Source organism: Saccopteryx leptura, chromosome 3 (assembly GCF_036850995.1).
Source record: "Saccopteryx leptura isolate mSacLep1 chromosome 3, mSacLep1_pri_phased_curated, whole genome shotgun sequence".
Lineage (NCBI taxonomy): Eukaryota > Metazoa > Chordata > Mammalia > Chiroptera > Emballonuridae > Saccopteryx > Saccopteryx leptura.
The window spans coordinates 166,437,679-166,707,565 of record NC_089505.1 but is presented as its reverse complement, the minus strand read 5'-3'; the positions used below and the strand labels follow the sequence as shown (position 1 = coordinate 166,707,565).

Here is a 269,887-nt window from a genome sequence, read left to right as displayed (position 1 = left end):
ACCCAGGTTCGAGACCCCGAGGTCACCAGCTTGAGCAAGGGCTCATCTGGTTTGAGCAAAAGCCCACCAGCTTGAACCCAAGGACGCTGGCTCCAGCAAGGGGTTACTCGGTCTGCTGAAGGCCCGCGGTCAAGGCACATTTGAGAAAGCAATCAATGAACAACTAAGGTGTTGCAACACACAATGAAAAACTAATGATTGATGCTTCTCATCTCTCTCCGTTCCTGTCTGTCTGTCCCTGTCTATCCCTCTCTCTGACTCACTGTCTCTGTAAAAAATAAAGTTGAAAATATTTTTAAAAAGAAATATTGAAACAAGCTAATGTGTAAATAATTCGCAATTTAATATGAATGAAGAAATTATTCTGTCCTGGGAAGAAAAATTCACAATAATACTTAAACATTTATAAAATATTCAGAGTGATGAGTAAAAATGTCAAATGGTTTACTTGGCTGACACTGGAAAGCAGCATTACAATGTTTCAAGTAGTTATTGCACTTTTTCAAGTAGTTACTTTTTTAAACGACACTATTTACTTTGTCTTTGGTATTGAGAAATACAACTTTAGGTTTAGAAATAACAAGCACTGCCCTGGCCGGATAGCTAGGTTGGTTTGAGAGTCATCCCAATAAACAAAGGTTGTGGGTTCAATCTCCAGTCAGGGCAATACAGAAACAGATCAATATTTCTGTCTCTCCCTACCTCCCTCTCTAAAACCAATAAATAGTTTAAAAAGAAAAAATGAAAACAATAAGCACTTGCTGTAGTCCCATCAGAGGGAAACCTTGAAAGCTAATGAAATATTACAATCAACAAGTAATGTATCCCCTTCATAAGGCAACTACAATAGCCTCCAATTCTGGGAATTCTTGTAATAGGAGTTATTCTCATCTAGGATGAAAAAATACTCCTTTTTCTCATCTAAACCTGACTTAGAGGAAATTTGTTCCTAAAGTATTGCTTTTCTTCCTCACCTTAGATTGTATTTTAGTTGGCAACAAAAAGAATTAGTGAAGCAGTTCCACGAGAATGAAGACGTGATTTAGCAGAAAGGGACAGCTATGGGGAAGGATGGAGGAAGTAGATGAGAAAAGCAGAGGGAAGTCATATCAGCTGTTGTTTTCCCCCCAAATGAAAACCTTTACTATTTTTGACAATAAGAATTTTTCTCTGGGGTCTGACCTGTGGTGGTGCAGTGGATAAAGCGTCAACCTGGAAACGCTGAGGTTACCGGTTCAAAACCCTGGGCTTAGCTATTATTAACAAGACAGGTAATAACAAATGTTGGAGAGGCTGTGGAGAAAAAGGAACCCTCATACACTGTTGGTGGGAATGTGAAGTAGTACAACCATTATGGAAGAAAGTATGGTGGTTCCTCAAAAAACTGAAAATAGAACTACCTTATGACCCAGCAATCCCTCTACTGGGTATATACCCCAAAAACTCAGAAACATTGATATGTAAAGACACATGCCGCCATGTTCATTGCATCATTGTTCACATTGGCCAGGACATGGAAACTACCAAAAAGCCCGTCAATAGATAACTGGATAAAGAAGATGAGGCACATATACACTATGGAATAGTACTCGGCCATAAGAAATGATGACATCGGATCATTTACAGCAAAATGGTGGGATCTTGATAACATTATACGAAATGAAATAAGTAAATCAGAAAAAACCAGGAACTGCATTATTCCATACGTAGGTGGGACATAAAAGTGAAACTAAGAGACATTGATAAGAGTGTGGTGGTTACAGGGCGAGGGGGGAGAGGGAGAGGGAAAGGGGGAGGGGGAGGGGCACAAAAAACTATCAATAGATAGAAGGTGACAGAGGACAATCTGACTTTGGGTGATGGGTATGCAACATAATTGAACGACAAGATAACCTGGACTTGTTATCTTTGAATATATGTATCCTGATTTATTGATGTCACCCCATTAAAAAAATAAAATTATTAAAAAAAAACAAACAACCCTGGGCTTGCCTGGTCTAGGCACATATGGGAGTTGATGCTTCCTGCTCCTCCCCCCTTCTCTCTCTCTCTCTCCTCTCTATAATGAATAAATAAAATCTTTTTAAAAAATTAAAAATTAAAAAATTTTTAAAAAGAATCTTTCTCTGAAAAATTCAAATAACAGAAAACTAAAATAGTGTGAAAATCTTCCTAGTGCTACAATCCAAAGAAAATGGTATGTAAGCCTTAGCCATCTAGACTTTGTGTGTTTGTATATATACTATATATATATAGTATATATATATTTTTGTGTGTGTGTATATATATAGATATATATTTGAAATGTCACTTTTTACTTAATAATAAAAGGTTTGCCTTATCTTTGCCCCAACAAAGACTATCCTAACCACTGGGTGATGTGGCTAGAATAGACCTGTTCTCTGCCTTCATATTAGAATCTAGAAGAGAGTTTATATATATAGATAGATAGATAGATTGTGATACAGTTTTATCAGTGCTTTGAAAGTAAAGTATAGATGGCGCACAAAGAGGGATACAACCTAAATTTGAGGGATCTTGCCAAACTTTCTGGAGCAATGAATAAGAAACCTGATGATTTGAAAAAATTAGTAGTTGATAATTCCTGAATATCAGTCTCTCCTCAGGTTCACTGTCAACTTTTTTTTTTTTCTTTTTTTCTTTTTTCTGTATTTTTCTGAAGCCGGAAACGGGGAGAGACAGTCAGACAGACTCCCGCATGCGCCCGACCAGGATCCACCCAGCACGCCCACCCGAGGGCGACGCTCTGCCCACCAGGGGGCGATGCTCTGCCCCTCCGGGGCGTCGCTCTGTCGCGACCAGAGCCACTCTAGCGCCTGGGGCAGAGGTCGAGGAGCCATCCCCAGCGCCCGGCTATCTTTGCTCCAGTGGAGCCTCGGCTGCGGGAGGGGAAGAGAGAGACAGAGAGGAAGGAGAGGGAGAGGGGTGGAGAAGCAGATGGGCGCTTCTCCTGTGTGCCCTGGCCGGGAATCGAACCCGGGACTTCTGCACGCCAGGCCGACGCTCTACCACTGAGCCAACCGGCCAGGGCCCACTGTCAACTCTTAAAGGAAAGATTCTTTGCTTTTCTGTTCTCCAAAGGCCTGAATATAGCAATGCTCAAATTTTTCTTACCCTAAAATATTATATTTTGCCTTGTGAATATAGTGATAAATGTACCTCATATTACGTGCTGTGGGGATAAAAGCATTGCATCCTGATCTTCACTTGGGTGCCAAAGAGGATATACTTCCCTTTGACAATGTGTGGGGAAGATGCATTATATTTTATAGATTTTCTCTATTTCCCTAACCAAACTTATTTTTGTTCATTGTTTTCTCCTTTGCTGTTTGTTCAAAGAATAGTGAAATAGTTGCTGCACACTTGTTTTTTAAATTTATGTGCCTTTGCCATTTAAGAATTTATACTAGCTTGTATTATACAGTGTGTCTGTAAAGTCATGGTGCAGTTTTGACCGGTCACAGGAAAACAGCAAAAGACGATAGAAATGTGAAATCTGCACCAAATAAAAGGAAAACCCTCCCAGTTTCTGTAGGATGATGTGGCAGCATGTGCGCATGCGCAGATGATGACGGAACACCGTGTATACAGCGGAGCAGCCCACGGTCATGCCAGTCGAGATGTGGACGGTACAGAGGAAAGTTCAGTGTGTTCTGTGGATCGCTAAATTCGAATCCGTGACCAAAGTGCAACGTGAATATCGGCACATTTATAATGAAGCGCCACCACATAGGAATAACATTACTTGGTGGGATAAGCAGTTGAAGGAAACCGGCAGTTTGGTGGAGAAACCCCGTTCTGGTAGGCCATCAGTCAGTGACGAGTCTGTAGAGGCTATACGGGATAGCTACCTAAGGAGCCCTAAAAAATCTGTGCATGAGCCCACATCGAACTGCACTGAATAGGCATGAAACTGGGAGAGTTTTTCTTTTATTTGGTGCAGATTTCACATTTCTATCGTCTTTTGTTGCTTTCCTGTAAAGTCAAAAGTGCACCATGACTTTACAGACACACTGTACTTAAGTTGCTTCCTCTCAGTTACACGTGCTGTGCTGTATGTTGTTTTATTTTAAGTGAGGGGAATATAGACAGACTCCCACATGCACCCTGACCAGATCCACTCGGCAACCTCCGTCTGGGATTGATGCTCAAATCAACCGAGTTATCCTCAGAGCCCGGACTGAAGCTCAAACCAACTGAGCCACTGGCTGCAAGAGGGGAAGAGAAAAAGAAGGAGAGGGAGAGGAAGGGAAGCATATGATTGCTTCTCATGATTGCTTCTCCCTGACCGGGAATTGAACCCAGGACTTCTGCACATGGGGCTGATGCTCTCTACCCACTGAGACAACCAGCCAGGGCTGGATGTTTCTTAATTCTAATATTATTTACAGCAAAAAGACTTTGGTACTTTTATGGGTAAAGGAATCTAATATCCTGTTTTGAAGATTTTCCATATACCTATATATCTTGATTGTCCACTGAAAATCAAAGATAGCTTCTTTGTTGAGATTGACAAAATGATGATTCTGCATCATTTAGGAAATAGGTGTGTTCTTCCCATGGCAGTGTTTTAAGAACCACTTCATCAGCCCTGGCCGGTTGGCTCAGCAGTAGAGCGTCGGCCTGGCGTGTGGGGGACCCGGGTTCGATTCCCGGCCAGGGCACATAGGAGAAGCGCCCATTTGCTTCTCCACCCCCCACCTCCTTCCTCTCTGTCTCTCTCTTCCCCTCCTGCAGCCAAGGCTCCATTGGAGCAAAGATGGCCCGGGCGCTGGGGATGGCTCCTTGGCCTCTGCCCTAAGTGCTAGAGTGGCTCTGGTCGCAGCAGAGCAATGCCCCGGAGGGGCAGAGCACCGCCCCCTGGTGGGCAGAGCATCGCCCCTGGTGGGCGTGCTGGGTGGATCCTGGTCGGGCGCATGCGGGAGTCTGTCTGACTGTCTCTCCCCGTTTCCAGCTTCAGAAAAATACAAAAAAAAAAAAAAAAAAAAAGAACCACTTCATCATAGTATTACCTCCAGTCAATATTTTAGAATATAGAATTATCTCAAAAAAGGTAAAATGTTAACTTTTGATTCTTTAATATTTCATGTAAAAACTATCAAGCTCACCCTGGCTGGTTGGCTCAGTGATAGAGCATCGTCCCAGCATGTGGAGGTCCCAGGTTTGATTCCTGGCCAGGGCATACAGGAGAAGCACCCATCTACTTCTCCACTCTTTGCCGCGGACCAGCACGGCTCCTAATAACGGTGCGGAATTAAAGAAACACACTTATTAAAACCAAAATGAGGCCCTGGCCGGTTGGCTCAGTGGTAGAGTGTCGGCCTAGCGTGCAGGAGTCCTGGGTTTGATTCCCGGCCAGGGCACACAGAAGCGTCCATCTGCTTCTCCACCCCTCCTCCTCCCCTTCCTCTGTGTCTCTCTCTTCCCCTCCCACAGCCGAGGCTCCACTGGAGCAAAGTTGGCCCGGGTGCTGAGGATGGCTCTATGGCCTCTGCCTCAGGCGCTAGGATGGCTCTGGTTGCAACAGAGCAATGCCCCAGATGGGCAGAGCATCGCCCCCTGGTGGGCATGCCAGGTGGATCCCAGTCGGGCGCATGCGGGAGTCTGTCTGACTGCCTCCCCGTTTCCAACTTCAGAAAAATACAAAAAACAAAAAACGGGACCGGGAGGACCCTTCAACATGCCTGGCAGTATCCGAGTGCCCCATAGCCCCAGTTTGCTTTATTATATAGCCATATGCAAATCAAGGACCTTTATACAAAGTTGCACATCCAAGGCTAAGACAAGAACTCTCCCAAGGCAAAAACAGGATACATTAGTGAAATCTACCAACATCTGAAACAAATAAAGAGTCAGAGGAAGGGCATGTATATTGCTTCCAGCTACCAGAGGAAGCAAGTAGAGTGGGTGCAAATACTCAGCATCATAGCCAAATCTGGAGATGGAGGGGGGAGAACTTATCCTTTTGCTAAGCCTTGAATCTACAATGGCTTTTTGCCATTTATGGTCCACAACATATCCCCCTTTTCCTTTTTATTTTTAATTTGTGTGCTGAGATTTGTACTCATCTGATTTCCTAGTTTCCCAGATTCTTATTTGGAGGCAGACTGAAAAAAATACAGAACAAACACAAAATTAGTATAGTCAATGCTAACAGATACCCAGACAAACATTCTAATACATTACAGTGATTAAAGCCTTTAAGCAAACTCTTGGCCAATACAACAAGAATCTATAAAAGAGTAATGTCCTTAACATGCTCACCAAGTCCAAGTTGGCACCAACACCATTCCAAATTTCTGCAAATGCAACCCAACCCCAGTTCAGTCCATCAAAAGCTGTCACAGGAGCAGGAGTCCAGGAAACAAATCCAGGAAAAGTCCACATGGCACTGGAATTGTGTCACACTTCTATACTTTGCAGCTCACGTCCAAGTCCCAAAGACCGCTGCTTCTAGCTGGTAATGACCAGCAGTAGCAGGTAGACTGGAAAAGCCATCTGCAGCACGCATGAAGACGGAGCTTCCGTTTTCTTTAAACTGGAAAGACCCAGGGGGCCTTATACTGGAGCTTTACAGCCATGGGTTGGTAAGAAGAACCTTGGGATACACTAAGCTGAGTGGCAGAGGTAAATTTGTAAGTTGGCAAAAAAGGAAAAAAGGAGCTCTAAATTAGGAGGAGGTTCTAGCCTAAAATATGGGTGGGGCATTGAGACAGGAGGAATAAAGGAAAGACTATATATTAAACAAAACAGCAGAAAATAGGACTATCAACACCCACAATAGAGATCTTCGAGAGAAGAATTAAAAACCTGAATATTCAGGCAAGACATAGTTAAGTGGCCCTTGTGTAAATGAGACCAGTTTACCTGCTACTTGGAAGAAATACCATAGGCTCGTCCACAGTGTCATATAGATGGGGCCGACGGCCCTGGGCACCTTCAGCCTTCAGTGGCAAATACCAGCATTCTGGGCAAGGTTAGGTCACAAGTGGCTGGAGCAGGGCTGGAAGAGACTGAACCCTCCCCTTAGAGGAGCGAGGGGGCAACTTACCTTCCAGTGTCCCTTTTTCCTACAACAAAGGCCTATAAGCCTGGCAGGCTTTGGCTTAAATGACCATCCTTTCCACTATTGAAGCAGGGCCCTGATGGAGTCCTATGAGACCCTGTTGGGGCATTGGAGCGTTTTGAGGGTGTATCCCAAGAGCTAGTATTTCACCTGATCTCTTTTGGGCTTTTTCTGCCTCTTGGTACCTTAAAAGCCATGCTCAGAAGATCTCACTGAGGGGTTTGAGGATCTCCATCCACCTATATAAACCTTTTCTGTATATCTGGAGCTATTTGGAAAAAGACAAAACAGTGTTATTAGCTGGATCAAATAAAAGAAGGTAGAAGTTTGCAGGAGAAAAAGATTTGGCATCTCCTGTTCATCAGCATTCCAAAAAAAATTTTTTTTTAAAAGATAAGGTAGATTTGCAGGAATTCTAGGATATGACTCCTCCTTTTATATACTTTTTTAAATTGACCTTAAATATTTGCTGGGTACACTTTAATAATATCTTGACTTTAAAGATTTTAAGAAATACCTGTAATTCGAAAAGTTTGACAAAATACAGTAAATGCTTTTGCTACATATTCAGGAGCATTGTCAGCTTTAATCACATCAGGAAGTCCAATAATAGAAAATGCATACACACAATGAGCTATAACATGCTTAGCAGCCTCTCCTGTTCTAGTAGAGGCTACTATAAATCCAGAATAAGTATCCACTGTAACGTGGACAACAGACTGTTTGCTAAATGAAGGTGTATGAGTAACATCCATTTGCCAAAGTTGTCCTGGTAGGAGTCCTTGAGGGTTAACTCCAAATGAAGAGACAGATTGTAGATAGTATAGGACCCCTTGGACAGGATTTACCAATCTGCTGTGCTGTTTCCCGAGAAAGTTGAAACTGTTTACACAGGGCTGCAGCGTTCTGGTGATGAATGGTATGAGACTGAATTGCTTGATCTGTCATGGTTGCTCCAATAATTTTCTTTTGGGTAGTTTAATCAACAAGGGCATTCTCTTGTGCTAAAGCTCCAGGGAGCATAGAGTGAGCTCAAGTATGTCCTATAAAACATGGAGCTCTATGTTGACGTACAAGTCTTTGAAGAAGGAGAAATTGCTGAAATAGTTCATCAGCAGTTGTCCCTAAGATAGCAGTCTCTGTAGTGGAAACAACCATAAGTAAATAGTGAGAATCAATTTGGCCTGTAAAATTTGCAAAAGCAATTGGCCATTTAGTGGAAGTTTCCCAGAGCCATTGTTGTTGATCCTTTGAAAAAAGAAACAACAATAATTTTGAGGCTCAAAACCTATAAGCTGTAAGGGTCACCTATATCCCTTGATAATCAAGGAGGTGACAAGATCAAAATATGAAGAACAGCTAAATGAATCCATTCAATAGGATGTGAAGCTTGCCACAACAGTTCCCGTTGGAGTGTAACTTGAGGGACAAATTAGTAAGGCAATTGATTCTTCAGGATTTATGCATTTTAGTTGTGCTTGTTGCAAGGCTTTTTCTACAAGCTTTAAAGCTTGTTATCCTGCAGGTGTAAGTAGCTGAGGAGAAGCTGGTTCAGCTGAGCCTCTAAGAATATCAAAAAGAGGCTTCAGTTCTCCAGAAGTTAATTTCAAGGAAGGTCTAAGCCAGTGGTTCTCAACCTTTCTAATGCTGTGACCCCGCAATACAGTTCCTCATGTTGCGGTGACCCCAAACCAAAAGATAATTTTGGTGGCTACTTCATAACTGTAATTTTGCTACAGTTATGATTTGGAATGTAAATACCTGATATGCATTATGTATTTTCCGATGGCTTTAGGCGACCCTGCCGGGGTTGCGACCCACAGAACCGCTGGTCTAAGCCAATTAATGTCTCCTAACAGTTTCTGGAAATCGTTTAAAGTTTGCAAATGATCTGTCCTGATTTCTATTTTTTTAAATTTTTTTTTTTGTATTTCTCTGAAGTTGGAAACAGGGGAGGCAGTCAGACAGACTCCCGCATGCGCCCGACTGGGATCCACCCGGCATGCCCACCAGGGGGCGATGCTCTGCCCATCTTGGGGCGTTGCTCTGCCACAATCAGAGCCATTCTAGCACCTGAGGCAGAGGCCACAGAGCCATCCCCAGTGCCCGGGCCAACTTTGCTCCAATGGAGCCTTGGCTGTGGAAGGGGAAGAGAGACAGAGAGGAAGGAGAAGGGGAGGGGTAGAGAAGCAGATGGGCGCTTCTCCTGTGTGCCCTGGCCAGGAATCGAACCCGGGACTCCCGCACGCCAGGCCAACGCTCTACCACTGAGCCAACCAGCCAGGGCCCTGATTTCTATTTTCTGTGGGCAAATTTGTTGTCCCTCAATAATTTGTCCTAAATAAGAAAAAGATAAAGATTGCTGTACATTTTCAGGAGCTATATAAAGTCCCAATTCTTTCAGAGAATATTCTAATTGTTGCAAAATGGTCAACACAGTGTCTTTATCTGAATGAGTAATAAGAATATTATCCATATAATGAATTATGTACATCTTAGGATGCTGCCTTCATTCTGGAGAGATAGCTTGAGAAACGTATTTTTGGCACAAGGTAGGACTGTTAACCATACCTTGATGCAAAACTCTCCACTGGTATTGCTCCATGGGAGCCTGGAAATTAAGTGAAGGAACACTGAATGCAAAATGCTTGCAATCATGTGGGCTTAAAGGAATAGTAAAAAAGCAATCCTTCAAATCAATAATTACAAGGTGAAAATTACATGGAATGGCAGTAGGAGAAGGAAGTCCTAGCTGGAGAGGACCCATAATTTCCATAGTCTTATTTATTGCTCTCAAATCTTATAATAGCCTCCAGTTTCCTGATTTCTTTTTAATAACAAATATAGGCATATTCCATGGACTATTAGATGGTTCAATGTGCCCAAGCTGTAACTGCTCTTGTACCAATTGAGCAGCTGCCTTAAGTTTCTCCTGAGAAAGGGGCCATTGGTCTACCCATACAGGATTATCTGATTTCCAAGTAATTGGGTCTGCACAATGCATTATTGGGGTAGCAAGAGCTACCAAGGCCCCTATGCTAAATTTTGATATCCTAATCCACACCTTCTGGTATTGGGTGCTACTTCTATGGGGGTGAGAATTCCTTGCTGTTCTTTCCCTAGACCCTTAGTGGGCAAAAAATCCCTGATCAAGCATTTGAGTGCTAACTAAACTATTAGGACTGACAAGCAACACTCCCATATTTTTCAAAATATCTCTACCCCACAAATTAACAGGCAATCCAGGGAGCACATAAGGCTGAAAGAAAAATCCAGAATGACCTTCTTAATCTTCCCAATGTAGAAAACTAGAACTTTGTTGAGGGGATTTACTCTGCCCTATACCTTATAATTCTGTGGCTGCTGCATGAGTGGGCCAGGAAGGAGGCCAATGTAGCTTAGCAATAACAGATACATCAGCTCTAGTATCTAATAGTCCTTTAAATTTACGTCACTGTATTGTTAGTTCCATTTCAGGGTGTTCCTGACCTATTTTTTTTAAATCCAATTGGCAAAATCAGAGAAGCCAAATCACTGGTTTTCTTGGAGCTGCCTTTGCAGGATGTGGCCAGAGAAGCAGAATTAGCATCCTTATACTATTCTTCTAAGTGCCTGAATTAGCCGTGAGACACATTCTTGAAATGACTTATTAGGGCCCTGCTTAATTTTGCTCAATTCCTTTGTTTTGCCTGAGTATAACCTTACACATAAACAAGATAATTTATGCACAAAAAACACAAGTATAACATATAACTTTGATTAATCCTAATACTTAAATTGCTATTTGACTCCTAACTCTGAACACCTCTAACAATGCACTAACCAAATCAGTAAGTCTTAAGGACCTACAATCTATTCTATTTAAATTTAAATGAGTGCTCCTTACAAGTTCTAAAAACATTTTATTTTTTCTAAATATTAGAGCCAGCATTTCCAATTTTTGCATGCAAAAACCCCCCTTAATTCAGGCCTTAAAAACAGGCACATTTTGACAACATTAAACAAAGACTAAACAGAAACAAGAATTAGATGAACCAGACAAACCAGAGAGAAACCCGGGATTTCAGAGCACATCCATTTTAGAAAGATGCCTGCCTGATATTAGTCAGGGCATTTTCAGACAGAGGGACTGAAGGATGTGACTAAACAAAATCTCCCCGAGAAAATTTGCTCTTGGCAGCTGCTGGGATATTTTCTATAGTCAGATACTATATTTTCTATAGTCAGACACAGGTCCCCTGCCTCAATTTCCAGGCAAAGAATAAGAAAGAAACAAAATGATAGTTCAGAAGATCATAGTTAAAACATTAAAGAAAATCAGATAATGACAGGAAAAGCTGTAACTTTCCTAATACCTGAATCTCCTATTCATTCTCAAATTCTATAGCTGCTGTAACTGGTGGCTCAGGTTGACTATGCTGAGATTTTTCTCCTACCTCAACAGCCCCTTCATGAAAGTCCAACTTCCACAGCAAATAATCACCCCCAGAGAGACAAGCACGAGCAAAGCAATCACCTTCCAGTCATTTGGGGGAAGAGGCTTTGCCCTAATAGTATCTAATAAACCAAGTGAAGAAGAGGCAGTAGGCCCATATTGAACACAAGCAAGTTTAAGCTCTTTCAGAGTTCTAAAAGGTACAGGTTCATGTTCTCGCACTAGTCTCCCTGTATCATCTTGTCTTTCTACAACAGGAAAATGGGTAAAGCCATCATTTATTGTTTCTCTTACATTTCGAGCCTGGTCTATAGATTGTTGGAGAGAGGATTTCCCAGACTTTTTTTTTAGGTTTTATTTATTCATTATAGAGAGGGGAGAGAGAGAGAAAGAAGGGGGGAGGAGCAGAAAGCATCAACTCCCACATGTGCCTTGGCCAGGCAAGCCCAGGGTTTTGAACCGGCAGCCTCAGATTTTCCAGGTTGACACTTTATCCACTGCACCACCACAAGTCAGGGAGATTTCCCAGATTTTGAGCTATAGACTCTGCAATCAGCCCAATAAGGGAACGGAGGAGCAGAGGGTTGAATGTAGGAAGGAGCTGAGGGCAGCGGAGGCCCCGCGGCTAAGGCAGCCATAGCCACAAATTTTTCATCCCCCCTGTCATCCTCAGACTCCAAGTTATCCTCGTTTTCACATCCCTCTGTTTCCAGCTCACCCTGATACTCTTCAGATGATTTGTCTTCATATGGAAACATTTCTACATAAAGGTCCCTTATTTTTTACCCTATCTGTCCCATAATCTTTTACTGCCGACTACACTTTCCCCAAAAACTTTCTTTACTCACTGTGCGCACTGCAGTTTGGGGAGTTCCGTCACCTTCCTTCAGTTTTAGTTTCCTCGTACTCAAGTCATCTGTTTGGGAGCCACTTGCCGCGGACCAGCGTGGCTCCTTATAACGGTGTGGAATTAAGGAAACACACTTATCAAAACAAAAACGATGGGACCAGGAGGACTCTTCAAACTGCCTGGCAGTATCTGAGTGCCCCCATAGCCCCAGTTTGCTTTATTATATAGCCATATGCAAATCAAGGATCTTTATACAAAGTTGCACATCCAAGGCTAAGACAGGAACTCTCCCAAGGCAAAAACAGGATACATCAGTAAAATCTGCCAACATCTGAAACAAACAAAGAGTCAGAGGAAGGGCATGTATATTGCTTCCAGCAACCCAAGGAAGCAAGTAGAGGGGATGCAAATATTCAGCATCATAGCCAAATCTGGAGATGGAGGGGGAAGAACTTAGCCTTTTGCTAAGCCTCGAATTTAAAATGGCTTTTTGCCATTTATGGTCCACAACAACCCTTCCCCTTCTCCCTTCTCTCTCTATCTCTCTTCCCCTCCCTCAGCCAAGGCTCCATTGGAGCAAAGTTGGCCCAGGTGCTGAGGGTGGCTCCATGGCCTCCACCTTATGCCCGGTATGGCTCCAGTTGCAAAAGAGCAATGTCCTGGATAGGCAGAGCATTGTCCCCTGCTGGACATACCACATGGATCCTGGTTGGGTGCATGCAGAAGTCTGTCTCTCTGCCTCCAACTTCTCACTTCAGAAAAAAAAAACAGGCTCAATCCTTTAAGCTTCCAAAAGAATATAGTGTGTCATCTTTTTACTAATAACTAAGTTCTTAATTGAAGCAATAGCTAAATGACAATTATTTTTTCACCGAGAACATATTGGTTTATAACGAAGCTAGAGTAAATTCTTATATTCATTCCTGGACTCTCTCAGAAATATATATAGGCCCTGGCCGGTTGGCTCAGCGGTAGAGCGTTGGCCTAGCGTGCGGAGGACCCGGGTTCGATTCCCGGCCAGGGCACACAGGAGAAGCGCCCATCTGCTTCTCCACCCCTCCGCCGCGCTTTCCTCTCTGTCTCTCTCTTCCCCTCCCGCAGCCAGGGCTCCATTGGAGCAAAGATGGCCCGGGCACTGGGGATGGCTCTGTGGCCTCTACCTCAGGCGCTAGAGTGGCTCTGGTCGCAATATGGCGACGCCCAGGATGGGCAGAGCATCGCCCCCTGGTGGGCAGAGCGTCGCCCCTGGTGGGCGTGCCGGGTGGATCCCGGTCGGGCGCATGCGGGAGTCTGTCTGACTGTCTCTCCCCGTTTCCAGCTTGAGAAAAATGAAGGAAAAAAAAAAAAAGAAATATATATATTAGTGTCTGTTTCAGGTATAAAATTCATCTGCCTACGTTTGTTTTAAATTTTTATTTTGAAGTAATTATAGACTCACAAGAACTTGTCAAGAAATGTACAGCCTGGCCCTGGCTGGTTGGCTCAGTGGTAGAACGTTGGCCTGGCATGCAGGAGTCCCAGGTTCAATTTCCGGCTAGGGCACACAGGAGAAGCGCCCATCTGCTTCTCCACCCCTCCCCCTCTCCTTCTTCTCTGTCTCTCTCTTCCCTTCCAGCTGCCAAGGTTCCATTGGAGCAAAGTTGGCCCTGGGCGCTGAGCATGGTTCTGTGGCCTCTGCCTCAGGCGCTAGAATGGCTGTGGTTGCAACAGAGCGAGACCCCAGATGGGCAGAGCATCACCCCCTGGTGGGCGTGCCGGGTGGATCCTGGTCGGGTGCATGCGGGAGTCTGTCTGACTGCCTCCCCATTTCCAACTTCAGAAAAATACACACACAAAAAAGAAAGAGCCCTGGCCGGTTGGCTCAGCGGTAGAGCTTCGGCCTGGCGTGAGGGGGACCCGGGTTCGATTCCCGGCCACGGCACACAGGAGAAGCGCCCATTTGCTTCTCCACCCCCCCCCCCTCCTTCCTCTCTGTCTCTCTCTTCCCCTCCCGCAGCCAAGGCTCCATTGGAGCAAAGATGGCCCGGGCGCTGGGGATGGCTCCTTGGCCTCTGCCCCAGGCGCTAGAGTGGCTCTGGTCGCGGCAGAGTGACGCCCTGGAAGGGCAGAGCATTGCCCCCTGGTGGGCAGAGCGTCACCCCTGGTGGGCGTGCCCACCGGTCGGGCGCATGTGGGAGTCTGTCTGACTGTCTCTCCCCGTTTCCAGCTTCAGAAAAATACAAAAAAAGAAAGAAAGAAAGAAAGAAAGAAATGTACAGCCTGACCAGGCTGTGGCGCAGTGGATAGAGTGTCAGACTGGGATCCGGAGGACCCAGGTTTGAAACCCCGAGGTCGTCAGCTTGAGCATGGGCTCATCTGGTTTGAGCAAAGCTTACCAGCTTGGACCTAAGGTCGCTGGCTCAAGCAAGGGGTTACTCGGTCTGCTGAAGGCCCACGGTCAAGGCACATATGAGAAAGCAATCAATGAACAACTAAGGTGTCGCATTGAAAAATTGATGATTGATGCTTCTCATCTCTCTCCGTTCCTGTCTGTCTGTCCCTATCTATCCCTCTCTCTGACTCTCTCTCTGTCTCTGTAAAAAAAAAAAATGTATAGAAAGTCCTTATGTACTTCACATCTCCTCCAGTGGTAACATCTTGCATATTGTACAATGTCAAGTCCAGAAGATTGTTGGTACAATCCACAGTTTATTCAAATTTCACGGATTTTACAAGCACTCATTTGTGTGTGTGTATATATGTTGTATATAATTTTATCACATGTACATTCCTATAACCACCACAGTTAAGACAGAATGATTCTAATACAAGACTGCCATTATAGCCACATCCCTTTCTTCTCTCCAGTCCTAACACATAGTGGCTACTAATCTGTTTCCATCTCTACAGAAGTTTTGTTACTTCAAGAATGTTATATAAAAGAAAACATACAGCGTGTAACATTTTTTTTGTTCCAGTTGTTTTTTAATTTTCATTAATTTTAATTTACTGTGTTTACATGGATTCAAGTGTCCCACTGAATATAACTCCCTCACCACACACCCCTGTGTCACTTTTTATACAACCTTTGCCCCTCTCCCTAACTCCTTCCCTCCTCCCTTCTAGGATTTGCTGTCCTGTTATCTATATCTCTGTGTTATGTATATATAGTTTCACTAATCCTTTTACCTTCTCTAATCCCATCCCTCATCCCCCTTCCCTCTGACAGCTGTCCCTCTGGTCCCTGTGACCCCGACTCTGCCTCTATTCTATTCCTCAGTTTACTTTGTTCATTAGATTCCACATATATGTTAGATCATATGATATTTTTCTTTCTCTGCCTGGCTTATTTCACTTAGCATAATAGTTTCCATGTCCATCCATGCTGTCACAAAGGTAAGAATTTCTTCTTTTTCAAGGCCATGTAGTATTATTCCATTGTGTATATGTACCACAGCTTTTTTTTTTTTTTTTTTTTTTTTTTTCTGAAGCTGGAAACGGGGAGAGACAGTCAGACAGACTCCCGCATGCGCCCGACCAGGATCCACCCGGCACGCCCACCAGGGGGCGACGCTCTGCCCACCAGGGGGCGATGCTCTGCCCCTCGGGGCGTCGCTCTGTTGCGACCAGAGCCACTCTAGCGCCTGGGGCAGCGGCCAAGGAGCCATCCCCAGCGCCCGGGCCATCTTTGCTCCAATGGAGCCTTGCTGCGGGAGGGGAAGAGAGAGACAGAGAGGAAGGAGAGGGGGAGGGGTGGAGAGGCAGATGGGCACCTCTCCTGTGTGCCCTGGCCAGGAATCAAACCTGGGACTTCTGCACGCCAGGCCGATGCTCTACTACTGAGACAACCGGCCAGGGCTGTACCACAGCTTTTTAATCCACTCGTCCACTGACAAACACTTGGGCTGTTTCCAGGTTTTGGCTATTGTAAACAATGCTGCAATAAACATAGGGATGCATATCTTCTTTTGAATCAGTGATTTGGTATTCTTAGGATATATTCCTAAAAGTGGGATGGCTGGGTCAAAAGGCAGGTCCATTTTTAATTTTTTGAGGAAACTCCATACAGTTCTTCACAGTGGCTGCACCAGTCTGTATTCCCACCAGCAGTTCAGGAGGGTTCCCTTTTCTCCACATCCTCTCTAGCACTTATTTTATCTTGTTTTGTTAATGAGTGCCATTCTGGCGGTGTGAGGTGGTATCTCATTGTAGTTTTAATTTGTATTTCTCTGATAATTAGTGAGGTTGAACATTTTTTCATATGCCTATTGGCCATCTGTATGCCCTTTTGGAGAAGTGTCTATTTAGTTCTTTTGCTCATGTTTTAATTTGATTGCTTACCTTCCTAGTGTTGAGTTTTAGAAGTTCTTTATAAATTTTGGTTATTAACCCCTTATAAGACGTATTGGTGAATATGTTCTCCCATTGTGTGGGTTATCTTCTAATTTTGTTCATGGTGTCTTTAGCTGTGCACAAGCTTTTTAGTTTGATATAGTCCCATTTGTTCATCCCGTCCTTTATTTCACTTGCCCACGGAGATTAATCAGCAAAAATATTGCTGCAAGAGATATCGGAGAGTTTACAGCCTATGTTTTCTTCCAAGATGTTTATGGTTTCACGACTTACATTTAAGTCTTTTATGCATTTTGAGTTTATTTTTGTAAATGGTATAAGTTGGTGCTCTAGTTTCATTTTTTTTTTCCATTTTTTTTTCTGAAGCTGGAAACAGGGAGAGACAGTCAGACAGACTCCCGCATGCGCCCGACCGGGATCCACCCAGCACGCCCACCAGGGGCGACGCTCTGCCCACCAGGGGGCGATGCTCTGCCCATCCTGGGCGTCGCCATGTTGCGACCAGAGCCACTCTAGCGCCTGAGGCAGAGGCCACAGAGCCATCCCCAGCGCCCGGGCCATCTTTGCTCCAATGGAGCCTTGGCTGCGGGAGGGGAAGAGAGAGACAGAGAGGAAAGCGCGGCGGAGGGGTGGAGAAGCAAATGGGCACTTCTCCTGTGTGCCCTGGCCGGGAATCGAACCCGGGTCCCCCGCACGCTAGGCTGACGCTCTACCGCTGAGCCAACCGGCCAGGGCCTCTAGTTTCATTTTTTTGCATGTACATGTCCAGTTTTCCCAACACCATTTATTAAATAGACTGTCTTTACTCCATTGTATGCTCTTACCTCCTTAGACAAATATCAATTGACCATAAAGGTGTGGGTTTATTTCTAGGTTCTCTGTTCTGTTCCATTGATCTGTATACCTGTTCTTATGCCAGTACCAAGCTGTTTTGAGTACAATGGCTTTAGTGTATAACTTCATATCAGAAAGTGTGATACCTCTCACTTTATTCTTCCTTTTCAAGATTGCTGAGGCTATTAGTGTTCTTTTTTGGTTCCATATAAATTTTTGAAATATTTGTTCTATATCTTTGAAGTGTGCCATTGGTATTTTAATAGGAATTGCATTGAATTTATAGATTGCTTTGGGTAATATAGACATTTTAATGATGTTTATTCATCCTACCCATGAACACGGTACATGCTTCCACTTGTTAGTATCTTCCTTGATTTGTTTTATTAATGTTTTATAGCCCTACTAGGCGGTGGCTCAGTGGATAGAGCGTTGGACTGAAATGCAGATGACCCAGGTTTGAGACCCCAAGGTCACCAGCTTGAGCGTGGGCTCATCTGGTTTGAGCAACACTCACCAGCTTGAACCCAAGGTCGCTGGCTTTAGCAAGGGGTTGCTCAGTCTGCTGAGGGCTCATGGTCAAGGCACATATGAGAGAGCAATTAATGAACAACTAAGGTGTCGCAACAAAAAACTGATGATTGATGCTTCTCATCTCTCTTCGTTTCTGTCTATCCCTCTCTCTGACTCTCTCTCTGTGTAAAAAAAAAAAAAAAAAAAAAAAAAAATTATAATTTTCCAAGTACAAAGACTTTATCTCCTTGGTTAAATTTACACCTAGGTACTTTACTTTTTTTGTTGTTGTAATAATGAAGGGGATTGTTTCCTTAATTTCACTTTCAGACAGTTTATTGTTGGTGTATAAAAATACCACTGATTTCTAATTATTTTATATACTGCCACCTTGCCGAATTCATTTATTAGGTCTAGTAGTTTTTTTACTGAGACTTTAGGGTTTTCTATGTATAGTATCATGTGATCAGCAAATAATGATAGCTTTACTTCTTTACCAATTTGGATGCCTTTTATTTCTTCTTCTTGTCTGATTGCTGTGGCTAGGACTTCCAGAACTATGTTGAATAAGAGTGGTGAAAGGGGGCACTCCTGCCTTGTTCCTGATCTCAAGGGGATTGCTCTTAATTTTTGCCCATTGAGTATGATGTTGGCTGTCAGTTTTTCATAAATGGTTTTTATTATGTTGAGGTGTGTTCCCTGTATTCCCACTTTTATGAGAGTTTTGATCATAAATGGATGCTGGATTTTATCAAATGCTTTTTCTGCATCTATTGATATTATCATGTGATTTTTATCCTTTCATGTGATGAATCACATTGATTGATTTGCAAATATTGTACCAGCCTTGCCTCCCCAGAAAAAATTCCACCTGATCATGATGTGTGATTTTTTTCTGTATTGCTGGATCTGGTTAGCTAGTATTTTGTTGAGAATTTTAGCATCTAAGTTCATCAGGGATATTGGCCTATAGTTTTCTTTCTTTGTAGTGTCTTTATCTGGTTTTGGAATGAGGATTATGCTTGCCTCATAAAAGGAGCTTGCATGTCTTCCCTCCTTTTGAATTTTTTGAGATAGTGTAAAGCCAGAAGCCACGGCCACCATCACAGCAGCCTGGCCCATGCAGGTTCCCATTGGATTCGGACAGTCGGTAAAGAAACAGCGGAGCCAAAAGCTGGTGGGCCATAGTCTTTAATCCTAGCTTGCACCCGGCGGGCAAGTAAAAACATACACTGGGCTCCAAAACCCACTCACATTCAGTGCTCACAAAGCCACTGACTTATCCGAGTTTCCTAGAATCAAAGGTTTCTAGCTCACCAGCCTTATTCTACTCAGTTCCCCATCTCCTTTCTTATCCCAGATACAAACTCTACACAGACTGGCATCTCACTCAGCACTCCACCATCTTGGCTGCTTCTCCAGGCCTCCTCCACGTGGCCTCCTTCTGCTGCTCTCTGCTCTGCTCCCTCTGCTCTCTCATGCTAATCATCCCAGGAACCAAGAGCAAGCTCCCGCTCTGTCCCCATTTTATAGTGTAGCTTCACAACCTCTAATCCAATATACAAAATAGGGAAGTCTCTAGTAGAGTCACTTCTCTGAGGCATGATTGGATTGTACCACCCCACAGCAAAAAGGGTGGGAAAGGCTTAATCCCAAAACCAAGCCCCAGGCTACAACGATCCTGCCTGCCCACAGAGACACACATTAATATCACCTGGGCAACAGCCTCCATGTGGGCAGTGGCGCCATCTTTAACAAAGTGAGCATAATACATTTTATCTGCCCAACAGATAGCTTGAGGATAAGTGTTAGTTCTTTGAATATTTGGTAAAAATTCGCCTGTGAAGCCATCTGGTCCAGGACTTTTGTTTGCTGGGAGTTTTTTTTTTTTTGTTTTTTTTTTATTTTTTTTTATTATTATTCATTTTTAGAGAGGAGAAGGAGAGACAGAGGGAGAGAGAGAGAGGAGAGACAGAGACAGAGAAAGGGGGAGGAGCTGGAAGCATCAACTCCCATATGTGCCTTGACCAGGCAAGCCCAGGGTTTCGAACCGGCGACCTCAGCATTTCCAGGTCGACGCTTTATCCACTGCGCCACCACAGGTCAGGCTGCTGGGAGTTTTTGATAACTGTTTCAATTTTATTTATAGTAATCGGTCTGTTTGGGTTTTCTGATTCTTCCATATTGAGTTTTGAAAGATTGTATGTTTCTAGGAATTTATCCATTTCACCTACATTTTCCAATTTTTTGGCAAACAGATCTTTATAGTATTTTCTTATAATCCTCTGTATTTCTGTGGTGTCAGGTGATAACTTCTCCACTTTCATTTCTAGTTTTATTTGAGATTCTGGTGAGTCTGGTTAAAGGTTCATCAATCTTGTTTACCTTTTCAAAAAACCAGCTCTTGGCCTGACCTGTGGTGGCGCAGTGGTTAAAGCGTCGACCTGGAAATGCTGAGGTTGCCGGTTCAAAACCCTGGGCTTGCCTGGTCAAGGCACATATGGGAGTTGATGCTTCCAGCTCCTCCCACCTTTCTCTCTGTCTGTCTCTCCTCTCTCTCTCTCCCTCTCCTCTCTAAAAAAAAAAAAAACTAAAAAAAAAAGACTATACAAAAAACCAGCTCTTGATTTCATAGATCTTCTCTATTGTTTTTTAGCCTCTATGTCATTTATTTCCACTCTGATCTTTATTATTTCCTTTCTTCTACTTCCTCTGGGCTCTATTTGTTGTTCTTTTTCTAGTTCTTTTAGATGCAGGGTTAAGTTGCTTATTTGAGCTTTTTCTTGCTTCTTAAGTAATGTCTGTAATGCTATGAACTTCCCTCTCGGGGCTGGTTTTGCTGTGTCCCATAAATTTTGAGTTTTATGTTCATTTTCATTTGTTTCAAGGAAATTTTTTATTTCTTCCTTGATCTCATTGTTAATCTATTTGTTATTTAATAACATGCTATTTAGCCTCCAAGTGTTTGAATGTTTTTTAGTTTTTCTATTGCAGGTGATTTCTAATTTCATGTCAGTGTGATCAGAGAAGATGCTTGATATGATTTCAATCTTCTTAAATTTATTGAGACTCATTTTGTGTCCTACAATCTCTATCCTAGAGATTGTACCATGAGCACTTGAAAAGAATGTATATTCTGCAGCTTTGGGGTGAAAGGTTCTGAAGATATCTATTAAATTGAGTTGATCTAGTATATCATTTAAGGCCACTATTTCTTTGTAAATTTGCTGTCCAGAGGATCTATCCATTGATGTTAATGGAGTATTAAAATCCCCTACTATTATAGTATTGCTGTTGATCTGACCCTTTATGTGCATCAAAATCTTTATATATTTAGGCTCTCCTATATTAGGTACATAGATATTTACAATGGTTACATAGTACTGTTGGGTTGCTCCCTTTATTATTATGTAGTGACCTTCTTTTTTCATTTCCATTTGCTTGAAATACTTTTTTCCATCCCTTCACTTTTAGTTTATGTGCATCTTTTGTTTTAAGGTGTGTCTCTTGTAGACAGCATATGTATGGGTCCTTTTTTCTTATCCACGCAGCTACCCTATGTCTTTTGATTGGAACATTTAATCCATTTACATTTAAGGTTATTATTGATATGTAGTAGTTTATTACCATTTTATTCTTTAAATCTACAATCCTCTTCTTCTCAAATTTTTTTCCTTTCCTCTTTTTGCAGCAGGTCCCTTGACATTTCTTGCAGTACTGGTTTGGTTGTAATGAATTCCTTGAGGATTTTTTGGTTTTTGTTTTTGTTTTGTATGGGAAGCTTTTTATTTCTCCTTCCATTTTATTTATTTATTTTTATTGATATTAATTTATTGTGTTTACATAGATTCTAGTGTTGCCTTGAATGCATCTCGCCTACTCCATATTCCCCTCAACATCTCCTTTGCCCCGCCCTCTCCCTACTCTTCAGGTTTATCCCATCCTATCATCCCCTTTCCCTCTGTCCTCTTTTCCTCTGGTCCCTTTGATCCCTCCTCTGTCTCAATTCCGTTCCTCAGTTCACATTGTTCTTTGGATTCCTCAAATGAGTGAGGTAATATGATATTTTTCTTTTTCTGCCTGGCATATTTCACTTAACATAATAGTCTCCAGGTCCATCCATGTTGTCACAAAAGGTAAGATTTTCTTCTTTTTTATGGCCCCACAGTATTCCATTATGTATATGTACCACTGCTTTTTAATCAGCTTGTCAACTGATGGACACCTGGGCTGTTTACAGAACTTTGCTATTGTGAACATTGCGCTGTAAACATGGGGGTGCATTTCTTCTTTTGAATCAGTGATATGATGTTCTTGGGATATATTCCTAAAAGTGAGATGGCTGGGTCAAAAGGCAGTTCGATTTTCAATTTTTTGAGGAATCTCCATACTGTTTTCCATAGTGGCTGCACCACTGTGTCTGCATTCCCACCAGCAGTGCAGGAGGGTTCCCTTTTCTTCACATCCTCACCAGCACTTATTATGTGTTGTTTTGTTAATGAGTGCCATTCTGACTGGTATGAGGTGATATCTCATTGTGGTTTTAATTTGCATTTCTCTAATGATTAGTGATGTTGAGCATATTTTCACATGCCTATTGGCCATCTGTATGTCCTCTTTGGAGAAGTGTCTATTCATTTCTTTTGTCCATTTTTTTATTGCATTGTTTATCTTTCTGGCGTTGAGTTTTAGAAATTCTTTATAAATTTTCATTATTAACTCCTTATCAGACAGATGTATTGGTGAATATGTTCTCGCATTGTGCAGTTTGTCTTTTCATTCTGTTCTTATTGTCTTTAGCTGTGCAGAAGCTTTTTAGTTTGATATAGTGCCATTTGTTCATCCTGTCTTTTATTTCACTTGCCCATGGAGATAAATCAGCAAATATATTGCTGCGAGAGATGTCAGAGAGCTTACTGCCTGTTTTCTTCTAAGATGCTTATGGTTTCATGACTTACATTTAAGTCTTTTATCCATTTTGAGTTTATTTTTGTGAATGGTGTAAGTTGGTGGTCTAGTTTCATTTTTTTGCAGGTAGATGTCCAATTTTCCCAACACCATTTTTTGAAGAGGCTGACTTTACTCCATTGTATGCTCTTACCTCCTTTGTCAAATATCAGTTGTCCATAAAGATGAGGGTTTACTTCTGGGTTCTCTGTTCTGTTCCATTGACCTATATGCCTGTTCTTATGCCATTACCAAGCTGTTTTGAGTACAATGGCTTGTAATATAACTTAACATCAGTAAGTGTGATACCTCGCACTTTATTCTTCCTTTTCAAGATTGCTGAGGTTATTCATGTTCCTCTTTGGTTCCATATAAATTTTTGGAATATGTGTTCTATATCTTTGAAGTATATCATTGGTATTTTAATTGGTATTGCATTGAATTTATAAATTGCTTTGGGTAATATAGACATTTTAATGGTGTTTATTCTTCCTACCCATGAGCACAGTATATGCTTCCACTTGTTTGTATCTTCCTAGATTTCTTTTATCAATGTTTTATAATTTTCTGAGTACAGGTCTTTTTATTTTCATTTTTTGTATTTTTTGTGAAGTTGGAAACAGGGAGGCAGTCAGACAGACTCCCGCATGTGCCCAACCAGGGTCCACTCATCATGCCCACCAGGGGGCGATGCTCTGCTTATCTGGAGCATTGCTGTATTGCAACCAGGGCCATTCTAGTGCCTGAGGCAGAGGCCATGAGGCCATCCTCCATGCCCGGGCCAACTTTGCTCCAATAGAGTTTTGGCTGGGAGGGGAAGAGAGAGACAGAGAGGAAGGAGAGGGGAAGGGGTGGAGAAGCAGTTGGGCACTTCTCCTGTGTGCCCTGGCCAGGAATCGAACCTGGGACTCCTGCATGCCAGGCCAACTCTCTACCACTGAGCCAACCAGCCAGGGCCCCGAATACAGGTCTTTAATCTCCTTGGTTAAATTTACTTTTAGATACTTTATTTTGTTGTTGTTGCAATAGTGAAGGGGATTGTTTCCTTAATTTCTGTTTATGACAGTTTAAGGTTGGTGTATAAAATTGCCTCTGATTTCTGAGTATTGATTTTATATCCTGCCAACCTGCCAAATTCATTTATCAGGTCCAGTAGTTTTTTGACTGAGACTTTAAGGTTTTCTATATACAATATCATATCATCTGCAAATAATGATAGTTTTACTTCTTTTTTTCCAATTTGGATGCCTTTTATTTCTTCTTCTTGTCTGATTGCTGAAGCTAGGACTTTCAGGACTTTGTTGAATAAGAGTGGTGAAAGGGGGCACCCCTGCCTTGTTCCTGATCTCAAGGAGATTGCTTTTAATTTTTGCCCATTGAGTATGATGTTGGCTGTCAGTTTTTCATAGATGGTTTTTATTATGTTGAGGTATGTTCCCTGTATTCCCACTTTTATGAGAATTTTGATCATGAATGGGTGCTAGATTTTTATCAAATGCTTTTTCTAAATCTATTGAAATTATCTTGTGGTTTTTCTCCTTCCTTTTGTTTATGTGATGAATCACATTGATTGATTTGAAAATATTTTACCAGCCTTGCCTCCCCAGAATAAATCCGACTTGATCATGGTGTATGATTTTTTTCATATATATATATATATTTTTTTTTTTTTCATATATTGCTGGATCCGGTTTGCTAATATTTTGTTGAGGATTTTAGCATCTAAATTTATCAGGGATATTGGCCTATAATTTTCTTTCTTTATGTTGTTTTTGCCTCGTTTTGGAATCAGAATTATGCTCGCCTCATAAAAGGAGTCTAAAAGTCTTCCTTTTTTAAAATTTTTTGAAAAAGCTTGAGAAGAATAAAAATTAGTTCTTTTTTGAATATTTGGTAGAATTCACTTGTGAAGCCATCTCACCCAGGCCTTTTGTTTGTTGGGAGTTTTGGGGTTTTTTTTTTTTTTTTTTTTTTTGTATTTTTCTGAAGTTGGAAACGGGAAGGCAGTCAGACAGACTCCCACATGTGCTCAACCAGGATCCACCCAGCATGCCCACCAGGGGGCAATGCTCTGCCCATTTGGGTCGTTGCTCTGTTGCTACCAGAGCCATTCTAGCACCTGAGGCGTGGCCATGGAGCCATCCTCAGCGCCTGGGCCAACTTTTGCTCCAATGGAGCCGCGGCTGCGGGAGGGTAAGAGAGAGCCAGAGAGGAAGAAGAGGGGGAGGGGTGGAAGAGCAGATGGGCGCTTCTCCTGTGTGCCCTGGCCGGGAATCGAACCCGGGACTCCTGCACGCCAGCTTGAGGCTCTACCACTGAGCCAACCGGCCAGGGCCGTTGGGAGTTTTTTGATAACTTTTCCATTTCATTTGTTGTAATTTGTCTGTTTAGGTTTTCTGATTTTTCCAGATTGATTTTTAAAAGATTATGTGTTTCAAGGAATTTGTCCATTTTATCTAGGTTGTCTAATTTTTTGGCATACAGTATTTTCTTACAATCCTTTGTATTTCTGTTGTGTCAGTTATTTCTCCACTCTCATTTCTAATTTTATTTATTTGAATTCTCTCTCTTTTTTTCTTGGTTAGTCTCATTAATGGTTCATCGATCTTGTTTACTTTTTCAAAGGACCAGCTCTTGCTTTCATTGATCCTCTGTATTGTTTCTTTAGCCTCTATGTCATTTATTTCCGCTATGATCTTTATTATTTCCTTTCTTCACTTTCTCTGGGCTTTACTTGCTGTTCTTTTTCTAGTTCTTTTAGATGCAGGGTTAAGTTGTTTATTTGAGCTTTTTCTAGCTTCTTAAGATACTCCTGTAATGCTATGAACTTCCCTCTCAGTATTGCTTTTGCTGTGTCTCATAAATTTTGAGTTGTTGTTTGCTCATTATAATTCATTTCTAGGATTTTTTTTTATTTCTTGTTTGATCTCATTTTTAACCCATTTTGTTATTTAATAACATACTATTTAGTTTCCAAGTGTTTGAGTATTTTTCAGTTTTTCTGTTGTGCTTTATTTCTAGTTTCATGGCATTGTGAGCAGAGAAAATGCTTGATATAATTTCAATCTTCTTAAATTTGTTGAGGTCACTGTTGTGCCCTAACATTTGGTCTATTCTAGAGAATGTACCATGAGCACTTGAAAAGAATGTATATTCTGCTGCTTTAGGATGAAATGTTCTGAGGTATCAATTAAATCCAGTTGATCTAGTGGTCCTTTAAGTCTTCTGTTTCTTTGTTAATTTTTTTTCTTGAGGATCTATCTAATGATGTTAGTGGGTTATTGCAATCTCCTACTATTATAGTATTGCTGTTGATCTCACCCTTTATATCCATCAAGTCTGCTTTATATATTTAAGTACTCCTATATTAGGTGCATAGATATTTATAATGGTTATATCTTCCTGTTGGATTGCTCCCTTTATCATTATGTAGGGGCCTTCTTTATCTCTTCTTATATCCTTTGTTTTAAAGTCCATTTTGTCTGATATAGATATTGCTATCCCAGCTTTTTTTCATTTCTGTTTGTATGAAATATTTTTTTCATTCTTTTACCTTCAGTCTATGTGCATCTTTTGTTTTGAGATGTGTCTCTTGTTGACAGCATATGTATGGGTACTGTTTTCTTATTCACGCAGCTACCACATGTCTTTTGATTGGATCATTTAATCTATTTACATTTAAGGTTATTATCGATATGTAGTTGTTTATTGCCATTTTCTTCTTTAAAGCTATATTCCTCTTTTACTATATTCTTTCCCCCTTTGATTTGTTTACAACAAGCCTCTTAACATTTCTTGCAGCATTGATTTGGTTGTAATAAATTTCTTGAGTTTTTTTTTTTTTTTTAATCTGGAAGCTTTTTATTTCTCCTTCAATTTTAAATGATAGCCTTGCTGGATAAAGCAGTCTTGGTTGTAGGCTCTTGTTCTGCATTACTTTGAATATTTCTTGCCATTCCCTTCTGGCCTCAAGTGTTTCTGTTGAGAAGTCAGATGTCATCATCATGGGGGCTGCTTTGTATGTGATAGGTTTTTTTTCTCTAGCAGTTTTTAATATTTTCTCTTTATCTCTTAGCTTTGGTATTTTAATTATGATGTGTCTTCGTGTAGATTTCTTCTCCTTCAATTTTAAACGATAGCCTTGCTGGATAAAGACGTCTTGGTTGTAGTTTCTTGCTTTGCATCGCTATGAGTATTTCTTGCCAGTCCCTTCTGGCCTCAAGTGTTTCTGTTGAGAAATCAGATGACATCCTTATGGGGGCTGCGCTGTAGGTAATTAACTGCTTTTCTTGGTAGCTTTTAGTATTCTTTCTTTGTCTCTTAACTTTGACACTTTAATTATGATGTGTCTTGGTGTAGGCCTTCTTAGGTTCCTCTTTAATGGGACTCTCTGTGCTTCTTGTATTTGTGTGACTTTTTCCTTCATCAATTTAGGGTATTTATCAGCTATGATTTCTTCAAACAGGTTCTCTATCCCTTGTTCATTCTCTTCTCCTTCAGGAACTTCTATGATGTGGATGTTGTTTTTCTTCATGTTTTCTCAGAGCTCTCTTAGTTTCCTCAGAGTTTTTGAGCCTCTTTTCTTTTTACTGCTCTGCTTCCATGCTTTTCTTTATCTTGTCCTCTTAATCACTGATTTGATCCTCTGCTTCATCCAGCCTGCTGTTAATTCCTTCTAGTGAAGTCTTCATTTCTGATATTGTATTTGTCATTTCTGACTGGTAATTTTTTATGATTTCAATGTCCTTTTCAATTCTTGCTATCTCTTTATTTAGGTGCTCATTATCTCCATTCATTGTTGCTCTATGATCCTTGAGCATTCTAAAAATTATTGTTTTAAACTCTGCATCTGTTATTTTGGTTACTTCCATCTCATTTAGTTCTTTTTTGGGGGGATTTCTCTTGTTGATTCATTTGGGTCACATTTCTCTGTCTGTTCATTTTGTCTCTGTATTAGGTTGTGCTGTCAGACTTTGAAATTTTTGGGTAGTCTTTATATAGAAGATGGGCTCAGTGATACTGTCCTCCAGGCCACTGTTTTCCTAGTTCTAGGAATGCTTCTTGAGGGTACTATTTTCCCTTTTCTTGATGTCAGTATTAGATCCAGTTGGTCCTTTCATGGGTACAGTTTTCCCTTCAGGCTGGCTGGCTCTAAAGGTCAACCTTGATTATGTGTATTACACACTGCAATGTCTCTTTTGGGCATATTGATCCTGCACAGTGTCTGGTGCCTGCTACACTCCACCTTTGGGTGTGCTGCTTGTGTAGGTATTTGATTCTACGGTTGGTGCTCTCTGCCATTCACTACCAGTAGCGTTGGCTTTAGTTCTTCTTGGGGTGGTGTCAGCTGTTGTTGGTAACCCGCTGTGGGCTACCAGTCTGCAGCTACTGTACTTTTTGCTGTTTGTGTCTGTGTTTTTTGTGTCTGGGCACTGTGGGAGGGGCCACTCTTTGTATAAGAATCAGCTTCCTCCTGCTTAGAAATGATAGCAGTTCCGTAAAAGCCCCAAGCTCTGTAAGTTTTGTCTCCACTTTTCAGCTGCTCCTCCTCTTCTTGAACTTGCCTGGTCTTCTCACAGACTCTTCTGTAGTAAGACTTTAGTGTGGACTCAGATTGGCCTCACCTCTACCAACCCCTGTACAGGTTGCACATTTGGTGGGTTAGAGCAGCTGAAGTTGTGAATACAACATTTTGGGTCCCTGTACTTCAGGAGTCTCTTGGTCCGGAGCTCAGTACAGGGAATGTGGCCCTTACCCCAGATTTTGATCCCTCAGCCACTGCTGGATACTCTAAAAATTTTATTTCTCCCCAACAATGTGAGCAGCAGGTTCAGATCAAGTGGAGCTGACAATCCTCTCTGCAGAAGTTCTTACAGCTGTTGAGACCCCGTTCTCAGGGGAAAAGACTGAGAGCGTCCTCTCCCGAGGTTGACTGTGCCCCTCCCAGAGGTGTCTAAGCATCTCGACCAGATCTCACAATAGACTAACAGGGACCCACACTTTAAAGGTCCATGCTTCAAGCCTCTCTCCCTTCCCCTTGCGGAATCTACCCTAGCAGAACAGAATATCCAGTGCCCAGGCTGGTTGACTGTGAAGCTCCACCCTATTCAATGCACATGAACTGCTTTGCCAGTGCTGATCACAGAGAGTGAAATTCACCTCAGCTGGTCCTGGTATGAGGAGCTTTTCCTTAGGACAGTGATTCTCAAAGTGTGTGCCCTAGAAGATTTCCAGGTGTACCCTATGGTATTCCAGAGAAATGTGCGCCTGTTGGGGACCAACAGGGATTTTGGAGTTTAGATTTTGGGGGGACAGAGGTGTGGGGAATTGGCTATAAGCTGACAGTCTGCCCAACCCCCCACCTCACTTGCCTGATTAGGTTGCAAAAGGCTGTTAAGTTGTGGTGCTGGATTGTTTACACTACCTCCCATGTTCCCTGGAAAGACTAGAGGCACTTCTCTTCTATCCTTTGTTTGGTGTAAAGTTAAGATGATATGTATGGTGGGGTTTTTCTGCACTCAACACAATTAAGAGTAAAAAGAGAGGAATTCTTCAATGTATTGATGAGGAAATGAGACTTTGCCTTTCAAATATATGCTCAAACATTGAAGAAATCACTAGGACACATCAGGCTTATGTTTCTCATAAACACAGTAATGAAAAAACTTAACACATTCACGCCGGGACCTGCCAAATTTACTAAATCTTACTAAGAATGTATCTCTATATATAAAAAGATAACTTTTTTGTTGTTTTTAATTTTTAACTACTCTTTTTTACAAATCTAAAAAGCATAACTAAAAAATGTTTTTTAATGTCAGAATAAATTTAATTTTGTTGTATTTATTTTGTTTAATTACCATAAAAGCACGCTTGGACTTTATATATTTTTTCTTTAATATTTAACTTAATCATTATAACATATTTCTCAGTAATTTATATATAGTGCACCTACAATTATTTGTAGGATTTTAAATGTACCTTAACTTCAAAAAGTTTGAGAACCACTGCCTTAGGATATCACTCTAGCAAGGGTTGTTAGGTCCTGAACCAATGCTTTCTGCAGCTGGCCCCTGGATGTGCCAGCCCAGGACCTCCCAAGGAGGAACCCAGTGCAGACTAGAGGGAGACACTGCCCATGACTGGCCCTCAGTAACCTTCTTGGAGCTACAAGCAATTCAGAGTTTGTGGCTGCCTCTGCTAGGCCCATATGTACATGGAAATAGCAAGCTGCACTCCTAGGCTGGCTTTTACCCACTCTGGTCCTGGGGGAAAGTCCGCTCAAATGGCCAATTTACCTGAGTCTCGTCTTCTGCAGCCTCTGTCTGCGGGCTGCTTGTTCGGCTCAGCTGCTGAAAAAACCTCTGGTAGAGTTAGAGCCTGTGGCAATTCAGCAATTAGGAAGGGTGGTGGGCATGGCTTCACCCCTCGACCCTAGGTGTCTATCCAGACTTTTCTCACAGACCTCAGTAGAGTGAGGCCAGGAGTCTGGTGGGTGTGGCCTCTGAGACCCAGAGGTGTGGTCTGCACACTAGTTTCAACTGAGTCTCCTGTGAGGTGGAAGCACTAGTCATAGACTTGGGAGAATGTGTGGGGGAGCACCAGTCTCAACACTAGAAAACTGAGTCACTGATGCACCCCTTGCTTTCTGGTCTCTCAGAACGACCCGTCACCATGACTGGGGTATGAGAGTCTCCCAAAGACAGAAAAGCTGTTTTCCCCCAGGCTGATGCCACTCAGAGGGGATTGTTCCAACCAAGAAAGATGGTGAGTGCAGTACTGGAAATGATTTGGCACAGGAGTTCCATTCCTGTGGCCGTCCCCCAGTGTCTCTTCCTGAGCCTCCAACTTTACAATCCTCTCCTGTGTAACCCCAGTCCTCTCAGCTCACCCCCACCAGAGCGCTGGGTAAGAACAAGGTTTTCTGTGCAGGCCCTTTAAAACGGAGTCTGCGTCTGAGAGCTCTGTCTCTTTCTTGCAGACAGAAACCTGGCTCTTTTCAAAGCTAAATGCTGTCTGGGTGCCTCTTCTGGGCTCTGGGGGTTTAGACTGGGGCTCCGGGCCTGAGGACCCACACCTCTCAGGGCCACCCACCCCACAGTGAGAGTCGCTCCGGACCCTCCACAGCTCCTCGCCCCTGGGAGTGGGGCACGTCTCTGCCCTTCCTATCAGTCTTGGTATGGCTTCTTCAGTGATCCTTGGTTATAGAATCCTCTTAGTTTAGTCCAAAGTTGATTTTTCAAGATGATTGTTCTTAAGTTGTAATCCAATTTGGTCTTGGGAGGTGGCAGTTGGAATGCCCTCTTACTCCTTCGCCATTTTTCTTCTACAGTGTGTAACATTTTAAGATTGATTTCCCCCCTGAGGTCTAGACAAATTGTTGCATGTATTAATAGTTGGTTCCTTTTTATTGCTACATAGTATTCCATGGTGTGAATATACCTAAGCTTGACCATTCATTCTCTGAAGGACATTTGGATTATCTCTAGTTATGAGCTGTTACAAATGCAGATGCTTGTATAATGTGTACAAGATTTTATTTGAACATGTCTTCATTTTTCAAGGATAAGTGTCCAAGTGTACAAATGCTGGGTTGCACGGTAAGTGCATACTTAATTTTATAAGAAACAGCAAGAGTATTTTCCAGGTGTCTCTACCGTTTTATACCCCACTAGCAGTGTATGAGTGACCCAATTTCTCTTTTAATAACTTTTATACCCCACTAGCAGTGTATGAGTGACCCAATTTCTTGTATCTTTGCTAGCACTTGGTGTTGTAACTTTTTTATTTTAGCCATTCTGGTATGTGTGTAGTAATAATCTCATTTATTTTTCCTAATGGCTGATGATGTTGGACTTTATATGTGCTTATTTGCCACCCACATATCTTCTCCTTTTTTTTTTTCTTTTTTTAAATTGAGAGGTAGGGAGGCAGAGACAGATTTCCACTAGTGATCCAACCAGGATCCACCCAGCAAGCCCCCTACAGGGCAATGGTTTATCCATCTAGGGTATTGCTTTGTTGCTCAGCAACCAAGCTCTTCGTAGCACCCGAGGCAGAGGCCATAGAGCCATTCTCAGCACCTGGGGCCAACTCACTCCAATAGAGCCATAGCTGCAGGAGAGGAAAAGAGAGAAAGAGAAGAGGGGGAGGGATGGAAAAGCAGATGGGCGCTTATTGTGTGCCCTGACCAGAAATTGAACCTGGGACATCCACACGCCAGGCCAACTACCACTGAGCCAGCGGCCAGGGCCCACATATCTTCTTAAGTAATGTGTCTGTTCATGTCATTTGTCCATTTTCTAATTGATTTTTTTTAACTGTTGAACTTTCAGAATTCATTTTTATATTCTAGTCCTTTTTTGGATATGTGGTTTGTATATATTTTCTCCCTATCTACAGCTTTATTATTTTTTTTATCCCCTTAACAGGGTCTTTCAGAGAGCAAAAGTTTTTACTTTTGAGGTCGCTTAGCAGTTTTTCCTTTTATGGGTCACATATTTGGTGTCAAGTGCAAAAACCCTTTGTCTACCCTGAAGTTAAAAAAAAAGGGTTTGGGGTTTTTTTGCATTTAAGTTCACGCATGCTTTTACTGATATTTGTCCCAATCACTCCAGTTTTCTTTCTTTCAAAGGCTGTCTTTTCCCTATTGAATTGCTTTTGGACTTTTGTCAAGTCAGTTGGACTTGTTTTGGTGCACTTCTAGAATCTATTTAATTAATCTGTGATCTATATCCCCCTCCCCCAGTACCACCACACCGTTTTGATTATTGTAGCTAAGTAGTAAACCTTAACTTAGGTAGACTTTATTCTTTTTCAAAATTGTCTTAGCTGTTTTTAGTCCTTTGCCTTTCTATATAATTTTTTTTAGAGTAAGTTTGTCTACTAAAACAGACCTTGCTGGATTTTGATAGGAATATTTTAAATTTATAGATTAATTTAGGGAAAAATTGACCTTTTTACTATGTTGAGACTACCAATCTATGAACATAGTATTTTTCTCCATTTCATGGTCTTTGACCATGAAAGCATTTCATCGTTTTCAGCATACAGATCCTGTACATGTTTTGTTAGATTTATATACCTAAGCATGTTGTTTTCTTTGGAGTGATTGTAAATGGTGTTTTTAATTCATTTTCAATTTGTTTTTGAGTGTCAAGCAAGCATCTAGCAAAGTACAACTCTAAAATGTGTCTCTTGAAGCTCTGGCATTTCTTTCAGCTTTCTCTTGCATATGACATCACCAGTTCTTTTAGATTTGAAATAAGGGCAAGAGGAATAGACTAATTAGTTCATCCTACCACCTGGTATCAGATGTAGGAATAATTCCTTTTTATAACATCTGATCATTATTTCCACTTGAAAACTTCCAGGATTGGGAAGTCATCTCTGCATGAAAGAAAGTTAATTTTGGTGTTAGATAATGGATTCTCATTGTTCATTTTACTGTTGACTCATGGTCATTAAAGACCGCCAAATTCTTAACCTGCCTTGCATTGTCCTAACTTTCTCTTTCAGATTCGAGGACTGAGTCCATCATCTCAAAGTGCCCTCTTTCATCTTAGGTCTGGATTCTTTATTCTGTGCCCTTCCCCCAGACATGCACACAATAAGTGTAGTGTGACTTGTTTCTAATGACACAAACCTTCCAAAAGCCCAGACACCTGAAGGTGATGGGAGTGTAGAAGTAGACAGGTGCCCTTACGAATTTTACCAGCTTGTGGGGGACGAGTGGTTTGTCTAGATCAGGGGTCTCAAACTCGTGGCCCGCGGGCCGCGAGTTTGAGACCCCTGGTCTAGATGGTGTGAAAAAAATGACCAATCTCCCCCAAGTAGTGGACTCTCTGATATGTTATTTTAACTATTTTAAGATCTTACTGCTTGACTAGGTGGTGGTGCAGTGGATAGAGCATCAGACTAAGACACAGAGGGCCCAGGTTCAAAACTCCAAGGTTGCTAGCTTGAGTGCAGGCTCATCCAACTTGAGCAAGACTCACCAGCTTGAGTGTGGGGTCTCTGGCTTGAGCGTGGGATCATAGACATGACCCCATGATTGCTGGCTTGAGCAATGGGTCACTTGCTCTGCTGTAGTCCCATGGTCAAGGCACATATGAGAAAGCAGTCAATGAACAATTAAAGAGCCGCAACGAAGAACTGATGTTTCTCATCTCTTTCCCTTCCTGTCTGTCCCTATCTGTCACTCTCTCTGTCTCTGTCACACACACACACACAAAATCTTACTTAAAATATTTTTACAGACCCTGGCCGGTTGGCTCAGTGGTAGAGCGTCAGCCTGGCATACAGGAGTCCCAGGTTCGATTCCCGGCCAGGGCACACAGGAGAAGTGCCCATCTGCTTCTCCACCCCTCCCCCTCTCTCCTTCCTCTCTGTCTCTTCCCCTCCCCCAGCTGAGGCTCCATTGGAGCAAAAATGGCCCGGGCATTGAGGATGGCTCTGGATGCAATAGAGTGACGCCCCAGAGGGGCAGAGCATCGCCCCCTGGTGGACATGCCGGGTGGATCCTGGTCGGGCGCATGAGGGAGTCTGTCTCACTGCCTCCCAGTTTCCAGCTTCGGAAAAATGAAAAAAAAAAAAAAATTTTTTTTTTACAAATAAACTCAAAGCAGTTTTGATTTCTCAAGATCACCCAGTTAACAAATGGTTCAAGGATAGTAGACACCAGGTCCCAAATTATGTAGGTTAATTTAAGATTAAGGAGCCGTATTCCAGACCTAAACAGTCAATTTCTGGGGTGGAGGTAGAGGAGTGGAGCAAGCTCCCTGTGTGCTTTGTTAGCATTCCAAACTTTCAGAACTGATGGTCTTTGCCTGTATATTTTGAGCATGTATGGGCAATGGATGAAGAAGTATACATATAAACAGAACTCCAATGTAAGGTAGAAGGATATACAAAAAGCAGCACAGTGAACTATGGGTTTTCAAATGGAAGGGAGAACAGCACACTTGGCTAAGATGAGACTTTAAGGATTAGACAGTATTTACAAAGACTGGTAGATAATTTAGATTTTAAAATTTTTATTAAATATATACTCAGTGCAGTATTCATTTTCCATTTAATATGGCTGTTCAGAACTTCAAAGCAATTTGAGCAACACTGCATTATTTTACTTCAGATGAAAAACTATTACATGCTGAATGAATTTCTTTTAAAATTTCATTTGAGGAAGCATACAATTATAGGTACTCAGTCTGTCAATTTTAAGACACAACAATGCTTAAGAAGGATAAACATAACACAAAATTACATTTGAATTTATAATTTCAATGCTATTTCAACCACTTATTTACACTCTGTGTCTTGAGATTCATATGAAAAAATAGCATATTGTTAATGATCAAAATAAAAATTAAAGTGAAATGCTAGGCTTTAGTTAAATATTATAGTATTTGAAGATTAACTGAAAACAAAAGATAAAAAGTTGTTCAGATAGTTTACTCAATTTTAGCATAATTTTAATTTTGAAATTAAATATTGACATTAAAAAAAACCATGAAGCAAATAATACATGTTGAGAAAGATTCAAGAATTTAGTCCTCTGCTTACAAATTTTACTTTTGGTTAATACAGGCAACATGGTTCTTAACCCTTTGAGTAGTATGAATGTTCATGTACGTCCTCACTCAAAAGGTTAACAAAAAACTCATTACTCAAAGGGTTAAATAAGCTCTTTTCACTTTGTCTATAAAAATAAAATTGTCTTCAATATTCCTAAATTCTATCTTTTCCATTTAAGGCCATTGTTATATGGTAAGAAGTTACTGAATCACAGGCCTGACATTAGTGGCACAAATCATATGTAGGAGATGTAACAAACTCATTGTCAGTTAAGGAATCCGAGTATAGTACAGTCAATAGCCATTCATAAGAGGTAGAATTCTTAATCACAGTTTTATAGAAAAGATGCAGTAGTTTAGTTTATATTTGTACTGTTTTATTAGTTATAGTACTGTTAAGCTTACTTCTTACTATAAGGTTAACAGAAGGGGGTAAGGGAGGGCTCTTTAGGAGGGGATGATCTTATTGGCTCTTGTTTTGCATGTGTTACAAGGACTATTCCTGAACACTCAGAGCACTTTCTTGGCCAGTTAAGGTACTTGATTATATATGGCATTTATCTCATTTTTTTAAAGCTTCAGAGTAGGGGAATCTAAGTTTCTGTTCTCCCAATGGCATAAGGAGGAAAAGAAATCTTTTTGTACTATTCTGAGTGCAAATCATAAGTGAAACCATTCTCTCTGGATATCAATTATTGCTTAAGAATTCCAGCACTATTAACCTACAGAGGGTTTCTAAACTCAAATTTAAAAGTAGATTGTCTCTAGTTCATATCTGTCATAAGCAATATTACATATGGGCATAATCTTAAAATTTACTTATTTCATGATGTAAATTGCTAGTATTTGAGTAAGATTCCATAGACTGCAATAAGCTAGGATGGCACAGACATTATATAGTTACTCACAAATGGAGTATTCAAACTTGGGATTCTGTGAATTTTCAATCTTACTTGAATGTCAATAAAAAGATCAGAAAAGTCATTTTATAAAAGCTATAATAAAAACTGTAATTAAATATGTATACCCAGTGCTAAACTACAGTAGGGCTTATATTTCATAAAACGTACCTGAATACTTAGATAATTCAAAACAATAAAACAATTGAAAAAATAAAAGTGATAGCCAAATAATATTTCTTCCAGTTCAGTGAAATTATCTCATGATTTATATTTGAGTTGGATCATTATGGTGAGCCAATCAGACTAGTGATACTCAGAAAAGGCATACATATTTATTTCTGTTAAGCCAAAATCATTTTAGCAGTACTTCCTTCACAACTTCTGATAATAATGTCGTCAATACAATAATCCTGTTACAATTAACATAACACTGTTGACAACATAAAAACAAAATTATTTCCCTCACATTTATTTTTTAAATCCTATACCTTAGTTAAGGATTAGACAGAATGCGTTCTAAAGGAGACTGAGCAACCTAGCTATTTCAAAGAGATAATCTGTCCTAATTTTAATAAGTATGACAACATTTTTAAATTAAATTTATTGGGGTGACACTGGTTAACCAAATTAATGACTTACCATTTTTGAGAATTATCACAACATCAGCTTTTGGGAATACAAGATAAGTATATAAAGTGAATACTTTTTGCTAATATTTTAAATTGAAATATATTTGGTTATAAAAGTCTCAGAAATCTGTTTTTCACAGCTATGTTTCTATTTACATTAGAGAAAATGTGTATGTAACAATAGAAAAGTTGAGTCTTTGTCTTCTAAAGATATATTCAATCCATGATTAGGTAATTCTCAAATGACTTATAACAATCAATATATTGAAAATTTTTACAAGTGATTTGTGATTGCCACATAAACAGAAACTCCAAGTAAGAGAAACTTCCAGGTAAGAGAATCTTTTAAAAACATTGTTTGGTGTTATATTTAGGCCTAAAGTTCATTAATTTAAGTCACCTATGTAACATTTGCAATATTTTTTAATTAATTAATTAATTAATTTTTTACAGAGACAGAGAGTGAGTCAGAGAGAGGGATAGACAGGGACGGAGAGAGATGAGAAGCATCAATCATTAGTTTTTCATTGCGCGTTGCAACACCTTAGTTGTTCATTGATTGCTTTCTCATATGTGCCTTGACCGCGGGCCTTCAGCAGACCGAGTAACCCCTTGCTGGAGCCAGAGACCTTGGGTTCAAGCTGGTGGGCTTTTCCTCAAACCAGATGAGCCTGCACTCAAGCTGGCGACCTCGGGGGTCTCGAACCCGGGTCCTCTGCATCCCAGTCCGACGCTCTATCCACTGCGCCACCGCCTGGTCAGGCTGCAATATTTTTTTTTTAACTTAGGAAAATGCTAAAAAAAAAACACCTTAGGAAAATGCCATTATTAATATGGCTTCATTCAATTACACCTATACTCTGCAAAATATTTGTTATATACTTAAGTACAACTGAAGCAATAAGATTGCACAGATGAAAGTGAAGACTTCTACATTAAAATTATAATTGGTTCACATTGGTAATAACTAAAAACATTTTGGAAAAGACTATTAATGGTCTTGACTGTAACAGTTTATTGCATTTTTTCTATCTTTCTTTCTCAATATTAAGTATTTGGAGCTTTAAGTTCTACTTTTTCTCTTATCTTCAAAAAGACTCTTTAGCATATAAACTTGAATAGCTGATACAACCACCATTACCACTAAATTAACCACAGACCAGAAATTGACTCTATCAAAGTTGCTTTCTTGTATGTTTCGATCCCGAGCTTCAAATGCTCTGAGCAGAGTCTGGATGTGACCACTTTTGCTTAGTCTGGACTTGATACTGTTGATGGACTCCTGGAAATAAAGAAAATAATTTTACTGTAAAAGAATGCTTAGTAATTTTAAGTTAACTTAATAAAAGTGTTTCATAGTACCCTCATATTCATATTAATTTTATATCTAAACACAATGTTTTATATCTAAACACAATGTTCATATTAATTTTATATCTAAACACAGATGCTAGAGTTCCTAAAGATCTTATTCTGTAAGGAGCAAAGCTACTGTGAAAATGAAAATAAATAATATGAAAATATATTCACTTGATCTGTGATGCCATAGTAAATGTAGTGCCAACCTGGAATGCTGGAACGCTGAGGTCACAGGTTCGATGCCCAGGGCTTACCCATTCAAGGCATATATGAGAAGCAACTATAGCTACTGGCAAGCAACTAGAAATTGATGCTTCCCACTCTTCCCCTTCTTTCTCTCTCTCCCCTCTCTCTAAAATCAATAAAAATCATAAAAAAAATATAAGTGTATATATATATATATATTTCCCCCAAGTGGCATTGTGCCAGGAATTTTACATTCTCTTTTATTAGTCCTCACAGCCATAAGAAAATGACTTAAGTTTTAAAAAACCGAACTGATAAACTTTTAGTTATTTACCTTTATATAATGCATTTGTGTGTGTGTATGTGTGTGTGAGAGAGAGAGAGCAACAGAGAGAGGGACAGATAAAGACAGACAGGAAGGGAGAGAGATGAGAAGCATCAATTCTTCATTGTGGCTTCTTAGGTGTTCACTGATTGCTTTTTCATATGTGCTTCAATGGGGGTGTGATGGGGGGGTGGCTCCAGCTGAGCCAATGACACTTGGCTCAAAGTCAGCGACCTTTGGGCTCAAGTCAGAGACCATGGGGTCATGTCTATGATGCCATGCTCAAGCTGGCAACCTAGCACTCAAGCTGGTGACCTCGGGGTTTTGAACCTGGGTCGTCTGTGTCCCAGGCCGATGCTCTATCCACTGCACCACTGCCTGGTCAGGCTAATGCATTGTGTTTTAATATTATTTTTCTTTGAATGTTAGTCTGGTCCAATTTAGTTTTTAAGCAAAAAACCCAATGCTTTTATCTCACAAAGTAGTGAAATTAGAAAACGTTTCAACTTTACATGTATATTCTATACATCCAAAAGTATAACCTATTTTTTTTTTATTTCTTTTTATTTCTTTTATTTTTTATTTTTTTAGAGAGGAGAGAGAGAGAGAGAGAAGAGGGAGACAGAGAGAGAGAAGGGGGGAGGAGCTGGAAGCATCAACTCCCATATGTGCCTTGACCAGGCAAGCCCAGGGTTTCGAACCGGCGACCTCAGCATTTCCAGGTCGACGCTTTATCCACTGCGCCACCACAGGTCAGGCAGTATAACCTATTTTTAATAAAAACATATTCCAAGATCACATTCATTAAATTTACCAAGATACATTATAAGCTGCCTATCTTCTGACAAAACTATTTTATAGTAGGGACCTAGTCAGAAATAATTTGAAAACTAACTATAGACTATATGAATATAAGGTAAAATTGAGATTTAAAATGATGTCAAAGTATTTATGGCAAAAATGAGAAAATCCAAGAAATAGATTTTCCTGGAGACTCACTTTGCTTAAAATCTTCATTTAAGCAAAAAATATACTCAATATTTCATACTGCTGTGCTAATCCTATAAAACTATAAAATATAGCCTGACCTGTGGTGGCGCAGTGGATAAAGCGTCGACCTGGAAATGCTGAGGTCGCTGGTTTGAAACCCTGGGATTGCCTGGTCAAGGCACATATGGGAGTTGATGCTTCCTGCTCCTCCCCCTTCTCTCTCTCTGTTTCTCTCTCTCTCTCTTTTCTAAAATAAAAAAAAAAAAATATTTATCATAGGGGATATTTGTAAAGAAATACAAAATTTTCCAGAAAAAATAAGGGGTTCAGTTCCTCAAAAAGAGCATTCATAACTCTTTTTAATAGAATAATGATGATAGTCATATATAAAATTATTAAAGTTTCCTATTGTGATACAAAATTTGGAGGGAGTAAAGGGAAAAAGTTCCTGAAAGATACTTTTTCTTAAAAAGGGATTTGTAAGTATTTTAAGCCATATTTAAATCTGAACTTTCTGATCATTTTATTTAACTGTGAATAAAAGCCAATCTCTGGGGAATGCAATGAAGTACTAATAAAAATGATGACTACTTGTATTTTGTTCTTGTTGGCCAAATAAATTTAAATGGAAAAATATATCCGTATGATTGAGATTTTAAAAATGGGAAGTAGACTGGACCAAGAGTGGAAGTATGGATATATCATTTCCATTTTAATTTTAAGTCAGTTCCTTATCTAAACAATGGAGAGGGAAAAGGAAAGTGGTTGGAGCTAGACTAATAATTTGTTTTTTAACTTTTATTTATTCATCTTAGAGAGGAGAGAGAGAGAGGAAGGGGAAGGAGCAGGAAACATCAGCTCCCATATGTGCCTTGACCAGGCAAGCCTGGGCTTTCAAAACCTGCGACCTCAGCGTTCTAGGTAGATGCTTTATCAACTGCGGCACCACAGGTCAGGCTAGACTAATAAGAATTAAGTTATCTTCTAGTTCTAAAATTAAGCTAAGTTTAATACACATATGAAAGCATGGTGAGATAAAAACTGTCATGGTAAAAATGCATGCCAATCAAACTGAATCCTTTCTGTTTGTATTCACAGTAACACCAGTGGAAAAAAAGGTAAGAAAACAAACATTTATTGTGTGCTAAACACTGTTTAGAGCACTTACACACATAGTGGATCCATTTCTTCTGCACAGCTCTGGAGGTATTGTCCTCATTTTGCAGGTTTGGAAACCAAGACTCAGAAAGCTCAGTCATGGAATTATATATTTGATAGGACCATTTAATGTTACAACTTAAGCTTACTGATTTATGTCTCATCTGCTGTAATATGATTGTGCCTTTCCTAAGAAACCTCAAATGATCAAAATATCACTTTATAAAAAAAAGTGCCAGTGATAAGAATATCAGAGGTTATACAGCTTTAAACTTTAAATAACCATGTTATTTTTTTTTCTTTTCTTTTTTCGTGACAGGGACAGAGATAGACAGAGATAGGGACAAACAAAAAGGGAGAGAGATGAGAAGCATCAATTCTTTGTTGCGGCACCTTAGTTGTTCATTGATTGCCTTCTCATATGTATCTTGACCGGGGTGGGGGACTACAGCAGACTGAGTGACCTCTTGCTCAAGCCAGAGACTTTGGGCTCAAGCTGATGAGCCTTGCTCAAATCAGATGAGCCCGCGCTCAAGTTGGTGACCTCAGGGTTTCGAACCTGGGTCCTCCATGTCTCACTTTGACACTCTATCCACTGCACCACCGCCTGGTCAGGTAACCATGTTATTTCTATTGCAGGAGTTTCTACAATAGAGTTACATACATGCTATTTACAAATATCACTGAGTAAATTCTATCCTTTGAGTACATCTAGCTGTGGATGAATGACCTTTCCCTCTACCATCAGCAATACTATTATTAAATGCAAATAGGTTCTTATACATGTACATTTCATTATACATGTTTATAATAAACAAAGCATAAAGCAATTGAAGCAAAGAAGCCACATCCTGTTTTTACTCCTGAGTGAAGTACTAGTTTCTGATAACTGCTAGGTCTCGTCTGAGTAATGTAAATAGTTGTTCCTAAATTAAATAATATCAAATTTCATGTTATAAAAGCTATGATATAGGAGAAATGCCTGTACATTTTAAGTTTTTACAAATTACTCAATTATATTGGATCATTACATTCTTCTGTTAGTGAACATTTTAGGGAGTTTTTTTAAAATATCTTTTTAAGACTTTATTCATTTTAGAGAGGAGGGACAGAGGGAGAGAGGGAGAGAAAGAAGGGGGAGGAGCAGGAAGCATCAACTCCCATATGTGCTTTGACTGGAAAAGCCCAGGGTTTCAAACCAGCGACCTTAGGTCAGGCAAAGGAGTTTTGTAGTTAAGAGCCTGTGTTCAATTCCAATTCTCCCTTTCTCTGGTCATGTGACAGAACTATTATCTAATCTCCCTAAGGTACAATTTCCACATTGGAAAGATAGAGATAATGCAAATAAAATACTTACCTCGGATGACGTCAGAGTAATGGCGTGGTAGGAAGCGATACCCATAAATCTCCCCCAAAACTCAACAAGATCTTCAACCAGAAACAGAAAAATCTATCCTTGGAGCCTCCAGATGTTCCGCAATATACTCGAAGGTATGGTAGAGTGAAAAATTGTCTAAATATATAATCAAACCCCGAAGGAAATAGGGAGTAAGAAATGCTCCGCCTTCCTCACTAACCTAAATAGGGCTGCTTTCACTGGGATAACCATCAAAGCTATCCTTCAAATATGAAGGAGAAATAAAAACGTTCACAGATACAGAAAAGATGAGAGAATTTATCATCAGAAAACCCCCACTCCAGAATTACTAAAGGGGGTTCTCCAATCAGATACAAAGAACAAAAAAAAAACAAAGCCACAATAAAAGCTTCAAGAACACAATAAAACCAAATTTAAACTGTGACAACAACAAAAAGAAAGGGGGGGGGGGAGAGGATGGAGATTAACAGTAGCAAAGGACGATGGAGTGCAAAAGTACTCACAAGATAGTGCACTACAATGAACAGGGTAGGAACCCTTTTCATAACTTAATGGTAACCACCATTGAAAAAACCACCACAGAAGCACATGATTTAAAAAAGATAGCAACAGAGGAAAAATGTATGGAATACAACCAAATAAAAACAAAAGATAGAAAAACGAAAGAGAAGGATCAAACAAGACACAAAATTAACAGAAAGCAATCTATAAAATGGCAATAGGGAACTCACAAGTGTCAATAATTACCCTAAATGTAAACGGATTAAATTCACCAATAAAACAGCACAGAGTAGCAGAATGGATTAAAAAAGAAAATCCAGCTATATGCTGCCTACAAGAAACTCAGCTAAGCAACAAGGATATAAACAAATTCAAAGTGAAAGGCTGGAAAACAATACTCCAAGCAAATAACATCCAAAAAAAAGCAGGCATAGCAATAGCAATACTCATATCTAATAATGATGACTACAAGACAGCAAAAGTACTCAGAGACAAAAATGGCCATTTCATAATGACTAAGGGGACACTGAATCAAGAAGACATAACAATTCTTAATATATATGCACCAAACCAAGGAGCACCAAAATATATAAGACAGCTACTTATTGACCTTAAAACAAAAACTGACAAAAATACAATCATACTTGGAGACCTCAATACACTGCTGACGGCTCTAGATTGGTCATGCAAACAGAGAATCAACAAAGATATATTGGCCTTAAACAAAACACTAGAGCACCTGGATATGATAGACATCTACAAGACATTTCATCCCAAAGTGACAGAGTATACATTTTTCTCCAGTGTACATGGATCACTCTCAAGAATTGACCATATGTTGGGCCAAAAAAACAACATCAGCAAATTCAGAAAAATCGAAGTTGTACCAAGCATATTTTCTGATCATAAAGCCTTGAAACTAGAATTCAACTGCAAAAAAGAGGAAAAAAATCCCACAAAAATGTGGAAACTAAACAATATACTTTTAAAAAATGAATGGGTCAAAGAAGAAATAAGTGCAGAGATCAAAAGATATATACAGACAAATGAAAACAACAATATGACATATCAGAATCTATGGGATACAGCAAAAGCAGTGATAAGAGGGAAGTTCATATCACTTCAGGCATATATGAACAAACAAGAGAAAGCCTAAGTGAACCACTTAACTTCACACCTTAAGGAACTGGAAAAAGAAGAACAAAGACTACCCAAAACCAGCCAAAGAAAGGAGATAATAAAAATCAGAGCAGAAATAAATGAAATAGAGAACAGAAAAACTATAGAAAAAATTAATAGAACAAGGAGCTGGTTCTTTGAAAAGATCAACAAAATTGACAAACCCTTGGCAAGACTTACCAAGGAAAAAAGAGAAAGAACTCATAGAAACAAAATCCGAAATGAAAGAGGAGAAATCACCACGGACATCGTAGATATACAAAGAATTATTGTAGAATACTATGAAAAACTTTATGCCACTAAATTCAACAACCTAGAAGAAATGGATAAATTCTAAGAACAATACAACCTTCCTAGACTGAGTCAAGAAGAAGCAGAAAGCCTAAACAGGCCTATTAGTAGAGAAGAAATAGAAAAAACCATTAAAAACCTCCCCAAAAATAAAAGTCCAGGCCCAGATGGCTATACCAGTGAATTTTATCAAACATTCAAGAAGACTTGGTTTGTATTCTACTGAAAGTCTTCCAAAAAATTGAAGAAGAAGCAATACTTCCAAACACATTTTATGAGGCCAACATAACCCTCATACCAAAACCAGGCAAGGATGGCACAAAAAAAGAAAACTACAGACCAATATCTGTAATGAATACAGATGCTAAAATACTAAACAAAATACTAGCAAATCGAATACAACAACATATTAAAAAAATAATACATCATGATCAAGTGGGATTCATCCCAGAATCTCAAGGATGGTTCAACATACGTAAAACGGTTAACGTAATATACCATATTAACAAAACAAAGAACAAAAACCACATGATCTTATCAATAGACGCAGAAAAGGCATTCGATAAAATACAACACAATTTTATGTTTAAGACACTCAACAAAATGGGTATAGAAGGAAAATATCTCAACATGATAAAGGCCATATATGATAAACCATCAGCTAACATCATATTAAATGGCACTAAACTGAAGGCTTTCCCCCTTAAATCAGGAACAAGACAGGGTTGTCCACTCTCTCCACTCTTATTTAATGTGGTACTAGAGGTTCTAGCCAGAGCAATCAGACAAGACAAAGAAATAAAAGGCATCCATATCGGAAAAGAAGAAGTAAAGGTATCACTTTTTGCAGATGATATGATCCTATACATCGAAAACCCCAAAGAATCCACAAAAAGACTACTAGAAACAATAAGCCAATACAGTAAGGTCGCAGGATACAAAATTAACATACAGAAGTCCATAGCCTTTCTATATGCCAACAATGAAACATTTGAGAACGAACTCAAAAGAATAATCCCCTTCACGATAGCAACAACAAAAAAATAAAATACCTAGGAATAAACATAACAAAGAATGTAAAGGCCTTATATAATGAAAACTACAAACCATTGTTAAGGGAAATCAAAAAAGATATAATGAGATGGAAGAATATTCCTTGTTCTTGGTTAGGAAGAATAAATATAATCAAGATGGCCATATTACCCAAAGCAATATACAAATTTAATGCAATTCCCATCAAAATTCCAATGACAATTTTTAAAGAAATGGAGCAAAAAATCATCAGATTTATATGGAACTATAAAAAACCCCGAATATCCAAAGCAATCCCAAAGAAAAAGAATGAAGCTGGGGGCATTACAATACCTGACTTCAAACTATATTATAGGGCCATGACAATCAAAACAGCATGGTATTGGCAGAAAAATAGACACTCAGACCAATGGAACAGAATAGAAAGCCCAGAAATAAAACCACATATATATATAGTCAAATAATTTTTGATAAAGGGGCCAACAACACACAATGGAGAAAAGAAAGCCTCTTCAACAAATGGTGCTGGGAAAACTGGAAAGCCACATGCAAAAGAATGAAACTGGACTACAGTTTGTCCCCCTGTACTAAAATTAACTCAAAATGGATCAAAGATCTAAACATAAGACCTGAAACAATAAAGTACATAGAGAAGATATAGGTACTAAACTCATGGACCTGGGTTTTAAAGAGCATTTTATGAATTTGACTCCAGAGGCAAGAGAAGTGAAGGCAAAAATTAATGAATGGGACTACATCAGACTAAGAAGTTTTTGCTCAGCAAGAGAAACTGGTAACAAAATAAACAGACAGCCAACTAAATGGGAAATATTTTCAAACAACTGCTCAGATAAGGGCCTAATATCCAAAATTTACAAAGAACTCATAAAACTCAACAACAAACAAACAATCCAATAAAAAAATGGGAAGAGGACATGAACAGACACTTCTCCCAGGAAGAAATACAAATGGCCAACAGATATATGAAAAAATGCTCATCTTCTTTAGTTATTATAGAAATGCAAATCAAAACTGCAATGAGATACTACCTCACACCTGTTAGATTAGCTATTATTAACAAGACAGGTAATAGCAAATGTTGGAGAGGCTGTGGAGAAAAAGGAACCCTCATTCACTGTTGGTGGGAATGGAAAGTAGTACAATCATTATGGAAGAAAGTATGGTGGTTCCTCAAAAAACTGAAAATAGAACTACCTTATGACCCAGCAATCCCTCTACTGGGTATATACCCCCAAAACTCAGAAACATTGATACGTAAAGACACATGCCGCCATGTTCATTGCATCATTGTTCACATTGCCAGGACATGGAAACAACCAAAAAACCCGTCAATAGATGACTGGATAAAGAAGATGTGGCACATATACACTATGGAATACTACTCAGCCATAAGAAATGATGACATCGGATCATTTACAGCAAAATGGTGGGATCTAAGTAAATCAGAAAAAACTAGGAACTGCATTATTCCATACGTAGGTGGGACATAAAAGTGAGACTAAGAAACATTGATAAGAGTGTGGTGGTTATGGGGGAAGAGGGAGAAGGAAAGGGGGAGGGGGAGGGGCACAAAGAAAACTAGATAGAAGGTGACAGAGGACAATCTGACTTTGGGTGATGGGTATGCAACATGATTGAACGACAAGATAACTTGGACATGTTTTCTTTGAATATATGTATCCTGATTTATTGATGTCACCCCATTAAAAAAAAATTATAAAAAAAAAAATACTTAGCTCAATCTTAGCCTGTCACATAGTAAGGCCTCTGGATGTAAACAATTTTTATTATATTAAAAGACCATACTGGCCCTGGCTGGTTGGCTCAGTGGTAGAGGGTAGGCCTGGCATGCAGGAGTCCTGGGTTCGATTCCTGGCCAGGGCACACAGCAGAAGCGCCCATCTGCTTCTCCACCCCTCCTCCTCTCCTTCCTCTCTGCCTTTCTCTTCCCCTCCTGCAGCCAAGGCTCCATTGGAGCAAAGTTGGCCTGGGTGCTGAGGATGGCTCTATGGCCTCTGCCTCAGGAGCTAGAATGACTCTGGTCGTAGCAGAGCGACGCCCCAGATGGGCTGAGCATCGCCCCATGGTGGGCATGCCGGGTGGATCCCGGTCGGGTGCATGTGGGAGTCTGTTTGACTGCCTCCCCGTTTCCAGCTTCAGAAAAATACAAAAAAAAAAAAAAAAAAAAAGACCATACTGACCAGAATGTCTTCCAGTTTCATATCCAACATATCTGTGCCAGTAATATATTTCTTCCATTCCTCTTGTTCTTGCTCTTGTTCTCCCATATTATCCAGGATTAATTCAAAGAAAATCACCTTCTCAGAAATGGTGCTGAATGTATTATCAAAGCAGAACATGTAGTCACCAACTTCAGTCTCTACCCTGGATTAAAAAAAAAGTACATGTCAGTCTGACTGCAGTGGCACAGTGGATAGAGTGTTGACCTGGAACACTGAAGTCCCCCGTTCGAAACCCCAGGGTTGTCAGCTTGAGCGTGAGGTTGCCAGCTAGAGTGCAGGGTTGCCAGCATGAACAAGGGATCACTGGCTTGGCTGGGGCCTCCTTTTCCCACACCCCCCTCAAGTCACGTATGAGAAACAATCAAGGAACAACTAAAGTAACTATGAGTTGATGCTTCTCATCTCTCTCCTCCCCTTCTCTCTCTTTCTGTCTCATTCTTTCTCTCTCTCTCTCTCTCTCTCTCTTCTGCTTTCTCAAAAAGAAAGTCAATAAGAAAATAACTCTTAAAAAAATTTTTTTAAGTACACATCTTCAGTTATCTATACTTCTATTTCAGATCAAAGGAAAAACTACTACAGGTAGAAGAAGTAACAGTATATAATAAGTGGACAGCTTACTGATAAGACTTCCTTAGTATTTAAAGGTAATTTATAATTTCTTGAGAAAGAAGTAACCTGGAAATATACAGTGGTGGGAAAAAGTAGGTTGACAGTTATAATTTCACATACTCATAACTGTAAACCTACTTTACCTACCCCTGTATATTCAAATACTTAAAATCTAGATGTGCTTGGTATTATGGTAAATGATATTGGCCTAATTTTTGGAAAAGAACAGAATTAAAAAGCTAGATACATGACACCTCACAATGAAATTAAATATTTATGTTATTAAAAGTAATTTATCATAAGTTCAATTCATACGGAAATATGACTACAAATCTCCCCTTCAATTGAGATTAATCTGTAAAGTGAGTTTTGTTTTGTTGTCAAAAGCAGTGATGGATATTCATAAATGTTTTCTTCCAGGCCTCCTACTGAATAAGTACACTCTTGGAATATATATAGTTAGGGTAATATTAATTCAGTTGTCTAGAAAAATGCATTTATATGTAACTCCTCATTACAGGCAGTGTTAGACAAATAGGTATTATGTAAACTATTTAAGACTGTTTTGGAGAAATTTTTACTAACCCTGACTTCTATTTTACTTTTTGTGACAGAGACAGAGAGAGACAGAGAAAGGGACAGATAAAGACAGACAGATGCCGCAAACCAGCACGGCTAGTAATTCCAGGTCCTGATGAAGAATGATGTGGAATTAGGAAATAAAATTAAAGAGAAAAAGGATGGGATCGGGAGGCCTCTGCAAGCTGATGGCAAGAACAGAGAACAAGAGCCCCTGGTCTGCTTTATTATATAGTGTAGAGGAGAATTAAAGCCTTTAAGCCATATGCAAATAAGGAAGTCTGTGATACAAGGTCACTCATCTGAGGCATATACAGGAATCCTCAAAAGAGTGCACCCCCCCCCCCACCATGCAACAGTCAAGGGTGTGGGGAAAAGCTTGGTCTTAAAAAAGGGTGTTGAGCTGACCAGGTGGTGGCACAGTGGATAGAACATTGGACTGGAATACGAAGGACCCAATTTTGAGACCCTGAGGTTGCCCGCTTGAGCGCGGGCTCATCTGGCTTGAGCAAAAAATAAAAAAAAAGAAAGCTCACCAGCTTGGACCCAAGGTCACTGGTTTGAGCAAGGGGTTACTTGGTCTGCTGAAGGCCCACGGTCAAGGCACATATGAGAAAGCAATCAATGAACTATGGTGTTGCAACGAAAAACTGATGATTGATGCTTCTCATCTCTCTCTGTTCCTGTCTGTCCCTATCTATCCCTCTCTCTTACTCTCTCTCTGTCCCTGTAAAAAAAAAAAAAAAAAAAAAAAAAAAAAAAAAAAAAAAAAGGGTGTTGAAAAGATCTTAGTCTTAAAAGGGTGGGGAAGAGCTTAGTCTTAAACTAAGCCCTAGGCTATAGGGACCTTGTCAGCTTAGCAGTGGTAGTCAACTTGGTCCCTACCGTCCACTAGTGGGCATTCCAGCTTTCATGATGGGTGGAAGCAGAGCAACCAAAGTATAAATAAAAAGATTAATTGAACTATATATAGTAAGTTGTTTTATAAAGATGTATTCTGCCAAACTTAGCAAAAAGCTGACATAAAGTACTTGGTAAGTAATTATTATTATATGCTTTAACTTGCTCTAACTCTGCTTTATAAATTTTATCAAGTAAAGTTACTTTCCTACTTTATAAATCACCATTACTATGGAACTGGTGGGCAGTTAGAAAATTTTACTAACAGAGATACAAAAGTGGGCGGTAGGTATAAAAAGGTTGACTACCCCTGGCTTACAGCCTGTTTCCCACAGACAGACAGGAAGGAAGGGAGATAAGAAGCATCAATTCTTCATTGCAGCACTTAGTTGTTCATTGATTGCTTTCTCATATGTGCCCTGGGGAGGGAGGCAGACCAAGTGATCCCTTGCTCAAGCCAGTGACCGTGGGTTCAAGCTGGTGAGCTGTGCTCAAACCAGATGAGCCAATGCTCAAGGCAGAGACCTTGGGGTTTTGAACCTAGGTCCCCTGTGTCCCAGTCCGATGCTCTATCTATTGTCCCACCTCCTGGTCAGGCTAGAAGAACAGTATTTATTTTAAAGATTTAACTAAGAAAAAATTTTTATTTATTTATTTTTAACAAGGTGGAGGCACAGACAGGGACAGACAGGAAGGGAGGGAGATGAGAAGCATCAACTCATAGTTGTGGCACCTTAGTAGTTCATTGATTGCTTTCTCCTATGTGCCTTGACCAGGGGATTCCAGCTAAGCCAATGACCCCTTGCTCAAGGCAGCAACCTTGGGCTTCAAGCAAGCCAGCCACCTTTGGGATCAAGCCAGTGCCATGGAGTCATATCTATGATCCCATGATCAAGTCAGCAACCCTGCACTCAAGCTGGTAACTGGATGAACCCATGCTCAAGCTGACAATCTCGGAGTTTTGAATCCGAGTCCTCATCATCCCAGGCCAACACTCTATTCACTGTGCCACCACCTGGTTAGGTGAAGAAAAACTATTTCAATACCATAACTAAGCTTTTAGTTGCCTTGATAGCAGGTAGACAAGATGGTGACGGAGTAGGCGGACGTACCAACTTCCACTTCCCCGAACCAAATGGATTACAAATTAATTTTAAGAACCACCATCTGGAAAAACCAACTTTGGACTAAACTAAGAGGCCTCTTCAAACAAGAAACACTGAAGAAGGCACACTGAGACTGGTAGGAAAAGCGGAAACGTGGAGAGGGCTGCCCAGCTCCCCGGAGCCAATGGCAGCCCGGAGAGACTCATGTGGCGGGAAGTGAGTTTAGCAGAGAGGGGAGGGTCCTGAGTCCCAGGAAGAAAGCTCCAGCCTGCAGCCCCAGAGCCTAGAAGTATTTAGCTGGACAGTATTTAGCTGGAAACAAGACAGGATACTGTTTGTGAGAAAGAGACTGATTTCTCAGACCCAAGATTCTTCTTAAAGGGACTGCGCAGAAAACGTCTCTCACAACCACTCACCCGGGGATCCAGGGGACAGGGTAAGAGGAGAGTACCGGAGTAGCAGGAAGAGAGTGTAATCTAGGAGGCATAGGGAGAAACATTTTGAGAGACAGCCACCCTAACCTCTGGGACAAGTCATTCCCCAAATCTGAAGCGAATATTTCCCCTGGAAACAGCAATACCAGCAAAGGGAAGCAGGACACCAGCCAAACAAGCTCTCCCATGGCACTCAGAGCACAGTTCCTTAGAAGGAGGGAGCTTTCGGGACTACAGTAGTGAGTGTTAGGGTCTGAGCTGCAGCGCCCCCACCCACACGGCTGAGGGCTCGACCGAGGGCGGGTGGTGGCAGGACGTGGAAGCGCTGTTCTGTTGGCAAGAGTGGAAGCTGGCTGGCCACCACTGAGGCCCAGGTGTGAATTCAGTCTTGCCCCGCTGGGGAGGAGGGGACGTGTAAAAGTGGTCAAGCTCAGCTGTGGGCTGCCTGCAATCCAGCCTGCAGAGGAAGGGCAAGAGCCCCGGAAGGGGTGGAGACCGGCCCTTGAGCAAGGGCACCTGTGAAACCGAGGCTTGTGGTCTGACTTGGAAGCTGCTCCTGCAGTAGGGGTGGAGCCAAAAGCTCAGAACAGGCGGAGTCCTGCTACTGAGCATGGGTACGTGGTCTTGCCCGGCCTGTGAAGCCCAGGCTTGCAGCCGTCCCACAAGCGGGCGAAAGACCAGAATTAGGTGGAGACCCGCAACTAAGCAAAGGCGCTCACCCCTGCCCTCAGGGCCGAGCATAACGCCACCCGTGGGGGTGGGTCGAAGGCCAAGGCCACCGAGGCTTGTATACCCAAGCACGTGATCACAGTCACTCCCATGAAGGAGGCGGAAACCACAGCAACAGCCCCAGAGGGCAGGCACTGGCAATGCCCATACCTGAATGCCATAGGCAGCAACAGGAGAGGGGGTGGAAGGCCTGCAGACAGACCACACCTAGGGATCATAGAGGCCACACCCAGTGGACTCCAGTGGTCAAAACCTTCTTTTCCAGACAAAATGTGAAGGCAGAGAAATGCAACACAAATGAATCAAGAGAAAAGGCCCCAGAAAAGGCCCTGAATGAATCAGATATAACCAAATTACCAGATGCAGAGTTTAAAATAACAATTGTTAGGATGCTCAAAGATCTTAGAACAATAGATGGTCATTACAAACAACTAAATAAAGAAATAGCAAATATAAAAAAGGACATTGAAATAATAAAAAAAATCAGTCAGAAATGACAAATACAATATCAGAAACAAAGAACACAATGGAAGGAATTAAGAGCAGGATGGATGAAGCTGAGAATTGAATCAGCGAGTTAGTGGACAAGATAAATGAAGGCACGGAAGCAGAGCAGAAAAAAGAGACTCAGAAAGTCTGAGGAAACTCTAAGAGAGCTCTGTGACAACATGAAGAGAAATAACATCCACATCATAGGGGTTCCTGAAGAAGAAGAGAAAGAACAAGGGATAGAGACTTTGGGATAGATAACAAGGGATAGAGCAAGGCTGCAAGAAATGCTAAGGGACCTGTTGTAAACAGATCAAAGGAGAAAAAGAACATAGCAAAAGAGGAATACAATTTTAAAGAATAAAATGGCAATAAACAACTACATATCAATAATAACATTAAATGTAAATGGATTAAATGATCCAATCAAAAAAACAGGGTAGCTGCGTAGGTAAGAAAACAGGACCCATACATATGCTGTCTACAAGAGATACACCTTAAAACAAAAGATGCGGCCCTGGCCGGTTGGCTCAGCGGTAGAGCGTCGGCCTAGCGTGCGGAGGACCCGGGTTCGATTCCCGGCCAGGGCACACAGGAGAAGCGCCCATTTGCTTCTCCACCCCTCTGCCGCACCTTCCTCTCTGTCTCTCTCTTCCCCTCCCGCAGCCAAGGCTCCATTGGAGCAAGGATGGCCCGGGCGCTGGGGATGGCTCTGTGGCCTCTGCCCCAGGCGCTAGAGTGGCTCTGGTCGCAACATGGCGACACCCAGGATGGGCAGAGCATCGCCCCCTGGTGGGCAGAGCGTCGCCCCATGGTGGGCGTGCTGGGTGGATCCCGGTTGGGCGCATGCGGGAGTCTGTCTGACTGTCTCTCCCTGTTTCCAGCTTCAGAAAAAAACAAAAAAACAAAAACAAAAAAAAACAACAACAAAAGATGCACATAGACCGAAGATAAAAGGATGGAAAAAAAAAAATTTCACAAAAATGCAAATGAAAAAAAAGCTGGGATAGCAATACTTATATCAGACAAAATGGACTTTAAAACGAAGATTATAGTAAGAGATAAAGAAGGTCACTACATAATGATAAAGGGAGCAATCCAACAGAAGATATAACTGTTATAAATATCTATGCATCTAATATAGGAGCACCTAAATATATAAAGCAGACTTTGATGGATTTAAAGGGCGAGATCAACAGCAATACTATTATAGTAAGGGATTTCAATACCCTACTAACATCACTAGACAGATCCTCAAGAAAGAAAATTAACAAAGAAACAGACTTAAAGAACATACTATATAAACTCGATTTAATAGATATCTTCAGAACCTTTCACCCTAAAGCAGCAGAATATACAATCTTTTCAAGTGCTCATGGTACATTCTCTAGGAGAGACTACATGTTAGGACACAAAAGCGGTCTCAACAAATTTAAGAAGATTGAAATCATATCGAGCACTTTTTCTGATCACAATGGCATGAAACTAGAAAGCAACCATTGGCCCTGGCTGGCTGGCTCGGTGGTCGAGCGTCGGGCCTGGCGTGCGGAAGTCCCAGGTTCGATTCCCGGCCAGGGCACACAGGAGAAGCGCCCATCTGCTTCTCCACCCCTCCCCCTCTCCTTCCTCTCTGTCTCTCTCTTCCCCTCCCGCAACCGAGGCTCCATTGGAGCAAAAGATGGCCCGGGTGCTGGGGATGGCTCCTTGGCCTCTGCCCCAGGCACTAGAGTGCCTCTGGTCGCGAGAGAGTGACGCCCCGGATAGGCAGAGCATCGCCCCCTGGTAGGTGTGCTGGGTGGATCCCGGTCGGGCGCATGCGGGAGTCTGTCTGACTGCCTCCCCGTTTCCAGCTTCAGAAAAATACAAAAAAAAAAAAAAAAAAAAAAAAAAAGAAAAAAGAAAGCAACCACAACAGAAAAACTCAAAAATACTCAAACACTTGGAAACTAAATAGCATGTTATGAAATAATGAATGGGTTAGCAATGAGATCAAAGAAGAAATTTAAAAATTTCTAGAAATGAACAATAACGAGTATACATCAACTCAAAATTTATGGGACACAGCAAAAGCAGTCCTGAGAGGGAAGTTCATAGCATTACAGGCATACCTCAAAAAGCTAGAAAAAGCTCAAATAAACAACTTGACCCTGCATCTAAACAAACTAGAAAAAGAACAGCAAGCAAAGCCCAGAGCTAGTAGAAGGTAGGAAATAATAAAGATCAGAGCAGAAATAAATGACATAGAGGCTAAAGAAACAATACAGAGGATCAATGAAACCAGGAGCTAGTTCTTTGAAAAGGTAAACAAGATTGATGAACCTTTAACCAAACTCACCAAGAAAAAAAGAGGACTCAAATAAATAAAATTAGAAATGAGAGTGGAGAAATAACTGACACAACAAAATACAAAATATTGTAAGAAAATACTATGAAGAAATGTATGCCAAAAACCTAGACAACCTAGATGAAATGGACAAATTCCTTGAAACATATAATCTTCCAAAAATTAATCTGGAAGAATCAGAAAACCTAAACAGACCGATTACAACAAATGGGATTGAAACAGTTATCAAAAAACTCCCCAAAAAGAAAAGTCCTGGGCCTGATGGCTTCACAAGTGAATTCTACCAAATATTCAAAGAAGAACTAACTCCTATCCTTCTCAAGCTATTTCAAAAAATTCAAGAGTAAGTAAGACTTCCAAGCTCCTTTTATGAGGCGAGTATAACTCTGATTCTAAAACCAGGCAAAGACAACACAAAGAAAGAAAATTATACGCCAATATCCCTGATGAATTTAGATGCTAAAATCCTCAACAAAATATTAGCAAACTGGATCCAGCAATATGTGAAAAAAATCATACACCATAATCAAGTGGAATTTATTCTTGGGAGGCAAGGCTGGTATAATATTCGCAAATCAGTCAATGTGATTCATTACATAAACAAAAGGAAGGAGAAAAACCACATGATCATTTCAATAGATGCAGAAAAAGCATTTGATAAAATCCAGCACCCATTCATGATCAAAACTCTTAGAACAGTGGAAATACAGGGAACATACCTCAACATGATAAAGGCCATCTATGACAAAGCCACAGCCAACATCATACTCAATGGGCAAAAATTAAAAGCAATCCCCTTAAGATCAGGAACAAGGCAGGGGTGCCCCCTTTCACCACTCTTATTCAACATAGTTCTGGAAGTCCTAGCCACAGCAATCAGACAAGAAAGAGAAATAAAAGGCATCCAAATTGGAAAAGAAGAAGTAAAACTATCATTATTTACAGATGATATGATATTGTATATAGAAAACCCTAAAGTCTCAGTCAAAAAACTACTAGACCTGATAAATGAATTCAGCAAGGTGGCAGGATATAAAATTAATACTCAGAAATCAGAGACATTTTTATACACCGACAATGAACTGTCAGAAAGAGAAATTAAGGAAACAATCCCCTTTACCACTGCAACCAAAAAAATAAAGTATCTAGGAATACACCCTGGCTGGTTGGCTCAGTGGTAGAGCATTGGCCTGGCGTGCGGGGGACCCAGGTTCGATTCCCAGCCAGGGCACATAGGAAAAGCGCCCATTTGCTTCTCCACCCACCCCCCCTCCTTCCTCTCTCTCTCTCTCTTCCCATCCCGCAGCCAAGGCTCCATTGGAGCAAAGATGGCCCGGGCGCTGGGGATGGCTCCTTGGCCTCTGCCCCAGGCGCTAGAGTGGCTCTGGTCGTGGCAGAGCGACGCCCCAGAGGGGCAGAGCATCGCCCCCTGGTGGGCATGCCGGGTGGATCCCGGTCGGGTGCATGCGGGAGTCTGTCTGACTGTCTCTCCCCGTTTCCAGCTTCAGGAAAAAAAAAAAATAAAAAAAAAAAAATAAAGTACCTAGGAATAAATTTAACCAGGGAGATAAAGACTTATACTTGGAAAATTATAAAACATTGATAAAAGAAATCGGAAGATACAAACAAGTGGAAGCATATACTGTGCTCATGGTTAGGAAGAATAAACATCATTAAAATATCTATATTACCCAAAGCAATTTATAAATTCAATGCAATACCGATTAAAATACCAATGACTTACTTCAAAGATATAGAACACATATTCCAAAAATTTATATGGAACCAAAAGAGAACACGAATAGCCTCAGCAATCTTGAAAAGGAAGAATAAAGTGGGAGGTATCACACTTCCGGATATCAAGTTATACTACAAGGCCAATGTACGCAAAACAGCCCGGTACTGGCATAAGAACAGGCATATAGATCAATGGAACAGAACTGAGAACCCAGAAATAAACCCACACTTTTACGGACAACTGATATTTGACAAAGGAGGTAAGAGCATACATTGGAGTAAAGACAGCCTCTTCAACAAATGGTGTTGGGAAAATTGGACAGCTACTTACAAAAAAAATGAAACTAGACCACCAACTTACACCATTCACAAAAATAAACTCAAAATGGATAAAAGACTTAAATGTAAGCCGTAAAACCATAAGCATCTTAGAAGAAAACATAGGCAGTAAGCTCTCTGACATCTCTCGCAGCAATATATTTGCCGATTTATCTCCACGGGCAAGTGAAATAAAAGAATAAACAAATGGGACTATATCAAACTAAAAAGCTTCTGCACAGCTAAAGACAATAAGAACAGAATAAAAAGACAAACTACACAATGAGAGAATATATTTGATAATATGTCTGATAAGGGGTTAATAAATTTTAAAGAGAACTTGTAAAACTCAATACCAGGAAGACAAACAATCCAATCAAAAATGGGCGAAAGAAATGAATAAACACTTCTCCAAATAGGACATACAGATGGCCAATAGGCATATGAAAAAATGCTTAACATCATTAATCATTAGAGAAATGCAAATTAAAATCACATTGAGATATCACTTCACACTAGTCAGAGTGGCACTCATCAACAAAACAACACAGAATAAGTGCTGGCGAGGATGTGAAGAAAAGGGAACCCTCCTGCACTGCTGGTGGGAATGCAGACTAGTGCAGCCACTGTGGAAAACAGTACTGAGATTCCTCAGGAAATTAAAAATTGGACTGCCTTTTGACCCAGCTATACCACTTTTAGGAATATACCCCAAGAACACCATAGCAGTGATTGAAAAGAAGAAATGCACCCTCATGTTTATGGCAGCATTGTTCACAATAGCGAAGATCTGGAAACAGCCCACGTGTCCGTTAGTGGACAAGTGGATTAAAAAGCTTTGATACATATATACTATGGAATACTTCTCAGCCATAAGAAATGATGGCATCGGATCATTTACAACAACATGAATGGACCTTGATAACATTATACTGAACGAAATAAGTAAATAAAAAAAAACTAATAACTATATGATTCCATACATAGGTGGGACATAAAAATGAGACTCAGAGACATGGACAAGAGTGTGGGGGTTATGGGGGGGGAGGCAAGGGAGGGGGTTGGGGGAGGGGAGGGTCACAAAGAAAACCAGTTAGAAGATGACGGAAGACAATTGGACTTTGGGTGATGGGAATGCAGCATAATCAAATGTCAAAATAACCTAGAGATATTTTCTCTGAACATATGTACCCTGGATTTATCAATGTCACCGCATTAAAATAAAAAAAAAAAGATGATTTTAGTTGCCTTTAAAAAATTAATATAGGTCCTGGCCAGTTGGCTCAATGGTAGAGTGTCGGCCCCGCATGTGGAAGTCCCAGGTTCCATTCACGGTCAGGGCACACAGGAGAATTGACCATCTGCTTCTCCACCCCTCCCCCTTCTCTCTTTTTTCTGCTCCTGCTGCCATGACTCAGTTGTTTCAAGTGCATCAGCCCCAGGTGCTAAGAATGGCTCCGTGTAGCCTCTCCCTCAGGCACTAAAAATACCTTGGTTGCGAGCATGGCCCCAAATGGGCAAAGCATCAGCCCCACACAAGGGTTGCCAGGTGGATCCTGGTCAGGGCATAAGCGGGAGTTTGTCTGTTTATCTCCCCTCATTTCACTTGGGGAAAAAATATTGCTAAAGATAAAATTGTTGTTAAAAATCTATTTTTTATTGAATTTATTTATTTGTGGGGTTTTTTTTTGTTTGTTTGTTTTGTTTTGTTTTTTGAGAGAAAGGAGAGAGAGGCGAGGAGGAGAAATAGGAAGCATCAACTCATAGTAGTTGCTTCCATATGTGCCTTGACTGGGCAAGTCCAGGGTTCCGAACTGGCAACTTCAGCATTCCAGGACGACACTTTATCCACTGCACCACCAAGGTCAGGCTAATCAACTCTTTAAAAATTAGATTTTCTGGCCTGTGGTGGCACAGTGGATAAAGCATCGCCCTGGAATACTGAGGTCACTGGTTTGAAACCCTGGGATGCCTGGTTAAGGCACATATGGGAGCTGATGCTTCCTGCTCCTCCCCCCTTCTCTCTCTTCTCTTTCCTCACTGAAATGAAAAAAAAAAAAGAAAAAAGTAGATTTGTAAACTTGCTCTAGTGGTTAACAGTTGGACCAACGGGGTTTTAAATCCTGGCTTCACTGTCCACCAGCTGTGTAACCTTCCCTCAATTTCCTCATTGGTAGAATGATGATAATATCATGTACTTCACAGGATTGTGGTGAAGAATAAAACATATGAATACATGTAAAGTATTTAGAACAGTGTCCTGGCACATTGAAAGAACTCATTAAGTGTGAACTCTCTAAACTTATTTTTGTCTTCCAATGTTTTTTTTTTTCCTGTATTTTTCTGAAGCCGGAAACGAGGAGAGACAGTCGGACAGACTCCCGCATGTGCCCGACGGGGATCCACCCGGCACGCCCACCAGGGGGCGATGCTCTGTCCCTCCGGGGCATCGCTCTATTGCGACCAGAGCCACTCTAGCGCCTGGGGCAGAGGCCGAGGAGCCATCCCCAGCGCCCGGGCCATCTTTGCTCCAGTGGAGCCTCGGCTGGCTGCGGGAGGGGAAGAGAGAGACAGAGAGGAAGGGGGGGGGGTGGAGAAGCAGATGGGCGCTTCTCCTGTGTGCCCTGGCTGGGAATCGAACCCGGGACTTCTGCACGCCAGGCCGACGCTCTACCACTGAGCCAACCGGCCAGGGCCTGTCTTCCAATGTTTTAATGAGAGGCAAGTCTATGCACTAAAGCATTAAAATACCTTTCCCTCCTAAGAGTCAATATTAATTTATCTCTAAAGCAGCGGTTCTCAACCTGTGGGTCGCGACCCCGGTGGGGTCGCCTAAAGCCATCGGAAAATACATAATGCATATCAGGTATTTACATTCCGAATCATAACTGTAGCAAAATTACAGTTATGAAGTAGCCACCAAAATTATTTTTTGGTTTGGGGTCACCGCAACATGAGGAACTGTATTGTGGGGTCACGGCATTAGAAAGGTTGAGAACCACTGCTCTAAAGGAAAGCAGAAAATTGAAAAGAAGTAAAAATTGGTAGAAATTCTATACATTTTCTATATTCTGAAATTTAAAGATGAACTATATTTTTTCTTTTTTTTAGTGACAGAGAGATAGACAGGAAGAGACAGGAAGGGAGAGAGATGAGAAGCATCAATTCTTCATTGCAGCACCTTAGTTGTTCATCGATTGCTTTCTCATATGTGCCTTTATTGGGGGCTACAGCTGAGCCAGTGACCCCTAGCTCAAGCCAGCGACCTCGGGCTTCAAGCCTGCAACCTTTGGGCTCAAGCCAGTGACCATGGGTTCATGTCTATAATCCCACACTCAATCGAGCCAGCAACACTGCGCTCAAGCTGGTGAGCCAGCATCAAGCTGGTGACCTCAGGGTTTCTAACCTGGGTCCTCTGCATCCCAATCTGACACTCTATCCACTGTGCCACTGCCTCGTCAGGCTAAAATTTCTTTCTCTTAAAAAATTTTTTAAAATTGATTTTACAGAGAGACAAGACGGGAGGAGGAATGAAAAGTATCAACTCATAGTTGCTTCACTTATTTATTCACTGATTGTCTGTCATATGTGCCTTGACTGGGCAAGCCCAGAGTTTCGAACCAGCAACCTCAGCATTCTAGGTCGACACACTATCCACTGGGCCACCACAAGCCAGGAAATAAATAAAATTTCTTAAAAAAAGAAAAAAAAAAGAACATATGGTCTGTTGTCAAATTGTTTTTAAAATTCATTTGTGGTGGGGGGCAGAAAGAAAGAGAGAAAGAGACAGAGACACAGAGAGAGAGAGACAGAGAGAGAGAAAAGGTAAGAAGGAGCAGGAAGCATCAACTCCCATATGCGCCCTGACCAGGCAAGCCAGAGGTTTCGAACCTGCAACCTCATTGTTCCAGGTTGACATTTTATCCAGTGTACCACCACAGGTCAAGCCAAATTAAGTTTCTTTTTAAAAATTTTTATTTATTGGTTTTAGAGAAAGGGGAAGTGAGGGGAGACAGAAAGATTGATCCATTTCGGTATGTGCCCTGACCAGGAATCAAACTTGCAACCTTTGCATACAGGGATGACCCTCTAACCAACCAAGCTATCTGGCCAGGGAACCGGTTGTCAAATTTAAACTGAAAATTTTATAACAAGTATTTTCTTTGTATATGTTTTTCTATGGTCAGATCTTTTACTTTGGGGTTTTCTAATGGTCTAAAAAGGGTAAGGTCTGAGTAAAAAAACAATTTTTACAAACACACAGATGTATTGTACTGTTGTTTTAAGGAAGAAAAGAATGGGCAAAGACGATAAAGCTAGCAGCTTAAAAAATTTTAGGATACATAGCTAGAACAGTAACTTACTTAAAATAGAAAGTCTGTGTTAGCCAGAAAGGCAGGTTTAAAATGTCACAATAGACTGAATGCAATACTTAAGCAGTACTCATCTATTTAACCAAAGTAAGGAAAAAATGTAGTCACAATCAATGCAAAATGCCTAACAAAAAGAAAAAAGATAATGGAAAATATTCCAGTTTTTAAGATAGAACACTATCAAAGACTATTTAAAATGTTCATATAGAATCATTTAATGTTGATATTTAGTATCAAATGTGCTAAATTTCCCCACTCTATAGATAGCCACTGGTATTATTCAGTCCAAGGAATCAACTAAAAGATTACTTACGTGTGAACTCCATCTGATTTTCTTTGTTCAAAAACTAAGGTTCTTCCCTCTGGAGAAGCAAGATAGAAATCAATGTCTAATCCTGCTCCATCTAAAACCTGTAGAATAGTACAGAAGAGAAAAATATATATTACAAATTCTGAAAATAAATTATATAAAGTAGATCATATATGATGAAAAGATGTTCTTTATTAACCTAGATGGTTAAGAAAGTCAATTGACTCATTAGGGCTAGAAAGGAGCAGAAAGATCATCTGGTTCAGTTCCATTCAATTTTGGAACTCACCCTTTTATTACCAATTCCTATTGGCTATCACAGAAATTTAGGCCTTATAGATATTACTGAAATGATCTTCCTAAACATAGTGCCTTCATTGACAGTCCCTATAGAGTAAAACAAAAACAAAAAAACAGAAGAGTTCAAATTGTGGACTTTATACTGAGGCAATTTAGGGTAGGCTATGTAACTTTTCTGAATTTCTCTTCATTAAAAAAAGAATAAAAATTACCTTCTTCTTAGCCTAAAACTCAAGACAAGACCTCTATGATCTGACTCCAACTGACTTCTTAAATACATTCATTTAAAAAAAAAATTATTCATTTTAGAGAGGAGAGCGAGAGAGCGAGAGTGAGAGAGAGAGAGAAAGCAGGGAGGAGCAGGAAGCATCAACTCTCATATGTGCCTTGACCAGGCAAGCCCAGGGTTTCGAACCAGCGACCTCAGTGTTCCAGGTCAACACTTTTTCCACTGCGCCACCACAGGTCAAGCCAATACATTCACTTATTATTCCCCAATATGAACAGTATATTCAAGGTAGGCTGTTTACTTACTGGTGAGTGAACACAATCTGTTCCTTTACAATCCCAGCAAGCCATGCTGCTGCTGCTGAGAAGACAGCAGCTCACAATTATAGTTCATGATACATACTGTCTTTTAAGTTCTTTATGTGGATTAATTTATTCCTCACAACAACTCTTAAAATGTAGGTCCTATTATTGTTCTTACTTCAATAAAAAAACAACAACTGAGGCACAGAAAAGTAATTTTCCCAGGGTGATACGGAAAGTAAGTGGCATGGCCAAACTATGTATGAACCCACCAAATCTCCTTCCAATGACTACTCTTTTTATATTACACTTCATTTTATTTTTCTTGGTGGATTTATGGACTGATATAAAAATTTACCTGTTCCTGTGCTCTACTTACTGATCAAAAAAAAGAAAAAAAATACAACAAAACTGGTTTCAAATGGCTAAATACCATATTTCCCCATGTAGAAGACACACCTTTGCCTGAAAAATTTGGGGTCTATAAACTGGGTGCGTCTTATACAGTAGTTGAAGAAGTGTAGCATTTCAAATGCCTTAGAATGGAACTGAGGATGAGGCAATATATGAAGACGGTGATTCGTCATCAGACACAGATGAGGACAAGCTAATGGATGGGAGTTTTGGAAGAGTTGTATGAATTTTATGATGAATAAAACTTGAGTTCAATAACTTTATGTAATACATTTATTTTTCAAATTTTGGGCCTCCAAATTAAGATGATTCTTATACATGGGGAAATACGGTATGTACAATTCTTTCTCTTCCTCATATCCCAATGAAATGAAGGAAACAATACAAATAATCCAGTGACGCTAGCAATCTAGGATGCCTGTTAACAGACATGAAGGGGAAGGAATGTCTGGAAGATACTCCACTGAGCAAAGGATGTATCTAGCTGCCAATATCTACCAATCTCAAAACTCTCAATTAAATGTGCATTACAAACAAATGTAATGTTAGCAGAATGAACATGGATGGAGACTAAAAATTAAGAGAACTACAAGGAGCCAAGGAATTCTCAGAACAAGGTGAAAAGATTATAGAGGAAAAGTATATGCAAAATGGTAAGACCCTTCGTGAAGGACAGAGCTAATGATTTAAAATTATCCATCTAATAAGCATTTCAAAAGAAGGGAACCAATAGAAATGAAGAGAAGAAATCATCAAATATGAGAATAAAAATTCTTGCTTCAAAATAGAAAATTAATTAGACTAAAAAGATTTAGTAGATCAGAAGAAGGATAAATGAAAAAAGATCCTCCCTGGCTGGATAGCTCGGCTGTTTAGAGCAATGACCCAAAAAGCACAGAGGTTGCTGGTTCGATCCCTAGTCAGGGCACATAAAGGAACAAGGAACATTCCTGTCCCGCTCCTTTCTCGCTAAAAACAATAAAAAATTAAAAGAAAAAAAGATCCAAAAATCCTACTGACTATTCCAAAGGATTTGAAAAGAATAACCTAGAAACTTCCAAGACTAGTAGTAGACAGTAGACACATTCAAAATAAGAATTGGGATTGGCATCAGAATTCTTATACATAAGATGCAAAAAAAAAAAAAAAAAAGGAAAATGAAACAAGCCATGTCTTCAAAGTTTCCGCGTAAAAAAATGATAGTATTTACTTAAGTGAAAGCAAAAAGTAAAGCCCTTTTCAGACATCTAAGAACTCAAAACATTCTAAAAGAATCACTCAAGATTACCCTCCAAAAAAATATATCCACTAAATCAGAAAAAGATTTCAGTAAAACTAAGTTTAAATGATTTATTTTTTTAATTAAATTTATTGGGGTGACATTGGTTAATAAAATTATACAGGTCTCAGGTATACACTTACTCTAATACACATCTACATACTGTTCTGTGTGTTCACCACCCCAAGTCAAGTCTCCTTCCATCATCACGTATCTCTTTTTTATCCTCTTCTCCCTCCCCACTCCTTTTTCTCCCACACTGGGTCTGTATATAAGAAGTTTTTTTTTTTTTTTTTTTAATTTTTTAATTTTTAGAAAGACGGAGAGGGAAGAGAGAGATGGGAAGCATCAACTCATAACTGTGTCACTTTAATTGTTCATTGATTGCTTCTCAAATGTGCCTTGATGGGGGTGGGGAGGATAGAGAGGAAATTCAAGCCAGTGACCTGGGGCCTCAAGCTAGCAACCTTTGGGCTCATGGTAGCGACCTTGAGATTATGTCAATGATCCCGTGTTCAAGCCAGTGAGCCAATGCACAAGCGGACAAGCCTATGCTCAAGCTGGAGACCTGGGAGTTTCGAACCTGGGGACCTCAGCGTTTTGGGTGAAGGCTCTATCCACTGTGTCACCACTGGTTAGGTTCTATGAGTATTTTTTCTTTGCTTAATCCCTTCACCTTTTTCACCCAGCCCTTCAATCCCTCTGATAGCTATCTGTTCTCTATATCTGTGAGTCTGTTTTAGATTCCACATACAAGTGAAATCATATGATAAACAATATTTTTGGTAGTGGTTATAAGGCTAAATGAAATTGTTAAAAATGGTATTTTAGGCCCTGGCCAGTTGGCTCTGTGGTAGAGCATCAGACCAGAGTGTGGAAGTCCCAAGATCGATTCCTGGTCAGGGCACAAAAAAGAAGTGACCATCTGCTTCTCCCCTGCCCCCCCCCCCCCACTTCTCTCTATTTCTCTCTTCCTCTCCAGAAGCCAAGGCTCCACTGAGCAAAGTTGGCCCAGGCGCTGAGGATGGCACCATATTCTCGCCTCAGGTGCTAAAATGGCTCCGGCTGCAACAGAGCAACACCCCAGATGGGCAGAGCATCACCCCCTGGTGGGCTTGCCCCATGCATCCAGATAGGAAGCATGCAGGAGTCTGTCACTCAGCCTTCCCACTTCTCACTTAAGAAAAATACAAAAAAAAAATGGTATTTTAGTATACAGAACATAAGTAAAAAATATTTAAAATATAAATTATTAAAAAATGTACCACAATCCAAAACTAAACATCCTGATGATTTCAACGGAATATGATGGGCAAGTGCCACTTTCCCCTATCTGTAGGCTTTGGTGATAGTGTTTCAATTCCTCAAAAACAATCTTCTGTCTTATTCCTCAATGCCTTGTCACATGCTGTTCTTTTTACCCATCTTTTTACCCACTCATGCCTTATGCGTAGTAAGCCTGCTTCTTCTACAGATTTCAACTCTACTTCCTCTAGGATGTCTTCTCTCTATTCCCAGATGAAATCAAATCCTTCCTTTAAATACTCTCATAGCTGTATGCATTTAACTTCATAAACTCAAAGACTTAAATTTTTATTTTTATTTTTTTAGACTGGTTTTTATTTTTTAGTAAATTAAAAAATTTTTTAAACTTTTTAAAAGACTTTATTCATTTTAGAGAGGAGCGAAATGGAGGGGGGGGAGTAGGAAGCACCAACTTCCATTTGTGCCTTGACCAGACAAGCCCAGGGTGTCGAACGGGTGACCTCAGTGTTCCAGGTCAATGCATTATCTGCTGTGCCACCACAAGTCAGGCAAAAAATTTTATTTATTGATTTGAGAGAGAGAGAAACATCAATTAATTATTCCATTTATTTATGCATTCATTGGTTGATTCTTGTATGTGCCCTGATGGGGGATTGAACTTGCAACTTTGGCATATCAAGACAACTCTCTAACCAACTGAGATTTAAATTTTTAAATGAATGATCTATTTTATTCATAAGATATATGTACTTACATTTATAGTTACTGGAAAGTTAACCTTGGGAGTAAGAAAATGCAAACAAAGGGCTGAAGATGATCTTTACCCTACATATCCCTCCAACATTGTCTAGGATTATAGACACTAAATGACTTTAGTTTTCTCCTCAATGAAAACAAATTGTTTAGAAAGAATGAATGCTTTGGGGGAACAGTCCATTTAAGAGTGACTAAATATACAAAATATAAAGCTAAAGCAATATGGTGATAAAAGATGATTTGACTTTAGTTGTTAGATACCCAATGCAATATACTGATCATGTATACTAAAAATGCATACTTGAAAACTATATGATCTTATTAATCAATGTCATCCCAATGAATTTAATAAAAAAAATAAAAAAAAAGCTAAAACCAAGTCAGCTATATAATACTCGAAATGTAAATGTAAAAAAAACCTAACATCTGCCTGACCTGTGTTGGTGCAGTAGATAGAGCATCAAACTGGAATGCAGGTTGGAAGCCCTGGGCTTGCCCAGTCAAGGCACATATATGAGGCAACTATGAGTTGATGCTTCCCACTACTCCCCCCCATGCCTTTCTCTCTTCTAAAATCGGTAAATAAAATCTTTAAAAAAATACTAATATTCATTTAATATTTCATATATGTCAGGATGGTCTATTAACACTTATTAACCCATTTTCAAATCTGTGAGGTAATTACTATTATCTCTATTTTACAAGTTACAGGTTAAGTAACTTGTTCAAAATTGAGAGAATTTCAACCCAGGCATTTTATCTCTGGAGCTAGAGCTCTCAATCATAAGAGGTCAGTAGTTAAAATAGATTTGCTCCCTAATTCCTGGGTAAATACTGACGAATTTTTTTTTTTTTTTTGTATTTTTCTGAAGTTGGAAACGGGGAGGCAGTCAGACAGACCCTCGCACGCAGGCGCCCGACCAGGATCCACCCAGCATGCCCACCAGGGGGCGTAGCTCTGCTGCAACCAGAGCCATTCCAGCCCATGAGGCAGAGGCCACAGAGCCATCCTCAGCGCTGGGGCAAACCTCGCTCCAATGGAGCCTTGGCTGCGGGAGGGGAAGAGAGAGACAGAGAGGAAGGAGAGGGGGAGGGGTGGAGAAGCAGATGGGCGCCTCTCCTGTGTGCCCTGGCCGGGAATTGAACCCGGGACTCCTGCTCTACCACTGAGCCAACCAGACAGGGCTGACGAATTTTTGAATAATACAAATTGTTTTATTATATGGACCATTTCATTGATTTCTTTGACTCTAATTTTGACCTCCTTAAACCCATCTTTCACAATACCCAGTGATCTATCTGAAAAACATTTTGACTGTTACTATGCTGTTTAAATCTTCAATGGCTCTTGCACAGAATAAGAACAAAGCTACTAAACATGGTGCACAAGGCTAAGCTGATGATCCATGATCAAGCCTCCTGATCTCTCTCATCTTTTTCTTTTACTTCCACTCTAGACTTTTTAGACTTAAAGTCTAATAAAAACTCAGTAGTTTTAGGGTTCACTACATATTGCCCACAGTCAAAACACTCACACTATGCATTTTTAGAACCATTTATTCATTTTGTTCCTTTTTCTTGAAATGTTCCCTCTACATTGCATTCTTGTCTCACTTAAGCATCTTTCTTTTTTAATGTTTATTTTATTGATTTTAGAGAGAGACAATGCCCTAACCAACCGAGCTATCTGGCCAGGGCTTAAGCATCTATCAAGATTCAGATTTTCGGCCCTGGCTGGTTGGCTCAGTGGTAGAGCATCGGCCTGGTGTGCAGGAGTCCCGGGTTCGATTCCCGGCCAGGGCACATAGGAGAAGCGCCCATCTGCTTCTCCACCCCTCCCCCTCTCCTTCCTCTCTGTCTCTCTCTTCCCCTCCCGCAGCTGAGGCTCCATTGGAGCAAAAGTTGGCCCGGGCGCTGGGGATGGCTCCTTGGCCTCTGCCCCAGACGCTAGAATGGCTCTGGTTGCGACAGAGCGACGCCCCGGATGGGCAGAGCATCGCCCCCTGGTGGGCGTGCAGGGTGGATCCCGGTTGGGCGCATGCGGGTGTCTGTCTGACTGCCTCCCCATTTCCAGCTTCAGAAAAATACAAAAAAAAAAAAATTCAGATTTTCTCCAGGGATCTTTTTCTGAAACACCAGAGAGTGGCTTTCCTCTATTAGCACTTAACCATACTTTATTGAAATTACTTTTTGAGAGAGAGACAGACAGGAAGGGAAAGAGATGAGAAGCATCAACTCATAGTTGTGGCACCTTAGTTGTTCACTGATTGCTTTCTCGTATGTGTTTTGATGGGGGGCTCCAACTGAGCCAGTGACCCACTACTCAAGCCAGTGACCTTAGGCTTCAAGCCAGTGACCATGGGGTCATGTCTATGATCCCAACGAAGCTCAAGCTGGTGACCCTGTACTCAAGCTGGTGAGCTTTAACCTCCATCCCAGGCCAATGCTCTATCCACTGCACCACTGCCTCATCAGGCTGAAATGATCAGGTATGAGGCAGTACCCCTTGAAAACAGGAAGTCTTTCTTTCGTTTTAAATTGCTCCCTGTTGTGGGCCATAGTGGCAAAAAGCCATAGTAGATTCGAAGCTTAGCAAAAGGGTAAGTTCTCCCCCCCTTCACCTCCATATTGGCTATGATGCTGAGTATTTGCACCCACTTCACTTGCTTCCTTAAGTTGCTGGAAGCAATTTACATGCCCTTCCTCTTACTCTTTGTTTGTTCAGATGTTGGTTGATTTCACATATGCATTGTGGGGGGATTCCTATTTATGCCTTGGGAGAGTTCCTGTTTTAGCCTCAGATGTGTAACTTTGTATCAAGGACTTTCTTGATTTGCATATGGTTATATAATAAAGCAAACTGGGGCTATGGTGCACTCAGATACTGCCATCAGCATTTGAAGAGTCCTCCCCTTCCCATCTTTTTTTCTTAATAAGTATGTTTCCTTAATTCCACAGCAGCTTTATTAGGAGCTGCGCTGGTCCGCAGCAGCAGCTCCCCTGTCACATTACTAGCATACAGTAACTGTTCAGTAAGTGAACTTTAAAAAATGTTTTTCCATTGATTTGAGATAGAGAGAAAGGGAGAGGGGGGAGCGAGAGAGAGAGACAGAGGGAGAGAGAGAAAGAGAAAGCACCAACTCATTGTTCCACTTAGTTGATCCATTTAGTTGTTCACTCATTGATTGCTTCTCCTACATGCTCTGAAAACAGGGATCGAACCTGCCACCCCCAAGTGCTGGACTACCTCTATCCACTGAGCCATCCTGTCAGGGCCAGTAAATGAACTTTTAAACAAGACTGGAAATAAAAAAGAAATGTTGAGTTCTGGATTCAGTTTTGCTAAGTATGTGACTTTAGATACTTGACTCTCTATGTTTACCTTATAAATCTTTAATTCTAAAGTCCCTTTGTAAGAAAATTCTACATAATTCTATTTTGCTCTACATGTGACAGTACCTGTTGAAGGGCTGCATAAATTAAAGTAATTCCTTATATAATATTATGCAGATACTAAAAAGAAACAAATGATATAAGAGAAAAGCTTCCACTAGGATATAACGTCATTATATACAACTAGATCTTATTTGATTAAACAATAAGATGTGTGTAACTGATAAGGAAATATACCATGACATACATCAGTGATTTTCAACTTTTCTCATTGCATGGCACATATAAACTAATTACTAAAGTTCAGTGGCACATCAAAAAATATATTTTTGGCCGATCCGACAAAAAAAGGTATAATTTTGATTCAGTCACACCTGACAGCTACTGTGTTGGCTGTTGTCATTTTTCATTTGACAATCTAAGTGAAAAGCAGTCAATGCCCTGACTAAATTAGGTATTGCATATTTTAAAAATTCTTGTAGCACACCAGTTGAAAATCGCTGACATACATCAAAGACCCTTCCACAATATTCTAAAATCGGATTCAGTGATAAACACATAGGCACAATTCAAAACTCCTTAACTGAAGCAATGACAGTCAAGAACTGTAATACTGAGGTTGGGTGAGGGTGGTGGCGTGAATAAAACAAATGTCATCCTCTCGCCCAATGATAAAGGAGAACGTGTATCAGTCCTGTATTGTGAAATTCTTGGTATTGGAGCGTGTGCTGGCTAGGAAAGCGATGGGCGAATTATGAAACACACAGTACAACCACCGACATCAGCTGGCCTCAATCCGACGGGAGGAAAGGGGAGAAGGCAGAGAGTCAGGTCCCGGTCCCGCCTAACTTCTCTGTTCCCCCGCCGGGAGCCCAGCCTGGCGCGCCTGCGCGGAGCAGGCCGGCTCCCGGGCTGCCTTCACCACCTCTCCAGCCCGCGGTCCACAAGAAGTTTCTCAGCGGGTGAGAGGCGACGACGCGATGCAGCCGGACTACAGGATAGAGGCTGGCTCACCCTCCGCACTTACTTGGTACTCGATCTCAAGCGAGGCCTTCAGGGGCATAGGCTGGTAGAAACACTCCTTGTGGCCGGCCGGCAGGGTGAACGTGAAGTCGCTGTCTAAGGAGTGCGTGAAGCCGGCCACCACCGGTAGCGGCGCTGGTGGCAGGGCGGCCAGGAGGAGCACCGGGAAGGCCAGCCAGATCTTGCCCATCCCTGCCGGGGCGATCTCGAGCTGGAGAGGGCGTGGGAGGCGTGGGCACGTAGGCGCCGCTTTTCCTCCCGGGACTCCTCGTGGTTGGCAGGGGAACCTGGAGACTGAAGAAACTGCAACTGCAGGTAGTGGCCGCCACGGCGGCACACGCTCCCACAGAACGGAACACGCCGGCCTCGGAAGGGTAGGGGCTGAGGGCGGGGCCAGCAGTCCCTTTCCGCAACCTCCGAGGCCTCGGCTCCCTCCGGCCGGCGTGAGCACAGCCCACCTCACACCCCCGACAGCCACGGGTTCCCATAGCCTCCCCCACACCAATGGGCGCCTCGGGGGTAATTGTGGGAAATGTAGTTCCCAGCGAGCGGGCTCGGACGCGCTCTCAGACCACGATGCCCGACAGGCCCTGCGCATCCCGCGTCTCCCCGCGCGCAAGGGGGCGGGGCTACGGCGGGAGGGGCGGCCCCAACGGACCCGCGGCGGTTCGAACCCTTGGTGGTCGGGGTTCGCTGATTGCGCGTTGTGTCTGCTGGTTCCACGTCCGGGGCCGCGCGAGGGTCCGAGGCTTCGATAGTAGACGAGAGCGCGACGGGGCTGTCGTTCGGTGGGTCCCTCTCCCGGCTACGATCGGGTGGTGAGCGACTGCTTATTGGAGGGCAGAAACAGGCCTACCTGGGGGAGTGTTGTCCGTCCCCTCCACGCACCCTCCCACACGCTTCGTGTTGCGCACGCTGCTCTTCCGGGTTGTATTGTAATTGAGGAAAAAGGGAGAGGAGCATGTTACATTTGTCGGATTCTGCCAGGATCAGTTCTGTCCAGTTGAGCGTACCTAATACAGGAATCTTTTTCAACTACAGCCCGTCCTCTTAAGTAAAGGGGGGATGAAGAGCGCTTGTTCTTCGTTGGGATAGGTGTGCTAGTGAACAGCTACAGACGCAATGTTGTTAGATGACGTCAGGGCCTGTGGGTAGCATATGCTTTTCCACATTGCCATGTATAGCCAATGATGGTAGAGTCCCCTAGCGTGCCCCCCTCATTCTTGTAAGTGCACTGACCAGAGGTGGAACCCACACAACCTTGGTGTGGTCAGCGCTTTAACCAACTGAGCTACCCGGCTAGGGCTAAAAATAGATTTTTATGACTCCTGAAGGGAGGAGGAATCTTCATTTGACAATTCAGAGGGTCCTCAGGACACAGTTTGGTTCCTTACCACAGTCACGTAATTCCAAATTTTGCTGTAATTCAAAACACACCCTAACCCAGGGGTCGGGAACCTTTTTGGCTGAGAGAGCCATGAACGCCACATATTTTATTTTATTTATTTATTTATTTATTTATTTTTTTTTTTGTATTTTTGTGAAGCTGGAAACGGGGATAGACAGTCAGACAGACTCCCACATGCGCCCGACCGGGATCCACCCGGCACGCCCACCAGGGGGCGACGCTATGCCCACCAGGGGCGATGCCCTGCCCCTCGGGGGCCGTCGCTCGACCAGAGCCACTCTAGCGCCTGGGGCAGAGGCCAAGGAGCCATCCCCAGCGCCGGGCCATTCGCTGCGGGAGGGGAAGAGAGAGACAGAGAGGAAGGAGAGGGGGAGGGGTGGAGAAGCAGATGGGCGCTTCTCCTGTATGCCCTGGCCGGAACCGAACCCAGGACTTCTGCACGCCAGGCCGATGCTCTACCACTGAGCCAACCGGCCAGGGCCTCCACATATTTTAAAATGTAATTTCGTGAGAGCCATACAACGACCCGTGTACGTTATGCATTATGCAATAAAAATTTGGTGTTGTCCCGGAGGACAGCTGTGATTGGCTCCAGCCACCCGCAACCATGAACATGAGTGGTAGGAAATGAATAGACTGTAATACATGAGAATGTTTTATATTTTTAACATTATTATTTTTATTAAAGATTTGTCTGCGAGCCAGATGCAGCCATCAAAAGAGCCACATCTGGCTCGCGAGCCATAGGTTCCCGACCCCTGCCTAGCCTAAGTCACTTACCTGTCCTAACAATTGTAAAATCATAATTCTAGAACATGAAAACACAACTAAGCCACAGAAAAAGGAAAAGGACATAAATATACTGTACTGTACTGTAGTAATAGAAAAAATGAGTTTAAAAAAGTACAATGCTAATGGTGTAAGCAGAAACAGCTCAATTTTTTAAATTTTTTATGGGAGTGAGCATCGTAAACTCGAAATACATGTATGTCGAGACTGTCATAACCTGAAGACCCCCTGTGAATAGCCCATTAGAAAAAAGAATATTGACTATCAAAAGTATTCATTGATACTTAAGAAGGATTAGAGAATTCTTACATTAAAATATATAGAAGCTGTTGGACATAAAACTTGATTTATTTGAACCATAATATCGAGTGGCATTTTAGAATTTACCTAGATTTTCTTGACCCTTTTTTCCTTCACCATCTTATAGGAAGCTAGAGATTTGAAAAGATAAAGCAGAATGGGGACCTGATTCATTGACTTTTGTTTGGGAGAGTCTTCTCACTTAAGCAGAAGCAAATTTGTGAAAACAAAACAGAAAAGAGAATAGAAACATTTTTATATAGTATCTCATTTAATTTTCTGTCATAGTTTCTTCCAATAGGGTGAGAGTTTTATTTTTTAATCTTTCTCCTCACATCTGAGAACTTTTGAATACAGAGGAAATTTGTCTACTATTTTAGCTGAATGAGGGAAAGAAAGGGCAGTTTAATAATCATTTATTCACTGAAAACACTGAGCTTGTCTAAATGCCTTACAATCTGTAACAATTCACAGTACTCCTAGCCATTTGTAGCTTAAGATGTGGTTAGAATTCCAGAAGTGTGATGAAAGGGAGATGTTACAATGATAAAGGTAAATGGGATCTGAAAGAGGAAGGTAATTTTAAGACTATGCAGAAAGAGATACGGGTAATGGAGATTATAAAGCCTTCATTTTATGTATTAATTATGAAAAATATGTATTTTAATAAGTAATAATTATTTGTATTATGTATTAATAAAATGTGGCCCTTATTATGATTTTTATGTGCAAAGATATTTAGTAGAGAATTTCACAACCCAAGAGATACACTTCAGTTGAAGAAAAAAAGCTTTTCTTCATCTGTTTCTATGAGTTAACCTACCAGAAGTCATTTTAATCTCAGTGGTTGTGTTGTGCTTTTTAAATTTTATAATCATTGTAAATAGAAGAAGGGGATAATCTTTATCTGGTAATAAATTGCCTTTAAGAAAATATGATTGACTATAATGATACCAATTTTATCAGATGTCCAGAGCTTGTAATGTTATTAGATAAGTTCAAACCCCTCATACTGAAGTTGATCTATAATAAGAAAATTGCAGTGTGACAATGAAAAGGTCTTTGGATACTGAGAGCTTAGGTTCAGATCTGGTTATACCATTTACAGTTTGTGTGACTTAGAGACTTAGAGTATACTATTTAATTTGTCATATGCTTTATTTATCTTTAACATGGAATAAAAATATTTAGTTCACACAATTGTTTGAAAGATTAAATGTGCTTAGAAAAAGGGAACTATAATCACTAGATCCTAACTATAATGAAAAATTGATTGATTGAAATTCTGTCAAACTTTCCATTATTGCTTTATACTGTAGAGAAATTGTTACTGGGTTTTTTTGTTTTGTTTTGTTTTGTTTTGTTTTAAATCACCATGAAAGATTTAACAACCTTTGAAATAGAACTAATGAATTAAAACACTGTTAGTGTGAGAATGTTTTGACACCACAGGTTCTTTCTGGCAAGGTACACGAAATTCATTTCTTTTATTTTTAAGAAATGGACTCTAATTCATCAAAATACTATAAGAAAGACAATGAAGAAGAACGTTTGCTTGCAAATGTTGCTTCCTTAAGACATGAACTGAAGATAACAGAATGGAGTTTGCAGAGTTTAGGGGAAGAGTTATCCAGGTAAGTAAGTAAAATCACATACACAATTCAGAGTATGACTTTAATTTATGAATGTAAAATATATGAGTTTCATTGTTATTGTGTTTCTAATATATCTCTAGAATAGGAAATAATGTTCTATATATGTATTTTTTTAAGTGAGAGGAGGGGAGATAGACCCTGGCATGCACCCCACCCCAACCAGGACCCACCCACAACCCCCATCTAGGGCTGATGCTTGAATCAGCTGAGCTATCCTCCATACCCGGCGCCGACACTCAAACCAGTGGAGCCACTGGCTGCAAGAGGGGAAGAGGGAAGAGGGAGAGATGGGGAGAGGATGGGGAAGGGAAGCCAGATGGCCGCTTCTCTTGTGTGCCCTGATTGGGAATTGAACCTGAGACATCTGCACGCCCAGCCATCACTTTATCCACTGAGCCAACCAGCCAGGGTTTTGTTTTGTTTTTTAAGTGAAAGGAAGGGAGATAGACTTGTGCATGTGCCTGGACTGGGATCCACCTGGCAACCCATCCTGGGAAAATGCTCAGATCAACTGAGTTATGTTTAGTGCCTGAGACTGATGCACTGGGACCAACAGAGCTAGCCTTAGCACCCGGGGCTGATGCTCAAACTAGATGTTCAAACTAATAGACCCACTGGCTGCAGAAGGGGTAGAGAGAGAAAAGGGGGTGAGGGAGGGAGAGAAGCAGATGGTTACTTCTCTTGTATGCCTTGACTAGGAATCGAACCCGGGACTCCCATATGCTGGGCCGACACTCTATCCACTGAGCCAACTGCCAGGGCCTATAATTTTTAATATAACTCAGTTGAGAAAAAAAATAGAAACATTAGAGGATCATTTATATATTAAGAAAATACATTATATATATATATTAGGACTCAATATGAAATATATATTTGGGGCTTTATTAATCTGTTATTATGACTACTTTTTGAAACGTAAGTAATTCTAACATTGAAGCTCCGGAAATACATAGATTACTAGTTTAAAATTAATTATGGTCTATTTAAAAATTTAGTTGAAGCACTGCCTTCAGTTCATAAGTGTGAATCTGATTTCCAGCAGCATTTCATATGCTTTTCTGTTTTCTTATTCAATGTATAGAAATTTGGAGTGAATACTTAAACTGTCTAAGAACTAAAATGTTTTTTTTTCTTTTTTCTTTAGTGTTAGTCCAAGTGAAAATTCTGATTATGCCTCTAATCCGTCAAGGTGCGAAAGGCTTATTCTGGAAGATCTTTCTCAGCCTAGCCAGCTTGGACTTTTGAATTATTCACCTTATAAAAAAGTTTGTAAAATGCCCAGTAGCAGTACTGATTTTCAGAAACAGCCAAGAGATAAGGTTATTGTTTTTAGACCTCTCTACTTTTTTCTTAAATTGAATTTACTGGGGTGACACTGGTTCACAATGTTATACAGGTTTCAGGTGCACAGCTCTACGACACGTCTGTACACTGTATTGTGTTCATCACCCCAAGTCAAGTCTCAGTCCATTACCATTTATCCCCCCTTCACTCCTCCACCTCTCCCCCCATTTCCCCTAGACCTCTCTACTTAAAAGTAGTTTAGTTTTTGACCTATTTTTTTTTTCATTTTTCTGAAGCTGGAAACAGGGAGAGACAGTCAGACAGACTCCCGCATGCACCCGACCGGGATCCACCCGGCACGCCCACCAGGGGGCGATGCTCTGCCCATCCTGGGCGTCGCCATATTACGACCAGAGCCACTCCAGCGCCTGGGGCAGAGGCCAAGGAGCCATCCCCAGCGCCCAGGCCATCTTTGCTCCAATGGAGCCTTGGCTGCGGGAGGGGAAGAGAGAGACAGAGAGGAAAGCACGGCGGAGGGGTGGAGAAGCAAATGGGTGCTTCTCCTGTGTGCCCTGGCCGGGAAACGAACCCGGGTCCTCCGCACGCTAGGCCGACGCTCTACTGCTGAGCCAACCGGCCAGTTTTTGACCTATTTAAAGTATTTTAAATGCCTTATGCATGTTTTGCATAGTCTTTTACTACGTTGCTTAAAACTTGTTGAATTTAAATACAGTATACAGGTTCTTGTTTTGTCATCAGAAAAAGAAGTTATAATTTGGTGTATCATTCTATTTTTAAACTTCTATATTTATTGCCTTTTTGCAATTAAATATCTTTTCTCAAATATATTATAACCCCCTTGATTTTAGCACTGTGCCATGTGTATAATAGGCAATCAATTATTTATTTAGTGGTTAAAGTATGTTTATTGTTTAAGTTGGATCAGGGTGCTATGTGATATAGCATGATATTCTCCTTTTGTTATCCCTAAATTTTGTAGATGATCTTATTATTATTATTTTTTGTGTTTTTCTGAAGTGAGAAGTGGAAGGGAGACAGACAGACTCCCACATGCGCCCGACCAGGATCCACCCGTCATGCCCACCAGGGGCGATGCTCGGCCCATCTGGGGCGTTGCTGTGCTGCAATCGGAGCCATTCTAGCACCTGAGGCGGAGGCCATGGAGCCATCCTCAGTGCCCAGGCCAACTTTGCTCCAATGGAGCCTTGACTGCAGGAGGGGAAGAGAAATAGAGAGAAAGGAGAGGGGGAGGGGAGGAGAAGCAGATGGGTGCTTCTCCTGTGTGCCCTGGTCAGGAATCGAACCCAGGACTTCCACACGTCAGGCTGACACTGTACTGCTGAGCCAACTGGCCAGGGCCAATTTTGTAGCTGATCTTAGATATCTTTCTTCTCTGTCTCTTTCTTATTTAGTCATAGTATCTATCTCCCAGTGTTTACCCTTCTTTCTTCCTCTACCCTTTTACCTCCTTTTCCACTCTTCTTGCTGTTCTTTATTACCATACTGCCAGCATGAATGTATACATATGGTTGCATATGCACAGCAAGATCTCTTGATAAAATTTTCTCTTACCACTTCAGAAAGCCAGCAACTGAGAGATTTTTTTGTTTGTTTTTATAAGGAAGCTGCTTAATGAAGCTGTAGGACTGAGCTTGCATTTTAGGAAATGAATTCAAATTCTAAAGATTATGTCCTTCGGGAAAATTTGATCTCTATCCCAATTCAAATAGCTAATTATTTTTCCATCATATTTATGCCTCAGTTGAAATCACTGTGTTTTACCCTAACAAAAATCAAGAAACAAATGACAGATTGGAGAGGAAAGAATATTGGTTATGCTTAATAAAGACAAAGGGCTAATCTTTTAAATAGGTCAAGAGCTCCTTAAAAATGAAAAGGTCAACAACCCAATAGAGAAATGGGCAAAAACGTGTGGAAAAAGAAATTAAAATGATCTCTAAACATAGAAAGATATTCAGTCTCACTTATAATAAAAGAAATTCACAATAAAACTATACTTAGATATCAGCTCTTATCTAACAGATTGTTAAACATCTGGATGTTTGATACTATGTATTTTGTTGGTGAAATTAGGGGGAAATAGGTTTTTATACGTTGCTGATAGGAATGCAAAATCATACAACTGTCATACAGCCATTGTGGAGAGGCATTTGGTAATGTTTACCAAAATTGCAAATGTGTTTACCCTTGACTGTTAAATCCCATTTCTTGAAAAGTATACTACAGATTCACCTGCATAAGTACAAGAATGAGGCATTGTTTGTCTTAGCAGATTAGAAATAGCTCTCAAGGGTCCAGTAATAAGGAACTAGTTGAATAAACATGCAATCGACACTGTAGCTGATGGAAAAAAAAGAATAGGAATTTCTCACTAAATTGATTTTGGAAAGATTGCCAGGATATATCCTTCAAGCAAAAAATGGTAAGTTCAGAATGATAGAGTCACCCTTTGGAATCCTTGGAGGATTGATTCCAGGATCCCCTGCAGATGCCAAAATTCACACATGCGCTTGTCCCTTGTATAAAATGATATATAGTATTTGCAAAAGACTTAACACACATCCTCCCATAGAAGTACTTTAAATCATCTCTAGATTACTTTTAATACCGCATACAGTATAAATGCTGTATAAATAGTTGTTATATTGTTTAGGGAATAATGACAAAAAAGTCTGTATGTTTAGTACAGACAGAATTGTAGACCTGACTACATAGTACATGTTAGCAACCATGCAACTTTTTTTTCTAATATTTTTGATCTGTGGTTGGTTGAATCCATGGATAAGGAACTGGTAGATATGGAGGAATGACTATATAGTATGCTGGTTTTTACATAAGGAAGTGTGGATGTGGATAATTTTTTTTTGCTTGTATATGCATATGGAGACTGAAAGCTGGGTTTAATTAAGACCGTAAGTTATATAATACTTACATAAGCTGGCCCTGGCCAGTTGGCTCAGCGGTAGAGCGTCGGCCTGGTGTGTGGGGGGACCCGGGTTCGATTCCCGGCCAGGGCACATAGGAGAAGCGCCCATTTGCTTCTCTACCCCCCCCCCTTCCTCTCTGTCTCTCTCTTCCCCTCCCGCAGCCAAGGCTCCATTGGAGCAAAGATGGCCCGGGCACTGGGGATGGCTCCTTGGCCTCTGCCCCAGGCGCTAGAGTGGCTCTGGTCACAACAGAGCAACACCCCTGAGGGGCAGAGCATCGCCCCCTGGTGGGCAGAGCGTCGCCCCTGGTGGGCGTGCCGGGTGGATCCCGGTCGGGCGCATGTGGGAGTCTCTCTGTCTCTCCCCGTTTCCAGCTTCAGAAAAATACAAAAAAAAAAAAAAAAAAATACATAAGCTGTTTCCTGCTTTTAGCTGTATGAGTGGTATTAAAAATTTATAAATGAGAAACTTATAAAACTGACTATGTAACTACTAAAGATGGGAATGAGACTTCTGTGTATACTTTTACAAAGTTTTAACTTCTGAATTGTGTAATACATTAAAAAAATTAAATCAGGTTTTGAAAACTGCCACTCAATGAAAATTAAAATAACTTACTGTAAAATGTATACTCAAAAAAGTTTAATAGAAGTGTCTGTACAGTTTAAAGAATATTTTGTCTAATATTCATTTTATAGTTGGTGGACATTTGGATTTTTTTCATTAATTGTCTCTTGGCAATGTAGCTATGAATATTTTTTATCTTCAGGTGCAAAAATGCAAAAGTGTCACATTTGTACCCAGAAGTAAAACGGTTGTGTCATGTGTTAGCATGTTCAGCTTTACTGTATAATACCAAGAACTTTCCAAAGTTCCAAGCTATACTTATTTATGGGCGTGTCCACCAGCAGTGGCAGAGAGAGTACTGATTGTTCTGCATCTCATCACCAATTCTCACTAAATATCTTAATTTATTTTTTGAGCTAGTTATTTTATTGGTAACTGTTCATCATTTTTATTAATTACATGTAATGCTTAATGAAATAGTAAAAATAGATTTATTTTCATTTTTTCAGGTATCATTTTCATCTATCCCCATGGATCAGGAGATCAAAAGTCTTCGAGAGAAACTTAATAAACTTAGGCAACAGAATGCCTGTTTGGTCTCACAGAATCATTCTTTAACGACTAAAATAGAATCTGTCCACTTTGAATTAACACAGTCAAGAGCAAAAGTATGTTTCTTGAAGTGGTGACTATGCCAACAGAAAATCATTTAATTACATAAAAATTTGTAATTGGAAAAATATTCCTTGTGTAGCTTTAATGTATTATGTATAGTATTATGGAATCAATTTTTTTTTTTTTTTTGTGAGTGAGAGAGACAGGGACAGACAGATAGGAAGGGAGAGAGAACAGAAGCATCAACTCATAGTTGCAACACCTTAGTTGTTCATTGATTGCTTTCTCATATGTGCCTTGACTGGGCTCCAGCTTAGTGAGTGACTCCTTGCTGAAGCCAATGACCTTGGACTTCAAGCCAGCAACCTTTGGGCTCAAGCCAGCAATCACGGTGTCATGTCTAGGATCCCACACGCAAGGCAGTGACCCCACGCTCAAGCTGGAGACCTCAGGGTTTCGAACCTCTGTCCTTAGCATCCCAAGCTGACGCTGTCTACACTGCACCACCACCTGGTCAGGCTGCAATCAGTTTTATACGAATTTAGTATCTGAGTGATTCAGAGAAACTTGTATAGTCTGTGCATTTAGATAAGTCAAAATATTTTTAAATTGAATTTATTGGGGTTTTTTATTGGTTGATTTTTTTAAGAGAGGGGGAGAGAAAGAAACATTTATTTCTTTTTCCACTTACTTATGCATTCATTGGTTGATTTTTTTTTCTCTTCTTTTTCTTTTTTTTTGTATTTTTCTGAAGCTGGAAACGGGGAGAGACAGTCAGACAGACTCCCGCATGCGCCCGACCGGGATCCACCCGGCACGCCCACTAGGGGCAACGCTCTGCCCACCAGGGGGCGATGCTCTGCCCCTGGGGGGGGGGGGGTCGCTCTGCCGCGACCAGAGCCACTCTAGCGCCTGGGGCAGAGGCCAAGGAGCCATCCCTAGCGCCCGGGCCATCTTTGCTCCAATGGAGCCTTGGCTGTGGGAGGGGAAGAGAGAGACAGGAAGGAGGGGGGGGGTGGAGAAGCAAATGGGCTCTTCTCTTATGTGCCCTGGCCGGGAATCGAACCCGGGTCCCCTGCATGCCAGGCCGACGCTCTACCGCTGAGCCAACCAGCCAGGGCCCATTGGTTGATTCTTGTATGTGCCCTGACTGGAGATTAAACCCACAACTTTGGTGTATCAGGCCTACATTCTAACAAATTGAGCTATGCAGCTAGGGCTTAAAATTACCCTAGCTGCATTAAGATTACCAACATATGTGGTTTTATTTCTTATACAAAGGAAATATAACTGATTTATCTTTTAAAAATAATACATTCTCTTGTTGAAAACTTTTTTTTAAAGAAAACTTTTAAAATAGAAAACAGGGAGAAAGATCACCCAGTTCCACCATCTAGTAACTACCTTGTTTATTTTAGATCCATATGCTTGAATCTGCTCAGCAACAGGCAGCCAATGTACCAATCTTAGAAGAACAGATTATAAATTTGGAAGCAGAAGTTTCAGCCCAAGATAAAGTTTTGAGGTAAGTATACTTTTTATAGCTTTAAAATTTTTATTTCCAAACAAAAACACAAAAATCTTTATTTCATACTTCTGCCTTTTGATATATCTTGTTAAATCTTGTCCTCTACCCCAGTAAATCTATAGTGGGCTGTGGACTGTGTTAGAATCTGTTGAATCAATGTTCAGTCTGTCATAACTCCTCTTGGCTACAGAGTGTATGCAGGGTATGGGAACTAAAAATAGACTAAGCTAAGATGCTTATTGATATGCTTTTATTAAATATTAAAGTAGTTCATTTCTTGCCTTACAGAGTAATATACACTTAGTACTTCAGTGGGAGTTTAAGAAAAAAAAATACAAGGAGTCAGACAATTTATAATTTATGATCTTCTATTTTGAAATAAGAAATATATATATACACATACTAAAGAGCACAGTACTCCATTTTAGTGATTTCAAATGTAGTAGTTCTGGGACCAGCAGTATTAGCATCATGTGGGAACTGGTTAGAAATGCAAATCTCAGACCCTGTAGTATGCTTACTGAATCACAGACTGAAAGGTGGGACCCAGCAGTCTTATGTTTTGACGAGTCTTGCACATGATTCAGATGCACACTGAAGTTGTCTTTCATGACCATTAGGATTTTGTAATTTTCTTTGTAATATATAATATTATTTTATATTTAGTCCTAGGTATTATATCAATGTATTTTGGTTGTGATTTTTTTCTTGTTTTGTTCATTGGTAGTATATGGGTAGTATAGTATAATATAATTATTTTGTAACTGGACTATTTGTTATACTCTTTTATCAAGTCTAATGATATTTTATTTAATTCTCTTGGATTTTCTCGGTAGCTAATATTACCAGCAAAACAAACAAAAAAAGAAGCAATGAAAACTTTAGTCTTTTCTTTTTTTTTTCTATTTTTTTTCTTTTACATTTTTCCGAAGCTGGAAACAGGGAGGCAGTCAGACAGACTCCCGCATGCACCCGACCGGGATCCACCCGGCATGCCCACCAGGGGGCAATGCTCTGCCCCTCTGGGGCGTCACTCTGTTGCATCCAGAGCCATTCTAGCGCCTGAGGCAGAGGCCACAGAGCCATCCTCAGCGCCCGGGCCATCTTTACTCCAATGGAGCCTCAGCTGCTGGAGGGGAAGAGAGAGACAGAGAGGAAGGAGAGGGGGAGGGGTGGAGAAGCAGATGGGTGCTTCTCCTGTGTGCCCTGGCCGGGAATCGAACCCGGGACTCCTGCACTCCAGGTCGACACTCTACCGCTGAGCCAACCGGCCAGGGCTAGTCTTTTCTTTAATATACATATACTTATGTTTTCATCTTTTCTTTTTTGCAACTGTCAGAAAAAGAAATCACTGGCTATAGTGGAGATAACAGCTATTCTTATCTAGTCTCTAAACTGTATGTATGATAATGCCTTTGGTATCTGACCATGAAATAAGATACAAGCTATATATTTATAATTTGATGGAAGTAGTTTTTTATTCCTTATGAAAACTTATTTGGTAAATGATAAATACGCCTTTTCTCTATCTAATTAAATATTTATTTCTTTTAACTCAGTGGTTTAAACTAACAGAATTCCTAATATTGAACTCCTTCTTTTATATTAGCATATTCTCTTTAATAGCATTTAAAAAATTTTTATTTTATAGAGAGGCAGAAGATAAATTAGAGCAGAGTCAGAAAATGGTGATTGAAAAGGAACAGAGTCTGCAGAAGTCCCAAGAGGAATGTATAAAGTTGAAGGTAGACTTACTTGAACAAAGTAAACAAGGGAAGAGGTATGTGGTTTTAAAAGAAGTAATTCTTTCTGTAAGGGAAAAGAAAGAATGTATTAGCCCTGGTTAGTGGCTCAGAGCATTGTCTTGAAGCACAGAGGTTGCTGGTTCCTTCCCTGATCCAGGCACATACAGGAATGGATTGATGTTCCTGTCTTTTTCTCTTCATTCTTCTCTCACTAAAATCAGTAAATATAAAATTTAAGAAAAGCGGTTACATATTTAAAATCCTAAGTTTTGAAGTGAAAAATTTTCAGAAATTTGCCAGTAGAATAACTTAATTTTTGTCCATTTTTATAATTTTTCATTGAAATTTTCATGTGTGGATTTTATATTATTGGCATTATTGATTGGGATTAATTCCTAGTGGTTGATAATCAATGTAATGATATTTACTCATTTCTGAAATTAAGTAGTATGATTTACTTAAAATTTATGAGAAAGTGTCTGAGTCTTCCTTAGGGAATACATAAGGAATGTAAAAACATCAGTTTTATTTAAACAATATTGTTTTTCTAGCACATTATTATTATTATTATTATTTTTAACAGAGACAGAGAGTCAGAGAGAGGGATAGACAGGGACAGGCAGACAGGAATGGAGAGATGAGAAGCATCAATCATTAGTTTTTCGTTGCGCATTGCGACACCTTAGTTGTTCATTGATTGCTTTCTCATGTGTGCCTTGATCGCGAGTCTTCAGCAGACCGAGTAACCCCTTGCTTGAGCCAGCAACCTTGGGCCCAAGCTGGTGAGCTTTTGCTGAAACCAGATAGCCCGTGCTCAAGCTGGCGACCTCAGGGTCTCAAACCTGGGTCCTCGGCATCCCAGTCCGACGCTATATCCACTGCGCCACCACCTGGTCAGGCCTTTTCTAGCACATTATTTTATTTTACTTAATAAATTTAATGGGGTGACATTGATCAATAAGAGTACACAGGTTTCACGTAAACATTTCTATAGCATTTGAACTGTTGTTTGTGTTGTGTGCCCATCACCTAAAGTCAAAGCATCTTCCATCACCATATATTCATCCTTTTTTACTCTCCTCCTCTCTATCCCCTTCCCCCTGGTAACCACTTAACTTTTATCTATGTCCATGACTCTGTTTTATACCCCACCTATGTGTGATATCGTATAATTCTTAACTTTTTCTGATTTACTTATTTCTCTGAGTATAATGTTCTCAAGGTCCACCTATGTTGTTGTAAATAGCAATATGTCATCATTTCTTATGGCTGAGTAGTATTTCATCACATATATGTATCACATCTTTATCCAGTCCTCTATTGAGGGACACTTTGGTTGTTTCCATGTCTGGGTCACCACGAATAATGCTGCAATGAACATGGGGGTGCATGTGTCTTTGCTTACCAACATTGTTGAGTATTTTAGGTAGATACCAAGTAGGGGGATTGTTGGCTCATGTGGTAGTTCTAGTCTTAATTTTTAATCTTAATTTTTTAAAAAAAATTTTTATTCAGTGAGAGGAGGGGAGGCAGAGACGACTCCCGCATATGCCCCGACTGGGGGTCACCTGGCAACCCATTAGGGGGCAATGCTCTGCCCATCTGGGGCATCATTCCATTGCTCAGCTGCCGAGCTCCTCCTAGGGTGGAGGCCATGGAGCCATTTTTAGCGCCGGGAGCCAACTTGCTCCAGTCAAACCATGGCTGCAGGAGGGAAAGAGAGAAGGAGAGAGAGAGAGAGAAGCAAGAGGAGGAGGGATGGAGAAGCAGAATGGCACTTCTCCTGTGTACCCTGACCAGGAATCAAACCTGGGACATCCACATGCCAGGCCAATGCTCTACCACTGAGCCAAACAGCCAGGGCCTTTCCTTAATTGTTTGAGGAACCACCATACTGTCTTCCATACTGGCTGTACCAGATTACATTCCCACCAGCAGTGAATGAGGTTCCTTTTTCTCCACAGCCTCTCCAATACTTGTTATTACCTGTCTTGTTGGTAACAGCCAATCTAACAGGTGTGAGGTGGTATCTCATTGTAGTTTTGGTTTTATTTGCATTTCTCTAATAGCTAGAGAAGATGAGCATTTTTTTCATATATCTATTAAGTGTCTGTTTAGATTCTCTCCCCATTTTTAAATTGGATTATTTGCTTATTCTTGAGTTTTGTGAGTTCTTTATATAAATATATTTTGGATATTAATACCTAGTCAGAGCTGTTGTTTGTAAATATCAACTCCCATTTGGTTAGCTGCCTTTATGTATTGTTGTCAGTTTCTTTTGCTGTGCAGAAACTTTTTAATTTGACATAGTCCCAATTTTTTGTAAGCGCTTGCGTGAGAGACAGGCAAACAGAGACAGACAGGAGGGAGAGAGATAAGAAGTATTAATTATTCATTGCAGCACTTTAATTGTTCTTTGATTGCTTTCTTATATGTGCCTGGATCGGGGGGCTCCAGCCAAGCCAGTGATCCCTTTCTCAAGACAATGACCTTGGGCTCAAGCCAGTGACCATGCAGTCATGTCTATGATCCCACACTCAAGCCGGCAACCCCGCGCTCCAGCTGGTGAGCCCATGCTCAAGCAGATGAGCCCACATGCAAGCCAATGACCTCAGGGTTTCCAAACTGGGTCCTCAGCATCCCAAGTTGACTCTCTATCCACTGCACCACAATCTGGTCAGGCCATAAGTCATTTTTGATTAAAATAGGTTTGGAAGACTATTTTCCCGGCAGCGTTTGGTTAGTCTAGTTCCAATTACAATATATATTTGGTAAGCAGTATTACTTAGCAGTAATGTTTAGTTTTTGGGGTTCGATAGTCAGATTTTACCTCCCAGTGGCTTTGTTACCTTGGACAAATGATTTAACCTTGAATCTCAGTTTGCTCACCTATTAAATCAAGATGATATTGTTTTGATATAAGGATTAAGTAGAAAATAAACTGAAGGTTTCTCTTATATAATTAATACTAACAAATGTAGCTATTGTAAGTACAGGGGGTCCTCGGGTTACGATGTAGTTTTATTCCTATGGGAATTTTTGTGTAAGTCTAAACACACCCTAGCCTAATACAAGCGGAACACGTATACCTTTTACAGTCCAAAGTAGGTAAGTGTAGGTAAGTATCCTGGGGGATGCCAACCTCCTAACTCATCTGCCACATTACTGCGTAGTTTTCTGCTGTGCTTAACCAAACTATAATAGTTAACCCATGTAGTCTATAAGTATGATGCTAACTGCATAAGCCCTAATGCTCACATATCAATTTTTTTAAGTTCTTATGGGAGTGAACATCATAAACTCAAAACATCATATGTCGAGACTGTCATAACCCAAGGACCCCCTGTATAAACTGTAATGTTAAATATTCTGAAATTCAGACTTATTCAGAAAAGCTTGTTTGTACGTGGTTATTTAAAATAGTGAGATAGTACATGAAGACTAGCTTTATAATAGAGCTAAAAAAAAGTACAAAGGAAGAGCAACTTGTTCTCTCTGTAAAACTTAAATAAGATGATTTTTAGGGTAAAGTATTGACTTAGCTTTCACAAGGTGAATAATTGGGGATGAAACTACCAGTAGTCTGAACAGCATGTGCAAAGGCATTGAAATATAAATGGCATCATTGCCGAAGAACAATAAAGAGTTTTACTTACCTATAAATGGATACTGTAGTATGAAATGAGGCAAGAAAGACAGGTTAGGTCCAGACTGTAAATGGCTTTGTGTGTTAGGCCAAAGGATTTGTATTTTAACTTGAAAAGCATAAATAGGCAATTGAGATTTTTAAGTAGAGATTTGACATGAAGACTCTTGGAGCTTTTATTTATTTATTTTTAGATTTTGAGAGTACATTTATTAAACCTGAGGACAGTGAAACAAGGAAGGGCTTAGGACAGAAGATGCAACAGGAGAGAGACTATGTGGGGCAGCTTTGGATCACTAGAAATGTTATAGGAAAGAAACAAGGCTAGGTGGGGCTGCTTTGGCTCACTGAGAAATAGAAGTCACAGTGAAAAAAGTGAGCCAAGGCCAGGCTGCTGTCAGCTCACTGGAGAGTCAGAGGAAAGGGGACCTCAGAGACAGGTTCCCAGGGCTAGCCTGGGACAGGGTGCCACTGCCCACTGCTCCCATGGGGACCTTCAGAGTTTAGGAGATGTATACCTGTAGGGGGTGGAAAAGAGGGATGAGAAAGGCACTGGCATGTTCCCAGGAAAGAAAGAGTGAGTGAGTTCTCATAGAACAGTGGTAGTCGATCTGGTCCCTACCGCCCACTAGTGAGCATTCCAGCCTTCATGGTGGGCGGTAGCAGAGCAACCAAAGTATAAATAAAAGGATATATTAACTATAGTAAGTTGTTTTATAAAGATTTATTCTGACAAAAGTAAAAATCCGACATAAAGTACTTGATAAGTAATCATTATCATGTGCTTTAACTTGCTGTAACTCTGATTTATAAATTTTATAAAGTAAAGTTACTTCCCTACTTTATAAATCATCATTACTGTGGAACCGGTGGGCGGTTAGAAAATTTTACTACTAACAGAGATACAAAAGTGGGTGGTAGGTATAAAAAGGTTGACTACCCCTGTCTTAGAGCTTTTTTGAAGAGCTAGAATGGATGCTGGCATTCTGAAATTGAAATACTGAAACCTTTGTAGACTTTTTTGGGAAGGGGTGGAGAAGATTCATCATAATAGATTAAAAAGCCAGTGTAGGGCCCTGGCCGGTTTGCTCAGTGGTAGAGCGTCGGCCTGGCGTGCAGAAGTCCTGGGTTCGATTCCCGGCCAGGGCACACAGGAGAAGCGCCCATTTGCTTCTCCACCCCTCCCCCTCTCCTTCCTCTCTGTCTCTCTTTTCCTCTCCCGCAGCGAGGCTCCATTGGAGCAAAGATGGCCCGGGCACTGGGGATGGCTCCTTGGCCTCTGCCCCAGGCGCTGGAGTGGCTCTGGTCGCAATATGGCGACGCCCAGGATGGGCAGAGCATCGCCCCCTGGTGGGCAGAGCATCGCCCCTGGTGGGCGTGCCGGGTGGATCCCGGTCGGGCGCATGCGGGAGTCTGTCTGACTGTCTCTCCCCGTTTCCAGCTTCAGAAAAAAAAAAAAAAAAAGCCAGTGTAAAGGCAGAAGGTGTTTACCTTATGATGTTAATAAAAGATATATCGAAAACATAAGGACACAGAAAAGTTGAAAGCTGAGGGATAGAAAAAAGTATTTTAAGCAAATAGTCACCCAAATAGCCTGACCTTGGGTGGCGCAGTGGATAAAGTATTAACCTGAAATGCTGAGGTCGCTCCTTAGAATATAATCTCCCATCATGTATGTTTGGAAATTTAAAACCAGCCTCCAGCCTCTTGCTACTCATGGACCATTGAAAAAATTATGGTTGCTAGCTTGAGCCCAAGGTCACTCTCTTGAGCAAGGCGTCACTGGCTCTGCTGGATCCCCCTGTTCAAGGCACATATGAGAAAGCAACCAATGAACAACTAAGGTGCCACAACTATGAGTTGATGCTCTCATCTCTCTCCTTTCCTGTCTGTCTTTTCCTCTCTATTCCTCTCTCTTTCTCTCCCCTTCTTGTGTATGTATGCACTAAAAAAGAAATAAAGAAAAGGCCCTGGCTGGTTGGCTCAGCGGCAGAGCCTGGCAAGTGGAAGTCCCAGATTTGATTCCTGGTCAGGGCACACAAGAGAAGCGCCCATCTGCTTCTCCACCCTTCCCCCTCTCCTTCCTCTTTCTATCTCTCTTCCCCTCCCGCAGCCAGGGTTCCATTGGAGCAAGGTTGGCCCCGGGCACTGAGGATGGCTCCATGGCCTCCGCCTCAGAGTTTAGAATGGCTCTAGCTACAATGGAGCAATGCCCCAGATGGGCAGAGCATCGCCCCCTGGTGGGCATGCCAGGTGGATCCTGGTCGGGCACATGTAGGAGTCTGTCTGACTGCCTCCTCGCTTCTAACTTTGGAAACCCCCCCCCCACACACACACACACATGAGAGAATAGACAAGGCAGGTCCTGGCCAGTTGGCTCAGTAGATACAGCATTGTCCTGGCGTATGGATTTCCTGGGTTTGATTTCCAGTCAGGGCACATAAGAGAAGTGAACATCTGCTTCTTTCCCCTTCACCTCCCCCTTCACTCCCTCTTCCCCTCCCACAGCCAGTGGCTCCTTTGGTTCCAGTGTTGGCCCTGGGCACTGAGGATATAGGTTAGTCTGAGAGCATCAGCCTCAGGTGCTAAAAATAGCTGGGTTGATTTGAGCATCAGCCCAAGACAGGAGTTGCTGGGTGCATCTTGGTCGGGTCACATACAGAAGTCTGTCTCTCTATCTCCCCCTCCCCTCCCTTAAGAAAAGAATACACAAGGCAGAGCCCTGGATAAAGGATCAATCAATGTGCCAGAGGTCACAGGTTCAACCCTTGGTGAGGGCACATAGGAGAAGCAGTCAACAAGTACAGAACAACTCTTGTCTTTCTCTTTCTCTCCCTTCCCCCCCCTCTCTTCTGTCTCTCTCTCTAAAATTAATGGAAAATTAAAAACAAAAACAGACAAGGTGCCCTGGTTGGAAAGCTTAGTTGGTTAAAGCATCATCCTAAAGTTCATAGATTACTGGTTGAGTCCCCAATCAGGGCACATACAGAAACAGCTCCATGTTCCTGTCTCTCTCTCTCTCTTTTTCTCTCCCTCTCTCTCTTTTTATCTCTTTCTCTCTTCCTCTCTCTCTTCCTCCCTCTCTCTCTTCCTCTTACTAAAATCAATCAATCAATCAGTCAATAATTAAAATAATAAAGGACAGACAAGGCAGTTTTGAAGCTGTGCACTAAAGTGGCAAACCTGGCTGTAGATACCAAGATTCTAAAGTTTTGCTAATTAAATCAATATGTTTTTGGGTTAGGAATAAACAAAGATCAGTAATATGGAACAGACTTTTTTTTTGAGAGTCTGGGAGGCAGAGAGATAGACCACTGTATGTGCCAAAACTGGGATCCACCTGGCAAGCCTCCTACTGGGGGGTGCTCTGTCCTTCTGGGGCCACTGCTCCATTGCTTGCAACCAAACTATTTTAACTTCTGAGGCAAGGCCATGGAGCCATACTCAGTGCCTGGGGCCAACTTGCTTGAACCATTCGAGCCATAGTTGTGGGATGGAGGGAGTAAGAAAAGATAGAGGGGGAGGGATGGAGAAGCAGATGGTCGCTTCTCCTGTGTGCCCTGACCAGGAATTGAACCTCAGTCTTCTACATTCTGAGCTGACGCTCAACCACAGAGCCAACCAGCCAGGGCCAGAACAGAGACTCTTAAGCAAACACACATATAGTGTAAAGTTGATGTGTGAAAGATGTGGTAGCATTACAAATCGGGGGAGGATGGAAGGATCAATAAACTAAGATGCTTGGCAAACTGACATATGTGATACAGTGAGACAGGTGTGGCATTAGTTGTGTAAAATGTCTTCCAAAACTGAATAGCCTAAATCTAATCATGAGGAAAGAAGCCAGGTTGGCCTTCTGTAAAATGACTGATTTTTAAAAAAAAATGTCAGTGTCATGAAATTCTAAAAAAGCTGAGATGTTCCAGATTAAGGAGACTAAAAAAACATGATAACTAAAAGCAGTGTGTGATCCTCAATCAGAAGAAAAAAAATTCTATAAAAAACAATATTGGAGGACCTGAAGATGGCAGCGGAGTAGGAAGATGCACAGACTCCCAGCTCTCACCACCACTGGAATACAATTCAACTTAGGAACAATCAGCGTGAAAAACCAACTCTGGACTACAAGAACAGCTCTCAAAAACCAAGGAGCAAAGAAGAAGCCACAACAAACCTGGTAGGGAGTGCCTGAATCTCCCCTGCTTACAGGAACGGAGGAGAGAGTGAGGCTGAGAGCCCATAGGGGCTCTCACTCCAGGGAAAAGAGCAGAAAATACTGCTCACAGCCACTTGCCTGGCAACCAGGGAGTGAGGTGTGTTGAAAGGGCTGGCTTATCTTCCAAGTGGAAAGGAATGAGAGAGGGACATATGGTGAGGAGAAGAGGAATGCAGGGAACGACCTAAAAAAGCTGACTTATCCAGTACTGGAGGCGGCCATAGCTGGGGGAGGGACTGATCCTTTCACAAAACAGACTGAATTGCTTCCGGATCACAAATCTTCAGAAATCTCTACAGCTCCAATCAGCACAACAAGACACAGCTGAAAACAAGAAGTGGGGAGGAGGGGCAGTAACTCAGGTCTCCATGGAGATCTGAGATACACCTCCACCTACTGAAGCTGAGAAAACACCCTGCCCCCAGAGAGATTAGTTGGTGGAAGAGGCCTTCAGAGTCTCAGGTTACACCCACCACATTCCTGGATACAGTTTCAAGGAAGCCCCCTGCTGAGATCAGTAAACAAGACTATCACCTGTTAAGAAAACAAACAAATCAAGACTTCAAAGCGGCCCAAAACCGAAAGTGGATTACAAATAATAGCTGATGCCAACCCAAGAAGACCTAGAAATAACACAATTGAAAATTGAAGGCAGACAACACCAAGCCTAGACTCAACCAGCTCTACAAGCAAAACACCCAAACACAGAAATGAGAAGACAAAGAAGTGCAATCCAAATGAAACCACAAGAGAAACCTTCAGGAGTTGAACTGAGTGATATGGAAATAACCAAACTTCCGGACGCGGAGTTCAAAATAATGATTGTAAGGATGCTTAGGGACCTTAGAACAACAATGATTGGTCATTACGAACACCTAAATAAAGATATAGCAAGTATAAAAAAGGATATTGAAATATTAAAAAAGAATCAGTTGGAGATGACAAACACAGTATCAGAAATGAAGACCACAATGGAAGGAATTAAAAACAGGATGGATAGAGCTGAGGATCAAATCAGTGAGTTGGAGTATAACTTGAATGAAGGCAAGAAAGCAGAGAAGAAAAAAGAAAAGAGACTCAAAAAGTCTGAGGAAACTCTTAGCTCTGTGACAACATGAAGAGAAATAACATTCGCATCATAGGGGTTCCTGAAGAAGAAGAGAAAGAACAAGGGATAGAGACTTTGTTCAATCATATCATAGCTGAAAACTTCCCTAAATTAATGCAGGAGAAACTCTCACAAGTTCAAGAAGCACAGAGAACTCCATTAAAGAGAAACCCAAAGAAACCTACACCAAGACACATCATAATTAAAATACCAAAGCTAAGTGATAAAGAGAAAATATTAAAAGCTGCTAGAGAAAAAGAGGCTATCACCTACAAAAGAGCCCCCATAAGGATGACATCAGACTTCTCAACAGAAACACTTGAGGCCAGAAGGGAATGGCAAGAAATATTCAAAGTAATGCAGAACAAGAGCCTACAACCAAGACTATCTTATCCAGCAAGGCTATCATTTAAAATTGAAAGAGAAATAAAAAGCTCCCCCCACAAAAAAATACTCAAGGAAATCATTACAACCAAATCAATGCTGCAGGAAATGTTAGGGGGGCATAGTGTAAACAGATCAAAGTGGGAAAAGAACATAGCAAAAGAGGAATACAGCTTTAAAGAATAAAATGGTAATAAACAACTACATATCAATAATAACCTTAAATGTAAATGAATTAAATGATCCAATCAAAAAACATAGGGTAGCTGCGTGGATAAGAAAACAGGACCCGTACATATGCTGTCTACAAGAGATACACCTTAAAACAAAAGATGCACATAGACTGAAGGTAAAAGGATGGGAAAAAATGTTTCATGCAAATGGAAATGAAAAAAAAAGCTGGGGTAGCAATACTTATATCAGACAAAATGGACTGTAAAACAGAGAATACAGTAAGAGATAAAGAAGGCCACTATATAATGATAAAGGGAGCAATCCAACAGGAAGATATAACTATTATAAATATCTACTCACCTAATATAGGAGCACCTAAATATATAAAGCAGACTTTGATAGATATAAAGGGCAAGATCAACAGCAATACTGTAATAGTAGGGGATTTAAATACCCCACTAACATCACTACTAGATAGATCCTCAAGAAAGAAAATTAACAAAGAAACAGCAGACTTAAAGGACACACTCGATCAACTTGATTTAATAGATATCTTCAGAACCTTTCACCCTAGAGCAGCAGAATATACATTCCTTTTAAGTGTTCATGGTACATTCTCTAGGATAGACCACATGTTAGGGCACAAAAACGGTCTCAACAAATTTAAGAAGATTGAAATCATATCAAGCACTTTCTCTGATCACAATGACATGAAAATAGAAATGAACCACAACAGAAAAGCTCAAAAATTCTCAAACACATGGAAACTAAATAGCAGGTTGTTAAATAACGAATGGATTAAGAATGAGGTCAAAGAAAAAATTTAAAAAATCCTAGAAACGAATGACAATGAGCATACAACAACTCAAAATTTATGGGACACAGCAAAAGCAGTACTTAGAGGGAAGTTCATAGCACTACAGGCACACTTTAAAAAACTAGACAAAGCTCAAATAAACAACTTAACCTTGTATCTAAAAGAACTAGAAAAAGAACAGCAAGGAAAGCCCAAATGTAGTAGAAGGAAGGAAATAATAAAAATCAGAGCAGAAATAAATGACATAGAGGCTAAAGAAACAATACAGAGGATCAACGAAACTAGGAGCTGGTTCTCTGAAAAAGTAAACAAGATCGATGAACCTCTAACTAGACTCACCAAGAAAAAAAGAGAGAGGACTCAAATAAATAAAATTAGAAATGAGAGTGGGGAAATAACAACTGACACAACAGAAATACAAAGGATTGTAAGAAAATACTATGAAGAACTGTATGCCAAAAAACTAGACAACCTAGATGAAATGGACAAATTCCTTGAAACATACAATCTTCCAAAAATCAATATGGAAGAATCAGAAAACTTAAACAGACCAATTACACCAAATGAGATCGAAACAGTTATCAAAAAACTCCCAACAGAGAAAAGTCCTGGGCTTGATGGCTTCACAAGTGAATTCTACCAAATATTCAAAGAAGAACTGACTCCTATCCTTCTCAAGCTATTTCAAAAAATTCAAGAGGAAGGAAGACTTCCAGGCTCTTTTTATGAAGCAAGTGTAATACTGATTCCAAAACCAGGCAAAGACAACACAAAGAAAGAAAATTATAGACCAATATCCCTGATGAATATAGATGCTAAAATCCTCAACAAAGTATTAGCAAACCGGATCCAACAATATATGGAAAAAATCATACACCACGATCAAGTGGGATTTATTCTTGGCAGGCAAGGCTGGTACAATATCTACAAATCAATCAATGTGATTCATGACATAAACAAAAGGAGGGAGAAAAACCACATGATAATTTCAATAGATGCAGAAAAAGCATTTGATAAAAATCCAGCATCCATTCATGATCAAAACTCTCAGCAAAGTGGGAATACAAGGAACATGATAAAAGCCATCTATGACAAAGCCACAGCGAACACCATACTCAATGGGCAAAAATTAAAAGCAATCCCCTTAAGATCAGGAACAAGGCAGGGGTGCCCCCTTTCACCACTCTTATTATAAGTCCTGGAAGTCTTAGCCACAGCAATCAGACAAGAAGAAGAAATAAAAGGCATTCAAGTTGGAAAAGAAGCAAAACTATCGTTATTTGCAGATGATATGATATTGTATATAGAAAACCCTAAAGTCGCAGTCAAAAAACTACTGGACCTGATAAATGAATTCAGCAAAGTGGCAGGATATAAAATTAACACTTAGAAATCAGAGGCATTTTTATACACCAACAATGAACAGTCAGAAAGAGAAATTAAGGAAACAATCCCCTTCACTCTTAAAACCAAAAAAATAAAGTACCTAGGAGTAAATTTAACCAAGGAGACTAAGGACTTGTACTCGGAAAATTATAAAACATTGATAAAAGAAATCAAGAAAGATACAAACAAGTGGAAGCACATACCCTGCTCATAGTTAGGAAGAATAAACATGATTAAAATGTCTATACTACCCAAAGCAATCTATAAATTCAATGCAATACCAATTAAAATACCAATGACATACTTCAAAGATATAGACCACTTATTCCAAAAATTTATATGGAACCAAAAAGAACACGAATAGCCTTAGCAATCTTAAAAAAGAAGAATAAAGTGGGAGGTATCACACTTCCTGATATCAAGTTAAACTACAAAGCCATTGTACTCAAAACAGCCTGGTACTGGCATAAGAACAAGCATATAGATCAATGGAACAGAACAGAGAACCCAGAAATAAATCCACAGCTCTGTGGACAACTAATATTTGACAAAAGAGGTAAGGAAATACAATGGAGTAAAGACAGCCTCTTTAATAAATGGTGTTGGAAAAATTGGACAGCTACTTGCAAAAAGATGAAAGTAGACCACCAGCTTACACCATTCACAAAAATAAACTCAAAATGTATAAAATTCTTAAACGTAAGCCGTGAAACCATAAGCAACTTAGAAGAAAACATAGGTAGTCAGCTGTCCGACATCTCTCAGAGAAATATATTTGCTGATTTATCTCCACGGGCAAGTGAAATAAAAGACAGGATAAACAAACGGGAGTATATCAAACTAAAAAGCTTTTGCACATCTAAAGACAGAACAGAATAAAAAGACAAACTACAGAATGGAGAACATATTCGACAGTACATCTGATAAGGGGTAATAACCAAAATTTATAAAGAACTTGTAAATCTCAACACCAGGAAGACAAACAATCCAATCAAAAAGTGGGAAATAGAAATGAATAGACACTTCTCCAAATAGGACATACAGATGGCCAATAGGCATATGAAAAAATGCTCATCATCATTAATCATTAGAGAAATGCAAATTAAAACCACAATGAGATATCACCTTCCACCAGTCAGAATAGCGCTCATCAACAAAACAACACAGAATAAGTGCTGGCAAGGGTATGGAGAAAAGGGAACCCTCCTGCACTGCTAGTGGGATTGCAGACTGGTGCAGCCTCTATGGAAAACAGTATGGAGATTCCTCAAAAAATTGAAAATCAAACTGCCTTTTGACCCAGCTATACCACTTTTAGGAATATATACCCCAACAACACCATAGCACTGTTTCAAAAGGAGGAAATGCACCCCCATGTTTGTGGCAGCATTGTTAACAATAGCGAAGATCTGGAAACAGCCCAAGTGTCCATCAGAGGACGAGTGGATTAAAAAGCTTTGGTACATATATACTATGGAATACTATTCAGCCATAAGAAATGATTACATCACATCATTTACAATAACATGGATGGACCTTGATAACATTATATGGAGTGAAATAAGTAAATCAGAAAAAAACTAAGAAATATATGAATCTATACATAGACGGGACATAAAAATGAGACTCAGAGACATGGACAAAAATGTGATGGTAACGGGTGGTGGTGGGAGGGATGGGGCGGAAGGAGAGAGAGGGCTTGGGAGGAGGGGAGGGACACAAAGAAAAGCGTACAGAAGGTGACGGAAGACAATTTGACTTTGGGTGAGGGGTATACAGCATAATCAAATGTCAAAATAATCTGGAGATGTTTTCTCTCAACATATGTACCCTGATTTATCAATGTCACTGCATTAAATTTAATAAAATAAAATAATATTGGAATAACTAGTGAAACTTATATATGAATTGTATATCAGATAATAGTATTATATTAATTTTAGATTTTTAAAATTTGACAGTTACATTGTAGTTATATGAAGCAATGTCCATGTTCTTAGGAGATGCATGTTAAAGTATTTAGGGGGTGACGGTTACTAATTACTCTAGAAGGTGGTTGAGTGTAAAACTCTCCAATGAGATACATAAAGCAATTGTGACAAAATGTTTTTTTTAATTAAAAATTTGTTTTTTGTTTTCTAAGTGAGAGGAGAGGGAATAGAGAGACACTCCCGCATGTGCTCTGACCAGGATCCACCTTACAACCCCCGTTTGGGGCTGATGCCCTGCCCATTTGGGGTCATGCTCGCAACCAAGCTATTTTTAGCACTTGAAGCAGAGTATCAACAGAGCTATCCTTAGTGCCCAGGGCTGATACACTTGAACTGATCAAGCCATGGCTGTGGGAGGGGAAGAGAGAGAGGGAAGGTGGGGAGGGGTGGAGAAGCAAATGGTTGCTTCTTCTCTGTGTTCTCACCAGGAATTGAACCCAGGATATCCACACAGCAGGCTGATGCTCTATCGCTGAGCCACCCATCCAGGGCAGTGGCAAAATGTTAAAAATTGGTGAATCTGGCCCTGGCTGGTTGGCTCAGTGGTAGAGCGTCGGCCTGGCGTGCAGAAGTCCCGGGTTCGATTCCTGGCCAGGGCACACAGGAGAAGTGCCCATCTGCTTCTCCACCCCTCCCCCTCTCCTTCCTCTCTGTCTCTCTCTTCCCCTCCCACAGCCGAGGCTCCACTGGAGCAAAGATGGCCCGGGCGCTGGGGATGGCTCCTCGGCCTCTGCCCCAGGTGCTAGAGTGGCTCTGGTCGCAACAGAGCGACGCCCCGGAGGGGCAGAGCATCGCCCCCTGGTGGGCAGAGCATCGCCCCCTGGTGGGCGTGCCGGGTGGATCCTGGTCGGGCGCATGAGGGAGTCTGTCTGACTGTCTCTCCCCGTTTCTGGCTTCAGAAAAATACAGAAAAAAAAAAAAATTAGTGAATCCACATTCGGCTCATACTGATTTAAAAATTTTAAAACAAAAGTTTATAAAATGATGCTGGGAGAATTAATTATTGATTTTATTTTTAAAAATTTATTTATGTATTTATTTATTTTTAGGTGAGAAGAGGGAAGATAGGCAGATTCCCATATTTGCCCTTACTGGGATCCACCCAGCAACATCATCTGGGGCCGATGCTTAACTACTGAGTTATTTTTAGCATTTGAGACTGATGCACTCCAACAGAGCTATCCTCAGCACCTGGGGCCATGCTCAAACCAATTGAGCCACTGGCTACAGGAGGGGAACAGAGGGGGTGGGGGTAAGGAGACGCAGATGGTTGCTTATCCTGTTTGCCCTGATTGGGAATCAAACCTGGGACATCTATATGCCAGGCTTACGCTCTATCCACTGAGCCACTGGCCAGGGCCAATTATTGATTTTAAAAATTCAGTGAGATCCTTGCTTCATACTATGCCTGCATATAAAAAAAATTCCAGATGGATTAAAGATCCAATTGTTAAAAGTAAAACTTTTAGAGAAAATATAAGGGAATAGTTTTCAATGTGTCTCATGGCAAAGAGGAATGTATTTACTTATTTATTGATTTTAATTTATTTTAGAGAGAGAGGAAAGGAGATTGAGAGACAGACACATTGATCTGTTCCAGTATGTACCCTGACAGGGAATTGAACTGGCAACCTCTGCATTTCAGGAGGATGCTCTAACCAATTGAGCTATCTGGCCAGGGTGGGGAGAATGTATGTATTTATTTACTTATTTATTGTTAAGTGAGAGGAGGGGAGGCAGAGACAGACTTCCACTAGCACTCCAACCAAGATCCCTCCATCAGGCCTCCAGTGAGGTCTGGGGTGTTGCTCATTGCACAGCAACCGAGCTATTTTTAGTGCCTGAGGTGAGGCCACAGAGCCATCTTCTGATCCTGAGGCCAGCTCGGTCCAATTGAACCATGGCTGCAGGAAAGAATTGAGAGAAAGAGAAGTGGGGGGGGGGGCATGGAGAAGAAGATGGTCACTTCTCCTGTGTGCCCTAACTAGGAATTGAACCTGGGACATCCACACGCTGGGCCAATGCTCTACCACTGAGTCAGCTGGACAGGGCCAGAAAGAATGTATTTAAATGAAACCCAGACAGCATAAATATTACAGAAATTATTTAATACATTAAAATAAAAACTTTCTGTTCTGTGACATTTTTCATTTAAGAAGTGAAAACGGCACCCTGGTCAGATAGCTCAGTTGGTTAGCATTGTCTGGAAGTGCAGAGGTTGCCATTTTGATCCCTGGTCAGGGCACATACAGGAACAGATCTATGTTCCTGTCTCTTTCTCTCTCACCTTTTCCTCTCTGGCTAAAAGTAAAAAAAAAAAAAAAAAAAAAAAAAAAAAAAAAAGTGAAAAGGGCAAGCCAGATACTAGGTGAGATATTTTCAGATAATATAATTCACAAAGATTAATATCCAGAATTTATAAGGAACTCTCACAAAACAATAAGACAAAAAAGAGGGAAATCCAGTAATAAAACACAAAGACTCTAAACAGGTGAAGGATAGGAAACCCACCCAAATGGCCATTGAAACATAGGAAATTGCTCAACCTCACCATCATCAAAAACGCAGATCAAAACTACAATAAGGTTGTAAAACTATAATCATCTCACACTATTAGATTGACAAAATTTTTTAATTTGATAATTAGCTTACTGAATATTTACTGTGTTTTTCTAAGTGCTTTAAAAGTATAACTCATGTAGCCTGACTGGTAGTGGCACTGTGGATAGAGTGTTGACCTTGGACACTGAGGTCCCAGGTTTAAGACCTGGGGGTTGCCAGCTTGAGCCATGGGATCATGTCATCCCATGGCCACCGGCTTGAGCCCACAGGTCGCTGGCTTGAAGCCTAAGGTTGCTGACTTGAGCCCAAGTTTGCTGGCTAGAGCAAGGAGTCACTGGCTTGGCTTGAGCATCTCCCCTAACCCGTCAAGGCAATCAATGAACAACTAAATTGGCACAACTATGAGTTGATGTTTTTCATCTTTCTCCCTTCCTGTCTGTCTGTCTGTCTGTCTCTCTTATATGTACACAAAATAAAAAACAGTATAATTCATATACTTCTCAAATAATCATAAGATCAATAATATCCTCATTATACAGTTGAGGAAACTGAATAAGAAAGAAATCAAGATCACACAGACAGTGGTAGAAGTAGAATATGAATCCAGACATTATGACTCTAGGGCCCGCTGGATTGACTACCATGCCCGAGGTAGAAGTGCAAAGTATTAAGTAAAGAGATTTTAGAAAAAGGTTATACTCACTGTAACCTGTGGAATTTGGGGTAAGTTGCTTAACCTTTTAGCGCCTCATTTTTGGCATTTATCTTTATTATAAATTGTTGTGCCTGACCTGTGGTGGTACAGTGAATAAAGCCTCAACCTGAAATGCTGAGGTCGCAGGGTTTGAAACCCTGAGCTTGCCCTGGTCAAGGCACATAAGAGAAGCAACTACTAAAAGTTGATGCTTCCCGCTCCTTCACCCCCCTTTCTCTCTCTCTCTCTCTTTTTCTCTCTCTTACTCTCTCTCCTTTCTCTAAAATTAATAAATAAAATTTAAAAAATACATTGTTGGGAGGCTTAAATAAGTTATTATTTTATTTTGTACTGATTCTCTAAGCATAGGTGAGGATATGGTACATCAGAAACTCAAATACATTTCTGGTTGGGAGTGTAAATTGGTACAGCTCCTGTACTAATTTTTAAAAAAATATTTAATGAAGTTGAAAGTGTATATGTTTATCTTAAAGAAGCTCTTACACATCTTGCCAAGAAGATATACACTGTGATGTTCACTATAATGTTGTTTGTATTAGCTGGAAAAAAACCTCAATATCTATCAACTGAGAAATGGATGAATAAATAACAGTATTTTTATACCATGGAATATTATGTAATAGAGGTGTTTTTTTTGTTTTGTATTTTTCTGAAGCTGGAAACGGGGAGGCAGTCAGACAGACTCCCGCATGCGCCTGACCAGGATCCATCCAGCATGCCCACCAGGGGGCGATGCTCTGCCCATCCGGGGCGTCGCTCTGTTGCGACCAGAGCCAGTCTACTGCCTGAGGCAGAGGCCACGGAGCCATCACCAGCGCCCGGGCCATCCCTGCTCCAATGGAGCCTTGGCTGTGGGACGGGAAGAGAGAGACAGAGAGGAAGGAGAGGGGGAGGGGTGGAGAAGCAGATGGGCGCCTCTCCTGTGTGCCCTGGCCGGGAATTGAACCCGGGACTCCCGCACGCCAGGCCGACGCTCCACCACTGAGCCAACTGGCCAGGGCCTAAGTAATAGAGTTTTTAAAATGAATTATTCTCACGTGAACATTGATAGGTCTTATCGTTGTAGACAAGCAGTCTGTATAAAGTATAAAAACATGAAAGGAGACTGATATTTTATTAAGTGAGAGATTACACAGGTTTTAAGTTACACTGTAATCACTAAGAAAAAAAATCACTAAAATAATGTTAATCATTAAGAAAAAAATATCACCATGAAAGTGAGATACCATCAGTTATAAAATACGTATCATTCGATTCCCGGCCAGGGCACACAGGAGAAGCGCCCATTTGCTTCTCCACCCCTCCGCCGCGCTTTCCTCTCTGTCTCTCTCTTCCCCTCCCGCAGCCAAGGCTCCATTGGAGCAAAGATAGCCCGGGCGCTGGGGATGGCTCCTTGGCCTCTGCCCCAGGCGCTAGAGTGGCTCTGGTCGCAATATGGCGACGCCCAGGATGGGCAGAGCATCGCCCCCTGGTGGGCAGAGCGCCGCCCCATGGTGGGCGTGCCGGGTGGATCCCGGTCGGGCGCATGCGGGAGTCTGTCTGACTGTCTCTCCCTGTTTCCAGCTTCAGAAAAATGAAAAAAAAAAAAAAAAAAAAAAAACGTATCAATTTTGGAGATGTTAAAAATGTGAAAACAATCTGTGTCTTAGATGAATTATGAGGTATTATTTGTGGGTTTTGTTTAACAGATGAATATAAAAATGTTTGACAATTTAAAAGAAACAAAGTGATACTCAGGTTACCTCTGTGGAAGAAGTCAGGGGGATGAGATTTAGAAAAGACTTGCAGGGACCTCTGCTCTGTCATGTCTATAATGTTCTGCTTCTTTAAAATAATAAAGTCTACATGAAGCAAAACCAGACGAGTTATAAGATTCATTAAAGTTGGATTGTGAGTACATGGGTATATATATCCATACTATTCTGTGTGGCTGAAATATATCATGACTTTTTTTATTGGTAGTGAAGAGGAGTAGATAAGTATAAAGTGTCTAAGTTTGTTTGACTTGAAAGGAAGGATGACAAAAGAAAGCATAATATCTATGCAGGCTCTTTTTAAAAATAAATTTTTATTAATTTTAATGGGGTGACATCAATAAATCAGGGTACATATATTCAAAGAAAACATGTCCAGGTTATCTTGTCATTCAATTATGTTGCATACCCATCACCCAAAGTCAGATTGTCCTCCGTCACCTTCTATCTAGTTTTCTTTGTGCCCCTCCCCCTCCCCTCCCCCTCCCCTCCCCCTCCCCTCCCCCTCCCCCTCCCCCTCCCCTCCCCCTCCCCCTCTTTCCCTCCCCCTGCCCCGCATAACCACCACACTCTTGTCCATGTCTCTTAGTCTCGTTTTTTTTTTTTTTTTTTGTATTTTTCTGAAGCTGGAAACGGGGAGAGACAGTCAGACAGACTCCCGCATGCGCCCGACCGGGATCCACCCGGCACGCCCACCAGGGGTGACGCTCTGCCCACCAGGGGGCGATGCTCTGCCCCTCCAGGGCATCGCTCTGCCGCGACCAGAGCCACTCCAGCGCCTGGGGCAGAGGCCAAGGAGCCATCCCCAGCACCCGGGCCATCTTTGCTCCAATGGAGCCTTGGCTGCGGGAGGGGAAGAGAGACAGAGGAAGGAGGGGGAGGGGGGTGGAGAAGCAAATGGGCGCTTCTCCCATGTGCCCTGGCCGGGAATCGAACCCTGGTCCCCCGCACGCCAGGCCGACGCTCTACTGCTGAGCCAACCGGCCAGGGCCTCTTAGTCTCGTTTTTATGTCCCACCAATGTATGGAATCCTGCAGTTCTTGTTTTTTTTCTGATTTACTTATTTCACTCCGTATAATGTTATCAAGATCCCACCATTTTGTTATAAATGATCCGATGTCATCATTTCTTATGGCTGAATAGTATACCAAGACGTATATGTACCACATCTTCTTTATCCAGTCTTCTATTTTTTTCTTTACAGTGATTAAAGCCTTTAAGCGGTTTTTGTTTCTTTAAGTGCAAATTACAGGTATCCTTTGCTCCCTGAATTCTAGCTTGGCAAAGTAAGGAATAGAATATATTCTCTTAGATTTTTAGATAAATCCCTTATTGTTTAAACTCTTTCTATTTTTTATCTGAAACTTTGGAATCAGGTAGACATCTTTAATATCCATAATTGCTATCTAAACTTAAGAATTACAATATTCAGAAAATAAGGGGTACTTTCACTTGAGTTTGTAAGCCAATAAAGTAGAAGCTGAAAATACAGAAATAGAAAAAAAATAGAAACGTTTTTAGATGTGAATTTGAAATTTACCAAGTTCAAGCTCAGTTCGATGAAAGAAATGTGTGAAAGGTCAGGTTAGCTAAAAGGTGAAACAGCATGGTTGTACTAAAGACAGTGTTTGGTGGCGGTTGGATGTTGTTCAGATTTTTATATAATATTAATAGAAGTCCTATTCTTTTGAAACATCTTTTTGAAAGTTTACATGACTTTTGCAAAGTTCACAGTATTTACAGAGTATTTTTTTTTTTTTTTTTTGTATTTTTCTGAAGCTGGAAACGGGGAGAGACAGTCAGACAGACTCCCGCATGTGCCCGACCAGGATCCACCTGGCACGCCCACCAGGGGCGACGCTCTGCCCACCAGGGGGCGATGCTCTGCCCCTCCGGGGCATCGCTCTGCCGCGACCAGAGCCACTCCAGCGCCTGGGGCAGAGGCCAAGGAGCCATCCCCAGCGCCCGGGCCATCTTTGCTCCAATGGAGCCTTGGCTGCGGGAGGGGAAGAGAGAGACAGAGAGGAAGGAAGGGGGGGGGTGGAGAAGCAAATGGGCGCTTCTCCTATGTGCCCTGGCTGGGAATCGAACCCGGGTCCCCCACACGCCAGGCCGACACTCTACCGCTGAGCCAACCAGCCAGGGCCAGAGTATTTCTAATATTTTAGACAGTGGGCTGATTCTGTAATACCTGTTTTTTGAAAATTCATCATACAGCCTACTTACCTTATCTGTCTTCTTTGGACTGAGGAAAAAATATTGTCAACACATAGGAATGTATGTATGTTTTAAAGTTTATAAATGTTTCATTTTTTTTTTTTAAATTTTTCTTCTTTTCCAAGTGAAAGGAGAGGAGATAGAGAGGCAGACTCTTGCATGTGCCCCAACCAGGATCCACCTGGCAACCCGTCTGGGACTGATGCTCTGCTCGTGGAGGGGCATTCTCGCAACTGAGCTATTCTTAGTACCTGAGGTGGAGGCTCCATGGAGCTATTCTTAGCACCCAGGGCTGATGCTCTCAAATCAAATGAGCCATGGCTGTGAGAGGAGAAGAGAGAGAGAGAAAAAGAACAGAGATGGGGAGGGGTAGAGAAGCAGATGATTGCTTCTCCTGTGTGCCCTGACTAAGCGAACCTGGGACATCCACGTCGGGCTAATGCCCCTCCACTGAACCAATCGGCCAGGGCTGTTTCATATTTTGTATTGATCTTTTATAGTCAGGAAATTATTATGGTCTAATCTTTATTCTTTATTTTGTAGATTAAGCCCAATACTCTTTTTTTTTAGTACAGAAAAACCAGTTTCTCTCTAATTTATTCTTAAAATTAAGTATAGGTTACTTTGGAACCTAACTATTCAAATACAGAGCATTCTTTACTTTTACTAATTATCCCTTTTTAAATTTTAGAGCTGAACGACAAAGGAATGAAGCACTATATAATGCTGAAGAACTGAGCAAAGCTTTCCAACATTATAAAGAAAAAGTGGCTGAAAAGCTGGAAAAGGTAAGAAGCAGTTTTGTATTACTGTCCATATTCTAAAAATAGCAATAAACATAAATAGAATATGTTTATTTATGATTAAAACAGGAAGTAATTATTATTTTTTAGCAAGAAACAGACAGGATGGGAGAGTGATGAGAAGGATCAACTTGATGGCATCACTTTAGTTATTCATTGATTGCTTTTCCCTTACCTGAGGGGCTCCAGCTGAGCCAGTGACCCCTTGCTCAAGCCACTGACCTTTGGCTCAAGCCAGTGACCTTGAGCTTCATGCCAGCAACTTCTGGGCCCAAACCAGTGACCAAGGGGTCATATCTATGATCCTATGCTCAAGCCGGCGATTCTGCACTCAAGCAGGTGAGCCCACCGATGAGCCTATGCTCAAGCCCACAGTCTCGGAGTTTTGAACCTGGGTCTGCTGCATCTACTATACCACCACCTGGTCAGGTGTAATTTTTTTAAAAAGATTTTATTTATTACTTTTAGAAGAGAGAAAAAAAGAGGAGAAGGGGAGGAGCAGAAAGCATCAACTCATAGCAGTTGACTCTCATACGTGCCTTGACTGGGTTAGCTCGAGTTTTCGAACCTGCAACATCAGCATTCCAGGCTGAATCTTTATCCACTGTGCCATTACAGGTCAGGAACAGGGAATAATTTTTATGAACTTATTCATAATAAAATTATAAAAATAACATAAATATTAGTTAAGGATAATGTTCACCTTCTTTTTATAATGAACGGAAACCTTTTTATCCAAAGAGAGAAGAGTAGAGACAAGAGAAGAAATGAAATAGCCTATTTCATTGGGGTCGCAGTGGATAGAGCATTGACCTGGGATGCTGAGTTCTCAGGTTCACAAACCCAAGGTTGCCGGCTTGAGCACAGGCTTATTAGGCTTGAGCGCAGGCTTGCGAGCTTGACTGCAGGGTTGCCGGCTTGAGTGTGGGATCATATACAAGACCCCATGGTTGCTGGCTTCAAACCTAAGGTCACTGGCTTGAGCCCAAGGTCACTGGCTTGAGCAAGGGGTACTGGCTTGGCTTGAGCCCCGCCCCCATCAAGGCACATATGAGAAGCAATCAGTGAACAACTAAAATGACACAACACAATTATGAGTTGATGCTTCTCATCTCTTCCTGTCTCCCTCTCTTTCTTTTCTCTCTCTCTCTCTCTCTCTCTCTCTCTAAAAAAAGAAACAATATAGAGAAAAATGGGGTGAGTAGGAGTTGGAGCTATAGAAACAGTATATTTGTTCTCTTTACCTCAGTGAAAATGAAGACAGATTAGATTATGTAGCCTTCACTTGATCTCCCTGGACCTACCACCCTGAGAGGGTCTCACTTCTGCCTCTCAAAGGGTGGTTCCTGAACAGACTCTCTGTAGTAATATAGTGGCTTTATTACATTCATTTACTATCTTCAAGTAATACTGTATGATAATAAAACCTGTTTGGAGGAAGGCTACATGTTGGATATTCAATTATTGAGCTCCAAAGAGAGGTCTGTATGGTCAACAGATACAAATATGAGGACTTCCTTCTTGAGATAATAATTGAAATGGGAAGGTAATGAATCTGATTAAAGAAAGGTAGAAGGGTAGAAGAAAGAAATACTATTTTTAAAAATTAAGAAATCATGATCTGGCAGCAAGATGGCGATGGAGTAGGCGGAAGTACGAACTTCCAAAGTTCCAAAGTGGATTACAACTTAATTTTAAGAACCATCATCTGGAAAAACCAACTTTGGACTAAACTAAGAGGACTCTTTAACCAAGGAACACTGAAGAAACTGGTAGGAAAAGCGGAAACACGGAGGGCTGCCCAGCTCCCCGGAGTAAATGGTAGCCCAGAGAGACTCATGTGGCGGAAAGTGAGTTTAGCAGAGAGGGGAGGTTCTGAGCCCCAGGAACAAAGCCCTAGCCTGCAGCCCCAGAGCCTAGAAGAGGCATACGGACAATATTTAGCTGCGAGACAAGTCAGGATACTGTTTGTGAGAAAGAGAGATTTCTCAGACCCAGGATTCTTCTTAAAGGGTGTGAGCTCAGTCTTGCCTAACAGGGGCAGAGGGAGAGCGAAAGTGGTCAGGCTCAGCTGTGGCCTGCCTGCAACCCCGCCTACAGGAGAATGGCGGGAGCCCCAGAAGGGGCAGAGACCTGGCACTGAGCAAGGGTGCGCGGGCGGGCAGCCTCACCCGGCCTGCGAAACCGAGGCTTGCGGCCTAACACATGAACAACTCCTGCCGGGAGGGGGGGGGTTGGGAAGAAAACCCAGAACAGGCGGAGTCCCGTGACTGAGCGTGGACATGCAGCCAATGGAGCCGAGGCTTGCAGCCAACACACAAGTGGGCTCCTGTGGGGGTGGGGTGAAAACCTGGGAACAGGTGGAGACCCACAGCTGAGCAAAGGTGCTCACCCCTGCCTGCGGTGCTGAGGCTTGCGGCCCGGGTGCAGTGCATAGCTCCACCACGAGGGCGAGGCAAAGGCTGAGGCTGCTGAGGCTTGTAGACCTGCATGAATAAAAATCTACCCCAGGCATGACAGTACAAGGTATGCCGGGATCACAGACTTAATAACAACTAATCCATTGAGATCTCTTATTTTAGAGCATATTGTGGGCAATTTTACGTTCCAATGGCCCTGAGGTAAGAACCAGATGCCGTTTACGACCCATTTTAGAAACCCCCACAATTAATGGGCCAGGAGCAAGAAGAGTGCTACCATGTGGTGTCCGTCTGGTTGTTGGTTTCACGGCATGTGATCACAATTACTCCCGTGGAGGAGAGGCAGAAACCGCAGCGACAGCCTTAAGGGGCTGGCACCGGCAACGCCCATACCTGAAAGCCCTAGGCAGCAGCTGCAGAGGGGGTGGCGGACCTGCAGACAGACCACACCTACGGATCACAGAGGTCACACCCATTGGACTCCAGTGGCCACACCCTTCTTTTACACAGACAAAATGGAAGGCAGAGAAATGCACCACAAATGAATCGAGAAATCCCCAGAAAAAGACCTGAATGAGTCAGACATAACCAAATTACCAGATGCAGAGTTTAAAATAACGATTGTTAGGATTCTCAAAGATCTTAGAACAACAATAATGGTCATTACAAACATCTAAATAAAGACATAGCAAATATAAAAAAGAACATTGAAATAATAAAAAAAAGTCAGAAATGACAAATATAATATCCGAAATGAAGATCACAATGGAAGGAATTAAAAGCAGGATGGATGAAGCTGAGGATCAAATCAGCGAGTTATAGGACAAGATAAATGAAGGCACGGAAGCAGAGCAGAAAAAAAAGAGACTCAAAAAGTCTGTGGAAACTCTAAGAGAGCTTTGTGACAACATGAAGAGAAAAAACGTCCTCATAGTAGGGGTTCCTGAAGAAGAAGAGAAAGAACAAAGGATAGAGACTTTGTTCAAGCATATCATAGCTGAAAACTTCCCTCAATTAATGCAGGAAAACATCTCATAAGTTCAAGAAGCACAGAAAACTCCATTAAAGAGAAACCCAAAGAAACATCAAGACACATCATAATTAAAATACCAAAGCTAAGTGATAAAGAGAAAATATTAAAAGCTGCTAGAGAAAAAAAGACTATCACCTACAAAGGAGCCCCCATAAGGATGACATCCGACTTCTCAACGGAAACACTTGAGGCCAGAAGGGAATGGTAAAAAATATTCAAAGTAATGCAGAACAAGAGCCTACAACCAAGACAACTTTATCCAGCAAAGCTATCATTTAAAATTGAAGGAGAAATAAAAAGCTTTCCAGAGAAAAAAAACTCAAGGTATTCACTACAACCAAACCAATGCTGCAAGAAATGCTAAGGGGTCTGCCGTACACAGATCAAAGGGGAAAAAGAATATAGCAAAAGAAGAATACAGCTTTAAAGAATAAAATGGCAATAAACAACTACATATCAATAATAACCTTAAATGTAAATGATCCAATCAAAAGAAATAGGGTAGCTGCATGGGTAAGAAAACAGGACCCATACATATGCTGTCTACAAGAGACACAATTTAAAACAAAAGATGCACATAGACTGAAGGTAAAAGGATGGAAAAAAAATGTTTCATGCAAATGGAAATGAAAAAAAAGCTGGGGTAGCAATACTTATATCAGACAAAATGGACTTTAAAACTAAACTATAGTAAGAGATAAAGAAGGTCACTACATAATGATAAAGGGAACAATACAACAGGAAGATATAACCATTTTAAATATCTATGCGCCTAATATAGGAGCACCTAAACATATAAAGCAGACTTTGATGGATATAAAGGGCAAGATAAACAGCAAACTATAATAGTAGGGGATTTCAATACCCCACTAACATCACTAGATAGATCCTCAAGAAAGAAAATTAACAAAGAAACAGCAGACTTAAAGGACACACTAGATCGACTGGGTTTAATAGATATCTTCAGAACCTTTCATCCTAAAGCAGCAGAATATACATTCTTTTCAAATGCTCATGGTACATTCTCTAGGATAGACCACATGTTAGGGCACAAAAGCAGTCTCAACAAATTTAAGAAGGTTGAAATCATATCAAGCATTTTCTCTGATCACAATGGCATGAAACTAGAAATCAACCACTACAGGAAAACTGAAAAATACTCAAACACTTGGAAACTAAATAGCATGTTGTGAAATAATGAATGGGTTAACAATGGGATCAAAGAAGAAATAAAAAAATTCCTAGAAACAAATGTTAAAGAGCATACATCAACTCAAAATTTATGGGACACAGCAAAAGCAGTCCTGAGAGGGAAGTTTATAGCATAACAGGCATACTTTAAGAAGCTAGAAAAAGCTCAAATATACAACCTGACCCTGCGTCTAAAAGAACTAGAAAAAGAACAGCAAGTAAACCCCAGAGGTAGTAGAAGGAAGGAAATAATAAAGATCAGAGCAGAAATAAATGACATAGAGGCTAAAGAAACAATACAGAGGATCAATGAAACCAGGAGCTGGTTCTTTGAAAAGGTAAACAAGATTGATGAACCTTTAACCAGACTCACCAAGAAAAACAGAGAGGACTCAAATAAATAAAATTAAAATGAGAGTGGAGAAATAACAACTGACACAACAGAAATACAAAACATTGTAAGGAAATTCTGTGAAGAACTGTATGCCAAAAAACTAGACAACCTAGATGAAATGGACAAATTTTTTGAAACACATAATCTTTCAGAAATCAATCTGGAAGAATCAGAAAACCTAAACAGACCGATTACAACAAATAAAATCGAAGTAGTTATCAGAAGACTCCCAGTAAACCAAAGCCCTGGGCCTGATGGCTTCACAAGTGAATTCTACAAAATATTTAAAGAAGAACTAACTAAGACTTCCAAGCTCCTTTTATAAGGCGAACATAATTCTGATTCCAAAACCAGGCAAAGACCACACAAAGAAAGAACATTATAGGCCAATATCCCTGATGAATTTAGATGCTAAAATCCTCAACAAAATATTAGCAAACCGGATCCAGCAATATAGGAAAAAAATCATATACCATGATCAAGTGGGATTTATTCTTGGGAGGCAAGGCTGGTACAATATTCACAAATCAATCGATGTGATTCATCACATAAACAAAAGGAAGGAGAAAAACCACATGATCATTTCAATAGATGCAGAAAAAGCATTTGATGAAATCCAGCACGCATTCATGATCAAAACTCTCAGCAAAGTGGGAATACAGGGAACATACCTCAACATGATAAAGGCCATCTATGACAAAGCCACAGCCAACATCATACTCAATGGGCAAAGCTTAAAAGCAATCCCCTTAAAGTAGGAACAAGGCAGGTGTGCCCCTTTCACCACTCTTATTCAACATAGTTCTTTAATTCCTAGCCACAGCAATCAGACAAGAAGAAAAAATAAAAGGCATCCAAATTGGAAAAGAAGAAGTAAAACTATCATTATTTGCAGATGATACGATGTTATATATAGAAAACTCTAGCCCTGGCCGGTTGGCTCAGTGGTAGAGCATCGGCCTAGCATGCAAAGGTCCTGGGTTCGATTCCCAGCCAGGGCACACAAGAGAAGCGCCCATTTGCTTCTCCACCCCTCCCCCTCTCCTTCTTCTCTGTCTCTCTCTTCCCCTCCCGCAGCCGAGGCTCCATTGGAGCAAGGATGGCCCAGGCGCAGGAGATGGGTCCTTGGCCTCTGCCCCAGGCGCTAGAGTGGCTCTGGTCGCGACAGAGCGACGCCCCGGAGGGGCAGAGCATCACCCCCTGGTGAGCATGCCGGGTGGATCCCGGTCGGGCACATGCGGAAGTCTGTCTATCTCTCCCTGCTTCAAGCTTCAGAAAAATACAAAATAATAATAATAATAAAAAAACAAACAAACAAAAAATACTCTAAAGTCTCAGTCAAAAAACTACTGGACCTGATAAATGAATTCAGCAAAGTGGCAGGATATAAAATTAATACTCAGAAATCAGAGGCATTTTTATACACCAACAATGAACAGTCAGAAAGAGAAATTAAGGAAACAATCCCCTTCACTATTACAACCAAAAAAATAAAGTACCTAGGAGTACATTTAAACAAGGGGACTAAAGACTTGTACTCGGAAAATTATAAAACATTGATAAAAGAAATCAAGGAAGATACAAACAAGTGGAAGCATATACCATGTTCATGGTTAGGAAGAATAAACATAAGTAAAATGTCTATATTACCCAAAGCAATCTATAAATTCAATGGAATACCAATTAAAATACCAATGACATACTTCAAAGATATAGAACAAATATTCCAAAAATTTATATGTAACCAAAAAAGAACACGAATAACCTCAGCAATCTTGAAAAGGAAGAATAAAGCGGGAGGTATCACACTTCCTGATATCAAGTTATACTACAAGGCCATTATACTCTAAACAGCTTGGTACTGGCATAAGAATAGGCATATAGATCAATGGAACAGAACAGAGAACCCAGAAATAAACCCGCACCGTTATGGACAACTGATATTTGACAGAGTTGTTAAGAGCATACAATGGAGTAAAGACAGCCTCTTTTACAAATGGTGTTGGGAAAATTGGACATCTACCTGCAAAAAAATTAAGCTAGACCACCAACTTACACCATTCACAAAAATAAACTCAAAATGGATAAAAGACTTAAATGTAAGCTGTGAAACCATAAGCATCTTAGAAGGAAACATAGGCAGTAAGCTTCTGACATTTCTTGCAGCAATATATTTGTCAATTTATATCCAAGTACAAGTGAAATAAAAGACAGGATAAACAAATGGGACTATATCAAACTAAAAAACTTTTGCACAGCTAAAGATAATAAGAACAGAATAAAAAGACAAACTACAAGTAGGAAAATATATTCGATAATACGGCTGATAAGGGGTTAATAACCAAAATTTATAAAGAACTTGTAAAACTCAACACCAGAAAGACAAACAATTCAACCATATATGGGCACAAGAAATGAATAGACACTTCTCCAAAGAGGACATACAGATGGTCAGTAGGCATATGAAAAAATAGTCAACATCACTAATCATTAGAGAAATGCAGATTAATACCACAATGAGATACCACCTCACACCAGTCAGAATGGCACTCATCAACAAAACAACACAGAATAAGTGCTGGTGAGGATGTGGAGAAAAGGGAACCCTCCTGCACTGCTGGTGGGATTGCAGACTGGTGCAGCCACTGTGGAAAACAGTATGGAGATTCCTCAAAAAATTAAAAATCGAACTGCCTTTTTACCCAGCTATCCCACTTTTAGGAATATACCCCAACAACACCATAGCACTGTTTCAAAAGAAGAAATGCACCCCCATGTTTATGGCAGCATTGTTCACAATAGCGAAGATCTGGAAACAGCCCAAGTGTCCGTCAGTGGACAAGTGGATTAAAAAGCTTTGGTACATATATACTATGGAATACTACTCAGCCATAAGAAATGATGACATCAGATTATTTACAATAACATGGATGGACCTTGATAACATTATACGGATTGAAATAAGTAAATCAGAAAATACTAAGAACTGTATGATTCCATACATAGATAAGACATAAAAATGATACTCAGAGACATGGACAAGAATGTGATGGTAATGTTGGGGTGGGAGGTGGAGGTTGGAGATGGAGGGAATGGGGGAGGAGAGGGGCACAAAGAAAACTAGATAGAAGGTGACGGAAGACAATTTGACTTTGAGTGGGGCTATGCAACATAATTAAATGTCAAAATAATCTGGAGATGTTTTCTCTGAACATATGTCCCCTGATTTATCAATGTCACCCTATTAAAATAAAAAAACAACAAGAAAAAAACCTTGATACATATATACTATGGAATACTACTCAGCCTTAAGAAATGATGACATCAGGTCATTTACAACAACATGGATGGACCTTGATAACATTATACTGAGTGAAATAAGTAAATCAGAAAATACTAAGAACTATATGATTTCATACATAGGGGGATATAAAAATGAGACTCAGAGACATAGACAAGAGGGTGGTGGTTCAGGGGGTGTGTGGAGGCGAGGGGGAAAGGGGAGGGGAGGGGCACAAATAAAACCAGATAGAAGGTGACAACAGACAATTTGACTTTGGGTGATGGGTATGCACCATAAATGTCAAAATGACCTGGAGATGTTTTCTGTGAACATATGTACCCTGATTTATCAATGTCACCCCATTTTAATTAGTAATAAATTAAAAAATAAAAAGAAATCATGATCCCATTTGTTACCAAAATCTTCATTTTTAATTAATCAGCTGACTGTTTTGATAACCTTAAAGAAGATCCCTGTGGGAATAAAATATCATAGAAGGAATTTTTAATGAAGTAATCTGTAGGGGGAGATAGAATAATTTGTAGGGGATATATCTTCAAGGAGAGGGAGGATTTTATAGAAGAAACAGAGGAAAATGTAAGATATGGTTTTTAATACCTTTCATTAGAATGATCAATTTAAAACTACTCAGCAGAGCCGTATAGTTATGCAGATGTCACAAAGAGGAAGTGAGCCCAGTCCTACACTCCTGCTGTTCTAAGCTGGGTGCTGGGCTTTTCAGTTTTGGATTGTGATTTCTGTGGGATTATTTTGTGACTAAAATTTAAAATGTTACTTCTCTGGAACATTTCTCTGGAAATATGTTAGCCTTTAGTGACTTCATACCTACATGAATACCTACATGAGTTGCTTGCCTTGTCCATGTGAGGCCAGAACACATTTGCTATTGCCCCTCTGTCATAGGCTCTTTTTTTTTTTAATATTTTATTTATTGATTGATTTTTTTAGAGAGAGAGGAGTGAGAGAGAGAGAGAGAGAAGGGGAAGGAGCAGGAAGCATCAACTCCCATATGTACCTTGACCAAGCAAGCCCAAGGTTTCGAACCGGCAACCTCAGTGTTCCAGGTCGACGCTTTATCCCACTGCGCCACCACAGGTCAGGCCTGTTATAGGCTCTTAACCATTTCTGAACAGGTGGTAGAATTCCACTCCCTGTCCAGGAAGTTCACGTTGTTCCCTTTGCTATAAGGTTAGGGACTTAAATGGGTGGAATACTTACTCTACCCTCCTGCTTATTTTTAAAATCACTACTTTTTAGTTTGAAAAATCTAAAACCTATGACATTATTGTGCCCACTTAAAAATAAATTATTGTTTTAGGTTCAAGCTGAAGAAGAAATATTAGAGAAAAATCTCATTGACTGTGAAAAAGAAAATAAAAGGCTACAGGAAAAGTGTGGTCTATATAACAGTGACCTTGAAATTCTGAAAGAGAAATTAAGGTACAGTATTCTATTGTAGAAAAAGAATTTTTGTGTGGAAATGAAGAAAAATGGGAAATATTTTGGACGAGAATATTTTGTATATTGTGGCCTTAAATAATGTAGAAAGGTAGGCTTCATACAGAGTTTTTTCTAGGTATAATAAAGTTAGGGTTTTAAATGAATAAAATATATGTTGATGTTAATACACTTTTAAATATAGAGTAATATAATCAATTATTTTGCTTTGCATATATTCAGAAAAAATTAAGAGACATAATGTTCTTACAGTGTGATCACATTAACTAATTAGTAAAATATGTAATCTTCAAATCTTGAAGAATCACTTAGTCTAAACTTCCCACTTCAGAGACCTTAAAAAATGTGAGAAAGGGAACTGATGAAATATTATAATAGTTCTAAAGATTAGGTTGTTCTGCCTGACCAGGCGGTGGTGTAGTGGATAGAGCATTGGACTGGGATGCGGAGGACCCAGGTTCGAGACCCCGAGGTCGCCAGCTTGAGTGGTCTGCTGAAGGTCCACGGTCAAGGCACATATAAAAAAGCAATCAATGAACAACTAAGGTGTCGCAATGAAAAACTGATGATTGATGCTTCTCATCTCTCCGTTCCTGTCTGTCCCTATCTATCCCTCTCTCTGACTCTGAAAAAAGAAAAATAAAAAAGATTAGGTTGTTCTAATGATTGACATGTTTTTATAGGTGTATATATTCAAAAATATTACTGCCTAGTAATCTGTTAGTGGTTGATTAGACTTTGCCTTTTAGAGTTGTGGCTGCACTTCATGAATATTCTTTATATAGTCTAAAACTTTCTTGATGCTGTAAAATGTTGGGTTAGGAATTTGGAGTTAGATCTGTTTTACACTTTTAAAAAAGAAGTAGAAATGCTTCCAAGGTAGTAGAGTTATCCTGCCCTACTACTTGGAGACACTATAACCTTTGTGTGCCTCAGTTCCTCACCTATTAACAGGGAGTGATAATGCTAGCCACATAGAGTTGTGAGTGCCTGGCATGCAGGAAGTAGGCACATGGAAAATGTGAGCAGGTATTATTATTTCAGAATTAAGCTTTAAAATATTTTGTAAGTGAGATTAAATACAATTATTGAAAATGAATATATGCCTGATCAGGCAGTGGTGCAGTGGATAGAGCATTGGACTGGGATGCAGAGGACCCAGGTTCGAAACCCCAAGTCACTGGCTTAAGTGCAGGCTCATCCGGCTTGAACACAGCCTCACCAGCTTGACTTCAGGGTCGCTGGCTTGAGCATGGGATCATAGATCTGAGCCCAAGGTCGCTGGCTTGAGCTCACGGTCTCTGGCTTGAGCAAGGGGTCATTCACTTTGCTGTAGGTAGTCCCTGGTCAAGGCACATATGAGAAAGCAATCAATGAACAACTAAGGTGTCGCAATGAAGAATTGATGCTTCTCATCTCTCTCCTTTCCTGTCTGTGTGTCTCTATCTGTCTCTTTCTCTGACTCTGTCTCTGTCAAAAATTAAAAAAGAAAATGACTATATATTTTATTTTCATTTTTGTGTTTCTTCATAGGCAACTGAAAGAAGAAAATAACAATGGAAAAGAAAAATTAAGAATTATGGCAGTGAAAAATTCAGAAGTCATGGCACAACTAACTGAAGCTAGACAAAATATTTTGAAGCTAGAGAGTGAGTTGGAGGACAAAGATGAAATACTTCGAGAAAAATTTTCTCTAATGGATGAAAACCGAGAATTAAAAGTCCGTATCACAACACAGAATGAGCGACTGGATGTATGTCAGAAGGAAATAGAAAGTTCAAGGGTGGAACTGAGAAGTTTGGAAAAAATTATGTCTCAGTTGCCAGTAAGTATATGTTAACAAGAAAATTTAGTGAAGTGCTTTATTAAAAGACCCTCATTTCGTGGTTGCTTTATTAGCTTCTTCTGTTTTTCTTTTTTTTTGTATTTTTCCAAAGCTGGAAACGGGGAGAGACAGTCAGACAGACTCCTCCCACATGCGCCCGACCGGGATCCACCCGGCACGCCCACCAGGGGCGGATGCTCTGCCCACCAGGGGGCGATGCTCTGCCACTCCGGGGCCTCGCTCTGTCGGGACCAGAGCCACTGTAGCGCCTGGGGCAGAGGCCAAGGAGCCATCCCCAGCACCCGGGCCATCTTTACTCCAATGGAGCCTCGCTGCGGGAGGGGAAGAGAGAGACAGAGAGGAAGGAGAGGGGGAGGGGTGGAGAAGCAGATGGGCGCTTCTCCTGTGTACCCTGGCCGGGAATCGAACCCGGGACCCCTGCACGCCAGGCCGACGCTCTACTACTGAGCCAACCGGCCAGGGCCTCTTCTGTTTTTCTTACATGTGTATACTTTCACATGTCAATTTCTTTTCTATCTAATCCCTATTTTTTTTTTTTTTTTTTCATTTTTCTGAAGCTGGAAACAGGGAGAGACAGTCAGACAGACTCCCGCATGCGCCCGACCGGGATCCACCCGGCACGCCCACCATGGGGCGACGCTCTGCCCACCAGGGGGCGATGCTCTGCCCATCCTGGGCGTCGCCATGTTGCGACCAGAGCCACTCTAGCTCCTGGGGCAGAGGCCACAGAGCCATCCCCAGCGCCCGGGCCATCTTTGCTCCAATGGAGCCTTGGCTGCGGGAGGGGAAGAGAGAGACAGAGAGGAAAGCGCGGCGGAGGGGTGGAGAAGCAAATGGGCGCTTCTCCTGTGTGCCCTGGCCGGGAATCGAACCCGGGTCCTCCGCACGCTAGGCCGACGCTCTACCGCTGAGCCAACCGGCCAGGGCTAATCCCTATTTTTTAATACGTAACTTTCTGATATTTCAGCCTTTCACAGTCTCTCAGATGCCATATATAAGAATGACAGAATTTTTAAAAACCAGTTTTATTGAAGTAACATTTATATCACCACAGAATTTACCCATTTTAAGTGATTGAGTGATTTTTAGTAAATTTACAAGTTCTATAACAGTGATCACAATTCAGTTTTCAAACATTTCTTTCATCTCCAAAAGGTCCCTTGTGCCCATTTATAATTAGTTTCTGTCCCCACCCTCACTGCTAGGGAACCAGTAATATACTTTCTGCATCTGGAGTATTGTCTTTTCTGGACGTTTCATATAACTAAATTATACAGTATATGTTCTTTTGCGTCTGATCTTTTGCCTTCTTAATGTTTTTGAGAATCATTCATTGTGACATATATCAGTATTTAATGTTTTTTTATTGTTGAATATTATTCCATTGTGTTGATATATCACATTTTATTTAACCATTGGCCAATAGATGGACACTTGGATTGTTTCCACTTTTAGGCTATTGTGAATAATGCTGCTATGAATATTTGCATGTAAGTCTTTGAGTGGGCATGTTTTTATTTTTCTTGAGTAGGAGTAGAATTGCTGTGTCATATAGTGAATTTATTCCAAACTGTTTTTCAATGTGGCTGTACCATTTTACCTCCTTACCAGCAACACGAGGGGTCCAGTTTTTCCTCATTCTTGCCAACATTTGTTATTTATCTTTTCAATTATATTCATCTTAGTGTGTATGAAGTGGTATTATATTGTGGTTTTGATTTGCATTTTCCTAATGGTTAATAATGTTGAGCAACTTTTCACACATTTACTGAATAGTACAGAATATTAAAGTGTTTTTATGATATAGTCAGTCACTTTTTCTTTTTGTGTTGTATGTGTATATGATCATATTTATAAGTAGGAAGAAGGTAAGTATACTTGTGTCAGAAACTTGTTTTTGATAGGTGCAAGGTAAGGTGAGTTCAGGAGAAAGCTACAGATAAATGTGTCGTGGTTAGTTTTACATATGTATGGATGGTAGCCTCTTACCAATTTTAAACTGTCATGGAATTATGAAGCTGAGAGAGATTTTAGAAATCATCTGATTCAATATCATCATTTTACTGATGAAGAATTATAGACCCAAGGAAGTGAATAACTTGTTGCAGATTTAAAACTAGAATGTATGATCCTTGGTTCCCAGCCTGCTGCTATATCTACTTTCCTAGGATGCAGATTATTATTTGCTTAGATTTTTAATCTACCAGTTTGCTTTTGAAATCTGATAATAATCAGATGCAGATAGCATTCATTTTAATTTATTTTTTAAAATTAAAAAAAAATTTTAGAGGGACAGAGAGAGAGTCAGAGAGAGGGATAGATAGGGACAGACAGACGGGAACGGAGAGAGATGAGAAGTGTCAATCATCAGTTTTTCGTTGCAACCCGCTTAGTTCATTGATTGCTTTCTCATATGTGCCTTGACCGCAGGCCTTCAGCAGACCAAATAACACCTTGCTCAAGCCAGCGAGCTTGGGTCCAAGCTGGTGAGCTTTTTGCTCAAGCTAGATGATCCCGTGCTCAAGCTGGCGACCTTGGGGTCTCGAACCCGGGTCTTCCATATCCCAGTCTGACGCTCTATCCACTGCGCCACCGCCCAGTCAGGCAACATTCATTTTTAGTTGATATTTTCATTTGTCTCTATCAAGAATTACTTAATAGTATGTGATTCTGAAGCTGGTGTAACATGCTTGATCCTGTGTTTCATGCACTGCAGAGAATAACAGGGTTTAGAAATGTGAGTTTTTTCATTTCTAGAAAATGTGATTTGGTCATATAGTAGTTTTAAAGTAGTGGTCATTAGTGCTTTCTTTGCCTCCTTTTACAATTAATTTAAAAATTATGTATTATTCATACACACAGACCAACGTAGCATAGCAGTCGATAAATCTAGGTAACATTTTGCGATATCCACTTCAGATATTTTTAGAATAAAATTTTACAGGTAAATGAAGCCTCTTTATATACATATCAGATCTAATTCTTTCTCTTTCTCCTCAGAGGTAGCGACTATTCTGAAATTCATGTGTATCCCTCTTGTCCATATTTTAATTATTGCCACATACAGATGCATCTTGAAAATATATATATTTTAGTATACAGTATATATACATATATAGTTTAGTACATTTTTTAAAATACTACATGTGCCACTGTTGTTTTTCACTCAGTTTTATGTTGTATGAGTTCTCCATAATGATTTACACAATGCAGGCTTATTTAACTATTATAGCTTTCCCATTATCCCTACTATTTCATAATGTATTTATATGTTCTCCTATTGGTGGATATTAGGCTAATTCTATAAAACTCACACAATTTTTCAGACTTGGATTTCTGAATTTAAAAAATTATATCAAGATACTATAAACTTATATGTTTGTTTTTAAATTTACAGTTAAAAAGAGATATGTTTGGTTTTAAGTCGTCTCTTTCTAAGCATCACATGAGTAGTTTGTCACACAAGGAAGACAGTTACGTTGGCTGCTGTGAGGCAAATAAAATGATGATTTCGGAGTTGAGGTATGGTTTTCAGGTTCTGAAGTTGTAACAAATATAATGTTTTTAGAAATTGATAATTAAGATCTTTAATTGAAATGTTGAAAAATATACAAAAGTCTAGAGTATTATTATAACAAATATCTGTTTTCACAACTAAGAATTGATTCCTAACATTTTGTGAGATTTGTTTCAAATCTTTTTCTTTAAATAAAAACTAAAACATTCCAGGATAGAGGATATATTTTGGTTCTTAACCACTGCACCACTGCCATTCTTCTCCTCAGGATCTACCATCATGAATTGGGTACATATTCTTTAATCCATTTGTATATGTTTGTACTCACAGAAATATACTATATATTTATGTTGTTTGTAATTTTGCTTTTTCAGTTAGGATCATTTAAAAAATTTATCCATATTACAGTAGGTACAGTGATTAATGCATGGATTAGTGTGATTAGTTTGGTTTTTATAGCAGTATAAGAGTCTATCTTATAACTGTCACAACTTATTTCTTTATTGATTTATGATATTTCTAGTTTCCTATTACAAACAGTGCTGCAAAGTACATACTTATACATGTTAACTATGCTATGGGTGAATTTCTTTAGTATTTATTTCTGAAAGTGAAAATCTGGGTCGTAGGGTGTGTACATTTTCAGTTTTACTAGATACTACCAAGTTTCTAAAGTTGCTAAATCAGTTTACAGTTTAATCAATGATATGAAAGAGTTTTGCATATACTGCCCAATATTGGTTAACTAACATCAAAGTTTAAAATATTTTACCATTTTGAAAAGTAAAAATGGTATGATGTATTTTTATTTAATATTTTTTGGTTTCTTTTCTCTGTGCTAGGATTAAGCTTGCAATAAAAGAGGCAGAAATTCAAAAGCTTCAGGCAAATCTGACTGCAAATCAGTTATCTCAGAGTCTTATTTCTTGTAATGACAACAAAGAAAGTGGCAAATTAAGTAGTTTAGAAACAGAACCTGTAAAACTAGGAGGTAGTCAAATAGGTGAGTATATTTTATTGAATTTTTAAAATAAATTATGATCAGAGTATTTTATGATCTTTTAAAAAAATAAATGAATTATCAGTTTGGTTTCTGTGATTTGCATTTCTTTGATGATTAGTGATGTTGAGCATCTTTTCATATGTCTATTGGACATCTCTGTGTCTTCTCTGGAAAGTGTCTATTCAGATCTTCTGCCCATTTTTTAATTGGATTGTTTGGTTTTTTGCTGTTGAGTTGTATGAGTTGTTTGTATTTTGGATATTAACCCCTTATCAGATACATATGTTTTACCAATATTTTATTTCATCCCATAGATTTACTTTTTATTTTGTTGATGGTTCTTTTTGCTATATGAAGCTTTTTAGTTTGATATAGTCCTACTTATTTTTGATTTTGTTGCCTTTACTTTTGTCAAATCCCAAAAAATCATCACCAAGATTGATTTTAAGTAGTTTATCCCCTATGTTTTCTTCTAGAAATTTTAGTTTTAGGTCTTATGTTCAAGTCTTTAATCCATATTTAGTTAATTTTGTGTGGGGTAAGATAGTAGTCCAGTTTTATTCTTTTGCATGTGACTGTCCAGTTTTCCTAACACTCTTTATTAAAGAAACTATCCTTTTTTTTCATTGTATATTCTTGGTTCCTTTGTCATAAATTAGTTTGCATGGGTTTATTCCGTAGTGCCTGACCTATGGTGGTACAGTGGACAAAGCATCGACCTGGAACACTGAGGTTGCCCCTTTCGAATTCCTGGGATTGCTCCAAGACACATGTGGGAAGCAACTACTAGGAGTAGATGCTTCCTGCCTCTCTCCTCTCACTCTATCTCCCTCTTCCTCCCTCTCTCCCCTTTCTCCAAAAATAAATAAATAAAATCTTTTAAAAAATTAAAAAATTGCTGTAGCTATTTGGGGTCTTTTGTGGTTCCTTACAAATTTTAGGATTGTTTGTTCTATTTCTATGAAAAATACCATTGAAACATTGATATGGGTTGAATTGAATCTTTAGATCGCCATGTGTAGTAGGGACATTCACAATATTAATTCTTTAAGTCTGTGAGCATGAAATATCTTTCCATTTATTTTTATCTTTAGTTTGTTTCATCATTGTCTTATTAAAGTTTTCAGTATACATATCTTTTACCTTGGATAAAGTTATTCCTAGGTATGTTATTCTTTTTAAATTGATTGTACATGGGATTATTTTCTTCCTCTTTCTGATAGTTTGTCACCAGCTATTTTTGATTAGTATTTGCCTGGTCTGAATTTTTTCCCCATACTTTTGACCTGTGTATCTTTGTATGTGAATGAGTATCTTATAGAAAGCATATAATTGGTTCTTGCTTTTATAACAAGGTAGACATTTTTTGCTTCTAAATACAAATATTTACTTTCATTTAAAAAATTTTAAAACAATTGATTTGAGAGAGAAAAACATTATTTTGTTGTTCTACTTATTTTTGCACTCTTTGGTTTCTTCTTATATGTGCCCTGGCCAGGGATTGAACTGCAACCTTAGTGTATCAGGATGATGCTCTAACCAACTGAGCTACTGAACCAGGGCTCTTAATAGGGATATTTAGATTACTTGTGTATATTAAATGTATCTGTCCATCTTTTTGGGTTTAAATCTATCATTTTGGTACTTGTTTACTATTCTATTGGCCTTTGTTCATCTTTCTTGCCTTCGTAGTATTCCATTTTTTAAAATTTCCACTATTGATTAATTATACCTGTTTTTTAAGTGAGAGACAGACAGGAAGGGAGAGAGATGAGAAGCATCAACTTATAGGTACGTCACTTTAATTGTTCATTGATTGCTTCTGTGTACCTTGACCGGGGCTTGGGCTTCAAGCCAGCAACCATAGGATCATGTCAATGATTCCATGCTCAAGTCAGCGACCTCTTTTTAAAAAAAAAATTGTTTTTTTTGTATTTTTCCGAACCTGGAAATGGGGAGGCAGTCAGACAGACTCCCTCATGCGCCCGACCGGGATCCACCCGGCATGCCCACCAGGGGACGATGCTCTGCCCATCTTGGGGCGTTGCTCTGCTGCAATCAGAGCCATTCTAGTGCCTGAGGCAGAGGCCACAGAGCCATCCTCAGCACCCGGGCCAACTTTGCTCCATTGGAGCCTTGGCTGCAGGAGGGGAAGGGAGAGACAGAGAGGAAGGAGAGGGGGAGGGGTGGAGAAGCAGATGGGTGCTTCTCCTGTGTGCCCTGGCTGGGAATCGAACCCGGGACTCCTGCATGCCAGGCCGATGCCCTACCACTGAGCCAACCAGCCAGGGCCAAGTCAGCGACCTCTTGCTTAAGCTGGTGAACTGTGTTCAAGTCAGCAACCTCAGCGTTTCAAACCTGGGTCCCCATCATCCAAGGTTGACGCTCTATCCACTGTGCCACCATGGGTCAAGCGGCTGTACCTCTTTTTTTTTAATTGGTTGCCTTAGTGGTTAACATATGTAGCTGTAATGTATCACAATCTATCTTCAAATATGATGGGCTGCTAGCAGCAGAAATGACAGCGAAAAAAGTAGATATCTAAGTGATTAGAAAGACTAGAGAGAATGATGGATTAGCATAGGGAATGCCAGTGTTTAGAGGGTGTGAATATATGTCGTAGAGTCTCTGAAATCAAAGAAATAGAACCAGTGAGAGGTAGTGTAGAAAGGGAAATACTAAGGGTATGGAAATTTGATGGGAAGTGGCTACTTATGCAACCCTTGAAGCCATAGTATATCTCTACTTGTTTCCATATCTATGTGTGTTTTCATGCCATCATCTACAGCAGTGGTAGGGACCAGCCCTACCGCCCACTAGTGGGCGTTCCAGCTTTCATGGTGGGCGGTAGCAGAGCAACCAAAGTATAAATAAAAAGATAAATTTAACTATAATAAGTTATTTTATAAAGATTTATTCTGCCAAACTTAGCAAAAATCCTACATAAAGTACTTGTTTAGTAATTATTATTATATGTTTTAACTTGCTGTAACTCTGCTTTACAAATTTTATAAAGTAATGTTATTTCCCTACTTTATAAATCACCATTACTGTGGAACCAGTGGACAGTTAGAAAATTTTACTACTAACAGAGATACAAAAGTGGGTGGTAGGTATAAGAAGGTTGAGTACCCCTGATCTATAGTGTGCCTTTTTTAAAGTCCTGAAAGTTTAGTTACCTTGATGTATGAGGTTAATATATACATTTGTAATGGAGAAAGGGTATACTCAACTGCCTCTGATAACTCTCAGTGGTTTTAAAAAAGCATTGCTGAATTCTCATCAGTTAGTTTGTACTGGGAGTCACTGTTTTTCAGCTTTTGAACCTGCATCTATGTACAATATATCAAAATATTTTTAATCATCTCAAGTTATCCAAATACATTGTATGATTAACTTCAGTTTAAGGAGAGAGGACATGTTTTTGTTTGTTTTAAACAATTTTTTTTTTAGCAATGATTGCTATCCAAAAAATGGGATTTTTAAAGGTAGAGATGAGCCCTTTCTGGAATAAAGGAATAGGTTTTCTACTATGAAGGAATAGTCTAGAAATTGAGTGATTCAGAAGAACTTACTCTCACTTTGTTATGTATTTAATTTAGAAAGTACCTTACCATTTTCCTTAATGTATGTCTCATTCTCCATTCCCTTTACAGTTCTTTAGATCAGAAACTAAACTTTATGATTAAATATTTTAACATTGAAATAGGTTTCTTTCCTTGAAGTTTATACAGAACAAATTTCCTTTAATTGTTACTAGGAGAAAGCATAAAAGCTCAAAATCAACATGTTATGAACAAGGAATATGAAAGAGAAAGGCAAAAACTTGCTTCTGGAATAGAAGAACTACGTACCAAGTTGATGGAAATAGAAGCTGAGAATTCTGATTTGAAAGTTAACATGGCCCACAGAACTAGTCAGTTTCAACTGATTCAAGAAGAGCTGCTAGAGAAAGCCTCAAACTCAAGCAGACTTGAAAGTGAAGTAAGCTTGAATTAACTGCTTATATGTACTTAATTTTCATACAAGTAAAAGATATTGTATGGTTTTATTAAACAATGTATTTTAAATGCAATTTTTTACATTTTAAAAAATTCTTGATACCATCCATGTAAGTTACAAATTCTTTTAAAATTGTATTTGGAAACCTTTGCATTTCAAACTATGTTAAAAGTAGGAAAATCCACTGAAGGGTGCTAAAAGTTCTAAAATTTGGTGGCAGTTATACACTATTATTTCTTCTAAATGTAAGTTAATACAAATAATATACAAGTACAAGTAAAGTATTTGTATTATGCAATTGGAAGAAAAGTAGTGGTAATAAAGGATTTCAAATTTTAGCGAACAACAGACTACCTGAGAAGCCTGTTAAACATGCAGATTTATGGATCCTACCCTAGTAATTTTGATTAAGCAGATATTGAATTATGTTCAGGTGCCAGCATTTTAAAAAAGATTTTATTGATTTTAGAGAGAGGAGAAAGACAGAGAAAGAGAGAGAAGGTGGGGTGGAGAGGAGCAGGAAGCATCAACTCATAGTTGCTTCTCATATGTGCCTTGACCAGGCAAGCCCAGGGTTTCCAACAGGCGACCTCAGCATTCTAGGTTGATGCTTTTTCTACTGCACCTCCACAGGTCAGGCAGGAATCTACATTTTTATAAAACTACATGTGAATCTGGTGCTAATATGCTATGGATAACATGGAAAGAGGATAATGTGTGTTTTGTGAATATCTGATCTCATTTCCACTGAGGACAGAACAAGGATGCCCCATTAGGTAATTGTAGACATAGATCACATGTGTGTACTATACTCACCCTTCAAACCATAGGCAGTGACTATCTATGGGGGCACTTTTGTTTGTTTGTTTTAGTGATAGGGACAGACAGACAGGAAGGGAGAGAGATGAGAAACATCAATGATGAGCCCATGCTTAAGCCAGATGAGCTCATGATCAAGCCGGTAACCTTGGGGTTTTGAACCTGGTACCTCAGTGTCCCAGGTCGACACTTTCTACACTGTGCCACCACTGGTCAAGACAGATTAATAACTTTAAAAAAAATTAAATTAGCATAGTCTTGTTGAAAATATGGAAAAATATGAAGAAGGCATACATCATTGATAATTCTACCACTAGAAATAGTTATTGTTAAAATTCTATTATGCTAATTTTAGTCTTTCACAGCTACTTTTAAGAAATGGGTTAGGGTGCAGTCCTATTTGGACATAGAAATCTGCACTAAATTACTTATATATTACATAGATGAAACAAGCTGTGTTATATCTCTGGCCCACTATCCACTATTTGTTTTTCTTTTAAATTGTCATTTTCTAAAAATAATTTTTCATTTATTTCCATCTGTTTTCAGATGACAAAGAAATGTTCTCAACTTTTAACTCTAGAGAAACAGCTGGAAGAAAAAATAGTTGCTTATTCCTCTATTGCTACAAAAAATGCAGAGCTTGAACAGGAGCTTATGGTAAAAATTAGTTGTTTACTACAAATTCACTGTGACTTTAAGGCACTTAATTCATGACAGTATGTTTGTTTTAGTATCATTATTATAAAAAGTACCATATAGGAAAATACAAATTCTACTAGACTCTTCTCAGCCCTTTTTTTGTTTCTATATTTTTAGGTTAATAGGCTGATACACATCTGTTATCTATATTTTCTAAGTTTTATCCTAGTAGAGTTAAAGGAAATAGTAGAAACTTTTTGATAGTCTCAGTATTTTGAAGTATTTTAATTTTCTCATTTTGATATAATTTTTAAAATAACTATTTTGTTTTTTAATAAACATGTATTTTTGAAGTTTGACATATTAACTGCTATGAATCTTTAGAGAATAGAGTAACACAAATTTAATGCTTAATGTACTTTTATGTAAAACTAGCTCTCAGTTCTTTTATTTTTAAATTTTTCCTTTCAATTATATTCCTTTAACTGTTTTTGTATTTCTAGGAAAAAAATGAAAAGATAAGAAGTCTAGAAACCAATATCAATACAGAGCATGAGAAAATTTGTTTAGCTTTTGAAAAGGCAAAGAAAATTCATCTTGAACAACATAAAGAAATGGAAAATCAGATTGAAAGAGTAAGATAGTAATATTTTTACAAGTAGATATAATGTATATTTAGAATATAGATGCTAAAAATGAAGCTGAAACATACTAGTGTAGCTTTCTGTTTTTAACATATGAGGAAATAAAGACATAGAAAAGTTATAGGCAAGTACTATAATTAGAATCCCATTACTTCTGGATCATTACAGTATTTTTTATACAGTACTGGTGCAATTTCAGCTTTAATAATAATATTATTATTATTATTTTAATTTTAGTGAGAGGAGGGGAGGCAGAGACAGACTCCTGAATTTGCCCTAACCAGGATCCACCCGGCAAGCCCACTAGGGGGCAGTGCTGTGCCCATCTGGGGCCCTTGCTCCGTTGCAACTGGAACCTTTATTTTAGCACCTGAGGTGGAGGCCATGGAGTCATCCTCTTCATCAGGGCCAACTCGCTCTAATTGAGCCTTGGCTGCAGGAGTGGAGGGGAGAGAGAGAGAGAGAAGCGAGAGGGGGAGGGGTTGAGAAGCAGATGGGCGCTTCTCCTATGCGCCCTGACCAGGAATCAAACCCAGAACATCCACATGCCGGGCTGATGCTCTACCACTGAACCAACTGGCCAGGGCCTAATCATTATTTATTTTTTTATATTACCAAACTAAGAGTGAGTCCACAGACTTTTCCACTAAAGATATTAGTTGTTTTAATTTTGGTTGATAGTAGAAACACTCTTTAACTGTGTGTGAAAACTAAACAGTAAAAACAAGAGTAAAGAAAAGGTTTGAGATCAAGAATGACATGACATGAGTAAAAAATATCGATCATTTTGATATTCTTTTTTTTTTTTTTTTTAAATGGTCAGGATGGTAATTTTTTTTTTTTTTTTTGTATTTTTCTGAAGCTGGAAACGGGGAGAGACAGACAGACTCCCGCATGCGCCCGACCGGGATCCACCCGGCACACCCACCAGGGGGCGATACTCTGCCCCTCCGGGGCGTCGCTCTGCCGCGACCAGAGCCACTCTAGCGCCTGGGGCAGAGGCCAAGGAGCCATCCCCAGCGCCCGGGCCATCTTTGCTCCAATGGAGCCTTGGCCGCGGGAGGGGAAGAGAGAGACAGAGAGGAAGGAGGGGGGGTGGAGAAGCAAATGGGTGCTTCTCTTGTGTGCCCTGGCCAGGAATCGAACGGGTCCCCCGCATGCCAGGCCAACGCTCTACCGCTGAGCCAACCGGCCAGGGCCCATTTCGATATTCTTAATAGCAGCATGGAGCTAATGAGGAAAAAAATGTAAACATGAAATATAGAGCAATACACATTATTCATTCTGAGCAGCAGAGAGAAGAAGGATTTGGAAGAAAATGAACAGAGTGTCAGGGACCTGTGGGAGAATATTATAAGGTCTAACATTCATGTCATTAGAGGCCCAGAGAAGAAAATAAGATTAGTGCAAAAAACATTTGAAGGAATAATGACTGAAAACTTTACAATTTTATTTAAGGAAATAAATTTATAAATTCAATACGCTCAAAGAGGTTAAGTCAAAGAAAACAACTTTTAGATACATCAAAGTTCTTGCTGAATACCAACACAAAATTATTTTTTTAGTGAGAGAGAGATAGGAAGGGAGAGAGATTAGAAAAATCAACTTGTAATTGTGGCACTTTAGTTGTTCATTGATTGCTTCTCATATGTGCCTTGACGGTGGGGTGGCAGGGGGCTCCAGCTGAGCCAGTGACCCCTTGTTCAGATCAGTGACCTTGGGCCTAGGCCAGCGACTTCGGGCCTAAGCCAGTGCCCTTGGGCTTCAAGCTAGCCACCTGTGGGCTCAGGCCCACAACCATGGAGTCATGTCTATGATCCCACATTCAAGCCTGCAACCCCACACTCAAGCTGGTGATCTTGGATTTGTTTTCTTGTTGTTGTTTTTTTTAATTTCTCTTAAGTGAGAAGTAGGAAGGCAGAGAGACAGATTCCCACATGCTTCCCAACCAGGATCCACCCAGCAAGCCCACTTTGGGGCGATGCTCTGCCCATCTGGGGCCATTGCTCCATTGCTTGACAACCGAGCTATTTTATCATCTGAGGCAAGGCCATGGAGCCATCCTCAGTGCCCGGGGCCAATTTGCTCCAACCGAGCCATGGCTGTGGGACAGGAAATGAGAGAGAGAAAGGAGAAGGGGAGGGATGGAGAAGCAGATAGTCACTTCTCCTGTGTGCCCTGACTGGGAATTGAACCTGGACACACTGGGCCAATGCTCTACCACTGAGCCAACTGGCCAGGGTCGACCTCAGGGTTTTGAACCTACGTCCTCAGTGTCCCAGGTCAATGCTCTATCTACTGCGTCACCACCTGGTCTGGTCAAAACAAAAATATCTTAAAAGCATACCGAGATGAATAACACATTGCCTATAAAGGAACTAAGATTAAAATTATTGTAGATTTTTTTGGCCCTGGCTGGCTGTCTCAGTAGATAAGCATTGGCCTGGCATGCAGATTTCCAAGTTTCAATACCTGGTCAGGGCACATAAGAGAAATGACCATCTGCTTCTCTCCCTGTCCTTCTCCCTCTCCCCATTCTCTCCTCCTCCTGCAGCCAGTGACTCAGTTAGGTCACGCATCAGCCCCGGTGCTGAGGATAGCCTGGTTGGTCTGAGTGTGTCAGCCTCAGGTGCTAAAAATAGCTTGGTACTCGAGCATTGGCTAGGTTGCTGCATGGATCCTGGTCATGGCACATACATGAGTCTCTATCTCCCCTCCTCTCACTTAAAAAAATTACTGTAGATTTCTCATAAAAAAACTATGAAAGTTTGCTAAAGGAGAAAGTCCATCAACCTAGAATTCAATGTTCAGCAAAAAGTATTCTTTCATAAATATAAATATATTCTTAGATGGAGGACAATTACAGTGTTTTTCAACTGCAAGTCCATAGACCCATGCTTGTCTGCTAGAAATTTTATGCCAGGTTGTGAAAAAATTAACCACCCTGATGAAGATTATAGAGTCTGGGCCTGTAATCTTTATACAACATCATGAAAGTTCTAGCAGACTGGAGGTTGAAAAACACTGAATTAGAGAATCTGTTACCAGGTGACTTGTTCTAAAATAAGATTCTTCAGGCAAAAAGAAATAATATCAGCAGGAAACTTGAAACCTCAGGAATGAAGGAATAGTAACAAAACCAGTAACTATTTGGTTAGATACAATGTACTATGTTTCTTCAAGTTTTATGACACTTGAAATAAAAAATCATGGCATTGTCTAGTGAGGTTTTGAGTATATGTTGGTATAATACATTGGACAACTGCAATATAAAAGAGGAAAGGTAAAGGGATCTGTGTTTTTATAAAGTTATTACATTTTACTTTATGCGGAAATATCCTAATTCTCAGTAAAAGTTAAATATGTATGAAAAGTTAAATATGTGTATTAAAATCCATAGAGAAACCAGTAAAAGTGATATATAGTAAAGAGCCAGTAGATAAAATAGAATTCTGAAAACATTCATATATATAAAAGAAGTCTAGAAAGGAGAAATAGGAATCAAAAACAGAGAAGACAAAGAGAAACTAATAATAAAATGGTATGTTTAAATTCCCGTAACTCTTGCTGCATAAACCAGTGGGGATGAGGATGAAGGCGAGTGGAGCGTTGCTGGAATTTAAAAAAAATTTTACTTAATTGATTTTAGAGAGAGATAGAGAAATATTGATTTGTTCCACTTATTTATGCATTTATGGGTTTACTCTTGCATGTGCTCTGAACTTGCAACCTTAATATGGGGGCAACACTCGATAAACAACTGAGCTACCCAGCCAGGGCCTAGGCAGCTCCTCTTAAAGGGCTCATGCGTGGGCTAACTTGGACTTACTCCCTTTGAGCTCCAGTGCTGAGGCAGCAGTAGCAGCTTTAAAAGAAGCAGGGACATATGGGGTAGAACTGAATTGTCCAGGCATCAGTGCAAGAGCTAGTAGGACAGCTTTTTCCCAGACAGAAGTGTGGGCAGAGGCTGTTGTTCCTTTGGTGAGCCCTCCCCACACGGAGCCTGCAGGTTGGTACCATATGAGACTCTATCAACCTGGTTCACACTGTTTACCTCACCCAGGTGATTCTCTGAGGCCCCACCCCACCCAACTTTCAGGACCATCCAAGGTATTTTCAATGGCTTTTCCATAAAAATGGCCTGTCTTGGTATGCTTCAGATTTTCTTAAAATCTTTCAAATAAGCAGCAGCTGGCCTTAGTGAGCCCTGAACACCTCACTAAATGGCCCAGGCCCAGCACTAGCGGCAGCTGGCCTTGGTTTGCAGCTTGGCCTCTCCTGGGTACCTCCAAGCTCAGCACAAGTATCAACCATCAGAAGGTTGCTTTGTAGCTCATGCCCTGTACCTCTAAGTGGCCCCAGGCCTCACACTAGCAGCAGCTGGCCTTGGTTTGCAGCTTGGCCTTGCCTGGGTATGTCTAAGCCCAACACAGTTGGCAGCCACCTGCAGATGCTCTATAGCTCATGTCAAGTGGCCCTATGTAGAACACAGGTTGCATCTGACCTTGCATCTCCCAGAAGGCCTCAGAGCCAGAGCACTTGATGGACAGCTTTTTTTAAAATTTTATTTCTTTTCTTTTTTTTTCTGAAGTTGGAAACAGGGAAGCAGTCAGACAGGCTCCCGCATGCGCCCGACCAGGATCCACCCGGCATGCCCACCAGGGGGCGATGCTTTGCCCCTCTGGGGCATCGCTCTGTTGCGTCCAGAGCCATTCTAGCGCCTGAAGCAGAGGCCACAGACCCATCCCCAGCGCCCGGGCCAACTTTGCTCCAATGGAGCCTCGGCTGCAGGAGAGGAAGAGAGAGACAGAGAGGAAGGAAGGAGAGAGGGAGGGGTGGAGAAGCAGATGGGTGCTTCTCCTGTGTGCCCTGGCCAGGAATCTAACCCGGGACTCCTGCACGCCAGGCCGACGCTCTACCACTGAGCCAACTGACCAGGGCCGATGGGCAGCTTCTGACCACATAGAAACACCACCATTCAACCACCTCCACAAGTGACACACTTAAGGGGAGGATTCAGTAGGCACCACAGGGAAGTGAAGTAAGTCCTGCTCAGGTGGTCCCCTGTACAGCTGATACTCCATAGTGGTCAGTGGTCACAACCAGTCTTTCAGCTGAATGGCCTAGGGGTAAATCCCTTCCATTAATGTATCAACAGCAATCAAGGTTCAGCTACAAGAGGAGAGTGTATACAATTCACATGTGGTCCCCAGCTTGGGTGATTAGGGAGGCTGTGCCATTGGACGCTACAGGACACCTACTAAATAAGGCCACTCTACCAAGCCCGGATAATGTAGCAGCTGTACCTAATAGAAACACATGGAGGCAGCCATAATGAGGAGACAAAGAAACATGTCTCAAATGAAAGAACAGAACAAAACTCCAGAGATAGAATTAAATAAAATGGAGACAAGCAATCTACCAGATGTAGAGTTCAAAATACTGGTTGTAAGGATGCTCAATGAGAGGAGAGCAGTAGGTAAACTTAGAAATTCAAGAAAGAGACAGGAACATAAAAATGGAGATATAAAACATGAAAAAGACCAGTCAGAAATCAACAATACATTAACTGAAATGAATCGGCAGTAGAGTAGATGAGCCAAAAATTAAATCAGCAATTTGGAATATAAGGAAGTAAAAAACACCCAATCAGAACAACAAAAAGAAAAAAGAATCTAAAATCATGAGGATGGTGTAAGGAGCTTCTGGGAGAACTTCAAGCCTACCAACGTTCACATCATGGGGGTGCTGGAAGGAGAAGAGATCAAGAAATTGAAAACTTACTGGAAAAATAATGACAGAAAACTTCCCTAACTTGGTGAAGGAAATAGATATACAAGTCCTGCAAGTTCAGAGAGGTCCCAAACAAGATGAACCCAAAGAGACCCACACCAAGACATATCATTATTATAATGCAAAAGGTTAAAGATGGAGAATCTTAAAAGCAGCAAGAGAAAAGCAGCTAGCCACCTGCAAGGGAGTTCCTATAAAACTCAGCTGACTTCTCAACAGAAACTTTGCAGGCCAGAAGGGATTGGGAAGAAATATTCAAGGTGATGAAAAGTAAGAAACTACAACCAAGATTACTCTACCCAGCAAAGCTATCATTTAGAATAGAAGGACATATAAAGTGCTTCCCAGAGAAGAAGAAGCTAAAGAAGTTTATCACCACCAAACCAGTATTATATGAAATGTTTAAGGTCTTATTTAAAAGAAGAAAAAGGGCCATGCCCAGTTGGCTCAGTGGATAGAGTGTCAGCCTGGCGTGTGGGAGTCCCGGTTTCAGTTCCCAGTCAAGGCACACATGACAAGTGACCATATGCTTCTCTTTCTCCCCTTTTCCCCTTTTTCGCTATCTTCCCTTCTTGCAGCCAGTGGCTTGATTGGTTAGAGTGTCAGCCTCAGGCACTGAGAATAACTTGGTTGATTTCAAGCATCGGCCCCTGATGGGTGCTGGGTGGATCCCAGTTGGGGCACATGTGGGAGTCTCTTTATCTCCCCTCCTCTAAATAAAAAAAAGAGAAAGATTAAGAATATGACCAATAAAATGTCAGTAAATACATATCTATCAACAATTTAATCTTTAAAAAAACAAAACTCGAATAAGCAGAACAGAAACACTTGTAGATACAGAGAAGGTTTTGATGGTTGGTAGATAGGAGAGGTGTTGGGGGAATGGGTTAAAAAGATGAAGGTATTTAAAAAAATATATTGAATTTATTGGGGTAACCTTGTCTAATAAAGTTAAATAGGTTTCAGGTGCACAATTCTACAATACATCATCTGTATATTGCATTGTGTGTTCACCACAAGTCAAGACTCCCTCCATCCCCACCTATCCCCACTTTACCATCCTCCACATCTTCCACCCCCTTCCCTCCTGCAATCCTCATACTGTTATCTGTTTCTATAATTTTTTTTTCTTGGTTTAATCCTTAGGTGAAGGGATTAAGAAGTAAGAATTGGTTATTACAGAATAGTCATGGGGTATAAAGTACAACATAGGGAATATACTCAGTAATCTAATAACTAGGTATGGTATCAGATGTTTGGGAGATTTATCAGGATAATCACTTAGTAAGATACATAATGTCTAACTAGGGTATACACCTGAAAGTAATATAATAATGTATGTCAACTATAATATAAAAAATGATTTGAATATCAAAAAATGTTGCTAAAAGTTGCAGGTATTGATCTAATCTATGTAAAATTTCAAAACAGCAAACTACATTACATATTGTTCATGAATCTACAACTGTAGAAAAAGAGCAAAATCATGTATAAGAATGAAAAACCACAGAATGATACTGGTCAATTTCAGCATAGTATTGGTGAAGGAGTAAAGGGATGAGACATAGGCATATGATTTCATTTCTTCTCTAAAAGGAGGGAAACTAAAGGAAGTATAGCAAATTGCAAAAAATCTATGTAATTTTAGTAGTAATTTAATGTGTATTGTATATTGAAATATTTTTAAATTTAAAGAATTTTTGACATAAAAATTAATCTTATTTTATGTTAGCTTGCATCTCAACTAGAGAAAAAAGACCAACAATTTAAAGAACAAGAAAAGACTATGTTTATGTTGCAGCAAGATGTAATATGCAAACATCATCATCTTGAATCACTAGACAGACTCTTGACAGAAAGCAAAGGGGTAAAATCATTTTTTATAAAAGTTCTGTTTAAAAGCTGGCTAATATTTTAAGATTATGTTTCTATAACATGCTTTTAACTGTATAACAGTTGTTTAACAGCGTATTAGTAATGCTAAAATATTTATATGCATACTTATATTTTTACTTACAAATCTGCATGTTTTCAGGAAATGGAAAGGGCAAATATGAAGAAAGATGAAGCTTTGAAAGCGTTACAGAACCAAGTATCTGAAGAAACAATCAAGGTTAGGATGCTAATACTTTAAACTATTTAAAAGAATTATTTTTTTTGTATTTTTTCGAAGTTAGAAGTAGGGAGGCAGTCAGACAGACTCCCACATGCACCCAACCGGGAGCCACCCGGCATGCCCACCAGGGGGCGATGTTCTGCCCATCTGGGCATTGTCCCCTTGCTGTTGGAGCCATTCTAGCACCTGAGGTGGAGACCATGGAGCCATCTTCAGCGCCCGGGCCAACTTTGCTCCAGTGGAGCCTTGGCTGCAGAAGGGGAAGAGAAAGAGAGAAAGAAAGGAGAGCAGGAAGGGTGGAGAAGCAGATGGGTGCTTTTCCTGTGTGCCCTGGCCAGGAATTGAACCTGGGACTTCCACACACTGGGCCAACACTCTACTGCTGAGCCAACCAGCCAGGGCCAAACTTAGTTTCTTTAAGTATATTTTTTTCAATGGAATTATGATCTTAATTATCTGACAGTTGATAATTTAATTTGCATATTATCTAACCTCTTTATTTTTGCCTTTTTATAGTATCTAACCTCCGTTTTTGCTTTTTAATGTAAAATTGTGTTTTAACATTAGCTACTTATTCACATTGCTAGTAAAGAATTAACAGAGAAAGTGAAGGGAGATGAAACTACAAGAAGCCAGTTTTGTTCTTTCTACTGTTCTGTTCTAAGATTAATTAGGGGATAAAATCAGAATTTTTGGATAAAATACAGTTTTTTGGCTTATATTTTACTTCTGGCTTCAGAGTCTTTACTAACTAACTGTAACTTTGGGCAGATATTTATGCTCTCTGCACTTTATCTGTAAAATAAGGACTGTAGTTAATTTGAAAATTAAATTAATAGGGTACAAAAAATGCTTAGTGTGCATGAAGTTACTCAGTTTCATAAGTAATTATTGTGTAGTCTTTTTTCATTTGCATTTTTAGTGTTAAAAATACATCCAACCATACTGCTACCTTTATTCTGTCATATGTGGCTTGAATAAAAAGGATTTTTAAAAATCGATGAGTTTTAGAACTTTTTACCTAGTATTCCTTGTTTAATCCATTTTGTGACCTTGTATACTCATGTAAACACAATTATGTGTTTTTTCATAACTTTCCTATAGTATTTTTCAAAACTTTTAACATTTCATGCCATGTCAATTTATTTCCTCATATAAAATTAATCCCTGAGATCATTAACATAAAAAATCATTACATTATATGCATAAAATAATTTTATTAAATATAATTTATATTGCCACTTAACTCCTGTTTTTCTTTAAACTACCCAACATGTCTAGCCAGTCACTTGGTAAGTTATTTCTATATGTTAATAACCAGATTTGAGACAGGAAGGAAATCAGCAAAAAAATATATTATGATGTTAGGTTTTCTTCCCTTGGTACCTTTAATAGTTTTGCTGTTATTGGGAAGAAAAAGTGAGGAAGAAATAGAGAAGCAAAATTCTTATGACTCAAGATAGACTAAATGATCCCGAACATGTAGGATATTTATAGCAACAAAAAAGAAGTTTGAAATCTAGTTCTCTTTTCTTGATTATGTCATTACTACTTTTCTTTCCTCACTTTTGGCCATACCCCTCTGCAAGCTTCAATTTGTCCTTTGCATAAAAACTTCTATGAATTTTCTATCTTCAGGAGAGCTATAAGGACTAAAGTTATATCACTTATAAAAGTATGATACAGCCTCTACCTTAATGAGAGGAGAAGTTTGGCAGGAAAATTCTAAACAGGTAGCACCAAACCAGTAAATTAAAGTAATTAATGTTGCCTGTTATTAAATAGAAAATTGAGAAAATGCTTATTAGAGTTATAGATTTTATTTATTTATTTTGTTTTTATTTTTCACTCTAGATTCTTTCCCCAACCCCGAAAAAAACAATAAGTGTAAAAAAAAACAAACCAACAAGAAGAGCCTAGGTGCTTTTACTGAAGAAAGGGTGGCCTAGAACTCCTTCCCAGTTGCCCCTGGACTGGGTCCCTGAAGAGGTTTTAGTTCATTAGAACATTGTGTGTTTATTTGTATGTGTGAGTGTATGTGTGTGTATTAGTAAGTGGTTTGTATACAGTAATGTTTGTTTATATGAGACTCAGACTCAAACTCTGTTCAAATAAGAAATCTAGCAGAGTAGTTGTTTGGTTTTTATTAATTATTTATTCATTTTAATGGGTTTAGTAATTTTTAATTAAATTTCATCCTATGAAAATACTGAAAGAATAGTACAGAGAATAGATTTATATCCCTCACCTAGATTCACTGTTTGTTAAACTTTAGCTACATTCATTTCATCTCTCTTTGCACATACACTCACACTCACACTTGTGATTGCACACACCCAGTCCTACCCCTGCTCACACACTTTCTTTTTGCCAGAGTCACCTGAGAGAAGGTTGTAGATGACATGGCATTTTATACCTTTAATACGTAAACTTGCATTTCCTGTGAACAGAAGCTTTCTCCAACATGACCATACCACCTCTACCTACCAGAGAAAGTGAACAATAATTCAGTAGCATCATTCAATACACAGGCCATACTGAAATTTTTCCAGTTATGTAAAAATGTTTTTATAGCGTTCTTGCATAAAGCATGGTCTATTGACTAGCAGCGTTATCATCACCTAGGAACTTGCTTGACTTGCAAAATATCTGCTCTGCCCCAGACCTATTGAAGAAAATGCCGTGACCCCACAATACAGTTCCTCATGTTGCGGTGACCCCAAACCAAAAAATAATTTTGGTGGCTACTTCATAACTGTAATTTTGCTACAGTTATGACTCGGAATGTAAATACCTGATATGCATTATGTATTTTCTGATGGCTTTAGGCGACCCCACCGGGGTCGCGACCCACAGGTTGAGAACCACTGAACTAAGGTGAAGCAAGTGAGGTGCTTCTAGAGCAAAATTTAAGGAGATGCGTACTCAAAGGTCATACAAGTGGGAGGGTAAGAACTTGCATGATCCTGAGTGCCTCCTTAAATTTTGAGCCCTACGTACCTTCCTTGTATCACCCTACTCTGGCCACGTTACTAAGAATCTTTATTTCAGTGCAGTGTTCTGGTGATTTGTATGTACAGTAAAACCTTGATTTATACTACTTTAGCTTGGTTCCTTTTTGTTTCCCAGTCTAGGATTTAATTATAAATCATGTGTTGTTTTGATTCTTTAGATTCCCCTAAACTCACTGTCTCTTATTCTCAAAACATTGAATCTTCTGAAAAAATCTAAGTCAACTGGAACACCACATGGGTTATACTGTATTTCTCCCACTGCTTCACATCAGGAGGCCCGTAATGTCAGATCAACCCAATGGGAAAACAGCTGTGTTAGGCTTGCTCGCTTATACTTTGCGTGATTAGTGTATGAGTGCATAGCAGAGCCATGTGTGTATAGCCTATGTAAGGTACGGGAGCTTGCCCTCAGGATGGATTGCGGATAGCCTGTCCACTGCCATGAGGGGCCACTTTGCTATTTGTTTCCCTGCTGCTGGGAGAAGCGGTTCTCCCTGCCTGTTTGCTCCTCTGCGATTGCAAGAATCTCTTAAATGCAAATGGCCCAAGCTTTCTGGCTTCACAGTTCCTCTATCATCTACCGGAATCCAATGTGAACCTGCCTAATCTTGTCCACTGACGTTATAACCTCATTATTGGCATGCCAATCTTGACACCGTATTTAAGGCGAATCTCACCATTTTAAGAGCACATTTCTCCTTTATAATTAATAAACAAAATGTGGGATGATTCTTGGAGAATATGTGAGAGTCTTTCTCCTCAACAACCTTATAACCATTGATTTTAACATTTAATGATAAATCTGGTCTGAAGGAGTTTTTATGTGGTTAATTATCAGGTACTGATATTCTGACAGTCATAGATTTTATTTTTCTCTCTGTGTGGATGATGATACAACTAATAATGCTCATTCTCTTGATTAAGAAAGAAAACTCACAAGTCTTTATACCTTTCTTTTTTCTCTTCTCTTCTTTCTTCTTCTTTTTCCAAGTGAGAGGAGGGGAAATAGACTCCTGCATGCACCCCAACTGGGATCCACCCAGCAACCCCTGTCTGGGGCCCATGCTCTGCCCATCTGGGGCCATGCTAACAACTGAGCTATTTTTAGCACCTGAGGCAGAGGCTCCATGGAGCTATCCTCAGTGCCTGGGGCTGATGTGTTTGAACCAATCAAGCCATGGCTGTGGGAGGAAAGAGAGAGAAGGGGGAGGGAGAAGGGTGGAGAAGCAGATGGTCAGTTCTCCTGTGTGCCCTTACTGGGAATCGAGCTGGGGACTTCACACGCTAGGCCGATGCTCTACCACTGAGCCAATGGCCAGAGCCTATACCTTTCATAAAACAAATGTTAATTAAAAGTTATTAATAGGGCAAGTAATAATTTTATTAATAAGATAATCATTCAAAATTACAAATTTTTTAGCTGTTAATGGTTATATTCACAGGCTCTAGGGACAGGATATTTAAAATCTGTGTGTCAAGATTTTCTTTTTAGAAATAAGAATTGTAGCCTGACCTGTGGTGGCTGGCACTCTAAGGTCACCAATTTGAAACCCTAGGCTTACCTGGTAAAAGCATATACCAGAAGCAGCTGCGAGTTGATACCTCCTGCTCTTCTCTCCCTCCCACCTTGCCTTTCTCTCTCTCTCTCTTTTTCTCTTTCTTTTTCTGCTTATCTTATTGAGAAATCTTTCACATTAGAAGTCTATTAGCATTAAGAGAGAGAGAAAACAGCCCTGAGAAGCTCAAAGTTACAATAGGAAAAGAAAGGAACAAGACAAGAATCTTATTAGCCGATAGTATATGGAGCATGTATGTAAACTGGCCCTTGAACTCATTCTTCAAAAAATTGTTGATTTGGGTTGCTTGTTGTTCATTTGCTCTTTAATGTTAAGGTAGTATAAAGCATTTGCAGCTGTAGGAACCCTTGAACCAAGTTACATTGCTACCTTTCTGAAAATATTTTCATTGATTCTAAAAGCAGCCTTCTCCTAGTTTTTTCCCCCAGCTGACAAAAACATTTTCATTTTCTTACTGATTCAGCATATTGAGAATATTTAAACCATAGCATCATTGCCATGATATACCAGTTTGTATTCACTTTACTATTTTTCTTGATCAAGGGAACTCAAGGAGTAGGCTTAAATACTGCTTATATTTTTAGGGTACTGTTCTAGGGTGTTTGGCTTACAGGTTCTTGATAGTTGGCCCGTCTGTCTTGCCAATCTTATCTCCCAAATTACCATTTCCAACAAATTCATACTCTTGGTAGCTAAATAAGTTCCTGCTAGCTTCTCATCAGTCCTTTTTACAATGACTTAACTCTGAACATCCTCCCTCTTCCTGGAATGCCCTTTTCACTTGGTCATGTCCTATATATTTTTCAGAACTCCAGTCTCTGGTTCCTGAGTTTGCAATGAAAAATTAGTTTTTAAATAAATCTCCTCTGTAATAGCATTTTATATCCTAACTTTGTATATTCACTGTTTAAAGCAGTGAGTTAACATTAGGACATAAATCTGTAATCTATTGAGCATATAAAATATTTATTAATATTAGTTGATTTTCCTGTTTTGCATTTTTTCTTGCTTAGGTCAGACAGTTAGATTCAGCATTGGAAATTTGTAAGGAAGAACTTGCCTTGCATTTGAATCAGTTGGAAGGAAATAAGGAAAAATTTGAAAAACAGCTAAAGAAGAAATCTGAAGAGGTAAATGAATATTTTCAGTTGATTTCTTTTTGAGATATTGTTTATTTTCAAGATACTTTACACATACATCTTTATGTAGGTGATATAAAAAATCTTTTCAGTAAATTTTAAATTTTAATTGTATATTATTTTAAATATACAATTGATTTCTTTTTGAGATATTGTTTATTTTCAAGATACTTTACACATACATCTTTATGTAGGTGATATAAAAAATCTTTTCAGTAAATTTTAAATTTTAATTGTATATTATTTTAAAACTAAATATTATTTCAGTGGAACACAATATGACATCTTAAAATTTTGATTCTTTTATCTATTTTTAGGGAATCAAAGTAAAATTATTAATATCACAAGGTAATTCTAATATAGAGGATTAATACTTAGAACATTGTTTTAGACTTAGAGGTATAAAATTCTTTAAATATTTTTCATTTTGTTTTTGTTCCTTCTAGTTGTCTGAGAAATTGAGAATTACAAGCTAACTTTCTTTATTTAGATGAGTTTTTCATATATTAGGGGATTTTTCTTGAGTTATCATATTTGTATTTTCATTGTCTGCTACTTTAGTTTTAACATAATAGGTAGACATTAAATGTTTGCTCAGTGGAATAATCCTAGTGAAAAATTCCTTTATATCTTTGTCAAATTTATAATACAGAGGTGGGCAAAAGTAAATTTACAGTTGTGAGTAAGTGAAACAATTTCTCCTTATATTATTATTTATTAATTACTATATTATTTTTCCATAGGAACAACTTTAAACCTTCTTTTACCCACCCCTATATATGTATTTAAACCTTAAATTTATGTTTAGAAGTAGCCCCAATAAGTCCTTGTCAAGGTGACTTGCATGTATCAGAAAGGTCCAACCAGAAAAACAGAAGCCCTTCTGTATCTTTAAAATGGAGGGAATTTTTTTACAGAGAATTATATACATAGGAGATGGAAAAGTAGGAAAGCCAAACGAAGCATACTGTGGTCACTAATTTTACAAACAATGGCAAAAATAGCAACAATAATGTAATAAATCGAACATAACACTTATGCAGTGATTTCATGGCTCTAATTTATCAGTAAGGGGAAAAGATACATTGATGGGAGTGTGGAAAAAACCATGACTTCATACGTTCTTTCCCTCCGTCTGAGAGGCATCATGTAGAACATGCTTCTTTCTGTAGCAGTGAAATATGGTAATGTTTATACCATTTCTACCCAGGGAAGCCTGCTTATGACACAGAGATTAAGATTTGGGGGCAGGGGGTGCTGGCCACATAGGAAGTACCCCAAATATAAAAATTCCAGACTCACAGAAGGAAAACATATTTTGGCACCCTAGCCAGGCAAAACAATCTCATCTCTTAGAGAATGTTAAAATCTACAGTCTCAGACACCAGCCATGAGCCAGCCATATCAGCAGTCCCTTCTAACATATCTCCTCATCAGTAAAATAGACCCTGACCTTCCACATTCTAACCTATAGCCATAAATATACATACATTTGTCCCACATGACAAGTGAGGTAATTAATAAGACAGACAGCTTTGACATTTTGTTGCTTTTTGTTTGAAACATGTCATAATGAGAAATGTTATACTTGTTAGGTATATTGTTTACAGAAAGAGCTAAAGATAAAACATCACAGTCTTCAAGAGACCTCTGAGCAAAATGTTATTCTACAGCACACTCTTCAGCAACAGCAGCAGATGTTACACCAAGAGACAGTAAGAAATGGAGAGCTAGAAGACATTCAAACTAAACTTGAAAAACAGGTATATATTATTGGTCAAAATTATCTTACTTATAGGAAATAGAAATTTTTACAATTGATAATAAAGTTTTTGTTAGTTGTAAATTGCTCTTTAACCTCAAAGATTTCATATTATAAGACATACTCTATGTTAACATTATTAAATGGATAAATTTCTATTCCTGTGTAATGTGACCATGTAATACCATGGGCACATTTTGTCATTCCATACAACTTAATTATAATCTAGAGTTCTTTTACAATCCTTTCTTCTTGGACCTGAATATAATACCTATATGAATCATCATACTTTCCAATTTCTTGTTTTTGGATCAGGACATGTGATAATCCCTAAAGAAATGCCAAAGCATGCACTAAAAAAAAAAGATGCCAAAGGATATGACTTATTTCTAAAAATAAGTTAGTCCTGGCTGGATAGCTTGGTTGATTGGAGTGTCATCCCAGAGCACAGAGGTTCCCAGTCAGGGCACATACAGGAGCAGCTTGATGTTCCTGTCTCTCTCTTCCTGCTTCTCTCAAAAAAATAAAAAAATAAGTTTTGCCAAAGAAAGAGTCCTGGGAAAATTTATACTAGAATCTAATCTCTTTTTTCATTCATCACCAAATTCATCTGAATTCTTCAGACAGATAGTTCACATCTTTTGTGCCTTTTCTCTTCAAACATTATAGAAATGTATAAATTAGAAAATGATGCCTCTATGTAATCTCACTACATCTCACCTTTATGTTATTTGTATAACTTTTTTTTTCTTTTTTTTTTTTTCTTTAATTTTTCTGAGGTTGGAAATAGGGAGGCAGTAAGACAGACTCCCGCATGCGCCCGACTGGGATCCACCCGGCATGCCCACCAGGGGGTGATGCTCTGCCCCTCTGGGGCGTCGCTCTGCCGCAATCAGAGCCATTCTAGCGCCTGAGGCAGAGGCCACAGAGCCATCCTCAGCGCCCAGGCCAACTTTGCTCCATTGGAGCCTTGGCTGCGGGAGGGGAAGAGAGAGAAAGAGAGGAAGGAGAGGGGGAGGGGTGGAGAAGCAGATGGGCGCTTCTCCTGTGTGCCCTGGCTGGGAATTGAATCTGGGACTCCTGCATGCCAGGCCGACGCTCTACCACTGAGCCAACCGGCCAGGGCCTATTTGTATAACTTTTTATCTATGGTTTCTGAATTCATTCTCAGCCTCTCCAATGGAACTAAAGAATCTTCTCTCAATACATTCAAACATATCAGGCAGGTATTATATATTTTCTTTTTAGAAACACCACTCCTATAACTCTCCATCCCTTTTGTTATAGACCCATTGCTCAATATGCTTGATATACTTGATGTACAGCTTTATCCTGAAGCAGTTCTTAGCTCATCTGTGTTAGAGTCCCACTTCTTAAATCCCTTATCATTAACTATGGGTTTTGCAGGGTTGATTATCATTCTTGTTCCTTCTGGAGTTGTTTTCATTTCTGTAATAGTCTTATGGTTTTCTTTTGCCCCCTTTCCCCAAGTCTGCCAGTTCATTTGTATTTGGTGATTTTTATTTCTTCATGATATTTATTTTGAGATATTTTTGTATACTCTTCAATTTCTTTGAGGGTCTAAAGAAGTTTATATCTAAAAATTTCTTCAGAATTTGGATTAAATTTTTAGCGACTATTTTTGTAGCTTTTATTTCTGTTCCACTATGCATAGGTTCTGTGCTGTATTTTTTCAGGTTATTACTCATCTTTAGATTCTTTTTTGCTTCTGAGTGTGCTATTTAATTAAGCACAGAGTAAGTAGGTAGGTTTTTCATGGTTCTCTTCCCTTATTTCCTGGGTACTATTTTAATTTTATTCTTAGAACTTGAGGTAGGTGTGGATTTATACTCTGTATTTAGTTCTTCCATGACACATTTTAGAAGAACAAGTAAGATACCAAAGTCATTAGCCAGAGATTAACTTTGAGATCACAGTCATGTGAATGTTCATTGAAAACATGGAGTGGCTGAGATTAATCAGGGAGAGAATATAGAATGAGGGTGAGAAGACTGACTTGGACAGAACTCTGAAGGATGTGGTACATGGAAGCCAAAATGTTTCATGAAGTAAAGAACAATAATTCATGTCATTGGCTACTATAATCAATGTCAAGTTAATTGAGGGTTGGGAAATATTCACTGGAATTAGCAACATGGAATTCATTAATGATATAACAGTTTATGTAGAATGGTCACATGGGAATGGGTTGTGGAATGAATGAGAAGTTAGAATAATACAAGCATAGGAAACTCTTGAGAAGTTGGGCTATGAAGATGAGGAAAGAACAAGTGGTAGTTGGAGGGAGGTTGAGGTATGAAGGACAATTTTTTATGATGGGAAGGTCTTGAACATGTTTAAATGCTGATGTTTTTGCTAAAGAAAGCAAAAGAGCCTGACCAAAAGGTGGTGCAGGAGTAGAGTGTCAGCCTGGGATGCTGAGACTCAGATTCAAAACCCCAAGGTTGCTGCCTTGAGCACAGCCTCAGCTGGCTTGAACGCAGGTTCACCAGCTTGAACGCAGGGTTGCCAGCTTGAGTGTGGGATCTTGGACGTGACCCCATGGTCGCTGGCTTCAGCCCCAAGGTTGCTGGCTTGAGCAAGGGGTCACTGGCTCAGCTTGAGTGCCCCCCCCATCAAGGCACGTATGAGAAAGCAATCAGTGAATAACTTAAGTGTCGCAACACCAAGTTGATGCTTCTCATCTCTTTCCCTTCCTGTCTCTCTGTTCCTGCCAGTCCCTCTGTATCTTTCTCTTGCTAAAAAATGAAAAGAAAAATAGAAACCAAAAGAAAGAAAGATTGAAGTTAGAGCAGAATAGAAAATAGTCAATAGTATGAGGTTCCTGAGGAAGTGGATAGGAATTGAATCTAGAATACCTATGAGGTATTTTGACTTGTATAGCAGGAAGAATACCTCCTTTACTGTAGCAGAACAGAATGAAGAATGTATGAATAAATGCAAGTTATGTTGGGAGCAAATGCAAGTTATAATATTTGAGTGTAGATTGTAATCTAGGAATCTTTCATTGAATGAGCCAATTTGTGAAGAGGGAAAGGAACATGGTTTGACAAGAGAAGAAAAACATTTCAAATGGAGATAATGAAAAGGAGAACATTTACTATTATTTTGTTCAATTCTTAGAAATCTTATTTTAGTGTTACGATGTAGCCATTTCTATAAATATGTATATGAACAAAATATCTTTATTAAAAATCATTTTGTTTTATTTCCAAAACATTACAGTCCTCCTTTAATGTTGTTGATGAGTTCTCTTACTTGAAGTGAAATGACAAATAACAAAAACAATTTTATCATGTACTAACTATATACAAAAATTAGATTCCCATGTACCTCATCAACATTATAATGAAACAACTTTGATTGAAATGACATTATTCAAGGACCTGCTATGATTCCTGGTCTCTACTTTGACTTTTGTTGTATGTCTTGAAACTGAATGATAGGTTAGGCTATAAATTTATATAAACACTTTTCTTATGAAAAATTTTGAGCTGTGACTGAATTTAAAATACTTACTGAAAACTGCTTTACAAGGTATCAAAACTGGAACAAGACCTTCAAAAACAAAAGGAAAATTCAGCTGAAAAGTTGAGAAAAATGGAGGAGAAATGTGACACAGCCACACATGAAGCAGATTTGAAAAGGCAGAAAGTTATTGAGCTTACTGCTACTGCCAGGTAAAATGAATATAATAGTTTTTATTTATCTTCCTCTTTCAACATTAATAGTATCTGAGTTTCAGTATCCGATAATGTTCAATGAATCTTTTGCCTGAGGAATTAATATCTCTACAGTCTGTGTTCCGTAGCGTTCTGTCTGTACCTCCCTCATAACCCTCCTCTAAGTTCCTTAAGACCAAGATAATATCTGGTTTGTTTTAAGGGTCCTCCCACAACAATTAGCATAATTCTTTATATTTCATGGGCACTCAGCAACTGTTGTAGTAAATTAAATTGTGCAAAATATTAAAAGTTGCAGGCAAGGCCCTGGCCGGTTGGCTCAGCGGTAGAGCGTCGGCCTAGCATACGGAGGACTCGGGTTCGATTCCCGGCCAGGGCACACAGGAGAAGCGCCCATTTGCTTCTCCACCCCTCCGCCGCGCTTTCCTCTCTGTCTCTCTCTTCCCCTCCCGCAGCCAAGGCTCCATTGGAGCAAACATGGCCCGGGCGCTGGGGATGGCTCTGTGGCTGGCTCTGTGGCCTCTGCCTCAGGCGCTAGAGTGGCTCTGGTCGCAACATGGCGACGCCCCAGATGGGCAGAGCATCGCCCCCTGGTGGGCAGAGCGTCGCCCCCTGGTGGGGGTACCAGGTGGATCCCGGTCAGGCGCATGCAGGAGTCTGTCTGACTGTCTCTCCCTGTTTCCAGCTTCAGAAAAATGAAAAAAAAAAAAAAAAAAAGTTGCAGGCAAGGATGCTCGTATATACAGGAATAAGGTCAAATTGTTTGTGGGAGGGAGAAAGTTAATAGAATAAAGCAGTAGTTCACCTTAACTGAAGCTTGACTGAACATTGAAATCACCTGAGGAGCTTTAAAAAGTATTGATGCCTAGGTCCCACCTCTAAAGATTCTTTTTTTTTTCCACCTCTAAAGATTCTGATTTGACTGGGCTGGATCTAGGCATCAATTAGTCAAGAAAGGAACCCATGAGCTGAAAGCTATATTCAACTTCCCTGATTTATTGAACATTTTCTGTGTGCCAGGCAGTGTGCTAAAGTAAACACATTAACTCAATCTTCAAAATAGCCCTATCAGGTTTTATTATCCCAATTTTTAGAATAAGGAAGCTGAAATGCAAAGAAGTTAGGATATGAGATGCACAATTTAGATGTGTTCTAAAACCAAGTTTTTTCTGTTATAAAGGTTCTTCTGGTATTATGTGTAAATCTTATTGAATTTGAATGATCCTGTTTTCTTAGCGTTAAGGCTCACATAGTACTTGTTAGATTTCTCAGACCGCCTTCATAGTCATTTGCAAATCTTTTTTACATTTGAAAAAGCCAGAGTCTCAGCTGCTGTGTTGTAAATGGTTTGTATTACTTTTGCATAGGTAATCTTTCCTTTGGCCCCGTTTCCAATCTCAGGCTTGATTGCCCACAATAACCTAAAGACTGTAAAGTGAGATATTTCTGGGAAAACTAGTGTATTTAAAGCCTGTTGTAAAATTTTGAAAATTATGGGAATACTTTTAGTATTGGATTATTTATATAATTATTATAAATTCTTAAATATTTATTATATTATAGTAATGCCTCATTTATATGGCATCAGGAAATAATGTGTAACTGCTCATTAATAAATAGGGGTGGAATTTATTTTTACCAAGTTCTGAAACTTATTTTTGTTTTCGATTTTATTTATTTTTAGAGAGAGGAGACAGAGAAAGAGAGACAATGGGGGAGGAGCAGGAAGCATAAACTCTCATGTGCCTTAACCAGGCATGCCCAAGGTTTCAAACCGGTGATCTCAGTGTTCCCCAGTCAACGTTTGATCCACTATGCCACCACAAGTCAGGCTGAAACTTTAAAATAAAACAAAAATATTTTGATAGAAAATTTTCAAAATGTATATTTTTTGTCATTTTTACCTTCTCTAGGTGTCTCAGGGTTATCATTACATACATCAGTTATTCTACCATGGTAACCTGATGAAACTTTGAGGAGTATAGAACTTGGTTTATTTTTTACTAAATATCAGTGAACAACAATGCTTTTTGAGTTCTTGTATTTTTCTTTTCTAATTTAAGTGAGAGGAGGGGAGATGGAAAGACTCCCACGTGTGCTCTGACTGGGATCTACCTGGCAACCCCAGTCTAGGGCCAGTGCTCTGCTCATCTGGGCCTGGTGCTTGCAACTGAACTATTTTTAGCACCTGAGGTGGAGGCACCATGGGAGCCATCCTCAGTGCCTGAGGCCAGTGCACTGGAATCAGTCAAGCCATGGCTGCCGGAGGAGAAGACAGAGAGAGAGAAAGAAGGGGGAGGGGAGGAGATGCAGTTGGTTGCTTTTTCTGTGTGCCCAAACTGGAAATCAAACCAGAACTTTCACATGCCGGGTGAATGCCCTACCACTGACTCAACTGCCCAGGGCCAAGTTCATATATATATATAATATATTTATTTTTTTTAATTGATTTAAATGTATTATGTTTACATAGATTCAAATGTCCCACTGAATACATCCCCCCCACCCTCGTGTTCCCCTCAACATCCCCCTAACACCCTCTTCCCGGCACCCTCCCCCCTTCCCTCCAGGATTTCTTTTCTGCTCTCTATAACGTTGTGTTACGTATACATAATTTCACCAATCTCTTTCCCTTCTCTGATCCCATCCTATCATCCCTTTTCCCTCTGTCCACTTTCCCTCTGGTCCCTTTGATCCCGCTTTTGAATCGATTCCGTTTCTCAGTTCACATTGTTCATTAGATTCCTCAAATGAATGAGGTCATATGGTATTTTTCTTTCTCTGCCTGGCTTATTTCACTTAACATAATAGTCTCCAGGTCCATCCATGTTTTCTCAAAAGGTAAGATTTCCTTCTTTTTCATGGCCCCATAGTATTCCATTGTGTATATGTACCACAGCTTTTTAATCCACTCATCCACTGACGGACACTTGGGCTGTTTCCAGATCTTGGCTATTGTAAACAATGCTGCAGTAAACATGAGGGTGCATTTCTTGTTTTGAATCAGTAATTTGGTGTTCTTAGGATATATTCCTAGAAGTGGGATAGCTGGGTCAAAAGGCAGTTCCATTTTTAATTTTTTGAGGAATCTCCATACTGTTTTCCACAGTGGCTGCACCAGTCTGCATTCCCACCAGCAGTACAAGAGGGTTCCCTTTTCTCCACATCCTCGCCAGCACTTATTATGTGTTGTTTTGTTGATGAGCTCCATTCTGACTGGTGTGAGGTGATATCTCATTGTGGTTTTACTTAGCATTTCTCCAATGATTAATGATGTAGAACATTTTTTCATCTGCCTATTGGCCATCTGTATGTCCTCTTTGCAGAAGTATCTTCTCATTTCTTTGGCCCATTTTTTGATTGCATTGTTTATCTTCCTGGTGTTGAGTTTTACATGTTCTTTATAACTTTTGGTTATTAACCCCTTATCAGACAGACGTGTTGTTGAATATGTTCTCCCATTGTGTGGTTTGTCTTTTTATTCTGTTCATATTGTATAGCTGTAAAAGCTTTTTAGTTTGATATAGTCCCATTTGTTCATCCTGTCCTTGATTTCACTTGCACGTGGAAATAAATCAGCAAATATATTGCTGCGAGAGATGTCAGAGAGCTTACTGCCTATGTTTTCTGGTAAGATGCTTATGGTTTTATGACTTACATTTAAGTCTTTTATACATTTTGAGTTTCTTTTTGTGAATAGTGTAAGTTGGTGGTCTAGTTTTATTTTCTTACAAGTAGCTGTCCAATTGTCTCAACACCATTTGTTAAAGAGACTGTCTTTACTCCATTGTATGGTCTTATCTCTTTTGTCAAATATTCATTGTCCATGAAAGTATGAGTTTATATCTGGGTTCTCTGTTCTGTTCCATTGATCTGTATGCCTATTCTTATGCCAGTACCAAGCTGTTTGGAGTATAATGGCCTTGTAGTATAACTTGATATCAGGAAGTGTGATACCACCCACTTTATTCTTCTTTTTCAAGATTGCTGAGGCTATTTGTGTTCTCTTTTGGTTCCATATAAATTTTTGGAATATTTGTGCTATATCTTTGAAGTATGTCATTGGTATTTTAATGGGAATTGCATTGAATTTATAAATTGCTTTGGATAATATAGACATTTTAAGGATGTTTATTTTTTTTATCCATGAACATGGTATACACTTCCACTTGTTTGTATCTTCCTTGATTTCTTTTATCAATGTTTTATAATTTTCCGAATACAAGCCTTTAACCTGCTTGGTTAAACTTACTCCTAGGTACTTTATTTTTTTTGTTGCAAAAGTGAAGGGGATAGTTTTCTTAATTTCTCTTTCACACAGTTTATTTCTGGTATATAAAAATGCCTCTGATTTCTGAGTATTAATTTTATATCCTGCCACCTTGCTGAATTCATTTATCAGGTCCAGTAGTTCTTTGACTGAGACTTTAGGGTTTTCTATGTACAGTATCATATCATCAGCAAATAATGATAGTTTTACTCCTTCTTTTCCAATTTGGATGCCTTGTATTTCTTTTTCTTGTCTGATTGCTGTGGCTAGGACTTCCAAACTATTGAATAAGTGGTGAAAGGGGGCACCCCTGCCTTGTTCCTGATTTAAGGAACAATGACTTATTCCTGATTTAAGGAATTATGCTTGCCTCATATAAGGAGCTTTGCAATGGCTGATGAATGTGAATGAAAATACTCTAATTATGTAACTGAGTGAAGTGGTAAGCCACTCTGTTCCTCATACTGTGCTGCTCGAGTGACGTTTGTTCACAGACCAGTGAGAAGGCTCCCGCAGAGCTCACCCTGGAGAGCCTGCCCTGTGCTTCTCTATTCACCGTGTTTCTTCCTCTGTTACCCTGACAGCCACCAAAGCTGATGGATTTGCACTGTATTTCCTTGCTTTTAATTTTTGCCCATTGAGTATGATGTTGGCTGTGGGTTTGTCATAGATGGCCTTTATCATGTTGAGGTATGTTCCCTGTTTTCCCACTTTGCTGAGAGTTTTGATCATGAATGGGTGCTGGATTTTATCAAATGCTTTTCTGCAAACTATTGATTTAATAATGTGATTTTTTTCCTTCCTTTTGTTTATGTGATGAATCACATTGATTGATTTGCGAATATTGTATCAGCCTTGTTTCCCCAGACTAAATCCGAGTTGATCATGATGTATGATTTTTTTCATGTATTGCTGGATCCGATTTGCTAATATTTTGGTTGAGAATTTTAGCATCTAAATTCATCAGGGATATTGGCCTATACTTTTCTTTCTTTGTCTTGTCTTTGCCTGGTTTTGGAATCAGAATTATGCTTGCCTCATATAAGGAGCTTGGAAGTTTTCCCTCCTCTTGAATTTTTTGAAATAGCTTGAGAAGGATAGGAGTTAGTTCTTCTTTGAATACTTGGTAGAATTTGCCTGTGAAGCCATCTGGCCCAGGGCTTTTGTTTGTTGGGAGTTTTGATAACTGTTTCGATTTTCTTTGTTGTAATCGGTCTGTTTAGGTTTTCTGATTCTTCCACATTGATCTCTGAAAGATTGTATGTTTCAAGGAATTTTCCATTTCACCCAGGTTGTCTAATTGTTTGGCATACAGTTTTTCATATTATTTTCTTACAGTCCTTTGTATTTCTGCTGTGTCAGTTGTTACTTCTTCACTCTCATTCCTAATTTTATTTATTTGAGTCCTTTTTTTTTTTCTTGGTGAGTCTGGTTAAATGTTCATCAATCTTGTTTACTTTTTCAAAGAATCAGCGTTTGGTTTCATTGATCCTCTGAATTGTTTCTTTAGCCTCTATGTCATTTATTTCTGCTCTGATCTTTATTATTTCCTTCTTTCTACTTCCTCTGGGCTTTACTTGCTGTTCTTTTTTTAGTTATTTTAGATGCAGGGTTAAGTTGCTTATTTGAGCTTTTTCTAGCCTGTGAAGGTATGCTTGTAATGCTGTGAACTTCTCTCTCAGGACTGCTTTTGCTATGTCCCATAAATTTTGAGATGTATATTCATTTTCATTTGTTTTAAGGAAATTTTTTATTTCTTCCTTGATCTCATTGTTAACCGATTTATTTAATAATATGCTATTTAGCCTCCAAATGTTTCAATATTTTTCAGTTTTTCTATTGTAGTTGATTTCTAGTTTCATGCTGTTGTGATCAGAGAAGATGCTTGATATGATTTCAATCCACTTAAATTTATTGAGACTCGTTTTGTGTCCTAACATGTGATCTATCCTAGAGAATGTACCATGAGCACTTGAAAAGACTGTATATTCTGCTGCTTTAGGGTGAAAGGTTCTGAAGATATCTATTAAATCCAGTTAATCTAGTGTGTCCTTTAAGTCTGCTGTTTCTTTGTTAATTTTTTTCCTTGAAGACTATCCAGTGATGTTATTGGGGTATTGAAATCCCCTATTATTATAGTATTGCTGTTGATCTCGCCCTTTATGTCCATCAAAGTCTGCTTTATATATTTAGGTGCTTTTATATTAGGCACATAGATATTTATAATGGTTATATCTTCCTGTTGGATTGCTCCTTTTATCATTATGTAGTAACCTTTTTTATCCTCAGCTTTTTTTTTTCATTTCCATTTGCATGAAATATTTTTATCCATCTCTTAACTTTCAGTCTATGTGTATCTTTTGTTTTGAGGTGGATCTCTTGAAGACAGCATATATACGGGTCCTATTTCTTATCCATGTAGCTACCCTATGTCTTTTTTTTTAACAGAGACAGAGAGAGAGTCAGAGAGAGGGATAGACAGGGACTGACAGACAGGAACAGAGAGAGAGATGAAAAGCATATATCATTAATTTTTCATTGCAACACCTTAGTTGTTCATTCATTGCTTTCTCATATGTGCCTTGACCGTTGGGCTACAGCAGACCGAGTAACCCCTTGCTCAATTCAGTGACCTTGGGTCCACGCTGGTGAGCTTTTGCTCAAACCTGATCAGCCTGCGCTCAAGCTGGTGACCTTGGGGGCTCTAACCTGAGTCCTCCACATCCCAGTCCAACGCTCTATCCACTGCGCCACCACCCGGTCAGGCTACCCTATGTCTTTTGATTGGAACATTTAATCCATTTACATTTAAGGTTATTATTGATATAGTTGTTTATTGCCATTTTATTCTTTAAATGTACATTCCTCTTTTATTAGATTTTCCCCCCTTTGTTCTGTTTACAACAGGCCTCTTAACATTTCTTGCAGCATTGGTTTGGTTGTAATGAAGTCCTTGAGTGTAATGAATTCCTTTAGTTTTTTGTTTTTTTTTTGTCTGGGAAACTTTTTATTTCTTCTTCAATTTTAAATGATAGCCTTGCTGGATTAAGAAGTCTTGGTTGGCCTGACCTGTGGTGGCGCAGTGAATAAAGTGTCAACCTGGAATGCTGAGGTTGCCTGTTCAAAACCCTGGGCTTGCCTGGTCAAGGCACATATGGGAGTTGATGCTTCCTGCTCCTCCCTCCCCCTTCTTTCTCCCTCTCTCTCTCTCTCTCTCTCATTCTCTCTCCTCTCTAAAAATTAATAAAAGTAAAAAAAAAAATTAAAAAAAAAAGAAATGAATGGATTATAATACATGAAGGAAAAAAAAGAAGTCTTGGTTGTAGGTTCTTGTTCTGCATTACTTTGAATATTTCTTGCCATTCCCTTCTGGCCTCAAGTGTTTCTGTTGAGAAGTCGGATGTCATCTTTATGGGGGCTCCTTTGTAGATGACTGGCTGCTTTTCTCTTGCAGCTTTTAGTATTCTTTCTTTATCTCTTAACTTTGGTATTTTAATTATGATGTGCCTTGGTGTAGGTCTCTTTGGGTTCCTCTTTAATGGGATTCTCTGTGCTTCTTGAACTTGTGTGACTTCTTTCCTGCATCAATATAGGGAAGTTTTTAGCTATGATTTTTTCAATCAGCTTCTCTCTCCCTTGTTCTTTCTCTTCTCCTTCAGGAACCCCTATTATGCATATGTTGTTTCTCTACATGTTGTCACAGAGCTCTCTTAGAGTTTCCTCAGACTTTTTGATCCTCTTTTCTTTTTGCTATTCTGCTTCCGTGCTTTCGATTATCTTGTCCTCTAAATTGCTGATTTGATTTTCTGCTTTGTCCAGTCTGCTGTTAATTCCTTCTAGTGTAGTCTTCATTTCTGATATTGTGTTTGTCATTTCTGTCTGATTCTTTTTTATGATTTCAATGTACTTTTTTTTTTTTTTTTTCATTTTTCCAAAGCTGGAAATGGGGAGGCAGTCAGACAGACTCCCGCATGTGCCCGACCAGGATCCACCTGGCATGCCCACCAGGGGGCGATGCTTTGCCCCTCTGGGGCGTCACTCTGTTGCATCCAGAGCCATTCTAGCATCTGAGGCAGAGGCCACAGAGCCATCCCCAGAGCCCGGGACATCTTTGCTCCAATGGAGCCTCGCTGCGGGAGGGGAAGAGAGAGACAGAGAGGAAGGAGAGGGGGAGGGGTGGAGAAGCAAATGGGCACCTCTCCTGTGTGCCCTGGCCGGGAATCGAACCCAGGACTCCTGCACTCCAGGCCGACGCTCTACCACTGAGCCAACCAGCCAGGGCCTCAATGTACTTTTTGCTCTTTGTTTAGGTGCTTATTTTGTCCATCTGTTGTTGCTCTAAGATCCTTGAGCATTCTAACAATCATTATTCTAAACTCTGCGTACGGTGTCTTGGTTATTTTTATTTCATTTAGTTCTCTTTCTGGGTATTTCTTTTGTTGATTCATTTGAATTTTATTTCTCTGTCTTCCCATTTTGTCTCTGTATAGACTACTCCTTTGGATGTGTTGTTTGTAGCTTGCTGAGTATAGGGTTGGTGTTGTCTGCCTCCAGCTTTCATTTGTGTTGTTTCTAAATCTTTTCAGGATGGCTTCAGCTGTTTTTAATTCATTGTGGGCTGCTTGTCTTCTGCTACTGCTCTTTTTGCTGTTTGTGACAGCATTTTCTATGCCTTAGCTGGGTCATATATAAGAAGCCTTTCCTTAAGATTCCACTCTAACTATGGTTGTTAGGTCCTGAGCTGATGCTCTCTGTATCTGGCTACCGGATGTACCAGTCCTGGTCCTCCCTGGCCAGAACCTGGTGCAGACCAGTAGGGGTCACTGCTTTTGACTGGCCCTTAACAACCTTCTTGGAGCTGCAGGCAATTCAGAATTTGCGGCTGCCTCTGCTGGGCCCTGAATCCATTGTAACTATCAGCTACACTCCTAGGCTGACTTTTATTCACTCTTGGCCAGGTTGTGTGGCCTCTTTATTCCTGACCTGAGGTTTTTCCTCCGGCCTCCCTCTGCCTCTGCCTCCTCAGGCACTCGAGCAGCAGCTGTGGCTCGTGGGCTGCAGTTCAGGTGGGCACAGGTGTGGGGGACTCCTTGCCTTGCTGGGCTTCGCCCCCCATGGATGTGCGGGCTGCTTTTCCAGGCTCCGTCCTCATGGGCGTGAGGGACACCTCTTAGGGCTCTACCCCTCTCCTTTGCAGTGCAGGCTGCCAGGCTCCACCCTTGGCGGGTGCCCGGGCTGCCTCTGCGGGCTCCACCCCTCGCTGTGGCTATTCGGGTTGCCTGGCTCCGCTCCCCACAGGTGAGCAGCACTCCTCGCTGAGCTCCATCTCCACGGACACATGGGATGCCTCACTCCACTGGGGTCCATCCATGCCAACACAGGGGATTCCTTGCCCCGCAGAGTTCCACCCCCATGTACGCAGGAGGCCTCTCCCGGCTCTGCCCCCCACTGCTGCTGCACTGGCTGCCTTGCTGGGGTCCCCCCTGTCCATCGCACGGGCCAAACCCCTTGGCTGCCTCTGCAGCCGGGCCCTCTCGCCCTTTGGAGGGTACTGAGCAGGATAGGAGGGCTGTGTAACCCAGACCTCAGCACTCAACTTCTATGTCCCTGATGCACCCCTTGCTTCTAAGTATCTGTCTGCACTGACTGGAGCAGGAGAGAGCCTCTGGTGGGTGGAATAATTGCTTCCTTTGGTTGGCTTGGTTTTCCCAGGAAAAATGGGCACTTTAGGTTTGGGGAGTGACCCAGTGCTGGGGTCAGGATGGCTGTCCCACACAGTCTCTCCCTGTGCTCTGAAACTACACTCTCCTCTTGCAACTTCAGTCCTCTCGGCACTCCCCACTTCCGGAGCCCCCGGTAAGTGGCTGTAAACGAGGTTTTCTGCACAGTCCCTTTAAGACGGAGCCTGGGTCTGAGAGTTATGTCTCCCTCTCGCAAACAGTAACCCCGCTCTTCTTTCAGGTAAATACTGTCCGTACGCCTCCTTTAGTCTTTGGGGCTCCAGGCTGGGGTTCTGATCCTGGAGCTGAGGACCCACAACTCTCTGGGCAACCCATCCCACCCTGAGAGACCCTCCAGGCTGCCTCTCACTCCTGGGAGCAGGGAAGCCCTTTCTGCATCTCTGCCTTTCCCACCAGCTCAGTGTGGCTTCTTCGGTGATGCTTGGTTATAGATTCTTCTTAGTTTAGTCTAAAGTTGGTTTTTCAAGACAACTGTTCCTAAGTTAAGTTGTAATCCACTTTGGTTCTGGGAGGTGGGGGTTGTAACATCTGCCTACTCTGAAGCCATTTTCTCTCTCTCCTGAGTTCTTATATTTTTTAAAAATAAATTTTCCCCAACTTCTTTGCTGCAAACTGTCATTTCTTGGTACTGTATGACAACCTCTTTCAATTATTCTTTTTAAATTGTTTTATATCCACTCTAATATAAGAAAAGAGTTAATCAAGCTAAAAATCATTTACCCTAGTATTCTAGACATATAATAGGGTTATTAGCACTTGTCTGATCTAATAGTTTTTTTTTTTTTAAGTGAGAGATAGAGAGAGAGAGACAGACAGGAAGGGAGAGAGATGAGAAGCATCAATTTTTTGTCATTGATTGCTTTCTCATATATGCCTTGACCTGTGGGCTACAGCCAAGCCAGTGACCCCTCGCTCAAGCCAGCTACCACACTCAAGCCAGCAACCCCATGCTCATGCCGGTGAGCCTGTGCGTAAGCTGGCAACCTCGGGGTTTCAAACCTGTGTCCTCTGCATCACAGGCCAACACTCTACCCACTGCACCACCACCTAGTCAGGCTGATCTAACAGTTCTTAACTTTGTTGGGCCATGGATACATTTGAGGATATGTGTCATTTTCTATACATAGACATAACATATGCATACATAGTTTTGCAAATTCTTACAGAGGTTTTTTAGTTTTCCTCAAGTTCACTTATGGACATTGAGAAAAACCTCACTAACAATTATAATTTTGTCTAAGTTACATTTAGAAAACAAATGCTCCAACTTGCAAACTCAGTTTATGAAAGGTCACAGACCAAAATAACTACAATAATGAAAATACTGATGCAAAAGAACATCAGCTCTCCCCATGATTATGGATTAACAATTGTTTAATTAGTGAGTATCACTTTGGAATTACCAGCAAATTGACTTAAAACTTCCTCTCACCATTTTAACTAGTCAATAGGTACCAGAACTTCCATAGTGGAATAAGCCCAAGACTGCCTAAAAGTTAGTGAACTTTCACTGCTAATAACTATTTGTATTATCCTAGACCAGCCATTTCCAACTGGTGTGCCACAAGAATTTTTAAAATGTGCAAGCACTGACTTCTTTGCCCTTAGATTGTCAAATAAAAAAATGACAACAGCCAATACAACAATAGCCGTCCAGTGTTAGTGAACCAAAATCACACCTATTTTTTTTGTCAGATTGGCAAAAAATATATTTTTTGGTATGCCGTAGAATTTTAGTAATTAGTTTATGAAAAAGGTTAAAAATTTCTGTCCTTGACAATTCACTTAATCTTCCAGTTTCATCATCTGTAAAGCAAGAATGTTGTACTACTCTAAGAATATCTAGTCCATTTTAAAGCTAAAAAGGTAACATTATTAAGAAATGTCTGGTAAAAATGACTGACTTGCATCTACCATGAGTAGTATGGTCTTTATGATGAATATTTTGATTGTTATCTTTATTTTCTGGATCAAGATAACAATTTACAGATGAATGAGGCACCTCTCCATGGATGTTCTCAATCCATATAGATTTATAAAAGTTCAATCTAACTACAGATAGTTTAGTCAGAGACAAGTCAGTTGGTTTTTAAGTTTCCAAATTATCCTTTATTTTATTTTTTTAATTAGGCAAGTAAAACTTGAGATGGATCAGTACAAAGAAGAGCTGTCTAAAATGGAAAAAGAAATGATGCATCTAAAACGAGATGGAGAAAATAAAGCAATGCATCTCTCTCAGTTGGACATGATCTTAGAACAGACAAGGACAGAACTAGATAAGAAAACAAATGATGGTAAGCAACCGGTTAGCTTCACTGCCAACTTATTTATATTTTAAAAAGTAGACTAAAGTAAGAATTTAGGATGGTGGGGTTGAAAGGGACAGTGAGCACTCAACATGAATTAAATAGAATATTCTTAATTATAATTATTTTAAAATTTCTTAATGATAAATGGCTTATATATAGTTCTAAAGTTATTCTCTTGTCTTAACAGTGAAGGAGTTAGAAAAGTTACAGCACCACACTGAAACTGACTTAACAGAAGCCTTGCAGAAACGGGAAGTACTAGAGACTGAACTACAAAATGCTCATGGAGAATTAAAAAGTACTTTAAGACAACTCCAAGAATTGAGAGATGTGCTGCAGAAGGCTCAGTTATCATTAGAGGAAAAATACACCACTATAAAGGATCTCACAGCTGAACTAAGGTGAGTTAAACACTAAGAAATGATATTACAATTAATATTTCACTTTACTATTCTGAATCCTTGGGTCATACAGTAAAGTTTGTTGTTGAATTCTAGATGTCTAAACTTCTCAACTGGTTCACTGTGGCTCTTCCTGGTCAGCCTACCCAATGCTCCATCTAATTCAGCAATTGCTGTTGGCAAATACTTGATCCTTGTTCTTAGGACCATTTTATATTGGCCTCTCCTATATTCCATAGTGGTAAAAAAAAATGATTGGGCCAGCATACAGCAATGGTTAATAGCAAAACAGTATTAATAATATTAGTTTTGTTCTTTGTATTAAGTTCTTATTTTGTGCTGGTACTATGTCATGGACTTCGTATATGATCTTACTCATTTCTTTATGAGCATATTACCACTTACTTTTGTTGTGTTTTTTTTTGAGGGATGGGTGTCATCCCCACACTAGATGTGTTCAAGTCTCAGTGTGTTTTTTTAAATTTTTATTAATTTTAATTTATTGTGTTAACATGATTTCAAGTGTCCCACTCAATATAACTCCCTCACCTGCACCTCCTCGTCCCCCAATACCACCCTTTGTCCCCTTCCACCTAATTCCCTCCCCATTCCCTTTGGAATTTGCTGTCCTGTTATCTGTATCTGTGTGTTATGTATATATAATTTCACTAATCCCTTTGCCTTCTCTGAGCCCATCTCCTCATCCCCCTTCCCTCTAACAGCTGTCCCTCTGCTCCCTGTGACCCTGCCTCTGCCTCTATTACGTTCCTCAGCTCACTTTGTTCATTAGATTCTACATATAAGTGACATCATATGATACTTCTCTTTCTCTGCCTGGCTTATTTCACTTAGCATAATCATCTCCAAGTTCATTCATGCCATCGCAAAAGGTAAGATTTCCTTCTTTTTCTCGGCCACATAGTATTCCATTGTGTATATGTACCACATCTTTTCATCTATTCATCCACTGACGGACACTTGGGCTGTTTCCAGATCTTGGCTATTGAACAATACTGCCATAAACATGGGGGTGCATATCTTCTTTGAATCAGTGATTTGGTATTCTTAGGATATATTCCTAAAAGTGGAATAGCTGGTTCAAAAGGCAGTTCTATTTTTAATTTTTTGAGAAAACGCCATACTGTTTTTTTTCTATAGTGGTTGCACAAGTCTGCATTCCCACCAGCAGTGCAGGAAGGTTCCCTTTTCTCCACACCCTCGTCAGCACTTATTATGTGTCGTTTTGTTGATGAGCACCATTCTGACAGGTGTGAGGTGGTATCTTATTGTGGTTTTAATTTGCATTTCTCTGATGATTAATGACATCGAACATTTTCTCATATGCCTATTGGCCGTCTGTATGTCCTGTTTGGAGAAGTGTCTATTCAGTTCTTTTGCCCATTTTTTAATTGGATTGTTTACCTTCCTGGTATTGAGTTTTAGAAGTTCTTCAAAAATTTTTATTAACTCCTTATCAGACGTATTGGCAAATATGTTCTCCCATTGTGTGGTTTGTCTTTTTATTTTGTTCATGGTGTCTTTTGCTGTGCAAAAGTTTTTTAGTTTGATATAGTCCCATTTGTTTATTTTGTCCTTTATTTCACTTGCCTGTGGAGATAAATCAGCAAAAATATTGCTACGAGAGTCACTATCTTATACTTGAGAAAATTAAGGCTTGAGAAAATTAAGTAAAATGCCGAAAGTCAGGTAGAGGGTTCAAAGAAGAGAAACACAAGTCTATTCAACTCTAAAATCTAGGTTTTTAGATTAGCAGCTAAGCTCACCACATCTGTGGTGAGTGAGGGTGAAGAGCCAGACCAGAGCCAAAGTGTAGTAAATGATTCGGAAAAGGAAAACAGAATTACAACCCAGGATGTGGAATGAAAGAACAGGACAGAGAGCAGCAATATGACCCAAAACTGAGATCTATCTCATAACCTACTATAGGGCCCCTTTCTCTTTTTTACTCACAAACTCATTTTTAGTAAATTTCATGTAGCTTTATTTTTTTAAATTTATTGATTGATTTTAGTGAAGAGTGAGGAAGAGGGAGAGAGAGAAAGATAGGAATATCAATCTGTTCCTGTATGTGCCCTGATGGGGATCACACTGGCGACCTCTGTGCTCTGGGTCAATGCTCTAACCAACTGAGCTAGCCAGCCAGGGCATGTTCATGTAGCTTTAAATAGTATGTGTCAGACTTTCAAACCTCAAACTCCAGACTCAACTATCTGATGACTTACTTGTTACCTCCATTTAGATATTTTTAAGAGGTTTCTTAAGGTTGGCCAGAACAGAACTCATTTTTTTTTCTCCTGCCCTTTCTCTCAGTGTCATACAATAGCTCAAATCAGAAATTTACGATTATTTTATCTTCTTTCCTTCCTTTTTTCATTTAATCTGTCAGCCCAGTCATGTCAACTTTATTTCCAGAATGAGATCCATTGATTCCTTGGCCTCTTTTCTATTCTCACCTTAGCACAAGCTGTCGTCATCTCTCAGCTGGTCTACTGCTCTTACTTCCCAACTTGTTCAAATTATTAACCCCTGCACAATCCATTCTCCATGGAATAGATTTAAGTTTATGATTTAAAACATCAATCAGATCATACTACTCCCTTACTTAAACCTTCTAATGACTTCCCAAAAGATTCAGTGTGAAACCCAAGTTACTTGGGAAATGTAAATCAAAATCACAATCACAATGAGATACCACTTTATGCCATAATGTGTGCATAGCCATAGTAAAAACAAACAAACAGAAACCCAAACAGAAAATAACAAGTATTAGCAAGTGGGTGGAGAAATTGGAACCCTCATACATTGCTGGTGAGAAACTAAAATGGTATAATTGCTACACATAACAGTTTGGCAGTTCCTCAGTAAGTTAAACACAGAATTACTATGTAAGTCAGTAATTCCACTTTTTGGTATATATCTAAAATAATTGAAAACAGACATTCATACAAAAATTTTCCCCAAATGTTCATAGCAGCTCTTTGCAATAATCACTAAGTGGAAACAACCCAAATGTCCCTCAGTAATTGAATGGATAAATTCAATGTGGTATATCCATAAAAGGAATATTATTCAACCATGGAAAGAGAATACTGATAAATGCTGCAACATGGATGAACCTTGAAAATATTATACTGAATGAAAGAAACCAGATACATATTGGATAATTCCATTTATATGAAATGTCCAAAATTAACAAATCTGTAGAGATAGAAGGTAGAATAGTGGTTGCCAGGAACTAGGGGGAGGGAGGTAACTGCAAATGGGTATGGAATTTTAATTTGAAGTGATGAAAAAGTATTAGAAATAGTGGCGATAATAACACAACACTGTCAGTGTACTTAGTGTAACTGAATTGTATACTTAAAAGTGATTAAAATTGTAAATCTTATATGTATTTTATGACAATTTTACAAAAATCCCAGCTCCTTATTCTGGAATACAAAACCCTACATGACAAGGTCTACATCTCAGGCCTCATTTAACACTGCTCTCTTTGCTCCTGGCCTTTTTATTTTACTTAAAACTTATTTTTTTCTCACCTTCCAACTTTGCCATAGCTGTTTCTTTGGCCTGAAATAATGGTTCTGTGGCCAGCAACTTGCCCTTCACGTTACCTCAGAGGGCCATTCCCTGACCACCTACTTTAAAATAGCCACCAGTCACTATTTCATCACTGTTTAATCATGTTCTAACATAACACTCTATATTGTGATATTTTTCATGTTGAGTTGTTTTAATATTTATCATTCATCTTCTCTCCTGGAACCTATTAGAATGTAAGCTCCATATAATGAAGGATGTCTATCTTGTTGACTGTTAAGTCCACAGTACTTAGAACCCTGATATAAGGAAGAATCCAATAAATATTTGCTAAATGGTTAAGTTAATGAATGGATAAAAGAAATAAAAATGAAATCTAAAATTCTGTCTAGTAGTTGAATTTTGGAATCTTGGTTATTCACATTGGTAGCAATTAGAGTTATCTTTAGAATTCATTTCATATTACTTTTAGAATATTAGTGTTGTATTTTATAACTTTTGACTTTGGGAGAATAATAACAGCTCATTAAAGAAGTTCAAGATCTATTTTTTAAATCAGTGCTTTTATTTACTATTGTTTCATATTTAAGACTGGAAAATCATTTGAAAATTCTCAAGATCAACATAATATTTTCAGCCTTTGTCATGAGAATTTAGAGTTCAAATTAAAATTCTCTGATCGCAGGCTTCAGAGTGGTAGAAAGCTTAAAATTGTGTAAGTACTAAGCATTTTTATAATGCAAGATTATACTATATATAAGTGTTTTAGGAAGATGAGAATTTATAAAATATATATATTTATAAAAATATTTTTGTGGTAACTTCGTTACATCATTATATGTAAGGCATCATTTTGAGTAAAATTCCCATGAGAAATACAGTGGTCATTTACTGAACTGTGGGTATCAGGGATGCCAACCATGCAATAATGCCTCATTCAGTTGTAATAAATTCATAGTCTTGTATAGAAAAGACATTCAAATGCTTTTTGATTTATAGATGAAAAAATATGGATATAATTTTTAAATTTTTATACTGATTCAATCTTATACCCTGGGAGTGCTTTAACATTTAGCTTAAATTGTCTATAGTAGCAGAGTTTAAGTTAATTTTTACCTTTTTAGAACACTCTATTTAAACTAATTATGTTGATATCAAGCATTTTCTTATATATTATTGCTTTAATTTGAGCCCTTTCAATCTGAAATAATTGCATATATATAATCACTTTTAATTTATAGGAAAGGTAATCCAGTTGCCTTAATTTTTAAAAATTATAATATTTCTATTTGCTTTGATCTTTTTCCTTTGTAAAATTTCAGAGAATGCAAGATGGAGAATGAAGACAAAAAGCAAGAACTCCTTGAAATGGATCAGGCACTTAAGGAGAGAAATTGGGAGCTAAAGCAAAGAGCAGCTCAAGTTGGTTTTCTTAATTATATTTTAGTAAAATTTTCTGTTAAAATACAATCAGTGTTTCAGAGGTCATGCTTTTGGTAAATGAACATCTTTATAACATATTTGTTTTATTGAGCACATAAATATTTTTGAAAAATTAGAAATATATTATCTTTCTTTATCTTGCTATTTTTATAGCAGGTGGATTTTTGAGAATGAAGGTTAGCTTAGTATCTGAACCTTTTGATCTCATATTATTGTATTTCAGAAAAAATGGAATTAAAGGAGTTACTTGCTCAAGCTAATGTTTGTTGAAGGAGCAAAACATTCAGAAGGCATTATTTACTAGAATCTTTTTTGAAGACTGTTTTTTAGAGTAGTTTTAGGTTCACAGCAAGCTTAAGCAGAAGGTACAGAGATTTCTAATGTAGCCCCTACCCCCACAAATGCCCCCCAAAATTCCTCATTATCAACATTCTCCACTAGAGGTGGAACATTTCTGACAGTTGTGGATTTATGCTGATACTTGATTATCTCCCAAAGGCTAGAGTTTACATTACTGTTTATTCTGGGTATTGCACATTCTGTAAGAGAAATGTATGATAGCTATTCACCATTATAGTACACTGCTCACAAAAATTAGGGGATATTTCATAATGAATATGAAGTGATAAAAAAAGAAGCATTTGATTTTTTTATTAAACAAGAACATCAGAAAAGCAAACAAGTCAAAGAAAGTTATTCGATAATGCAAATGAGGTGCAAAACCAACTTTTATTTTATTGGTGAAAATGCATTATACAAAATAAAAGTACCGGAGTATCTGCACGTTCCCTAATCTTGAAAGTGCATGTTGAAACATTCCCTAATTTTTGTGAGCAGTATATTTTCCCTACACCAAAAATCCTCTGTGATCCACCTATTCATCCTTCCTCTTTTTCCCTAACCTTGGCAAACACTGATCTTTTTATTGTCTCAATAGTTTTGCCTTTTCCAGAATATCATATGCAAAAGTTAAATCTTAGTCTGTATCTCTTTCAGCTTGTTTTCCTTCAGCTGGTAATATGTATTTAAGGTTCCTCCATGTCTTTTCATACCTTGACAGTTCTATTTAGCTCTAATATTCTATATTCTGGATGTCCTGCAGCTTATTTATCCACTCACCTATTGAAGGCAGTCTTGGTTGCTTCCAAGTTTTAGCAATTGTAAATCTGCTATAAATATTCATGTGTAGCTTTCTGTGTGGATTTAACGTTTTTAATTCCTTTGGGTAAATACCAAGTAGTGTGATTGTTAGATTTTTCTTTTGCAAATATTTCCTCTCTGTGTGTAGCTTTCCTTCTCATTCTTTTGACATTAACTTTCACAGAGTAAAAGTTTTTCATTTAAATGAAGTCCAGCTTATCAATTATTTCTTTCACAGACTGTGCCTTTGGTGTTTTTGGTTTTGTTTTTCTAGCAAGACAGAGAGAGAAAAAGAGAGAGAGAGAAAGAGACTGATAGGGACAGATAGACAGGAAGGGAGAGAGATGAGAAGCATCAGTTCTTCATTGTAGCACCTTAGTTGTTCATTGATTGCTTTCTCATATGTGCCTTGACTGGGGGGCTATAGCCAAGCCAGTGACCTTGGGTTCAAGCCAGCAACCATGGGGTCATGTCTGTGATCTCGGGGTCATGTCTGTGATCTCACGCTCAAGCCAACAACCCCATGCTCAAGTTAGTTAGCCTGCGCTCAAGCTGGATGAGCCCTCACTCAAACCAGCAACCTCAGGGTTTCAAACCTGGGTTCTCAGCATCCCAGTTTGACACTTTATCCACTGTGCCACCGCCTGGTCAGGCTGCCTTTGGTGTTTTATCTAAAAAGTTATGGCTGTACCCGAGTGCCAAGACCAGCTCAGCTGTGGGCATGCATGAAAGGAAGGCGCTGCAGGACTGAAGAAAAAACATACGCAAGACGCAACATAGAGAGAAAGATGGGTACAGGGGACTCCCAGCCTCTAGGACTGAGAGCCCAGATCACTGCAACCTCATCAAATTTATTGGTCTCTTTGCTCATTAGGTAAATTAACAGAGCTTGAGTTCAGGTGCATAGAAGGGTAGTTAACTAATGTTTTTTAAGGTATGTAAGAAAAGGCCATAAGGATCAACTGTTTTCCATTAAACAGTCTTTTCTAGTTCTAGTGCTTGCAAGGGCAGCATTCTGCCCTCGCAGGACCCGGCGTTCCAAAGTCCACACAAAAGACTTGTCTCAGGACCACAGTCTAAAATAAACCCCAGCCATTTTCCCACACCCAAAGTCATCTAGGTTTTCTTGTATGTTACCTTTTAGGAGTTTTATAGGTTTGCATTTTACATTTTGGTCTAAGATCCATTTTGTTAATTTTTGTGGAGGGTGTAATGTCGGTGTCTAGGTTCTCCCCCCCCCCATATTTTCCACTTAATACAGCGCCATTTATTATAAAGACTATCTTTTCTCTATTGTATTGCCTTTGCTCCTTTGTCGAAGATCAGTTGACTGTATTTATGTGGATTTGTTTCTAGGCTCTCTCTTCTGTTCCATTGACTTGATCTGGTCACCTAATTTTTCTTTTTTTTACCAGTACCACGCTGTCTTGATTAGTGTAGCTTTGTAGTAGTAAGTCTTGAAGCTGGGTATTCTCTTTCAACATTGTGTTGGCTATTCTTGGTCTTTTGCCTCTCCCTGTAGACTTTAGAATCAGTTTGTTGATATCCACAAAATAACTTGCTGGAATTTTGATTGATATTTCCTTGAATTTATAGATCAAGTTGGGAAGAAGTAACATCTTGACAATATTGAGTCTTCCTACTCATGAACATTGACTCTCCATTTAATTCTTTGATATCTTATATTGGATTTTTGTAGTTTTCCTTATATAGATTTTATATAATTTGATTTGTCCCTAAGTAATTTTTTTGTGTGGGTGCTAATATAAATATCATGTTTTTAATTTCAAATTCCTCTTGTTCATTGCTTTTGTGTAGTAAGCTGGTACCCTAATATCTGCTATGATTGCTTATTAGTTCCAGAAAATTTTGTCAAATCTTTTGGATTTTTCTACCTAAATGATTATATTCTCTTCAAAGACAATTTTATGTCTTCCTTCCCAGTATGTATACCTTTTATTTCCTTTACTTGTCTAGTTGTATTATCTAGGATTTCTAGTACAGTGTTGAAAAGAGGGAATAATTTTGCCATGTATCTGATCTTAGTGGGAAAGGTTTGAGTTCTTTTCACCATTAAGTATGATATTTGCTGTTGATTGGTTTTCTGTACACTTTTTTTTATCAAGCTGAGGAAGGTACTCCCTATTCCTAGCTTGCTTAGAATCTTTATCATAATTGGATGTTTGATTTTGTCAAATACTTTTTCTTTAGCCTGTTGATGTGATAGATTACATTAATTGATTTTCAAATGTTGAACCAACTTTTGATAAAATAAACCCACTTGTGGTATATAATTTTTCTTTTACTTTGTTGGGTATGATTTGGTCATATTTTGTTGAGAATTCTTACAGTTATGTTCATGAAAGATGTTGATCTATAGTTTCCTTTCCTAATAATGTCTTTGTCTTATTTGATGTTAGGGTAATGCTGGCCTCACAGAATGAGTTAGGAAGAGTTTTCTCTGTTTCTGTCTTTGGAATGGGATTGTAAAGAATTACTATATTTTTTAAAGATTTTGTTTATTAATTTTAGAGAAATGAGAGAGAGGGAGAAAGGGATGGAGGAGGCACGGGAAACATCAATTCATAGTTGCTTCTCAGGCAAGTCCAGGTTATCGAACTATCAGCCTCATTGTTCCAGGTCAATGCTTTATCCACTGTGCCACCACAGTTCAGGCAGGAGAATTGTTACATTTTTTTCTTAAATCTTTGAAAAAATTTATCAGTGAACCCATCTGGGCCCAGTGCTTTGTTTTAGAAAGCTGTTAATCATTGATTCAATATCTTTAATAAGTATAGACATATCTTCTTGTGTGTGTTTTGGCAGATTGTGTCTTTCAAGTAATTGGTCTTTTTCATTTAGTTTTATTAAATTTATGGGCAGAGAGTTGTTTATTTTATTCCTTTGTTTTTTTAATGTCCACGAGATTTATAGTAGTGTCTTCTTTTTCATTTCTGATATTAGCAATTTGTGTCCTCTTTTTTTTCTTCAGTTAGCTTGGCTAGATACTTATTAATTTTATTGATTTTTTTTCAAAGAACCAGCTTTTGTTGATTTTCTCTATTGGTTTTCTAATTTTAATTTCATTGATTTCTGCTGTAATATTATTTATTTCCTTCTGCTTACTTTGGATTTAATTTATTCCAGATGTTTAGATGATTGATTTTTAGATCGTTCTTTTTTTCTAATACATTCATTTAGTGCTATAAATTTTTCTCCAAACAGTGCTTTTGCTGCATTTTACAATTTTTATTGCTACATTGTATTGAGCAGCTTTCATCGAGCATAAAATGAAGTCTGAATCATTTTGTCACTTATGAACCTATTTTTTCTTTAAATTTGTAGTATATATGGGGCTTAAGATCCATTGTTAGTAAGCAAAGATTATTTTTCCCATTATTTTTAATAATTTATTTGAGATGAGTTTGTTTCAGTTATATCCACTGTAAATATTATAATACATATTCCAAGCTATAGTTTTAAACATCAGAATAAAACGGAATGATTGTTTAATGTTACTTTTGTATTTAGGTTACACATTTGGATATGACTATTCGTGAGCACAGGGGAGAAATGGAACAGAAAATAATTAAATTAGAGGGTACACTGGAGAAATCAGAATTGGAACTTAAAGAATGCAACAAACAGGTAAATTATAAAAATTACATATTTTAAATTGTCTTTAAAGAGAACTACTTTAGGCCCTGGCCAGGTAGCTCAGTGGTAGAGCATTGGCATAGCTTGTGGAAGTTCCAGTTTGATTCCCAGTCGGGGCACACAGGAGAAGCGCCCATTTGTTTCTCCACCCTTCTCCCTCTACTTTCTATCTCTCTCTCTCTTTCCCTCCCACAGCCAAGGCTCCATTGGAGCAAAAGTTGGCCTGGGCACTGAGGATGTCTCCATGACCTCAACCTCAGGCGCTAGAATGGCTCCGGCTGCAGCAGGGCAATGCCCCAGATGGGCAGAGCATCGCCCCCTGGTGGGCATGCTGGGTGGATCCTGGTCGGGCACATGCTGGAGTCTGTCTCTCTGCCTCCTGCTTCTCACTTCAGAAAAATACAAAAAAAAAAAAGAGAGAGAGAGATAACTACTTTAATGTAAGCATCTATTATAAATATAACAAGGCTTTTTAAATAGACTATACAGTGTATAATAAAAATACTATTTAATTTTAATCATCTTATACATGCTACTTTATATATTTTTTTCTATTCTGAATATTTTCTCCTAGCTGAGATATAATTGACAAATAAATATTACATATAGTTAAGGTGTGCAATGTGATGTTTGGTGTGCATATACATTGTGAAATAATTGCGTCAGTCAAGCTAATTAATATATCTTCTCCTCATTTGGGTTTTTTCTTTGTTTTTTATTTTGGTGACAGCACTTAATATCTATTCTGTTAGCAAATTTCAACTATGCAATACAGTATTACTAATTAGAGTCATTAGATCTCTAGAACTGACTCATAACTGAAACTTGGTACCCTATGCTCAACATTTCAACACTTCTTCCACTCCTCAGCCCTTGGTGACTACCCTCTTAATGTTTTTTTCTTTGGTTTCTGTTCGTTTGTTTTTTAGCAAGAGAAAGAGAGATGGAGACAGAGACAGAGATAAACAGGAAAGAGATGAGAAGCATCAACTCGTAGTCATGGTCCTTTAGTTGTCCGTTGATTGCTTTCTCATATGTGCCTTGACCCCGGGGGAAATGGGGGATCCAGCCAAGCCAGTGACCCTTTGCTCAAGCAAGTGACCTTGGGTTTTAAGCTACCAACCATGAGGTCATGTCTATGATTCCACGTTCAAACCGGCAAACTGCTGAGCCCACGCTCAAGCCCATGACCTAAAGGTTTTGAGCCTGGGTTTTCAGTGTCCTCCATCAACGCTCTATTCACTGCACCACCACCTGGTCAGGCTTCTTTTTTCTTTTGTAATTTTCTGAAGTTGGAAACGGGGAGGCAGTCAGACAGATTCCCACATGCACCTGACCGGGATCCACCTGGCATGCCCACCAGGGGGCGATGCTCTGCCCATCTGGGGCGTTGCTCTGTTGCAACCAGAGCCATTCTAGCGCCTGAGGCAGAGGCCATAGAGCCATCCTCAGCACCTGGGCCAACTTTGCTCCAATGGAGCCTTGGCTGCGGGAGGGGAAGAGAGAGACAGAGGAAGGAGAAGGGGGAGGGGTGGAGAAGCAGATGGGTGCTTCTCCTGTGTGCCCTGGCAGGGAATCAAACCCAGGACTCCTGTACAACAGGCCGACGATCTACCACTGAGCCAACAGGCCAGGGCCTGGTCAGGCTTCTTAATGTTATTTTGAATATAGTTTTTCTTTTTTTTTTTTTCTTTTTTCTTTTTTTTTTTTGCATCCCTCTGAAGCTGGAAACAGGGCGAGACAGTCAGACAGACTCCCGCACGCGCCCGACCGGGATCCACCCGGCATACCCACCAGGGGCGACGCTCTGCCCACCAGGGGCGATGCTCTGCCCCTCCGGGGCGTCGCTCCACCGCGACCAGAGCCACTCCAGCGCCTGGGGCAAAGGCCAAGGAGCCATCCCCAGCGCCCGGGCCATCCCTGCTCCAATGGAGCCCCGACTGCGGGAGGGGAAGAGAGAGACAGAGAGGAAGGGGGGGGATTGGAGAAGCAAATGGGCGCCTCTCCTATGTGCCCTGGCCGGGAATCGAACCCGGGTCCCCCGCACGCCGAGCCAACCGGCCAGGGCCTGAATATAGTTTTTCTTGGATTATTGTGTCCACATACTTATCATAATGTGTGCCTGTCTGAATATATATATAAAATATCTCTGAAGAAAAAATACCTGGAAGGATTTGTAAGTACTGTATTTTTCGCTCCATAAAGATGCACCTGACCATAAGACACACCTAGGGTTTTAAGGAGGAAAATAAGAAAAAAAAATATTCTGAACCAAGTGGTGTGTTAAAATATTTAATAAAATACCATATTTTGTGCTTCTATAAGACGCACAAGCATTTTCCCCTCCACTTTTGCGGGGAAAAAAGTGTGTCTTATGGAGCGAAAAATACTGTTAACTGGTTGTGACTAAGAAATTAACACATTAAGAAGGGAACTTTTTCATTAACTATATTTTTAACGTCATGCACATATTTCCTAATTTTCTACAAATATGATTGAGACCTTTATCTTTTTTTCATATTTTACGTATACATATATACTAGGCACAAGAATTCTGATTTTTTGTCTAAATTACAGTTGTCTTAAAGACACATTTTTATATTTTTATATTTTAGATATATGTGTTTAATGCTTGACTTACTTGATTGCAGTTATGATTAAAGAATAATTTTTCTTGTAGTTACATTAAAATTGTTCTGTTTAAAATTCAGATAGAAAGTTTGAATGAAAAATTGCAAAATGCCAAAGAACAGCTCCGAGAAAAAGAATTTGTAACACTACAAAATGAACAGGAGATCAGTCAACTGAAAAAAGAAACTGAACGAACACAGCAAAAGATGAAAGAAATGGAAAGTGTAAGCAAGAGCTTTATATAAATCTTTATGTTCTAAACTGGTTGGTAGTAGTTTTTAGAAACTGTGTAATAAACATTTTTAGGCTAATTATTTGGGCTAATACCTATTGCTTTCTTGGATCTTATTATTTTATTCTGATGTTCTTATGAGTTGCCAGATGACGTATCATCAGTTGCATGTGTGTTGAATCATGAACCCATTTCACTTGTTTTTTTGTTTTGTTTTTTTTTGTTTTTTTTCTTTGTATTTTTCTGAAGCTGGAAACGGGGAGAGACAGTCAGACAGACTCCCACATGCGCCCGACCGGGATCCACCCTGCACGCCCACCAGGGGCGATGCTCAGCCCACCAGGGGGCGATGCTCTGCCGCGACCAGAGCCACTCTAGCGCCTGGGGCAGAGGCCAAGGAGCCATCCCCAGCACCCGGGCCATCTTTGCTCCAATGGAGCCTTGGCTGCGGGAGGGGAAGAGAGAGACAGAGAGGAAGGAGGGGGGGGGGGGAGAAGCAAATGGGCGCTTCTCCTGTGTGCCCTGGCCGGGAATCGAACCCGGGTCCCCTGCACGCCAGGCCGACGCTCTACCACTGAGCCAACCGGACAGGGCCTCACTTGTTTTTTAAAAACTAAAATTGCTTCTTCTTTTTTTTTTTTTTTTAATGTGAGAGAAGGGGAGTAGTGAGATAGAGTCCTACATGTGGTCCTGACCAGGATCCACCTGGCTACCTCTTTCTGGGGCTGATACTCAAATCAACCAAGCTATTTTTAGCACCTGAAGCTGACACTTGGACCAACGAGCTATCCTGGGCTGACAGTCAAACCAGTTGAGCCACTGGCTGCAGGAGGGAAAAAAAAAGTTGTGTGTTTTTTTAAAGTTGATTTTAGAAAGGAATGGGAAAGGGAAGACTTGTTGTTCCACTTATACATTCATTGGCTGATTCTTGTATGTGCCCTGACCAGGATTCAACCTGCAACCTTGGCATATTAGGATGACACTCTGACGAACTGAGCTACCTGGCAGGGCTATATTGCTCTTTATTGTATCTGACCAGCAGATTATCTGTCTCCTCTAGTAGAATGTAAACTCCATAAGGGTGACTACTTTTTCTCCTTTGGTCACTCTTATATCAACACCTAGAACAGTACATATCATATAGTAAGCCTGAATAAATATTAGTTGAATTACATACATACATCAAGCAGGGTCCCTGAAAGCAAATGTGGGCCCCAGTGGGGGAAAAATTATTATTGGCCCAGTCATTTCATGTTCCCTAACATGGATGGGAAAAATATTTACCTGAGATTTATATTGACATACAACAGGGTTGGACCTGGGACATCAAGGTCCTATTGATTTGTACAGGTTTCTTTTCTTCTTATCAGCCCTAAAGTCAAGTGTCATTACCTCTCACCTAACCAAGCAAATTTAGAACTAACTTTTCATTGATTTTTTTTCTCTAAGAAACAATACTTTACTAGGGACTTAACTGAGTAGTATAAAAGTATTTCAGAGAGAGTAGCAATGTCAGTGGCATTTATTTTTTTTAAGTGACAGGAGGGAAGATAGAGAGACAGACTCCCACATGTGCCCTAACCGGGATCTACCTGGCAACCTATCTGGGGCCAAATCAACTGAGCTATCCTCAGCGCCTGAGGCTGATGCTCAAACCAGTTGAGCCATTGGCTATGAAAGGGGAAGAGAGAGGGAAGGGGGAGAGGGAGAGGAAGAGAAGTAGATAGTTGCTTCTCATGTGTGCTCTGACCAAGAGATTGAACCCAGGACATCCTCACGCCGGCTGATGCTCTATCCACTGAGCCAGCCGGCCAGGCAGGGACATATTTTACTTTCACAGGGAATAAGGTCATGACTTTAATCCAACTGTGTGAATTAATGGTGGGTTTTGGTCATTTATGCCAATATATTCTTCATCTTTGACTTGAATAATCAAATATTAACTTCTTTTTTCTCTTTATATTATTATGTGTTCTGTTGTATTATACTCAATGATAATGGATTATATATCTTGCATATTAAAGTTGTGCAAAATATACCAGTGATTCCCAGATTTATTATATTATATATTATTTATTATATTATATTATATTATATTATATTATATTATATTATATTATTATATTTTGTCATTTTCTTGTCATTAAAAAAGAAAAAAGGGCCTGACCAGGTGGTGGCGCAGTGGATAGAGCGTCGGACTGGGATGCGGAAGGACCCAGGTTCAAGACCCCGAGGTCGCCAGCTTGAGCGCGGGCTCATCTGGCTTGAGCAAAGAGCTCACCAGCTTGGACCCAAGGTCACTGGCTCCAGCAGGGGGTTACTCGGTCTGCTGAAGGCCCACGGTCAAGGCACATGTGAGAAAACAATCAATGAACAACTAAGAAGTCGCAACGCGCAACGAGAAACTGATGATTGATGCTTCTCATCTCTCTCCGTTCCTGTCTGTCTGTCCCTGTCTATCTCTGCCTCTGTAAAAAAAAAAAAAAAAAAAAAAAAAAAAAAAATTATTTTAAAAAAGAAAAAAGGCCCTGGCCAGTTTTTTCAGTGGATAGAGCATTGGCCCAGCATATGGATATCCAGTTTCAATTCCTGGTCAGGGCACACAGAAGCGACCATCTGCTTCTCTCCTCCTTCCTCTTTCCCTCCTCTCTTTCCCACTCCTCCCTCTTCCCCTCTTGCAACCAGTGGCTTGATTGGTTTGAGCACCAGCCCCAGGCTCTGAGGATAGCTCAGTTGGTCTGAGCCTTGACCTCAGGCACTAGGGATAGCTCAGATGATTTCAGCATTAGCCCCAGATGGGGGTTGCTGAGGGATCCCGATCAGGGCGCATGTGGGAGTCTCTCACGATCTCCCCTCTTCTCACCTCACCATCTCCCCTCTTCTCACTTAAAAAAAAGAAAAAAAGAAAAGAAAAGCAACCGTTTTCTAAATATCAGTTTCACAGTGAATGATATTCTTTGTATGTTAAATTTTATAGAGATTTAGTTGGGGGGGAGAGTCACTTATTAAAAGAGAAATCAAAATAAATAGGTTATCTATCATTTTATTTTGAAACTTATAAATATCTTGTATATTTCAGGTTGTGAAAGAGCAAGAACAATACATTGCAACTCAGTATAAGGAGGCCATAGATTTGGAGCAAGAATTGAGGCTAACCCGGGAGCAGTTGCAGAACTCCCATGCAGAATTGGTGGAGGCTCGTCGTCAACAAATCCAAGCACAGAGAGAAATAGAAAAGCTCTCAAGTGAACTGGAGGAACTAAAGCAACTCTCTAAAGAGAAGGTAATCCCTATTTTACCTTATTGAAAATCTTAAAAATTTTGCCATTCACTTTTTTGAACTGTAGAATACAGTTCTTGCAGAAGTTAGTGTTGTACAACTATGTGAACGTACTTAATGCCAATGATGTGTACACTTAAAAATTGTAAATTTTTTTTTTTTGTACTTTTCCAAAGTTAGAAGTGGGAAGCAGTCAGACACTCTCGCATGTGCCCGACTGGGATCCACCCGGCATGCCTACCAGGGGGTGATGCTCTGCCCATCTTAGGCATTGCTCCTTTGCGGCCAGAGCCATTATAGTGCCTGAGGCATTATAGTGCCTCAGCACCCGGGCCAACTCTTGCTCCAGTGGAGCCTTGGCTGTGGAAGGGGAAGAGAGAGACAGAGAGGAAGGAGAGGAGGAAGGGTGGAGAAGCAGATGGGCGCTTCTCCTGTGTGCCCTGACCAGGAATCGAACCCAGGATTTCCACACTCCTGGCCGATGCTCTAATGCTGAGCCAACCAGCCAGGGCTTAAAGTGGTAAATTTTATATTATGTTATTTAGAATGAAAAATGTTATACTTACCATAGCTTTGTAATATAACTAGGAAGTTCCTCAGAACTTAGTTTTGGCCACTCTAATTAGTTTTTAATAAATTTAGTTATAAAGCACTTTTAGACTTTCAGGTGAGTTTAAGCATCACTTTGAAGAAAAAGTAATATTTTTTTAGTGAAAGTTTTTACATTCGTAGCCACTTTTCCAAGTTAAAACTGATGATTTAAATTTATAACTGTTATTAAACCTTCAGTCCAGAGCAATTGGAGAGCAATTTTTTTAAAAAGCAAAAGCCCTAATATAAATTTTATTTGCACAATATTTGGTAGAAGATTAACAACATAGCTTAAAATATTTATATTGGTACACTTCAGTTAATTACTTAGACTTTGAGAAAAATAATATATATATATATATATATATATTTTTTTTTTTTGTATTTTTCTGAAGCTAGAAACGGGGAGAGACAGTCAGACAGACTCCCGCATGCGCCCGACCGGGATCCACCCGGCACGCCCACCAGGGGGCGACGATTTGTCACGACCAGAGCCACTCCAGCGCCCGGGGCAGAGGCCAAGGAGCCATCCCCAGCGCCTGGGCCATCTTTGCTCCAATGGAGCCTCAGCTGCGGGAGGGGAAGAGAGAGACAGAGAGGAAGGAGAGGGGGAGGGGTGGAGAAGCAGATGGGCGCTTCTCCTGTGTGCCCTAGCTGGGAATCGAACCCGGGACTTCTGCACGCCAGGCCGACGCTCTACCACTGAGCCAACCGGCCAGGGCTATATTTTTTAGTGTTCTAGTAAAGTTCCTGTGATTTTTTTTTTCAATGATGGTTACTACATAATTCAATATATGAATTGAGTTAAAGTATTTCTATGTCTAATTTTGGTTAACCTAACACTTTTTAAATTCACATTTCTGGATGGTTAGACTAATAAAGAATAGTTAGGGAATTTTTATTAAAATAATAAGGTATTTGAGAAATCTCTCAGAAGGAAAGCTATCTACTTTTATCTCATTTCTTATCAATTGTATCTAAGTATAATATAATTAATTTTTCTGATAAGCTCAATTAAGCAAAAAAAAAAAAGAGTGAATGTGGGGAATAATTTAAAAATGACAATGTAAAATATTATATTTTAACCCCAAACTCTAAATATACACTCATGTGTTAATCTTTAATGTGGACCAAGTCTTGGTTCTTTGTGTATGGGTAGGGTTATTTGATTATAATTCCACCTGGTCTTTCTTACACACACAATAGTCATATTCCATCATCTGTGGTTTCCAATTTTGGTTTCTCTAAAGTGGAAGAAGAGACAGGGAGAGACAAGTAACATATGATTTCACTTATATATGGAATCTAAAGAACACAATAGGTGGCTCTCTCTGTGGAGCACACCAGCACCTTCCCTGCCTCCTTTCTCCAGGCACATTTTCTTGTCTCTTTCCCCTAAGCTCCAGCGGCCCTTCTTTTGCCTCTGTTACTTGTTTTCTAGGCCCACTTCTTCCATGGCTCACTTCTACCTCTGTAACTTTCTAAATAAACTTTCTCTTTTAGTTTGAAAAAATAATAAAGAACAAAAATAAGTGAACAAACAAGATAAAAACAGTCATAGATAGAGAAAATAGACTGGTGATTGCCAGAGGGGAGGAAGTTTTGGGGACTAAGTGAATAAGGTGAAGGGATTAAGAAGTACGTATTTGTAGTTACAAAATAGTCACAGGATGTAAAGTACAGCATAGGGAATATGGCCAGTAATATTATAATAATTATGTATGGTGCTAGGTGGGTAGAGAGGATCACTTTGTAAATTATATGAATGTCTATCTAACCACTATGGTATACCCCTGAAACTGATGTAAAACAAGACTGAATGTCAACTGTAAATGAAAAATTGGAAAAAAAAAGTGGAAGAATTAAAGAACTTTTGAAAATTAAACAGTATAGTATCTCTTATATTTTTTGTGGGATTTTCCACAATATTTTGCAAATATCTTGACTGCTTCTATGTGGGTGGCAAAAGTTTGTGATTTTCTCTCTCTCCCCTTCTCCCCCCTTTTGCCCTCCCCTTCCTCCCTTTTCCCCTTCCTTCCCCTTTCCCTCTCCCCCCTCTATTCTCTCTCTCAAATTAATTTTAAAAAGTTTGTGATTCATTCATTGAGTAGTTTCAAAGCATATAACTTAGTTTTCATATAAAAACTTTCTTTTCACATGCATATATTATCATTGTTAATCGTGTATAATAAAATTACATTATTACAGTCACAAGCACAACTAGCATAAATAGTTTGGATAAATACACAACTGACTTGATAAGCAAGTAGCACTTCTGGTAAACAAAACTGCATGGGCATACCTAAGAATAAACTATTATCTGCCAAAGTTCGGCATACTGTGGTTATTAGTTTGTTTTATAGAAAACATTGATTAATAAATTTATAAAAACAACCCATATACTTATATACTCCCATTAGTAGTCTTTAAAATGCCTAGATTTTAAACTGTACCTTTTAGTAAGTGAACTTAGTATATGAATGTTTATAATATTATAAAAGATTAAAGTACTTCCATAAATGCACTGGATTGGCTTAGCTATAGTAAACAAATACATCATATAGCCTTTACTTAATATGTCATTTTTAAGGAAGCTCATGGAAACCATTTAGCTGAAGAATTGGGGGTTTCTCAAGTTCGTGAAGCTCATTTAGAAGTAAGAATGCAAGCCGAAATCCAGAAATTGTCAGCAGAAGTAGACTCTCTCAAAGAAGCTTATCATCTGGAGGTAAAGAAAAATTTATTTTGTACCATTACTTTCTGCTGAAGTGGATTACCTATCTGGACAAAAGTATAAATCTAGCTCTTAAATGTCCTTAATAGAATAACATACTGTTTTTTACTTCTAGTAGCTTAAACATATAACTTTTCCTTATATCCAGTGAACTATGTACTGCAGGGTTAACAGCCTGAATTCTTGAGCCAGGCAGCCTGGTGCAAATTCAAGTCATCATTTAGCACTTATATGTGACCTTGGGCAATTAACATCTGTGTCTAAAATAGATATAATAATGGTATCTATCTCACAGAGCTGTATTGAAGATTAAATGAAGTAATATAATTAAAATTCTTATACCAGAGCATTGTTCTTCATCATCTTCATCATCATCATCATTATTACTGGTTATAAAATCACACTTGCCAAAACTAACTGGAATATTTAAGATCCCAAATAAGCAATTTCATGTGATATGAATCTAAAATGCTTTGTAATTTCTAACCATTTTTTCTGATACTAAGTTAGATAGAAAGGCAATACCAGAACCTGATACTTTGTTTTTTATTTATTATTATGTCTGAGCCTTTATAGAAATGGGCAATATTATCAATTAAAATAGCATTTCTTGTCTTTATAAAAACTTCATCTGAAGATATTATCTAAAATTTATGTATAAGATGTAAATAAACTATTTATGAAGCTCTAATAAAACACTTCAATATAGCAAGGCTTGCAAATAAATACATTTATATTAAACACCTTTCAAGGGAGTTTGGCAACATCATTGTAAAGAATTGGTTGAGCTTGTGGTCACCATGTCTTGCTTCAATGCATTTAGATTCAGGTCTCTGAAAACATTGTATTTGTCAAACAAAACATGCTTGCAAAACTGAATCCAAGAGATTAGAATCTTTGATCTTTAGAGACAAGTGTGACTGCTCTTGGACTGGGCATATTTATTAAATGATATTAGCTGCTCAACTTAATGACCATCAGTAATAATTAGTCCATCTTAAGTGTTTGCTAGTGATTATTCATTATACTTTTATTATATAATCTCTATTCTACTTTCATTTTTAATTATCCATTTTTTTACTTTTAGTTTTGTAAGCAACCTTGAATTATTTATAAGCAGATAGTACATAAAATGAATTATAAAAATTAGTCCCAGATTGCTATGTAATATTTGGTACTAATTTTTTTATGTATGACATAAAAATACATAACATAGGCATGCGTACAGAAGCCATCAAGGGTGGTGTTGAGGCCTGTCCAGGGTGAAGGTACTGAGTACACCACTTCTCTGACTAGGCCTACTATGCTCTTTCTTGTAAGCCTCATGGTAGGACAGCTGTTAGACCCATTCAAAAGAAAAATGAAAACACTACATAGTAACATGATGTGAATGAAAGCGACCTCTCATTATGCAAACAGTATAGCACTCTGAACAGACACTAAAAACATCTCTCATCTCAAAGAACCCAACAATTGTATCACAGTATGAGAAGTGAGATGTGGGAAACAGTGTTGGATGAACAGTCTTCCAGCAGTACAGTGATCTCTTAAGACCAGTGGTCCCCAACCCCCGGGCCGCGGACCGGTACCAGTCCATGGGCCATTTGGTACCGGTCCGCAGAGAAAGAACAAATAATTTACATTATTTTTGTTTTATTTATATTTAAGTCTGAATGATGTTTTATTTTTAAAAAATGACCAGATTCCCTCTGTTGCATCTGTCTAAGACTCACTCTTGACGCTTGTCTCGGTCACGTGATACATTTATCCATCCCACCCTAAAGGCCGGTCCGTGAAAATATTTTCTGACATTAAACCGGTCCGTGGCCCAAAAAAGGTTGGGGACCACTGGGTTAGACCATTACCTTGCATTTCAGTTAGATTGGATCTCCTCCCATTGAGGACTCTGCAAGACTTGGAACACTTTCAGTGATCCTTAAAGAAAATCTATAGAGAAACACAGTGTTTATATACAGTGCATTGGATCTCTTAGAAAGACCAGAATTATCAATAAAGAATCTATTAAATGGCTCAAGAGCTACTGTGCAACATTTTCTATGTCTTGACAGTAAAATTCCTAGAATCAGTTCCTGTCTCTGCATGAGGTATTCCTTTAGAGTCAATGATAACACAAAGAACCTAGAAGACATGAAGGGCATATTCAAAGTTCTTAAAGAAGAAGAAACCTGAAGATGCCTTCTGTGTTATGGGAATAACAATGATTGATCTTTACTCAAAAAAACTTCTGGAATTTTGTCTTTGGACAGGCCTCTTTGACAGATGGTATAGTATATTCACCTTTGCCGGGTATGGCAGTTTTTTTTATAGCTCATGCTATGCAGGCTAAGTGAAGAGCTGCAGAAAACATCTTCAAGTGACTGCTCAACTTTTGATAACTATTACATTCCTGAAGTGCCTTGTGTTTGCTGCGTCAATCCTGTACGTCTTTAACCCATGAAATTGGACACACATCTGGACTTCAACATTACTTGTGGCTTACATGCTTAACGCAAGGCTCCAGCCACTTGGAAGAAGCTGACTAGCAGCCCCTAAATTTTTGCCCTATCTGTTTACCCAAGTTGCAGTGTACTTTTGGCTTCAACATTGTAAAAAGTTACAAAGTGCTTATGAGGTGGACTGATGATGAATCTGCTGACATACCTGGAGTCTCTCTGAACACAGTCATGAAGATAAGTGAACTTTCAAAAACTTTTAATGAAGCCTTTAAGGAGAGGAAAAAGTATAATAAATAAAATAAAATGCCATTGCTGTTCATAAATAAGGATCTTCAAGTCAGAGTAATTAAATACAGTGTGTCTGTAAAGTCATGGTGCACTTTTGACCGGTCACAGGAAAGCAACAAAAGACGATAGAAATGTGCAATCTGCACCAAATAAAAGGAAAACCCTCCTAGTTTCTGTAGGATGATGTGGCAGCATGCACAGATGATGACGGAACACCGTGTATACAGCGGAGCAGCCCAGGGCCATGCCAGTTGAGATGTGGACGGTACAGAGGAAAGTTCAGTGTGTTCTATGGCTCGCTAAATTCGAATCCGTGACCAAAGTGCAATGTGAATATTGGTGCATTTATAATGAAGTGCCACCACATAGGAATAACATTACTAGGTGGGATAAGCAGTTGAAGGAAACCGGCAGTTTGGTGGAGAAACCCCATTCTGGTAGGCCATCAGTCAGTGACGAGTCTGTAGAGGCTATACGGGATAGCTACCTAAGGAGCCCTAAAAAATCTGTGCGTGAGCCCACATCAAACTGCACTGAATAGTATGAAACTGGGAGTTTTCCTTTTAATTGGTGCAGATTTCACATTTCTATCGTCTCTTGTTGCTTTCCTGTGACCGGTCAAAAGTGCACCATGACTTTACAGACACACTGTACTTGCATGCTAATAAAAATATGTAATTTTTTTTCTTTTTTGGTACCTAATAAAGATTTATTTTTAAAGTGTGTATATTATTTGAATATAAAAATGAGAGAGTATGTCATTAAAGTAACAGATTTAGAAAAAGGGATCAATAAGTTTTAAAAGCATTCCTTGCCTTGCCCAGTTGGCTCAGTGGTAGAGCCTCAGCCCTTTGTGTGGAAGTCCCAGGTTCGATTCCCGGCCAGGGCACACAGGAGAAGCTCCCATCTGCTTCTCCACTTTCCCCCTCTCTTTTCTCTCTATCAGCCAGGGCTCCATGGGAGCAAAGTTGTCCCGGGCACTGAGGATGATTCCATGGCCTTCACCGGACTCAGGCGCTAGAATGGCTCTGGTTGCAATGAAGCAATGGCCCAGATGGGCAGAGCGTTGCCCCCTAGTGGGTTTGCTGGATGGATCTCAGTTGGGCACATGCGGGAGTCTGTCTCTCTGCCTCCCTGCTTCTCATTTCAGAAAAATACAAAAAAATTAAAAATAAATAAATAAATAAAAGCATTCCTTAAAATGCAAATTTCAGAATTGTCAGAAAACTCAATAATAATTGCAAAACTGATTTAAGTGAGAGGAGGGGAGATAGTGAGGCAGACTCCCACATGCATCCCAATTGGGATCCATCTGGTGGTCCCCATCAGGGGCCAGTGCTTAAGTACAGAGCTATTTTTAGCGCCAGAGGCTTGATACACTCCATTGGATCTTTCCTCAGCACTGAAGACCATACTCAACCAATTAAGCCACTGCCTGTGGGATAGGAAGAGAGAAAGAAGGGGGAGAAATAAATGGTTGCTTCTCATGTGTGCCCTGACTGGAAGTCGAAACTGGGATGTCCATCCCAGGCCAACGCTCTGTCCACTGAGCCACTAGCCAGGGCAGAACTGATTTTTTTTATGACAGTGAAATCTTTAAAAATTTACTGTGCAAAATTTTAAATATATTCATAAGTAGAGAGAATGATAAAAATCCTCCCATCTTTATTATTCACTTCAATGATTAACAACTCTTGGCCAATTTGATTTCAATTGTAAGTTTGTTGACCATTTCTTTTATCTAAAAGGGAATACCTTTGAGAATGAAAAAGGATGTTACCAACTAACCAGGATACCAAGGCATAAAACCTAGATAGTTATAGGTAAACTGGGAAGTATGGTGGTCACTGTACCTTTAACCTCACTCACTTTCCTTCCACCCTCCACATATCACATGTTATTTAGAAGCAAATCCTTGATATTGTTTCATCAGTAAACATTTCAATAACAATCTCTAAAAGATAAGGGTTTCTTAAAAATATATATATAACTTGAATATCATTATTACACAAAAATTGACAGTAATTCCTTTTTTTATTAATTTTATTTATTTATTTTTTCCAAGTGAGAGGAGTGGGGATAGAGAGACAGACTCCTGCATGCGCCCTGACTGGGATCCACCTGGCATCCCCTGTCTGGGATTGATGCTCTGCCCATCTGGGGACATGCTCGCAACTGAGCTATTTTTAGCACCTGAAGCAGAGGCTTTATGGAGCTATCCTCGGTGCCCGGGGCCAATGTATTTGAATTAATTGAGCCATGGCTGTAAGAGGGGAAGTAGGAGGGAGGTGGAGGTGAAGAGAAGCAGATGGTCACTTCTCCTGTGTGCCCTGACTGGAAATTGAATCCGGGACTTCCACATGCCAGATTGACACTCTACCACTGAGCCAACCAGCCAGGCTCAACAGCAATTCCTTAATATCATCAACTCTCCAGTCTTTGTTCACATTTCCCCAGTTGTCACAAAAATGCTTTATAGGCGATTTTTTTCAAGTCAGGATCCAAAAACAGTTCAGTATATTTGGTTAACTGTTCTTAATTAAATTTAAGACTATAGGTTCCTTCTCCTCCCTTTTTCCTCTAGTATGTTGTATGTTGAGAAATCAGATGTTTGTATTTAAAAATAATTTACTTTCATTTAAGTGGAAGTGAAAAAAGTATTAGAAAGTTATTGAAACCAACCCCATCCTATTTTCTTTTTTTACCTTTTCAACTTTGGGGCTATATAGATGATTTCCCATCAGGAGAACCATGCAAAGTGGAAGATTTCTGCTGACTCTCAAAAGTCTTCCATTCAGCAACTAAATGAACAGTTAGAGAAGGCAAAATTGGAATTAGAAGAAGCTCAGGACACTGTGAGCAGTTTGCATCAGCAAGTCCAAGACAGGAATGAAGTTATAGAAGCTACAAATGAAGCATTACTTATTAAAGTAAGTAACCATGTAAAAGTATATAAAGCATGTGTTGATGTAAGAACGTCCAAACCTGTAGAAAATTTTTATGAGAGTTCATTTGAGCTAAACAGAGGACACGCCTTGAAGCAAAATCTCAACAGACTGAGGAAAATGCTTCCCAAAATGACAATTTGCAGTTTCCTTTATGCATTTGAAATTAAGGAGGGAACATAAGGAACATTACATGAATGTGGGAGAAAGCAAGGCAGGCTAATCTCTATGATTGGATTCTAGGATAGTTAGCAAGGTCATGTGCTCGCTTGAGGGTGGTTATCCCTCCCAGGGGTCTGGCATTTCAAGGGCATGTCAACCTAAATGCATGAGAATGATAGGCAGAATTTAAGGAGAACGTAATCTTTCACTTGGAAAGCTACAGACCTGAGGCCTGACTACCCACCATGACCAGTTAGGAATTTATGATCAGATTACCCTTTTAGGTCACTTTCCATTAGATTTATTGCAGAGCTCCTTTTTCATCACATATCTATGAAAAAGTAAATTTATGAATTATTTTTCTGTTATAGTTTATGGAGGATTATATGACCAAATATTGACCTATTTGAATAAAAAGCATTTTATTTAGAAGATATTGCGTTTCAGAATTACTAATATGATATATATCATAATTCCCCAGGAGAAATAGTAATTTATAAATGTTCAAACATGAGCTTTAAATTTTTTTTATAAGATTTTTATATATTTTACAGAGAGAGGGGTGGGGGGAGCAAGAAGTATCAACTCATAGTTGCTTCACTTTGGTTCATTGCTTGCTTGTTGCTTGTTGTACGTGCCTTGACTGGGCAAGCCCAGGGTTTCAAGTTGGCGACCTCAGCGTTCCAGGTCAATGCTCTATCCACTATACACCACAGGCCAGCCCAAACATTTTAAATTTTTAAAAAATACCTTTGGTGAGAACATTTAAATTTTACTCTCATCAAATTTTAATGCTATGACGTAGTGTTACCAAACATAGTCACCATGTTACACATAGATGCTCATGCCTTACTTATCTTATAACTAAAAGACTGTATCCTTTGACCAACCGCTCCCTATTGCCCTTGTCAACCATTTTTCTATTCGCTCTTTCTATGAATTTGACAATTTTTTAAAAGATTTCACATATCAGTGATACCATGCAGTATTCTTTTTTTATTGATTGATTGACTTTTTTAGACAGGAAGAGGAAAAGTTAGTGAGTGAAAGAAAAATCAATTTGATGTTCCACTTATTTATGCATTCATTGGTTGATTCTTGTATGTGCCCTGACTAGAGATTGAACCTGAAACTTTGGCTTATCAACAGGGATGATGCTCTAACTGAAGTACCTGGCCAGGGTTTATATATTTTGGTTATCAATCAATCATATACATGATTTGCAAATATTTTCTCCCATTCCATAGATTGCCTTTTCAATTTATTGGTGGTTTTTATTACTGTGCAGAAGCTTTTCTATATAGTTTGATGTAGTCCCACTTGTTTATTTTTGCTTTTGCTGCCTTTGCTTTTGGTGTCAAATTCAAAAAATCATTGCTAAGCCCAGTGTCAAGGAGCTTACCCTTTATGTTTTTTCCTAGGAATTTAATGGTTTCAGTTTCTATATTCAAGTCTTTAGGCCATTTTCAGTGATTTTTTTTTAATTTTTATTTTATTTATTCATTTTAGAGAGGAGAGAGAGAGGGAGAGAGAGAGAGAGAGAGAGAGACAGAGAGACAGAGAGAGAGGAGAGAGAGACAGAGAGAGAAGGTGGGGAGGAGCTGGAAGCATCAACTCCCATATGTGCCTTGACCAGGCAAGCCCAGGGTTTCGAACCGGCGACCTCAGCATTTCCAGGTCGATGCTTTATTCACTGTGCCACCACAGGTCAGGCCTTTCAGTTGATTTTTGTGTATAGTATAAGATAGTGATTGAATTTCACTCTTTTGCATGTGGTTGTCCAGTTTTCCCAAAACCATACATTAAAGTGACTGTTGCCCTGGCCGGTTGCTCAGCAGTAGAGTGTCAGCCTGGTGTGTGGAAGTCCCAGGTTCGATTCCCAGCCAGGGCACATAGGAGAAGCACCCAACTGCTTCTCTATCCTTCCCCCTCTACTTTCTATCTCTCTTCCCCTCCCGCAGCCAAGGCTCCACTGGAGCAAAGTTGGCCCGAGTGCTGAGGATGGCTCCGTGGCCTCCGCCTCAGGCGCTAGAATGGCTGTGGTTGCAACAAAGCAATGGCCCGGATAGGCAGAGTATTGCCCCCTGGTGGGCATGCCAGGTGGATCCCGGTCCGGCACATGCGGGAGTCTGTCTCTCTGCCTTCCCGCTTCTCACTCCAGAAAAATACCAAATAAAATAAAATAAGACTGTCTTTTTTCTATTGTATATCCTTGGCTCCTTTGTCATAAATTAATTGGCTATATATGCATAAGTTTATTCCTAGGTAAACTATTCTGTTCTATTGATCTATGTATTTGTTTCTATGCCAATACTACACTCTTTTGATTACTGTAACTTTGTAATATGGTTTGAAATCAGGAAGTGTGATGCTCCAGCTTTGTTGTTGTTATTTTTGTGTGTGGGTTTTTTTGTGGGGTTTTTTTTGGTATTTTTCTGAAGTGAGAAGCGGGAAGGCACAGAGACAGACTCCCACATGCGCCTGACTGGGATCCACCTGGCATGCCCGCTTGGGGGTGATGCTCTGCCCATCTGGGGCTTTGCTCCATTCCAACCAGAGCCATTCTAGTGCCCAAGGCGGAGGCCATGTAGCCATGCTCAGTGCCTAGGCCAACTTTGCTCCAATGGAGCCTTGACTGCAGGAAGGCAAGAGAGAGAGAGAGAGAAAGGAGAGGGGGAAGGGTGGAGAAGCAGATGGGCACTTCTCCTGTGTGCCCTGGCGGGGAATTGAACCTGGGACAACCACATGCCAGGCCAACACTCTTGCACTGAGCCAATCGGCCAGAGCCCAGCTCTGTTTTTTCTTTAGATTGCTTTGACTTTTGAGGATTTTGTGGTTCCATATACATTTTAGGATTGTTCTTTTCTAAGATTGTTCTATTTCTGTGGAAGATGCCATTGGAATTTTGATAGAGGTTGAATTGAATCGGTAAATTGCTGTGCATGGTATAAACATTTTCAAAATGTTATTTCTTCATATTTATGAGCACAGAGTATCTTTCCATTTATCTATCTTCAATTACTTTTATCAATGTCTTAAAGTTTTCAATGTACACTTCTTTCACTTCCTTGATTGAATTTATTTCTGTATATTTTACTCTTTGAAGTAATTGCAAATGGGATTGCTTTTATAATTTTTCTTTCTTATAGTTCATCATTAATATATAGAACTGCAACTGACTTTTATATATTGACTTTGTATTCCTGCAGTTTTACTTAATTTACATATCTATTCTAACAGTTTCTTTAGTGGATTTTTAGGATTTCCTGCATATAATATTATGTCACCTGAAAATAGTTTTACTTCTTCCTTTCCACTTCGGTGCTTTTGTTTCTTTTTCTGGCCTAATTGTCCTAACTAGGACTTCCAATACTATGTTGAATAAAAATGGCAGGAGTGGACATGCTTTTTGTATTCCTGGTTTTAAAAGAGTAAAAGCTTTCAGCTTTTCACTGTTAAGTATGATATTAACTGTCAGCTTATTATATATGGTCTTTATTATGTTGAGGGGCATTACCTTTATATCCACTTGTTGAAAGTTTTTATTAATATCATAAATGGATATTAAGTTTTTCAAATGCTTTTTTGGTATCTAGTGGAACGTTCATATGATTTTTATCCTTCATTTTGTTAATGTGGTTTATTACATTGATTGTTTTGCAGATGTTGGACCAACTTTGTATCCCTGGATTTAATCCTACTTCTTCATGGTGTATGATTTTTTAATGTAGTGTTGAAATCGATTGCTAATACTTTTAAAATATTTTTTCATCTATGTTTATCAGTGATATTGACCTGTCATTTTATTTTCTTGTAGTATTCTTGTCTGCTTTTGGTGTCAGTGTAATTCTGGCCCTGTAAAATGAGTTTGAAAAGGTCCTCTCCTGCTTTTTGGAAGAGTGTGAGAAGCACTGATATTAATTCTTCCTTGCATGTTTGATAGAATTCACCAGTGAAGCCATCTGGTCCTAGACTTTTATTTGTTGTGAGGTTTTTGATTACTGATTCAATCTCCTTTACAGAAATTGGTCTGTTTAAATTTTCTATTTTTTTGTGATTTAATCTTGGTATGTTGTATGTTTCTGGGAACTTTTTCTTTTTTTTATAGGTTGTCCAATTTCTTGGCATATACTTGTTCATAGTAGTCTCTTATGATCTTTATATTTCTATGGTATCAGTTGTAACATCTCTCTCGTTTCTGATTTTCCTTATTTTATTTATTTATTTATTTTTATTTATTTTTGACAGAGACAGAAAGAGAATCAGAGGGACAGATAGGGACAGACAAACAGGAAGGGAGAGAGATGAGAAGCATCAATTCTTCACTGTGGCACCTTAGTTGTTCATCGATTGCTTTCTCATATGTGCCTTGACTGGGGGGACTACAGCCAAGCCAGTGACCCCTTGCTCAAGCCAATAACCATGGGCTTCAGCCAGCAACCTTGGGCTTCAAGCCAGCACCTTTGGGCTCAAGCCAGTGACCATGGGGCGATATCTATATATGATCCCGCACTCAAGCTGGGCGACCTCAGAATTTCGAACGTGGGTCCTGTGTCCCGGTCCAACACTCTTATCTACTGCACCACCGCCTGCTCAGGCTGTTTTTACTTATTTGAATCCTCTTTTTTTCTTTGTAAGTTCTACCTAAAGGTTTATTTTATTTTATTAAGAACCCTGATCTTTGTTATACTGATATGTTCTATTATCTATTGAATTTCTAATTTATTTTTACTGTATCTTTGTTATTTCCTTCCTTCTATTAACTTTGGCCTTAGTTTGTTCTTCTTTTTCTAATTCCTTAGGTGTCAAGTTAGATTGTTCATTTGAGATATTTCTTGTTTCTTAATGTAGGTATTTATCGCTATAAACTATGTTTTAATATCTGCTTTATGTGCATTCTGTAAGTTTTGATAAGCTGAATTTTCATTTGTGTCAATATAATTTTTTTTCTTTTTTTAAAATTAATTTTAATGGGGTGACACTGATAAATCAGGGTACATATATTCAGAGAAAACATCTCTAGGTTATTTTGACATTTGATTATGCCGCATTCCCATCACCCAAAGTCCAATTGACTTCCGTCCCTTCTAACTAGTTTTCTTTGTGCCCCTCCCCTCCCCCAAACCCCTCTCTCTGCTCTCCCCCACCCTGTAACCCCCACACTCTTGTCCATGTCTCTGAGTCTCATTTTTATGTCCCACCTATGTATGGAATCATGTAGTTCTTAGTTTTTTCTGATTTATTTATTTCACTCAATATAATGTTATCAAGGTCCATCCATGTTGTTGTAAATGATCTGATGTCATCATTTCTTATGGCTGAGTAGTATTCCATAGTATATATGTACCAAAGCTTTTTAATCCACTCGTCTGCTAACAGACACTTGGGCTGTTTCCAGATCTTCACTATTGTGAACAATGCTGCCATAAACATGGGGGTGCATTTCTTCTTTTTAAACAGTGCTATGGTATTGTTGGGGTATATTCCTAAAAGTGGTATAGCTGGGTCAAAGGGCAGTTCCATTCCTAATTTTTTGAGGAATCTCCCTACTGTTTTCCACAGTGGCTGCACCAGTCTGCATTCCCACCAGCAGTGCAGGAGGGTTCCCTTTTCTCCACATCCTCACCAGCACTTATTCTGTGTTGTTTTGTTGATGAGCGCCATTCTGACTGGTGTGACGTGATATCTCATTGTGGTTTTAATTTGCATTTCTCTAATGATTAGTGATGTTGAGCATTTTTTCATATGCCTATTGGCCATCTGCACGTCCTCTTTGGAGAAGTGTCTATTAATTTCTTTTGCCATTTTTTGATTGGATTGTTTGTCTTCCTGGTATTGAGTTTTACAAGTTCTTTATAAATTTGGTTATTAACCCCTTATCAGACATATTTTCAAATATATTCTCCCATTGTGTAGTTTGTCTTTTTATTCTGTTCTTATTGTCTTTAGCTGTGCAAAAGCTTTTTAGTTTGATATAGTCCCATTTGTTTATCCTGCCTTTATTTCACTTGCCCGTGGAGATAAATTGGAAAATAAATTGCTGCGAGAGATGTCAGAGACCTTACTGCCTATGTTTTCTTAAGATGCTTATGGTTTTACAGCTTACATTTAAGTCTTTTATCCATTTTGAGTTTATTTTTGTGAATGGTGTAAGTTGGTGGTCTAGTTTCATTTTTTTACAGGTAGCTGTCCAGTTTTCCCAACACCATTTGTTGAAGAGGCTGTCTTTACTCCAATGTATGCTCTTACCTCCTTTGTCAAATATTAGTTGTCCATAAAAGTATGAATTTATCTCTGGGTTCTCAGTTCTGTTCCATAGATCTATATGCCTTTTCTTATGCCAGTACCAGGCTGTTTTGAGTACAGTGGCTTTGTAGTATAACTTGGTATCCGGAAGTGTGATACCTCCCACTTTATTCTTCCTTTTCAAGATTGCTAAGGCTATTCGTGTTTTCTTTTGGTTCCATATAAATTTTTGGAATATGTGTTCTATATCTTTGAAGTAAGTCATTGGTATTTTAATCGGTATTGCATTGAATTTATAAGATTCTTTCAGTAATATAGACATTGTAATGACGTTTATTCTTCCTAACCATGAGCACGGTATATGCTTCCACTTGTTTGTATCTTCCCTGATTTCTTTTATCAATGTTTTATAATTTTCCAAGAACAAGTCTGTAACCTCCCTGGTTAAATTTATTCCTAGGTACTTCATTTTTTTGGTTTCAATGGTAAAGGGAATTGCTTCCTTAATTTCTCTTTCTGACAGTTCATTGTTGGTGTATATCCTGCCACCTTGCTGAATTCATTTATCAAGTCCAGTAGTTTTTTGACTTCGACTTTAGGGTTTTCTATATACAATATCATATCATCTGCAAATAATAATAGTTTTACTTCTTCTTTTCCAATTTGGATGCCTTTTATTTCTTTTTCTTGTCTGATTGCTGTGACTAGGACTTCCAGAACTATGTTGAATAAGTGGTGAAAGAGGGCACCCCTGCCTTGTTCCTGATCTTAAGGGGATTGCTTTTAATTTTTGCCCATTGAGTATGATCTTGGCTGTGGGTTTGTCATAGATGGCCTTTATCATGTTGAGGTATGTTCCCTGTATTCCCACTTTGCTGAGAGTTTTGATCATGAATGGGTGCTGGATTTTATCAAATGCTTTTTCTGCATCTGTTGAAATTATCATGTGGTTTTTCTCCTTCCTTTTGTTTATGTGATGAATCACATTGATTGATTTGCGAATATTATACCAACCTTGCCTCCCAAGAATAAATCCCACTTGATCATGGTGTATGATTTTTTTTATATATTGCTGGATCGGTTTGCTAATATTTTGTTGAGGATTTTAGCATCTAAATTCATCAGGGATATTGACCCACAATTTTCTTTCTTTGTGTTGTCTTTGCCTGGTTTTGGAATCAGAGTTATACTCGCCTCATAAAAGGAGCTTGGCCTGACCAGGTGGTGGCGCAGTGGAAAGAACGTCGGACTGGGATTCAGAGGACCCAGGTTCGAGACCCCGAGGTCGCCAGCTTGAGCACGGGCTCATCTGGTTTGAGCAAAAGCCCACCAGCTTGAACCCAAGGTTGCTGGCTCCAACAAGGGGCTACTTGGTCTGCTGAAGGCCCGTGGTCAAGGCACATATGAGAAAGCAATCAATGAACAACTAAGGTGTTGCAACGTGCAATGAAAAACTAATGATTGATGCTTCTCATCTCTCTCCGTTCCTGTCTGTCCCTGTCTATCCCTTTCTCTGACTCACTCTCTGTCTCTGTAAAAAAATAAAAATACAAAATAAAAGGAGCTTGGAAGTCTTACTTACTCTTGAATTTTTTGAAATAACTTGAGAAGGATAGGTGTTAGTTCTTCTTTGAATATTTGGTAGAATTCACTTGTGAAGCCATCAGGCCCAGGGCTTTTCTTTTTTGGGAGTTTTTTATAAGTGTTTCAATCTCATTTGTTGTAATTGGTCTGTTTAGGTTTTCTGATTCTTCCAGATTAATTTTTGGAAGATTATATGGTTCAAGGAATTTGTCCATTTCATCTAGGTTGTCTAGTTTTTTTGGCGTACAGTTCTTCATAGTATTTTCTCAAAATATTTTGTATTTCTGTTGTGTCAGTTGTTATTTCTCCACTCTCATTTCTAATTTTATTTATTTGAGTCCTCTCTCTTTTTTTCTTGGTGAGTCTGGTTAAAGGTTCATCAATCTTGTTTACCTTTTCAAAGAACCAGCTCCTGATTTCATTGATCCTCTGTATTGTTTCTTTAGCCTCTATGTCATTTATTTCTGCCCTGATCTTTATTATTTCCTTCCTTCTACTACACCTGGGCTTTACTTGCTGTTCTTTTTCTAGTGCTTTTAGATGCAGAGTCAAGTTGTTTATGTGGGCTTTTTCTAGCATGAGGTATGCCTGTAATGCTATGAACTTCCCTCTCAGGACTGCTTTTGCTGTGTCCCATAAATTTTGAGTTGTTGTATGCTCATTATCGTTCATATCTAGGAATTTTTTTTATTTTTTTCTTCAATCTCATTGTTAACCGATTTGTTATTTAATAACATGCTATTTAGTTTCCAAGTGTTTGAGTATATTTCAGTTTTTCTGTTGTGGTTGATTTCTAGTTTCATGCCATTGCGATCAGAAAAAGTGCTCGATATGACTTCAATCTTTTTAAATTTGTTGAGACCGCTTTTGTGCCCTAACATGTGGTCTATCCTAGATAATGTACCATGAGCACTTGAAAAGAATATATATTCTGCTGCTCTAGGGTGAAAGATTCTGAAGATATCTATTAAATCGAGTTCATCTAGTATGTCCTCTAAGTCTGCTGTTTCTTTGTTAATTTTCTTTCTTGAGGATCTATCTAGTGATGTTAGTGGGGTATTGAAATCCCCTACTATTATAGTATTGCTGTTGATCTCGCCCTTTAAATCCATCAAAGTCTGCTTTATATATTTAGGTGCTCCTATATTAGGTGTGTAGATATTTATAACAGTTATATCTTCTCTTGGACTGCTCCCTTTTTCATTATGTAGTGACCTTCTTTATCTCTTCCTATAATCTTTGTTTTAAAGTCCATTTTGTCTGATATATGTATTGCTACCCCAACTTTTATTTCATTTCCATTTGCGTGAAATATTTTTTCCATCATTTTATCTTCAGTCTATATGCATCTTTTGTTTTAAGGTGTGTCTTCTGTAGACAGTATATGTATGAGTCCTGTATTCTTTTTTTTTTTTTTTTTTTTTTTTGTATTTTTCTGAAGCTAGAAACTGGGAGAGACAGTCAGACAGACTCCCGCATGCGCCCAACTGGGATCCACCCGGCACACCCACCAGGGGGCGATGCTCTGCCCCTCCGGGGCGTCGCTCTGTTGCGACCAGAGCCACTCTAGCGCCTGGGGCAGAGGCCAAGGCACCATCCCCAGCGCCCAGGCCATCTTTGCTTCAATGGAGCCTCGGCTGCGAGAGGGGAAGAGAGAGACAGAGAGGAAGGAGAGGGGGAGGGGTGGAGAAGCAGATGGGCGCTTCTCCTGTGTGCACTGGCCGGGAATCGAACCCGGGACTTCTGCACACCAGGCCGACACTCTACCACTAAGCCAACTGGCCAGGGCCTGGGTCAAGTATTCTTATCCACGCAGCTACCCTATGTCTTTTGATCGGATCATTTAATCTTTACATTTAAGGTTATTATTGATATGTAGTTGTTTATTGCCATTTTATTCTTTAAAACTGTATTCCTCTTTTGCTATATATTTTTTCTCCTTTGATCTCTTTACAACATGCTCTTTAGCATTTCTTGCAGCATTAATTTGGTTGTAGTGAATTCCTTGAGTTTTGTTTTTGTTTTTTGTTTTTTGTCTGGAAATCTTTTTATTTCTCCATTAATTTTAAATGATAGCCTTGCTGGATAAAGTAGTCTTGGTTGTAGGCTCTTATTCTGCATTACTTTGAATATTTCTTGCCATTCCCTTCTTGCCTCAAGTGTTTCTGTTGAGAAGTTGGAAGTCATCCTATAGGGTTCCTCTTTAGGTGATAGTCTTTTTTAACATTTTCTCTTTATTACTTAGCTTTGGTATTTTAATTATGATGTTTCTTGGTGTAGTTTTCTTTGGGTTTCTCTTTAATGGAGTTCTCTGTGCTTCTTGAACTTGTTAGATGTTTTTCTGCCTTAATTGAGGGAAGTTTTCAGCTATGATATGTTTGAACAAAGTCTCTATCCCTTGTTCTTTCTCTTCTTCTTCAGGAACCCCTATTCTGCGGATGTTATTTCTCTTCATGTTGTCACCGAGCTCTCTTAGAGTTTCCTCAGACTTTCTGAGTCTCTTTACTTTTTTCTGCTCTGCTTCTGTGCCTTCATTTACTTTGTCCTCTAACTCGCTGATTCGATTCTCAGCTTCATCTATCCTGCTTTTAATTCCTTCCATGTGTTCTTTATTTCTGATATTGTATTTGTCATTTCTGATTCTTTATTATTTCAATGTCCTTTTTTATATTTGCTATCCTCTATTTAGGTGTTTGTAATGACCATCTATTGTTGTTCTGATATCTTTGAGCATCCTAGCAATCGTTATTTTAAACTCTGCATCTGGTACTTTGGTTATATCTGACTCATTTAGTTCCTTATCTGGGGATTTCTCTTGATTCATATATGTTGCATTTCTCTGCCTTCTCATTTTGTCTGTGTAAAAGAAGGCTTTGGCCACTCAAGTCCACTGCGTGTGGCCTCTGTGTTCCCTAAGTGTGGTCTGTCTGCAGGCCCACCACCCCCTCTGCTGTTGCTGCCTAGGGCGTTTGGGTATGGGCATTGCCGCTACCTGCCCACTCGGGCTGTTGCTGTGGTTTCTGCCTCTCCTTCATGGGAGTGGCTTTGATCACGTGCTCAGGTGTACAAGCCTCGGTGGCCTTGGCCTTCACTCCGCCCCCGCGGGTGGCGTTATGCTCGGCCCTGAGGGTAGGGGTAAGCACCGGTGCTCAGCTGCGGGTCTGCACCTAATTCCGGGCTTTCACCCCTCCCCTGCAGGAGGAGCCCGCTCGTGGGACAGCTGCAAGCCTTGGCTCCACAGGCCTGCGGGACTGTGTGCCCACACTCAGTAGTGGGACTCCACCTGATCTGGGCTTTTGGCTCCACCCCCACGGGGGGAGCCAGCTCCCAAGTCAGGCCACAAGTCTCGGTTCCGTGGGTGAGGCAAGGCTGTGCTCCTGCACCCTTGCTCAAGGGCGGGTCCCCGCCCCTTCCAGGGCTCCTGCCCTTCCCTTACAGGCTGGATTGCAGGTGGGCCACAGCTGGGCTTGACTTCTTTTGCATGTCCCCTCCTCCCCAGACAAGCAAGACTGAGCTCACACCTGGGCCTCAGTGGTGGCTGCTGGCTTCCGCCCTTGCCGACAGGACAGTGCTTCTGTGTCCTGCCGCTGCCACCTGCCCTTGGGGTGAGCCCTCAATCGTGTGGGTGGGGGCGCTGCAGCTCAGACCCTAAAACTCACTACTGTAGTCCCGAAAGCTTCCTCCTTCTAAGCGACTCTGCTCTGAGTGCCGCGGGAGAGCTTATTTGGCTGGTGTCCTGCTTCCCTTAGCTGGTATTGCTGTTTCCAGGAGAAATACTCACTTCAGATTTGAGGAGTGATTCGTCCCAGGGGTTAGGGTGGCAGTCTTTCAAAATGTTTCTCCCTGTGCCTCCTAGATTACTCTCTTCCTTCTACTCTGGTCCTCTCCTCTCTCCCTGTCCCCCAGAGCCCTGGGTGAGTGGTTGTGAGAGAGGTTTTCTGCGTGGTCCCTTTAAGAAGAATCCTGGGTCTGAGAAACCTGTCTCTTTCTCACAAACAGTATCCTGTCTTATTTCAAGCTAAATACTGTCATACGCCTCTGGGGCTGCAGGCTGGGGCTTTGTTCCTGGGACTCAGGACCCTCCCCTCTCTGCTAAACTCACTTCCCGTCACGCGAGTCTCTCCCGGCTGCCGTTCACTCCAGGGAGCTGGGCAGCCCTTCCACGTTTCCGCTTTTCCTACCAATCTCGGTGTGGCTTCTTCAGTGTTTCTTGGTTGAAGGGTGCTCTTAGTTTAGTCCAAAGTTGATTTTTCCAGGTGATGGTTCTTAAAATTAGTTTGTAATCCACTTTGGTTCTGGGAGGTGGAGGTTGGTACTTCCGCCTACTCCATCGCCATCTTGTCTTCTCTCTTAATGCATGTCTTTAAATCCATCAGATGACAAAGTGGTCTGTGACTCAGCGAGGTTAAGGTGGTGGCACAGTGGATAGAACGTCGGACTGGGACACAGAGGACTGAAGGGTTGAAACCCAGAGGTCTCTGGCTTGAGCATGGGCTCATCTGGCTTGAACATGGGTTCACCAGCTTTGTCAATATAATTTTTTATTTTTCTTTTGAATTCTTCTTTTACCCATTGGTTATTATGTAGTGTGTTTCTTTTTTTTTTTTTTTTTTTGTATTTTTCTGAAGCTGGAAACAGGGAGAGACAGTCAGACAGACTCCCGCCTGCGCCCGACCGGGATCCACCGGCACGCCCACCAGGGGTGACGCTCTGCCCACCAGGAGGCGATGCTCTGCCGCAACCAGAGCCACTCTAGCGCCTGGGGCAGAGGCCAAGGAGCCATTCCCAGCACCCGGGCCATCTTTGCTCCAATGGAGCCTTGGCTGCGGGAGGGGAAGAGAGAGACAGAGAGGAAGGGGGGGGGGTGGAGAAGCAAATGGGCGCTTCTCCTATGTGCCCTGGCCGGGAATCAAACCCGGGTCCCCCGCACGCCAGGCCAACACTCTACCGCTGAGCCAACCGGCTAGGGCCTGGTGTGTTTCTTTATCTTCACACAATTGTAATTTTCCAGTTTTTTTAACATTTTCATATTCTTCCAATTTTTGCTCTTTCTCTGCAAAGGCTTCCTTTTGACAAGGAAGATAATCTGCTAACATTTGAGTTACTTCCTATCATCTATTTCAGCCACTAATCTGGCATTATAATCTGCCAGCAACATACAGGCATTGTCTACCATTTTAGAAAGCCTTTCTCCAGATTCTTTATCTGTTATCTTATCTAGTAAGGATACTTCCTGGACTTCAACACATAAAGAAGCTATCCTTTGATAACTGCGGGCCGCATGCAGCCCCCTGAAGCCATTTATCCGGCCCCCACTGCTCTTCTGGAAGGGGCACCTCTTTTATTAGTGGTCAGTGAAAGCTATGCCACGTCGCTCAGTACAGTACTACTTCCAGTGACGCGGGATGCACGCGTCAGGGCTCCAGAAGTGCGTCATATCACTTGTTATGGCTAGCAGTGACAAATATGGAACCGGACATTGACCATCTTATTAGCCAAAAGCAGGCCCATAGTTCCCATTGAAATACTGGTCAGTTTGTTGATTTAAATTTGCTTGTTCTTTATTTTAAATATTGTATTTGTTCCCGTTTTGTTTTTTTTTTACTTTTAAATAAGATATGTGCAGTGTGCATAGGGATTTATTCATAGTTTTTTTTTTATAGTCTGGCCCTCCAACAGTCTGAGGGACAGTGAACTGGCCCCCCGTGTAAAAAGTTTAGGGACCCCTGTTCTAGATCTTGTAATGCTCTAACGAGATAGATCGAGTGTGGTGGTTCACTTGGAGATCCCAGAGAAGAACAGTTTTCATTTTCATCAACCTTTACCTGTTCCTAAGTTCATTTCCTAGATTTCTTTTTTTTTTTTAATTTTTTTTAAATGTATTAATTTTAGAGAGGAGAGAGAAAGGAAGAGAGAGAGACAGAGAGGGAGAGAGAGAGGAGAGAGAGACAGAGAGAGAAGGTGGGGAGGAGCTGGAAGCATCAACTCCCATATGTGCCTTGACCAGGTAAGCCCAGGGTTTCGAACCGGCGACCTCAGCATTTCCAGGTCGATGCTTTATCCACTGCGCCACCTAGATTTCTAGGTCAGGCCTCCTAGATTTCTTAAAGCCATAAAAAGCTTACTTAAGTTGTTCTAATACATCGTTTTTATAAATGGGACCTTTCTTCCCAAATAGATAATATAACACTCTTCCAAGGTGGGTCTTACAACTTCTATCAGTTTCACTTGAAACATGCTTAAAAGCCTTCACTATAACTGGTACAAAAATCTTCATAAACTCGACCCATTCCTTTTGCTGTTCTGAATGACATCATTGGCTAGGTAGAGAAAAGTAAACTTCCTGTTTGGTTCGGCTTGACGCAGTTCTGGCTCCCACAAGGTCACAATGGGGCACGAGTGCTTGTGGTGGTGGTGACAATGTGGCGTGAGTGCTTGCGGTAGTGAATGAGTCACAGGGACAGGGTCTGCACGCTCTGCTGCGAGTTGCTCAACTCTGACAGCTTCTCCAGCGCCGCCTCAGAGAAGGTGGACATCCCTCCAACATCACGTTCTGGCAGCCCCATGCGGTGGGGCTGAGGGGAGGAGAGTTTTGCCTCACTCACTGCAGCCTCGCCCCCTCACCCCACCCTTCCCCACGCCCTTGCCACTGCCAAGGCTACATCCAAGACCCACCACAAAGATCTATGCTTTTATTGAAACATTAATGTACCTTGTGTTCTGGGAATTTATAATATTTATATAAAATTATAAAGCTTCATTGTGAAAATGGCCTTAAAAATGTAAAAGATTCTGTATTGTGTATCCCTAGTTACAGTAGTTATCTCTGCTCATTTGTGAGATATTACCAATGAGATAAATACAATTGGGTTGTACTTATCCATTATTCAGAAGTTTTTAAATTCAGCTACTTTGAAAATTACCAAAATATTGGGTAAATAGCAGCAATTCTAAAATGAACTATATATACAGAGATCTTAGAATGTGTACTATGATTAGCAAATACATCAGTCAAAAATAGAATTTTTTTTTTTGTTTTTTAACACTTTTTAAAAGATTTTATTTAGCCCTGGCCGGTTGGCTCAGCGGTAGAGCGTCGGCCTAGCGTGCGGAGGACCCGGGTTCGATTCCCGGCCAGGGCACACAGGAGAAGCGCCCATTTGCTTCTCCACCCCTCCGCCGCGCCTTCCTCTCTGTCTCTCTCTTCCCCTCCCGCAGCCAAGGCTCCATTGGAGCAAAGATGGCCCGGGCGCTGGGGATGGCTCTGTGGCCTCTGCCCCAGGCGCTAGAGTGGCTCTGGTCGCAACATGGCGACGCCCAGGATGGGCAGAGCATCGCCCCCTGGTGGGCAGAGCGTCGCCCCTGGTGGGTGTGCCGGGTGGATCCCGGTCGGGCGCATGCGGGAGTCTGTCTGACTGTCTCTCCCTGTTTCCAGCTTCAGAAAAATGCAAAAAGAAAAAAAAGAAAAAAAAAAAAAAAGATTTTATTTAGTTTTATAGGGATGGGGGGAGCAAGAAGTATCAACTCATAGTTGCTTCACTTTAGTTGTTCATTGCTTGCTTGTTGCTTGTCACATATGCCTTACCCTGTTAAGCCAAGGGTTCTGAACTGGTGACCTCAGCATTCCAGGTCTATGCTCTATCCACTGCTCCACCACAGGCCAGGCAGAATTCCTTTGTGGGTTTTCTTTTGGGGGGGTTGGGTTTTTTTGTTTTGTTTTATTCAGGGAGAGGAAGGAAGGCAGAGACAGACTCCTGTATATGCCCTGACCGGAATCCACCTGGCAAGCCCACTAGGGGGCGATGCTCTGCCTATCTGGTGTGTTAATCCATTGCTAAGCAACTGAGTCCTTCTTAGCACCTGAGGCAGAGGCCATGGAGCTGTCTTCAGCACCCAGGGTCAACTCGCTCCATTCAAGCCATGGCTGCAGGAGGGGAGGAGGATAAAGAGAGAGAAAGAGAGAGAGAAGCGAGAGAGGGGTGGGGTAGAGCAGCAGATGGGCACTTCTCCTATATGCCCTGACTGGGAATTGAACCCAGGACATCCACACTCCTGGTCAACGCTCTACCACTGAGCCAACTGGCCAGGGTGAATTCCTTTGTTTTTTTGACACCAGCTCTCAACGTCAGTGTCAACTGGCTCTAGATCAAGACTGAAGAGGAGTTTAAGACGATAAGAGAAGGCCCTGGCCAGTTGGCTCAGTGACTAGAGTATCTGCTGGTGTGTGGATGTCCCAGGTTCATCCCTGATCAGGGCATACATGAGAAGTAAACATCTACTTCTCTTCCCCTCCCTCTCTCCATTCTCTCCCTTTTCCCCTCTCACAGCCAGTAGCTCAATTGGTTCTAACGTCAGCCCTGGGCACTGAGCATAGCTCAGATGGACCAAGCATAGATCTCAGATACTGAGCAAAGCTCGGTTGATTTGAGCATCTACCCCAGACGGGGGTTGCCAGGTGGATCCGAGTTGGAGCGCATGCAGGAGTCTGTCTCTCTATCTCCCCTTCTCTCACTTGAAAAAAAAAAAAAAAGAGGATAAGAGAGAAAGTAAGAAAAGCTAATAGAAGAGCAGAAGCTGTCATAACTGTAACAATTAGAAGTAGCTGTAAATAATGTAAAACAATATGTTAGTAGCAGCACTAAATACAGAGAATAGAAACAGAAGTGAGAAATAAGAAAGAACAGTGTTTGAAGGCATTGATCTTGCCAGCTCACTTCCTTTAGTGTCCTAACAAGTCCCCTAGTATTTGAGGGCAACTAGAGCCAGAGCAAAGCTAAGACCATTTTCTGAGTGCCCTAATGGCATCATTACATGATGGCATGCTACAGTAATGATTAGAACAGTGGCCTTCTTTGAGTCTTAACAAAATGTTGAATGATGTTCAATGTATTCAGATACCACATTTTATTGTAAAAGTTAGGTGTTAAACTGTAAGTTATAGTGAGATAACAAAGAGGAGTTTAAAAAAAAAACTTCCCACATACTTTGTATCAGCTCTGTAGCTGCTTTATTAAGAGTATGTGAATACAAGACTTACTACAAGAAAAAAATGACACTCTAACCACTTATAAAGTTGATCTAGATCAGTGGTTCTCAACCTTTCTAATGCCATGACCCCGCAATACAGTTCCTCATGTTGCGGTGACCCCAAACCAAAAAATAATTTTGGTGGCTACTTCATAACTGTAATTTTGCTACAGTTATGATTTGGAATGTAAATACCTGATATGCATTATGTATTTTCCGATGGCTTTAGGCGACCCCGCCAGGGTCGCGACCCACAGGTTGAGAACCGCTGATCTAGATAAAGTAGTATAAAGACATCAAAGAACTGGCCTGGCCTGTGGTGGTGCAGTGGATAAAACATTGACCAGGAATGCTGAGGTCGCTAGTTCAAAACCCGGGGCTTGCCTGGTCAAGGTACATATGGGAGTTGATGCTTCCTGTTCCTCCTCTTCTCTCTTTCTCTCCTGTCTCTCTTTCTCCTCTCTCTAAAATGAATAAATAAAATCTAAAACAAAAAGACATCAAAGAACTAAAATATGCATCATATGCACATTAAACTTTCATTTTATAATGCACATTGTAGTTATGATCATTATAAGCACTGTATTTTTAGAAAAAATAGAAACTATTAAAAGTAGCTGATTTAGGAAATTTCTTTCTCTTTTTTTTTTTTTTTTGTATTTTTCTGAAGCTGGAAAAGGGGAGAGACAGTCAGACAGACTCCCACATGCGCCCGACCGGGATCCACCCGGCATGCCCACCAGGGGGCGACGCTTTGCCCCTCCGGGGCGTCGCTCTGCCGTGACCAGAGCCACTCCAGCGCCTGGGGCAGAGGCCAAGGAGCCATCCCCGGCGCCCGGGCCATCTTTGCTTCAATGGAGCCTCGGCTGCGGGAGGGGAAGAGAGAGATAGAGAGGAAGGAGAGGGGGAGGGGTGGAGAGGCAGATGGGCGCCTCTCCTGTGTGCCCTGGCCAGGAATCGAACCTGGGACTTCTGCACGCCAGGCCGACGCTCCACCACTGAGCCAACTGGCCAGGGCCTAGGAAATTTCTTATGCATACTCATAAGAAAAGAAGAATATTTGAACAAGAGATTACTACACATATTATTTAACTTGTGTTTTTTTTTTTGAAGATTTTATATATTGATGTAGAGAGAGAAAGGGAGGGAGTAGCGGGAAGCATCAACTCACAGCAGTTGCTTCTTGTATGTTCCTTGACTGGGGAAGCCTGAGGTATTGAACTGGCGACCTCAGCATTCTAGGTCAGTGCTCCATCCACTGTAGCACCAGAGGTCAGACTATCTTTTAACTTTTAAAATTAAAATGTCTTTACATTCTTAGGCTTTATGACTTTTCACAGTATGCAGTCTCAGTCTCAGGACCCCAGAATTGGGTCAAAAGACCCAAATTGCCTGACCAGGCAGTGGCGCAGTGGATAGAGCATTGGACTAGGATGCAGAGGACCCAGGTTCAAAACCCCAAGGTCACCAGATTAAGTGTGGGTTCATCCAGCTTGAGTAGGGTCACTGGCTTGAGTGTGGGATTAGAGACATGACCCCGTGGTCATACGCTTGAGCCCAAAGATTGCTGGCTTGAAGCCCAAGGTTGCTGGCTTGAGCCCAAGGTCACGGATTTGAGCAAGGGATCACTTGCTTTGCTGTAGCTCCCCAGTCAAAGCACATATAAGAAAGCAATCAAGGAACAATTAAGGTGCCACAATGAAGACTTGATATTTTTCATCTCTCTCCCTTCCTGTCTGTCTGTCCCTCTCTCTGTCTTTCTCTCTTTTTCTTCCACAAAACAAAACAAAACCGAAAAAACCCCAGAAGACCCAAATGAAGGTATTGGAAAAACAATAGAAATGAAAAGTTTATTTAATATGGATTGATTTATTAGCCTGACCAGGAGGTGGCGTAGTGGATAGAGCATCAAACTGGGATGCAGAGGACCTAGGTTCTTAACCCCGACATCACCGGCTTGAGCATGGGCTCATTTGGTTTGAGCACAGCTCACCAGCTTGAATACAAGGTTGCTAGCTTGAGCAAGGGGTCACTCAGGCTGCTGTAGCCCCCCCAGTCAAGGCGCATATGAGAAAGCAATCAAGGAACAACTAAGGTGCCACAACAAAGAATTGATGCTTCTCATCTCTCTCTTCCTGTCTGTCTGTCCCTCTCTCTTTCTCTGTCTCTCTCTCTCTCTCACTCACACACACACACACACAAATATATATATATACACACACAAATATATATATATATGTATGTATGTATGTATATATGAATGAATTGGTTTATTAAATATTATTGGCCCTGACTGGTTGGCTCAGTGATAGAGCATCGGCCTGGCATGTGGAAGTCCCAGGTTCGATTCCCAGTCAGAGCACACAGGAGAAGTGACCATCTGCTTCTCCACTCTTTCTCTCTTTCTCTCACTCTCGCCACCATGGCTCATTAAAGCAGGTTGGTCCTGGGTGCTGAAGATGACACCATGGCCACGCCTCACTCTAGAATGGCTCGGTTGCCAAGCAACAGAGCAATGGCCCCAGATGGGCAAACCATTGCCCTCTAGTGGGCTTGCCAGGTGAATTTTGGTCGGGTCACATGCAGGAGTCTATCTTTCTGCCTCCCCATCTCTCACACGGTAAAGAAAAAAGGGGGGGGGGAATACTAATCACATTCTTAAAGGCTGGTTGTTGTTTTTTAATTTCTAGCTTAATAAAGCTTTCTTATAATGAGGACAGATAAGCAAAGTAGCTCATATAAGTTTATTTCCTATTAGAAATTCTGAAGGGAGTTTTCTTTGTTTGTGATACATTAGGTAAACAAAAGGTAGTTTATCTTTACACTTTTGCAGAGAATTTTTAGGATGTAAGATTTTAGTCTTGACTAGAAAATGATATTGTCATTAACACTAAGAAGAAAATAATTCTTTAAGGAAAAAAATCTAGTTTTCATGGAATTCCTTAGTATAGTTTAAACATATTTCAAATTAACATATGTATGGTAATTATCCAAAATGAAGGGTTGAAACAAAGCTGAGAAAATCCTGATGAGTTGTTATAAAAGGAATTCTTATACTGGGATGAAAATTTGCTTAGACTTCTAAGAGTCTGTGATTTTCTAAATAATTCATTTAACAAAGTGTACTGAACACCTACTATATACCAATTTTTCCACAGGAATCAGAATTAACCAGATTACAAGTCAAAGTTTCTGGACGTGAAAGGGCAGAAGACATCAAGTTTCTACCAGCCCTGTTTACATCTACAGTAGAATTTGTGCCTGGCATTCAGGATCCTAAACATACTAACACAGCTTTTATCAAGTGTAGGAAGCTACGTCGCTGTATTAGTGCCAGTGACCTTAGTTTCAAAACTCATGGTGATGAAGATCTTTCTGAAGAATTACTACAGGACTTTAAAAAAAAGCAATTAAAACAATCTTCAACATTAGAAGAAAGCCAGAAGGATCTGACTTATTCCCAGTCAGATTCATTTAAACCTCTCACAAGTGACCTAGAAGATGACGGTTCTGAGAATAATGACTTCACTACTCTTAGTGGAATGCTAAGATACATAAACAAAGAAGTGAGACTGTTAAAAAAATCTTCTATGCAAACAGGGTCTGGTTTAACTCAGGTATGTATTTCATACATTAGAAGTTATAATACTTTGTCACTGTTGAATATAAATTTATTATTTGTAGAAAATCCATTTATTTAAGTGAAGCTTGCCATTAGATGATGTATACAAATATTGAAAGTACAAAAAATTTGCTGTTAGTCTGGAATGCATTTACAACAGACAAGCAGAGTTGAAAATTTAGCTTTGAAAAGTAACTTTTGTTAAAATAGCCTATATCTTTGATAAAATATAATCTCTATTTGATTAAAGAACTGATTCTACCTCATGTTAGGAAAGTATTTTTAACTCTAGGATATTGAAAAATATTTTTGGAGTTCTGAAGTTAGTTTGTTTCTAGACTTCCTGGAAACCATTCTAGTAAAAATTAAGGTAACTTTTATTTTAGTCATAAACTTCCACAGTGGCTCAGAATATTTCACTCACATGATTTATCTACTCCCATATTCTTTGAGCATATCTAATGAATAGACAACTTGATCCCCACTACATTCAACATTGTTTATAATCATTTAATTTATAGTTTGCATGTGAAAATAAAGAATCTCTCCCAGGTAATGTTAATTTTTTTTTAAATGCCCATTTACATAACTTTTTTTTTCTTTATTCTTTTTAACATGAGTGGAAAGGAGATTGTGAGATAGACTTCAACATGCACCCTAACTGGGATCCATCTGGCAACCCCGTCTGGGACTGATGCTTAAATCGATTGAGCTATTTTTAGCTCCTGAGGCTGATGCTCAACCAACAGCTATCCTCAGTGCCCCAGCACAGACGGCCCAGACACTTGAACCAGTTGAGCCACTAGCTACAGGAGGGGAAGAAGAAGAGAAGGGGGAGAGGGGGGGAGAAAGAAGCAGATCGTGGCTTCTCCTGTCTTCCTTGACCAGAAATTGAACCTGAGATGTCCATTTGCCAGGCTGACTCTCTATCCACTGACCCAACCAGCCAGAGCCAATTTATCTCATTTTCAAACATATTAAAATAGGATTTATGGTCTAAACAATTTAAAACATGTTTTTGGAATGGATTCAAAACAAGAACTGTTAGAGTTTATTTTTATTTCTCCATATCCTTCCTTACATAGAAAAAAACACCCCAAAACAAAAAAAAAAAAATTTACTATTTATAAGTAGAAAACTATTTACATGTAATAATATTATGGATAAAACAAATTTGCACATTATGAAGTTGTGGCATAATAAATGAGATGGTATAATAAACAAGATAATCTTCTATAAAGCCTGATAAAATTTGTTTTTATCTAGCCTTTATTTTATTTTTTTTATTTTACTTTTTGTATTTTTCTGAAGTGAGAAGCGGGGAGGTAGGGAGATAGGGAGATAGACTCCCGAATGTGCCTGACCAGGATCCACCCCACATGCCCACCAGGGGGCAATGCTCTGCCTATCTGGGGTGTTGCTCCGTTGCAACCAGAGCCATTCTAGCACCTGAGGTGGAGGCCACAGAGCCATCCTCAGTGCCCAGGCCAACTTTGCTCCAATGGAGCTTTAGCTGTGGGAGGGAAAGAGAGAGAGAAAAAGGGGGAAGGGTGGAGAAGCAGATGGGCATTTCTCCTGTGTGCCCTGGCTGGGAATCAAACCCGGGACTCTCACATGGTGGGCCGATGCTCTACCGCTGAGCCAACTTGCCAGGACCTGTTTTTATTTAGCCTTTAAAATTTGCTATAGATCACTTATTTAGCCATTTGAGTCATTTAGAATTTATTGGTCATCTACTATATAATCTGGCACTGGGATTAGAGAAATAAAAATGACCAAGAACCTGTCCAAAAGGAGCTTACCTTTTAGTGAGGAGACCATCAGTAATCAAGTAAATAGACATGTTCTACTGCCAGGTGAAAATAAGTTTTATGAAGAAGAGTTGGTGAGAGGATACAATGCGACAGGGATACTATTTTAGATAGAGTGGTCAGGAAAGGCCTCATGAGAAGGTGATATTTGATCAGAGTTCTGTGAGAAGCAAGGAAGTAAACTCAGAGGAAGAGCTTTGGAGGAAAGGGAACAACAGGTCCTAAAATGTTGAGGTGGTAGCATGTCTAGCATGTGCAGAAAACAGCTAGGATGTGTGTGGCGGATGTGGTATAAACAAGAGGGAGAGTAGTAGGTGATAAGGTAAAAAATAGTGCTGGGTGAGTGCCCTAGAGGTTTTATAGTTCCTATAAGTGTGGATTTTATTTGAAGTTTGAGGGAAGCCATTGAAGAGTTTTACTTAGGGCCATGACATGATCTGACTTATGTTTTCAACCCTTTGAGTAATGAGTTTTTTTCATGCTTGCTGACCCCCGGGAGTCATTTTTTTTTCCAAAAAATGAAATTAGTTTTAGTTACAGTTTTATTAACTTAAAATCATGTCTGTCTGATAACCATTTTATGGAATCAAGAAGAACCTACATTTGCCTTTTATTAATATTGCCTTACACATTTTTAAAATAAATCAATCGTACTTTGGATGGTCAGGAGGCATGAAGACATACATGAACATTCATACTACTCGAAGGGTTAAAGCAGTGGTAGTCAACCTGATCCCTACCGCCCACTAGTGGACGTTCCAGTTTTCATGGTGAACAGTAGCAGAGCAACCAAAGTATAAATAAAAGGATAGATTTAACTATAGTAAGTTGTTTTATAAAGATTTATTCTGCCAAACTTAGCGAAAATCCAACATAAAGTACTTGTTAAGTAATTATTATTATATGCTTTAACTTGCTGTAACTCTGCTTTATAAATTTTATAAAGTAAAGTTACTTCCCTACTTTATAAATCACCATTACTGTGGAACAGGTGGGAGATTAGAAAATTTTACTACTAACAGAGACACAAAAGTGGGCGGTAGGTATAAAAAGGTTGACTACCCCTGAGTCAAAGGATCTCTCTGGCTGCTTTATGAAGAATGGAAGGTAAAAGGGACAAAAGTACAGACCATCTAGGAGGCTATTTGTAATAATTAGCAAGAGATGATTTGGGGTAGACAGAAGGTAGAAAGGTAGATTTAGAACTGTTGAGGAATGGTTCAATTTCTGGATATATTTCATGAAGGTAGAGCCAACAGGATTTGATGTAGGTTTTGAGTGAAATAGAAGTTAAGAAAGACTTCACAGATTTTGGTCAAAGTAACTGAGCATTTACTGAGATGGGGAATAGTAGGAGATGAGCATGTTTGGAGGCATAGAACGAATCAAGAGTTTGAGTTTAGATATATTAAATTTGATATATCTATTACATGTCCAAGTGGAGATGACAAAATGAATGAATAGTATAAAACTGAAGTTATAATTTTTTATTTTTATTAAATTTATTGGGTGACATTAATAAAATTATATAGGTTTCTATAATACACATATTGCATTATGGGTTCACCACCCAAAGTCAAATCTCCTTTCGTCACTAGGCATTTGACCCCCTTTCACTCCCCTTTCCCTCTGGTAAACACCATACTGTTGTCTGTGTCTGTAAGTTATTTTTTGTTTGGTTAGCTTGTTCACTTGTTGCTTTCAGTTTTATATCTCACATATGAGTGAAATCAAGTGGTTCTTGACTTTTTCTATGTGACATTTTACTTAACATGTTATTCTAAAGATCTATCTATGTTGTCACAAGTACCAGTATTTCGTTTTTTCTTATGGCTGAGTAGTATTCCATCGTCTATATGTACCAAACTTCTTTACCCAATCCTTTATTGAAGGACACTTCAGTTGTTTCCATGTCTTGGACACCATGAATAATGCTGTGATGAATGTGGGGGTATATATGTCTTTGCAAACAAATGTTTCTGAATTTTTCAGGTAGATAACCAGTAGAGGGATTGCTAGGTCAAATGGTAACTATATTCTTAATTTTTTGAGGAACTGACCAACTGTTTTCCACAATGGTTGTACCAGTTTACATTGCTATCAGCAGTGAATGAGGGTTCCTTTTTATCCACAACCTCACCAACACTGGTTAGTACTTGTCTTGTTGATAATAGCCATTCTAACAGGTGTGAGGTAATGTTTCATTGTATTTTTTATTTGCTTTTCCCTAATAGCCAGTAAAGTTGAACATCTTTTCATAAATCTGTTGGCTATTTATGAGTCTTCATCTTCATGGGAGATGTGTCTGAAGGGTCTTTGCCTGTTTCTTGGTTGTGGGTTTTTTTTTTTAAGATTTTATTTATTGATTTTACAGACAGAGTAGTTGCTTCACTTTAGTTATTCATTGCTTACTTGTCGTATATGCCTTGACAGGGTAAGCCCAGGGTTTTGAACTAGTGACCTCAACATTTCAAACAAACTCTCCAGCCACTGTGCCACCACAGGTCAAGCTGCCTGTTTTTTGTTTGTTTGTTTGCTTTTGTGACAGAGACAGAGACAGAGAAGGACAGATAGGGACAGACAGACAGGAAGGGAGAAAGATGGGAAGCATCAAATCTTTGTTGCGGCTTCTTAGTCTCCTTAGTTGTTCATTGATTGCTTTCTCATATGTGCCTTGACCAGGGGGCTACAGCAGAGTGAGTGACCCCTTGCTCAAGCCAGCGACTTTGTGCTCAAGCCAGTACCTTGGGCTTCAAGCCAGCGAACATGGAGTCATGTCTATGATCCCACTCTCAAGCCAGCAACCCCACGCTCAAGCTGGTGACCCTGCGCTAAAGCTGGATAGCCTGCAATCAGCTGGCAACCTCAAGGTTTTGAACCTGGGTCCTCTGCATCAGAACCCAACACTCTATCCACTATACCACCGCCGGGTCAGGCTGCCCGTTTTTTTTTTTGTTTGTTTTTTTACATTTTTTATTTATATTTTTTTTAGAGAGAGGAGACACAGAAAGAAAGAGACAGAGGGAGGAAAGAGATAGAAAGAACAGAGGAAGGAGCAGGAAGCATCTAATCCCATATGTGCCTTGACCAGGCAAGCCTGGGGTTTCGAACCGGTGACCTCAGTGTTCCAGGTCGATGCTTTTACCCACTGTGCCACCACAGGTCAGGCAGGCTGCCATTTTTTAAATTAGATTGTTTGTTTGTTTGGTGTTGAGTTTTATGAGGTTGTGTGTGTGTGTGTGTGTGTGTGTACATATACCACTCACAAAAATTAGGGGATATTTCAAAATGAATATGAAGCTATAAAATATCCTCTAATTTTTGTAAGCAGTACATACACACACACACACACACACACACACACACACACACACACACACATTAACCGCTTGTTGGCGTGTTGTTTGCAAATATATCCCATTCAGTTGGTTGCCTTGTTTGTTTATTATTAATTTTACTGGGGTAGCATTGATAAATCAGGGTACATATGTTCAGAGAAAATCTCCAGGTTATTTTGACATTTGATTATGTTGTATACCCATCACCCAAAGTCCAACTGTCTTCTGTCACCTTCTATCTGGGTATTTTTGTGCCCCTCCTCTCCCCCCACACCCTCCCTCTCCTTCTCCCCCCAACACCACCACCATCCTGTAACCACCACACTCTTGTCCATGTCTCTAAGTCTCATTTTTATGTCCCACCTATGTATGGAATCATGTAGTTCTTAGTTTTTCTGACTTACTTATTTCACTCCATATAATGTTATCAAGGTCTATCCAAGTTGTTGTAAATGATCCGATGTCATCATTTCTTATGGCTGAGTAGTATTCCATAGTATATATGTACTAAAGCTTTTTAATCCACTCATCCACTGACGGGGACATTTGGGCTGTTTCCAGATCTTCGCTATTGTGAACAATACTGCCATAAACATGGGGGTGCATTTCTCCTTTAAGAACAGGGCTATGGTGTTCTTACGGTATATTCCTAAAAGTGGTATAGCTGGGTCAAAGGGCAGTTCGATTTTTAATTTTTTGAGGAATCTCCCTACTGTTTTCCACAGTGGCTACACCAGTCTGTATTCCCACCAGCAGTGCAGGAGGGTTCCCTTTTCTCCACATCCTCGCCAGCACTTTTTCTGTGTTGTTTTGTTGATGAGCACCATTCTGACTGGTGTGACGTGATATCTTATTGTGGTTTTAATTTGCATTTCTCTAATGATTAGTGATGTTGAGCATTTTTTCATATGCCTATTGGCCATCTGTATGTCATCTTTGGAGAAGTGTCTATTCATATCTTTTTCCATTTTTTGATTGGATTGTTTGTCTTCCTGATGTTGAGTTTTACAAGTTCTTTATAAATTTTGGTTATTAACCCCTTATCAGACATATTGTCGAGTATGTTCTCCCATTGTGTAGTTTGTCTTTTTATTCTGTTCTTATTGTCTTTAGCTGTGCAAAAGCTTTAGTTTGATATAGTCCCATTTGTTCATCCGGTCTTTTATTTCACTAGCCCGTGGAGATAAATCAGCAAATAATTGCTGCAAGAAATGTCGGAGAGCTTACTGCCTATGTTTTCTTCTAAGATGCTTATGATTTCACAGCTTACATTTAAGTCTTTTATCCATTTTGAGTTTATTCTTGTGAGTGGCGTAAGTCTAGTTTCAGTTTTTTGCAGGTAGATGTTCAGTTTCCCCAACACCATTTGTTGAAGAGGCTGTCTTTACTCCATTGTATGCTCTTACCCCCTTTGTCAAATATCAGTTGTCCATAAAGGTGTGGGTTTATTTCTGGGATCTCTGTTCTGTTCCATTGATCTATATGCCTGTTCTTATGCCAGTACCAGGCTGTTTTGAGTACAATGGCCTTGTAGTATAATTTGATATCAGGAAGTGTGATACCTTCCACTTTATTATTCATTTTCAAGATTGCTGAGGCAATTCGTGTTCTTTTTTGGTTCCATATAAATTTTTGGAATATTTGTTCTATATCTTTGAAGTATATCATTGGTATTTTAATTGGTATTGCATTGAATTTATAAATTGCTTTGGGTAACATAGACATTTTAAATATGTTTATTCTTCCTAACCATGAGCACAGTATATGCTTTCACTTGTTTGTATCTTCCTTGATTTCTTTTATCAATGTTTTATAATTTTCCGAGTACAAGTCTTTAATCTCCTTTGTTAAATTTACTCCTAGGTACTTTATTCTTTTTGTTGCAATAGTGAAGGGGATTGTTTCCTTAATTCCATTTCTGACAGTTCATTGTTGGTGTATAAAAATGCCTCTGATTTCTAAGTATTAATTTTATATCCTGCCACCTTGCTGAATTCATTTATCAGGTCCAGTAGTGTTTTGACTGAGACTTTAGGGTTTTCTATATACAGTATCATATCATCTGCAAATTACGATAGCTTTACTTCTTTTCAATTTGGATGCCTTTTATTTCTTTTTCTTGTCTGATTGCTGTGGCTAGGACTTCCAGAACTATGTTGAATAAGAGTGGTGAAAGGGGCACCCCTGCATTGTTCCTGATCTTAAAGGGATTGCTTTTAATTTTTGCTCATTGAGTATGATGTTGACTCTCGGTTTGTCATAGACGGCCTTTATCATGTTGAGGTATGTTCCCTGTATTCCCACTTTGCTGAGAGTTTTGATCATGAATGGGTGCTGGATTTTATCAAATGCTTTTTCTGCATCTATTGAAATTATCATGTGGTTTTTCTCCTTTTGTTTATGTGATGAATCACATTGATTGATTTGCAAATATTGTACCAGGCTTGCCTCCCAAAAATAAATCCCACTTGATCATAATGTATGATTTTTCTCATATATTGCTGGATCCGGTTTACTCATATTTTGTTGAGGATTTTGGCATCTAAGTTTGGTGTATAATTTTCTTTCTTTGTGTTGTCTTTGCCTGGTTTTGGAATCAGAATCATGCTCGCCTCATAAAAGGAGCTTGGAAGTCTTACTTCCTCTTGAATTTTTTGAAATAGCTTGAGAAGGATAGGAGTTAGTTCTTCTTTGAATATTTGGTAGAATTCACTTTGAAGCCATCAGGCCCAAGACTTTCTTTGTTGGGAGTTTTTTGATAACTGTTTCAATCTCATTTGTTGTAATTGGTCTGTTTAGGTTTTCTGATTCTTCCAGATTGATTTTTGGAAGATTATATGGTTCAATGAATTTGTCCATTTCATCTAGGTTGTCTAGTTTTTTGGCATACAGTTCTTCATAGTATTTTCTTACAATATTTTGTATTTCTGTTGTGTCAGTTATTTCTTCACTCTCATTTCTAATTTTATTTATTTTAGTCCTTTCTCTTTTTTTCTTGGTGAGTCTGGTTAAAGGTTCATTGATCTTGTTTACCTTTTCAGAGAACCAGCTCCTGGTTTCATTGATCCTCTGTATTGTTTCTTTAGCCTCTATGTCATTTATTTCTGCTCTGATCTTTATTATTTCCTTCCTTTTACTACATCTGGGCTTACTTGCTGTTTTTTTCCTAATTCTTTTAGATGCAGGGTCAAGTTGTTTATTTGGGCTTTTTCTAGCTTCTTAAGGTATGCCTGTAATGCTATGAACTTCCCTCTCAGGACTGCTTTTGCTGTGTCTCAAATTTTGAGTTGATGTATGCTCATTATCATTCGTTTCTAGGAATTTTTTAATTTCTTCTTTGATCTCATTGTTAACCCATTCATTATTTAATAACATGCTATTTAGTTTCCAAGTGTTTGAGTATTTTTCAGTTTTTCTATTCTGGTTGATTTCTAGTTTCATGCGATTGTGATCAGAGAAGATGCTTGATATGATTTCAATCTTCTTAAATTTGTTGTGACTGCTTTTGTGCCCTAACATGTGGTCTATCCTAGAGAATGTACCATGAGCCCTTGAAAAGAATGTATATTCTGCTGCTTTAGGGTGAAAGGTTCTGAAGATATCTATTAAATCGAGTTGATCTAGTGTGTCCTTTAAGTCTGCTGTTTCTTTGTTAATTTTCTTTCTTGAGGATCTATCTAGTGATATTACTGGGGTATTGAAATCCCCTACTATTATAGTATTACTGTTGATCTCGCCCTTTATATCCATCAAAGTCTGCTTTATATATTTAGGTGCTCCTATATTAGGTGCGTAGATATTTATAATGGTTATATGTTCCTGTTGGATTGCTCCTTTTATCATTATGTGGTGTCCTTCTTTATCTCTTCCTATATTCTTTGTTTTAAAGTCCATTTTGCCTGATATAAGTATTGCCAACCCAGCGTTTATTTTATTTCCATTTGCATGAAATATTTTTTCCATCCTTTTACCTTCAGTCTATGTGCTGCTTTTGTTTTAAGGTGTGTCTCTTGTAGACAGCATATGTAAAGGTCCTGTTTTCTTGTCCATGCAGCTACCCTGTCTTTTGATTGGATCATTTAACCCATTTACATTTAAGGTTATTATTAATATGTAGTTGTTTATTGCCATTTTATTCTTTAAAGCTGTATTCCTGTTTTGCTATATTCAAAATTTTTCCCCTTTGATCTGTTTACAGCAGACCCCTTAGCATTTCTTGCAGCATTGGTTTGGTTGTAATGAATTCCTTGAGGTTTTTTTTTCTGGGAAGCTTTTTATTTCTCATTCAATTTTAAGCGATAGCCTTACTGGATAAAGAAGTCTTGATTGTAGGTTCTTGTTCTGCATTTCTTTGAATATTTCTTGCCATTCCCTTCTGGCCTGAAGTGTTTCTGTTGAGAAGTCGGATGTCATCCTTATGGGGGCTCCTTTGCAGATGATAGCCTTTTTTTCCTTTTTTTCTCTAGCAGCTTTTAATATTTTCTCTTTATCACTTAGCTTTTATATTTTAATTATGATGTGTCTTGGTGTAGATTTCTTTGGGTTTCTCTTAAATGGGGTTGTCTGTGCTTCTTGAACATGTGAGACTTTTTCCTGCTCAATTTAGGGAAGTTTTCAGGTATGATTTGATTAAACAAAGTTTCTATCCCTTGTTCTTTCTCTTCTTCTTCAAGATCCCCTATTACGTGGATTTTTTTCTCTTTGTGTAGTCACAGAGCTCTCTTATAGTTTCCTCAGACTTTTTGAGTCTCTTCTTTTTTCTACTCTGCTTCCCTGTCTTCATTTATCTTGTCCTCTAACTCGCTGATTCGATCCTCATCTTCATCCATCCTGCTTTTAATTCCTTCCATTTTGGTCTTCAATTCTGATATTGTATTTGTCATTTCTGACTGATTCTTTTTTATTATTTCAATTTCCTTTTTTATATTTGCTATCTCTTTATTTATGTGTTCATAATGACCATCTATTGTTGTTCTAAGCTCTTTGAACATCCTAACAATCATTATTATTATTTTTTTTTTTTTGTATTTTTCTGAAGTTGGAAACGGGGAAGCAATCAGACAGACTCCTGCATGCGCCCGACTGGGATCTACCCGGCACACCCACCAGGGGGCGATGCTCTGCCCATCTGGGGCATCGCTCTGTTGCAACCAGAGCCATTCTAGTGCCTGAGGCAGAGACCACAGAGCCATCCTCAGCGCCCAGGCCAACTTTGCTCCAGTGGAGCCTGGGCTGCAGGAGGGGAAGAGAGAGACAGAGAGGAAGGAGAGGGGGAGGGATAGAGAAGCAGATGGGCACTTCTCCTGTGTGCCCTGGCCGGGAATCGAACCCGGGACTTCTGCTCACCAGGTCGATGCTCTACCACTGAGCCAACTGGCCAGGGCCAACAATCATTATTTTTAACTCTGCATCTGGTAATTTGGTTATATCTGACTAATTCAGGACCTTCTGTGGGGATTTCTCTTGATCCATTTGGGTTGCATTTCTCTGCCTGCCCATTTTGTCTGTGTATAAGAAGGTTTGGTCACTAGAGTTTAATGGGTGATGCCTCTGTGTTCCCTAGGTGTGGTCGGTCTGTAGGCCTGCCACCCCCTCTGTCGCTGCCTAGGGTGTTAGGGTAAGGGTGTTGCCGGCACCAGCCTACTGTGGCTATCGCTGTGGTTTCCACCTCTCCTCCACAGGATCGGCTATATTCCCGTGCCCTGCTCTACAAGCCTCAGCCACTCTCGGCCTCGCCCGCCCCCATGGGTTGGGTTGCAGTGCCACACACGGCCACAAGCCTTGGCACCAAGGGCAGAGGTGAGCACCTTTGCTCAGTTTCCGGACTCCGCCTGTTCCCGGGCTTCTGCCCCGCCCCCACTGTCAGAGCCAGGTTGTGCGTCAGGCCACAAGCCTCGGCTCCGCTGGTCCGGCCAGGCTACGCACCCCCAGGCCCTTACTCAGCGGTGGATCTCTGCCCATTCCCAGGCTCCCGCCCTTCCACTCCCCCACAGGCAGGATTGCTGGCCGGCCTGCAGCCCGGCCGGACTGCTTTTGCACGTCCCCTCTGCCCCCACCAGGCTAGACTGTGTTCACACCAGACCTGAGGCATGGACGGCCCAGCTTCCGCTCCTGCCAACCGAACCATGCTTCAGCGTCCTGCTGCCTCCTGCCCTCCAGCAAGCCCTCAGCAGTGTGGGTGGGGGCGCTGCAACTCAGACCCTCACACTCACTACTGTAGTCCTGAAAGCTCCCTCCTTCTAAGCGGCTCTGCTCTGAGTACCACGGGAGAGTTTGTTTGGCTGGTGTCCTGCTTCCCTTTGCTGGTATTGCTGTTTCCAGGGGAAATATTCTCTTCAGATTTGGGGAGTGACTCAGCCCAGGGGTTAGGGTGGCTGTCCCTCAAAGTGTTTCTCCCTGTGCCTCCTAGATTTACACTCTCTTCCTGTTGCTCCAGTCCTCTCCTCTTCCCCCCCCCCCCGCCCCCGTCCCCCAGAACCCTGGGTGGTTGTGAAAGAGGTTTTCTGCACAGTCCCTTTAAGAAGAATCCTGGGTCTGAGAAAACTGTCTTTTTCTCACAAACAGTACCTTGACCTATTTCGCAGCTAAATACTGTCCATACACCTCTTCTAGGCTCTGGGGCTGCAGGCTGGGGCTTTGTTCATGGGGCTCAGGACCCTCCCCTCTCCGCTAAACTCTCTTCCTGCCACGCAAGTCTCTCCGGGCTGCCGTTCGCCCCGGGGAGCTGGGCAGCCCTCTGCGTTTCCGCTTTTCCTACCGGTCTCAGTGTGGCTTCTTCAGTGTTTCTTGGTTGAAGAGTCCTCTTAGTTTAGTCCAAAATTGGTTTTTCCAGATGATGTTTCTTAAAATTAAGTTATAATCCACTTTGGTTCTGGGAGTTGGAAGTTGGTACATCCACCTACCCATCACCATCTTGCCGCTCTGCCTTTTTGTTTTGTTGTAGGTTTCTTTTGCTGTACAAAAGCTTTTTAGTTTGATACAGCCCTATTCATTTATTTTTTACTTTACCTTTCTTGCCTTTGGGGTCAAATCCATAAAATGTTTTCTCTGGACAACATCTATTAATTTATTACCTATGTTTTTTTCTATGTAATTTTTTGTTTCAGGTTTTATATTTAGGTCTGTGATCCATTTTGAATTAATTTTTGTACATTAGGACAAACAGTCTGTAGTTTCATTTCTTTGCATGTGGCTTTCCAGTTTTCCCAGCATCATTTATTGAAGAAGCTTTCTTTTCTCTGTGTTTGTTTTCGGCACCATGTCAAAACTTATTTTCACATATACATGTGGTATATTTCTGGGATCTCAATTCTGTCCCCTTGGTCTGTGTGTTTGTTTTTCTACCAATATCATGTTGTTTTGATTATCATAGCTCGGTAGTATAATTTGAAGTCAAGTAATATGATACTGTTGGCTTTGTTTTTTTTTTCTTAGGACTGCTTTGGCTATTCGGGGTTTCTTGTGGCTCCATACAAATCTGATGATTTTTTTTTAACTACTTTTTAAAAAAATTATATTGGGATTCATATATCAATTTTTGTATCCTGCAACTTTACTGTTTTGCTTATTGTTTCTAATAGGGTGTTTTTGGTAGAGTTTTTGAGGTTTTTTTATATACAGAATCATGTCATCTGCAAGAAACACTTTTACTTCTTTCTCAGTTTAGATGCCTTTTATTTCTTTCTCTTGCCTAATTGCTCTGGCAGGACTTCCAGAACTGTAGTAAATAAGAGTAATGAGAGTGGGCATCCTTATTTATCCATATTTTAGGGGAAAAGCTTTCAGTTTTTCACCATTGAGTATGATAATAGCAGAGAGTTTGCCATATATTGCCTTTATTATGTTGAGGTAATTTTCTTCTATACTTGTATTACAGGGTGTTTTCATCATAAATGGATGTTACATCTTGTTGAATGCCTGTTCTGCATCTATTGATAGGATCATGATTTTTGTCCTTTGTTTTTTAAATGTGGTGTACATTGCTCAGTTTGCATATGTTGAACTATCCTTGTGACCCTGGAGTAAACCCCACTTGATTGTGATATTTTTTTTTAAATGTATGGTTGTTGTGCCTGACCGGTGGCACAGGGATAGAGTGTCGGACTGGGATGCTGAGGACCCAGGTTCGAGTCCCCGAGGTCGCCAGCTTGAGTTCAGCTTATCTGGTTTGAGCAAAAGCTAACCAGCTTGGACCTACGGTCGCTAACGCAAGCAAGGAGTTACTCGGTCTGAAGGCCCGCCCGCGGTCAAGGCACATGTGAGAAAGCAATCAATGAGCAACTAAGGTATCGCAATGCGCAACAAAAAACTAATGATTGATGCTCTCATTCTCTGTTCCTGTCTGTGTGTCCCTGTCTATCCCTCACTGGCTCTTTCTCTGTCTCTTTAAAAAAAAAAAAAAAAAAAAAAAAAAAAAAAAAAGAAAAGAAAAAAGTATAGTTGTATTTGGTTTGCTAGTAATTTGATTAGGATTTTCACAACTGTATTAATCAGAGATATTGGTCTGTAGATTTCCTTTCTGTGTGTTATACTTGCCATGTTGATCTCATAAAATGTGTTAGGAGCCTGACCAGGCTAGTGGCACAGTGGATAGAGCATCAGACTGGGATGCAGAGGACTCAGGTTCAAAACCCTGAGGTCACCAGTTTGAGCACGATCTCACATCTTGATTGCAGGGTTGCTAGCTTGAGCGTGGGATCATAGATATGATCCCACTGTTACTGGCTTGAGCCCCAAAGGTTGCTGGCTTGAAGTCCAAGGTCGCTGGTTTGAGCCCAAGGTCGCTGACTTGAGCAAGGGGTTACTTGCTCTGCTGTAGCCCCCCAGTCAAGGCACATATGAAAAAGCAATCAATGAACAATGAAGGTGCCACAATGAAGAATTGATGCTTCTCATATTTCTCCCTTTCTGTCTGACTGTCCATATCTGTCTCTCTCTCTGTCTCTCTGTTTCTGTCACACACACAAAAATATGTGTTAGGAAATATTGCTTCTTTGATTTTTTTGGAAGAGTTTGAGAAGGATGGGTACCAAATCCTCTTGAATCTTTGTTAGAATTAACTACTGAAGCCATTTGGCCCTGGACTTATATTTTTTGGAGGGTTTTTTATGGTATTTCAATGTCCTCACTGTTCATAAGTCTATTTGGGCTTTCCAATTTTTCATGATTCAGTCTGGGAAAGTTACATAGTTCTAGGAAGTTGCCCATTTCTTCTAGGTTATTGAATTTGGTAGCATATAGTCTTTCATGGTATTCCAGTATGATCCTTTGTATATCTATGATGTCTGTGGTAACTTCTTTCATTTCTGACTTTGTTTGTATAAGTCATTTCTTTTTTTTCCCTTATTCAGTCTAGTTAGGAGTTTATTGGTTTTATCAATCTTTTCAAAGAACCAGCTCTTTATTGTATTGATTTTTTTAATAGTTCTTTTGGTTCTTCATTTCATTCACTTCTGCTCTTTTATTATTTCCTACCTTTTTAAATTTAACTTTATTATTTTTAAAGAGAGGGAGAATGATGGGGTGAGGAAGCATCAACTCATAGTTGCTTCTTGTATGTGCCTTAACCGGGCAAGCCCAGGGTTTCGAACTATGACCTCAACACTCCAGATTGGCACTTTATCCATTGTGCCAGTACATGTCAGGCTTATTTCCTTTCTTTTCCTGATTTTGGATTGCCTTTGTTCTTCTTTTTCTAGTACTTTAAGATGTAATGTTAGGTTGTTTACTTAGGATCTCTTTTCTCTTTTTCTTTTTTTCTCTCTCTCTTTTTTTTTTTTTTTTTTTTTTTTTTTTGGTATTTTTCTGAAGTTGGAAACTGGGAGGCAGTCAGACAGACTCCCGCATGTGCCCGACCGGGATCCACCCGGCATGCTCACCAGGGGGCGATGCTCTGCCCATCTGGGGCATCGCTCTGTTGCAACCAGAGCCATTCTAGTGCCTGAGGCAGAGGCCATAGAGCCATCCTCAGCGCCCAGGCAAACTTTGCTCCAATGGAGTCATGGCTGCAGGAGGGGAAGAGAGAGACAGAGAGGAAGGAGAGGGGGAGGGGTGGAGAAGCAGATGGGCACTTCTCCTGTGTGTCCTGGCCGGGAATCGAACCCAGGACTCCTGCACGCCAGGCCGATGCTCTACCACTGAGCCAACCTGCCAGGGCTCTTTCTTCTCTTTTTAAAAATGTTTTATTTCTTGACTATAGAGAGGAGAGAGAGAGGCTGTGGGGAGGAGTGGGAAACTTCAGTTCATAGTTGCTTCTCACATATGCTTTGACCAGACAAGCCTAGGGTTTTGAACCAGCGACCTAAGCATTCCAGGTTGACGCTTTATCCACTGCACCACCACAGATTAGGTTTGGGATCTCTTTTTTCTTGAGATAGGCCTATAATGATATAAACTTCCCTGTTATTACTGCTTTCTCTGCATCCAAGAAGTTCTGATATGTCACATTGTCATTCTCATTTGTTTCTATATATCTTTTGATCTCACCTTTTATTTCTTCTTTGACCTAGTCTTTTTACATAGTATCTTATTTAATTTCCACATTTTTGTGGTTTCTTTAATTTTTCTTTTTGCAGTTGATTTCTAATTTTAAAGCATTATGGTCAGAGAATATACTTGGTATAATTTTAATCTTTTCTAATATGTTGAAGCTTGTTTTGTGACCCAACATATGTTCTATCCTTGAGAATGTTTCGTGTGCACTGGAGAAGAATGTATAATCTGCTATTCTGGGATGAAAGGTTGTATAAATGTCAGTTATATCCATTTGGCCTAATGTGTCATTTAAGGTCAATATTTCTTTATTGATTTTATGTTTGGATGATCTCTCTATAGCTTTCCCCAACTATGACTTTATTTTTATCTATTTTTCCTTTTAGTTCTGTTAGTAGTTGCTTTGTATACTTCAGTGCACCCTGGTTTGGTGCATATATATTAAGAATTGTTGGATTAAAAAGCTGTGGTACATATACACAATGGAATACTACGCAGTCATGAAAAAGAAGGAAATCTTACCTTTTGTGACAGCATGGATGGACCTGGAGACTATTATGCTAAGTGAAATAAGCCAGGCAGAGAAAGACAAATATCATATGATCTCACTTATATGTGGAATCTAGTGAACCAAGTGAACTGAGGAATGGAATAGAGGCAGAGGCAGGGTCACAGGGACCAGAGGGACAGCTGTCAGAGGGAAGGGGGATGAGAGGATGGGATCAGAGAAAGTAAAGGGATCAGTGAAATTATATATACATAAAACAGAGGTATAGATAACCCAAATCCTAGAAGGAAGGGTAGAGGGAGTTAGGGGGAGGGTCAAACAGGGTATAAAAGGGACACAGGGGTAGGGGGTAAGGGAGTTATATTCAGTAGGACACTTGTATCCATGTAAACACAATAAATTAAAATAAAAAAAAAAAAGAATTGCATGTCTGGCTAGTGGTGGCACAATGGATAAAGAGTCGACCTGGAATGCTGAGGTCCCAGGTTTGAAATCCCAAGGTCGCCGGCTTGTTTGCTGGCTCATCACCATAGGTGCAGGCTCGCCAGCTTGAGTGTGGGGTTGCTGGCTTGAGCATGGAATCATTGACATGACCCCCAGGTCACTAGCTTGAGCCCAAAGGTTGCTGGCTTGAAGCCCAAGGTCGCTGACTTGAGCCCAAAGGTCACTGGCTTGAAGCCCAAGGTTGCTGGCTTGAGCAAGTTGCTCACTGGCTCAGCTGGAGGCCCCCTCCCCAGTCAAGGCATGTATGAGGAGCAATCAATGAATAGCTAAAGTGAAGCAACTACAAGTTGATGCTTTTCACGCTCTCACCTCCCCCTCAAAAAAAAAAATTGTTACCCCTTTTTGTCATAGTCTCCCCTTTATCATTATAAAATGTCCATTTTTGTTGCTTGTTACCTTTGTTATCTTGAAATCTGTTTTGCCAGTTTATAAGTATGGCTACACCTGCCTTTTTGTGGATGTTATTTGCTTGGAGAATCATTTTCTGCCCTTTTTCTTTGAATCTAACTCTCTTTGTAGCCTAGATATGTCTCTAAAGGCAGCATATAGTTTTTGTTTTGTTTTGTTTTTTAAGCAAGAGAGAGGGATAGATGGACAGACAGGAAGGGAGAGAGATGAGAAATATCAACTCATAGTTGCTGCTCTTTAGTTGTTCATTGATTACGTTCTCATATGTTCCTTGACCAGGGTGCTCCAGCTCAGCCAGTGACCCCTTGCTCAAAACATCAACCTTAGGTTTCAAGCCAGCAATCCCATGCTCAACCTGGCAACCCCACACTCAAGCCAGTGACCTTGGGGTTTCAATCCTGGGTCCTCAGCATCCCAGGGCAAGCACTATCCACTGCACCACCACCCAGTCAAGCTATAGTTGGGTTTTGTTTTTTGATCCAGTCTGCTACTCTGTGCCTCTTTATGGACGAATTAAGTCCATTTACATGTAGAGTAATTATTGATGCATGATAATTTCCTATAGCCATTTTATCTTCTGTTTTTTGGTAGCTCTGTTCTTCCATTGGTTCTTTTCCTTTGTGTTTCTCTCTGTCATTTTTATTTGTGATATTCCATATTTCTTTACTCTGTATTCCATTTTTTTAAGCTATGTGCCTCAAATTTGTGTGTGTGTGTGTGTAGTTGCCATTAGGTTATTGAAAAAGAAAGTTTCTCTTGACCTGTGGTGGTACAGTGGATAAAGCATCAACCTGGAATGCTATGGTTGCCAGTTCGAAACCCTGGGCTTGCCCAGTCATGGCACATACAACAAGCAATCAATGAACAAGTAAAGTGAGGCAATTATGAGATGACACTTCTCACTCTACCCTCCTCTCTCTGTAAAATCAATAAATAAAAATTTTTTTAAAAAAAAGAAAGTTTCAGGTATACAGTAGTCCTTTGTCTTTTGAATGAATCTTCTCTTCATTCTCCTTTGCTAGTTTGGAATTTTACCACCTCCCCTTTTATGTTTTTGTTGTCACAAATTATTCCTGTTTATACTGTAAATTTGTTGGAGAGCTTACCTGTAGTATTGTGACATTTTGTTCTTTGTTTCAGGTAGACTAACCCCTTTGAGTATTTTGTGTGTTTGTGTGTGTGTGTGTGTGTTTGTATGTGTGTGAGAGAGAGAGACAGAGACAGAGAGAGGGAAGATAGGAACAGATAGACAGGAAGGGAGGGAGATGAGAAGCATCAATTCTTCGTTGCGGCACCATAGTTGTTCATTGATTGCTTTCTCATATGTGCTTTGACTGGGGAGGCTACAGCAGACCGAGTGACCCCTTGCTCAAGCCAGCAACCTTGGGCTCAAGCTGGTGAGCCTCGCTCAAACCAGATGAGCCCATGCTCAAGCTGGCGACCTCGGGGTTTTGATCCTGGGTCCTCCATGTCCCAGTTGGACATTCTATCCCCTATGCCTGGTCAGGCTTGAGTATTTCTTGCAGTCGGCATTTTCTGATGATAAACTCTCTTAGCTTCTGTATGTCTACAAAAATATTTATTTTTTATATGTAAAGGATAACCTTGCTGGATATATTATTCTTGACTGGTAATTTCTGTCAGTACTTTGAATATTTGATTCTACTCTCTTCTGGCTTATAGAGCTTCTGCTGAGAAGTCTGATGATAATCTAAATGGGCTTTCCTTTATATCTAACTTTCTTCTTTTTCTGGATGCCTTGAGAATTCTTTCTTTGTCATAAATTTTTGACAGTTTTAATACAGTGTGCCTTGGAGAAGGCCTGTTTGGATTGAGGTAACTAGATGTTATATTTGCTTCTTGGATTTGAGGACTTAGTTCCTTCCATAAGTTTGGGAAGTTCTGTTATTTGTTTGAAAAGGCTCTCCATTCCTTTCTCTTTCTTTTTTTCTTCTGGTATGCCTGTTATTCTTTTTTTTTTTTTCCTGAAGCTGGAAATGGGGAGAGACAGTCAGACAGACTCCTGCATGAGCTCGACCGGGATCCACCCGGCACGCCCACCAGGGGCGACACTCTGCCCACCAGGGGGCGACGCTCTGCCCCTCCGGGGCATCGCCCTGCCGCGACCAGAGCCACTCTAGCCCCTGGGGCAGAGGCCAAGGAGCCATCCCCAGCGCCCGGGCCATCTTTGCTCCAATGGAGCCCTGGCTGCGGGAGGGGAAGAGAGAGACAGAGAGGAAGGAGGGGGGTGGGGGTGGAGAAGCAAATGGGTGCTTCTCCTATGTGCCCTGGCCGGGAATCGAACCCAGGTCCCCCGCACGCCAGGCCGACGCTCTACCGCTGAGCCAACCGGCCAGGGCCGCCTGTTATTCTTATATTGATCTTTTTGATGGAGTCAGATAGTTCTCATAGAGCTCTGTCATTTTTTTTTCTTATGTGATAAGTGGGGAGGCTGAGAGACAGACTCCTGCATGTGCCCCAACTGGGATCCACCTGGCAATCCACCTATGGAGCAATGCTCAGCCTATCTGGGGCTGTTGCTCTGTTGCTCAGCAATTGAGCTATTTTAGCACCAGAGTTGAGGCCAGTGAGCCATCCTCAGCACCCAAGGCCAACTTGCTCCAACCCAGCCAGAGAGGAGGGACAGGGAAGGGGGGAAGAAGCAGATGATCACTTTTCCTGTGTGCCCTGACTGGGAATCAAACCTGGGACATCCATGCACTAGGCTGATGCTCTACCACTGAGCCAACTGGCCAGGGCCTGTCATTTTTTTTTTAATTTTATTTATTCATTTTAGAGAGGAGAGAGAGAGGCAGAGAGAGACAGAGAGGGAGAGAGAGAGGAAAGAGAGACAGAGAAGGTGGGGAGGAGCTGGAAGCATCAACTCCCATATGTGCCTTGACCAGGCAAGCCCAGGGTTTCAAACCGGTGACCTCAGCATTTCCAGGTCGACGCTTTATCCACTGTGCCACCATAGGTCAGGCCGTCATTTTTTTTTATACTTAAGAGTCCCTCTTCTTCCCTCTGTGTCATTTTTAAATTTCTATTTTTGAGATCACTATTTCTTTCATTTAAATGGTCGGCTCTATTTCCATGCTCACTAGTTCATTCTTGATTTCATTTATTGAGTTTTTTATCTCCAGAATTTCTGTCTGGTTGTTTTTTGAAATTTTAATCTTTTTGATAAAAGTACCCCCCCCCCCAGTGCATTAAATTGCCTGGTTTTTTGCATCTTGTATTTTCACAACTTGAATCTTGAATTTTCTGTCATTTATATCCCAGATTTCCATGTGTTTAAGTTTGCTTCCTAGAGAGTTTTCATTTTCTTTCTGAACTGTGTTGCTCCCTTGGTTATTCATGGTATTCAGTGGCTCCTCTGTCTAGACATCTGTATGAGTGGCTTTTTTCTAGATTACTTCTAAAAGATATTTCTATTATATTTCCTGTAGGTGGCATTGAATCACAAATTTTGGGTTTGTGAAATCCTCATGCTGACTCCCACCATGATGCTGGCTATTGTCAGTGTAGCCAGCATGCTGGCAAAGGTGTGGGCTGGGGCTGGGGTAAGCGGGCTGTCTTCTTTGTTTTACCTCCCAATATGGCAACCTCGGCCACCGTGTGGTCTCCCCTACACCCCAACCAAGGACCAGACGCAGAGTACCCTCTTTGCTCCAGGGAAACAGTGGTTCTGTAGTGTCAGTTCTCAGGTATGCATCGATGTCTTCTGCACCTCAACACCAAGAGCGAAGGGAGGTAAGTTCTGGGAGGCTGGGTGACGGCGGGGCCTTGTGTCTTTGTTTCTCTCCTGGAATGTGGACGACGGGCTGACCCCGGGTTAACCATGGGACAACCGGCAGTGTTCCAAAGCTTTGTCCCCTGTCCAGTGGATGACGGGCTGACCCCGGGTTAACCATGGGACAACCGGCAGTGTTCCAAAGCTTTGTCCCCTGTCCAGGTCCCTGCACTTGGCTGCTGCTCTTGTTTTCACTCCTGTGAGAATGCCCACTGAATCTCTCTGTTCCTCCCAGCCAGAGGAAACCTAGACACAACCTGGGTTCACCCTGCTGTGAGCCTCAGCTTCAGGGCTGTGTCCTTGGCTCTCTTTTTGTTTTTTGCCTCCCTATCTGCTCCTGCCTGCCCACCTTTAGTTGCTTCAATGCAGGATCTTTCACGCGTGCCTTTATGCCAAGCTGGGGTTCCTACACTGAGTTATAGCTGTTCAAATTGTTGAAAGTTCAGGGGGAGAGACCAAGGAGATCCCTCACACCACCATACCTGTGATGCTGAGTTACTTTAAATTGGGATTTAAAACCATGATCTACCAGTTAGTTCTGGTCCTCAATTTATTCAACCACTAGTAAAGTCTAACATTGCATTGGTCTCTGATTTACAAAGATAATTTTAAACTCCTTTAAGCCAAGGAAACTATTGTTTAAATGAAATATTATAAAGAAATATAAATATGTCAATCAGGAGCAAAGATAATTTGTCTGATTAAGGGAGGGTTGTATCTGATCTTTACTGGTACTTGATCATCCTGTTTCGTGGCTGCTTATGCCCTGGGTTAAAGTTTAAGGAAAATAAGCACAAGCTTCTGGGACCAAGGAAAGTAGAGCACCACAGAGTTTTTCGTCCTGCCTTTAACTCTTTCTCTGCCACACTTAACTAGAGTAATTATTTTATCTACCATGTTCCATTTTAATTTGTAGTGTTAAAAAATCCTTTCCTTTGGTATGGTAAGTGTGAAGTTTAAAAGTTTAGGTTGAGTTATTATCAGTATTACATTTGTTTCTGGCTCATGGTATGAATTTCACTTCTGTAGATAATAAAACCAGCTGGCTGAGTCGGGATATCATTTAACTCATCAGCTAATTTGTGTAAAAGTCCCTTAAACTCATTATTATAAGCAAAAGAAGGGCTAGGGGTCATTGTTAGGCTGTGCTTAGGGCATCAATTGGCCTTACTCAGACCTGTTCCAGAGAGTGCAGTCTTAAAATCCACTGGTACAGCAGATCATAGAAATTGGTATATGAGAAATGCTTTTTAAGTGTTAGCTCCCTTTCTTCTGTTGCAGCCCAAATACTAAATTTCCTAACAGTTAACTATGTTGGCAATGTCATTCACAATAAAACCTCTAGCACAGCAGTATTCCGCTTTCAGGCTCTGACAAAGGTTCAGAACTCACAAAATAGCCTGTCAGTGGCACAGTGGATAGAGCGTCAGCCTGGGATCCTGATGACCCAGGCTCAAAACCCCGAGGTCACCAGCTTGAGCATGGGCTCATCCAGCTTGAGCACTGGCTCACAAACTTGAACATAGGGTCACTGGCTTGAGTGTGGGATCATAGACATGACCCCATGGTCACTGGCTTGAGCCCAAAGATCACTTGAGTTCAAGCTTGCTGGCTTGAGCAAGGGGTCACTGGCTCAGCTGGAGCCACCTGGTCAAGGCACATATGAGAAAGCAATCAATGAACAACTAAGGTGTTGCGACAAAGAATTGATGCTTCTCATCTCTCTCCCTTTCTGTCTGTCCCTCTCTCACTCACACACACACACACACACACACACACACACACACACACACACCACACACAAAAGAACTCACAAAATATTACACACGCACACAATTTCTAGCAAAATTTCAAGGAATTCATAGGCTTCAAGTAAAGAACTTTTGTTTTAGATTAGAGCAGTATAAATGTGAATCGTGATTGATTAGCCATTCATTATTATGAAGTTATAAAAAGTATTATTTATATTCATCTTATTTCTAAAAAGGAAAAGTACTTTACAAAATAAGGTCTGCATGTCATGCAATAAAATGAAAAATAAGAATTGAGGAAATTAGCTGTAGGAAAAACAAAGCTGGAAAAACAACTAGAAGATGTAGCAGGAGTACAGGTTTCACGCGTGTGAAACCTAGAGACACAATAGCGTTTCCAGGTTCCTGGCCCAAGAAAAGACCAAGGGATAAGAGTATTTGACCTGCATTTTTAGAATCTCCTGGGCCTTTTCTCTCTATTTTTCTACTTCTTTATATTGTGTTGCTTCTTTGTGAAACTTTTTCTTTTGTCTTTTCCCTTTCCGGCTCTATTTTTTTCCATTGACTTTTTTCATGTAGCCTTCCATCTGTCTTTCTTATTGTGCCCTCATTTGAACTATGTGACACTAGTGGCGAAATATCTTAATTTTATTATATCCTCATTTTTGTTTTTAAAATCAGTTTAGTTTAAGCTTGCACTCCTTTCCCACACCCCAACCAGAATTATTTACATTTTACATTCATGTGATCCATTATTGACATTTTCTAGTTCACATTTTTCAATTTATTTAGTATTCCCTTTTCTTTTTTTTTTTTTTTCTTTTTTTTTTTTTGTATTTTTCTGAAGCTGGAAACGGGGAGAGACAGTCAGACAGACTCCCGCATGCACCCGACCGGGATCCACCCAGCATGCCCACCAGGGGCGATGCTCTGCCCCTCCAGGGCGTCGCTCTGCCTCGACCAGAGCCACTCTAGCGCCTGGGGCAGAGGCCAAGGAGCCATCCCCAGCGCCCGGGCCATCTTTGCTCAATGGAGCCTCCTTGGCTGCGGGAGGGGGAGAGAGAGACAGAGAGGAAGGAGGGGGCGGGGTGGAGAGGCAAATGGGCGCTTCTCCTATGTGCCCTGGCGGGGAATCGAACCCGGGTCCCCCACACGCCAGGCCAACGCTCTACCGCTGAGCCAACCGGCCAGGGCTAGTTTTCCCTATTCTTGCGTTAAATTATGCTCCTGATTGTTATAGTGCAATTTTAATGCTAAATCAGTATAAGAATATATCAAGTGTTAATCTATTATTTTGCATCATTCCAGGGAGAAAATTTATAATTAAGAGAAGATGTGGATGTGATGAAAATGGAATTTATGGTACTGTGCTGTGTTTTCTTATTATATGTAACTCATAATTCATAGAAGCTGTTACTTTATTGCTTTTAAATAAAGTTTAATATTTATTTTATTGATTTTAGAGAAAGGGAGAGAGGAAGAGAGAGACAGGAACATTTGTGCCTATATGTGCCCTGATCAGGGATCAAAACGGCAACCTCTGTGCTTTGGGATGATGCTCTAACCAACTGAGCTATCTAGTCAGGGTACCTTTGGATAAATTTTATATTTCAGTATTTTTAAAGAAAATTTTTTCTTCTAAAGCTTACATATATATTTTGTGAAAATTAATTCATTTTATTTATTACTTTTGGTTTAAATTTTCTGCTTTCCTTGTCCCTGTTTTTTATATAAGAATTATTGTTCAAATGCATAAGTACATTGAGTCATTTATACTTTTAATCAGACTATTATAGTATCGTTTATTTTTCTAGTAATATTTTATTTTTAAAATAAATAATATTAATTTAGACATCATTCTGCCACAGATTCATAATTGTACTAATAGTGGCAGGTTTCTGTTGAGTGGTTATCATTTATCAGGCACTATTTTAGGCACTTTATATTTGTTAACTCATGTAATCTGCATCATAATCATGTAAAGTAGATACTATTGTTCCTGTTTTGCAAGTAGGCTTATTTAACATAATGACACAAGTACCTGTTACGAAGAAATTGGTTTGTTATAAGCATCAAGATATGGACTTTGGGTTAGTGACTCTATTTACACATGATTAGTTAGCTTTATTGTATACTAAAAGGAATGCAGCAAAATTAAGGTGACATTTAAACATTTGAATGTACAGATCTCTCAAGAGTTCAGATTTGATGTTTTAAGACCAAATATTTAATTTGTAAGTGAATATAAATGATCCTTAGAAAGTAATACAGTTAATCTTTTCTAATAGTTAATTATAAAGTTGTTAATATGTTGACAGTACCATGTGAACAACACTAATGCAGAGTTTGGAATTATTTGTCAGATTTGAAATGTTTTTTTACTGCTACTTCCTAGTAACCGGACCCTACGAGTTAAGTCTTCTTAGCTACCACCTTTTCCCCCATCTTTCTACCTGTGCCTTGTGAGTTCTTAGTCACAAGGTAGTAAGCATTACTGAGTAGAGTCACAGTGTACATCTGACACCTTTATAAATTTATAGTTTCCAGTCTGAGTCAGATGCAGCGGTTTGAACAAGCCTTAACTTCTTCCTTTTAGCTTCCTTTCTCTTCCTCATTACAGATATATTAATGTTTATTATTCTTTTCAAGCACCTCTTTTACTTCATTTCCCACACTCTCAAGATGTAACTTAGCCACATACTTCACAGGAGAACTTCAGGTCAAATCTCCCTCAATTTCCTTCACCTTCCTAGACCTTCCTATGCCAGTGTGCATTCATATTTTCTTCCCTCCTATCTCAGAAAGGCTTATTTTTCTACAAGGCTGCTTGTGCACTAAATTCCATTCATTCCCTTTGACCAGCCTAGGAATTTATTCTATTAAGTAACTCACTTCTGATCCTATACCTTTCATCCCAATCCTTTGACTGCTTCCATTTACCATATTTTTAGCCCCATTAGATGCACCTGACCATAAGGCACACCTAGGGTTTTAAGGAGGAAAATAAGAAAAAAAAATCTGAACCAAATGGTGTGTTAAAATATTTAATAAAAGACTGTATTTTTCACTTCATAAAACGCATGGGCATTTTCCCCTCCACTTCTGGGGGGGAAAGTGCTTTCTTATGGAGCAAAAAATAGGGTGTGTAAACATGTTAAAATCTCTTACCTGGCCTAAAAAACAACACCACCCAAAACCCCACCTTTGATACTACCTATCCCTCAAGAAAATGCTGTCTCCTTACAGTGAGTATTTATTATTTTGTCTTTTTCGCATCCCACTGGATTCATATAGTTGCAATAGGAATAGCCATTTATGCGCTAATCCATTAACCTATATAATCACTGGGTACAGTTGATTCACTCAAGATTAGACATTTAATTTAAGTAGGGCCAGAGTCCTTTATAAAGAATTTTGAAACTGGAACTGAGAAAAATATACAACTCCACCATCTCTTTGTGTGCCTGGATTATAAAATGCAAGCTCTGGAGCTCTTGATGGTCATATTTCATACCGTGGAACAAAAAAGCAGTGCAACTACACTGGAAAAAGGAGGGGAGAAAATGAAGCAAACCTATAGAGAGGAACCATAGAAAGAATACTAATGATCCCTGGTTCCACGTGTTTGCAAGACTCAGGCACACTATTGACCTTGCATTCTGAGACACCACAGTATTATTATAGTAAGCTGTTTACTTAAGCTAGTTCAAATTGGATTTCTGTCACTTGCAAGTAAAAAAAATCACTAACCAATGTACTTTGTTTTTTCTTTTGCTAGAAAATTTCATACAAAAACTAATCCATACTCCCTGTTTTACTCTTCACTTCCCACTCAGTCCTTAATATAATCTGACTTTTGTACTATTCTGTTGCCATACCCATTGTCCTGGGGTTTTTTTGTTGTGTTTTTTTTAATTTTTTTAAATTTATTCATTTTAGAGAGGAGAGGGAGAGACAGAGAGAGAGAAAGAGAGAGAGGAGAGACAGAGAGAGAGAAGGGGGGAGGAGCTGGAAGCATCAACTCCCATATGTGCCTTGACCAGGCAAGCCCAGGGTTTCGAAGTGGCGACCTCAGCATTTCCAGGTCGACACTTTATCCACTGCGCCACCACAGGTCAGGCCCATTGTTCTGTTTTATTCTTTAATTTTTGTAACATTTGACATTGTGCCCCAGCTCTTTTTTGATATCTTTTTATTTGACTCTAGATCACAGCTAGTCTTTCCTAAGTCTTCTTTTCTAAACTGAGCTAGGAAGCATTTGAGATCTTGCTTCCTATCATGTCATCAGTATGACTCAAATAAACTCTTACAGAAATTCTCAAAAACAAACAATCCAATAGATAAAAACAAAGAGCTAACCTTTACATAATGCTTACTATAAGCTAGGCAGTGTTATAAACAGTTTTATTTAATATTAAATAAATATTAATTTATTTAATCTTCATAATAACCTTATGAGGAAATATCTTGCATGGGGGTCATGAAACAGCACTATAGCCTGACCTGTGGTGGCGCAGTGGATAAAGCATCGACCTGGAAATGCTGAGGTCACCGGTTCAAAAAAAACCCTGGGCTTGCCTGGTCAAGGCACATGTGGGAGTTGATGCTTCCAGCTCCTCCCCCCGTCTCTCTCTCCTCTCTCTCTCTCTCTCTCCTCTCTCTCTCTCTCTCTCCTCTCTAAAATGAATAAATAAATTAAAAAAAAAAAGAGTCAGATACTGTTCAAAGTACTTTGTATGTTTAAAAAAAAAAAAGAAAAGAAAAAGAAACAGCACTATAGTGTCACATGATGTAGGGAAAGATTTTATTGAGAAAAAGCTTAACATGGAGAGTAGTAGGGAGAGTGCACATAATCTTCAAACTCTTATCCTACAGTTTAAGTCAGTCATAGTCTGCATGCACCATGATAAAAGTTGCAGTAGAAAAAAACCCAGCCTCTATAATATTTTACATATTTATTAGGTTAGGTATGGCAGGGAGTATTTATGCAACCATGCACCATGGAAGCTTCCTTATAGGGTAAATAGCCTTGTTAGAAAGGGTTGAGCTTGGCACTGGCTGGTTGGCTCAGTGGTAGAGCATTGGCCTGGCGTGTGAAAGTCTGGGGTTTAATCCCCAGTCAGGGCACACAGGAAAAGCGACCATCTGCTTCTCTACCCCTCCCCCTCCCCTTCTCTCTCTCTCTCTCTCTCTCTCTCTCTCTCTCTCTCTCTCCTCTTCTCTCTTCCCACAGCCATGGCTCAAATAGTGAGCAAGTTGGCTTCAGGCACTGAGAATGGCTCCATGGCCTCACCTCAGGCTCGTTTGCTGAGCAGCGGAACAGTAGCCCCAGATGGGCAGAGCATCACCCTGTATGGGGCTTGCCAGGTGGATCCAGTTCGTGGCACATGCAGGAGTCTGTCTCTTTGCATCCCTGTCTCCCTGCCTCTCACTTAATTTAAAACAAAAAGAAAGAAAGAAAGGGTTGTATTCATTCAAACATGGTGATCTTTGCTACTAAAATTTTGTGAGGGCAGGGAATTGGGGGCCGAATGAGCTTCCAGAGCCATCGTGATTTGTCTCTCATCAGACACATACTATTATGTATCACTTATATATTTTTATGGAAAACAGGCATATAAAGGTTAAGTAATTTTTCTCATGGTCATGTTGCTTTACAAGTATAACAGCTGGGATTTAAACCAAGTATTTGATTCCAGAACTCATGTTCCTAAATGCTGTACCAAATTTCCTCTTTATATTGCCTTTTACTTCTCTGAACATTCATTCTTAGACTGCTTATCTGCTTGCCTCTAAAATATTGGGATCCCCTAGGTTTTTATGTTGGACCTTTCTTCTTTTACAGATATATGTTCTTTTTAGACAATTGCATCCAATCCTATCACTTTAATAAGAACCATTGTTATATCTCCATGTTTTTCTTGAAATAGATGTATATTTTCAGTTGCCTATCAAGAAAATTCCCAGGATAGCCTGTAGTTTTGTTTTTTTTAGAGAGAGAGGAATGGAGAGAGAGAGAGAGAGAGAGAGAGAGAGAAACATTAATCTGTTTTTATATGTGCCCTGATTAGGGATCCAACTGGCAACTTCTGCTCTTCGGGACAATGCTCTAACCAGCTAAGCTATCTGTCCAGGGCTAGATATTTTTAAAGAAAAATTTAAATTTATTTAATACCCATTATATTTCCTCAAAGCCTTCTTTTCATGCTTTTCTGTTCCTATTTTTCTTTAGATGGTTTGTTTTCTATCATCATTCACCCAGTTCTTGTCATCAAAGATCACAATCTGATGGCTATCATATTATTCTTTTCTCTTTCTGAAAAGGTAGAGATTATATCATCATGTTTAAGCCATCTATACTTGTGGCTATAGCAAGATCTTATTATGCGTTTCATCTATGAAATCTTACATTCCAACATCCCACTCTTTGACAACAGTTTCTTAATTCTTTCAGTTCTCTCATTCCTTAATCCCTGTTGATGTTTTCCCACACTATTAAGAAAGTATTTTCTTTTACCATTTTCCTGTATATAGAATCCTATTAAAGAGGTCATTTGCAACAGTGCCTAGGAATATGGACTTTGAGTAGATAACCTTATACTTCCAGCAATGATGGGATACTTGGTATTGGTTTTACACAATTGTAAAAGAAGACAAAATATGCAAAGCAATTTTTTAGACATTGAACTATAGGCAACATCACTGTAATCCTTCAAAAGAGAGAAACATTCAAGGTTTGCCCTACCATTTACCCCTGCTCTCAGATTGGGGGCCATCTCCCCCAGTTATAGCTGTGGTACAAGAAGATAAAGCCTAAGTAGAGTGGTGATCATGCTGAGCTGAGAAGGCATAATATTGGAGTGCAGAGTTGCTACAGTAGCTAGAATTTGTGGGACAGAATACCAGAGATGAGGAAGCTTTTCAGAGTGGGTAACCACAGAAGACTAAAGGTGTCCCTGAAGTTCCTGCAGAGAGCAGGCTTTACATGTGCAGGATGAAAATCCACGAGACTTCGTAGAGAGTGGCTGCTATGGGCTGAGTGGGAAGGAGATAGCAGCAATTGCAGTATTGGGGTAATGTTGGAATTCTGACCTGGCCATAAAAGAGAATACTTGCTGAATATCTTGCGTGGCATGCAAGGTCATACTTTAGGTATAAGGACCAAGCCCTAGAACTAAATCAAAACCAGAATGGACCCATCTTAACAAAGGATAAAACCAAGCCTGAGAAGATCAAGAATATCTGCCAAAAATTTAACTCAACATCCTTTAAGGGAAGTTAAAATAGTCCAGAGTTCCATGATCACTATTAGGTATCAGCCAGTGTCCAGCATACAATAAAAAAATTATTAGACATGAGAAGAAATAGAAAAATATGACCTGTAGCTTAGAGGAAAGTCCGTCAATAGAAACCAACCCCACGATGACCCAGATGTTGAAATTAGAATACAAGGACTATAAAACAACTATTATAAATACTTTTGAGAATTTGAAGGAAAATATCTATATGGTGAATAAGCAGTGGGAGAAGAATCTCAGCTGACAAATGTAAAATATAAATAAACCAAATGGAAATACTAGAACCAAAAAATACAGTATCTGAAATTAAAAATTCCCAGTATGGCCTTAACAGCAGATTGGTAATAACAGAAAAGTAATTAATTTGAAAACAGATTAATAGAAAATATTGACTCTGATTATATAAATATGAACAGAACATCCAAGACATGTGAAACACCATTAAGAGGACAAGAAAGAGAAAATGCTACAGGATACAAGTTTTTAAAAATTATGACTAAAAATATCTCAAATTTTGGGGGGGGTGGGTTGACAGCCTATAAAGCCTCTAACCTCAGCAAACCTTAAGCAGGATTAATTCAAAGAAAATCATACTTAGATATTTTCTAGTGAAACTTCTGAATACTAAAGATAAGAAAAAATCTTAATAGCATACAGAAAAAAAGTCTCACGTCTGGAACAATGATCCAAAAGAAGGCTAATTTCTGATCAGAAACCGTAAGACACACTTTAAATATAAAGACACCTACAGGCCTGACCTGTGGTGGCGCAGTGGATAAAGCATCAGCCTATGAACACTGAGGTCACTGGTTTGAAATCTTGGGCTTGCCTGGTCAAGGCACATATGGGAATTGATGCTTCCTGCTCCTCACCCTTCTCTCTCTCTCTCTAAAAAAAAATTAATACATTAAAAAAAAAGAAACCTACAGGTTAAAAGAAAAAGGATCCAAAAAGATCTATCAGGTTAACTGTAAGCATAAAAAAGTGTTAAAGCTATATTAATTTCTGACAAAGTAGACTTCAAAAAAAGGAGCAGTGCCAGAAATAGAGAAGGATTTTTCATAATAGTAATAGGAGCCTTTCAGTAGGATGCTTCCAAATGTGTATATACCAAATAACAGACTTCAGAACACATGAAGTGAAAATTAATAGAACTAAAGAAAGGAAAAAACCCACAATTACAGTGGGAGACTTTAACCTTTATTTTTCAGTAATTTAAGAGTAAGAGACCAAAAATTCAGTAAGGATATAAAAGATATGAACAAAACCATCAACTGACAGGTAAAGAATACTATGCCCAGCAACTGCAAAATATACATTCCATTCAAGTGTCCATGGAATATTGATAGATCATATGCTGGGCCATAGGTTTTGTCTCAATAAACTTCAAAACTGATACCTTACAGAGTGTGTTCTCTTACCATAACGTAATTAAAGTAAATATCAATAACTACATATCTTGAAAATCTAGAAAAATATGTGGAAATTAAACAAACTTGTAATATAATCCTTGTGCCAAAAAATGTAAAAATAGGGAATTTAGGTATATAGGTTGATAATAAAGACACTAAAGTTAAAATTTGTGAGATACAGCTAAAACAGTAATTAGAGATCTATGATTTAAATATTTATATTTGTAAAGAAAAAAGGTTTAAATCAGTGTTCTATGTTTCCATGTTAAGAAGCTAGAAAAAGGTAGATTAAACTTAAAGTCAATAGAAAGAAAGAAAAAATGAACAGAAGAATCAGTGACACAGAAAACAATAAGGAAATTCACACAGCTATAAGTTGAAAATGTTAATAAAAATAGCATGGCTCATTAAGAGAGAAAGAGAGAATACAAATAATATTTAAAATATTGAAAGAGGGGCTACCAGTGGCTATAGATGCTACAGACATTTAAAAAATATGATTAGGGAATATTAAGAACACCATTCTGCCATTAAGGTTGAAGATTTTGATGAAATAGAATAATACTTTCAACAGCATAACTTACCAAAACTAACACAGTTTATCTGTAAAAACATTCCCATTAAGAATTCTTCAGGCTCAAATAGTTTTTCTAGAGAAACATTTAATGCAGAAGTAATATCAATCTTACAGAAGCTTTTTTAGAAAACAGCAAGGGAAGGGGAAACCCACAGATCACTTTATGAGGTCAACATAACAATGATACCAAAATCTAACAAGATACTACCTGAAAAGAGAATAGCACTTATAAACATAGACTATAGGTCAGCAAACTACAGCTTTCAAACTAAATCTAGCTTGCCTTTCTCTCTCTCTCTTTTTTTTAAATCAAGAGAGACAGAGACAGAGGAACAGATAGGGGTAGAAAGGCAGGAAGAGAGAGTGATGAGAAAAGCGTCAATTCTTTGTTGTGCCACCTTAGTTGTTCATTGATTGCTTTCTCGTATGTGCCTGGATGGGGGGCTCCAGCTGAGCCAATGACCCCTTGCTGGAGCCAATGACCTTGTGCTTCAAGCCAGCGACCTTGGGCTTTAAGCCAGCAACCTTGGGCTTCAAGCCAGAGACCTTTGGGCTCAAGCCAGCGACCATGGGTCATGTCTGTGATTCCACTCTCAAGTTGGTGAGCCAGCATTCAAGCCAGATGAGCCCACGCTCAAGCCAGCAACCTTGGGTTTTGAATCTGGATCCTCTGCGTCCCAGGCCAATGCTCTATCCACTGCACCACCACCTACCTGGTCAGGCCTCTAATTTTTAAAATAAAATTTGATTATATACAACTACATATGAGTCAAGTTCCCTCTGAAAAGAACCTGAGAACTAACTTAACACCTGTTCCATAACAAAGGTTAACAATATAATATATCTTATTTGTTGAAAGAAATATGTTTTGTTTGTTTTTTTTGAAGTATAACTGTTGTAGTCAGTGGTGGGATTCAGCTGGTTCACACCAGTTTGGCAGAACCAATACCTAATTTTTTGTTAAGTTCTGTGAAGCAGTTGTTAAAATGGCACTTGATATCAAGGTTCTCTCTAAGGTTGGTGCTTGGGTAGTGCCCAGTGTGGAAATCACAAATTTAGATTCTTTGCTCTTTTTTAACATTCATCTGTGCAACAGCATATTTTAAGTGCAACAGTGTATTCTAATGTTCGTTTCATCCATAGGTGAAAAAAATTTGATGAAACTATGCTTGTAATATTTATTCATTCATTTCATAAAACTCATTATACCTTTGATGAAATACTACATTTTAATCCCCTCATGTTTGTTAACTTCAGTAAACAAACATATAACATAAAGAGAAAAAGTGCCAAACAACCAGAGGGTGACAAGCTGTCATTGGAAATATCTTAAATAACAGTTTTATTGTTTTTTTGTCAGGTATTATTTAATATTTTTATTATTATTTTAAAACTCTTTCTTATAACATAATTTAGTTTTATATGCCTCTTTTATTATTTTTTTTATATATATATAAACTTTTATTTTAATGGGGTGACATCAATAAATCAGGGTACATACATTCAAAGAAAACATTTCCAGGTTATCTTGTCATTTAGTTCTGTTTCATACCCATCACCCAAAGAGAGATCGTCCTCCGCCACCCTCCATCCAGTTCTCTCTGTACCCCTCCCCCTCTCCCTCCTTCCCTCCCCCTATCCCCCGTAACCACCACACTCCTGTCCATGCCTCTTAGTCTCGCTTTTATGTCCCACCAATGTATGGAATCCTGCAGTTCCTGTTTTTTTCTGATTCGCTTATTTCACCCCCGCATAATGCTACCAAGACTCCACCATTCCACTGTAAGTGATCCGATGTCATCATTTCTCCTAGCTGAATAGTATACCATGGTGTATATGTGCCCCATCTTCTTCATCCAGTCCTCTATTTTTTTTTACAGTTATTAAAAGCCTTTAAGCAAACTCTTGGCCAATACAGCAAGAATCCGATGTCATCATTTCTCCTAGCTGAATAGTATACCATGGTGTATATGTGCCCCATCTTCTTCATCCAGTCCTCTATTTTTTTTTACAGTTATTAAAAGCCTTTAAGCAAACTCTTGGCCAATACAGCAAGAATCCATAAAAGAGTAGTGTCCTTAACATGTTCACCAAGTCCAAGTTGGCCCCATCACCATGCCAAATCCCTGAAAAATGCAACCCAACCACAGTTCAGACTGTTAGGAGCTGTCACAGGGAGCAGGAGTCCAGGAAAAGTCACATCCAGGAAAAGTCCGCATGGCACTGGAATTGTTGTCACCATTCTATACTTTGCAGCTCATGTCCAAGTCCCAATGACCGCTGCTTCTAGTTGGTAATGATTCAGGTAGACTGGAAAAAGCCATTTGCAGCATGCGTGGATATGGAGCTTCTGTTCTCCTCTGCCTGGAGAGTTGAGACCAGATTGCTTTTCCCTGGAGCTCTGTGACTGTGGCATGGTAAAGAGAACCTTGGGATACACTAAGCTGGGTGGCAAAGGTAAATTCATAATACAAGTTGGCAAAAGGAGGAAAGAGAGCTCTAAATTAGGAGTAGGTCCCAGCCTGAAATATGAGTGGGGCATTGAGGTAGGAGGGATAAAGGAAACATTATATATTAAGCAAAGCAGCAGAAAATAGGACTATCAGCACCCACAACAGAGATCTTTGAGGGAAGAATAAAAAACCTGACTATTCAGGCAAAACATAGTTAATTGGCCCTTGTGCAAATGAGATCAGTTTACCTGCTTCTTGGAAGAAATACCCTAGGCTTGTCCACAGTGTCGTAGGTGGGGCCGATGGCCCTGGGCACCTTCAGCCTTCAGTGGCAAACCCCAGCTTTCTGGGTATTATTCTTATTTAAGTATTAAATTCATGAAACAATAACCTACCTTTTGGTATATCTTTTATTTATACTTATATAACAGTCATTAGGGCAGAGAACTGGTTGTTAAATTATTTGAATCCCACCATTTACAGTACTGTATTAGTTACAGTTGTATAATATAGTAATTTAACATTTAAATACATTACAGCCCTGGCCGGTTGGCTCAGTGGTAGAGCGTCGGCCTGGTGTGCAGGAGTCCCGGGTTCGATTTTCGGCCAGGGCACACAGGAAAAGCACCCATCTGCTTCTCCACCCCTCCCCCTCTCCTTCCTCTCTGTCTCTCTCTCTTCCCCTCCCGCAGCCAAGGCTCCATTGGAGCAAAGTTGGCCCGGGCGCTGAGGATGGTTCTGTGGCCTCTGCCTCAGGCGCTAGAATGGCCCTGGTTGCAACAGAGCAACACCCCAGATGGGCAGAGCATCGCCCCCTGGTGGGCGTGCCAGTGGATCCCACGGGCACATGCAGGAGTCTGTCTGACTGCCTCCCCATTTCCAACTTCAGAAAAATACAAAAAAAAAAAAAACCCACCCCTAGATCAGTGACCCACAATCAGGAGGACCTCAAAAAATAAATATATAAACAGAGCTTCTCCCTAAGGAGTAGGGCCTTTGTACCTCACTCAGGACATCCTAGCCCTTGGTTCCTGCACCAGAGAAATGAGCCCCAAAGACATCTGGCTTTGAAAACCAATGTGAAATAGCACTGTGTAGGGAGTGACCATTCCACTCTTAAAGTGCTTATATGCAGACCCATTAGCCCCTGCACCCAGTGCAAAATGTACCAGTTTGAGGGGAACTTAGACCATATGTGAAGGGTTTCACCTGCTAGGCTGGATGTGCCTGCCAGAGGGACAGAAATATATTGAGGACTGGTACACTAGCAGATGCCATTTATACAGGCAAGGTCCCTCCACCTTGCTGGCATCAGTGCAGGCAGGTGCCATTTTTGCATTCCCATTCTAACCAGCTATCAGTGGGCAAACAGCCCTGCCCCCACCTCTGTCATCTGTGTGACACTGTCAGATGTGGTAGGTGAGCAGCTCAACTCCCACCCCAAACCACCCAAGTTGTAGCTCCAGCCCTGCCACCCTGCACTGCTCAAGCTGCAATGCTAGATGTGGTGGCAAGCAGCCCCACCCTTGTTTGCAGCTGTGGTGACCTCACTAGAGCCAATATGCATGCACAGCCCATGCATGGGGCACCCCTTAGGCACGAGGCTCAAGCAGGAAGGCTGCTTTTTGGGACTCCACAGGTCTGAAACAATTGAAGACAGTTCTAGAGAACAATCAAGAACTAGGGAAAAATTCATCTTTTACACTGAGTCACTCCTTCAAGATGGGGAGAGAACTATTTCATATAATACACAGAACCAAATATAGAAAGTCAAGCAAAATAAAATAAAATAAAAGAACAGATTCCAAATAAACCCCAGAAAAAAGCCTTAATAAAATGGAGGTAAATAATTTACCTGGCAAAGAGTTAAAAGTAATGGTCTTTTTTTTTTTTTTTTTTTTTTTTAGAGAGGAGAGGGAGAGACAGAGAGAGGAGAGACAGAGAGAGAAGTGGGGGAGGAGCTGGAAGCATCAACTCCCATATGTGCCTTGACCAGGCAAGCCCAGGGTTTCGAACTGGCGACCTCAGCATTTCCAGGTCTACGCTTTACCCAGTGCGCCACCACAGGTCAGACCAAAGTAATGGTCTTAAAGATGCTTACCAAACTGAGGAGAAGAGTGGATGAACACTTTGCAAACTTCAATGAAGAGACAGGAAATATAAGAAAGTACCAATGAAAACTCATAGAGCTCAAGAGTACAATAACTGAACTGAAAAGTATACTAGAGGGAATCAGTAACTGACGAGAGGATTCAGAAGAACAAATCAGCGATCTGTGTCAGCAATGCTTATATCAGACAAAGTAAACTTGAAAACAAAGCAAAGAGTGTAACAAAAGACAAAGAAGGATATTACATAACAATAAAGGAAACAGTTTAACAAGGGGATATAATATTTGTAAGTATGCACCCAACACCTATATAAATAAATATATAAAGTAAATATTAACAAACATAACTAGAGAAATTGATAGTGATACAATAATAATATGGGACTTTAATACCCCACTTACATTAAAGGATAGATCATTCAGACAAAATCATTAAGGAAACATGGACCTTAAATGACACATTAGGCCAGATGTACTTAATAGGTATGTATAGACCATTCTATCCAAATGCAGCAGAACATACAGTACATTCTTTTCAAGTGTACAGGGAACATTCTCCAGGATAAATCACATGCTAGGCCATGAAACAAGTCTCAGTAAATTTAAGAAGATTAAAATAATGTGGTCAGCATGTTTACTGACCACAATGCTATGAAACTAGAAATCAATTAGAAGGAAAACTAAAGAACATGCTACTAACCAACCAATAGATCAATGAAGAAATTGAAGGAGATATTTTAAAAAACATTTTGAAACAAAGAAAATGGAAACACAACATTCCCAAATCTTTGGGATGTAGCAAAAGCAATGCTAAGAGGGATGTGTACACCAGTCTACATGTTCCTCAAGAGGCAAGAGAAGTCTCAAATAACTTTACACCTAAAGCAACTAGGGAAAAAACAAAGTTCAAAATTTGAAGAAGGAAGGAAATAAAAATGAAAGCAGAAATAAGTAGAGACAAAATAGAAAAGATCAATGAAACTAAACTGGTTCTTGGAAATGATAAACAAAATTGACAGACTTTCAGCCAGATTCATCAAGAAAAGAAGGGCCTAAGTCAGGGGTCTCAAACTCGCGGGCCGCATGCGGCCCGCCGAACAATTTTGTGCAGCCCGCAAACTAATCCACGAAGTTCAAAATATTTTGGATAAAATTAAGTAAGCGTAGGGGCCTACTTGTATTTTTCATTTCTCTAGCATCCTAGCTAGATATTAGCTTAGTTAACAGCAGTTGTGATGCGAACTACAGTTTCTGGTCGTTTTGTGACACTGAGTAAACTGCATGTACGATTGTGCTTGTTGTACTGATTTTTTTTTGTTTTCAACTGCAGTGAGAAACGTGTTGCGTAACAGTTGCCTTTTGTAGACCTAGTGCGGCCCGCCAAACGGCTGTGATCTTGCTCTGCGGCCCACATGCTGAGTTGAGTTTGAGACCCCTGGCCTAAGTAAATGAAACCAGAAATGAAAGAGAAGTTACAGCTGATACTACAGAAATACAAAGGGTCATAAGAGGCTACTGTGAACAATTATATAAATGGAGACTTGACTTGGGGTGGTGAATGCAGTATACAGATGATATATTATGGAACTGTTTACCTGAAACCTATGTAATGTTATTAACCAGTGTCACCGCAATAAGGCAAATAAAAAAATTATTCTCCAACAAAGTGGACCTAGAAGAAATGGATAAATTCCTACAAACACACAAACTTCTAAGACTGAATCTTGAATAGAAAACCTAAATAGGCCAATTACTATTAATGAGATTGAATCGGTCAAAAACCTTGCAACTAACAAAAGTCCAAGAATACATGGCTTTACAGGTGAATTCTGCCAAGCATTCAAAAAAGATTTGATAAAGATACTTACCTTTATCAAACTATTCCAAAAAATTGAAGAAGAGATGCTTCTAAACTCATTTTATGAGGCCAGCACCACCCTGATACAAAATCAGCCGAAGATACCGCACACAAAAAAAGAAAATTACAGGCCAATATTGGAAGAATTAATATAGTTTAAAATGTTTATAATACCCAAAGCAACATACATATTCAGTGCAATCCCTATTATAATCCCAGTGGCATTTTTCCTAGAACTAGAACAAATAATTCTAAAACTTGTACAGAACCATAAAAGATCCTGAATAGGCAAAACAATCTTGAGAAAGAACAAAGCTGGAGGTATAATACTCCCTGATTTGAACTATAGTACCTGTACAAAGTTATAGTAATTAAAACGGTATGTATGGGCCTGGCCTATGATGGCGCAGTGAATAAAGTGTCAACCTGGAAACTGAGGTCACCATTTCGAAACCCTGGGTTCACCTAGTCATGGCATATACAGGAAGCAACTACTATGAGTTGATGCTCCCTTCTTCCTCCCCTTTCTCCTCTCTCTAAAAATCAATAAATAAAAATTTAAAAAAGGAAAAAAAGTAAAAAAAAAACACCCAGTATGTATGGTATTAGCATAGAAATGGACACATAGCTAAATGGGACAGAATACAAAGCCCAGAAATAAACCTACACATATTTGGTCAATTAGTCTATGGAAAAGAAGGCAAGAGTCTACAGTAGGTGAAAGACAGTCTCTTCAATAAATGGTGTTGGAAAAACTGGACAGCTACATGCAAAAGGATGAAACTGGACCATTATCTTACCCCACATATAAAATTTCAATCAAAGTAAATTAAGACATGAACATAAGATCTGAAATCATAAAAGTGCTAGAAAAAACATAGTAAGCTCCTTGATATCAGTCTTAGTGATATATTTGGGAGGATCTGATTCCACAGGCAAGAACAACAAAAGTAGAAATAAGTAGAGTGATATCAAATTAAAAGTCTCTGCATAGTGAAGGAAATTGTAAACATAACATAAAAGCAGCCTATTAAATGATATTTGCAGATTGTATATTTGATAAGGAGTTAACATACAAAATACATAAAGAACTCATATAGCTCAACATAAATAAAACAATTCAATTAAGAAATTGTCAGAGCATCTGAATAGACATTTTTCCAAAGAAGATATACAATCATCAACAAGCACATGAAAAGATGCTCAACATTATTAATCAAAAGGAAAATGCAAATGAAAACCACAATGAGATAACACCTCATACCTGTCAGATGGCTATTATCAAAAGTAAAGAAATAACAAGTAGTGAAGATTTGGAGAAAAGTGAACCCTTATGCAACTGTTTATGGGAACATAAATTGGTATAGCTAATATGGAAAACAGTATGGAGATTCCTTAAAAAATTATAGAACTACCTTATGATCCACGATTCCACTTCTGGGTATTTACCAAAGGAAATGAAAACATTAATTTGAAAAGATACATGCACCCCTATGTTTATTAAAGTGTTATATGCGCATGCGCGCGCGCACGCGCGCGCGCGCGCACACACACACACACACACACACACGCCAAGCTGTGGAAACAACCTAAGTGTCCGCTGAAAGATAGACAAATAGATAAAGAAGATGTGTGTGTGTGTGTGTGTGTGTGTGTATAAGATAGAATATTACTCATCCATAAAAAGGAGTGTAATGTTGCCCTTTGCAACAATAGGGATGGGCCTAGAGGGTATTATACTAAGTGACATAAGTCAGACAGAGAAAGACAAATACTATACGATTTCACTTATATGTGCAATCTAAAACACAAAACAAAACCAGAACATACTGATGGTTGCCAGGGGAGAGGGGGTTTCAGGGCTGGACAAGATGGATAAAGGGGATCAAGAGGTACAAACTTCCAGTTATAAATTAAACAGGTCATAGGGATATAATATACAGCAGAGGGAATATAGACAATTTTGTATGGTGACCTATGATAACTACACTTATTCTGGTGATCATTCTGTAATGTATAGGGTGGGGCAAGAGTGAGTTTACAGTTGTGAGTTCACGAAACACAGTTTATTCTTGTATTATTATTTATTAGCCATTATAGTATTTTCCATATGAACAATAGTAAACTTACTTTTGTTCTACCCTGTGCATAAATATCAAATTACTATGTTAACACCTGAAATTAATATAGTACTATATGTCTATTATACCTTAAGAAATATAGATATGTCTTATAACAAACAGTAGAAAAATAAAGTTTTTAAAAGTATTTACAACAGCATCAAAAAACAAAATACCTAGGAATATATTTAATGTAAGATATAAAGACCTGTATACTAAACTAAGACAGATTCAATATTGCTAATATATAATTTTTCTTCCAAATTGATCTATATTTTCAGACTCAAAATCCCAATAGGTTTTTGTTTTTTTTTTTCATTTTTCTGAAGCTGGAAACAGGGAGAGACAGTCAGACAGACTCCCGCATGCGCCCGACCGGGATCCACCCGGCACGCCCACCAGGGGCGAAGCTCTGCCCACCAGGGGGCGATGCTCTGCCCATCCTGGGCATCGCCATGTTGCGACCAGAGCCACTCTAGCGCTTGGGGCAGAGGCCACAGAGCCATGCCCAGCGCCCGGGCCATCTTTGCTCCAATGTAGCCTTGGCTGCGGGAGGGGAAGAGAGAGACAGAGAGGAAAGCGCGGCGGAGGAGCAAATGGGCGCTTCTCCTGTGTGCCCTGGCCGGGAATCGAACCCGGGCTAATAGGTGTTTTTAAAGAAAGTGACAAGCTGATTCTAACATTTAATTGGAAATGCCAAAGACCTAGAGTAGACAAAATAATCTTGGAAATGAACAAAGTTGAGAATTTACAATCCTGATTTCAAGAATTATTATAGTCCCTGGCCAGTTGGCTCAGTGGTAGAGCGTCAGCCTAGTGTGTGGATATCCCAGGTTCAATTCCTGGTCAGGGCACACAAAAGAAGCCACCATCTGCTTCTCCACCCCTCCACCCTCTTCCTTGTCGCTCTCTCCCTCTCTTCCTCTCCTGCAGCCATGGCTTGATTGGAGCAAGGTGCCCCGGCCAGGCGCTGAGGATGGCTCCATGCCCTCCGCCTCAGGTGCTAAGAAGAGCTCAACTGCTGAGCAATGGAGCAATGTCCCAGATGGGCAGAAAATCACCCTGTACGGGGCTACCCAGGTGGATCCCGGTTGGGGCATTAGCAAGAGTCTGTCTCTGCCTCCCCTCCTCTCAATTAAAATAAAAAGAATTATTTTAAAATTAGAATATAGTAAAATCTGAGTTCATAAATATATCAGTGGAACAGAATAATTATTTACATGTCTTATTTTATATATGATTCAATATATATTTACACATATAATATTAAAGGTATATATCTAAGTATTTTTTAGCAAGGTACCAAAGTAATTCAGTGTTGAAAGGAAAGTAACAAATAATGATGGAACAGTTGGAAAAAACATTGCTGGGGGAAAGAGCCTTAATCTCTACCTCATATTATATTTTAAAATTAAATCAATATACTTAGAACACTTAGAATAATACCTGACATATAGTAGTAGGTGATCAGTAAATACTAGATGCTGTTAGTATTCATTTTTTTATTCATCCTCGATATTGTGAAGACCTATCACCTCAAATCACTTTTCTTGCCATTCTAAAATTTTCGGTCCTTTAGTTATAGGGAAAAACTGTACTGAACTCATTAGATGTCTTTTTTATCCCTATATTTAAGTTGTTGTATATTATTAGAGAAGAGGAGATATAGCCATGCTGTGGTGAAGACGACTAATTTTCACCAAATTTAGTTTTTCTCTTTTTATATAATTACAGAGTTTTAGCTGGGCCCATGGCCAGAACTATGTTTCCTGGCATCTCCAGTGACTGAGTTCTCACCAGAAGAATACAAGCAGGAATGATGTATACAGCTTCCGGCCTGGGCAGTAAAATATTACATGCATGCTCCTGCAAGGTCTTCCCTCTCCCTACAGCTGGAATTGCCTGCAACCCAACTTCAACCATGCAAATGAGGAAACAAACACCACAGGGATGTGGAAAAACAAAATAGAAGGCACCTGGGTGCATAAGTAACCTGGATCATTCTCCTCGGACTATTACATGAGAGAAAAATAAACTCCTGTCTTTTTAAGCCATTGAATATTGAAGATCTCTTTGTAAAGTAGTGTAACCTAACCCAAAAAACCCATTTGGTATTCTACACCATTACCTAAAAATCCTTCTTGGTATTCGACTTCTATCTTCTTCTGGGTCAAATCTTGGCTTCTTTTCCCAAGTCTGTTATGACACCCACACACAGATGCACACACACTTAGCAGATGACTTCACCTGCTTCATAGAGAGAATGGCAGCCATTAGAAGAGAGCTCCTCTAAAGTCGTGCCCTCAAGTGTACAAACTTAATATGTACTCAGTTTACTTCTTTGTCATCTCAGTGAAGGTTCCCTCTCAGCAATTTTTGTACCTGTATTTTGCATCCCTCTCTTTCTCCTCAGGGACTTCCCTTCATCAGTTATTTTCTGTCATCTGTATTGTCAGTCTTTTCCTATCAACATTAAATATATCTCTGGTGCAGCCAGTATAGAAAACAGTGTGGAGGTTTCTCCAAGAATTAAAAATACAACTACCATACAATTCAGCAATTCCATTTCTGGGTATTTATCCAAAGAAAATGAAAACACCTATTTGAAGAGATATATGCACCTCTACGTTTATCACAGCAGTATGTACAATAGCCAAGACATGGAAGCAACCTAAATGTCCATTGATAGATGAATGGATAAAGATACATATATATGGGCCCTAGCTGGTGGCTCAGTGGATGGAGTGTTGGCCCAGCATATGGACAGCCCAGGTTTGACCCCCAGTCAGGGCACACAGGAGAAGTGACCATCTGCTTCTCCCCCAATTCCTGCCCCTTCCTTCAGCCAGTGGCTTGATTGGTTCAAGCATGACCCCATATGCTGAAGATAGCTCCATCAGAGTGCATCAGCCTTAGGTACTAAAAATAGGTTGGTACTCGAGTATCAGCCCCAGATGGGGTTGCTAGGTGGATGGATCCCAGTCAGGGCACATGCAGGACTCCCTTCCTCTCACTTAAAAAATATATATATTTTAAAGTTATATATATGTCAAATAGAATATTGGCCATAAAAAAGAATGAAATATTGCCATTTGTGGCAACAAGGTTGGACCTAGAGGGTATTATGCTAAGTGAAATAAGAGAAAGACAAATACTATATGATTTCACTGCTATGTGCAATCAAAAAACAAAATGAACAGAATAAAATAAACAGGTATGTACAGATACAGGAAACAAACTGCTAGTTACCAGAAGCAGGATGGTTTTGGGATGTAGGCAGAATAGGTAAAGGGGATTGAGCAGTACAAACTTCCAGTTATAAATAAGTTGTGGGGATGTAATGTACAGTATAGGGAATATAGTTAATAAGATTATAATACCTTTATATTAGGGGTTGGGAACCTATGGCTCATGAGCCAGATGTGGCTCTTTTGATGGCTGCATCTGACTTGCAGACAAATCTTTAATAAAAAAAAACGTTAAAAATATAAAACAGGCCCTGGCCGGTTGGCTCAGTGGTAGAGTGTTGGCCTGGCATGCAGGAATCCCGGGTTTGATTCCTGGCCAGGGCACACAGGAGAAGTACCCATCTGCTTCTCCACCCCTCCCCCTCTCCTTCCTCTCTGTCTCTCTCTTCCCCTCCCTCAGCCAAGGCTCCATTGGAGCAAAGTTGGCCTGGGCGCTGAGGATGGCTCCATGACCTCTGCCTCAGGCGCTAGAGTGGCCCTGGTTGCAATAGAGCAACGCCCCAGATGGGCAGAGCATCGCCCCCTGGTGGGCATGCTGGGTGGATCCGGTCGGGCACATGCAGGAGTATCTGACTGCCTCCCCGTTTCCAACTTCAGAAAAATACAAAAAATAAAATAAAAAATAAAAAAATAAAACATTCTCATATATTACAATCCATTCATTTCCTACCGCTCATGTTCATGGTTGCGGGTGGCTGGAGCCAATCACAGCTGTCCTCCGGGACAATACCAAATTTTTATTGGATAATACATTAAGTACACAGGTTGTTGTATGGCTCTCTCAGCCAAAAAGTTTCCCGACCCCTGCTTTATATAGTGTCAGATGTTAACTAGACATTGTGCTGATTGTTTCAGTATGATGTACACCTAAAAGTAATAAGATACTATATGCCAGTTATACTTCAATAGAAAATAAAACACACACAACATTAAGCATACCCAATTGTCTCCTGGCCTAAAAAGATAAGTCTTTTTCTCAATCTCATATGCTCAGTTTAACTGCCTATCTTATCATACACTTAAATGGCACAGATTCTCGAATGAGTTCATTAAACTAGCTGCTTTATTTCATCCCCTGCAATGTGGTTGCGGGTGGCTGGAGCCAATCACAGCTGTCCTCCGGGACAATACCAAATTTTTATTGGATAATACATAAAGTACACAGGTTGTTGTATGGCTCTCTCAGCCATACATGTGCCTGCAACAAGTTCAGTTTGGGGGTAATTATCTTTCCCATGCATATCCCAGAATACCTCAGGAATGCTTTATGTCATATAAATCCACCATCAGGAATAAGGGCTGTTACCAAGGATACTGGGATTTTAGTTCCAGTTGCCAGCTTGCAGCTTAATCTGCTTTATTATTTCCCTGGGAGATTAAGCCATCAGTCTCCTAATGACCTGTGCAGTGGGTGATGGCAACCTCCCTAGGTTCCATAACTGCTTTTAGGAGACAAAATATCTTCTGAGCATGTTTAATTTCTTTTCCTCCTGATGTTAAAAGACCTTTTTCTAAATAGCAAAATGGGCATGCACTATTGTAAATGCATATTTGGAACCCATGTAGATATTGACTCTTACTTTTCCATTTTACCTGTCCAGTGTGGGCCAATAGTCAGCCTTCTGGCTGAAGTATCTGTCGGTAGGGCCACAGCTTCCAAAGTGTCCTGCAGAGTTACCACATATACCTGCTTTCTGGTTTCCTGTGTCTGTGAAGCTGCTTCCATCGATAAACAGCTCAAGATCGGGATTCTTTAGCAGAGAGCCCATCAGGTCAGGTCAGCTAGAGGAGACTCAATCAATTATTTGAATACAATCGTGTTTGGGTCTGGCACAGAGGGAAGCAGGGTGGCTGGTTTAGAGTAGAGATAATCTTGAGAATGACATTCAGATTTTCTAAAAGGATGGCCTGGTATTTTCCCAGTCAACTGGAGGTCAACAGTATCCTCCCTTTTGTTCTATGAAGGCAACACATAATGTGGGGTATGTACTGTGGGGGGTGACTCCAGGGGAACCTCTCAGCTTCCTCTAGAACAGTGGTGGTCAACCTGGTCTCTACCGCCCACTAGTGGGCGCTCCAGCTTTCATGGTGGGCAGTAGCGGAGCAACCAAAGTATAAATAACAAGATAGATTTAACTATAGTAAGTTGTTTTATAAAGATTTATTCTGCCAAACAGCAAAAATCTAACATAAAGTACTTGGTAAGTAATTATTATTATATGCTTTAACTTGCTGTAACTCTGCTTTATAAATTTTATAAAGTAAGTTACTTCTCTACTTTATAAATCACCATTACTGTGGAACCGGTGGGCGGTTAGAAAATTTTACTACTAACAGAGACACAAAAGTGGGCGGTAGGTATGAAAAGGTTGACTACCCCTGCTCTAGAAGGTCACAGGTAGCAGCCGTGACCCTTGGGTAAACTGGCCATCCCTGAGCGCCATATCCAGCTGTTTTAAGAAGTAGGCCACTGGCCTCTTAATGTTTTCTAGATTTTGGGTCAAGACCCCCAGTCTATTTCTTGTCTTTTGTGTACAAACAAGTCAAACAGCTTTTTTAAGTCTGGAAGGCCAAGGGCTGGGACTGGCAATAACTTCTCTTTAGTAGTCTGGAAGGCCTTTGTCACCCCCTAGTCCAGGGGTAGTCAACCTTTTTGTACCTACCACTCACTTTTGTATCTCTGTTAGTAGTAAAATTTTCTAACCACCCACCGGTTCCACAGTAATGATGATTTATAAAGTAGGGAAGTAACTTTACTTTATAAAATTTATTTTTATTTTTTTTTAATTTTTTATTTTTTTACAGAGACAGAGAGGGAATCAGAGTGAGGGATAGACAGGGACAGACAGACAGGAACAGAGAGATGAGAAGCATCAATCATTAGTTTTTCATTGCGCATTGCGACACCTTAGTTGTTCATTGATTGCTTTCTCATATGTGCCTTGACCGCGGGCCCTCAGCAGACCGAGTAACCCCTTGCTTGAGCCAGCGACCTTGGGTCCAAGCTGGTGAATTTTTGCTCAAACCAGATGAGCCCATGCTCAAGCTGGCGACCTTGGGGTCTCGAACCTGAGTCTTCCACATCCCAGTCCAATGCTCTATCCACTGTCCCACCGCCTGGCCAGGCTACTTTATAAAATTTATAAAGCAGAATTACAGCAAGTTAAAGCATATAATAATAATTACTTACCAAGTACTTTATGTCGGATTTTCGCTAAGTTTGGCAGAATAAATCTTTATAAAACAACTTACTATAGTTAAATCTATCTTTTTATTTATACTTTGGTTGCTCTGCTACCACCCATCATGAAAGCTGGAGCACCCACTAGTGGGTGGTAGGGACCAGGTTGACTACCACTGCCCTAGTTCAAAGCAAAGGCTCTTGATCTATTCCTTTCAGTGACTCATATAATAGTTTTGCAATCAAGCTGAAATTTGGAACCCAGATTTCACAAAAGCCAGCCATTCCTTAGAATCCCCTTAGCTGTCGGCGGGTCATGGGTCCCTTAAATCTCTGGCAAAAGCCTCTCAAACAGGGTAGGCGAGTGTTTGAACCCCTGGGGAAGACCAGTCCAGTGGTACTGTTTCCCTTTAGAGTCTGGGTTCTCCCATCCAAATGCAAACAGTTCCTGATACTTAGCTGAGAGGAATGCAAAAGAAGGCATCTTTTAAATCCAGCACAGTAAACCAACAGAATTCCCAACAATGTGGTAAGAAAGGTGTAGCGGTCAGGGACCACAAGTGGCTGCCTTTTGCTATCTGGTTAATGTCTCCCAAGTCCTGGGCAAACCGGTCTTCATTAGTGTCTGGTTTTGCCACTGGTAAAATAGGAGTAATGTACAGTGAATGACTAAACTGAATAAGCCTAGTACTCTTAAGAATAGTTGGGTTCTTAGCTTGTTATTTTAGAGCAGGGGTTGGGAAACTTTGGCTGAGAGAGCCATGAACGCCACATATTTTAAAATGTAATTCCGTGAGAGCCATACAACGACCTGTGTACATTACGCATTATCAAATAAAAAATTGGTGTTGTCCCGGAGGACAGCTGTGATTGGCTCCAGCCACCCGCAACCATGAACATGAGCGGTAGGAAATGGATTATAATACATGAGAATGTTTTATATTTTTAACATTATTTTTTTTATTAAAGATTTGTCTGCAAGCAAGATGCAGCCATCAAAAGAGCCACATCTGGCTCACAAGCCATAGGTTCCCGACCCCTGTTTTAGAGGATACTGTTTTAGATTGGGGGAGGGGGTGCTCCTGCCCGTAATTGTATTTGGATTGGGGTTGAGGTTTTTGTCTTTCTGGGCCTGTCCTTTGCACATATTTCTGGAGCTGTTACTTCTTTTATAGTCTTGTTAGAAATCTTGTTAGGGATCTCAGCGGAATTTCCTTCTCAGCTGAGGTCTGTAAAGCTGCCTGCATGACACAAGCTTCATCCGGGTGCACCTTGATGTCCATACTGCCCAGGGGCAAGGGTTATTTTGTCATTCAGCTTAGTTAATAAGTCCTATCCTAAAAGTGACACCAGACACTTAGGCATATATAAGAAGCTATGCTTAAGGTTGGTTTTTCCCACCTGGTAATCTAATGACTGGAGGAACAACCTTTATAGTGAGTCCCCTGACACTCCTGTCACAAGCATTTTTTCAGAAAACTTAATCAGTCTAGTATTTAGTACAGAATATGTGGCTCTAGTGTTGATTAAAAGGTCAATTTCTTTTCCACTGTTAGAGTGACCCAGGGTTTCATGTGGGTGATGATAAAAATACCACCTGGATTAAATGGAGCCCCTGGGCCCCAGCACTCTTGGTAACTCTTGGAGAGCTGGGGCATCAGTGATGTTCTTTGCCTTCCGCCATCTTGTTCCTGATTTAGGTTTGGACACTCTCTCTCCCCGTGGCCCTCTTGTTTGCAGTAGGTGCACTGTCTGGGGCCTATTTTTCAATGTCCTTTTGGTGCTAATCCCTTGTTCCCTGGGGGTTTCCCTTGTTTGTTGTCTTTGGCCCTCCAGAGGTCAGTGCAGCCAGTGGGCTGGCCTATTGCTTCTTTTTCTTTGTTCCCATTTCTCTGATGCTTGGTCTCTGCTATTGAAGATCTTAAAGGCATTTTCTCTAGGTGTGACGCAGTCATTCCAAAGGTACCCTCAACCTTCAGAAGCTTTTTCTGAATGTCAGGGGCACTTTGTGCCATGAAGGTCATGTTCACAACCATTAAATTCTCAGGGGCCCTCAGTCTACATCAGCATATTGGCGATGGGCCTCCAAGATCCATTCTAAGAGTTCTGAAGGATTCTCATCTGGTTGTTGCTTTAGCTGCTAAACTCTGTTAAAACTTCTCTGTTTGGACACTCCCTTTCATAATCTTACTAGGATGCATTCTTGGTAATGCTCAAGTTTGGTACCCATTATAGACACTCCATCACGGATCAGTAGTGAGGATGTCAATTGAAGCCTCTGGCCATACTGGGTTCTGGGATATCTCATTGTGAAGGCAACTAGTCTCTTCTCTGGCCTTATCTAAGACAACCCTTCCTTCTTCAGTTCTGAGGAGGATATTAAACAAATGTTAGATGTCTGTCCAATGAGGGTTGTGGAAGGTGAAGACTTCTGTCTTTCTTGTATCCTCCCTATAGGCAGGCATATTATTCTTGTAATTAAAATGGTCTGAAGTCATAAAGGGAGTGTACATCAAGACCGTCCCTGCTGGTTCTCCATGAACAAACACCAGGTCCTTCTACTGGCCTGTGTCTCAATGGGAATTTCCCTGCCTGAATTGGAGGGAATTCCTCATCAAATTTGGTACCCCTTCAGGTGTGACAGGGGGAAGCCATTCCCAAGTCAGGTAGAATGCCTTTTCTGGCTGAAGCTAGTGGGGGAGGAGCTGAGGTTGCCTCCCTGCCCTGGTGGGAAAGCAGGGGCACCTGCAGGGGCATGGGGCTGGAGAAAGAGTAATCGTCTCATTCTCTAGTGACTCTGGCAGAGCTGGCCTGGCTTACCTGTTTGTTGTACCATAATTTTACATGTCATTTGAGCAGGCTTATTCTGATATAAAAGCACAAATGCTTCTATATAGCGGGTTTTGCCCTGTTTTTTTTTCTCTCTCTCTTACAAAATAACTATTTGCAGGATGGTAGTAAAATTTAAGGACTCATTTTATGGTCAGTGTTTACTTGATTCTGAATTATACTGTGGCCATGCCACACTGCAAAGTAAGGGAATTCTCTTTCTCTTCATTGGTTCATAGCTGAACATGACCTAGTTTTGTAAGATGCACAGGGGGCTGAATTGGAGGACCAAGTTAGACATAAGGTTCCCCATGACCAGATCTTTTCTCACACTTTCCACAGAACCACCACTTCCTTAGTCCTTCTTAGTTCTATCTATTCAGAGTTTACCAACCTTTTTAAAGGCAAAACTACTATCTTTAATGCTTCAAAAACTATAATTTCAAACCTTATATTCTTCTAAAGTCTGGTGACAAGTTAGACAAAACAGATGAGACAGTAGGGTCAGGTGGCTCATTTTCTGCTGCGCCTGGGACCCCAAATATTATTCCCTGCAAGTGGGCAAACATGAGGTCTGCTCAGAGTGTCAAGAGGAGGGAACAGTTACTTTGATTTAGGCGAGACTCAAGGTCTGCTGAAATGAGGTCAGAATTGACCCTTCTTTCTAAAGACGAGACATAGACTCAACAAATAACAGATACAGTTCTAGTAATCAGTCCCAGTTTCTAATTGTAACCTCTCAGGGTCCCTTCCCTAATACAGTCAACAGAGGACAGCTCCAAACCAAGTTAAATGAGTCCCTCAAGGACCTGATCAAGAGGAATAGAAGCAATGCCCTGGGTCGTCTCCTATAGGGTTACTCACCAGTAGAAATCTTCAAAACAAAACCAAAGAAGATATCCTGACCTTTTTGTTTCTCCTACTGTAAACAAACAACATAGGTCAACAGCACTTGGTCACAGGGAGTTGTCTCAGCTCCAGCCTCCAGACCAAATGGTTTCAGGCAGCCACTAGGTAGGGACCTAAAGACCCCACCCAGACTGGGGGCTGGCAAATCTACAGGCAAAAATGGTCCCATCTGAGTCGCCAGAGATTGTTAGCAGGACCCCAACATTTGAGTCTGTATGTCTGTGCATTCTAGTCCAAACAAGTGCACGAACAGGACTTTGCAGTATCGAAAGAAATATAGTTTAATACTGAATTAGCCAAACTGGAGAACAGGGAGGTAATACTTTATAAAGATGCAACTCCCAGATGGTGTGTAGGTCACAGATTGTTTAGGACAGGGGTCCCCAAACTACGACCCGCGGGCCACATGCGGCCCCCTGAGGCCATTTATCCGGCCCCCGCTGCACTTTCGGAAGGGGCACCTCTTTCATTGGTGGTCAGTGAGAGGAGCATAGTTCCCATTGAAATACTGGTCAGTTGGTTGATTTAAATTTACTTGTTCTTTATTTTAAATATTGTATTTGTTCCCATTTTGTTTTTTTTTTACTTTAAAATAAGATCTGTGCAGTGTGCATAGGGATTTGTTCATAGTTTTTTTTATAGTCTGGCCCTCCAATGGTCTGAGGGACAGTGAACTGGCCCCCTGTGTAAAAAGTTTGGGGACCCCTGGTTTAGGACAAGATCACAAGACCCCATGGCTCATGGCGTTTGGGATTGTGCTGGGAGTTGATTGGTTGTAGGTGAGGTAAAGCTAATAAATCATTTCTTCAGGTCTAGAGAACAGTTCTGAGGTCTGCTCTGGCATCCCTCTGTCTGGTTTCATGGAAAAGTAGCCCAGGAGTCTACTTTAGGGCTCAGGAATTGAAACAAACAGGGTCAAGATGTTACCTGTAGCCTGCCAGAGGTGCAGACCTAGTGACCATTAGTCAGGTCTGGGCTCTGTCTTCTGCTGCCTCAAGGGTTACTGATTATCCAAGGAAAAGGCAAACTCTAAGGGGGACATGTATATATAGAGAGATGATTTCTAGAACTAGGATTTAAAGCTAAATTTAATCAAAGTCATAAGGACCCTCTATTTCAGAGGGACCCAATTTTAAGATCCTATGTGTGAAAATATTTTATGTTTATTTGATTTTTGTATTAATTTTCTATTGCCACAAGCTATCAAAAATTTGTGAGAGAGGCTTAAAACAGTACCCACTTACTATCTCACATTTCTATAAGTCACAAGTCTAACATGGAATAAAAAGATTCTCTGTTAAAGTCTTCTGAGGCCAAAATGAGGTGTTGCTGGGCCTATGATCCTCTCTGGCGGCTTTGGGAGAAAATTTACTGCCAGGCTCTTTCAGGTTGTTGTTGAAATTCAGTTCTTTGAGGTTATAGGACTAAATCTCTTGTTTCCTTGATATGTGTATCCCTCCAGCTTCAAGCCAGAAACAGAGAGTCACATCCTCCTAATGCTTCCTCAGCTAACTTTTTCTCCAGTAGCATCTGGAAAATGTTCTCTAATTTCAAGGATTCATATGATTAGGTTAAGTCCACCTAGATAATCTCCCTTTCTTAAGGGAGACTAGTAAACATAACTATATCAACAAGGTCCTATCATAGGAGTACTTAGAGGAGTGTTCAATTGAATAACTAGGGGACAGAAATCTTGGGAAGGCATCTTTAGAATTCCACCCAGCCCGACCAGTGGTAGTGCAGTGGATGCTAAGGTCCCAGGTTCAAAACCCCAAGGTCACCGGCTTGAATGTGGGGTCACTAGCTTGAGCACAGGGTCTCTGGCTTGAGCACAGGATCATCAACATGATCTCAAAGACGCTGGCTTCATCCAAGGGGTCACTGGCTCAGCTTGGCTCCCCAGTCAAGGCACATACAAGAAGCAATCAATGAACAACTAAAGTAAAGCAAGTACAAGTTGATGCTTCTCACTCTCTTCCTTCTCTTTCTCTCTCTCTCTCTCTCTCAAAAAGAAAAATATATATATACATATATATATGACCTTAAAATTTATAGTCAACTACCTTCAAAGAATATATGATCTAGTTATGTGCCATCAATATAAAAGAGGTGTTTGTATGTGGTTTTGTGTAGAATTTGTTTTAAAATACTGTTTCAATGGTATCATCTGAGTTTAGCCAATTCTTTAAAATTACTCTGTTCACTTTGTAAAAATAAGTTCAACACATTGTCTGGTTTTTTTCACTTGCCAGTGTTGGCAGTGAAACTATAATTTAACAGTTTTAAATATCTATTTTCAATAAATAAAATAATTCTTCTCTGTTTTATGGTTTCAGTAAATTGTGGAGTAAAGGGAATGAAAACCTATGAAACAAAACTTATCCAACTGAGATCTAACAGCCAAGCCAAATCTTGGGTGATGCCAACAGCATTACTGCAGCGGAAGCATTTAGCAGCATCCTGTACACGCGCAAATTCTCTCTTCTTCACGTGGACGAAGTAGAAATGTGCGACAACAGAATCATTTTAACCTAATGACCAAATCAGCTACATGTTTGATGATTTAAATTTATTTCTCAATATTTTTGCAGTGTGGCCTGAATTCCACTTACCTCATTAAGTTTGGATATCCTTCTTCATATATTGTGATTCATTTGAGAAGTTAGCAGCTTTAGCATTTTACAACAGACTCATTGTCTAAAGGAGTTAGGAAGACAAAAAGCTTTTAGTTCAAGTCATTCTCCCTTGAATAGAGAGTTCAATAAGCCATTTCCCCATGTTAAAATAAAAGCTGTGTAATGAGACTACAGATCTAATTCTGTTACTAGAAAAGTGTGTATGCCTGTGTGTGTGTGTGTGTGTGTGTGTGTGTGTGTGTGTAATGAGACCAGGCAAACAGTATTTGATATATCTTAATTCTAGTAAAACGAGAATTTTTACAAGCTTTTAGAATTCATATTAGCAATATTACCCGAATCAAGCTTATTTGTCTATTTTTGAATGATAGTTACTTTAACCTTTGAATTCATTGCAAAATGCCTGGTGCTTAATAATAGTCTGTTTGACTTCTCTGCCCCATTTGACACTGTCCACTCCCATGATTTGATGATCTCTCCTCTCTCATCTTCTCAAATACCATTGTCTAAGGTTCTTCTAACTGATAATTCTTGTCTTGGCCCCTCATTGCCTTAGATATGATTTCTTGGGCCTCTTTTTTTTCTCTCTGGTGTGCTTATCTGATGGCCTTATTCATTCTCATGGCTTCATTTACAGACATTGATTTCTAGACTATTTCTTAAATGCTAGCCTCAATCTTGAATTCCAGACTTGTATTTTTAACTGTATTCTGGACACCTCTACATAGATATACAAAATGCATTATATTATTATTGTTGATGAAATAACATCAGCCTATCAGCCTAAGCAGAAGTCTTTTGAGAGTTTATTTGAGCTGAACTGACAACAATTGCCAGAAAGCAACATCTCAACAAACTGAGAAAATACTCTGGAGAGGGGTGGTTTTGCAATTTATTTTGTACATTACAATCAAAGGAGGAGACGTAAGAGGGGTTACTGGAAACCCACTGGTGGTAGAATAGGGAGGCAGAAGAAAGCAAAGGAGAGAAATCTGTGAGATTGGATAGAAAATAAGACACTTCTTTTACATTGGTGGGTCCAGGATAGTAAACATTTACAACCCAGAGATGGTACTTGGCACCAAGATAACAACATAGTCTCCTGCTCTGAGGGGTGTTGTGCCTTCAAGGGGTCCAGAAAAGAAAATTACTCTGCCCTTTTAAAGCTATGTTATCTTAGATGCACAAAGATAATAGACAATTTCAAAGTTAAAGATTGACCTTTGTCTAGGCAGCTACAAGGATGTGACTACCCACCATGACCCACCCATGTTAGTTAGGAATTTTCCATTCAGATCACGCTGAGTATGTAAGGCCTGCTGTACAGGCCTCCCCTGAGCTTGTCAGATTTAGTATGTGGCCCCTTTTTCTTCCACATCATTATTTATCATCTACCTGAATAAAGAAACCACCAAAACACTTTGGTTGTCTAGATTCCCATTTTTAGTTAATGGTGTCACCATCCATCCTGTTTCCCAAGCTGGAACTCTCAGTTATTCTCAGCTCCTCCCTCTCAGCCCTCTCCTATTCAGTCACTAATAATGTACCATATATCCTCTTTCAGAAATACCTTCAATCTAGCCCATTTTTTCCATCCTCTCTGCCTAATTTAGGCTTGCATCACCTTTCACTTGGACTATCTGAACAGCCTTCTGACTGGTCTTTCTCACTCTCCCTGACCCAGTCTGTCCTCTCCAATACCAATACTGTAATCTTCCCTTGAAAGAATCTTGCCTATGCCCCAGCTTGCTTTTGCCTAGCAAATGACGCCCAAATCCTTAGGCTGTCAAACAACTTATGCCATGGTTTCCTTGAGATCATTTTGGATTGTTATAGCTGTGTCAGATGTAACTACTCTTTACTGATCACTAAAACATAGTAAAGAATCAAAGTGAAGTTTGGTTCTATGATGCTTAGCACTAGATTAAGAGCAAATTCACACACATACATGTATAATATCAAGCTGTACAAAGTTACCTTAGCATAAAGAAAAGGATAGTCTTTATATATACTGCCCACAAAAATTAGGGGATATTTTATTGCTTCATATTCATTTTGAGGTATCCCCTAATTTTTGTGAGCAGTATATAAACTATAAGGAAAAGACTTCTGGTTGAATGTTTATCCAAGTATACTCCTTAATATGTAAGTAGCAATTAGCATCGTATGAATATATTTGAGGGGTTAAATTCCCTTGTGTAAGTTTTCTAGAGTTGGATAAAGATAGTGGCAAATGGGCAGGAGAAACCTGCCCTCAAAGGACTCACGGCTGTCTTTTTCACTGCGATTTTATTTTATCAAAGACAATTTTTGTGTGTGTGTGTGTGTCTGTGTTTGTGTTTTTCTGAAGTAAGAAGCAGGGAGGCAGAGAGACAGACTCCCACATACACCCCACTGGGATCTACCCGGCATGCCCACCGGGGGCAATGCTCTGCCCATCTGGGGCATTGCTCTGTTGCAACCAGAGCCATTCTAGCACCTGATGCAGAGGCCATGGAGCCATCCCCAGCGCCTGGGCCAACTTTGCTCCAGTGAAGCCTTGGTTGTGGGAGGGGAAGAGAGAGACAGAGAGGAAGGAGAGGGGGAAGGGTAGAGAAGCAATGGGTACTTCTCCTATGTGCCCTGACCAGGAATCAAACCTGGGACATCCACACACTGGGCTAACGCTCTACCACTGAGCCAACCGGCTAGGGCACGGCTTATTTTTAATAACTTAATTATGTTACAAGAAAATATTTTATTTTTCCCAATTTTAAAATTTAGCTTTGTTGCCAGAGTACACATACAAATAAACTTCAGGACATTAAAACAAGGTGGATTTTTGTTTTTCCTAAAAAGTTTAGTTATTTTTTTCCTAAAGGTGTTTTCCTCCTCAAAAATGCATTTCAGGATCCACATACATGGAACCAAAATAGCCACCAGAGGGCACCAGCCACTTACACAACGACTGACTAATGGCTTCGCCTACCTACACCCTTCCCCTGAACTATTATTTCTAATCAGAAAAGCCAGGTGTTCTTGGTAAAAAGACTTAATAAATATGTTTATATTCTCTCTCCTTTGTGATTTGAAGTGATATATAAACATGTAACCAGAACTATGTCTGGCCACACATATTTCTCTCAGCATAAAAATAGCCTGTGAGGTCATTGCAGGGAGAGGCCAGTCCAGAGTTAGTCCATTCTTTCTCCACTCTTCTGCCCCTCTGCTGTGGTTTACATTTGGTTTTGTTTTTCACAGCTGTGAAATTTATCCTCTTCTTTTATTGTTTAATGAACGACTGTAATTATATTAACCGACTTTGAAGAGATCAGATTTTTCTTTTCCCCTCTTCTTCTGTTTCTGGTTTTCTACCTTCCCTCCCTACCCTTCCCTCACATATACCCAAGCATATTTTTCCTCTCTGTGTTACTATTTTCAAATATTTTACTCCTGAAAGCAACATTACAAGAAATAGGGATGCCATGCTATACAAAACTCTAGGGGTAAGAAAAGCCTAACGGAGAAGTCAGTTTGAGCCAGGATCTGCCTGCTTCTTGTCACCCTCCTTAGGGCTGGTCTTCATGCAGGTGCAGAGGACTGTGTATTTTACTACCCACAGAAGAAGTCTCCTAGCCTGCCTAGGGAGGGGGGGGGGGAGAGCAAGCCAGACAGTGGTTCTGAAGTATTTGGGGATATAGTTCACCATGCACAGTGTAAGCTGAACAAGGCAAAATGTATTGCTATTATAGAAAAAGATTGGTTCTGGTAGGTTAGTTCAGTGGGTTAGGCTCAGTGGTAGAGCGTTAGCCCAGTGTGTGGATGTCCCAGGTTCGATTCCTGGTCAGGGCACATAAGGAGAAGTACCCATTGCTTCTTGCCCTTCTCGCTCTCTTTCCTCTCTGTCTCTCTCTTCCCCTCCCACAACCAAGGCTTCACTGGAGCAAAGTTGACCCGGGCGCTGGGGATGGCTCCATGGCCTCTGCATCAGGTGCTAGAATGGCTCTGGTTGCAACAGAGCAATGCCCCAGATGGGCAGAGCATTGCCTCCGGTGGGCATGCCGGGTAGATCCCAGTGGGGTGTATGTGGGAGTCTGTCACCAGAAGCAACAAGGTTTCGGGTTCAATCCAGGGTTAGGGCACATACAGGGAAACAACCAAAAAAAAAAATGCACGACTGAGTGGAACAACAAATGCTTCTCTCCCCTCTCCCCTCTTTCTCCCTTCCTCTGTCTTTCTAAAAATCAATAAACCCTGGCCCAATAGCTGGGTTGGTTGGAGTGTCTGTCCTCTGGGAGCACGGAGGTTGCCAGTTGGATTCCCCAGTCAGGGGACATACAGGAGCAGCTAGATGTTCCTGTCTTGCTCTCTCCCTCCCTCTCTCAAAAACAACAACAAAAACGAAGATTCTGTAAAACAAGCAACTATAACAGGTGCCACATTGGTGGGGCCAAAAATCCATTTTAGAACATTTTTTTATTCTTGAAATAATATTACCAAGGAAGTTTTGTAACTCCCTCAAAAGTCCCTAAAGCATCCATTTAGCTTTATAATTGGCTATGGTTTTCCATCCCTAAAGTATTTAACTCCTTGTGTGTATAGTCTTTTATTTAGTTTTTAAAAAGTATTATTGTGCACTTACTTTGTGCCAGCATTGTTTTATGTACTTCCTGAGAGTATAAAGACAGAAAGACAGAATCTCCTCACCCTTAAAAAGATTAGCATAGTGGGAATGGTGGATTAAAAAGTTAGTAATCTTATCCTAAATTACCCTTTGTTAGGATGCCTCCTTCCTCTAGTATTCTAGACTTGATTGAATAAATTCAAATAGACTATACCATTTCTAAACCAGATTACTCTACAAATAAATCACCCTTGTTATAATAAAGATATAAGGTTTTATTGCACATCACAGTTCTTCCTTTCTTTTCTAATTTTTACTTTCAGTCACTCTTCAAATATTTTTTCAGCCTTATAATGTGCCAGGCACTGTGCTAGGTAGGATGCAAATATGAATAGGGCATTGCCTCTGACTCTCTGAGTCGTTTCTCATCTCCTTTCTCTTTAAACCCTTAACCCTTCATCTTCCCTCATTTCCAAGAGATGATCTGACTTTATGCTTCACTGAAGGAACAGAAGCCATTAGGCAATATCACCTCATTTCCTCACCATTAAATCTCCTAACCTACCTAACCACGTACAGTCCTCCCTCCTTTCACAGTGAAGACTCAGACCCTCTCCTCTCTAGGGCTCTGGATATCAAGCTTGCCCAATTCCACTCCTTCCACTCTCTGCCTTCTTTTCTGCATCATGCTTTAGTGTTGTCCTTAAGTAAGCTCTGCCTGTAGTCCATACCCTTGCCAGCTTCTACCCTGTATCTCTGCATCATTTCAAGGTGAGACTTATCAACAGTTGCCTATACTTGCTCTATTTCCTCACTTCCTTTTCTCTGTTCAGCTCACTCCAGTCATGTGTTCATTACATTTGCTGAAATGACCTTCATCAAATCTGTCACCAATGACTTCACCTTGTTAAATACATTGGCAATTCTTGGTCCTCTCTAATTTGACCTCTCTGCGAGATTTGACAGAGATGAACATTTCCTCCTATTTAAAACACATTGTTGGCTTCCATTTCCACACGCTCTCAGTTTTCCTCTTACATCATTGGAGTTTCTTCTGGGTCACTTCTCCCTTTACTCCACCTCTAAATATTAAAGTGCCCCAGGTCTCTAAGACATCTTCTTTTCTGCACTTAAGTTCACTTCATCAGTAATTATGTACAGTCTCACTGCTTTAAATATAATCTACATGCTAATGAATTACAAAATTATGTGTTCAATTCTGGTCTCTCCCCAGATCTCCATATTTAATATTTAATATTTAACTGCCTTCTTATATCTCCATGTGTATTTCTCAGTACATCTCAAAATAACAAGACAAAAACAGAATTACTGGTCCCCCTCCAGAATTTTTTCCTATCCCACTTTTCTTGATCTTGGGTAAGGCATGCCCCCAGGCTTTCTCTCGCCATCCCCACCCAATCCATCAGCTGTCTTGTTAGCCCTGCTGCAAAGTGGAACCTCAGTCAGAGCTCTTCTCCCACCGTGGCTGCTACCACTGTGGTCCAAGCCACCCTCATCTCTTGCCTGGATGACTGCAGTGGCCATCTGACTTTTCTCTCAGTTTATCTTCTTGCCCAACACTTGAGAGGCCAGAGATACTTTTTAAAAGAAAATCACAACCCTCTGATAATTTCCCATTTCCATTAGAATAACATGAAGCTCCTTTGTGAGGCCTCCAAGTTGCTCATCTGCTAACACTCACCTTGTTCACTGCATTTAGACCACATGGAGAACCCTCATTTAATGCCAAATACATTTCTGTCTCCTGCCTTTGCTCTTATTGTTCCCTCTCCTGCCTGAAATACTCTTCTCACAGATCTCTTCTTGTGGCTGACTCCTTCATCATTCACTTCCCAGAGCTGTCAGTACAAATGTCTCCTCAGATCCTCTCTCCACTCTCCCCAAAGTATTTTGCGTACCCACTGTCCCCCCCAAAGTCATTCTATATCCCATTACCCTGTTTTATTTTTTCTTAAGACTTGCCATCACCCTAAAGTGTTTGTCCACATTTTTGGTCTTGCTCATCACTAGAATATATGGCAAAGGGCAGGGCTCTCATGGGTTTTGCTCACCCTTTCATCCCCAGGGTCTGGCATATGGAAATGTTCATTAAACAATTATTAAATGAATGAAAAATTGAATGAATGAACAAATGAGTGGGAAGACATGAAAGCCAGCATATAACAACATTTGGTGATATGAACTGTGACAGAGATAACCAGACAAAGAAAAGACCCATTAAACCTGACTAGGTGGTGGCACAGTGGATAGAGTTTTGGACTGGAATGCAGAGGATGCAAGTTCGAAATCCCGAGGTCGCCAGTTTGAGCGTGGGCTCATCGGCTTGAGCACAGGCTGAACAGCTTGAGCATGGGGTCGCTGGCTTGAGCGTGAGATCATAGACATGACCCCATGGTTGCTGGCTTGAAGCCCAAGATCGCTAGCTTGAGTCCAAGGTCACTGGCTTGAGCAGGAGGTCACTGGCTCTGCTATAGCCCCCCAGTCAAGACACATATGAGAAAGCAATCAAAACAACTAAAGAGCTGCAATGAAGAATTGATTCTTCTCATCTCTCTCCATTCCTGTCTGTCTGTCCCTATTTGTCCCTCTCTCTGTCTCTGTCACACAAAAAAAAGAAGAGAAAAAGGAAAAAAAGAAATGATCCATTAAGATAAGTAGTTATCTACTTCCTGAATACATTTTATATGACTTGAAAATGTAAGATTACATTTTTATCATTCAGAGCTAAATGGTGTTTTAGACTTTGTTACTAACAGGAAAACTGGTTTCGTAACTTCTGTGAAATACTGATAGTCACCTCAAAATTGATAGATGTATTTTAAGTAAATTACCAAAGAAGGTTGTGTATCATGATCTTTAGGTCTTTTTAAATTTTTGTCAGGTGTACTGGGGTATAATTTACATACAGTAAAATCTACCCTTTTACATATACAGTTCTGTGAACTTTGACAAAGGTATACAGTCATGTTGCCACCCCCACAATAAAGTACAGGACATTTGCATCAGCCCAAATATTCTTCTTGCCTCTTTGTAATCAGTCACCTTCCCCCAGCCCTTGTCTACTACTGATTTGTTTTCTGTCCCTATTGGGGGACAGAGCTAGTTTTTTAAATGTGTATGATATGCCAGGAACTTTGCTAAACCTTTAAATGCATTATATCATTTAGTTGTGAGAACCACAATTTAGTCACAATGCAGTGACTGTTATTATTCACATGAGGAAACAGATGTTTAGAGATGTTTGTGAAAGTCACATGGCTAGTATGTGGTAGAGCCACCTCCCTTCCAAACTCTTGCTCATAGCCACAGGACTGTGGCTTTGAGAAGCCAAATCCCAGTCCTAACTCAGGACCAGTCCAGCAGGTCTGGGCTTCCCATAGGTGGGAAGAGGGGTATTCAATGTCTTGTTTTACTTCTGCTTTAATGGCATCATGAATTCTGAGTCTTGTTCAATACTGGGTAGTTTTCACTACTATTTTTAGTTCATTTGACATTTACCAGAATGCCATAGCCTGTTATCATAGCTTTTGAGGGCCTTCAATATGATATTTATCTCTTTCAAAATAGACATGATGCATCTAATTTTTTTTAAGTGAGAGTAGGAGAAGCAGAGAGACAGACTCTCACATGCACCCTGCCTGGGATCCCTCTATGGGGAGATGCTCTGCCCATCTAGAGCATTGTTCTGTTGCTTGGAAACCAAGCCATTTTTAGCACCTGAGGTGGAGGCCACATTGAGCCATCCTTAGCTCCTGGGTCCAACTCGCTCAAGCCAATCGAGCCATGGCTGTTGGAGGGGGGAGAGAAAGAAAAAGAGGGGAGGAGGAGGGAGTGGGAGGGGTGGAGAAGCAGATGGTCACTTCTCTTGTGTGCCCTGATAGGGAATCAAACCCAGGACATCCACACGCCCGGCCAAAGCTCTACCACTGGGCCAACTGACCAGGGCCTCATCTTAGCTGTCTTAGATTCCCTTGCTATAGATGTTTTCTCCAGGCTCTTATTGCTCTGTTACTTCCCTTTTGAGTTATAATGTAACATTTTATCAGTGAAACTGGGTTATATTCTTCATTTTGTTTAATACTTGGATACTTCTCTTTTTGTAACTTAAGTTTGTTGGGGACAAATATGCTGAACTATTATTCTGCCTATTACACTGCAAGGACTGAATGTTTATGTCCCCCAGAATTTAGCATTGAAATTCTAACACTTAAAATGATAGTATTCAGAGATGAGGGCTTTGGAAGGTGATTAGGTCATGATAGCAGAGTCCTTGTGAATGGGATTAGTGCTCTTATAAGAAATACTACTTACACTTCTGGGCACGATGGTGGCATAAGTAAATGTGGTACTTGCCTCTGCTCACGACCACATCAAAATTACAACTAAACTACAGAACAACCATCATTCAGAACTTCCTGAAATCAAACTGAATGGAAGTCCTAAAATGAGGGAATTTTTTTAAAAGCCACATCAAGAATGGTAGGAGGGCAGAGACATGGGCTGGTCCCATACCCATGGGTGGTGGATAAAAGTCAAGAGGGAGATCTTGGCTGTGGAGATCCCCCATTAGGAGCAAAGGGTCCCAGCCCCACACCAGGCCCCCCAGCCCATGGTTCCAGTGCCTGGAAGAGAGGTCCCCATAACTTCTGGTTGTAAAACTAGTGGAGATTGAGGCCAGGGGAGACAGAGGCTGCTGGAGTCCCGGGTAGTTTCTCTTAAAGGGCCCACACACAGACTTGAATCACTCCCTCTGAGCTCCAGCATGGGGTCAGCAGCTTGAAAGGCACCAAAGACATACAGGGAGGAACTGAATCATCTAGCACCAGAGCAACAGCTGGGGAGTCAGCTTTCCCCCAGACAGAAGTGCTGGCAGAGGCCATTGTTCCTTTGATGAGCCCTCCCCACACAGAGCAGGCAGGGGCACTATAGCTGAGACTCCATCAACCTGGCTCACACTGTTTGCCCCACCCTGGTGATTCCCTGAAGCCCTGCCCCACCCAACTTTCTGACACACTCAAACTGTTTCCATTGGCTTTTTCATATAAATGGCCTGTCTTGGCTCATGCTTCAGACTTCCCTAAAATCTCTCAAGCAAGCAGCACCTGGCCTCAGCAAACCTCTGGCTAAGTGCCTCCAGGCCTGGCATTAGCAGCATCTGGCCTTGATTCACAGCTTAGTCTCTCCTTGGCACCTCCATGCCCAGTATAAGTAGCAGCCATCTGAAAACTGCTTTGTAGCTTATGCCAGGTGGCCCTGACAGAACACAGGAGGCCCCAGAGATGGTGCACTCAGTTGGCAGCTTCAGACCGTGTCAAAGTACCACCCAACGTCTTCTATAAGTGACATACTAAAGGGGTAGACTCAGCAGGCACCAGAGTTCCACTGAACTAAGTCCTGCTCTTTGAGTTGGGCCCCTGCACGACTGATCTTGCACAGTGGTCAGAGGTCTGTGCACAGTATTTACAACCAGTTCTTGTAGCTGATTGGCCTGGGCATAAATCCCTCTCATTGATGTGCCAACAGCAATTAAGGCTCAACTACCAGAGCAGGGCGTACACAGCCCACATGGGGGAGGGCGCTCCTGGAGTGCCCAGCCTGGGTGATTAGAGAGGCTGTGCCACTGCACCCTACAGGACACATACTACATTAGGCTACTACCTGATACATAGAAACAAACACGGAGGCTACCAAGATGAGGAGACAAACAAACATATCCCAAATGAAAGAACAGAACAAAACTTCTGAAAAAGAACTAAACAAATTGGAGACAAGCAATCTATAAGATGCAAATTCAAAACACAGGTTATAAGGATTTTAATGAACTTAGTGAGAACCTCAACAGCATAAAAAAGGATCACTAACTGAAATGAAGAATAATTTGGCCCTGGCCAGGTATCTCAGTTGGTTTTAGCATCATACATACTATAAGCTAAGGTTGTGGGTTCAATCCTGGGTCAGGGCACCTACAAAAATCACCAATGAATGCATAAATACATGAAACAAATTGATGTCTCTCTCTCTCTTTCTCTCTCTCTAAAAAATCAATAAAAAAGTTATTTACAGGAAATCAACAGTAGAGTAGGTGAAGCTGAGAATTCCATCAGCAATTTGGAATATAAGGAAGCAAAAACACCTAATGAGAACAGCAAAAAAATTTTTTAAAGAATTTTAAAAAATAATTTTAAAATAATGAGTATAGTGTAAGGTGCCTCTGGGACAACTTCAAGCGTACCAACACTTGCGTCATGGGGGAGCTGGAAGGAGAAGAGATAGAGAAAGAAATTGGAAAAATATTTGAAAAAATAATGACAGAAAACTTTCCTGATCCAGAGAAGGAAATAGACATACAAGCCCAGGTGTTGCAGAAATTCCCAAACAAGATAAACCCAAAGAGTCCTACACCAAGACACATCATAATTAATATGGCAAAGGTTAAAGGCAAAGAGAGGATCTTAAAAGCTGCAAGAGAAAAGCAGTTAGTTACGGATAGGGGAGCTCCCATAAGACTGTCAGCTGATTTCCGAACAAACATTGCAGGCCAGAAGGGATTGGCAAGAAATATTCAAAGTGATGAAAAGCAAGGACCCACAACCAAGATTAGTCTACCCAGCAAAGCTGTCGTTTAGAATCAAAGGACAGATAAAGAGCTTCCCAGACAAGAAAAAGCTGAAGGAATTTATTACCACTAAACCAGTATTATATGAAATGTTAAAAGGTCTTCTTTATGAAAGAGAAGAAAAAAATATGAACAATAAAATGGCAGCAAATACATATCTGTTAACAATTAAATCTAAAAAGCAAATGAACAAGTAGAATAGAAATAGACTCATAAATACAGGGAATGTTTTGATGGTTGCCAGATGGGAGGGGGGTTGTAGGGAGTGGGTGAAAAAGACGAAAAGATTAAGAAGTACAGTTGGCTCAGAGGTAGAGCGTCGGCCTAGCGTGCGGAGGACCCGGGTTCGATTCCCGGCCAGGGCACATAGGAGAAGCGCCCATTTGCTTCTCCACCCCTCCGCCGCGCTTTCCTCTCTGTC

The 269,887-nt window shown here is 40.1% G+C and overlaps 2 protein-coding genes and 1 pseudogene across 11 annotated transcripts; 1 reads left to right on the top strand and 2 right to left on the bottom strand.

Moving 5' to 3' along the window:
* Window positions 1-35,013: 35,013 nt before the first annotated feature.
* On the bottom strand, window positions 35,014-71,103 carry TMED5 (transmembrane p24 trafficking protein 5). The gene is made up of 4 exons (XM_066376775.1): window positions 70,662-71,103; window positions 61,699-61,796; window positions 47,726-47,909; window positions 35,014-38,386 (listed from the first exon to the last, which is right to left on the bottom strand). The coding sequence occupies exons 1-4, from the start codon at window positions 70,845-70,847 to the stop codon at window positions 38,168-38,170; spliced, it is 687 nt and encodes a 228-aa protein (XP_066232872.1). The 5' UTR covers window positions 70,848-71,103; the 3' UTR covers window positions 35,014-38,167.
* CCDC18 (coiled-coil domain containing 18) lies at window positions 70,448-247,690 on the top strand. Of its 10 annotated transcripts, none has more exons than XM_066376761.1 (29): window positions 70,448-70,664; window positions 74,653-74,788; window positions 75,957-76,131; window positions 80,142-80,300; window positions 81,666-81,772; window positions 83,427-83,555; window positions 105,182-105,278; window positions 114,954-115,075; window positions 116,627-116,918; window positions 120,337-120,461; window positions 121,299-121,459; window positions 125,220-125,443; window positions 126,830-126,940; window positions 127,426-127,557; window positions 135,092-135,226; window positions 135,395-135,472; window positions 141,080-141,196; window positions 142,801-142,968; window positions 146,526-146,668; window positions 158,813-158,976; window positions 159,179-159,392; window positions 164,276-164,375; window positions 169,068-169,184; window positions 171,905-172,048; window positions 175,136-175,339; window positions 178,518-178,655; window positions 184,135-184,335; window positions 204,528-204,986; window positions 247,158-247,690. In XM_066376761.1, the coding sequence occupies exons 2-29, from the start codon at window positions 74,655-74,657 to the stop codon at window positions 247,206-247,208; spliced, it is 4,401 nt and encodes a 1,466-aa protein (XP_066232858.1). In that variant the 5' UTR covers window positions 70,448-70,664; window positions 74,653-74,654; the 3' UTR covers window positions 247,209-247,690. The 10 variants fall into 10 exon arrangements, with proteins under 10 accessions (XP_066232858.1, XP_066232862.1, XP_066232857.1 ...); XM_066376760.1 differs by lacking the exons at window positions 70,448-70,664; window positions 74,653-74,788 and adding exons at window positions 71,162-71,445; window positions 228,904-228,957; XM_066376762.1 differs by lacking the exon at window positions 70,448-70,664 and adding an exon at window positions 71,320-71,445.
* Window positions 195,303-198,878, bottom strand: LOC136397299 (regulation of nuclear pre-mRNA domain-containing protein 1A-like; annotated as a pseudogene).
* Window positions 247,691-269,887: the final 22,197 nt, after the last annotated feature.

Bases quoted from the DNA above. Each gene is read 5' to 3' on its own strand.
- CCDC18 (XM_066376759.1), top strand. From the start codon at position 71,162: ATGGGCGCCTCGGGGGTAATTGTGGGAAATGTAGTTCCCAGCGAGCGG. The intron at 120,462-121,298 runs GTATGGTTTTCA...TCTCTGTGCTAG, and splicing joins ATGATGATTTCGGAGTTGAG to GATTAAGCTTGCAATAAAAG. The intron at 125,444-126,829 runs GTAAGCTTGAAT...ATCTGTTTTCAG, and splicing joins CAAGCAGACTTGAAAGTGAA to ATGACAAAGAAATGTTCTCA.
- TMED5 (XM_066376775.1), bottom strand. From the start codon at position 70,847: ATGGGCAAGATCTGGCTGGCCTTCCCGGTGCTCCTCCTGGCCGCCCTG. The intron at 47,910-61,698 runs GTAAGTAATCTT...TTTTTAATCCAG, and splicing joins AAATCAGATGGAGTTCACAC to GGTAGAGACTGAAGTTGGTG. The intron at 38,387-47,725 runs GTCAGTATGGTC...CTTTATTTCCAG, and splicing joins TGAAACTGGAAGACATTCTG to GAGTCCATCAACAGTATCAA.